Source organism: Lissotriton helveticus, chromosome 1_1 (genome assembly GCF_964261635.1).
Source record: "Lissotriton helveticus chromosome 1_1, aLisHel1.1, whole genome shotgun sequence".
In the NCBI taxonomy this organism is placed as follows: domain Eukaryota; kingdom Metazoa; phylum Chordata; class Amphibia; order Caudata; family Salamandridae; genus Lissotriton; species Lissotriton helveticus.
In genome coordinates this window covers 12,630,046-12,863,411 of record NC_136057.1, presented here as the reverse complement: position 1 = coordinate 12,863,411, position 233,366 = coordinate 12,630,046, and the positions used below count along the sequence as shown (strand labels likewise).

Here is a 233,366-nt window from a genome sequence, read left to right as displayed (position 1 = left end):
TACTCCAGCAATAATAAATATGTTAAACATCTGGGTGCATTCTACAGCCCAAACCTATCCAAAAGGTTGTGGAGGGCTGTACATGGTCAAAGGCAAACTAAAGGTTGGCGATTATTAGAAGACAAAGCTGAGTTGCACAGTTAATGCGCTGTGATGTAGTGATCTTTAAAGAGATAAGTCTGCAACTCTTTCCTAAATTGGAGCAGCAGTGACAAAATCCTGATGGATAAAGGTACCAGATCCGGGGGGCATAGATGGAAAAGGCCTGCTGTCTTGCTTTTTTTCCTTATCAACACTTCCTAGTCTTCAGTCTGATGATGTCCTGGCTGTAGTCACACGGTGATGTATAAAGGAAAGTACCAGAGGAGCTGCTCGTAGTGTCTGAGGCAGGGTACCGGGGAGAGTGTTGGGGGAGTCTTAGGGGAGTATAGGCTGGAGCCTTAAGGATGGCATCTGGGGAGTGTTATGTAAGTATCAGACAGAGTGGAGCAGATGTTGCGTGGGGCCCTAGGGAAAGTGTCATGAGGGGAAACAGGGGAGTGTTTGAAGAGTATTAGGGGGTATTAGGGAGAGTATTAGGGGAAGGTCCAAGGGGTGTATCAGGGATAGTTTCAAGGGAGCATCAGTGGCAAGACAACAGGGAGAGTATCAGAGGGAATGGCATGGAGAAAATCGGGGAGAGTGTTGGGGCAAAGCACCTGGGAAGGATGTCAGGGATAGAAACCTGGAGATGTTAAGTAGAGGGGGTATAATAGGGAGTGTCAGGGAGCAGTCTTAGAGGAAGGGTATCAAAAAGAGGTTACATTTTAGTGTAATGAGCAAAGCACCTGGAAGGGCATCAAGAGAAGGTGCGCTGAGTCTATGGGAACTGGCATGAGGGGGCATGTCCGGAGGCAGTGTCTGGCAGAGTATTAAAGGGGAGTATCAGGAGGAGTGTCATAGTACTTATATGGGAGTGTATCAGGTCGAGTGTCAGCATGTACAATGGGAGAGTATAAGGAGAATGTTACATTTCATCTCTTAACTTTGTTATTTCAGTACTGCAAGACCTTCCTCTCCCATAGGATTACATTGGAGTTACCTTATTACATTTATTAAGCTGTAATCTCCAAATAGGAATAGGTAACCCATTCATGTTTAGTGTCTTCAGAATTGTAATGAAAAGTTCCAACTTATGGTGGAGTGGGATCTAAATTACAATTTTGAAAATGCCACTTTAGAACGTTGCCATTTTCCTACCTTATCCATTTGGTGTCTGTCCCTGGGTGGTTTAGCTGGGTGTAGATCACAGTTGGACTCCGTGTATTCCTCCTAGACAGCCAAACACAATGGGGAGCTTCCTTTAGTCACCTCTCATCCAGTGCCACCCCTAAGGTACCCTAATCTGAAATCACCCCTTCCTTTCAGACTTAGAGATTCTTTGCATTGGGTGCCATACACTGTGTTGGCACACTGTAACTGACTTCCCCTGTGCCTCTGGAGGTGTAAGTTTGGTGCTGCCTTGTGGCCTTCCTGTGCTTACCTTAATTCCATTGGGACTGGGATATAAAACCGTGCTACTTACCTGTAAGTAGTGCCACTTTTATTGCCCCCTTTCTTCATTGGATCACATTGGCACCAGGTACTAAGTTTGACCTCTGCACCCGGCCGTACCAGTGCCGCTGGTGGTGCACTTGGGTCATTTACATGAACCTTACCTGGTCCTAACTCTTTATCCGGAAGTTCAATATCGTAAATTGTTTACTTTTCTGCATATTGCTGATTGTCTTTTCTCCAATAGGATACACTGTATCGACTTTATACGTTGAAAAGCATTGAAATTGCAAAACGCATTTACAGGCAGCAAAGTATCTTTGGTTCTATAACTAAATATACTAAAAGTATTATATTTACAAACCAGTGGTCTCAAATTTAGTCATTGAGTGGGCACAACAAATGCGTAGCACTGCCCTCTAATATGTGTAACTGCTCTCCTACACTACCACGAAAGAGAACATTAGTATTATATACTTGAGCTTCTGTAAAGCCTCTGGGGATCCACTGGACTCTGTGCACAATATACCTAATTTGATATAGTATGCAGAGACCCAGCTACCTACAACAGAGTCAAGAGCATCATAGGGTGGATAATTTGCATGCTGACTGTCTTTTTTGGATGTGGTAGCTGTTTCCCAGGCTCACTCTCCCGAATCAAACTCAGATTCCCGTTACCCATGGTCACCATGGTAGGAACAACAACTACCACCGAAAGTTGATAGGGCAGACATTTGAATGTATTGTTGCAGACACGGGGATGTGCAATTGACCCACAGTTCTCTACAGTCCCTAAAGTGGCCCGGCGAGTCTGGATTGGTCGTAGGAGGTCAGCACTCCTCAGCATGTATTAGCGCTAGAACTACCACAGTTACCCAAGTAACAGATGGAGTGATCAAAGGAACCATAACTTATTTAATGAGCCATTCGCAGTTTCACTGTACCAGATGTGTTTACTTACATGGGCATGGCTTAATCTTTGACACAAGCATATGCTACTAGCAAATAAACCGGGTTACCGCACCTGCTGGACGAGCTGTTGGGAGCCCCGTGCCCCTCAAAGACCGACCTTTGCATCCCTGAGGAGCCTGATGGGGAAGGGCAACCACCTGGGATGCTTCCTGTGGGACAGGTGTGGTCACACAGACACCAGCAGGCCCAGCTGTCTCCACAAACGGGAGAGGCAGGACTATGTGCAGGCTAAGCGAAGACACATGGGTACCGGCCTGGGTGGCTAAGAACACCACATGGAACAATCGTTCTGAGCTTGGGCGTGAATGTGCTAGGTGGAGGAGAGCGATGATATGGCGCATGGGCGCCCAGACCGCCAGGCAGCATTTAGAAGCCACCCCCTTCTACTCTGGTTAGACCACAGGGGGAGGGACACAAGCTGCTAAGTTTGCTAGGTATTCATTCTGCTGGGTAGGGCCTCTGCAAATGTAAGGCCCTTAAATCACATGCTCATTGGCGGGGTGAATTCTCTTTGCTTTAAACAAGAGCTGAGGATGGCCAAGCAGTCCCTCAAAAAACAGACCAAGCATGCTCAATCGATCGGAGTATACAGCCCTGGCCACACCACCCTGTGCTGGGATGTTGGGTTTGTGTCCGGCTCCGGGGGAAGGCTCACTTGGAGGAATGGCCCATAGGCATGGCAGTGGGGCAGGCACAGACCCAGGCCCCAGGGAGAACAGGCCCTGTCAACACCCAGCTGAGGACCGCTGAACCACAAGGAGGTCTGGAGTACCATGCCCTATTCTGTGTGCACCTAGTGACAGTGGACTGCCGGCACAAACATTCCCAACCTCCTAGAGTCCTGCCTGGGCTTTTGGAATGAAATGAGCCCTCATCAGCACTTTCACACCACTGAATGCGCACATAGGGCCTCATTTAGAAGTTGTTGCCACAAGGCAGCACTGGCTGTCACCTGACTGCGCTGACCTCTATCTAAAGTGAAGGGCTGTAATGTGCCATATTTCTCACACACATAGTGACTGTTGCCATCACTTCCCTCCTTGCCTCCTTGCACCATGGTGCATGTGTGTCAGCGTTGTGTCCTCAAATTACCTAGTGCTATAATTTCCTCATTCCGTGTGTCTCGTGCAACGTAGGACACATGGACTTTGGAAATGACAAAGAGACCTGAAATTATGTATCCTAATTTAACCTCTCCTTGGGAGGCAGAGTATTAACAATCAGTCCCAGGCTCCATGATCCTTGGATATGTGGAAAGATGTGAGATCTTTATTGGTGTTTTGAATGGGAAAAGCCACCGTAAGATCAATGGAACACATCCCTAATGTTGGGTGCATCAAAAGAGCACTTTCCTCTGGCTTGCCTTACTGTATATCTATGAGGCCATGCAAGGGCAAACAGGCAGACTTTGCATTGTCTTATGGATATTAGTTGGGGTACTGCTCCACCAGAGCATCATAAATAGTGATGCTACAGCAGCAAAGCTCACTAGGAAATGTTATTTGTTACACATAGCTGCATACATTTTCTGTGTGGCAATTAGTAGCAGGTATGATGGGAATGTTTTGATATTTACTGTGATTATGATTTAAAAATGCTTACGCACTGGTAGTGCTCATATAAATATTTACATATATATGTGCACTGTTTCACTCAGTCATAATTTTGTAACTTCATTAAAGTCACCCGAGCATTTGTGAAAGAATGTTGAACTATGTGGTCCCTCTGCCCTGTTGCTGCTACTGATGGGACAGTTTGATGTGGCTCCTCGACTTTCTCATCCTCATTGCCTAGCAGTTCATGCTCCTCATTGGCATCAGCCCGTGGTACATTTGTACGCTCACAAATATAGTGAAACATGGAGCAAACACGTGTAATTTGCATACCATTGGTGGTGGGTAGAGCAATTGGCCCTTAGACATATCCAGACTCCTGAAGTGGGGTTTGAGTAAACAAAATGTCCATCTTTTCTATGGGCCTGCTTCAGGCATAATTGTGCCTCCGCAGCACTTTTTTAAGAGGAGCCATCGCCCAAGGCTGCAGAGTATATCCTTGGTCAGATTTAGGGGAGGGGTTCAATTAGTTAAGAGTCATGACAGGGGATGGCCCCACACTCATGTCCCTTCTGTTATGTGTCCTGAATGACTCATACACCTTGCTTCGTGTAAGAGAAGTGCTATAACATTGTGTGGCATACACGCAAGTAGAAAATGGAAATGACTGATCCTTTGCTACACATACAGGTGTGCTGTCCACTGTGATTCAATGACTATTTGTCATACTTTTGAGGGCCAATGCTATGAGGGTGATGTTTTTTTGCCACTGAGGAGACAATTCTCTCCCACTCATCTATTCTCCTGGTTATTGACTACTTTAGCCATTTCTGAGACACGTGTGATTTTACAACCTGTAGCTAAAGTAGGTGATGTTGTGCATTTAAAGCAGACCAAGGGCTTTGTCCTTAAGTGCAACATATGTCAGCGGATGAAGGGTTTCCACCGCAGCATGTCCACCACTAACACCACTACTGATATCAGAAAGTCCACTCACATGTGTCTATTTGGACCACTGCAGCCCATTACAGTCGGACGGGGCTTACATGTACACCGTGGGGGCAGTAAATTTATGCTCTAGATTCCTGTGGGTTTGGCCCCAGCGCTCTGCTAATACTCGAACTGTTACAAAGGATTTGTGAGTCTTCATAGGGATATATGCAATTGGCATATTACATTCTGACCGTGGGCGTGCGTTTAGCTATCAGGCTTACAAAGAAGCTATGAAGTTTGGGTTTGGCCTTGGGGTACTCATCTCTGTATCATCGATTGCTAAGAGGAAAAAAGTGGGATTTAAAGAAATTCTTAACAGCTAGGGTTTTAGGCTCAGTTAGCAGTTGGGTCAATCACTTTATAGGGTCCAGAAGGAACTTGATTCAATAACATTCAAGATGTTCCCTGGGAGGCCATACTCAGAATGTGATCCTGTTTGGGACAAGAATGTGGGTATACCTGACCTTGATTGTGGCAGCACAGTGGCAGATGAAAAAGGATGTGACATCAATGATCATTTAGCTGTTTTACAGGAACTCCAGGCATTGCAAAGGAAAATCCAAGTAAAATGCACCGACACTAGGGAAGGGAAAGCTGTTCCAGCAAGACCTGTCTGGTTCCCAATGATTGGGGGCCTTTGCAGAGGAAGAATTGTTGACAAAAAGGAATTTGGGCCATCTGTACCTGTTCTGGCTATCGGAGAAACAAGAACAGTACTTCTACTGCCTCTTGCCAGAAAAAAAGAAAAGGGATTTGTTTCAATTGATCTGATCCAACCACACTATGTGGCCGATACTGAATAGTAGGCCTTGTGGGCTCCTGGATAGCTGCCGCTCTCCTCTCACCACCATGCAGGAAGTTCAGACAGAAAGACTAATAACGTTTGAAGATTCTACTCAACGAAGTAATCGAGTTACCAATAATAAAAGGGAACTTGTGCCTGTTGAAATTGAACAGTATCAAAACAAGACTAATAATAATAATAATAATAATACTATTTTCTTAAGTCATTTATGTTCCTATATTATATTCTTGTTATAAACTGCAAATTTCGTGTTTTTTACTTATATCAATCAATCTGTATATCATCGTTACTTTTCCCTCTATTCAAAGGTAAACTGATTTATACATTTGATTATTTTCTTTCCCAGTTATTGTTTGCTTTATTTTATGTCTTTTTTGTTGTTATAATATCCTCTGTATTATTATCTTAATTTCTATCAATAAACTCACTTTTTGAACTGAAAAAATAAACATACTCCCCTCTTTATCAATAAACCAACTACAGGGTACTGTACCTCGGTGAAGCACCAAGGGGCTGATGACAGACCAAAGGGAAGACAGGGGAACTGGTGCAACATATGTTTCTAGCTGGACCAATAATACTTCTGTGAATCTAGATCCAGGGAAATTGAGAAGTAGGTATTGTTCAGATCCAACTTCACAAACTAGTCTTTCTCTTGTAAAATCTCTGACAGAAAATGGACCCCTTCCATCCTGAAGTGCATATAAATCAAAAACCTTTTTAATTCCTTCAAGTTTATTACGGATCACTACCCTTGTCATTCTTCTTCTCTATGAAAACACTGCTCACAAAACCCTTTCCTGAGTCCAGGACTTTGTAAATCATCCCCTTGAACAACATTTGGGTAACTTCTGCATCTACCAGTGTCATTTGCTCCTGATCTAAAGGACAACTGCCTCAGCTGACACCTTTGTTAAGGAACCCGGCAAAAATCTATTTTGAAACTCCTCACAATCCTAGGATATGAAAGACCAAAAGTGAGGCAACACATGTACCCTTCCCTCACCTTTGTGAGGGAAGAACCAATTAGCGAGTTGAACCTTACCTTGATCTCCAGCTCCCTGGAATCTGACCCTACTGTCTCGTGAGCAGTGCCCGTATGTAACATCACGAAAAGACTGCTGTCCAATGGAGGCCGAGGCAATCTTCTCTCCGATGCCTGTAATCTGTCAATAGCCAATTATATCATATGAAGATTTTATTCACCTCCTGTGTACTTGGCTTTGAACAAATGATTCATAAAGGAAACAGACAAGCACAGGTAGGGAAAACATTTTATGTGTTGCATGTATATATTTTATCTCTGTATGCTTATGTGTTTTTTGTTTATACAAGGTGCCTTTATACATGATATTTAGTTTCAACAAATAAACACTAACCAATATGATATTTAATTCTATGTGGAAAAAGTAGGCATTTTACTGGGCCATCTTGAATGCCACTTTATCTCACGTAGGCACTGGCTCAGTAGACAGATCCAACCTATTTATGCAACATTGTTAAATTTAATTGTGGTTTATTGCAATTTAGAATGGTTTATTCATGAGGCCTTGGAACTGAGGCTAGTTTGAGGGGAGGCAGTGGCCTGTTTCTGTTAAGCACAGTGGCTTAGGAAAGTCCTGAAAATCCACCATTTTCCTACTAATTTTTCAAACTTTTCTCGGGGATTTATCCTTAGGTGGTTCGGGCTCGCTCCCACGGTGTGCTCCACCAGTAATTTTACGCCCACCACTTTCAAATTTCACCAGCCACCATTGCTTGTATCATAAAAATTACACAAACCTGCGCTGTATGTTTTTATTGGATTTACTTTCTAGCATGAAACATGTTTCGCTCTAGAAAGTTGCTTGAAATGAACCTGTTACCCTGACTCAAGGGGACATTCCATGTGTGGGACATTGGCATTCCCATGCAACCACTCATGGTTTTTAGCAAAACACCTTACTGCTAGCAGTAGTAGAAGGACTTTGCTCTAGAAATTAACACCACTCTGAAGCAGGCCTTAAGGAGAAGTCTTTATTTCTCTTAAATTATCCCACTTTGCATGTTTGCTGCACTGCACAGCGAACAGCTGAAGTATGTAAAAATGTTTAAAGTTTATCTAGGTGTAGCATTTTGTACTGGTGGGGTACACATCCAGTAAAACACCTATACTGGACTTACACACACACACCCCTGCACTATGGCATGAAGGTGTTTGCATGGAACTCAGCAGCCTGATTGTTCCCTGGTGCAAGGGAGATGTGAGGAAAGGGCCCTATCTCTGTATACATTGTGCTTTCCTCCTTTCTCTCTATCACGCTGCACAGCACAGCAACTTTGGGTGCTGTGCTGCGTGAAGCTTTTGGTAATCTGTGCCATACAATCATAAAAATAAGTTGAACACATTTAGAATTATGAAGTTACACATGCGTTCTCATAAACTGATTTGCCTGCAGTTTTAAAACCAAATACGAAAAGAGGGAAGATTAAAACATTTGTGCCTGTCCATGCCAACTATCTTTAAACCAAGGCCTCGGTGATCTTCCTGTGAAACTCCCATTTCCTCCTGTCACAAGCTCAAAAAAGCCCAGGACGGAACATGGCTTCCGCTCCCTACATATAGGAACATCTCCCCAACTGATTATTAAGTACCGGCGCATTTTGCAAACTCGTGGATGCCTAGACCTCCATCACGGATTACAGCTATTTGTAGTTGGTAGATTTGGGGAGAAAGCACACCGGCCTAGCATCGACCGTGCTCACTAGATTCTTGGGCTGATTATAAATGCGTTACTGAATTTGAGCTTCAACTCGGGCACCTGCTTTATTTACATATGTAAGTGCTTCCTGCTGAGGTTTAATTTTTGAGACAGGAGCCTCGTTGCCTAATTGTAACTATTCTCTGACCCTGCTTCGAGGCGCCGCTCAGGAAGCACTTACAGGGTTACAGCAGGTGCCCAAGTTGAAGTTAATTTCTTTGTAAACCTTTTGTAAATGGTTACAAAGAAATTAGCTTCAACTTAGGCACCTGCTGTAACCCTGTAAGTGCTTCCTGAACAAAATTTGTCCCGCTCGCGGATTCGCGGATTTTGCCGCAATTTCACGATATTCGCAGATCGTGAAACTGCGGAAAATCCGCAAATTCCTCGAGCGGAACAAATTTTCGGCCCATACTTACTGATCATATATTTGTCAGCAACCTGCTAGCCCAACACCTCAGTGACTTTGTCATAGATGGATGGGTAGAGATCGACCACAGACCCCCTCAGAGCATCTTTCAGACTCTCCTCAGCAGCAATGTACGAGCTCTCCTCAATTGGAGAACCCACAGGGGAAGAAAGGGACAAAGTGCTTAGGGGCAGATTTACAACAGACGGCGCTAAATATTGCAAAGCGCGCTTAGCGCTTTTATATTTATCGCTGTCTATCGCTGGATTTTATCGCCATGCTTGCACTGTATTTACAACGCATAGCGCAATGGCAATATAAATTCCAGCGATAGAAGGGTAATCGTCGTTTTGCAGGGAACATCGCTGGTTTTCCAGCGATGTTCCATGCAAAATGGTGATAAGCTTGTTGATACGACCATGTGGTTGTAACGCAAGAATCCAACCCCCATGTTAGGTAAGGGTTAGTCATGATATCAGCAGACGTTAGTTTTTGGCGAAAACAGCTAAAGATTGCAATCCTGACGCACATTGCCCTTCACTTCAATACTCCCACATATCTAGCGCAAAAACTTGAATTATCCTGTTGGGTGAGGGCATTGAGAAGTGCCTCTACTCTCCTCCTGAAACCGATCATCATTAGCAAAAAGAGACTTGTCACCGCGCCTTCTCTGGTGCTGCCCCTAAAATATGGAACGCTCTTCCTCCTGATGTACGCAGACTCTCCTCGACGACAAATGTGTACCAATGTTTACTGTTTTAGCATTTTTTATGTCACAATTGCTGTGTATATTTCATTTTGTACCCTCTTTCAACTTACTGTAAAGTGCTCAGATATCCTCCGGGATCTTATTCGCGCTATATAAAACGTTATAAATAAATAAATAAAGCATCCCACAAGAAGAACCTTCGGTCTAAGGGAGCCGAGGTCACACATAGCCAGTGACGCTTAGACTGCCAGTTCCCAGGACAACAGCTGAGCCAATATTAAACATCCTATGAGCCAAACTGCTGCCAGCACTGTCCTATGGCAACCTAGCCCTTCTAGGAAAAATCAGCCCATGCCTTACAAAGTACCAAACAACGCTCACAGGAACAGTTTGTGCTTTCCCCAGGATGCACGGAGGGCCCGGGTGAGGCTGGAGATGGGCCTGGTAAGTGCACACCTTCACTGTCCAGGAGACCTAGTGAAACATTTCATCCATATCCTGCGCTCTCAGCCCAATCCCTGAAAGCAGAATTACAATACTTATTTGCTGACAAGCACTCCCGGTGGTACTCAGGGCTGCACTTAGCCACCGGCACAATAAAGATCGAAATAACAAACCAGTCTAATACTAACCCTGGGCGAAGCACTACGCTCCGCTCGCGGAGTTTGCGAAGTTTTTGCAACTTCGCACTACGCGAGCGGCACGTAGCACAGTGCGAACATGCGTAGTGCAGCGTAGCGTAGTGCAGCGCTCATTTTTTGCTTGTTCGCGGTCTTGAACGTCATGTTCGCGACCGCGAGCAAGCAAAATGACATCCCGGCGAGATTCTCAACGCGAAGAGGTCAAGTTTCTCATTGTGAGTGGTTGCGCATGCTCGCGACCGCTCTCAATGAGAAACTACCTGTTCGCGTTGAGAAAGCTGCCGCTCGAGTAATAATCTCCTCGAGCAGCAGAAAACTGCAGCTCGCACTGTGCAAGATGCCGTTTTCAATGCTTGCACAGTGCCGGATGCTTGTCCGCACTGTGCAATCATTGAAAACGCATCTTGCACAGTGCGAACATGCTACTACGCAGCTCGCGTAGTGCTACGTGAAGTTCGCGTAGTGCGAAGTGCACTTCGCGTAGCTTTGCGTAGCGCTACTTCGCGAACTACGCCCACCCTTATCTAATACAAGAATCCCTTTGTCAATGTGGAAAATCTTATTAAATGAACAAACCATTCAAGCACCGTATGAAAGAGATATTGAAAGGCTTCAACACATTCCCCTCTTTACAGCCAAGGACTCCTCATACTTCAAGGGGGAAGTCCAGCCATACTTCAAATACCCCCACAACCAGGACACACCCTGCCATTCACACTTATCGCGTGCGCTCCCCTCCATGCTCAGTCGGCTTCCAGGACGCCACCGGCCCTGTTACTCTTGCCGACCTGAGTTACCTCTCCTTGGTGGTTTCACCGCCTGTGCATTTGCGGTCAGAGTCGTTTCTCCCCCGCATCTCATCTACAAGATTCCACCAAACGTGTAGCCCTACAGCCCTGATGAGTTACACCTCCTTGACGGTGTGACGAAACACGTGTCGGCTGGCTACCTCCTTACTGTACTGTCCATTGTTTGACTTTTAAAAGCTTTATTCACAAGAATCATTGACAATCCTCGCTTCCTTTTTTCGAAACATTTCACCCTTTATGAGTAAAGAAACCCAGGCACGACACTGGGATTAACAACCAAACGTGCGTGTGCACAGGATCTGTTCTCATACTTCAAATACCCCCTCCAACCATCCAACCCCAGTCTTGTAACAAAACTACCTATCAGAGGCTGCTGGCTCTCCCAATTCACGATTGTAACCCTCTCTGGGCACGGAGGGACAGTCAGGTATTGTGCAGACTTTGCAATTACCATCTCGAATCTTGGCTGCACCTGCTGTGCTGCCGCCCTCACCTTGTCAATGATTGACACCGTCCTTTGGTCCCACTCTGTGGGACCAAAACGAATGACATGGAAAGGTAAAGGAAACTGACAACCTGCGCAAAGGACAACAACGAGTAACTTTGCAAAGGTTCATGGGTATAGAAAACTGTGATGGCTCAGACATTTTCAAATTGATCTGCTTTAAAGTGATTTTGCTCACAACAATAGATCACAACTATATCTTAAATGGAAAACAAATATTCAGAAAAACATGTCGTTAGTGGAGCTGAGATCACGCACCCTCCAAAACCTGACATTATTTCCAGGGAAGGGACATCATATAATGTTAATGTCACTGAGATTGCAAGGAATAGTATTCCATGATATATTACCCCCCTTGACATCACAGGAGGGTAGAAATAAGGACATAATATTATAATCCCACTGATGCAGCTACAGGGTTGATAAGAACCCAAGGAACTGCAGGGGGGTTAAGACACGTTGGAACAGCAGGGTGACCAGGAGCCTTCAGCGCTGTAGGGACCACTGTGGTAATCCATGTTTCATAGATCCATGTTTGAGACCAACAAACGGTTATGCATGTGATATGTCCAGCACTTTGGCACCTCCGTGTTCTTGTGTACTGTATAAATTCTATCCTATCCTTTCTTATACACTTCACCTAAAGCCTTTGTGGATAGAAAATCCCCACCCAAAAAACGTCATGTAAAGGTGAAGAAAACTGGGAAACTTAAAAAAGAGTAAAAATGAGTAACTTTGCAGAGGTTCACTGGTAAAGAAGACTCTGATCATGAGCCCTCAGTGCTTCATGGTAGACAAGAGTCCTCAGCAGTGCATGGTAGATGGGAGACGCCTGAATGCTGCCATAGACAAGAGCTCTCCACACTGCAGAGTAGACAAGAGCACACAGCACTCCAGGGTAGATGAGCCCTTGGAGCTGCAGAGTAGACAAGCCTTCGGCTCTTCAAGGTAGGCGGGAACCCACAGTTCTCCAGGGTAGCCCAAAGCCCTCTGCACCACAGGGTAGACAAGAGCCCCCAGTACTGCAGGGTAAACATGAGCCCTCAGCACTGCAGGGGAGACAAGAGTCCTCTGCACTGCAGGGTAGACAAGAGCCCTGGATGGAGCAGGGTAGACAAGAGCCCTCAGTACTGCAGGGTAGACAAGAGCCCTCAGCACTGCAGGGGAGACAAGAGCCCTCAGCACTGCAGGGTAGACAAGAGCCCTCAGTACTGCAGGGTAGACAAGAGCCCTCAGCACTGCAGGGGAGACAAGAGCCCTCAGTGCTCCAGGGTAGACAAGAGACTTCAGCACTACAGGGGAGACAAGAGTCCTCAGCACTGCAGGGTAGACAAGAGCCCTCAGTGCTCCAGGGTAGACAAGAGACTTCAGCACTACAGGGGAGACAAGAACCCTCAACACTGAAAGGTAGACAAGAGCCCTCAGTGCTGCAGGTTAGACATGTTCCTTCAACAGTGCAGGGCAGACAAGAGCCTTCAACAATGCAGTGTAGACTACAGGCTTTGGTATTCTAGAGTAGACAATAGCCCACGGCACAGCGGGGAAGACAAGAGCACACAGTGCTCCACGGTAGACAAGAGCTCAATGTGATCGAGGATAGACAAGAGTCCTCAACACTGGAGGGTAGACAAAAGATCTCAACGCTGCCAGGTAGACAAGAGGCCATGGTACTGCATGGTAGATATGACCCCTCAGCGTTCCATGACACACGTGAGCCCACAGCGCTCCTGGGTAAACAATAGCCCTCAGTACTTCAGAGTAGACAAGAGCCCTCTGTACTTTAAGGTAGCCTGGAGCCATTGGTATTCTATTGTAGAAAAGAACTCTCAGAATTCTTGGCTACACAAGAGTCCTCAGCGCTTCCAGTTAAAAAAGAGCCCCCGCCACTGCAAAATAGAAAATATCCCTCTGCACTGTAGCATCAACACAATCCTGCTGTACTGCAGAATAGACAAGTGCCCTTGGCACTGCAGAGTGGGCAAAATTCCTCAGCACTGTAGGGTAGAAAAGAGTCCCTGGAAATGCAGGGAAGATAGGAACAGCCCCGACTCCCACCGACCATGCACGCAACCTAGGGGTCATCCTAGACTCCACCGTCTCCATGACGAAGCAGGTCAATGCTGTCTTCTCATCCTGCGTCAACACCCTCCGAATGCTCCACAGGATCTTCAGGTGGTCCCCCACCGAAACTAGAAGAACAGTCACCCAGGCACTCATCAGCAGCAGGCTGGACTACGGCAAAGCACTCTACGCAGGAATGTCGGCCAAGCTCCTGAGACGACTGCAACACATCTAGAACGCCTCGGCACATCTGATCCTTGACATCCCCTGCCGCAGCCACATCACACCCCACCTGAGAGACCTGCGCTGGCTCCCCGTCAACAAGCGGATAACCTTCAAGCTCCTCATTTACGCACACAAAGCTCTCCATAACATCGGCCCAGTATACCTCAACAGACGATTCAGCTTCTATACCCCTACCCGCCAGCTCTGCTCCGTGTGCCTCACCCTCGCCACAGTCACCCGCATCCGAAGAACGACCGCCGGTGGCTGATCCTTCGTCTACCTCGCTGCCAAGACCTGGAACACCCTCCCCATCAACCTACGGCAGACCCAAGACCTACTGGCCTTGCGAAGACTCCTCAAGACCTGGCTCTTCGATCAGTAGCAGCACCCCCTCCAGTGCCTTGAGACCCTCACTTTACAAGTGTCCTGATTGATTTATTGATTGATTGATAGGATTCTTGGCACTGCAAAGTAGACAAGATTGAATTATTTGCACCTCAGGAAAGGGACGAGCCCTCAATACTAAAAGGTAGGCAAGACCCCACAGCTTTCCACGGCGGACAAGAACCCTTGAAATGGCAAGGTAGACAAGAGCTATTGGTACTGCCAGGTAGACAAGAGTCCTCCTCTGTACTGCAGGGCAGGCAGAGACCTTGGCACTGCAGGGTAGACAAGATCGAACAACCCTGCATGGTAGACATGAGCCATCAGCGCTGCAAGGTAGACAAGAACCCACAGCATTGCAGGCTAGGAAAATCCCTCTGCACTGCTGGGTAGATAAAAGCCCAGAGCACTGCAGGGTATAAAAGAACCCTCAGCACAGCAGGTTAGGTGGGGGACTTTTGCACTGCAGAGTAGACAAGAGCCTTCAGCATGGCAGGGAACACAAGAGCCCTTCGTGATGCATGGTAGACAACAGGCCTCAGTGCTGAAGATTAGGCAAGAGCCCTTGGCATTCTATGTTGGCCTGGGTGGAGTTCACGGAGTTCTGCTCCCCAGAACTCCGCAAAGTCCCAAAAAACTACCCCGTGTTCTGCAGACTACAGCTAGTGCCGGAGTATGGTACTTTGAGGTGCTCACAATGATTTTAAGCACCATGAGTTTGTCTGTGATGTAAAATTACAGTGATCTGCACTATGCGGCATGCCAGAGGCTGTTCTTTCTTTCTGCAGCAAGAGTAGATATTCTACTCGAGCCGCAGCTTCCTGAACGTAAGCAGCAGATTTCTCAACGCGAGTGGTCGAGACATTCTGTGACCACGCATGTTGAAAACTCTTGCTAGTGGGAGGTCTAGCATGCAATTTTTCTCACTCCGCTTCCCAACTTAAGATTGGTGAGCAGCGGGAGAAAAGAAATTGAGCTCCGAGGCACTTCGTACACTTTTGCGGAATTTAGCGCTCTACGTTGAGAGGGTAAAACTCAGTCAACTCTGCTGGTGGAGTGAAATTCTTTGCCCCATCTAATTCTAGGGTAGACAAGTGTCTCCGGTGCTACAGGGTAGAAAAGAGCCTTCGGTGTTGTAGGTTAGACAATTGCCTTTGGTGCTGCAGGTTAGATAAGACCCCTATGCGTTGCAGCTTTTGCAATAGTTCTCAGTGCTGCTGGGAAGACAAGACGCCTTGGCACTGCAGAGTGGATAACAGACCTTGGCATTCTTGGGTAGACAAGAGCCTTTAGTGCTGCACAGTAGATCAGATCTTAGGTGCTGAAGTTGTTACCACTATTTACAACAAGGGGTGGTGATGGACAGAGTCTCTGAATTAAGCAGAGTACTCTCACCCAGTCAAGAGATCAGGGCTATATCCAACACCGTTTTTTAGCTCATTGCACCATCCCAGTTTCAGAACCTGGCTGTATGCAAATTAGTCTGTCCCTGGCCCAGTGCATCATGGGAACAGGGCAGACCAGACTACAAAAGCCAATTCTTACACTGGGAAGGAAACAAGCTTCCGGGGACCGGTTTCTGCCATTTCAGGCGTCTTCGGCCCGGCTTGCTTGAATCCTGATGGTGCAATGAGCAAGGGACTCACATCTGAGTATACCCTTCCACGCTTAGGGTGGACAAAATTATTTACAACAAGGGGTGGTGATGGACAGAGTCTCTGAATTAAGCAGAGTACTCTCACCCAGTCAAGAGATCAGGGCTAGATCCAACACCGTTTTTTAGCTCATTGCACCATCCCAGTTTCAGAACCTGGCTGTATGCAAATTAGTCTGTCCCTGGCCCAGTGCATCATGGGAACAGGGCAGACCAGACTACAAAAGCCAATTCTTACACTGGGAAGGAAACAAGCTTCCGGGGACCGGTTTCTGCCATTTCAGGCGTCTTCGGCCCGGCTTGCTTGAATCCTGATGGTGCAATGAGCAAGGGACTCACATCTGAGTATACCCTTCCACGCTTAGGGTGGACAAAATTATTTACAACAAGGGGTGGTGATGGACAGAGTCTCTGAATTAAGCAGAGTACTCTCACCCAGTCAAGAGATCAGGGCTAGATCCAACACCGTTTTTTAGCTCATTGCACCATCCCAGTTTCAGAACCTGGCTGTATGCAAATTAGTCTGTCCCTGGCCCAGTGCATCATGGGAACAGGGCAGACCAGACTACAAAAGCCAATTCTTACACTGGGAAGGAAACAAGCTTCCGGGGACCGGTTTCTGCCATTTCAGGCGTCTTCGGCCCAGCTTGCTTGAATCCTGATGGTGCAATGAGCAAGGGACTCACATCTGAGTATACCCTTCCACGCTTAGGGTGGACAAAATTATTTACAACAAGGGGTGGTGATGGACAGAGTCTCTGAATTAAGCAGAGTACTCTCACCCAGTCAAGAGATCAGGGCTAGATCCAACACCGTTTTTTAGCTCATTGCACCATCCCAGTTTCAGAACCTGGCTGTATGCAAATTAGTCTGTCCCTGGCCCAGTGCATCATGGGAACAGGGCAGACCAGACTACAAAAGCCAATTCTTACACTGGGAAGGAAACAAGCTTCCGGGGACCGGTTTCTGCCATTTCAGGCGTCTTCGGCCCGGCTTGCTTGAATCCTGATGGTGCAATGAGCAAGGGACTCACATCTGAGTATACCCTTCCACGCTTAGGGTGGACAAAATTATTTACAACAAGGGGTGGTGATGGACAGAGTCTCTGAATTAAGCAGAGTACTCTCACCCAGTCAAGAGATCAGGGCTAGATCCAACACCGTTTTTTAGCTCATTGCACCATCCCAGTTTCAGAACCTGGCTGTATGCAAATTAGTCTGTCCCTGGCCCAGTGCATCATGGGAACAGGGCAGACCAGACTACAAAAGCCAATTCTTACACTGGGAAGGAAACAAGCTTCCGGGGAATTGGCTTGGTAGTTTGGTCTGCCCTGTTCCTATGATGCACTGGGCCAGGGACAGACTAATTTGCATATAGCCAGGTTCTGAGCTGGGATGGGGCAGTGAGATAAATAACGGTGATGGATCAAGCCCTGATCTTTGGACTGGGTAAGAGTGGTCTGCTTAATTCAGATACTCTGTTCATCACCACCCCCTTTTCTGTATCGAAGTTGTTACCACGACCGCGTTGGGATTCTGCATATTATTCCTCTGCAAGTTGGAACCATGACTTGCGGAGGCGGGGGGAGGTGTTGGATTTAAAATCCAACACCTTCCCTAGTGTCCGCACAGACTGGAGTTGGAATAGTAAATTATACTATTCCAACATCCAGGCCCTTCCGCAAGTCATTGTTCCGACTTGCGGAGTAATGCTATGCGGAATCACAATGTGGTCGTGATAACGACCGCGTTAAGATTCCATGCGGGAAGAAAGACTGCTGGACAAAGAGGTACATTCTTTTAAAACACATTTATAAATGGCATTGCCATTTACTATGAAAATAGCTTAAACTCTTGCAAATGCAAGACCTATTGCATTGCCAAAATGTGTTTGAGAAAATAGTGCTCGGAGGCAGTAATTAAAGCCTACTGAGTAACAACACATGTAACAGGGGGTGTTGGCATGGGAGGGTACAAAATGAGACACTGGGGTACTAAAGAGGGACTATGAAGCCTTTTGACCAATAAACAGACACAGTTTACAGTGGACAATGACACAATCCAACGAAAAATATGAGCAGAGAGTGGGCGGGGCTTTAAGTCCCTACCTTAATAGAGCATACTTCGCAGTGCAGCACATGCTCTGCCCAGGCTCGACCTCAAAAGTACACTTTATAGATCCAAATATAGCTTTCTGCCAAATTTGGTGAAAATTCTGTGCAGCCGTTTTTGCTGTATCACTATTCAGTTTTGCTTTTGAAAGTTTCTTGGAGGAAAATGTGTTTTGGAACCCTGCTTTTTCGCGACCCCCGCTTGACAAATTACTCTGAAACATTCCAGGAAGAAGCTGAGGTGAATGAGACATTTTTGGGGGAATGTTAGGGACCCCCCCTCCCCTAGCGCCTTGAGACCCTCCGGGTGAGTAGTGCGCTATATAAATGCTTTGATTGATTGATTGATTGACTGGCGGTCCCCAGTAGGTAGTTATAGTTAAAACCTAGTTTCCATAGGAAATCCACAACATTCTATTTGGAATAACTTTGGCGCCGGTGGACGAATCTTCGCGAATTTCTCCAAGAAGATGGCCTGCTCCGCTCCGCTCCTTTCCTGAAAGTTTGGGAGTGATTCCTGAAGTGGGGGCTGAGAAAAAAGGGGGGTCCCAAAACGTGTTTTCCCCAAGCAATTTCCCATAGGACTTTTAGCCGGGGCTACAGCCTGAACGGCTGAAAGGAATTACACCAAACTTGGCAAAAAGGTAGAGTTCTGTTTGCAGATGGGCCTTTTTGTAAAATGGTGTAAATCCGTTCAGTAGTTCCAGAGGAAATCAAAAGTAAAATCATAGATATATATTAGAGGTGTTACAGTACGCGTACCCGTACGCGTATAGTCCGCGAACCTTCCCGAGAACGAGCTGCATGTTGATTGGATGTCAACTGTCTATCAACACTCCAAACCAGGAAGTGTTGGCAGCCATCTTGTTCCGCGGTATAACCGAGGCACAAGAAAACAGAGAAACAAATGCGCAAAACACGCAGCTCCCACCCTACCATAGCAAATTGCTTTTCGTCAGAGAGAGCAGCATGTCAGCTGCTCTCTCTGACGAAAAGCAATGCTGGCTCCCAAAGGACGTGGGGAGCCGGCTGGGACCGTGGGGGCATTGGGGCTCCCCCCGCGGTCCCCAATGTTTTTTTTAGCCCTGGGGGATGGGGTCCCCGGGGGTTATAACAAATTTGTAATAAACACTATTTTTTTTTAAAGATAGATTTACCGTACGCGTACCATGCTCGTACATACGACGTACCTTGTGAAGTCTGTAAGTCGTCCTGTAAGCAAACCAAACCAAGTAAAAATCAATTTAAAAAATACATTTTACAGATATCTTTCAATTTTATATGTTTATGTGTTGGTTGGTTCTAATGAAACCTTTTCTGTTTATTAGTACTTGTAAGTAAATACTTAACCATAGTCTAAAGTTATTGAGGAGCCGTGTTTTACAGTGTTCTGAACTTTTGACCTCTGTTGACAGTTGCTATTTGCATTATCTGTTGGTGGTAGGGTGGAAAGTTATGTCATTTGGAAAGGTTTGAATTATTGAACCAATAGAAATGTATGTTTGGTTTTGAATTATTGTGTGACGGAATTTGATTTGTAATGTGTATATATGTGTAAAATGAGAGGGAAAATGTGCCATTTGTTGATTCCTGCTGCAAGCACTAAAGCAGAGTGATTCTGTGCGAGACTATCTGCTGTGTGAGTGGCATTCTTCTTAATCTTCCAAACAATTTGAAAGGTGAGTTGATGAATTCAAAGGGATTGTATTTGGTGCATTTTATTTTTAGTAAGAGTAATGTGTATATCCGTTAAAAGTTTGTAGAATCATATTCTGAGTTTGTCTGCTTTTGGATAAATATTGTGGTAAAATCATTTGGTAAGTTAATGTGTTTAGTTAGTCAGCTTTGTGGAATAAAGTGCAGTACTAAATTATGTAGAATGTGTGCAGTCACATATATAATGTCTCAGTCAGTATACATAGACTGCTGAATTCAGTCTTGTGTAAATGAAAGAATTATATTTGCACCTTTTTCTATAATCTCACCTGTCTCTCCTCACAGTCTACCTCTCTCTGCGTATACTGTCCTCATTCTTCTGATATTGTGTCTCATGTTTGGATGTAATGCTGGCAAAAAAGTAATGCTGCAAATTGAAATGTATTTTGAAAATGATTCAGGTTTCTGCACTGTAATGTAGTGCTCATATACATGGGCTGTGTTCTGTCTCTTAAACGTTTTAGTGTGGTAAATGTGTTTTGGTAAAATGTATGGTTTTAAACTTTTTTTCCAGGATCACACTGAGTGTCTGTGTAAATTCTTATTTTCTATAATCTCCCCTGTCTCTCCTCACAGTCTACCTCTCTCTGCTTATACTGTCCTCTCTTTTCTGATATTTCCATTCTTTCCTTATTTTCACTTGACTTTCTTGATAGTGCTGTTTCTTTTCAAAATGCCTCCTGTGTTCTTAGTCTCCCTCTGTCGTCATGGTCTTTCCTGTCCCTTAATGTTCCCCCTTTTCTTTATACTCCCTCATTTGCCCTCTTGATACTCTCTGTTTTATGATACCTCCTCTTAGCAATGCCCCACTCAATATAGATAGAGTGCTGCATACACTCTTAGGCAGATTTATCAGCATCTTGGGCCTCTTTCTTCCTGTATTGTGTCTCATGTTTGGATGTAATGCTGGCAAACAACTAGTGCTGCATATTGAAAATCTATTTGAAAATGAGTCAGGTTTCTGCACTGTAATGTAGTGCTAATATACATGGGCTGTGTTCTGTCTCTTGAACATTTTAGTGTGTTTTATACATTTATTTTTCAAAAGTGATATATCTTTTTTATACTAGATTTTTTTCATCAATACTAAAAAAAGTCATCATGCCTAGAAAGGCTAAGAAGACGAAACAACAAAAGAAAGCAGGTTAGTTAAAGAGAAGTCATCTACAAGATTTACCTCAAGAAAAATGTATAAAGAAGACGCAAAAATGTCCTGGTGAGAGAACTAAAAGTTTTCTACGAAGATTGGTAAACAGTAAGAATAGTGGGCCCGATTCACAGAACTAACTTAAGACAAAATCCTAAACTTACTACTTTTGGTATTCACAGACGTTAGGATTTTGTCTTAAAACAGACTTAAGACAGACTTAAGACAGACTTAAGTTAGGATTCTGTCTTAAGTCTGTCTTAAGTCTGTCTTAAGACAAAATCCTAACTTCTGTGAATACCAAAAGTAGTAAGTTTAGGAATTTGTCTCAAGTTAGTTCTGTGAATCGGGCCCAGTGTGTACAAAGAAAAAAAATATATCAGTGTTTCTGCAAGCAAGAGAAAAGACAAGAACCGTGTAGTATCATGTTCTGAAAAAAATTAGTGTAGTACAAGGAGGTAAAATCTATACACAGAGATAAGGAAGAAGATGCACTATAATCGAGTTGTGTCAAATTTGACTAAGATTGTAAAGAATTGTAAAAGAAAAAGAGCTTTTTACAAAAAAATATACTGAAAATGTAGTTTAGAAAGCTTTTGAATAAAAAAAAGACTTTTTATTTTAGTAATCGATAGAACTCGATCATTAGATGAGACAATCCATTTAATAAAGGCCAAAAGTAAGTGGAAAAGATTAATTTAAAAAAGTAATTTTTCTGAGGTTTTTCTGGGTAAATGGAAACATAGTTCAAGTTCTGAGCCTTTTTTTAATGAAGAAAGTTATCTGCAGAGTAATGATTTTTTCATGCAGTTGATACTACTGGTCGTGCTTATGAGGTTAAAAATGGTTGTCCTATTGAGAAAGAGAAAATTGTTCCTAGAAATGAGGAACAGATGCTAGCTGATGAAGTTTTAGGGAGACGTCCTAAAGCTCCAGTGTACACTTGGAATTGCAGTAGTATTTGTAGTGCACGGCAGGAGTCTATTGATTTTTTACGCAATTTCTTAGGTAACCATACTAAGAAAAGTGTTAAACAAAAGATTAAGATGTTGCAAGGATAAGACCCTTGCATAGTGAGACAAATTACTGGATTGCAAGGGCATTCTTTAGCTTGTCTTTCTAAAAAAAAGTGTGTCGAAGTGTTTTTCACCAATGCAGGATGTTAGCAGTTCATCATACTGAAATGAGGAAATTAGTGAGAAGGTTGTATTATGCAAAAAGTCCAGCATTAATGTTAAAAAAGTTGAACAGTGCTCTTTTGCATGGATCTGTATCAGATGTAATAAAGGTTTGTGATGAAATTGAGGTTAGTTATTTTGGTCCTCAAGAACACTGTGCAGAAATTGATCCGTTAATACATGGAAATGTAGAAGCGAATGTACAGCATTGTAGTACAGAAAAATTTGAGCAAGAAAATACTAAGTTTGAGGTAATTTCTGGTGAAAGGCCAAATTATTCTTGTATCTGTTGTCGACGTACTCATTATAAAAATGAGACTAGGACTGTTGATCTGTATGTAAAAAGTGAAAAAGAAAATAATAATGATTGGAAGGATTTTGCAACATATTTGTTGGTTGAGAATTGATTTGATTTGGGTTCTAATCAGCGTATTTGTAAATATTGTTATAATACATTAGATGAGAATAAAATGCCTGCTAGAGCTGTGTATAATAATCTTGAATTGGTAAATATTCCTTCTGAATTGATGGATTTAAATACTTATGAGTCTATTCTTATTCAATGTGTTCATTCATTTCAAGCTTTTGTTTGTATGGAGCCTAAGACGGGGAACTTGCCTCCTTCAGATTTACAGAGAGGGTTAAAGGGGAGAGTTGTATATTTGCCTCTATATTTAAAGAAAAATGTTGAAACAATTGGTGTAGAAAATGTAGAAGATGAACCTTTAGTTATTTTAGTTAATGGTGTTCCTACTAAGAGTAAGAAAATCTGGCAGGAATTAGTGGATGTTAGGAAAGTTAAAAAGGCATCGTTGTATCTGATAAAAAACAGTGAATATCATGAAAATGTGTTTCTGAGAGAAGAAGAAATAACCTTTAGAAGAAGACAGTGACTTGCCATCTGGACAAATTGAAAAAGTGGATGTGTCCAGAACAGAAGAAATCTACGAACATTACAGTGTTCATCCACTTCATTCTAAAGAAGTGATGGGGGATACTATAGAGTTGTTCCAAATGAAAGAAGCAAAGGGAAGTCCCATTAGTGTACGGGAAAAAAACTTGGAAGCTCGCTGCTTTCCTCAGATGTTTCCAACAGGAAAAGGTGGACGATATGATGACCGACCTGTGCAGATTTCTGCATCTGAATACCGGACATCAATATTGTATGCTGAAGATCCAAGATTTCGACAATGTATTCCATATTTGTTTCATCTGTTATTTGAGAGTGACTTGTCTGGACTTTCTTATGCAGTAAATCATATATTTAAAACAGGTGTACATCTGCAAAATGTTTCAGCAAAGGTATTTATGGATAAAGTACACTTGAAAGACAATGTTTTGGAATCTCATCTGATTAATCTCATGGCATGTCAGCGTGGTACTAATGAGTACTGGTACCGTCATCGTGGAGAACTTAAATGTTTGCTAAGGAGCTTAGGAACTCCTACATGGTTCCTTACTCTAAGCTGTGCTGAATATGCTTGGGAGGATTTACTTAAATTTCTTCGAGAGGCAAATGCAAATATAGTAAAAATTGAATACAAGACACCTGGAGAATTGTGTTCTGTGGATCCAGTTAATGTATGCAGGTATTTCAATCATAGATTTGAAGCTGTCTTTTATCACCAAGCAAGAGGTGCTCCTTACATACATATGTTAATATGGATTAAAGATGTTCCCAAATTTGGAACAGACTCAGATGACACTTTGTTGTCTTTCATTGAAGAATATGCAACATGTGATATACCGAAAAGTACAAAAGATAAGGACTTAAGAGAAAAAGTCTTACGATTTCACAGTCATCGGTGTGGCAAATACTGTCGACGAAAGTACAAATCTAAGGATAAATTCTATACCAAATGTCGTTTTGAATTCCCACGTCCTGTAATATCGAAAGGATGAGTGAACAATTTTATGTCATCTCTGCGACATAGTATCAGAAGAAAGTCTCCAAAAAATACCTACAACTTAAGAAGAAATGAAGAGTCAAAATATATAAATGATTGCAACCCAGTAATTTTGTCCATGTGTAATGCTAACATGGATATTCAATACGTTGCGGACAACTCCATAGCTGTTGCTCGATATGTAACATCTTACATAACCAAATCAGAAAAGACAGAATTGAAGGAAATGTGGAAAGAGATTTCTCACGAGGAGAGTCTGAGTAAGAAATGATATACTTACAGTTTGAAGATGTTATCTCATCGAGAAATTGGAGCGTATGAATGTTTGGATCGCTTATCATCTGCAAGTCTTTACTCCGAATCTAGAAGAACCATTTGGGTGAGTCTTGGTCTTTCTGTAACACGAAAGCGGGCACTTAAATCTGTACAAGAAATTAAATATTTATCCAAATAGAAGTCATCATCTTGAGAACATTTGTTTCTATGAAGTGTTGCAAAACTATATTTTTAAACAGAATATTACAGAAAACATCAATAATAGTATATATGCCGTGATGTCTGGTGAAACAAAGAAAAAGACATTTGATTAATCATCATAAACTGAGTTGCGAAACACCTGACAAAAGGGAATTTTACTATTTAGCCCTTTTGCAGCTTTTCAAGCCATGGCGTTCAGAATTAGAATTACTTGGAGGTTTCCAGAGCTATGAAGATTCCTTCAATGCTACTAAAGACACTACAGAATATCCTGTTTTTGCTAATTCGGTGAAGATGTTGAATGATGAAATTGAGCAAGAAGCTTCGATTGCAGCTGAGATTGCTAGAGACAGTTCTCAGGATATTCAAACTTCTGCTTCATTAAGTCAGGATCCATTAGGAGAACCAATTATTCAAACTGCTATGGAAGAGGTGGAAACAGCAATGTTTCAAGCTCTAGAAGATGTAAGAAACTTAGGAAGTTTGGAAGAACAGCTAAATGTTGAGCAAAAAGAAATATATGACCAAGTGAAAGAACAGATTAACCATGGGTTACTTCATGAAAAGAAAGAGTGCTCTTGCTCATCATTTGAACGTATTCGATTGTACGTGAGTGGACAAGCTGGAACAGGAAAAAGTTTTTTAATAAAAGTAATTTCAACTTATCCACACAAAAGAACTGACTCGTATTTGTCTTGTGTTGTCACTGCTCCAACTGGGTTAGCGGCACACAATATTAAAGGAATTACTTTACATCATTTATTAATGCTACCAGTAGAGCATGAAAACAAATTGGAATACCACAAGCTATCTGGAGAAACTTGTTTTGAAGTTTCAAGAGTCTTGAAGAAAATGAAAGTTCCCATTATTGATGAGGTAAGCATGGTATCAAACTTAATGCTTGCCTTTGTGCATTTAAGAATACAGCAATTTCCTAAAACAGAGTATGACATATTATTTGGAGGAAAACACGTCATAGTTTTTGGAGATCTACTACAACTTACTCCAGTAAAAGGACAACCAGTGTTTAAAACACTGACACGTGAAGATACCAAAAAGTCTTTGGGAGTATTGGAAATGTTAACATTTGGTCATATTTTCAATATAAGGAACTTATTACAAATATGCGTCAGGCAAATGATGCAGATTATGGAAAAATTCTTCAAGCTATAAGGATTGGAAAACTGACAGAACATGGCAAACAAGCTTTACAGAGACGATTACTTCCCAATTTGTTTCCAAATGAAAATATTTTTCCGGAGAAAATATATATGAAAATTTCAGAAAACAACTCTGTAATCTATTTAATGCCAACACTACGTGAATGTTCTATATTCAATGAAGAAATGTTAAAATTGGAAAATGAACAAATTATAAAATTGGAAGCTATTGATAAAATTGAACATGAAGGCATAACTATTATTTTGACTGAAAAATTGAAGAGGAAATTAGATTCTTTAGAGAAATCGATAAGTAAAACTGTTGGGTTAGAGAATAATTTATATGTATGTAAAAACTGTAGGGTAATTTTACGACGTAATTTGAATGTGGAAAAAGGTTTATTAAATGGAGCAATGCGTAAAATTGTTGATTTTGTAAATTATGTAAATAGAGATGGGATTGCATTTTTGAAAATCAAATTTGATGAGATTGCTGAAGTACAACAACTTAGTCAATGTCCAGCTCGTTTTTTACTTGTAAAAGATTTGTATGTACGCAGAAAACAGTTTCCTATTTGTTTGGCATATGCGGTGACCATGCATACATCTCAAGGTTTAAGTGTAGATAGTGCTTTAGTGAATATTGGATGTACCGTGTTTGAAGAGGGTATGCCATATGTTGCTTTGTCCCGAGTTAGAACTTTATCTGGATTGTATTTGATTGATTTTGATGAGACAAAGGTTAGTGCAGATGCAAATTGTGTGAAAGAGTATAATAGATTAAGAAGAGAATATGCACCCAATTTAGGTCAATATCCAGTGTTTGAAAAGCGTGTGGTAGGTAGAAAAAGAAGATTAGAGAATATCTGTAGTGAAACTGTGGAGAAAGGAAAAAACAAGATGAAGTTGCACCTGCAAGCAAACAGAAAAAGGATAGTGTTGAAGAAAATGTTGGATATCAGTTTGTAAATAGTTGTGGTGTCAACTGCTATGCTAATGTAGTTGTTAATGTTGTTTTTCTTCTTCAAAGTTTGTAACAGCAAATTGCTGAAAATCGGGAGAAAAGATTCTCTTCATTGTTGTATTCTATTTATGAGAAATGTAGTGATAGGACTAAAATACAAAGTGTTTCTAATATTCGAAAACTGTTGGACATATGAGTCTGGTTCTACTCAATTTACGCAAAATATACAGCAAGATGAAGTGATGCTGGAAGTTCTATTAAATTATGAATTGTTTGAAGAATACATTTATGATTAAAAATTTAAAATGGTTTGAGAGACTCTCCTTGTAGAATTGTAATCATTCAGCAAGTATCCAAGTTCTCATGGAACAAAATGGATCTTATGGCATGGAGTACTTCAAACCTTTATAAACTATTAATGCAATGTTCTATGCACCAGCAAAGTTGTGTTTTACAGTTTTTATTTCCAGGTGTATATTCTTTGACTTCCAGCAAAGTCTCTATGATTGCTGATCCAGTATTAAACAGAGCTATTCAACAGAATGTCCTTCTGTATGTAGTGTGCTAAAAATTAGGCTATTTAAAATTCAGTAGGCAGCTTGCTTGCAGAACTGTAATCATCTAGTCAGTATCCAAATATTCATGGAGGACAGTACGTCTTAGGCCGTGGACTGCTTTAAACCTGCATAGATTATCCTTGCAGTCTTCTATGTAACTACAAACTACTCTTTTCTATATTGAATTCTTCAGTGTGTATTATTACACTTTCAGGAATCATTCTCACTGTACTGTTTCAGTATTGTATTGAGCAATACATCTGTATCTGCTTATCTATAAACGATTAGAACATTGGAATATTGGGAGCTCCACTGATAAAAATGGAGTGCTCCGGGCTTATAATGGCTGGTATAAGCTTGGAGCTCCAACATTTCAATGTTCCTTTGTTCACTGTTCTGGCTGTTAATAAAGGCTTCAGGGAGTCTGAGGGGATTCCAAGCCCCTCACACTCCTTGAAGGCTTTGTTCTTTTTTGTTAGGACATTTTGCATTCTAATGACAGAATGTTCTAATAGCCTTATAGCCCTTCATAGCTGGGCTATACCGGCTATTAAAGTCCCTTTCCATTGTTAAAGGTCCTTGCCTTCGACTCGGGCCTTTAACGCTGGAGAGGGTCTTTAATAGCCGGAATAGTCCTCTACGGCGAGCTATAAGGCTATATTCTAACAGTGAAGCTGCTATGCATTCAACCAAATAGTTTCCTTGCAGATTTCTAATCTTTCAGCTAGTACTTATGAGGTAAAGTGGGCTTAGGGCATGGACTGTTTCAAACCTCTTTTGACTGTGCATGCACTGTTGTATGTACCGGCCAATTTGTGTTTTATACCCTCAATTCCCCAGTCTTTCTCCTTATACTTGCAGCAAACACTCTGTCATTGCTGATTTAGTATTGTATTGAGGTATTCATTGAAATGTCCTCATGTATGCACTGTATAAAAATGGAGCTCTTATAATTTCATTCATGCAGTCTCTTTGCAGAAGTGTTATTATACAGTCTGTACACAAGTAATTATAGAGCAAAGTAGGCCTTAGGCCATGGAGTGCTTCAAAACTCCTATAGACTATGCATGCAGTCTTCTATGTACCAAAGTAGGCCTAAGGGCATGGACTGCTTGAAATCCGTATAGACTATGCATCCTCTATTCTACACAACAGTTGACTTATCTTTTATACCTTCAATTGCCCAGTCTGTATCATTACACGTTCACCAAACAGTTTTACACTAGTGTTTCAGTATTATTGTGAACCATACAGTACTATGTGCTTATTTGTAGAATGTTCTAAAAGTAAAGTTGGTATACATTCACCTAGACAGTCTCCTTGCAGAATTGTAATTATTCACGGCCTGAATTATGAGACTTATTTGTTGGTGGTGGTGTTTCTAGCAACACCCATGGCCTTTTGACAATTTCCTACATTTACAAAAAATTCTAAATCTCAGACACTGTGAAAAACTTATCCCTTCCCAGCAGAGGCATAAGGATGGTGCAACAGGAAAAAATTTCTCCTCGTTTTTCTTTTTTCTATGTGTGTTGCTTTCTGCAGCACATGTAGAAAAAGGAAAAGTCTCTTGTGATTATTTTTCTACAGAAAGGTTTCCCTACCTGTACAAAAATAATCGTCCTTGCAATGCAGACACGCTTGCTCCATTCTGCTAAGGTTTCAGCATTGGTGCAGGCAGACCATTGTGCGCCGGTGTAAGGGCAAAGGATAGGAATATGGAGTATCTTATAGATATGGTCTATTGCTGTCATTTTCTTTTGCCATAGGGAAGCGTAGCAGGAAGGCCTGCTGCACTTTCCTATGGCAAAATCTCATAAATGAGGCCTATGCATGTAGGCAAGTACTCATGGTGCAAAGTGGGCGTTAGGGCATAGAGTACTTCAAACCCCTACAGACTGTGCATACATTATTCTATGCACCTGCAAATTTGCTTTATTTATGGTGAATTTTGCAGTTTCTTCCTTTTCACTTCCACCAAACACTCTGTTACTCTTGCAATAGTTTTCTAGTGACTCATTGATCAGTGTGCAGTAAAGCATTCACTACATTAAAACAGTAATTAGTAGATGTAGAATAAGTGGTAGATCCCCAGGGATATGATAGTTTATGTGCACTGTGACATCACCATCATGGATGCACTATATTTACAATGTGGTGAACTATGGGGCAAAATGGCACAGATATGTGATGTATCTGTGCTGTGAAAGCACAATGCAGCTCCAGCAATGCTCTTTGGCCCCTATGCTCACAATGCTGTGTCAATCCTTACAATTGCTTCAAACAGGTGCAGGGTTTTGACGCAGTATAATCCCAAAAGTGACTGAATGAAATCTTATAGATTTCACTTAGTCACTTTTAGGAGGTGTTCCTGCGTCAGAACACCCCCCAACTGTGCAGGAAAGCCTCCTTTTGACGCACGCCTTTACAATGTGACGCACCTTCCAATGACGTCAGATTGTAAATAGCATACATCATGGTACATCTTTTGCACCACCGCTGCATCACAAATGTGATGAAATGGTTGTGTAAAAGAGACACAAGGGGATTGTAAAACCGCCCTTAATACATACAAATTCATCCACGGAGTTTCACCAATAGTGCAAATTGAAGCATAGAGGTGTAACATATTTATATACATATGTTACATTCAAGTGCTTCGGAGGTACTACAGTATACTATAGGTAAACACCCTATAGATTTATGCTGTAGAACATCCTTATAGTTTTGCACTTTCATATTCATTCATGCATTTATGAAGTACACATTTTTTCTGACAAACTTTTACAGACAAACATAGAAATATAGTTCTTTTTTTGACCAGTAGACCTTTTTTCCCCTGATCAGTTTCATGCCTTTATGGTATTTCAGACTGCATTTTATCTAAGCTGGACTACTGTGACACACTTTATTTAGGTTTACCTGAATCAGCAATCCTGAAACTGCAAAGAATTCAAACTTGGGAATTCATTAAGTTTGGACAATGTGCAAACATTTCATCATGCCTCTCAGTCTTGAATTATCCAACACTGGCTTCCTGTCAATGAATAGTTTTTAAAGAATATAGTATCAAACTGATAGATTTCCTTGTGATCTAATTTTGCTTACTTCAGCACTGCGAGGTCTCTGCGCTCCAGCTCTACATTGCCCATCTTTCTTCCTTATGTGAGGCGTGATGTCATGGGGGGCGGTGTTCACTGTGCTCTCTTGCTCCCTGACTCAGGAACAGCACGCCCCTTCACGTAAAACAAATTGGAACAGTTAGTGGGCATAGAACTACCCCATGTTCCAAAAGAATCTCAAACCCAGGCCCTTTGTATATGTACAAGAATAGCACCAGGACACCCTGTTCCAGGACATCTGTGCACTTTAGAGAGAAACCTCAATATTCATTCAAACAGTGACGTCCTAAAGATTTTAGGGGCCTGGCCAAGACATACTTTGGGGCTCCTTGTGTGGAACCACTTTGTGTTTATCACTTATTCTCAGAAAATGTAAACACACTTGATGCCAAAAATACAGGAGCATGCAAAATTAGTCAAGCTGCCTTCTGTAGGCTTGCAAATTACCAAGAAATGACAGCCTTGATACAGCCATTTCTTTTTCACTTTGAACTTGATTTTGACATCACGCTTGCCAGATTAACACAAACTGTCTGGTTGCAAAAGATCTATTGTGAACTTACCAATTGTTTACTTGTTGTTCGGATATGAATTTACCCCCCAAAAAAGGAAAGGGAAAGACAACAGGGGTTTGGTAAAACAGCAACAAATAATTAAATATAGCTGCCTAACTTTAGGACTCCTAAATGCCTTCTGAGAATACCGAAAGTCTTAAAGTTAGGATTTTTCTCAGTTTAGAAGTAGTAAAGCTAACTTTAGGACTCCTAAACTGAGACAAATCCTAACTTTAAGAATTTCGGTATTCACAGAAGGCATTTAGGAGTGCTAAAGTTAGAAGTCCTAACTTTACTACACCTAAACTGAGAAAAGTCATAACTTTAGGACTTTTGGTGTTCACAGAAGCCATTTAGGAGTCCTAAAGTTAGGACTCCTAACTTCTGTGAATACGGAATTGAGCAAGTGCCTTCTGTGAATATCAAAATGAGTAAGTGCCTTCTGTGAATACCAAAATGGTAGTAAGCTTAGGATTTTGTCTCAAGTTAGTTCTGTGAATCGGGCCCCTAGTGTGGGCCATTGTGTTTGTGTTCAGCTGTGCAGCATGGGGAGCGCATGATCACTATGTGCAGTGTGCATGTTATATTCTGATTGGGTGTGTGTTCCCAACTACATGTTGCATCTGAATTTGTTGTATTTGGAAACATGAGTACCCCTTTAGCAAAACGTATTTTCTTGGGGCCAATCTCCTCTGACCTTTTGTGGTGTAGCTGCTTGTCTGTTGGATCAATCTGGGTTTTTCCTCTTTGCACGTTTGTCTTCGGGCTGAGTATAACCCAAACTCAGGCCTATCAATCTGTAGGCTTGGGTCGAAGCACCTGTCTGACCAAGTATCTCTGACTCAGGTTGATGGGTAGATCATCTTGGGTGAATTTGACAGCAATGATACAAGTTCTTTATTACATCTACATATAACACAGAGATCATTGATATCACATTTACCGACATTCTAATTAATATGTGTACATTTGTCCTAGTGTACATCAACATCGTATTGACCGGTATTGATATTGTTATGAGTACATATTTTATGGCATACATTGACATCATATTCACCGATGTTATCATTCCTGCCTCTAGTTGAATTTTCATCTACATCATTTTTTTCATAAGTCATGACAGTCCCATTACTCAAGACTGGGTGTATTTCTGGTTGTCTGTTATCCTTTCTCTAGCTATGTGCATACTACCTATTTTGAGGACTGCATTTCTTGTCAGGATGTGGTGTATAGCTGGCTAGTACTGGCCATGTTGCTCCAGGTCTACCTAGTGGACCGAGCCTGGTAATGTGATTTTGATGTTGTAGGGCGCCTTTACACCAGAGCTGATGCTCTTGGTAAGTTAGTGGAATTTGAAAGTCCTCGAAAGGAACGTATTCCGCTGGATGTTCCTCTATCTTGTAGAAATGGAACACATGTGTTGTTGGATTTGCTTGTGGAAAGATAATCCATGAATAGAATACCTCTGTCTGCTGAAATTTATGTGCCTCTATGACAAACATTACCCTACCACCTCTTGCTGATAGGTCATTTTCTATAAGCTTTATTGCTATGGTTTTCCTTACATTTTCCGGGATGATTACAGCATCCACTTCATCTTCATTAAACCCTGTGATGTCAAAACCTGGTTGAGTATTTCCAGCTACACCGGCTTCGGTGTTGTCATTGTTTAATGAAAGTTTGCAGAGCAAGTTTCAGGGAAATAAAGATAAGGTGCACATTATTTTTGAACACTGTATCCTTCAACGTTGAACAAAACTGAAAGCTAAAAAATAAAGGATTATTCGTCCTACTCAGTTTAAGGCGGATATTTTATCCTTTAACCCACTCCAGACGTCTATTGGAGTATTATTACGGGATAAAGGGGTCTCTGTGAATGGTACGACTTAGGTACTCTAGTATCTAGCGTTAAATTAGTGCCTTACCAAACGTTGGGCGCCCTGTAGTGTAGTTCCTGTATTCCCAATAGGCTCTGCGCATTGGAATAATATATCCTATAGATGTGACGTAGGACTTATGTCGACTAGGTCTCTATCAAAATATATTAGACTTAATTGTGAGTGCCAGCTAGCTCAGAGGTGACTAGAAACTTTCTCGAGTTCACAATAAGGGATTTAGTTTCTGACAACCACATAAACATGACAACTTTGTTTCCCCAAGATAAAACTGATCTTCAGAGTTGTGGAAACAATAGATAGATATTTCACTCAGTCAATTGTGCATGCTTTGTTTCACCAGAGGTGCAGAAAAATAGATAGACGGGTTTTTTCAATAAAAGGATTTATTGATCAGTCTTCTTTCTCAAGCATAAGAAATGAGCTGCTACAATTGTAAAACTGGTTGCAAAATATAATGCATACAGTAAAAAGAGTAGAATAAAATATTACAGTAAGAGCATTATATGGTGCCTAGACTATAGATAAAATTTGCTATGGCAAGTGTGGGCATAGTTATACCTTGAAGGTGCTGAGATTGACATGAAGGTGGACATAACGTCATCAAAGAGTCTTAGTTTTTTTAAAACTCCATGAGTTCTTGGACAAGTAAGTATTCGAGCAAGGGGAAGTCCCTAGCTGCTGAAGCCGAGTTTTCCAAGAAATCGTTGTAGATTTTCAGAACTAGTGGAAGTAGCCCCGCTGTATTTGGACTGCATGAGCTGAGTCTAAATATGGTTATGATTTTATATGCCTATATAAGGATACAGTGATGTATACCTATATCAGGGCATGAATCGAGAAAATTACAATAGGGTCCTAAAATGTTATACAACAACGGATGCTATCTTGAAGTAGTCAGCAAACACCATACATTTGAAATCCTCATAAAGCTACCGTAATCTATCAGCTCCCAAAGGCTGCATAATACATCTGAGTCATAGGCTAAAATATATAAGTTATTGTATAATGAAGTACACAAGCTCTGTCAAATAATCACAACTGTCAACAGCAATATTGCCAGGCGCCATCTTGTAATGTGTTTCTTTGTGTAAAATCTAATCCTCTCTCCAAATTCTTTGAAACAAGCAATATCGCCCTGTCTAACTCTGAAAGGTTCACATTGACCGTCAACATTAATTCACCACCCTTTCTAGATATGAAAGGACGTGATTGACTGTCAAGAACTCATTCAGATGATGTGCCCCATCCATCAGTTACCAGGGCTAGCAGTTTTGCATTCGCACTGTATTCCTCCATCACATCTAAGCTTTCAGTAGACATAATTTAAATTCAATCTAAAGCATCCGGAAAATAGACATGAGAGTCTGAAAACATATGAAAAGAAGTATAAACTCAGTACAACAGGCAAACCGAACTTTTAATTTTTGACATACACAGTCAGGATAACCATCATCCACACAGCAACGCTGTGATAAGCTTTCATCTCCCCTAGAAATAATGCCGCTCCTGATCCATATTCAGTCCTATCTCTGTACTGCGTAATCTAAGAATCCAAAGAGCCTCCCATCTCTCATGTGTGCTCCAATGGAATCTCTAACATCTCCTTGATTCACAGCTCTCATGTGTTCTCCTATTCTTTCACGCAACGTTCTTATAAAGCTGCCGACATATCTTTTAGTGCCTCTGCACTAGATGACATACACAACTAATTTGGTCTGGCACTTAATATTGGACATTATCTTGTACGTTTTGTCTCCTGGGCCTGTGAAATGTGTCTTTTTGCTGCATGCCAAAGAAACCTATTGTTTGTTGTGTCAGCCAACCTTCTGTTGTTCTAACCTTAGGGTAGCTTGGGCTCAGTACATTTCTCAGTGAAACTCCCCGTGTATAGGTAATGTTAGGTCTGTCTGATATGGTATCACTTAGGGTTTTGTCTGCCCTCAGAATGTGCCAATGTCTGTTTAGACTACATAATAGAAACCCTGACCAGGTGTTGTAACTAGTCACAATACGTATCTTGTCACCTCTTAGTACACTTTTGGTACGTTCCGTGTCGTGTCTTCTTATATTCTGTATTCTCTGTTCAGATCTTGTCAGTATATTCTTGCCATAGCCCCTCCTCTGGAAGCGGGCCAGCATGCCTTTTTTTGCATTCCTCAAATTCTGGATCATGGCTGCAATTGTGCCTCACCCGGATTAATTCTTCAAAGGGGATAGACCTAATTTGGTGAGCAGGATAAGCACTGAACGCATGAAGCAATGCGTTGCATACAGTATTCTTACAAAATAATTTACTTTGAATCATGTTCTCTCTGATAAAAAGTTCAACATCCAAAAATTAAATCTTACTATAAGATAAACTCAAATGTAAATCTTATGTTGTGTTCATACCCATTAAAAGAAACCCATCAGATTACTGGGCTGCCTGTCCATATCATCAGGCAGTCATCGATGTACCTGCACCAATAAAGGATGGAGTCATTCCATTCAGATTAAGCGTGGGCGTAAAATCCGTTTTGTTCGCGGAGGATGTATGACGTTACAACGCATACTTTTACAACACCTACCTTTACAACGAAACTTTTACAACGCAAAATCTATTACAACGCATACATTTACAACGCAAGTTTTTACAACGCATATACCTTTACAACGCATACCATTACAACGTAAGTATTGGTAAGTATATAATAATTTTTTTAATGTAAATTAATAAAAATTAATATAATTTAATTTAATTTCATTTAATTAATTTTTTTAATTTTAATTTTACTTTTTTTTTTACCCTGTACCCCTGTACCCCAAAACCCCAAACTAGCCCTGAACCCTAAAAATACCCTTTTACCCAAAAACCCAAAACTGACCCTGAACCCTAAAAATAACCCTTTACCCAAAAACCCCAAACTGACCCTGAACCCTAAAAATACCCCTTTACCCAAAAACCCAAAAACCCAAAACTGACCCTGAACCCTAAAAATACCCTTTTACCCAAACACCCAAAATTGACCCTGAACCCTAAAAATACCCCTTTACCCAAAAACCCAAAACTGACCCTGAACCCTAAAAATAAACCTTTACCCTAAAACCCAAAACTGACCCTGAACTCTAAAAATACCCTTTTACCCAAAAACCCAAAACTGACCCTGAAACCTAAAAATACCCTTTTACCCAAAAACCCAAAACTGACCCTGAACCCTAAAAATACCCCTTTACCCAAAAACCCAAAACTGACCCTGAACCCTAAAAATACCCCTTTACCCAAAAACCCAAAACTGACCCTGAACCCTAAAAATAACCCTTTACCCAAAAACCCAAAACTGACCCTGAACCCTAAAAATACCCTTTTACCCAAAAACCCAAAACTGACCCTGAACCCTAAAAATACCCTTTTACCCAAAACCCCAAAACTGACCCTGAACCCTTAAAATACCCCTTTACCCAAAAACCCAAAACTGACCCTGAACCCTAAAAATACCCTTTTACCCAAAAACCCAAAACTGACCCTGAACCCTAAAAATATCCCTTTACCCAAAAACCCAAAACTGACCCTGAACCCTAAAAATACCCCTTTACCCAAAAACCCAAAACTGACCCTGAACCCTAAAAATACCCTTTTACCCAAAAACCAAAAACTGACCCTGAACCCTAAAAATACCCTTTTACCCAAAAACCCAAAACTGACCCTGAACCCTAAAAATACCCTTTTACCCAAAACCCCAAAACTGACCCTGAACCCTAAAAATACCCCTTTACCCAAAAACCCAAAAACCCAAAACTAGCCCTGAACCCTAAAAATACCCTTTTACCCAAAAACCCAAAACTGACCCTGAACCCTAAAAATAACCCTTTACCCAAAAACCCCAAACTGACCCTGAACCCTAAAAATACCCCTTTACCCAAAAACCCAAAAACCCAAAACTGACCCTGAACCCTAAAAATACCCTTTTACCCAAACACCCAAAATTGACCCTGAACCCTAAAAATACCCCTTTACCCAAAAACCCAAAACTGACCCTGAACCCTAAAAATAAACCTTTACCCAAAAACCAAAAACTGACTCTGAACTCTAAAAATACCCTTTTACCCAAAAACCCAAAACTGACCCTGAAACCTAAAAATACCCTTTTACCCAAAAACCCAAAACTGACCCTGAACCCTAAAAATACCCCTTTACCCAAAAACCCAAAACTGACCCTGAACCCTAAAAATACGTGTTAGACCTGTCTGCATCTGGGGATACTCTAACCAACATTATTTATTTTTGTCCCCCTTAGCCTCCCAGAGTTTCTGTTTTTATTTTTTATATATGTCCACCAGGATTTTTCAGTGCTGTCAGGGGGCCAGGTGTTCCTTGGTTATGACGCCATTTTCCCCTCATAACCTGTGAGGCCTAGTTATGCCCCTTGAAAATCTAGGGACACCCAGAAACCTAAAATGGTGTCCACCAACTGCCATAACGGACACTACTGGAGAACAGGCCTATAGGCTAACATGAGGAACTTTCTAGAAGCATCCAGTGACTTCTGCAGGTCTCAGGCCACCCTATAAAAGGCCAGTGACCAGCAGCCATTTTGTAGTAGTCTCAGGAGTGACCAGTGAGGAGAGAGGCGACTTGCGGAGGAGGATTGCGCACCAGAGGTGACCAGATCGACCTGTGGGCCGGCTGTCGCGTGTTGGGAAGTGCCCCCTTTCAGGCTGACCGAACCCCACTGTCACACCAGCCCTAAAGTGTGACCAGAGACTTTGTAATTAATTTGGAGAGCCCGGGTCGTGTTGTAAGGAGACCTTGATAATCTACAACCCAAATCGACCCTTGTAAGCGTCCTGCTCACTTGCCCTGAAGGCTGTGGGCATCCTAAGTGAGCATCGGAACTGAGCTGTGCTGCGCGGCTGAGGGACGTCTGTCAGCTTCATTAACCTGGTGACTGGCTCTCTACCCGTGAAATAAGGCAGTGACGCCGGCAGAGTCTCCTACCTGCGTGAAGCGCCGTCTGCCCGACTGACCCACACGAGTGCAGAGTGTCCAGCTGACCCGACTGCTGTGGAAAGGAGAGGCGGTATCTGAAGCTGTGTGGGAGGACTCGGCGCGTCGGAAGAGGTGTGCCCAGAGGCGGTATCCGGAGCTGTGAGGAAGAACCCGACCGCGTCACAGGAGGTGCGCCCGAGGCGGAGCTCCCATCTGAAGCGACGCGGGAAGAAGGAAAGCGCCGCCATGGTTCCGCCAGCGGAGCGTCCAGTCAGCAAGTAAGCTCTCCCGATTCCCCATCCCGAAGCCGACACTGCTGAGGCTTCGTCGTCGGCGCGGAGTGAGGAGAACTGAGCGAAGGGGTGGCTACAGAAGGATCGCTGCCCGGCACAAGTAAGCAGGGATAAAGGGGAAGCGGGAGGCGGCAGCGCCGGCTCGCCAGGAGCCCAGAAGCGGCCTCTATACACCGAATAACTGGATAATTGAGTTGCTGCTGGGGATTAAGACACAAGAACTTGGCCTCTGACTCACATAGTAAACTGGCATTGAAATTACCAAGTCCGACCAGAAAAGGGGGAAAACAGCAAACAAGGGGAATAAAGTGTTAAACTCCTATACCTGACAGAATAATAGCGCAAGATTGGGCAAAAGGGTGTCAGTAACCAACAGGGCCAGTCGCATCTAACCGACTAGTTAGACTTATGCCTAGCAACAGTTCCCTTCAGGAAGGTGTAGTTATAGTTGGTATATAGGGCAACACTATTAACGTGCCTTATCTTTTCTAGCCAATTAGCTGGCTGCCTGAATTGAGAGAAGCGCGGCTGGGGGTGAAAACCTATTGAGCTGTTCTGAAGTCTGAGAGGAGAGGGTAATGTACATGCCAAGTGGCGCATTGAATCTGTAATGTGAATTTTCCCTTCTGTAACCAGTGATTGAAGAAGTAATCTTGTGGAATTAACAGTAACTAATCTCAAATGTAATGTACCTTTGATTCTTATGTACTGACTAGGAAAAGTATTGGATGTGATTTGAGATCTATGAGAACTGTGTAAATTATTTGTGTACTGCTTTTATTTAAAACAAGAACAAGAAAGAATATTATTTTTATAAAAGGTACTGGTATTTTCCTAAGACTGGTGTAGTGTCTTTTATTTTAGTGGTCAATCATTGGGTTACTGTGAGTGAGTTTTGTAAGCACTTAACCAACGCCTGAGAGTTTAGCTATATCCACTACTGTGCCAGGCTACCCTATGTAGTCTAGGATCCCCTAGGTCTAACATAATTGGTGTTTCAGCGGTGGGATTACGGATTTGTGCTTACACTCACTTAGTAGTAACGCAGTGCCTACCACGGGACCACACCTGGAGTTTTCTCCCTGCGGCCCTCCTAATCTGAATTTTGCTTTTTCTAAATTAACTTCTGGTGGTGGGTGGAGGTTGACCCTAGGTCACTTTTTGGATTTCTCCTGTGTAAAAGTTTATACTCTAAGTGGAAATGGAGGTAAATGTGGAAGAGCTGGAAAACTATACCGTGACCCAACTAAAGGAATGGTGTCAGCAGCAGGGGGTGTTTTTTAAGAAAGGCGCCAGGAAAGTCGAGCTGCTGACCAGTATCCGGGCATGGGTGGAGGCTCATTCCGGGGAGGAAGCAGATCCTGAGGGGAGTGACAGGGACACTGTCCTGGAGACCGCAACACTGTACCAGGCGGGAGGGGGGAACCTTTTAACAGGTCCTAGGACACCTTCCAGAGTGGGCAGTAGTGTCTCGGAGAGGGGTTTGACCGACGCCGAGTTAGAGGATAGGAGGGAGGAGAGGAGGATGAGAATAGAACTAGCCAGGATGGACATGGAAAGGGAGGACAAGAGGTTGGCACATGAGCGGACCATCAAAGAGATGGATCTACAAGCCCTGAACCTAAGAACCCCCAAATCTGAGAATGGTGGCAGCAATACCCAGACAAACATCAGAGAACCCAGACCTTACTTACCGAAAGATGTTATGGCGAGCTAGGTACCCAGTGATGATATTGCAAAATGGCTAGCCGCCTACGAGGTCTCACTGAGGGCCCATGGGATCTTGGAAGCCCACTGGGGGGGTGGGTTATATAAATACATGCCCCCTACTGGCAGGGATACCTTGTTGGCCCTAGATCAAAGTGAACAGACCTACTATCCTGCTATGAAGTCGGCGCTGATAAGAAAGTTTGGGCTGACCCCTGAGAAGTATAGGCAAAAGTTCCGGGGCAGCCACAAACTAGGCACGCAGAACTGGGTAGACTTTTTGGATTACGCCAGGAAGGCCCTGGAGGGTTGGGTGAAAGGAAGCGAGGTAGGGGACTATGAGGGTTTATATGACCTCATACTCAAGGAACACCTACTCGAGAAATGTCTTCCCGAACTACGACAGCATCTGGTGGACAGCAAGCTGACCAGCCCCAGGAAGCTTGCTGAGGAGGCGGACATCTGGGTTAGTACCCGGGTGTCAACTAAGGGGACTGGAGGGGATTCCCAGAAGTATGGACAGGGCGCCCCCCAGAAGAAAGAGGGAGGGGAAACTAAGAGGGAGTTCTCAAAAGGGCCACAAAATACTTCGCAAGGAAGGGGCAGAGGATTCATCCCCAAGAGTAACCCCCCTCGCAACCCTAATCCTGGCCAAAGCCAGCAGCCAAGGGTTGTTCATTGTTTTGAGTGTGGTGGTGTGGGACACTATAAAGGAGATGTGAGATGCCCAAAAAGACCACCCCCTCCCACTGGAGGAAAAGCCCCGGGAATAACTAGTGTAGTGCTCGGGGAGGAGATGCCTTTGGGTAACGGAGGGGAGCGGGCGGGTGTCACTTTAGTGTCCCTGGGAGATAAGGAGATGGTTCCAAAGACCCAACTGCCCTCTAATACTACTAAGTATGAGCAGTGGGTCACCATCAACGGCCGTAGAGGGGAGGCTCTGAGAGACACAGGAGCCAGTATGACTATGGTAAGGAGTCAGCTGGTGTCTCCAGAGCAGGTCATCCCAGATGTACTCCATCCCGCCGTGATGGCTGACGGCAGATTGGGCCACTACCCTGTGGCCGAGGTTCCCTTTGAGTGGGGAGGGGTTGCAGGTCCACTTCGAGTTGCCGTAAGCCCTGCCGTGCCTTTTGACTGCCTGTTAGGGAATGATATGGAGCACAATGCTTGGAGGAGGGTGGAGTACCAGACTCACTCTGAGATGCTGGGACCCCCTGACTGGACTTGTGTCAGCACAAGGTCCGCGACTGCCCGAAGGGGGAGTTCACTTACGCTGGAGCCTGGAACAATGGCCCAGCCGGCTGCCAGAGAGGAGAAGGACAGGAGGCCGGAGGACCCTGCCTCGACATCTTCACCTCGTGAGACAGACGGGCCACCTGCGGAGGTGGATCTGGAGTCCACAGGGGAGAATGTTGCTTCCCTGGAGAACCTACCCATCCCTACTGAATGGCATGTGGAGGGAGGTCCTTCCCGGGAAGAGTTCTGCAAAGCTCAGAAGGAGTGTCCTACTCTCGAGGGGCTGCGGCAACAGGCCAAAGCCCAGGCAGCAGGGAACATTGTAGGGAGCTACCAGATTTACTGGGAGGATGGACTCCTCTACAGTGAGCCCAAGGCACCTGGACATGGTTCATCCAGGGCCTTGGTGGTCCCTCAATGCTTTAGAGCCTTTCTTTTGGAACTGGCTCATGAGATACCATTGGCAGGACACCTAGGACAGGACAAGACCTTTGCCCGGCTTGTCCCCCACTTCTACTGGCCTCGAATGAAAGTGGCGTCTGATACATATTGTCGGACGTGTGTGTCTTGCCAAGCCAGTGGGAAAACAGGGGTGAAGCTAAAAGCTCCCCTGGAACCACTACCTGTCGTTAGCACCCCCTTTGAGAGGGTGGGCATCGACATTGTAGGGCCATTGGATCCACCAACTTCAGCTGGTCACCGGTTCATCCTGGTTTTGGTGGATCATGCCACCCGGTACCCAGAGGCAATACCTCTGAGGACCATCACTGCACCTGCAGTGGCAAGGGCCCTGATGGGGATCTTCACCCGAGTGGGTTTCCCCAAGGAGGTTGTGTCCGACAGGGGGACTAACTTCCTTTCAGCATACATGCGGGCTATGTGGAAGGAGTGCGGCGTTACCTATCGGTTTACCACTCCTTACCACCCACAAACCAATGGTCTTGTGGAAAGGTTTAACAAAACCTTGAAAGGTATGATAAGGAGTCTACCTGAGAGCCTGCGGAGGAAATGGGACGTCCTCCTACCCTGTCTCTTGTTTTCCTACAGGGAAGTGCCACAGAAGGGAGTGGGCTTCAGCCCCTTCGAACTTTTGTACGGGCACCCTGTACGGGGACCTCTCAGCCTGGTGAAAGCTGGATGGGAACAGACTCCCAGGAAGCTTCCCCAGGATGTGGTGAGCTACATGCTGGCCTTCCGGAGCCAAATGTCTAAGTTGTGGAAGCAAGCTTCAGACAACTTGGAGGCCAGCCAAGCAGTTATGAAGGAGTGGTATGACCACAACGCTCACCCGGTGGAACTGGAGCCTGGACAAAAAGTGTGGGTGATGGAACCTGGAGAGCTAAATGCCCTCCAGGACCGTTGGACAGGCCCCTTTGAGGTATTGGAGAAAAAGGGTAAATCCACCTACCTGGTGGATCTTAAGACCCCGAGGCAGCCCCACAGGGTGCTGCATGCCAATCGCCTCAAGCCACATCATGAGAGGCCCGAGGTTGTCTTAATGATGGTGACCGATGGAGCAGAGGAAGAGGAAAGCGAACCTCTCCCTGATCTTCTCTCGTCCCAAGAAAAGGATGGGTCGGTGGAGGGAGTGATTCTCTCGCCATCCCTGACTCCTGAACAGCAGAGTGATTGCCGCCAGATCCTGGAGCAATTTTCTTCTCTGTTCTCCCTTGTCCCGGGTAGGACCCACCTGTGTACCCATGACGTGGACACAGGAGACAGCCCAACTGTGAAGTCTAAGATCTACCGGCTGTCAGACAAGGTGAAGGCCAGCATCAAAAGTGAAGTTGCCAAGATGCTGGAGCTAGGAGTGATTGAACCTTCTAGTAGCCCTTGGTCTAGCCCGGTGGTTTTGGTACCAAAAGCTGCCCCACCAGGCACCACACCCGAATTGAGATTCTGTGTGGACTACCGAGGCTTAAATTCAGTAACCAAGACTGATGCACATCCCATCCCACGGGCGGATGAGCTTATCGACCGGCTGGGAGCTGCCCAATACTTAAGTACCTTTGACCTAACTTCAGGGTACTGGCAGATTTCCCTTACCGAGGGGGCGAAGGAAACGTCAGCCTTCTCTACACCTCAGGGACACTACCAATTTCGTGTGATGCCCTTTGGGCTCAAGAACGCCCCTGCCACTTTTCAGCGGCTGGTGAACAGGGTCCTTTCTGGTATGGAAGCTTTTTCTGCTGCTTACCTGGACGACATTGCTGTCTTCAGTAGCAGCTGGGAGGACCACTTGCAACACTTGCAAGCTGTTCTGCATGCCCTGCAACAGGCTGGCTTGACAATCAAGGCCAGCAAGTGTCAGATCGGACAGGGGTCGGTGGTGTACCTAGGCCACTTGGTGGGCAGAGGGACGGTGCAGCCCCTCCAGGCGAAGATTGAGGCTATCATAGCCTGGGAGCCCCCCAAGACTCAAACTGAGGTCCGAGCCTTCCTGGGCCTCACTGGATACTACCGTCGCTTCGTGAAGGGGTATGGCACCATTGTGGCCCCCCTCACTGAACTTACTTCCAAGAAACAACCCCGATGGGTAGTCTGGACGGAGGCTTGCCAGCGAGCCTTCATGACCTTGAAGCAAGCATTGTGTTCCGCTCCAATTCTCAAGGCCCCTGATTTTGCTAGAGAATTCATTGTCCAAACAGATGCGTCAGAACATGGCATTGGGGCAGTGTTATCGCAGCTAAATGATGAGGGCTTGGATCAACCCGTGGTCTTCCTGTCTAGAAGACTACTCCCCAGGGAAAGGAGGTGGAGTACAATTGAGCGAGAAGCCTTTGCGGTGGTTTGGGCTCTGAAGAAGCTGCGGCCATACTTGTTTGGCTCGCACTTCCTGGTTCAGACTGACCACCGCCCCCTTCGTTGGCTGATGCAAATGAAGGGGGAGAATCCCAAGTTGTTAAGGTGGTCCATCTCCCTACAGGGAATGGACTTTAGGGTGGAACACCGGCCTGGATCGGACCATGCCAATGCAGACGGTCTATCCAGGTATTTCCGCCTTAGTGATGAGAACTCCCAAGGGATTGGGTAGCTCTCCCCACTTTCAGCTGGGGGGGACGCGTGTTAGACCTGTCTGCATCTGGGGATACTCTAACCAACATTATTTATTTTTGTCCCCCTTAGCCTCCCAGAGTTTCTGTTTTTATTTTTTATATATGTCCACCAGGATTTTTCAGTGCTGTCAGGGGGCTAGGTGTTCCTTGGTTATGACGCCATTTTCCCCTCATAACCTGTGAGGCCTAGTTATGCCCCTTGAAAATCTAGGGACACCCAGAAACCTAAAATGGTGTCCACCAACTGCCATAACGGACACTACTGGAGAACAGGCCTATAGGCTAACATGAGGAACTTTCTAGAAGCATCCAGTGACTTCTGCAGGTCTCAGGCCACCCTATAAAAGGCCAGTGACCAGCAGCCATTTTGTAGTAGTCTCAGGAGTGACCAGTGAGGAGAGAGGCGACTTGCGGAGGAGGATTGCGCACCAGAGGTGACCAGATCGACCTGTGGGCCGGCTGTCGCGTGTTGGGAAGTGCCCCCTTTCAGGCTGACCGAACCCAACTGTCACACCAGCCCTAAAGTGTGACCAGAGACTTTGTAATTAATTTGGAGAGCCCGGGTTGTGTTGTAAGGAGACCTTGATAATCTACAACCCAAATCGACCCTTGTAAGCATCCTGCTCACTTGCCCTGAAGGCTGTGGGCATCCTAAGTGAGCATCGGAACTGAGCTGTGCTGCGCGGCTGAGGGACGTCTGTCAGCTTCATTAACCTGGTGACTGGCTCTCTACCCGTGAAATAAGGCAGTGACGCCGGCAGAGTCTCCTACCTGCGTGAAGCGCCGTCTGCCCGACTGACCCACACGAGTGCAGAGTGTCCAGCTGACCCGACTGTTGTGGAAAGGAGAGGCGGTATCTGAAGCTGTGTGGGAGGACTCGGCGCGTCGGAAGAGGTGTGCCCAGAGGCGGTATCCGGAGCTGTGAGGAAGAACCCGACCGCGTCACAGGAGGTGCGCCCGAGGCGGAGCTCCCATCTGAAGCGACGCGGGAAGAAGGAAAGCGCCGCCATGGTTCCGCCAGCGGAGCGTCCAGTCAGCAAGTAAGCTCTCCCGATTCCCCATCCCGAAGCCGACACTGCTGAGGCTTCGTCGTCGGCGCGGAGTGAGGAGAACTGAGTGAAGGGGTGGCTACAGAAGGATCGCTGCCCAGCACAAGTAAGCAGGGATAAAGGGGAAGCGGGAGGCGGCAGTGCCGGCTCGCCAGGAGCCCAGAAGCGGCCTCTATACACCGAATAACTGGATAATTGAGTTGCTGCTGGGGATTAAGACACAAGAACTTGGCCTCTGACTCACATAGTAAACTGGCATTGAAATTACCAAGTCCGACCAGAAAAGGGGGAAAACAGCAAACAAGGGGAATAAAGTGTTAAACTCCTATACCTGACAGAATAATAGCGCAAGATTGGGCAAAAGGGTGTCAGTAACCAACAGGGCCAGTCGCATCTAACCGACTAGTTAGACTTATGCCTAGCAACAGTTCTCTTCAGGAAGGTGTAGTTATAGTTGGTATATAGGGCAACACTATTAACGTGCCTTATCTTTTCTAGCCAATTAGCTGGCTGCCTGAATTGAGAGAAGCGCGGCTGGGGGTGAAAACCTATTGAGCTGTTCTGAAGTCTGAGAGGAGAGGGTAATGTACATGCCAAGTGGCGCATTGAATCTGTAATGTGAATTTTCCCTTCTGTAACCAGTGATTGAAGAAGTAATCTTGTGGAATTAACAGTAACTAATCTCAAATGTAATGTACCTTTGATTCTTATGTACTGACTAGGAAAAGTATTGGATGTGATTTGAGATCTATGAGAACTGTGTAAATTATTTGTGTACTGCTTTTATTTAAAACAAGAACAAGAAAGAATATTATTTTTATAAAAGGTACTGGTATTTTCCTAAGACTGGTGTAGTGTCTTTTTTTTTAGTGGTCAATCATTGGGTTACTGTGAGTGAGTTTTGTAAGCACTTAACCAACGCCTGAGAGTTTAGCTATATCCACTACTGTGCCAGGCTACCCTATGTAGTCTAGGTTCCCCTAGGTCTAACAATACCCCTTTACCCAAAAACCCAAAACTGACCCTGAACCCTAAAAATAACCCTTTACCCAAAAACCCAAAACTGACCCTGAACCCTAAAAATACCCTTTTACCCAAAAACCCAAAACTGACCCTGAACCCTAAAAATACCCTTTTACCCAAAACCCCAAAACTGACCCTGAACCCTTAAAATACCCCTTTACCCAAAAACCCAAAACTGACCCTGAACCCTAAAAATACCCTTTTACCCAAAAACCCAAAACTGACCCTGAACCCTAAAAATATCCCTTTACCCAAAAACCCAAAACTGACCCTGAACCCTAAAAATACCCCTTTACCCAAAAACCCAAAACTGACCCTGAACCCTAAAAATACCCTTTTACCCAAAAACCCAAAACTGACCCTGAACCCTAAAAATACCCTTTTACCCAAAAACCCAAAACTGACCCTGAACCCTAAAAATACCCTTTTACCCAAAAACCCAAAACTGACCCTGAACCCTAAAAATACCCTTTTACCCAAAACCCCAAAACTGACCCTGAACCCTAAAAATACCCCTTTACCCAAAAACCCAAAACTGACCCTGAACCCTAAAAATACCCTTTTACCCAAAAACCCAAAACTGACCCTGAACCCTAAAAATACCCCTTTACCCAAAATCCCAAAACTGACCCTGAACCCTAAAAATATCCCTTTACCCAAAAACCCAAAACTGACCCTGAACCCTAAAAATACCCTTTTACCCAAAAACCCAAAACTGACCCTGAACCCTAAAAATAACCCTTTACCCAAAAACCCAAACATATAAAATTTTAAATATAATTATATACTTACCAATACTTACGTTGTAATGGTATGCGTTGTAAAGGTATCTGCGTTGTAAAAACATGCGTTGTAAATGTATGCGTTGTAATAGTTTTTGTGTTGTAAAAGTTTCGTTATAATGGTAGTGCGTTGTAAAAGTTGCGTTGTAAACGTTGTATGCCGTTCGCGGAATATGCAAATTTTTGGCAATTTCGCGAATCGCGTGAATTTGCCCGAAAATCCACAAATTCGCAAGCTGTGGATTTTTTTTCTTGGTCGTGCTTGAAAAATACAATATATTGCGCGCTGCGTTGACTTACCGTGAGTCTGTGTTCGCCGAGTGGTTTTTCTCCCGGTTTGTGTGTGCTGCGCCATTTTGGATCTTGCTGCGTGATCGCGCAAGAGTTTTTCGACTGCGCTTACGTCATCGTGGTCCGCCATCTTGCACAGCGAGAGTTTGACAACGCGAGTACGTCATATGGGGCCGCGATCACGTATTGCGGGAGTAAACAATGCTGAACACGTAGATGCGGCGCGCAGCTGACTTCCGGTGGGAGATTTGAACAGCTCGGTTTCCCGAAATTGCAAAAATTGCAATTCTGCACAAGAAATCCACCGCAGGCAGCAGAAACCTTCTGAAAATGATGATTTTGATCCGAATAACTCCTCAGATTGACATTTGGCTGCACTTTTTGGTGCAAGGAGTCCATTTGGGGGGGGGGTGGGAGGAACGAAGTGTGCCAGAGTCTCCAACTTCCTGTTCCTGTCCAGCAGGCTCCTCCCAGTGCTTTGTCCATCTCTTGGTCACTTTTCATTTGGATCTGGAGCTGGAAGGATTACTTTTTGTGGCTGCTGCTGGATATTTGTTTTTTAAGGACTTTTTGGACTTTGGAGTTTTTTGATCACTTTTGGATTTGAGATTTTACAAGTAAGTTGGTGTTGTTTGTTTGGGGGCATTGCAGTTGATGCAACTACAATTTAAAAACTTTTTCACAACTTTAAAAAAAATATATTTTGGGTAGCCACAGTATCCAGTAGGCCCAGGGTTAGTCATGGGTGCATGATACAACTGTTTCTGTGAGTTTTGTTGAACTTAAATCTCATTTATGTCATTAAATTTTAGCTCACTATATGTGTATTTTTTATTTTTTATTTTGGGGTGCCTGTAAAGCCACACTAGCCAGTAGGCCCGGGGGTAGTGAGTGGTGCATGGACCAAGTGTTTCTGTGGGGAGTCTTGAATTTAAACATCATTGAGGGCATGGATGGCATTGGATTGTGGTGATTTGTGTGTGTTTTTCGACTTTTTGGGATGTTGTTGGGGCCTGGCCATGTGGGTGGGGGACATTTTGAGGTCTGGTCCAGGCAGGGCCTGGCCATGTGGATGGGGGTCAAGGGGACATTTTGAAGCCAGGCAGTGTGCTCAGGCCTGCACCCATTTTGCCTTTCTTTCATCCATTAGGCCCAGGGGTAGTGAGTGGTGCATGGACCAAGTCTTTCTGTGGGGTGTCTTGAATTTAAACATCATTGAGGGCATGGATGGCATTGGATTGTGGTGATTTGTGTGTGTTTTTTTACTTTTTGGGGTGTTGTTGGGGCCTGGCCATGTGGGTGGGGGCCATTTTGAGGCCTGCTCCAAGCAGGGCCATGGCCATGTGGCTGGGGGTCATGGGGCCATTTTGAAGCAAGGCAGTGTGCTCAGGCCTGCACCCAGTTTGCCTTGCTTTCATCCATTAGGCCCAGGGGTACTCAGTGGTGCATGGACCAAGTCTTTCTGTGGGGTGTCTTGAATGTAAACATCATTGAGGGCATGGATGGCATTGGATTGTGGTGATTTTTGTGTGTTTATCAACTTTTTGGGGTGTTGTTGGGGCCTGGCCATGTGGGTGGGGGCCATTTTGAGGCATGGTCCAGGCAGGGCCTGGCATGTGGCTGGGGGTCAAGGGGCCATTTTGAAGCCAGGCAATGTGCTCAGGCCTGCACCCAGTTTGCCTTGCTTTCATCCATTAGTCCCAGGGGTACTCAGTGGTGCATGGACCAAGTCTTTCTGTGGGGTGTCTTGAATTTAAACATCATTGAGGGCATCGATGGCATTGGATTGTGATGATTTTTGTGTGTTGTTCGACTTTTTGGGTTGTTTAACTGATGTTCCTCTGGCTTCCATTGCTTTTAGGTGCACAAGAGAACCACAAGTGAAAGGAAGAAGTCCTGCAGCGGTGTGTGCAGCACAATGTCACGTGACGTCACGTGTGGCCACAGACAAGACAACTCTGCAATTCATGCAACTGCAGCCTTTTGTTCTGAGTCTGACATCTGAAGAAGATGGGCCCAAAGAAAGGTGGCCATAGCGCCTCAGCGAAAAAAGTTGCCAGTGCCACTGCCAGTAAGAAGGAGCAGAAGAAGCAAGTGGCACCACCTACCAAAGAGACTGGTAGGCCCACCGACACCTTTTTTTGGGGGAAAAAAACTACACCTGCAGCAACAGCGGTGTCCACATGGACCAAGCTGGAAGCAGCACCTCCGCTTCATTGGGCTCAGTGCCACCACGCCAAGTTAGGTCCATGAGTGCTTCTGAGGCAGCCACTTTACTTTCTCAATCACCATCGACCAGTGATGTTGGCTCATCACAAGATAGTACCATCCAATCAACCCCGGGTGTAACTCAGCTGACGAGTGTTCAAAAACCACAGCTGCAACGACAACCACAGGTGCAGCTAGCACAAGCGCAAGTACATGGGCAAGGAGAGGCGCAAGGAGAGGCGCAAGGAGAGGCTCAAGGAGAGGCGCAAGTAGAGGCGCAAGGAGAGGCGCATGGAGAGGTGCAACTAAAGGTTCATGGAGCGGCACAACTGCCTACAGCGCTTGCTCCTCCAGAAGTAGGGGCACATCAGGAAATTGATATTCAAGCAGAGGTATCGTCCAACGGAAGCCACTCCTCCTGATGATGATCCATTGTCTTCCTGATCCCCAGCAAGAAAAAGGTCAAGGAGGGCTGCTACTACTAATACTACAAGTTCTCCTTCAAGCCCCCTTCATTCTGATGACCTTGATCTTGATTGGAACCCACCAATGCAGTATGAGATTGAGGCATGCCATGAGCTGACAAAGGTAGCTAAGCCTAAAAGCAAGGTTCCCGCAAGGCTTTCACTTATGAGTGATGACGACGAACAAGAAATGGTGTCTTCTGCTGCTGATGAACAGTCTGACGATGACCCAGTCATCACAGACGTCACTCCAGCCCCAGCAGGCATGCAGCAGACAGACATTTTCACCCTATCCCGAATGGCTGCTGAGCGGGATGTGGGTGGCGTGGCACTGGTACCACCACCAACGCAGTTATCTACAACACCAACACGAGCTACAGCTTCCATATTTTTTAGTCAGAAGGGCCGGCAGGGACCTCCATCCAACTTGACCTCCATTACCTCAAGCAGTGGTGCTGTAAGTGAACAACAGAAACAATTTTTTTCAGTTTGGGACTTCTTTACTGTTAGCCAAAAGGCGGCAAACATGGTCATTTGTTCGATTTGTAGACAAGCAGTTAGTCGGGGTAAACTTGGTACCAACTATGGCACCGGAGGTCAGAGAGGTCCTCTCAAAAACACCACACTATCGAGTGGGAGTTGCACCTTAAGAAGATGCAGGAAGCCAAAAAAAAATAAATCCAAATGTATCCATTGATATTGCATCTGATGATGACGAGGGGCTGATGGTGCAGGGGGGAAGTCAAGAACCGACCGACATTTTTTCTGGTACACCCAGTACCCCTGGCAGCAGCACTGCAGTGGTAGCACCCACACCCTCTACCCCTGCAACATGTATGAGGCACACTAGGAGTCTGGGTGAGACACCAATGCAAAAAAGTACATCAATGAGCCTAACTGGTTTGAAGAAGTCTGCATCATCATCATCACGTAAAACGGTCCAGCCCACCATTAGAAGCATGTTTTGGTCGGATGCGCCATTTGAACGCAACCACCCAATAGCACATCTGTATAACGCAAAGCTGGCTAAAATGCTAGCGCTGGACCTCATCCCTTTTTCTTTAGTGGAAGGGGTGGGTTTTCTAGAATTTGGGGCAACAGTCTGCCCTAAACGGATGTTCCTAGCCGGTCCTATTTTGCCAGAGTTGCGGTTCCAGCACTACATCAAGATGTGCTGGCGGTGATTGGGGCAGCTTTGCAGAAGAGTGCTGTTCACACTATCCACCTGACAACAGACATGTGGACCAGTTGCCAAGCCCCTGATTGCATGTGCATCACTGCACACTGGGTCTCTTTTGCAGGGGTTAAAGACCAGTTAAAAGCAGGTGTTGACACGGACACAGTTTTTCAAGCTACTCGGAAACCTGCTACCCCATAACTGTCTCTACTGATGAGGGAATCAATTCTGAAACACGAGCCATGTCTCGTGTTAAGAGATAACTACACTTCAAGTACCTACTTGCACCGATTGTGGCGAAACACTTTTGAACTTTCGACTCGTTTTTTGAAACACTTGTACTGCATTGACCATAATGCAAAGAGGCGATACGGCGGAGAGGCTAGCAGTGTGCTCCCATCTTCTATTTCTACTACAGTGGCTCCCGTGAGCCATCCAAGCTGATGAGCTTTTTGGAGACCCACCTGCGTGCTGGAGGGGCAACGAAGCCTTTGACGGATGTTTGGCGGCCTGCTCTGCTACCCCAGAACTGTCTCTACTGACAAGGAAATCAATCCCGAAACACGAGCCATGTCTCGTGTCTAGAGATAACTACACTTCAAGTACCTACTTGCACTGATTGTGGTGAAACACTTTTGAACTTTCGACTCGTTTTTTTAAACACTTGTACTGCATTGACCATAATGCAAAGGGGCGATCCGGCGGAGAGGCTAGCAGTGTGCTCCCATCTTCTATTTATGCAACAGTAGCCATGTTTGCCATGGAGAAAACTCATACTGCACCTAACATTTTGGAGGAGTTTGATAGGAAGGTCTATGAATGGCTGCATCCAAGAAATCGCATAGTTGGTTATGTTTCCATGGATAATGGCAGTAATATAGTTACGGCCATGCAGCTAGACGGCTATTTCAGAGTGCCATGTTTGGCGCACAGTATTAACATCGTGGTGTAAGATTTCTTGAAAAAAGAAAACACATTCAGCAAGTTACTGACCACCTGCCGAATAATCTGCACACATTTCAGCCTTTCTTTTAAGGGCCGGAAGCAGCTGAGGAGCATTCAACCTGAACGTAGACTGCCAGTCAAAGGACTCATCCAGGAGGTGGCAACACGTTGGAATCAACCTTTTACATGCTTGAGCGTCTGTCTCAGCAGTGGGGGGGTATTAAATGATTATGTCTATAAATTAGGTTCTACTATGAAAGAAATGAGGCTAGAGTTGGAGAAATGGAAGCTAGTTAAAAGCCTGATAGACATGCTTCGATCTTTTGAGGTCTTCACGCGTGAAGTCAGCAGGGAGGACTGTTCTTTGGGCAAAGCTATCCCATTGTTGGTCATGGTAGAGCACCAACTGAAGGCGGTGTCTTCAACGATCCGAGAAGATGCTGAAAGCAAGACGCATATCAGTTGGCGAAGAGGTTATTAAGCCGCCTAGTTGACAATGAAAGGCTTAAAAACATACATACAGAACAACATTACATTCGGGCCACTATTCTGGATCCACGGTACAAAAAGGCAGTGGCCAGAAAAGGATTCATTCCTTTTGATGAAGCAGATGTTTCAAAGTACAGACATTGGCTAGTTGTGTCAGCCACTCGGCTTGAAAAAGAGCGGCAGAAAATTCAAGGAGCCGGCAGAAGTAGAACTGAATCAGCAGGCCATCCAGCATCAAGTTCCACTTCTGAATCTGTGGCCGAAGGGAGTCACTTTCCCTCAGAGCCGTTAACGATACCAGCAACCGTATCATCATCCTCACCTGCACCAGGCCCAGCCATAATATTGTCGGAAGCGGATTGGCTAACTCTTAAAGGTTTTGCTCGTTCCAGTGCTGCAAAGGCCACAGATGCTACGCAAAGTGGAGCAACCCTTGAGAACCTTGAGTCGATGGTGCAGGCCTATCTGGATGACCCATTAGAGGTATTTGTTAATCAGAACCCATTGCTGTATTGGTATACGAAAGTCCTCTATGGCCCCTGATCACCAACCTGGCTCTAAATTGTTTGTCTTGCCCACTCGCAAGCGTGTCTTCTGAACGTGTTTTCAGTGCTACTGGTGCCATTGTAACTTCAAAAAGGACCAGCCTCCCTCCCAAAAATGTGGAGAGGTTAACACTGATCAAGATGAATCAGCACTTCATACTACCAAATTACAAAATACGTGAATGCACGCAGGAAGAAGAGGACACCGACTTAGGTGACGGAAGTTCTTCTCTGTTAGCTGACCTACTCCCGTCTCAATTAATAGAGTTTCAGGACGAGCTCTACTTCCCTGACACCAAGGCCTGAAAATGAGTTCCTTTTTTTTTGTCCTTTTTCACTTGTATTCCTGTGTATCTTTCTTTGTTTTGCAACTTTTACCACAACAAAACTCTAATCACCTAATCAAAAAAAGTCCATCAGCAGCACTGTCTTAATCTTATTTTCGTAATTGATTTGAAGGAGCCGCAGTCTGCATTACTGAGGTTCACAAGTTCACAACTCAATCATGCTCCTCTAGCCTCCTCCTCCAGACTCCCCCTATCCATTTCCCTCAAGGCAGATGGATGGATTACGAAGAATAAAGAAACTTTGTCTTCGTAGACGAGTCCCCTCAAGTGGGACTGAAATTACTGACTGAGTACCTGCTTGCTGAATGCTGAAAGAGTTACTTCTGAAATTGACAGGAGAGGCTGCCCTGTGGGCCCTCACTTTCCGAAGAAGATGCGGACAAAAAGTAGAACAGGTAATGAATAATGAGAAGATAGCATGCAGTGGACAGCAATGGCTGTCTGTCTCTGATGAAACCAATTGCTGTTTGTTTTTTGTACATGAAATGAAACATATGTCTTGTCTTAGTTATTATTTAATCTTTTACACAGTAATTGTAACTCTTGTCTACTACTCGTTTTTTTTTTACCTTGTTTAATTCAAATTGTACATCAACTTCAGGGGCCACTATGTTGCATTTTCCAATATGCAAAATGTCCTTGGAGTGGACTCACTTGCCAATATACCATGATGATTGATTAAATATTATATCTTTTTTCTTTACAGTAACTCACTGGGATGGATGGATCATCAGCGTCGGTTTACGGAAGAACTATGGCCAATTCGTGAGTGGCAAACAGGTAAACCAGTCTACAACAACTACTACAGCAGAACTACATGTCTGTCTATTTGTGGTATGTAGTGGTCGAGGGTGACACCAGGTTACAAATATAGAACTTAATTTAATAAATACAACAAGATCATATTGACAAACAGCCAATAAGTAGAACTTGAGATATTGCATTTTAAAGTATATAGTGGAAAATTGAACTAAGAAGAAAAATTGCTATTCGGAATAACTGCTAGCGCCAGGCCGGGACAAAATCAAGGTTAAGCTGAGCACGATGGAGCGCAGGCTGCCTACATGGACTGAGTTGGGCCAGCTGAGCCAAAGTACCTGAAATACTGGTTGAAAGAGCATTGTAATGATCTATGTCGAAGATGCATCGTGCAGCGGAGCGAGAGCATCTGCTTCGAGATGCAACAAGACTGCAGTGTGAGGTCCAGATACGTTGACATCATGGATCCTGTCAACATAGCTAGTGATGCAAATGCAGGTGTCAGGGATGCGTGACACAGCTGCGAAGATGCATAGGTTCTGATGAGCAGGGAAGATGCTAAGTGGACGTTTGGCTTTGTTGGCGAGACTGCGGTTGACGATGGATGTTAGGAGCATTCACCACAAAAAGCATCATGTAATGGCGGTTCCGAAGGTGATGCGTCAGTTACAAGATTCTAGATGCAGCGGAGATGTGAGTCTTTTGTGACAGGTCCAATTCATGCAACAGTGGCGATGTATCTGTTCTGCTCTAAGATGCACCGCTCAGCCAAGGAGATGTGATGGTTCTGCTCATGGAGGCATCACTCAGCAGAGGATACTTTGGTTCCAGTGGAGAAACACGTTAGGCCTCTTTCCACGTGTCAATGACTGGGGTGGCACCACTTGGCAGTGAAAACTCACAGATGGCAAAGTAAAGGTGTAAAAGCAGGTTGGTTGGAAATCTTGTATGTCAATGAGATTTCAGTTAAGGAGGCCAGCTAGCAGGCCCTAGCAGTCACTCGGGGTTCAAGTGATGCAGGTCCAGTACCCTCCCCCAACCAAGAGATCAGCAGGCAGCTGTCACCAAGCAAGAGTTCTGCAAAACAGAAGTCCATCAGAGTGGCAGTCCTTTTAGCAGCACAGCAGTCCTACTTCCTGGCAGAGTCTTAAACGGTCCAGAAGTATACTGAAGTGGCGGTGTCAGAGGTCCAGCTCTAATACCTAGGGTGGGCAGAGGTTGCAAAGTTGCACTATGCGGAATTCTGCGGAGTTGCACTCAAACTCCGTGGAATTCTGCGTAGTACCACTCCGCTTAGTTAAAAGAGGGCAGAGCCATCCATATCTACAACTGTCCAATCTGTGTCCCTCTTTCACCCCATTTGACCCTGTTCAGCTCCCAAGAGGCCTCACGGTAAAAACTGTAATCATTTTACAAGGTTTTTACATACTTTCACCTTGGTAGGAAATAGGTTTACACAAGCTTTTCTTTTTTAACCAATTTCACACACAGGAGGGCATAGAGGGCCTTGGATAGTGAAGCCTGTGGGGCACTGGGGTTCACCACTGGCTGTAATGGTAACTACTTGGTCTGGATTTCCCAGAGTGCACTTTGGAGAGAGCACTATGCCAGACTGTCTTGCAATGAAAGAATACTTGCACCTGGATCAGAGTGTGGAGCCCTTAAGCGCACCTGCATTTTCTGCATGGGAGTGGCAGCGGCTTCACTTGGCAGCTGGGCAGGCAGGGGTGGCTCGTGAGCTATTTGCAGGTTCTGGTTGAGTGAGGGCTTGGCACGTGTGATCGATTTTCTCCAAATTGCTGCACAGGTAAGCATGTGGCTGAGTGTCATGCTTTGTGGATACGAGGACATGTGGGGTCATGGTTAGCATGATAAAGCACCAATCACAATACTAGAAATGATAACTATTTTACAAAATACCATTAAAAACTACTTGCGGCACACACACACACACACACGCATGCATGCACGCACACACACATGTCTCCTAGCACACTTCAGACTCCCACACAAGCACACACACACTAACACACAGAAGCACACAGAGACCACCCTGCAGCTCGTTCCTCTCTCCCTGTTCTGCTCCTACCTCCCTCTCCCTCACTCACCTTCCAGTTTGAGCCAATGCTGCTTGCTGATCAGCAAAATTTGCAGCTGCAGGCGTCCCCCAAGGATCCTCTATGAGCCCCACCCTCTTCAACGTCTACATGAGCCCCCTCGCGGCCATCGTACGCAAACACAACCTCAGCATAATCTCCTACGCCGACGACACCCAGCTGATCCTCTCCCTGACCAACGACCCCGCCGCCTCCAGAGCCAACCTGCACGAAGGGATGAAAGAGGTAGCCGAGTGGATGACGACCAGCCGCCTGAAACTGAACTCGGACAAGACGGAGGTCCTCATCCTGGGCTCCTCACCCTCCGCCTGGGACGACTCCTGGTGGCCTCCCGCCCTGGGCACCGCACCCAAACCGACAGACCATGCACGCAACCTGGGCGTCATCCTGGACTCCTCCCTCTCCATGACCAGGCAAGTCAACAACGTCTCCTCGGCGTGCTTCAACATCCTACGCATGCTACGGAAGATCTTCTGGTGGATCCCCACCGAGACCAGGAAGACCGTCACCCAGGCCCTCGTCACCAGCCGACTGGACTACGGCAACGCCCTCTACGCCGGTACCACCGCCAAGCTCCAGAAGAGACTCCAGCGGATCCAGAACGCCTCAGCCAGACTCATCCTCGACATCCCACGAACCAGCCACATCTCCGGACATCTGAGAGACCTTCACTGGCTCCCCGTCAACAAAAGAATCACCTTCTGCCTCCTCACCCACGCACACAAAGCCCTACACGACCCAGGCCCGAGCTACCTCAACAGCCGAGTCAACTTCTACGCTCCCAAACGCCACCTCCGATCAGCCAACCACGCCCTCGCCGCCGTCCCCCGCATCCGAAGAACGACTACAGGAGGAAGGTCCTTCTCCTACCTGGCCGCCAAGACCTGGAACTCCCTCCCGACCGACCTGCGCCTGACCCAAGACCACCTCTCCTTCAGGAAGAAGCTGAAGACCTGGCTGTTCGAGCAGTAGCGGCACCCCCCCCCCAGCGCCTTGAGACCCTACGGGTATGTAGCGCGCTTTATAAGTGTCACTGATTGATTGATTGATTGATTGCTGTTGGCCACGGCGTGAAATGAGTCAGGTCAGGTGACCTCCATTCATTCTCCAGGACGCTGGAGATGGTGGCTCTTGCTGGCAGTGAAGGCACAGCTTTCCAGGCTCCGGCTGTCCTGCAGCTGCATCAGTGTTCATCTTTGGCTCCAGGGAGCCCCGTCACCTCGGCCTTTACATACTGTGGGGGCCCTGAGGGCTTCATGGGGCTCACTGCCCTCCCCCCGGGAGAGCAAAAAGTCTGTGCGCCACTTCCCATGAACGCCAGGCATAACAGTTGTCTGAGAATAAGCACTGCGCTGCATGTGCACCATAGAGAGGGCGAAGCGATGCTAGCTAGTTAGAAGAGCAGCCTATTTCATGTCACACTTCCATCTGCTGGTCAGTATTTGTATGGTGCTGAATCATGATAAAAACATGAAACTAAGTTAGCCTCATGCTTTCTAACCTCTCGGACTCTGGTAAACTCCGCTACGTGGCAAAATAGTAGTTGTTACCTAACTTTGCAATACCGGCAGAGTCAGCAAAACTCAGCAAACTCCCCTGGCAGAGCGAAGTACCCCACCCACTGCTAACTGATACCCTGTTTGGCCTTTAATGTGGGGGAAACTAAACAAATCAGGCCTTTAAAGTGTACAGAGGACCTGCCTTCCCTCCCTTTCCTGGGTCCATAATCATTACATAGGGTATGTAGCCATTTATGTGGGGACAGGACAGAGCCTATTGTGCTGTAAGTGAGGCTGTGTCCAGCTTCTCCATCCCATCCTGTCAGGATGGCCCATCAAGTCACACCGAAGCTTCCACTGTGTGTAGCTGGTTAGGGGGAATACACAAAGACCAGCTGTCTCCCACCCCAGACATGTGTCAGACATGCAGCTGAGACCAAATGGCTAAAGTAAGAAAATGTCAACTTTCTAAAAATTGTATTTTCAGAATTGGAATTTAAAATTCCACTTCACCATAAGTTAGGATTTTAAAATAGGATTCCAGAGACACCAAACTTGAATCAGTAATATCTTCCCATTTGGAGATTACTCTCATAAAATGTAATGCTGTAATCCCAATGTTATCCTAAGGGAGTTATTATAAACCTTGCCGTAGTGAAAAACCAATTTGAGAGTGTTTCACTACCAGGACATGTAAAAAGTGAAAGTACATGTCCTACTTTTTACAGATATTGGACCCTAGCTTCTGGCCTGTTCAGTGCCTACCCCAGGGATGACTTATATGTATTAAAAAAGGAAGGGTGGTGCCTCGCCAAAGGTATATTTTGCCAGGTTGAAATAGCAACTACGCATACAGGATCTGCAATGGCAGGCCTGAGACATGGTTAAAGGGCTGGGGCATTCAGTGCTGTGGGCCTACTAGTAGCATTTAATTTATAGGCCCTGGGATGTAAAGTGCCACTTTACTAGGGACTCATAAGTAGAATAAACATATCTATTGGGTATGAGCAAATATTACGAGACAGACTGGTTAGATTGGTAAAGTGCCCAGAATCCTTACGCTGACAAAACAAGGTAAACAAAATGAAGGAGGTAGAAAATACATTTTGGGTAATCCTGCAGAGAGGGTCAATATCCCTAAAATGGCATTTGCTCCTCTGTCCCAAACCTCTTTGATTCTGTACTTTTTTGTTAGGTGAAAGAGGACAGTGGTTGGAGGAATGGCCTGAGGCCTTCCACATGCTGCCAAGTTCTCACTTTGCATGTGTGTGACATTTTCATGTGTTCAGCAGGTTCATGTGAGACATTTGATTGCCCTGTGTAACAACAGTCACACAAACTTGTAAATCCTTAGATGCTTACGGGTTGCTGTATAACTCAGGTCCTACAGGCCAGATCTTGACAGGGGATCTTTTAAAGTCCAGCACTGTGGCAGGTGGGTGCACCATGCCTTGGCACACCGCTAGTTCCTAGGAGGTGCCTGGGTGCCTGACTACCCATAGTAGTTGGGTTCAGGAGACTGCTTGTGCAACAGACTAAACAAAAGTGCTGGAGAACAATGTGATACCCACACGGTGTCAATGTATCCATCATGTCTCTGCAACCAAATCCACAAAAATCCTCCCTAGGACTAAAGACCACAAACATAACCTGACAACGCGTGACCTTCTCGACCCCAACCGTGATATCAGAGGGGCAGCAAGTTTCTAAGTGCACTATCAATGTGCATGCACCATGTTTACACAGCATGTCTTTTCAAAGATGCAGTGCAAGCAAAACCAGAGGTTATCTGGTGGAATCTCAAATTGTGTGACAAATGATCTCAGTATGGTAATGCGGCGACAATAAAGCATGTGCGTTAGTTTGACCCCTGATGAGTGACACTTGACAGGGCTCATGAGCTGGCTGGTCAAGGTCTTTCTCATCCTCTAAACTTAAGCCAGCACTTTGAAGACTTAGTGGTGGGAATGGTCTGTGTTAATTTGGAAGTATATGTTTCTTTTTTAGGTGTTATTGTTATCGTGTTTTGAGCCGGGCCTTTCACCTAAATGTCCAGAGGCGGGGCAGACCTATCGAGGTGATGAACGAGTGGGGCGTGTCACTGACCTCTGCATTCAGCCACAATCTGCTGTTGGTCATCGTGAATGGAAGGACCTGGCCAAAGTATAGCCTCCTTCCAGGTCAGGCAGCCAGGTCGGAGCATGTTGAGTGTTTTACTTTTGTTTATTCTACTCCTGCTTGAGTGCAGTTTTTTTCCAAGGAAGAAGTGACTGAGTTTGCAGTGTGCTCTTGTACACACCACATAATAGAAGCCTGCAATATATTACCCGCGTCAAAACAGCAGCATGTCAGATTGGTTTTAACTGAGCACTCATTATTCTTTGGCAAAGCTGCCCAGTCCATCTCTCTGTCCCTCCCACCAGAAGTAGAAAAACCTCTGATGTGTGCTGCTATAGGGGCTCGGGGTTTGCCGGAGATTGGAGCTGAACACACCTGGAGAAGGAGAATACAGCAGAAATTTGCTCACCAGATGAAACCGCAAGTAAGTGAGCTCGATTTGAATTTTGATCTTTTTACATTGTAACTCAGGTTGACCCCGCTCTCCCTCATGCCAGACTGTACCTGAAGTCCCAGCCTGAGCCATCGTTGACACTGCGGTTCAGACACTCAGAGGCTGAGACACCTAATGCATTTACCAATGCTTGTTTGCATTGTTGCCCAGGCAGACCCCGCTCTCCCTCATGCCAGTCTGTACCTGAAGTGCCTGCCTGAGCCAATGCTGACACTGCAGTTTAGACCTTCTGAGACTAAGAAACCTAATGCATTTACCAATGCTTGTTTGCATTGTTACCCAGGCCGACCCCACTCTTCCTCATGCCAGTCTGTAACTTAAGTGCTAGACCGAGCCGGCACTGACACTGCAGTACAGACCTTCTGAGACTAAGAAACCTAATGCATTTACCAATGCTTGTTTGCATTGTTGCCCAGGCCGACCCCACTCTGCCTCATGCCAGTCTGTACCTGAAGTGCTAGACCGAGCCGGCGCTGACACTGCAGTACAGACTCTCTGAGACTAAGAAACTTAATGCATTTACCAATGCTTGTTTGCATTGTTGCCCAGGCTGACTCCTCCCTCCCTCATGCCAGTCTGTACCTGAAGGGCCAACCTCAGCCAGCGCTGACACTGCGGTTCGGACCCTCCGAGACAAAGAAACCTAATGCATGTAGCAATGCTTGTTTGCATTGTTGCCCAGGCCGACCCTGCTCTCCCTCATGCCAGTCTGTACCTGAAGTGCCTGCCTGAGCCAATGCTGACACTGCAGTACAGACCTTCTGAGACTAAGAAATCTAATGCATTTACCAATGCTTGTTTGCATTGTTGCCCAGGCCGACCCCATTCTCCCTCATGCCAGTCTGTACCTGAAGTGCTAGACCGAGCCGGCGCTGACACTGCAGTACAGACCCTCTGAGACTAAGAAACCTAATGCATTTACCAGTGCTTGTTTGCTTTGTTGCCCAGGCTGACTCCTCTCTCCCTCATGCCAGTCTGTACCTGAAGGGCCAACCTGATCCAGCGCTGACACTGCGGTTCGGACCCTCCGAGACTAAGAAACCTAATGCATGTACCAATGCTTGTTTGTATTGTTGCCCAGGCCGACACCTGTGTTGTGTCTGTAGATTTCTTAGGTTTTACTCAATTTTCTGTTCACACATTTATTTCTAGTTTTTGAAGATTTGGACTTGGCAGGTTGTGTGTTTTGAAGAACATGTCAGAATTATTTGTAAGAAGTGTATATTGGTATTGGGTGACACGTGATATTGATTTGCAGAGTGTGTCCCTCTAACACAACTATTGATAAAGTGTGCCCTCCAACATTCTTACAGGCCCAGAGGATGGAAGAGTCCAGGAGGTTGGGCGGTGCCAGGTCCAGGGTTCTGCTGCTCTGTGTCACCCTCTTCTTCACTGTAGTTTGGGGTAAGTAAAAGACAGCGCCCAGACCACACTGCTCTCCTTCTAGGCGGTGTGTGTGAGACTGATCACACTCCACAGTGATTGACGCACATTTTGTTTTGGTGAATATAAAATAAAGTCCTGAGGGTTTGCATCTTTTTATTTCTGGTGTAGGTTTAGTGCTGTATTTATATTTTTTTCTATTTTCTAATTTTTACACTACTATTACCAACACTGTTGCACATTCTTATTATTATTATACTGTTTCTTGTAAATGATTGGCTACCCAGATACGGGCTTCCCAGCGCTGGGATGCATTTGCATTTTTATTTCCAAAAACTGTTCTCCTGTTTGTTTGCTGTTCGATGACGTGCTTTGTCTTTCTTGTATGCTTCTTTAATTAGGTGTGGCATTAGCGAAGACCGTTTGTTTTTCCCTAAAAACTTTATTTAAAAAAAAAACAAAGAAATTCGTACATACAGAGTGGCTCTGTCAGATCTTATTGTGGACGAGTACAAAAGAGTGAGCGAAAGGGTGTGCCTTCTTACCGCGATTCCTGGGAGTTCTGGGAGAGTTGTGTTCTGGGTGCCTAATCATTTGCTTCCCTGTGAGTGAGTAGCAGAGCAAGTGAGGCACTATAGCTAGTCGGTCCTGGGTTTGTGAGTACTAAGGTGGTAGGAAGACTCATCCCTAGACACCCAGGTCCCATTTCCTGCGCATAGTTCTGTATTTGTGCCGAATCCCTGCAACATTGTGGGGCTGTGCGCCACCCGGGCTGTACATACAGTAAGAGCACCTCATTGGCGAACATGGTCTGAATGTCTGTGATGTACCCAGTGGTGGCTGCCATTAACAAAGGGTGGTGAGCTGATAGGGGGAGCGTGTGGGAATACATGATAAATATAATGAATAAAAATGTACCTGATACCGCTAGCCACCATCCGCATTGCGTACCTTCTGCTGGCCTCTTCCTGGTCCCAGCAACCCTGTTGCAGATTCCATCCAATCACCATGCTGCAGAGCAGCACAGGGATTGACCTGAGCAGGCAGGAAAGACGCTCTGCTAGGTCATGGAGTCTGCGGGGTTTCTCCAGTCTGGCTGCTGAATGCAGCCGGCATGGAGAAACTTAAGTGTGCATGTGTGTTTTGGTCAGCTTGAGACGGCCGGCCAAGCACAATTAGCGGGGTGCACAAGCACCTCTCCTCCCACCTCCCATGCCCAGTCCCTCAATGCACAAGCTGGCTCAGAGGCTGCAAATGAAAAAAAAAATGAAGTTAGAGCATAGTTTAATTGTTTGGTTGCTGGCTCTGCACCTGACAGTGGGGTGACTCTCCTCTGCCATTGTGGAGGGGCCGCCACTGGATTGACCTGCAGAGTGGAGAACGCTAATCACAGACCATTAACATATACCCATAGAGCAATACCCTCACTTAAAGCAGTTTCAAATATACATGGACATTTTAATTGAAAGTAGAGTTCTGCTGTCGCGGTTGTTGCCTCTACCGTTGGTGGACTCAATAAACAGAGACAGCTGCCCTTCCAAGACCGTCCTATATCCGAGCCTCCTCTCTGTAAATCCCTGCCAGGACACCTTGCTGCTCTTTCCATCTGCTCTTCCAGACTCCTTCCAAAACGGGCATCACAATGTGCTGTTCGGCTCAAAAGAAGCTTCTCACCATGGGTCTGATGAAATATTGGGTTTGGTTTGTGTATTTGCACATTAGGAGGACATGGGCAGTTTTTGTTGTCAGGGAGTATGTCTATTCAGACTTTGGTAGGTTGTCAACAGTTAGTGCCGTCTGTGGGTTTGTATATTAGGGCAGTGGGAGGATGTCAACAGTTAGTGTCCTCTGAGGGTTTGTGTATCAGGACAGTGGGAGGATGTCAACAGCAAGTGTTGTCTGTGAATTTGTGTATTTGGCCAGTAGGAGGAACCCAACAGTTAGTGTCATCTGAGGGTTTATGTAGTCGACAGTGGAAGGATGAAGGCAGTTAGAGGTGTCGAGGGGTCTGTGTGTTGGGGAAGTGGGAGGATGTAGGCAGTTAGTGTAGTCTGGGGGTTTGTGCATTTGGGCAGTGGGAGGATGTCAGCGGTTACTGTCATCTGGGGCTCTGTTTGTTTTTTGCAGTGGGAGGATGTTGACAGTTACTCTTGTCGATTTGTGTAGTCGGGCAGGGGGAGGATATAGGAAGTTAGTGTCTGGGGGTTTGTATCTTCAGGCAGTGTGATGATGTGGGCAGTTAGTATCTTCTGGGGGTTTGTGTTTTCGGGCAGTGGGAAGATGTAAACCGTTAATGTCGCCTGAAGCTTTGTTTATTCAGTCAGTGGGAGGGTGTAAACAGTTTTTGTCATCTGGGGGATTGTGTATTCGGGCAGAGGGAGGATGTAAACAGTTACTGTCTTCTGGGGGTTTCTGCATTTGGGCAGTGCCAGGAAGTAGGCGGTCAGTGTTGTCTGGGGGTTTCTGTATTTGGGCAGTGGGAAGATGTCAGCAGTTAGTATCATCTGGGAGTTTATATATTCGGGCAGGGGGAGGATGTAGGCAGTGTGTGTAGTCTGGGAGTTTGTGTATTCGAGCAGTGTGAGGATGTAGGTAGGTAGTGCCATCTGGGGGTTTGTGTATTAAGGCACTGAGAGGATGTAGGTATCTGGTGTCATCTTGGGGTTTGCGCCTTTGGGCAGAGGGAGGATGTAGACAATTAGTGTCGTCTGGGAGTTTAAGTTTTCTGGCAGTAGGAGGATGATGGGAGTTAGTGCCATCTGGGGGTTTCGGTCTTTGGGCACTGGGCAATGCGCAGTGGAAGGACGAAGGCAGTCAGTGTCATCTGGGGTTTGGTGCATCCAGACAGTGGGAGGATGTAGGCAGCTACTGTTGTCTGGGAGTTGTATTTTGAGGCAGTGGGAAGAAGTATACAGTCAGTCTTGTCTGGGGGTTTCTGTATTTGGGCAGTGGGAGGTTGTAGGCAGTCAGTGTCATCTGGGAGTTTGCGTATTCGGGCTGTAGGAGGATGTCAGCAGTTCGTGTCATCTAGGAGTTTGTGTAATTCAGGCAGAGGGAGAATATAGGCAGTTAGCATCATCCCGGGATTTGTGTAATTGGGCAGTGGGAGGATGAAAGCCGTTAATGTAGTCTGAGGGTTTGTGTAATTGGGCTTTGGGATAATGTAGGCAGTTAGTGTCGTCCGGGGGGTTGTGCATTCGGGCAGTGGGAGCATATTGGCAGTTAGTGTCAGCTGGGGATCCTGTATTTGGTCACTGGGAGGATGTCTGCATTAAGTGTAGTCTGGGGGCTTGTGTATTCAGGCAGAGGGAGGAAGTCAGCAGTTTTTGTCATCTGGCGATTTCTGTATTTGGGCAGTGGGAGGATGTAGGCAAGTAATGTCTTTTGGGGGTTTGTGTGGTTGAACCGTTGCAGGATGTCGACTGTAAGTGTCGTCTTGGGGTTTGTGTATTGGGGCAGTGGGAGATTGCATATATTTTGTTTCACCTTCAGGTTTATGTTTTCAGGCTCTGGCAGGATGTAAACAGTTATTGTCATTTGGGGACTCCTGTATTTAGGCAGTGGGAGGATGTGGGCACTCAGTGTTGTCTGGGGGTTTGTGTGCTTGGACAAATACAAGATGTTGGCAGTTAGGTCATCAGGGAGTTTGTTTATTTGGCAAGTGGTAGGATATAGGCAGTTAGTGACATCTGTGGGTTTATATATTTGGGCAGTGGGAGGATGTAGACAATTAGTTTCCTTTGGGGGCTTGTGTATTTGGGTAGTGGGAGGATGTAGACAATTAGTGTAGTCTGGGGGCTTGTGTATTAGAGCAGTAGGAGGATGAAGGCAGTTAGTGTTAAACCAGCGCCCCTATAGAAAAACTGTCTCACAAACACTACCCATCACCATAATACTCACCATTAATCATAAATCATTCACAAGGCCCATTAACAAACAAGACAATTTTTGGGCAACTGAATCATGTGACCTAATTAATCAGAACCAATTCACAAACTATTTACACATTTTTATACAACTGCAGTTTATCATTTCTTACCATGGGTTTATGCATTTATCATATTAATTAAGTCACTTAGGCAAATGGAACAGCTGATGGTAACTAGACCATGAATAAACAAGACTAGCTTGTCGTTTCAAAAATCTAATTTTATTAATCTTTATTATTCATGAATGAGCATTTTATTAAGAATCTTTATTTATTAGCAATTTAAGCAGCATCAATTAAGAAAAATGATTTATTGGACTGACATCTTCAAAACAAATCAGCATGTATGAATTTAAGCAAATAACAGTTTTCCATTCCCTAAGTCTATCTCCCTGTCTAAAACTCTCTTCACCTAAAAGGAAAAGTCATTTAAGCCTGTTATCCTTACGTGCGCCAGAAGTTCAACAGCACGACACGCCCATCAGGATTCGGAAAGTGAGAGGCGCCCTCCTGCCCATGGGGGCAATTTTTATACCTTTTCTGCCTAACTAATCTCACTAAAAGTATATTTTTCTCTGCCATCCAGTGTCCTTATTGGCTGACTGATGTCAGCTCATATGCTGTCATCATCTTTCTCCAAGCCTAGATCGGGCTTTCTTAGAGTCCATTGTCTCTCATTCTCAAGTCTCGCAGCTTCCTCAAAAAGAAACATTTTACAAGTTACAGGCCGTGACTTCCTTAGCTTGTCAAACTTTGCCTCTTCCTGTCCTTGGGTCAATCTCACCAAGAGCATGTAAAACAATGTTCATTCGAGCTTGCAAATATTTTTCAACGTGGAAAAGTTTCCATGCAGGACTCTTGCTCTCTCTGGACAGGACTGGGCAACACCACCTTTTCAGTTTACTCTTTAGGCCTCACTTGAAAACTATTATTTAAACAAACACAAGACATCAATTAATTAGAGAATTTAGAGAATTAAGACCCATTCTGTTACCCACCCCCTTTGCTAATTATTAACCCCTTAATTTATGTTACCTAGTTTAAGCACAAGCCACAGAATTCTCCACAAACTTATGCCACATAAAAGACGAAAAGACATAACATAAGCACACAAATAAGCACATGCCATTAATTGAACATCCGCATTTAATACTGACAAAGACAATAGACAAGATTAATTTATTATTTTCAACGCACTTGTTTTTGCAACAAAGAGCACATATATTAATCCCACGTGTCATGTAAATGCATTTTAATCTAGGTTGGTTAATAATTCACCACAAATCAATTAATACGGTTATTTATTATGGAAGTTTAACTTTGCGAGCCAGAACAAAATATTATTCTGAAACTTGCTCCATCAACTCCCTCATCTGGTGATTTCAAAATGACCAAACTACACCCAAAAATTTAGCAAAAATTTTTAACCCTTGAACATGTTTTGATAATCACAGTATTAGTATTTCAAAACTTTCTATCCTGCTGTTTGTTTGGAACTCTCATATTGTGACCTACGAAACTCTTCTAATTCAATCTCCTTCTCCTGCTCTTTTCTGAGCTTGTAAATCCTCTTCTTTTCCCTAAGGTACTTCTTTCTCTTGTGTAACATGCAACTAATTTTTAACAGAAATATCACAAAAACTATAGCTAATAGAGGACACAGTATTTTGCCTAAAATTGAACTACCAATCTCTTGAAACCAGGTTTTGATTGCTGCAAATCTTTTGCTCAAGCGTTCTGAAAAATCTTCATCTTCTAAAGGTACAATTTCTGAATGTAATTCTGTAATATTCTTGATATACATCTCAATATTCTGACTCTTATCTGGAATATATGTACAGCAATGCTGGACATGTAATATTCCACAAACTCCTCCCTCTTTTGCTAAAAGATTATCAAGGGCAAGACGGTTCTGCATAACCATCGTTCTCGTAGCAATAAGTTCAGTGTCAACTAATTGCAATCCACTAGCAGTATCAGTAGACAGTCTGTCAACAATTGTAGACATTTTTCTGATTTTAACTGCATTCAGAGTTATACCCACAAAAGGTATTACTGCACCAAAAATATCTCCCAAAATTTCTGAAAAACTTTCCCTTTTGAATCACTCAGATGATTGCTAATTTCAAATGAAACTTTTGTATTTCTATCTACATGAAAAATCTTTGGAAAAACTAAACCGATATAGCAGGTGCCATACCAGTGATCTGGGAGATTATAATAGGCTTTATCTCCACACACAAAATAAATTCCAGCAAAAATTGGATCTTTACCACCTTTAAATCCCCATCCACCCAAGATCTGATAAGTGTCTTCGCATTGGCTAGCACCCACAAAATAATTATCAAATAGAGTATTATCTCTTCCAATACTAAGCTTACCACTAACAGGTTTATCTATCTGAATAGCAACATTTTCATTTCAACCATTTAGCTTTTCATCCTCAATTTGCCAAAACGTAGACTTGGTTTGTTTCAGCATTTCATTACGCGTATAAATCGCTCTTCTCTCTTCAACTAAGTTTAAGAAAGATTTTTCTTCAGCTCTCAATTTACAAGTTAAATTATTTCTAAAAGCATACTCATAAGTGAGTTCATTAGTTACAATGAAAAATTCCCTCATCTGTTTAGCATGTTTATGTTGATTCAAGCTCTTGTCAACCTTTAAATTTGCAAAAATGTCATCATAATTTGAAGAATAGTACTCCATACGACCTGTTTGATAAAACAGACTAGCTATAACACTACAGGTTATACCATAAGTAAGGGGAAGCATATTATATGTGAACCCCTCAGAAACAGAAGCAGGTCATTTTACACAAATGTAGCAATCCTTAACATCCATTACTTTAACATATTCAGATAAAAGTCTTGAAAAAGTATTACTAGAAAAATCACCATTTGATCTATCTTGGTGGATCTCTGGTTTATGCTCAATAACTCTGTTAGACTTATCTACAACTCTAGTGTTATCTTGTTTAGCCACAGCTTTACTTGTCATGTTAGTTTTTTACTCTTCTTTGTCAATGCCAAAAGGAAAAATGACAGCTAAAATTAACCAGACCAAAACTACTAAAATCACACAAATAGAAGATATTTTACAACATCTCCTTAAGATGGAACACCTTGAATTATTGTTAACATAAGGCATCTTTTACTCACAACAAGAGCCTTATTACAAAAAAAAAATCAAAAATTATCAATACTTTTTTTTTTTTAAAGAAAACCCTACTTTCTAACAGCTTTTCTTCGACCTTACGTCTTACATCAATTTGTTTTTCCAGCTAACACAATTTCTTCGACCTTGTGTCACCTAACACATTTTCTTCAGCCTTATGCCAAGAACAAAAACAAAATCAATCATTATCACTTGTGTCGTCAATATCTTCCTGACTACTGCTATTCACTTCCACTACTGGTGGAATTATTATATAAGTCCACTCAGGGGACTTGTATTTCTGGTTAGGCTTCACTACTCTCTTTGCTCTACTGCTAATCACTTCTATTTTCCTTCCTGTTTAAATTTTCTTATCAGAATCTCCTTTTTGACTTGAGATTTCATTCACCTGCTCTTTTGATCTGTTTACTAATTTGAACTTTAGACCTTCATTTTCAGTTGGGCAGTTATCACCTTTTCTTGATATTTTCTTCTTTGGTTCAGATTGATTACACTCTGCTCTCCAAGCTCTTTTTCTTTTCAGTATCTGAGATTTCAAATCTAAATCTTGGTTCTTCTTTACTCGGCAGTTTCACTCTGTTAGGATAATCAACCTTATAGCTGGTACTCAGAATTTCGTCTTCTTCAATCACTTCCAACTTCCCAGTTTCAGAATTTTCGCTTCCAATCTGCTTTTCAATCACCACTTGATCAGACTCTTTTTCTGCTTCTTTTTCTAGAAGATCTTCATCATCTTCAGAGTCTTGTATCACAATTTCTTCAATTTCTTCATTCAACGCCTCATTCGCAATTGAATTTTCCAGATGTCAACCTTCCTGTCGAGCTTCAGTATCTGGGCCTTTTTCAGGTTCTTCTTCAGAATCTGAATCAGCTGTAGTATCACCTTCGTCAGGATTTAAAGGTGGAGGTACACGAATAGTGTGACTTGCATGAATCCACCTCTTCAATCCTTTGCACTTTACTGCATTAGTTGTGACAAGTATCACCTGTCTTGCCTTTTGCAATCTGGGTACTAAGCAGTTTCTTCTCCGGTGGACTTTTGTCCTCACCCAGTCTCCTGGTAACAGATCATGAGCTTCCTCCTTTTCTCTTGTTAGCACTTCAGTTCCCACCTGATGGAACACAGAAGTCACGACGTCAGAGAGGTTTTTGCAATAATCCAAAATGACGCTATCATTAATGCTCATTATTTTGCCAACTGGTACAAAAGCTTGTCTCATGACTCTGCCCATGAGAATCTCAAGAGGGCTTAAACCTGTCTTTTTATCTGGAGTACTTCTCAATGACATCAAAACAAGTGGTAGTGCATCTGTCCACTTCATTCCTGTAGCTAGACACATTTTGACTAATCTATTTTTAATTGTGCCATTCACTTGCTCAACAACACCTGATGCTTCTGGTCTGTATGCACAATGCAGCTTTTGCTTAATATTCAGTACTTCACAAACCATTGGTAACAATCTGTTTTCAAAATGTGTTCCACGATCAGTCTCGACCCTCACTGGAAAACCGTACCTTGGTATGATTTCCCTTAAAAGCAATTTAGCCACAGTAACTGAGTCATTTCGACGTGTTGGGAACGCTTCTACCCATCTCGAAAACAGACAGATAATCACTAGGACGTATCTCAATCTATTGTGGCGTGGCATGTCAATGAAATCCATTTGCAATCCGGTAAAAGGACCACCCTCCCGTCCTATGGTTCCCATGCTCATAACTGTTTTTCTGTTTGGGTTGATCTGCTGGCAGATCAAGCACCTCTGACAAAATGATTCTGCAATTAGTCTGAACTTTGGATTGTACCATGTTTGCCTAAACAATCTACTCATAGAGTCTCTTCCAATGTGTCCTTGACCATGATACATCCTAGCCATGTCAGCAATCATGCTATCTGGCATAACTGGTCTGTCATCTTTGTAAACCCAAATTTCATCTTCCTCCCGCTGTCTGCAACCTGCTTTCAACCATTTGTCTTTTTCCTCATCATCTGCCTCATCTTGTAAATCTTTTACTCCTTGCCATGTCTCAGCTACAGATGTTAGCATAAGTGAGTTCAAAACATGTTCATTGTTTTTCTCCCGATTGAGTGACATATTATTTTTTGCACAGAACCTTGCAATCTCATCAGCATAAGCATTTCCTTTTGTAATATAGTCCTCGCCCCTTTTATGTGCTGTACATTTCACGACAGCAATTTTCTCTGGTAGCTGGATTCCATCAATTAACCTTTTGATCAAATCAGCATTTCTTATTGGATTTCCCGCAGAAGTTAAATAACCTCTTTGAGACCAGAGCTGGCCATAGTCATGGACTACTCCATATCCATACTGACTATCAGTCACTATGGTAACTTTTAAATTTTGACCTCTCTCACATGCACAAATCAAAGCAATGAATTCTGCTACTTGAGCTGAACGAATTCCTTCGAGACAAGAGGCTTCAACTACATCTGCAACTGTCCAGACAGAATATGCTGCTCTCAAAACACCTTCATCTGTTCTCAAGCATGAACCATCAACAAAATAAACAAAATCTGATTCAGCTAACGGGACATCTTTAATGTCCTGTCTGGGTTTAGTACAGTATTCTAAAACATCTAAGCACTCGTGATCAATGTCATTCTCATTTCTGATTTCTGTTACAGTACCATCAGTCAATAACGTGGAAGGATTTAAATTCACACACCTCGCAATCGAGACATTATCTGATCCCAGAATAATTTTCTCATATTTAGTTAACCTGTTATTTGTCAAATGCTGAGTTTTGCTTCTGGTAAGAAGAATTTCAGCTGAATGGGGTACATATACTTTTACAGGGTATCCCATTATTATTCCCTCGCTCTGTTCAAGGCTTACACTTGTTGATACACATCCTTCTCTTTCACTGCAATACAGCTCAAACTCCTTTTCGTAATCTGGCATACCTAAAGCATGTGCTTCACACAGACCTCTTTTTAGCTGTTCAAAAGCTTCTAGCTCAGTTTCTGTTAGGGTAATCGGGTCTTTTATGTCTGCTTTTGTCAGTCTCTGCAGTGGCTTTGCAATTACTGAAAATCCACTAATCCATTGACGACAATAACCAACCATTCCTAGAAACATTCTGACCTGTCTCTGTGTTTTTGGAGGCTGCATCCCCTGAATCATTTTAATTATCTCAGTTGTCACTTGCCTGATTCCTTTTGCAATTCTGTGACCAAGGTATTTTACTTCTTGTTTGCAAAACTGTAATTTTGCAGGAGCCACTTTATGTCCCTCATCTGCCAAATGATTTAAAAGAGTAATGGTATCTGTCACACAGTTATCTCGTGTTTTTGCAGCCACAAGGAGGTCATCTATGTATTGCACTAATGTCGATTTTCCAGGTAAGTCTAGATTCTCCAAGGATTTCTTTAGCAACTGAATAAAAATAGATGGACTCTCTGTATACCCTTGAGGCATACGACACCATGCTAAGATACGGTCCTGGAACCTGAACGCAAACATTTGCTGGCTTTCTGGATGCAATGGAACAGTAAAGAATGCATTACAGAGGTCTATGACTGTATACCATTCTGCATCATGCGGAAATTTTACCGCTGGGTTTGGAACAACTGGGCAACATGGAACAACTATTTGATTAACCTTTCTCAGGTCTTGAACAATCCTGAAAGTTCCGTTTGGCATTTTGATACCCATAATCAGTGAATTACATGGGCTACTCTCAATTTCTTTTAGAACACCTTGTTTTATGAATTTGTCAATTACAGGTATAACACCTTCAATAGTTTCTGCCTTCATTTTATACTGAGGAATGTTTGGAAAATCTACTCCTCGTCTTACTGTAATTTTAACTGGATCCACATTTTTCATCAAACCCACCTCACTTCCTGTAAGATCCCAAATTTTAGCATTGACTGTTTCTTTTAATTCTTCAGGAAGATTGTTTTTAGGAAATGCAGGAAATAATTTACTTTCCTCTGCTTCAACCATTAACATCGTTAATTTGTAAAGCCCATCTTCTTCTTGAGTTTGAAGCTCTATACCAACCGGTGAACAATATATTTTGCAGTTCATTTTGCAGAGTATGTCCCTTCCTAACAAGTTTACAGGACTACTGTTACAGACTACAAATCTATGTTTGTCTTTAAATTTGACAATTTCAACCTTCACTGGTTCTGTTAAATCTGTTTTAATCTGTTGATTAGCTACTCCAACTACTTGAATCTTGTCACCCGAGAGAGGTAGGTTTTCTATTTCCACTGATCTAACAGTAGAACGGGTAGCACCAGTGTCCACAAGAAAAGTGATTTCTACATCATTTACCTTCCCATTTACAAATGGACCAGCCTGATCTACCTCAAGAGTGGCTCCAAGCACACACTCTTCCTCCTCTCTCAGGCACCGTCATAAGTAACCATCAGAATCACTTCCTACATTTTTATTCAACAAATACTGTTGTGAAACATTTGACACATTCACTCGTGGTGATCTGTTTACCTGTTCACCTCCGCAGAATCCCGTTTCTGTATTGTACCTCTGCACATTTACACAATTTTGAAGTGGCGGTTGTGGAATCTGACTCTGCTGATTCACTACCTGTCGCTGTAGCTGTTGCTGTAGCTGTTGCTGCAGATTTATCTCATTCTGCATCTTCGGATTTAATGATGCATTTTTAAAATTTCTGGGCGGATTTTTACATTCGCGCTGCCAGTGTCCAATTTCGCCGCAATTAAAACATGGGAGTTTCTGCTTTAATTCCTCAATATTTCCCAACAATTTTTGCTTATTAAAATTACCCTTAAATTTACCTTGATTCTGTTGAACATTTTTGTTTTCTAAGGTTGCTATTTTCTGTTCAGCTACCTTTACCTGTGCCCCATTGCCTTTTCTTTCAGCTTCTTTTGTTTTGCGTCTATTTCATCACTGCAATATTTTGCTTTTCTCAAAATATCATCAACCGAAAGTGATTGCCAACCAACTATTCCAGATCTAATCATTTCACCAATTTCAGGTCTTAAGCCATAAACAAACCTGTAAAAGAAGTGGCTCATGTCCTTCTCACTCAATGTTTCATAACCACTGTATTGTTTGAATACTAGCAGTAATCTTTCATAGAATGAATGTACAGATTCTTTTAGCTCTTGATTTGTTCTATCGATTTTAACCCAATCAACTTCTTTTTGGGGAATCTTATTTTTCAACTAGAAAATTACCTTATCATATAGATTCATAACATCTGCTGAAGGAGCACCTGTTACTCTATCTCAGAGAGGTTCTTCTTTGGGCCAATCTATAGAAATGTTACATTCTGTCCAAAGATCTGACGGGACAACAATGTCAAAGAAACCATCAAGATCAATCCACAGAACTTTTGAAACCTTAACAAATCTGTCTACCTGACGATACCATTCCACAGGTTTTTCTCTCAGCCGAGTAAAATCATTTGTAAACAGTAAAATGTCCTGTCTTGACCAAGGAACATGCACATATCCACCACCAGCAATTTCTCTCATTTTAAACTGACCAGCTACCTCTCCTCTTTCTCTCCTTTCTTCCTCTCTTTTCTTTGTCCATTTCACTCTCCACTTCAAAGTCAAAGTCAAAGTCAAAAATAGCTTTATTCTGTATTTTAACAAAAAACCATAAAAGCATACAAAATACAAACGTAGGCAGACTAAATAGCTTTTCTCATTAAAAAACTTCTTACAAAAATACATATCATGACGACAGAGCAAATTAAGTTCATTAAAATGCATAAAAATTTCTAGAATTCATTAAAAAGACTCTTGGAATTGATACAATCTGCTGTATTACGTATTATCTGATGCAATAAGGTGCACTATAATACGATTTTTCAATTTTTTGTTTATCCATAAAGTCCTAATCATTTCCCATGGTCCCTCTGCACTTTACAGTAAAAGCCAAAAATGTTATCACTGTCACTATGGTAAGTTCATCTTGCATCATGTACAGTCTGACCAGTGCAGTTTTACAGGTTCTCACACCCCATGACTTTAACAATGGTACCAGATATCTTTTTCTCCCCCACTGGTAATACTTGCAAAAGAAAATGCAATGTAAATTTGACTGTTTGGATAGGTCATCACACGGGCATTTTTCCAAATTAGCCGACCAATCATTCGGGACAGGGAATGATATTAACCTGTAAAAAGACTCCGTCCTCATTCGAGTCAGGAGCATTCGGTGGTAACACGAATAGGTTGGGGCTAAGTAAGCGTGAAGGCCTGTACCATGTAGGATGTTACGATGGGCTACTATGGTGGACTTGTGCCCATCTAGGTACCATCTACGTTCCTCTAGTAAGTCAAGACATGCCACTTTTAGATCTTTTTTTGCTATTTGTGAGCATGATGTGGGATTTAGGTAGAGATCTGGTTTACCAATAGAAAACAAAAACTTTTTCACGTAGGCCAACCATGGCTGCTTACTGGAAGTAGAATGGTTTAAACAGTCCTGAATTACTTCTCTGTTGAAACCTGTATCATCACATGTCCAGATCTTAAGCCACAACATCACTGGTGCTATTTTTATCAGGTCGGTGATGTGGACCCTATCCAGTTCGTTGTGGCAAACGGTAGTGGACGTGGAGCGGGGGACTGATAATAAGTACCTCAGGAAAGCATTTTCCACTGTTTGAATTTGTGTGCAATCTGCTAAACCCCAAATGCCAGCCCCATATACAGCGGTGGACACACATTTGGCTGCGTAGATCTTAAGTAATATATCTACGGGTTTCCTACCTAGTCTCTTAGCAAATTGTTTAAGAGCACCTATCATGCGTGAGAAGGCCAGGTTCCGGGAGGTTATTGCTGTTGACCATGTACCCCTGTTATTAAATATGATGCCTAGGTAGGAAAAAGTTTTGGTCATAGCTATCTTAGTGTTATTAACGAAGGTTTTACAGTCTGGTATATTTTTCCTCAGAGTGCATGACATTGTGAATGTTTTTCCCTCGTTTATTTTTAAGCCTCTCGTGGTCATGAAAGTTGAAAATCCTGTTAGTGCTTTCTGGAGACCCAACTGCGTGCGAGCCATGATCACGGCATCGTCCGCGTATAATAATAGTGGTACTGAGGTCCCGTTTATTTTAGGGTAATCCACTTCAAGATCTTTTAAAAAGTCTGCTATCTCGTTAATGTAAAGATTAAAAAGAAATGGCGCAAGGATGCAGCCCTGTCGAACACCCTTTGCTATGGGGAATTTTTTAGTTCGCTCACCATTTTTGCCGTATCTGACCATAGCACCTGCGTCTCTATATAATTCCTGTATAAAATGTAAAATATTTTTATCTATCCCCAATTCAACCAGGGCTTTCCATAGCAAGCTATGGTCTAGACAATCAAAAGCCGAGGTTAAGTCGACGAAAGCTAAAAACAAATTCCCTTTTTTCCTTCCAATGTACCTATTTGTTATTAAGGCCAGGTTTAAACCCTGCTCTACAGTGCCTACGCCAGTTTTAAAACCATACTGTAGTTTTGATAGGATCCCTTTACTCTTAGACCAGGTTTGCAATTTGGTTAGCAATACTCTGCCTGCCACTTTCATCAGTGTGTCTAGCAAAGAAATAGGGCGATAGCATTTTGGGTCCTGTCTGTCCCCTTTTTTAAATATTGGAATTATTATGGCTTCATGCCATGTGTCAGGAAAGCCCATTTTGCTATACGCGTTTATTACATTTGCTAATAAAGGAGCCCACAGGTCTACGTTATCTTTAAATAAATCAATGGGGACTCCATCTGGGCCGGGGGCTTTTAGATTTGCGCTCTGAGAGATTGCTAGTTCGACCTCTGAGGGGATGATGACTATATTTAAAGGGAAACTATGTTGCATCACTGGCTGATCCCCCTGCCTATTGTTAGAATCATATTCTGGGGTCAGGGTTGTTAGATCTTTTTTATATAAAGAAGTAAAATAATCAACCCAGACATCTTCCGTTATGGCTATCTCCATCGAGTCAGCCTTGGTGTCCGTGGAGAAAAAAGGGGCATTAATTTCTTTCCAGAAAGAAGTATTATCCCTTACGGCACTTGCCTTTACTAGAGCTTCCCAGGCCTGGTTTTTCAATTCGTCCTGTCTATCGCGAAGGGTCTGTTTATAGACTCGCCTGGCCTCCTTAATTAAACTAGTATCTTTAGGGACTGTCTTTAATGCCTGTAGCAGATCTTTATGTGCTTTGGAGCAGGCGGAGTTAAACCAGCCATGTACTCTCTTTGCTGTCCCTATCTTTATTTTTTTTGTTAATTTGTCGTTTATAGTGGCAGTTATCCTTCCATAAGCCTCTATAATTGGCTGAGGGCTAATATTAGATTCTAGGCAGGTCGTAAATTGCTCCAATTCTTTCTGGACTAAATCCTTCAAGAAAATTGTAGCGTCGATTTTTGCCCATTTTATGGCATATCCATTCTTTCGTGCCAGTGACAGTGAGTGACCATGAAGAATACTAGGTATGCTTGACACAGGACTCTCAGTCGTCCCGACAGAAATAGTGGTACTAATCGGAAAGTGATCACTTAATGCCAGATCTTCCGTATTAAACTCCTCCATGCGGCCCTGATTCCTATTGGACACTAGAATGTGATCAATTACAGTGCCTGACCCTCGACCAAAAAAGGTTGTCTGGAAGGCTACAGAAGGCTCGCATAGTTCGTTAGCAAACCCCATGTCCCAATCATGCATTAATTGGTTTAGCATGTTACCCATAATGGAATGTTCAAAATGTGTGGTGGGGTCCCCTTTTAAGTTATAAATGCCACAGTTTTTTGTGGCACTGTAAGGACATAGATGGCAATTATAATCGCCTGCTAGTAAAATACAGTCTGCGTCCTGGCCACCCCTCGTAAGCATTGTAGTAAGCTCTGCTATTAAGGCTTTGGGATCTACTTTTAGCACGTTGATGTATATGTTAACCACAAAAAGGGACCACCCCTTTACTTTGACCATAAGTCCTTGCATTGATCTAGCCACCTCTACTTTGGGTCCGCTTGCCATATATGTAGTCAGTTTTGTATGACACAAATTGGAGGTGAAGATACACAAACCCCCCGACCCTCTGCCTCGGTTCCCCTGTATAGACGGAATGTAGAAGGTGCTAAAGCCCTCAATGTGGGTCTCCTCCTGATCCCAGCATTCCTGTAGGCATATTATGTCCTGTTTTTCCATAAAGGATAGGAATGACTGGGCCCTTGCTTTGTTATTCAGCCCTGCGATATTCCAGGTAGTTATTTTTAGATTGAATTTATGTTGACTGGCTTCGGATGCCAGTGTCTGAGGAGTTAACCTCTCAGCGGCCTCTATAATGTGTTCTACCTCCCTCTGGGTTGGTACGGTGTTCTGCAAGATTATCGGAGTAAGTGGTGTTTCCCCTGTAGGGGAATCGAGTGTGTTCCCTAATGGCAGGATATTAGCACTGGTGATACGATGTTCATTTTTACGGGTCTCAAGTGGGATGCCTAGGTTATTTCCTTTCTGTTTTGTTGTCATTATTGGTCAATCGACCATGTCCAAGCAATCGTACCTGTTCCTTGTGGGGGCCCCCCTCCAGTAGTCTGGGTGTGAGTTTTCTCTTCTCGGTGGCCAGGGACGATTATCCCACCCTCTATTCCAGTGGTTGTTGCTGTTCCTATTTCCGTTTCTGTTATAATGCCCCACCTGTGTCCAAGGCCAGTCCTGGACTTCCTCCCAGCTATTGGGGTCACCATAATTAAAGGTGTTTAGAGGTGGGTAGAAGAAGGAGAGACGCTGTACGTCGACCCCCCCCCTTTTTTCTAAGGCTGGCCATGAGGAAATATAATCAGCTGTAGCGGGGTCCTCACAATTAAGTACAATGCAATCTCCCTGTAAGCTTTTTTTGGTGTTGCCAATCCAGACCGCTCTTCTCATTGAAATAATTCTACTCTGATTAGATGGATGGAGAGGTCTGTTTTGGCTCAACCACTGCAATACCTTATTGCGCAGAGACCAGGGGGGTTCATCTGTGCCATCTGCCAGCTCGGTGACCCCAGTAAGTATGACAGTGTATGGGGTCGCCTCGGGTGGCAGATGTATCGGGCGCCTGTACCTTGGGCCTTTCCTCTCATTAGCTTGTGACTGGGGTGGTTGGGCTTTTTGTGATGTCTGTGGGGTATCCTTCTGCTTCGCTGCTTTGCTGATTAACTCCACGGGAGCCGGGGTTTTTTGAGGGTTATCAATGGGGCCTTTTCGTTTTTCAATCCCGTCTTTTGAAGCAGATTTTGAGGTAGGTTGATTAATTTGCCTGTCGTTTTTTTGAGCTTCAGAATTTAAAACTCTTTCGAGCGGCTGGGGTTTAGACCTGGTTGTTGGTAAAGACGGGGGTTGAGCCGGATTATTTGTGTCTTTCGCAATCCCCAGGTCCTTGGCAGGTGTACCCAATGTTTTCTGCTTAAAGGCTGGGGTATTTAGTTTAGCTAATTGCTTCTCAATGATCATGATACTCTTTTCCAATGGCTGAAGGTGGTGTTTTAGCAACTGCCCCATGCTTTTTGTGATAAAATCATGTAATGTTACACATGTAGTGCATGGTTTCTGTATGCCACCCCCGGGGGCTTGATTCTCTGTCAGCTCTCTGAGACCGGCGTCATGTAGAGTTAATATGCAATCAGCACCACTATTGGAAGGGATCAGTTGATCTGACAAAGTTATATCAGTAATTGGATTGAGTGAGGCCGTGTTGTTATGTACAGCTAATATCGTCTCATGTGGGATCGTCTCTGTATTTTGCCTCTTAGCTATGGCACCCTCCCGCTTACCCATGGAATTAGAGTCAACAATGTCCACCTCATTATGGGAAAATTGTAGATCCGGTGTTTTTTCCAAATCCTCACTGGAGTTAGACCCCAGTGGGAGTTGGGTGGCAGATAGGTCGACAATATTTGGAACCGTGTGTATTAATGCGTTCGTATTGTCAGCTTGCTTAAGCAGTGGGATGATTGGTCCCTGATGAGTAGGGGTTTGTGCAGAAGCCAGGGGCCCCATAGACGATCTTCTTGCGACCTCCAGTTCATGGGATACCCTTCGTTCCAGGATGAGTATACTTTTGTCTATGACTTCATTGGTCTTAGTAATGAATAAGTCTAAAGGGCCAGTAATTTCGGTTAGGCTAGTGGTCTTTTTACTTCTAGTGCGCTTATTCATAGTGAATTGCGTCAAGTACAACAAAATTAGTAAAATTAGTAATAAGTACGGGTCAAGTACAATGTCAGCCTCCAAGGATGGGGCACAAATAAAAGTGGCGGGCTAAAAATGTAAGTGTAAATACCGTGGCCCAGTCCAGTCCTACTCAGTCTGGAACGGGCTGAAACGGGCCCGCCCTTGGCCCGGGCTTAGCCCGGCGCGGCCCCGCGCGCTCCCGCGACGCGGGAGTTGAAGTCCGCTTTTATTCGCCTCCTGGCGCGCTCCGCCTCAACGCGACTTCCGGTCGCGGAGGCCGCTGGGACTTGTAGTTTTCCCACTCCCCCACTTGGCGGCAGCGCTGATGGTGGGAGGCTGCGGCGGGGGGAGGAGACAAGCAGCGGTTGGAGCAGCGTCGAGGGCAGCAGTGACGGCGTTTTGACTGGGGCTCTCAAGTAGATGTGGCAGCGTTTCTCCCTGGGCTGGCAAAAGCAGTTTATGCAGGTACACACACCACGGCAGGTGAAGTCCGCTTTTATTCGCCTCCTGGCGCGCTCCGCCTCAACGCGACTTCCGGTCGCGGAGGCCGCTGGGACTTGTAGTTTTCCCACTCCCCCACTCGGCGGCAGCGCTGATGGTGGGAGGCTGCGGCGGGGGGAGGAGACAAGCAGCGGTTGGAGCAGCGTCGAGGGCAGCAGTGACGGCGTTTTGAACCTATTCACAAACTATTTACACATTTATATACAACTGCAGTTTATCATTTCTTACCATGGGTTTATGCATATTATCATATTAATTAAGTCACTTAGGCAAATGGAACAGCTGATGGTAACTAGACCATGAATAAACAAGACCAGCTTGTCGTTTCAAAAATCTAATTTTATTAATCTTTATTATTCATGAATGAGCATTTTATTAAGAATCTTTATTTATTAGCAATTTAAGCAGCATCAATTAAGAAAAATTATTTATTGGACTGACATCTTCAAAACAAATCAGCATGTATGAATTTAAGCAAATAACAGTTTTCCATTCCCTAAGTCTATTTCCCTGTCTAAAACTCTCTTCACCTAAAAGGAAAAGTCATTTAAGCCTGTTATCCTTACGTGCGCCAGAAGTTCAACAGCACGACACGCCCATCAGGATTCGGAAAGTGAGAGGCGCCCTCCTGCCCATGGGGGCAATTTTTATACCTTTTCTGCCTAACTAATCTCACTAAAAGTATATTTTTCTCTGCCATCCAGTGTCCTTATTGGCTGACTGATGTCAGCTCATATGCTGTCATTATCTCTCTCCAAGCCTAGATCGGGCTTTCTTAGAGTCCATTGTCTCTCATTCTCAAGTCACGCAGCTTCCTCAAAAAGAAACATTTTACAAGTTACAGGCCGTGACTTCCTTAGCTTGTCAAACTTCGCCTCTTCCTGTCCTTGGGTCAATCTCACCAAGAGCACGTAAAACAATGTTCATTCGAGCTTGCAAATATTTTTCAACGTGGAAAAGTTTCCATGCAGGACAGGACTGGGCAACACCACCTTTTCAGTTTACTCTTTAGGCCTCACTTGAAAACTATCATTTAAACAAACACAAGACATCAATTAATTAGAGAATTGAGACCCATTCTGTTACCCACCCCCTTTGCTAATTATTAACCCGTTAATTTATGTTACCTAGCTTAAGCACAAGCCACAGAATTCTCCACAAACTTATGAATGAAATGATTTTTATAAAGCGCACGTAGCTGCCCTGAGGCGTCCAAGCCACATAAAAGACGAAAAGACATAACATAAGCACACAAATAAGCACATGCCATTAATTGAACAGCCGCATTTAATACTGACAAAGACAATAGACAAGATTAATTTATTATTTTCAACGCACATGTGTTTGCAACAAAGAGCACATGTATTAATCCCTCGTGTCATGTAAATGCATTTTAATCTAGGTTGGTTAATAATTCACCACAAATCAATTAATACGGTTATTTATTATGGAAGTTTAACTTTGGGAGCCAGAACAAAATATTATTCTGAAACTCGCTCTATCAGTGTCATCTGCGTGTACGAGTATTCGGGCAGCTGGTGTCATCTGGGAGTTTGCGTATTTGAGCAGTGGGAGGAGATAGACAATTAGTATCTCCTGAGTGTTTTTGTATTCGGTGGGTGTTTTTGTATTCGGGCAGTGGAAGGATGTAGTCAGTTAGTGTCATCTGGGGGTTTGTGTATTCAGGCAGTAAGAGGATGGCGGCAGTTAATGTCATCTGGTGGTTTCTGTCTGTGGGAGGCGGGAGGATGTAGGCAGTGAGTATCATCTGGGGTTTGTGTATTCAGGCAGTGGGAGGAGGTAGGCAGCTAGTTTTTCTTGGGGTTGGTGTATGGAGGCAGTGGGAGGATGTAGACAGTCAGTGTCATCTGGGGGTTTCTGTTTTTGGTCAGTGGGAGGATGTAGGCAGTTAATGTCATCTGGGGCTTTGTGTATTGGAGCATTCGGAGGATGTCAGCTGTTAGTGTCATATTGGAATTTGTGTTTTTGGGCAGAAGGAGAATATAGGCAGTTAGTGTCATCCCAGGATTTGTGTATTTGTGCAGTGGGAGGATGTAAGCAGTTAGTGTAGCATAGAGTTTTGTGTATTTGGGCAGTGGGGGGATGTAGGCGGTTCTTGTCATCTTGAGGTTTCTGTATTGGGGCAGAGGACGTAGGCTGTTTGTTTCGTATGGGGTTTGTTTTGTTGGGCAGTTGCAGGATGTCGGCAGTTAGTGTCGTCTGAGGGTTTGAGTATTCAGATAGTGGGAGAATGTGGGGGGTTAGGGTCATCTGGGCGTTTGCATATTTGGGCAGTGGGAGGATGGTGGACGTTAGAGTAGTCTGGATGTTTTTTGTATTTTGGCATTGGGCGATGTAGACAGTTCCTGTTGTCTGGGGTTTCTGTGTTTGGACAGTCGTAGGATGTCTTCAGTTAGTGTCGTCTGGGGCATTGTCTATTCGGGCAGTAGGAGGATATAGGCAGCTAGTGTATGCAGGGGTTTCTGTATTGGGGCAGTGGGAGGATGTAATCAAGTAATGTCATCTGGGGGTTTTAGTCTTCGGAAAGTGTGAGGATGTCACCAGTTAGTGTCGTCTGGAGGTGTCTGTGTTTGGTCACCGGGAGGATGTAGGCAGTTAATGTAGTTTGGGGGTTTCTGTATTTGGGTAGTGGGAGAATGTAGGCAGTTAGTGTCATCTGTGGGTTTGTGTGTTTGGAAAGTGCAAGGATGTCAGCAGTTAGTGTCATCTGGGGGTTGTGTATTCAGGCAGTACAACAATGTCTGCAGTTAGTGTTGTCTGGGGATTTGGGTATTCAAGCCGTGGGAGGATGTAGGTCTTTAGTGTCATCTACGGTTTTGTGTATTCAGGCCCTCAGAGGATGTAGGCAGCTGGTATCATCTGGGGTTTTATGTATTTGGGCAGTGGGAGGATGAAGACAATTAGTATTGTCTGGGGGTTTGTGTATTAGGGTAGTGGGAGCTTGTTGTCAGTTAATGTCCTCTTAAGAATTCTGTATTTGGGAAGTGGGAGGATGCAGCTAGTTAGTGTAGTTTGGAGGTTTGTGTATTCAGGCAAAGGGAGGATGTAGGCAGCTAGTGTCATCCTGGGGTTTCTATATTTGGGCAGTGGGAGGATACAGACAGTTACATGATGTCAGCAGTTAGTGTAATCTGGGAATTTGTGTATTCGGGCAGTGGGAGGATGAAGGCAGTTAGTGTCATCCTGGGGTTTCTATATTTGGGCAGTGGGAGGATACAGACAGTTACAGGATGTCAGCAGTTAGTGTAATCTGGGAATTTGTGTATTCGGGCAATGGGAGGACGAAGGCAGTTAGTGTCATCCTGGGGTTTCTATATTTGGGCAGTGGGAGGATACAGACAGTTACAGGATGTCAGCAGTTAGTGTAATCTGGGAATTTGTGTATTCGGGCAGTGGGAGGATGAAGGCAGTTAGTGTCATCCTGGGGTTTCAATATTTGGGCAGTGGGAGGATACAGACAGTTACAGGATGTCAGCAGTTAGTGTAATCTGGGAATTTGTGTATTTGGGCAGAGGGAGGATGTAGGCCTTTAGTGTTATCTGGAAGTTTCTGTATTTATTCACTGGGAGGATGTAGGCAGGTAACGTATTCTGTGGTGTTCTGTATTTAGGCAGTGGGAGGATTTAGGCAGTTAGTGTCCTCTGGGTTGTGTATTTAGAGAGTGCATAGATTTCTGCAGTTAATGTCGCCTGGTGGTTTCCTGTCTTCGGGCAGTGGGGGGATGTAAGCAGTTACTGTCATCTGGGGTTTCTGTATTTGGGCAGTGGGAGGATGTAGGCGCAGAGTGTAGTCTTGGCATTTGTGTATTCAAGTAGTGGGAGGATGTAAACAGATGGTATCATCTGGGGGGTTGAGTAATTGGGCAGTGGCAGGATGTAGACAGTTATTTTCATCTGAGGGTTTGTGTATTCGGGCACTGGGAGGATGTAGACAGTATCGTCTGAGGGTTTGTGTATTCTGGCAATGGGAGGATGGTGGCAGTTAGTATCATCGGTTTGTGTATTCAGGGAGTGGGAGGATGTAGGCAGTTAATGTCATGTGGGGGTTTGTGTATTTGGGCAGTGGGAGGATGGTGGCAGTTAGTATAGTCTGGAGGTTTCTGTATTTGGGCCATTGTAGGATGTAGGCAGTTAGTGTAGTCTCGAGTAATGGAAGTGACCCGTTTAGGGCCACTCAGTTCTCTAATGACCACTTCTCAGCCTTCCATACTAAAAGAAGAGTCGGTCGGACATTAGAGAATACAAACCAATAGCTATTTATTATTATACACTCAGAGCGGAGCCCGGTCTGCCCAGTCGCTAGGAGTTCTGCAGAGAGGACTGAAATCAACAAGCATAAATATACATTATGTGCGTTTCGTAACTTGGCTAAAACATACACATAGTGGAATTTTCCAAGCAGGTGCAGCTAAAACAGTAAAATGCAGAAAATCTGTCTCAGAGCTCCTAGCTTATACAAAGTATTGTAATCCAAGATTGCTCCCTCCCAAGCCTGCCACCAGACAAGAGGGAGAGGTCCTCTATCTAGTGATAAAGGTTTGCACTAATAAGAACAGTATTCATTACTGAGGCAGAACAGAAGTAAAAGAAACAAAACTCAAAAGGGAGCATCTCTGAAGATTAAACTGGATTAGTTTCGAACAGTCTAAAATGGCGCCTGCAAAGAAAATGGTGCAGCGAATGCTAACTTACATGGGCAGTATGGTGACATAAACATTTCTACTCTAACTGATCCTCCTTTAAGCATGAGATAAAACATGTTCTAACAACAGCAAAAAGCAAAAGCCATAAACAGTAATAAGAATTCGCAATAATAAACTATTATGAGTACTCTATATTATCAATATCAGGAAGAGAAACAGTAAGGAGTTAGGAATTCTCAAAAATTCATTTGTCAATATTCATGAATTGATATCTTCTTTTTGAACATGAGGAATGTGGTACAATAGGAACAACACAAGGGAAGACACTGAACGAGAACACAGCAAAGGACCAATACCACAATAAGATAAATAGTTTTTTCGAGAATCCAGCCCCAGCTGCCAAATAGAGAAGAACTCCAATTCCCATTTTTCATTCCCTTGACATTTTCAAGAATGTCTAATATGTGGTCGGTGGTATTCTTTTCTATATCCTTGATCCCGACAACACACTGATCGCCTACTACTGCACATGCACCACCACTCCTAGCTAGAACAAAATCTACTGCAGACCTGGTCTGTTCCAAATATATTCACACACTATCCAATTGAGTGGTGATGTCACGCAAAACTGCCACTGTAGTGTCGGATAAAGTTTGCAGATTTCATCAAAAATATTATCTGTCTTTCTCACCCATGGCCATGGCAAAACCACCAAATGTAAATATGGAAGAAAGAATGTATCCAAAAATGATCCCATTGCTATAATTATTGACCTCTATATTGGTCACTCCCTCACAGAATTCTTTAGTCAAAGTTATTTTAACTTAGCATACATTGCACTTAGCATATTTAGACTTAGCATATTTACAGGGGTGCCGCTCGCAGCCGAGAATTAAGGATTTCATCCCTGCTGGCATTTTCGCCGTACCTGGAGACTTGCTGTTTGCCCTGGCCGACCTGGAGCCTGATTTGAGAGGAGCCTGAGCCTGACATCGCTGTAACTGCCGGGGCAGGGACTGCGAGACCCAGGATGCTTTGCGCAGCAACATCCAGCGCACCTGGTGTCTCTTCCCCGCCCCTAGCTCCTATATTTTAAGTCTTTTAAATCCCGCGCTCGCGGGACGTGCGCGGGACCAAGCCCGGGGCTAAGCCCGGGCAAAGGGCGGGCCGTTTGAGGCCGTTCGAGGACTGGTGAGACTGGACTGGGCCATCCCCTTTCTATTTTAGTATTACTTTTGTTTCCCTTTCTACTCTTTAGGTAAAATGGTGGTGACTAGAGGAAACAAAACTAAGGCCCCGGGTAGCGTGGGCAAATTGCTTGGTCCTATGGATGATTTCATAACTAAGGCGAATACATTCATAGACCAAAGCATTTCATTGATAGAAGAACGGGTATCCCTAGATTTAGCATTTGCCAAAAGATCTTCCCTGGGTAACCTGGCTGATGCAAGAACACCAGTTTTAGGGAACAATAAGGAAGGGGGGAGGGTGAGCCGTGAGAGACGTAGTTTGCCTAATATTGTGGATCTCTCTGTGTCCCAGCTTGCAGACTCACAGTTAAGCACTGATTTAGAAAGAACTCCAGATTTAGTACCTCAAACCCCCTCACAAACGACTTCTTTGGAAAGAATCCAAGCAAGGGGAAAGAGGGTGGGTGCGATAAGTAAGAGAAAGAACGATCAAAAAAACCCTACCTCTAATATGACGGACTAAATTCCTAGCGCCCCTCCGGACTTACACCCTAGAGCAGACCACTCAGTAGCTTCTGTGCTAATCCATCATATTGAGCATGAAACCCCTACCCCCGTGAATCTGGACTCCCCGACACCTTTACTGACCAACAAGGGACCATGTGATGATGATGAAAATTCACATTTGTTAAATAAAATTGCCGACCTATTTAAACTATCCCTACTACCAGTAGAACAAAGATTAGCACAGTTGGAGATACAGATATCAAAGCTTGTTAACCCCCAACAATATAACCAAATAGCAGGGGCTCAAAAGACAGGGGGTAATAATAATAACAAAAAACAATATCTCACAAAGTCTGCAAATGCACCTTCGAAATCAATAATTGCTCAAAACAACGTACCCCAGGTTTTAGTTCCTACCCTGCCGACTACCAAGAGCACACCGAATTCAACTATCAAGGCACCTACTATCCGGCCACAGGGAAACTTACAGCCACCAACCACACCTGCGCCAAATTTAGTGGCAGCTAACAAGACTACGAACAAAGCAACATCTAAAACACCGGTGCCTCAATCCTCGGCCCCCAATCCCCCGGCTCCAAAAGCCAATAGAAATAGTTCTAGGACTTCCGGGGAGGCCAGATTTCCAGTTGATTTGCCACCCGAGGCTTCCCCCTACGTAGTGGTCATGACTGGCGTCCCAGAGCTAGCGGACCACAAAGCGGAACCCGGGTGGTCTCTGAAAAATAAAGCACAACACTGGCTACAGATCAATCGTCCCATGCCTTCAACTTGGCATGGAAGGATTCGGTCAGTATGCAGAACAACATGGGTGGGTAAAACTAGAAAAACAATCGCAGGGGATTGCATCCTGATCACCCTCAAAGACCCCCATACAGCAGATTATATCTGCTCCTGGGAAGACGCGAATGCAAATGGAGGCATCAGTCTCAAACCACTTTCTTTTTTTTTATCCTTTTAGATAATTAAATGGCTTTTCCCAGGATTATGACCCTCCATGGGCTGCACCACCTCCCCGACAAGTGGATTTTTCAAACTCCAGATTTTATGGGGGCCCCAGACATCATGAGCAAGATAATGTTTGGCATCCAGTGGGATCACGCTACCAGGGTGGACCTTGGGAAGACTGGAGGCCTCATATACAGAGGACGACACATAGAGAGCCGCCCCGATGGGAACCGTGGTATAATATTCCGCTGTCTAATAGATTCAGTGGACTTGAAATGGTCGATTGACCATCAACTGAAACTGAACCTATCATTCTTAATTCACCCCCCCTCTCCGAAAATAAGCACTCCTCTGGCACCCACAGAAGTAGTAGCTCCAAAAGATGATACACACCGCATACCCATCCTCTTTTGGAATGTAGCGGGCCTGCGCTCCAAGATTGAGGATGGAACGGCTCAAAACTTTTTAGAATGTTGTAAAATAATCTGTCTCCAGGAGTCATGGTCCACAACAGAGCTCCATTTATTAGGATACAAAACATTTTTTATTCCAGCTGTGAGCAGCATAACAGGTAGGCCCAAAGGTGGGCTAATAATGTATATAACGAATACCCTGAACCACCTAAAAGTGTCCATTGTCCATTCTGATCCTAACTACCAAATTCTTTTACTTTCCTTTGCGAATAAGGAGAACATTCTTTTGATTAACCTTTATAATAATCTAGAGGAAGATCAATTCATGATCCTTCTTAGAAATGTACAGGAGAGATTAAGTCAACTCCATCACAGGAAAGGTAAATACGGGGCAACTCACTTACTATGGGGAGGGGACTTCAACCTCCATCCATGCCCACTGGCGAATTTACACTGTTGTGGGATTGTGGATGAATTTGAGGCCCCATTAGTGCATTTTACGCATAGCAAAGCGGGGAATGCTTTAAACAATGTGCTCTCCGATTTGGATCTGAAAATTGCTAACCGTCCAAGTGCAGATCTAAATTCCCTTAATCCGACCTATGTGGGCAGAGGTCACCAAACGACAGTTGACTTTATTTTCCTGTCTCCCGGTTTGCTAAACATAGCCAAAGATTTCCAGGTCATTGACAACTCATTGAGTGACCACTCTGCGTTGAGAATGCACCTTTACTTACCCGAGTATAAGCCCCAAAACACATTAATAGCTAATACTCTTGCCCAGAACAACTTAGAGGTAGGTAAACAGAATGGCTACACAATTAAATGGGAAAAAAATTAACCCTAGCGAAATCACAAAAAAATTGGTCGAGCTGGCTTATCCAAACATAATAAAATGCCTGGACCTCTCGGTAAGTCACGAAGAAGTCCTAAATAATTTTAAACAAATTTTAGAAAAAATTAAGGAACTACTTTCGCTCAAATTAATGACCAAACATTCCGGCAAGAAAGGGTGGTTCAATCAAAATTGTACTACAGCCCTTACTAAACTAAAACTTGCCCTACACAATAAACCGAGAGACATGGTACAGATCCAACTTCTCAGACGTCAATATACTGGGGAACGTAAGCAAAGAACCAAAGAATTGAAACAGAAACTCTGGGAAGATTTACACAAGAGTGCTGTTTCAAAAAATAGTGAGGCCTTCTGGCGAACGGTTACTGCTCCTTATCTTACTGACAATAACACCCCCAAGATCGAAGTAGCCATAGATGAAGACACATGGGTGGCCCATTTTTCTAAGATTTTTAAAAATAATCCAAATATAGATGGCCCGATAATATGCTTCCAAAAGTACAATATCCAATCCCGCTCCTTTTTGATATTCCTGACCTGTTAGTGGCTTTGGAAACAAGCAAAACGGGGAAAGCCCCAGGGCCTGACTGATGGGGTCCCAGTGGACTTCTTCAAATACAATCTGGACCTTTGGGCACCCATTATTACAAGAGTATGCACAGCCGCCGTAAATGAGGGTGTTCTGAATTCTTGGACCAAGTCTATAATGGTCCCCATTTTTAAACAAGCATTAGAAATGCAATAGGTCTCGCAGCATTAGAGTTAGTGCTTTTAGAATTGTTAATGGTTTTTTTTGTAAATCTTTAGCATGAGGTTGAGGGTGAGTGAGGGTGAGTGAGGGTGAGGGTGAGGGGTTGAGGGTGAGTGAGGGTGAGGCTGAGGGTGAGGGTGAGTGAGGGTGGGTGAGGGGTTGAGGGTGAGGGGTTGAGGGTGAGGGGTTGAGGGTGGGTGAGGGGTTGAGGGTGAGTGAGGGTGAGGGGTTGTTCCTGTTGGGCCAGCCCTGCTGCTGGCTGGGGGAGGGCTGGTGAGACTGGTGGAGGGAGTTGATGGAGAAGGGGTCGAGGTGTGAGTAGGGGTCTGCCGACTGGGAATACGACAGGGGCTGGTAGGGGGGCGGGAAGTACGGAGGCTGAAAGTCAGACGAGCCAGAATGAGAGAGAGGAGGGGCCGGGCTGTACAGGTGCTGGCTCATGGCCGAAAGGTGAGGTAACCTCGGGTTCCCGTTGCTGCTGCCATCATGTCGGTCCAGAGGAGAGAGGAAAAACACAAGATGTAGGTAATTGAGAAAGAAAAAGGACTCAAAATCCGCGCGCATGCTTCGTATATTCAGTTTTGCGCTTTTCACTTCAATTATCGAGTTTTAAAAAAAAGAAATTATATAGCTATATTTAACAGATTAATCGTAAGTCAAAATCGCTGGGAAAAAATATGCATCAATAAAATCAATTATCCATCTAAAAATGCACTATGGAATGGACTCCTTGCGTTTTTTTAGCGCCGGATACTTCCTATCCAATACCTGCGCACTATTGGAAGTTCGTAGAATAAAGACAGAAACACGATTTGCCCAGGATCACACAATTTTTATGGCGCTGGAAAACATTGTAAAACTCTGGACTCAGGATTGCGTAAACTACAATGTAGCCTTGATCACATGTATGACAGCTCGTTCCATGTGCATTAATGCTCAAACAGTGCTTCTCCAACACAAATGACATCCCCAGCTCACGGTAATCACCACAGGCACGCCACATCAGTCAAACAGAGCACGTACCCGAGATTTTAAAGGCATTTGAGCACCAGTTTCCGGGTGAAAAGAATCAATTAATGACAGCGAGATATGTATGAGGAAAAACACATTTGGCAAGCAATGCAATTCAGCGGTGTGCTTTGTATATTAGAAGAAGTACGGGGAAAGCTGCAAAGTGTGTTTTTTTTGTTTTGTTTTTTAGGGGTGAGGGGTCCCACTGCGGAAAAATACATAGATGTTTTTGCAAACGATTGCTGAATTTTAAAACATAGACGGGTTGCCTAAAGCAAAACGTGAGTCACCAGTGGCACAGCCTGTCATCCGAGGGCAAGGCGCTTCCAGTGCGAAGAAAACCAGATTAACATATTTTCTCACAGAAAGAAACTGTGCCGTGATTTTACCGCTCCATGCTTGCTGGAATTACACAAATACTTAATTAAAGATAGTCGCACACATACTGCCGTTACGACGCTTGAAAACGACCGTTTCTAAATTCGTTTTACGCAAGCACCAACCAGCTGACTAACAGCTCCGCGACGAAGAAATCGCAGTTTTGTGCACCCACTGGCGTCCCCGCGTTACACTGTTCATGTGGTTCAAAAGCAGCTGACATAAGCAAAGTTCTGCGTTTAGATTCCACCCTGACAAGCACATTTATCAAGTTAATGCAAATTGTTATAGTGCGTGCCAGTTTTTAAGTGCGGCTGCGAGTGAAGTGGGCTTTATGTTAATAAATAAAAGTATTTGCGGCCGTGCACATTCTAGGTATTGCGTGGCTGTGAATATTATAGGTATTGCAAGGCTCTTAATAAAGCGGGCGCCATGTTAATAAATAAAAGTTTTCAGCAGCCATGCATATTATAGGTATTGCAGGGCTGTGAATAAAGCGGGCATCATGTTAATAAAATAAAAGTATTCGGCGACCGTGCACACTGTAGGTATTGCGTGGCTGAGAACATTATAGGTATTCACTCAGCATGGTGCCCTTGTTCACATTGCCCTGAAACTGCGCTTTAGATCTTGTTTAATTTTACATACACAGGCTGATCAAAATTATTTGAATAAACAACTTACCTCTGGTTAACTGTGCAGTTGTGCATTTATTTCATGTAACACAGTTTTAACCAGTCTTTTTTAAAAGCAAATAAACCATTGAAACAGGGCTGTCTACGGGATAACATGATTAGTCTACATCATACAGTGTGTTTGAAATATGCGTTACAGCAGTTTATCTAAGTACTGCCTTGTGAAAAACTAACTACAGAACCACTGAGAGCTTTATATTGTCCAGCATTTAAATCCGGCCGTCATCCATAATGCTTGGTAGCAGGCTCTGCACTCTGATTACAGAACGCCGGTGTCATTAAGTGAGCAAATTAAAGACGTGAATAATTCACTGGTGCGGCTGATTGTTGTGCTGTTTGCACGCAAGATATAAAAGAAGAGAGGGAAGTTGGGCGCGCCAGAGCTGGATGGGGCTAGGAACTTGTTCACTTCACAGGCGAGCATGTACGTCGGGCACAAACTGTGCAACTTCTATTGCCCGGCGGGTGTCTGTATGTTCCAGGCTTACCGGTACTTTTATTGCGTGGTGGAGCGGTGAGGCGCCCGCGAGCGGAGGGAGGAAGTTGGGCAGAGCAGCAAATGCTGCAGAGGGAAGTGTGTATTAAAGAAGCGTTGCAACCTTAAGGGAAAGATTGCATGTGTGCCAAGCGTGGGGGAAGAGAGGGGATTCAATGCGAAGGGCAGGGGAGCTTGAAGGAGCACGCCGCGGCGTATAGAACAAAAGAAAGGAGGCGCCTGCTTCATGCCGGGTGAAACTGCCACGCATTAATGCACACTGCCCGGGCGAAACTGCCACGCATTAATGCACACTGCCTGGGTGATACTGCCACGCATTAATGCACACTGTGAGAGCCATCTCCCTCCCTGGCTTCATTCCCATATGAAGAGAAGCACAGGGGAAGAGCAAATTAAGTTGTGCGAGCCGGCCTAAAAGACAAGACGGAGGGAAGAGAGGGGAGGGGGGAGGAGAAATGCGACACGGCGGGAAGGGGCAGGCAGGATGACTCAGGGGAGGGGGCGGAGCGGGGCAGAGCGGCATGTGGGTGTGAAGAAGCCGGGCCTTTGAAGTGAAGCTAAGCTTCACTTCAAAGGTGTCGGAGGATGCGGGCGGCTGTGCACGCGCTTTTAAGCTCAATGCACATGCGCATTGAGCTTAAAAGTCACGGGCACTGCAAGGAATCGCCACGATTCCTTGCAAGTTAGATAAAGAGTCGATGAGCCCCTATAGTCTCGCTTGCTCGATGCGCATGCGCATCGACAGGCGAGACCTAAAAAGGGGACCGCCAAGACGCGAAATGCTATCGCCCCATCTCATTGCTGGACTCGCTCGGTAAAGTCGTGGGGAGAGTAATCCTAGAGCGACTCCAGCAGTGGGGTGAGGAGCGAGGCATTATTTCCGACCTCCAATTCGGTTTTCGAGAGGGGTTCGGAACGATAGAACAGGCCCTCAATCTCAGTTTGATATTGGGTAAATACACGCAGGCTAAGGAGAACATGATATATATGGTCTATGTAGACCTGTCCGCAGCTTTTGACTGCGTTTCGCACTCAAAACTGTGGACGGTCCTAAGCCACATGGGAGTGGAACCCCCCCTCTTAGATTTCCTGAGGGAGCTCTATTCAGGAGCCACGGCAAGAGTACGCTTTGGCCTGAACGGAAAGCTGACAGCACCGTTCGGAGTAGAGCGTGGAGTCAGGCAAGGATGCGTCCTGGCCCCCTTCCTTTTCTCACTTTACACCAACGGCTTGGAGAAAGGGATGTTGAGGGGGGCTCAGGACCTCCCACGTATAAAACAGTGCCGGATTCCCGCCCTGCTCTACGCGGATGACGCTGTCATTCTCGCGCGTACCCCGCGCGAGCTTCAGAATTCCCTGAATAGATATACGACTTTCATGGGTGGTCTGGACCTACAGGTAAATGTCAAGAAAACGTTTGTCATGATATCAGGCACCAGGAAAAAAAGGAGTAAAAGAGATCTACCTCGATAATCAAAAACTCGAGGTCACTGCCCAGTATCCGTACCTTGGTATCACGATAGATGAACGATTGACATGGAAGCCAGCAGTAGAGACAAGGTGCCATCTATTTAAAAGATCAATAGCGGCCTTAATGAGCTTCTCTCAGAGATTGGGAGAAGGGCTCCAGTGGAGTTATTGAAAATGTACAGTGCCAAATATCAGGCCATTGCAATGTATGGAGCAGGAGTCTGGGGACACACGGATACCAGCTCCTTGCAGGTAGCAGAAAACGCCTTCCTTAGATTTCTTTTAGCCACCCCAAAAGGCACTTCAATCTATGCCTCTCACCTGGAACTAGGAATCCCTTACCTGGAGGACTTGCTCAAGATTCAATCATTGATGCTGTGGCGGCGCATTTGGACATCCGTCAAAAATGCGCTGACCCAGTCCATTGTAGTTGATACTTCAAAAGTAAGATGGCTCTCCTATATTAGACATTTTTTCAAAGATCTTGGCCTTGAGAAATACTACCTTCAACCAGAGTCCATAATTGACCTTCCGAAGAGAGCACTAAAACAACAAGCACTTTGTCACCTAGAGACTCTGAGACTGACATCCGAATTGTCAAAATCTTCGGTCATTCATGCGAATATGATCCAAATAACGTATGGCATTCACCCCTATTTAACTCTGCAGGTAACAACTTATGAGAGAATGCTGATGACAAGATTTAGGCTGGACACATTTTTTAGATTGGTCGCGTTCCCTCTAAAGAATGGATGGGATTCAAGTTTTCCCCCATGCCCTTGTGATGGAATATCAAACCATTATAACTTACATGTGATCATGTTTTGCAAATTCCACCACTCACATAGGAAAATGTGGTTACTCCCTACATTGAGGAGCTGGGGCCTTAGACAATGTAGGCCGGCATTTTTTAGACTTCAAATGCTTGAATCTGAAACTGTTTGCTACTTTGTTCCTAACTTTCTAAAATGTACTATGAAGCACAGGCAAAATCTATAATAAGTACCTGGTAATTTTACCTTTGATGAAATGAAATAGCTCCAGAAAGGGATTTATCTATATACTTGTGTAAAAATTTAATTTGTACTTTTAATGTTTCTTTTATGGTTTTTTTGTGAAAAAGCCGAATAAAGAAGTTTATATATATATACAGGGTAGACTCAAAGGCAATACCATCACAAGAGCTACATCATCTGTATCATTATGGACATTGGAATATGTACCGTTAGACAAGAAGTAAAACCCCGAGTGTGCATAAATCGGTTCTTCATAATCTACTGCAGCTTATTTAGTGTTCATTCCAAAAGAACTTGGACCTTTGTTATTCACCAAAGGCATCGCATTTTTGTACAGCACCATTCCAGAACAGTTGATATACAAAGAAGTGTCGGTGCTATTCACAATGAGGCACCAAGCAAGATAATAACCAACCTCCAGGGTGACTATCAGTTCTTTGTAATGCCAACCCACCAGTGTGTCATTCTGCTTTTCCATTTAAAAATTATTGCAATATGTATTGTTATCACAACCTGGATAACCCTCTCCCTGAGGCTTTCTATAATGGAAACAGGGTCCTGGATAACCAAAACCAAATACTCCTTTTACTTCAGTAAATTGGGGTGGCCGAGTATATGTATAATTGACAGGTTACAATGGATATGCGGTTCATAAACTGGTGACAGATTCAGTAGGATAACAAGCTGTCTCTTTCCCGAAGAATCTCTTGTGGGTATCTAGAAATACATTACTCGGGGATTTTAGTTTACTTCTTTTTGGGGAGATAAAATGTATTCTTGTTATGAGAAGGCCCATTCAGATTGTTTTCCAAAACCCATGCCCCCCCAAAAAATATTTTTATCAGCAAAACCAACAGAACTCCATATCATGATGAGCAACAAGAACCATGGGCTGCTCTTCATCAGCAACATTTCTACCAAAGGTATGCATATTTAATTGCAAAAACGAGAATGTAAAGGAAATATACAAGTGTCCATCAGAGCCTCACTGGTGCAGGCTCCTATTGTTCATCAATAAGTTGGCGCTCTTGAGCACCGGCTGTGGAGCTTGCTCTGTCCTAAGCTCTTTTAATGTATCCCACATCGAACCAGATTGTATACCTTCAAGGTATACTTTAGCCGTTCCCTAACTAATGTTCAAAAAAATTAAAGTAAAGTAAGCACAACATTTTCCACGAATTACTGTTAATGCCGTTGGAACTGTAACTCAGTATTAGCTACCTTAGGTAGTCCATCCCTAATCTTTCTTCTCCTTGCACACAGTATCCCTCAGCGGAGGGCGCAAATTGGACCTGGTAGCCACATGCATCATGTGATCAACAAACAGAGGCTCTTGGATAGATAGTATTTCTGGGGGAGCAGCCTCATTTAAAGCATTCTCATTCTCCTCATCTGTTTACGTCAAGGTCAACTGCGTGTCACTAAAGGGAACAAACCTGGGCACCTGTTCATACTCCAGATCCCTAATGCCGTCTTTGACCCACCAGTCATCTGGTAACAGCAAGGGAATCCTTCGACAAAGGGTGGTGTAGTAATGCTCCCTTAGTATTTTCTTTAGTGTATTCCTCTTTATGGAACTTGTTATGTAAGCATTCTAGAGTGTATAGGAATGTACTTGTGTTGCCTAGCAATCTGAATCAGTTGGATGCTGGCTGACCTGTGGCTAGGACGTTTTGACATCTTTATCCTAAAAAAGAAGATTAATTCATCTATTTCCTAGCCTTCAAGTATCTTCATTACACTGGCGATGATCCTGGGATATAAAAACTTTTTCATCAGTCTACCTCTACAAGAACCCGGCGACAGTAAGAAATACATCACATCTTTGCCAAAGAACTTTGGCCCAGATGTAGGTAAAAAATATTTACCGATTCTTAATTACCGAATTTTACCGATTCGGTAATTAAGAATCGGTAAATATGAAGGGTGGACATGTAGGTCCATCCAGATGTGTATTTTACCGAATCGGTAAAAATCGGTATTTACCGAATCGGTAAATACCGACCGGTAATGCTCCATTCATTCCTATGGGCTTTGAAGCCCATAGGAATGAATGGGGCATTACCGGTCGGTATTTACCGAATCGGTAAATACCGATTTTGACAAGGGTGCAGGGGGTGTCACTTTGACACCCTCTAGCACCCCCAAAAAAGGGTTGGGGGCCATATGGCAGGCATACCTGCCCTAAGGGCAGGTCTGCCTGTCATATGGCACAGGTGTGCATGCACACATGTGCATGCACACCTGAATCGGTATTTCACCATCAAATTGAATTTGATGGTAAAATACCGATTTCTTAGGCCTTGTGGGACTCATAAGAGTCCCACCTACATATCAATTTTACCGAATCTGTAAAAATACCGGTCGGTAAATTTACCGACCGGTATATTTACAGATTCGGTAAAATTACCGATCGGTAAATTTACCGAACGGTAAATTTACCGATTCTGCCCCCTACATCTCAAAATCCTTTTACCGGTCGGTAACGGCCGAATTCGGCCGTTACCGACCGGTAAAACCCTACCTACATCTGGCCCTTTATCTCCAGTACCTTTTCAACGTCCTAACAATACTGCGCTATACTTCAAGGTACTGTTTTTCTTATCAATATTCTTTGATCGGAACTGCTAATTTACATGCAGTTGAACTCTTCACGTTTCATCGTGTTCTCATGGTTCCCCCTTCTTTTACGTCTCATTTAGCATTTCACAAAAACATTTGTTTGGTGATTTGTTTGAGCTAATCTTTGTTTGGACTTTAAGGACACAAGAAAAACTCCTGTAACAACGTGCTTTGGAACTCGGCATTATTTAAATAGTTGCTCGAGCCTTACTATGCGTTACAGCCTTGGAGTCTGTGTTCCATTCTTTCACATGAGATTCACCTCAAACGTCTTCACGTGCTGTTGCCAGGTGATCGTTCAGCCTCTTCACACTGATGCACACTCTTGTGTGACGTGTGTCAGTTACGTCAGTGTTTGACCCCCTCATGTTTGTCAACTTATCTTCTGCGAAGTCATGCTGCTGGTTGCCTAGCGACGATGTAAACTCCCATGCGCTGACGCACACAGCTGATTACTTGGTGAAAGATTTATGATAAACTCCGATGCTCTGACGCACACATCTGTTTACTTGGTGAAATCGTTCTAAATAATTCAAACTTGGAAAACCAGCTACTAATGTTAATTTAACCTTATTGCGTCGACACACATAGCTGTGAAAATCAGCGCTGATTTTTCAAATTTCAGCCATCTTAATACAGTTGTATGAAAGTCCTCTACACTTTAAACGCTGATACACACATCACTTCTGTATGAATTGTCGCGTATCCTATTTACTGATTTATTTCAACAATTAAATCACACTAACATTCACAGCTAACTGACTGTCGTGTGTCATCGCTTTCTGAAACTGATACATACAGCAAATCTGTACAGATTTTGGTACTCCTGTCAACGTGCGTCAACGTGTTTTCTACGCTGATACACACAGCCTACATTTGTATCTCATGTGTCAACATTTCTTCAATGGTGATACACACAGCATTAAATACTAATTAATATAATTCTTCATAACATACTTACTTCATATATGTGTGTGTTTACCGGTTCACTTTGAAATTTGTATTGCAATTGTACATGCTATATTGTAAGTTTACTTCTATGTTTCATTATATTTCTTTTGCTGTTAATACCATGCAGAACGTGACTTCCCCTCCATTTTTCTTGTCCAATCCTGGTGACCCTAACATACGATGCTCAAAGTGGAAAAAGGTTTTCCTAAATTATGCAAGAGTTTGTGGTGTATCCTTGAGTGCTGAAAGGAAATCCCCTTTACTTTTACACTGCTTAGGTTAGGAGGGACAAGAGGTGTTTGAACATCTCCCTAATCTAACTGAGGATGAGTCAGATAACCTTAACGAATTTGAAATATTTCTAAAAAAACTTGATAAACTTAACCTCCCAAAGGTTAGCACCATTCTTGAATGCTACCACTTTGGTAGAAGGGTACAAAAATCCAATGAATCCATTGAAGCTTACATTACTGCTTTTCGTAAATTAGGTGCTACGTGCAAATTTGATAATTCTACGGAAGAACGCTTACGTTCAAGGGCGAACTTTGGCAGAAAGATGATCCCAAACTTGACGAGGTTTTGGCAATTGCAAAAAGAATTGAACATTCTCGTGTTTGCGTTGAGCTGATTAAAAAAATAGAAAATGGTACATTAGAAGAGAAGGTCAATTCTGTTACTAAAAAACATTCTAAGGTTACATGGAAACAACGTGACTCGCTTCATGCTGCCAATTCCTTTAATCCTCAATCAAAAAATGATTCCAAGTTGAAATGTTACTGCTGTGATATATCAGATCATCTAGCCAATGATAAAACCTTTCCTGCCTTTAAATCCAATTGCAAAAGGTGCAGTAAAATTGGTCATTTTACTAAAGCTTGTAGATCTAAAAATAATAAAAATCATAGGAGAGTCAAAGAAGTTATTGTGGAAAGTGGGAGTGAATCTTCTTCTGATGATAACGATTTACACTGCGGTGAAATTCTTCCACCTTTTAACAAGACCAAGACCAAAGGTCCCATAGATCTTGCCTTGATAAATGATTGTAATATCAATATGCTGTTTGATTCTGGGGCTAAGATCTCTCTCATTCCCAAAGTATTTTTTTATTCAAATTTATGTGAGAAGGACACTGTTTTCAAGCCTGATATAAAACCTTTAGCCTATGGAGGCCAACCGATAAAACTGTTTGGATACTTTATGGGTAGTATCGAATATAAAGGGCGTTTGACTGCTGGAAAGATATACATTTTGTGCAAGGGAGACGGCATTATCAGCTAGTTCCATCAGGCTGATCTTGGTGTAGCTCTAATTCCTGGCGCTGATCCTTGTATTGTACTCAGAGACATTTCGCCTTATTCAAGTTCCTAAAAAACTGTTTTATATGATAATAGTACAAATGTTGTTTCTAACATTAAAGCTTCAAACACTGGGGAGTTTCAAAACTTAACTGAAACCAGTCTTGCTTTACGATCTGAATTTAAAGACGTTTTTTGTGAGAAATTGGGTTGCCTGTTAGGTTACAATCACAATATCATTCTAAAGCCTGATTCCCAGCCTGTTACTTGTAAAGTTCAAAGTGTCTCTCTAGCCATGAGAGAGTCCATGTTTAGTGAACTTAAGATTTTTTAAAAAGAGGGTTTTGTTGTTGAAACTGAGGCCAGTCAATGGATTTCTCCGGTGGTTCTATGACGTAAAGCCTCAGGTGAGGTTCGCCTATGTGTGGACCTTCGTGCTCTTAATCGTGCTGTAGTAGCCGACAAGTACCCTCTCCGTAACATAAACGAAATTCTGACCCAACTTAATGGAGCTTATATCTTTTCCTCTTTAGTTCTAAGTGCAACATATCACCAAGTTGAAACTGATGAAAAGTCCATGGATCTGACTGCATTTATAACTCCTTTTGGAACATTTAAATTCACACGTCTACCCTTTGGACTGAATTCAGCGGCATCTGTCTTTCAGAGAGTCATGGAGGATGTTCTTAGTGGAGTTGACGGAGTCAAAATATACCAGGACGATGTGTTAATTCATTGCTCTTCTCAAAGTGAACATGATGCAAGGCTTAGATGTGTACTTGAATGTTTCAGAAAGAGAAGACTCACTTTAAGTGAGAACAAATGTAAATTAAATCTGTCAGAAATGGATTGTTTAGGCCACTGCTTAAGCAATAAAAATGTTAAGCCCAAGGAGCGTTTAGTGAACACCATTGTGGAGCTTCCGATTCCCAAGTCCAGGATGAAATAGTAACATTCCTAGGCATGGTGGTGTACTACAATACATTTGTTTCACGATTTGCTTGTCGCAATTCTGAACTTAGGGGTCTCTTGAAGAAAGGTGTAAAATTCTCCTGGTCTGTTCAATGTCAGTTGGAGTTCGAAGGGATTAAGAAAGCTGTTTCTTCTGCCCCATCATTACAAAGCTTTGACACATCCTTGAGTTCTATCTTGATCACGGATGCCAGCTCACAGGGTTTAGGCGCCGTTCTCAAACAGGTCAAAGATGGGAATGAACAAACTATTCTGTTTCTTTCTAGAGCTCTTGTTGGTCCTGAACTACAATATTCAGTGATTGAAAAAGAGGCATTGTGTATTTTCTGGGCAATAAGGAAACGCAAGACGTTTCTCTAGGGAACCTCTTTTGTTATTCATTCTGACCACAAACCCTTAAAGGATGTGTTTTGCAAGAAGTCTTTGGATGCTATATCTTCTTGGTTATGTAAATGGGACATTGCTCTTCAAGACTTTGACTTTGTTGTGAAATACATTCCGGGAGTTGACAACAAAGTTGCTGACTGCCTTTCCCATCTGGTTCCAAAAATAGGTGTTGAGTTGTCACTTGATTTGGAAGATAAATGGGAGATCAATGATTTCAAAGTGTGTGAGGTAGTTGAAGGAGTTGTATCTGAATCAGAATGGAGAAACTCCTTCAAACGTGATCATGATTTAATCAAAGTCTGTAAACTTGTATCGAAGGGGTGGTCTGATGTTAGTTTGTTGAGCGAAGGTGTTTTTTGGAATGTAAAAAATGAACTTTCTTTAAAGGATGATTTACTTTGGAGGGGAACACGTCTTGTTCCTCCGACATCTCTTAGAAAGAAGATTGTTGATTTGACCCATGTGGAACATTTGGGAATCTCTAAAACCAAAGAAAGAATTTGTCTTCATTTCTGGTGGGCTGGTATTGATATACAGGTTGAGCGCATGGTGAGAGACTGCATGGAGTGTAATGCTTGTGATGACATTTGTACACCAAGAGTTCAACCTATGGTCATAAGCGAAGCTCCCAAACATTGTTGGCAACAAGTTGCCTTAGATATTTTGGGTCCAATTTCCTCTAAGTGTGCTCATTCCTATGTGTTAGTTTTAGTGGACATGTATTCTCGCTGGCCTGAGATCAAAACCAAGTATGTGACAAAATTTTTAGAGAACATTTTCTCTAGAGAGGGTTTCCCTGAATCCCTTCTTACTGACAACTGTTTACAATTCGTATCCAAAGATATGGAAGAAATTTTGAGCAAGAAAAGCATAGTACACACACGTTGCTCTCTTTACCATCCAGAATGCAACAGAATGGTTGAGAGATTCAATCGTGTTTTAAAGGAAACAATTCAACTTGCTAAGGGTCAGAATCGTGACTGGAAAACTGCTATTTTAGAGCAAGTTATGGTTTATCGTTTAACTCCTCATTCTATCACTGAGAAGGTGCCTTTTGATTTGTTCAGAGGTTGTATACCTAATACCTATATGTTTCAGACCTGGATGAGAAAAGGAAATTCCGTAAATAACAAAGATGTAGACACTGACTGGTATTCCCTTCAAGATCTTAAATGTGCTAAAAGAAAAGCCAACTTTGATAAAAGACATGCTATCTCTCACACCTTTGTTAGTGTGGGTGACCGAGTGAGAGTACGTTTGCCTCAGAAGTGTGGTAGTGCAAAATTCTCATCTCCTCATATTGTAACTAAGTTGTTTCATAATGCTGTTGGATTAGATGATGGTCGCATATGGAATTTAAACAGAATATCTCCAATGCGTTCTTGTTCTGTTTTCCACAAGAACAAACAAATGTCTGCGTAGGAGCACTCACACTCCTAAAAGTCCACATAAACTTCTCAACTATGTTTTGAAATAATTTTATGTTTATATCTGGTTATGTTGTATTAGGGTGAAAGTGTGTGGTAATACCCCCTTAGTATTTTCTTTAGTGTATTCTTCTTTATGGAACCTGTTATGTAAGCATTCTAGAATGTATAAGAATGTACTTGTGTTGCCTAGCAATCTGAGTCAGTTGAATGCTGGCTTACCTGTGGCTAGGACGTTTTGACATCTTTATCCTACTAAAGAAGATTAATTGATCTGTTGCCCTGCCTTCAAGTATCTTCATTACAGGTGGCTTGCGCCCAGTTCTTTCGACCAGAAACCTTCACCTTCACAGCTGTTTGTGTCACCAACAAAAACCTGCTCAGGACCTTTCCAGCATGGCTCCAAACTTAACTTCCTTTGAAAATTAAGAAGCAATACATACTCACCAGGCTGGATGTCGTTGCCGGGCCCCTCTGGTGTGGTGTACAGCTGAACCAGCTGAACTTTAGGGGCTTCCTACTAACCCTAGCACATGACATCCCATTAGCAGGACACCAAGGCCAAAGTAAGGCCTGGGTCAGGGTTGTCCCTCGCTTTTACTGGCCTCACATGTCAGAGGACACAAAGCAGTGTATTTGCTCCTGTATCACCTGTCAAGCCAGTGGTAAGTCAGGTGGTACCACAAAGGCCCCCCTCATTCCACTACGTGTGGTGGGGATCCATTTGAGAGGGTTCCAACAGATATCAGTGGTCTAATGAACCCTCCAACTGCATCTGGGCACTGAGGATGTAAACGGTTAGTGTTGTCTGGGGGAATCTGTATTTGAGCAGTGGGTGGATGTAGGCAGTTAGAGTGGTCAGAGGGTTTGAGTTTTTGGTCACTGGGAGGATGTAGGTTGTTAATATAGTCTGGGGTTTTTTGTATTTGGTCACTGGGATGATGTGTGCAGTTAATGTCATCCGGGGTTTTGTCTATTCAGGCAGTAGGAGGATGTAGGGAGAAAAGAGTTGTCTGGGAGTTTTTGCTTTCCGGAAGCGGGATGATGTAGGCAGATAGTGCCATCTTGGGGTTTGTGTATTCGAGTAGTGAGAGGATATAGGCATTTAGTTTCATCTATCGATTTTTGTATTGGGGGTGAAAGATGTAGGCAGCTGATATCATCTGGGGGTTTGCGTATTTGGGCAGTGGAAGGATGTAGACAGTTAGTGTCATCTGGGGGTTTGTGTATTCGGGCACTGGGTGGTGGGTGGCAGTTAGTGTCATCTGATGGTCTCTGTATACAGGCAGTGGAGGATGTTGGCAGTTAGTGTAATCTTAAGGTTTGTGTTTTTGGGCAGCGGGAGGACGTAGGCAGTTTGTGTAGTCTGGAGGATTGTTTATTTGGGCAGTGGGATGATTTAAGCAGTTAGTGTTGTATGGGGGCTTGGTATTTGGGCAGTGAGAGGATGTAAGTAGTTAGTGACGACTGGGGGATTCTCTATTTGGGCAGTGGGAGGATCTAGGCAGTTAGAGTTATCTGGGGTTTTGTATATTTGGGAAGTGGGAGGATGAAAACAGTTAGTCAAGTCTGGGGATTTGTAAATTCGGGCTGTGGGACGTTGTAGGCAGTTAGGTTTGTGTATTCGGGCAGAGGAAGGATGTACACAGTAAGTGTTGTCTGGCAGTTTGTGCATTGAGGCAGCAGGAGGATGTAGGCAGATAGTGTCATCTGAGGGTTTGTGGATTCGGCCAGTGAGAAGACATAGGCACTTAGTGTTGATTTGTGTACTTGGGCAGTAGGAGGATGTAGGCAGTTAGAGAGGTCCGAGGGTTTGTGTTTTTGGTCACTGGGAGGATGTAGGCAATTATTATAGTCGAGGGTTTTTGTATGTGGTCACTGGGATGACGTATGCAGTTAGTGTCGTCCGGGGTTTTGTGGATTCAGGCAGTAGGAGGATGTAGGGAGATTTTGCATTCCAGAAGCGGGAGGATGTAGGCAGATAGTGTCATCTGGGGGTGTATGTATTCAAGTAGTGAGAGGATGTAGGCCTTTAGTTTCACCTTTTCAATTTTTGTATTGGGGCAGTGGGAGGAGCACTTAGCATAGTGTTGGGGTTTGGTATTGCGGCAGTTGGAGGTTCTAAGCAAGTTAATGTCATTTGGAGGATTTTTCTATTCATAACGGTGGAAGATGTAGGCAGCTGGCATCATCTGGGGGTTTCATATTTTGACAGTGGTAGGATATAGACAATTATTGTTGTCTGGGGGTTTGTATATTTGGGCAGTGGGTGGATGGTAGCAGTTAGTGTCATTTGGTGGTCTCTGTATAGAGGCAGTGGAGGATGTTGTCAGTTAGTGTAATCTTGAGGTTTGTGTTTTTGGACAGTGAAAGGACGCAGGCAGTTAGTGTAGTCTGGAGGATTGTGTATTTGGGCAGTGGGAGGATGTAAGAAGTTAGTGTCATCTAAGGGTTTCTGTATTATGGCAGTGGGAGGAAGTAGGCAGTTAGTGTTGTCTGGGTGTTTGTGTATTGGGGCAGCAGGAGGTTTTAAACAGTTAGTGTTATCTGGGGGTTTCTGTATTTGGGCAGTGGAAGAATCTGAAGGTTAGTTTCATCTGGGGGTTTGTGTATTCCGGCCATCGAAGGATGTCAGCAGGTAGTATCATCTCAGAATTTGTGAATTCGGGCAGAGGGAGAATGTAGGTAGTAAATGTTATTGGGGTTTGTGTATTTGGGCAGTGGGAGGATGTAAGCAGTTAGTGTAGTCTGGGGATTTGTTTATTCGGTCTGCAAGAGTATGTAGGCAGTTAGTGTCATCTAAGCATGGGCGGAAAATCTGTTCCGCTCGCGGATTTTGCTGATTTTTGGTAAATTCGCGATCCGCGAACGCTCGCGAATTTACCGAAAATCCGCAAATTCGCACGCAGCCGATTTTTTTTTCTTGGTGATACAATTTTGCGGCGTGCGGCGTAAGCTCGCAATTGCGAACATGTAGGTGCGGCGGGCAGCAACAATCTCGCACTCGCGAAATTACAAAATTTGCAATTCTGCACAAGAAATCCACTAGCAAGCAGCATAGACCTTCTGAAAATGATGATTTTTATCAGAATAACTCCTCAGGTTGACATTTGCCTGCACTTTTTTGGATTTGAGGCCTTTTGACTTTCTTTGGATCACTTTTGGATTAGAAATCAACTTTCACAAGTAAGTTTTTTTGGGGCATTACAGTTGCTGTTCTGCAGAAAAACGGGTTTTGCTAAACTGAAAGCACTCAGCAGGTGCAAAAGTTCAAATTCATCATTAGTAACCATTCCCTGTAGTGCTTCCTGAGGGGCCCCTCCAGAGTTCAGTTGCTAGTTGCAACAATTGTATGACCCTGCTCTGACCCTCACAGCCGGATCATAGAATAGCTACAAGTAGGCCACAAAGGTCCTGGAAAAAAAAATTGTCATCTGGGGGTTTGTGTATTTGAGCAGTAGAGAATGGCAGCAGTTAGTTTAGTCTCAAGGTTTGTGAATTTGGGCAGTGGGAGGATGTAAACACTAAGGGCCAGATGTAGGTGGCCAAATACCGATTGCTAAAGCTGAAATTTGCAGACTTTCATCGTTTGCGATCGGTATTTGGCTGAGAGCAATGTAGGTGAGTTTAAACCTACTAGCTAAATAAGGAATTGCAAAATTGTGATTCCTTATTTTGATCTTGCATTTGAGAAATCAGAAATTTAGATTCCTTAAATCAATGTAAGTAGCACAAAAAAGTGCCCTTCAGCTTTAAGCAATCGCTAATTACCGCCAACTTCAAGTAAGGCATGTATGTGCGTCACATGTGCACACATGCACAATTCAGTGGTGCAATAAGGTGTCCTTTTGATACCCTGGCATCCTTCAAATAGCTCCCGCTATTTGCGATTCTTTAATACCGAATCACAAATAGTGAATATCTTCCCATTCATTCCTATAGACCTCCTAGCCCATGGGAATGAATAGGTAGGTATTCCTTATTAATGAATCTCAATTCATGATTTGTTATTAAGGAATATTAAGGAATCACTAATATTTTAGCGATTCCTACCTACATTCAATTTTGCGAGTCCTTAATAGCAAATCAGTAAAATTTGCTATTAAGGTCTCGCAAATTTGATTTTACCTACATCTGGCCCTTAGTGTAGTCTGGAGCTTGCGTATTCATGCAGTGGGAGAATGTCATCTGGGTGTTTCTGAATTTGGGCAGTGGGATGATCTAGGCAGTTAGTGTATTCTGGGGGTTTGTGTATTCGGGCAGTCCTAGGATGTCAGCAGTAATGGTCATCTGGGAGTTTGTGTACTTGGGCAGAGGGAGAATATAGGCAGTTAGTGTCATCTGAGGTGTGTGTATTCGGGCAGTGGGAAGATGTAGGCAGTTAGTGTAGTCTGAGGGTATGTGTATTGGGGCTGTGGGAGGATGTAAGCAGATAGTGTTATCTGAGGGTTTGAATTCAGGCAGTGAGAGGATGTAAATAGTGAGTGTCATCTGGGGGTTTCTTTGTTTGGTCACTGGGAGAATGTAGGCAGTTAATGTAGTCTGAGGGTTTCTGTAATTGGGCAGTGAGAGGATGTAGGCTTATAGTGTCATCTGGGGGTTTGTGTACTCAGGAAGTGGAGGATTTCAGCAGTTGGTGTCAGTGTTGGCTGTCACAGGTGAACAATGAAGGGCGGTGGTGGGGCAGGGTGGGCAAGGGGGGAAGTCGACATACAACAGAATAGGTATAATTAAATAAATAAATATTATCTATTCAGTCTTCTGTCAGCTTACCCCCTGCCATGCCCTACTCTGCCCCACCACCTAAGCCGGCCACCGCTGGTTAGCGTCATCTCGCGGTTGTGTATTTGGGTAGTTGAAAGATGATTGTGAATTTGGACAGTGAGAGGATGTAGGCAGCTGGTATCATCTGTTGGTTTGTGTATTCGGGCATTGGGAGGATGTAATAAATTAGTGTCATCTGGGTTTTTTTATATTCGGGCATTGGGAGGATGTAGGCAGATAGCATCATCTGGGGGCCCGTGAATTCCAGCAGTGGGAGGATGCTGTTAGTTAGTGTAGTCTGGACGTTTTTATGTTCGGGCAGTGGGAGGATGGAGGCTGTTAATGACATCTGGGGTTTCTATATTTGGGCACTGGAAGAATGTAGACAGTTAGTATCATCTGGGGATTTGTGGATATGGGCAGTGGAAGGATGAAGGCAGTTAGTGTTGTATGGGGGATTTTGTATTCGGAGGGTGTCTACAGTTAATGTCATATGGGAGTTTGTGTATTCGAGAAGAGGGATAATGTAGGCAGTTATTGTCATCTGGCATTTTTGTATTTGGGCAGTGAGAGGATTTAAGCATCTAGTGTAGTATGGGGATTTGGTATTGAGGCAGTGGTAGAATGGTGACAGTTAGTGCTATCTGGAGGTTTGTGTATTTTGGCAGTGTGAAGATGTAGGCAGTTAGTGTCATCTGGGGGTTTGTGTATTTGGGTAGTGGGGGGATGTAGGCAGTGAGTGTAGTCTGGTGGTTTTCTGAATTTGGCAGTGGGAGGATGTTGGCAATTAGTGTAGTCTTGAGTTTTGTGAATTTGGGCAGTGGGAGTAGGTAGGCAGTTAGTGTCATCCGTGTGTTTCTGTATGTGAGCGGTGGGTTTATGTAGACAGTGTCGCCTTTGGGTTTCTGTCTGTGGACAGAGTGAGGATGTAGGCAGTTAGTGTTGTCTGGGTTTTGTGTATTCAGGCAGTGAGAGGACATAGGCACTTAGTTTCATCTGGCGATTTGTATATTGGGACAGTGGGAGAATTTAAGCAGGTTGCGTAGGTTGAGGGCATGGCATTGGGACAGTGGGAGGATGTAAGCAGTTAGTGTTCTTTCAGGGTTTGTGTATTCGGGCAGGTGGAGGATGAAGGCAGCTTGTTTCATCTGGGGTTTGCATATTCTGGGGTTTCTGTATTTGGGCAATGAGAGTATATAGGCAGCTATTGTCATCTGGGGGTTTCAGTATTATTCGGGCAGTGGGAGGATGTAGGTAGTTTATGTCATCTGTGGATTTGTGTATTATGGCAATTCGAGGATATAGGCAGTTAGTGTCATATGGGGGTTTGTGTGTTTTGAGTATTGGGAGTATAAAGGCAGATAGTGTTGTTTTTGGGTTTGTGTATATGGGCAGTGGAAGGATGTAGGCAGTAAGTGTAGTCTAGGAGTTCCTGTAATTAGTCACTGGGAGGATGTAGGTAGTTGGTAGGTAGCTGCTCGGAGTAAAGCAGCTCGTCACCACCCCACCCACAGAGCCGGACACATCCTCAACCCCATTTTCACAGGAGGAACAAACATCCACTACAGCCACAACCCCTCTGGACAGACCATCACTGTGTACACTTCACCTTCAAATCCACCACCACACCCAAGCCTACCCTGCGCCAAGAAGGAACTGGAGCAAGGTCACAGAGGAACACCTAAACACTACCCTCTTGCATGACCCCACCTCCGCAATGACCAATGCCAACACTGCAGCCAAAGAACTACACCGCTGGATCACCAGCTGCGCAGACAAGCTCGTACCCCTCTGCCACCCAGTAAGGCAACGCCCCCTGAAGGTCGCCTGGTTCACCATCAACCCCCAGGAAGCCAGGCGCTCCAGAAAACACCTCGAGAAACTCTAGAGGAACAGCAAAACCACAGAAGACCAGAATACATACAGGAAAGCCATGACTGAATACCACCAGCGCTTAAAAGCCACCAAGAGGACCTTTATCAAGAACAGAATCCACACCAACGCCAGTAACGCTAAAGAACTCTTCAACATCATACAGTAACTCACCAAACACCCCAGCAAAGCCTCAAACATCACACCATCCCAGGACCTCTGCAACAAGCTTAGCATCCTCTCCACCACCAACAACCAGCCCACCCTCACCACCTGCAAACTGGTTACCACCGTAGACACCGCCTCAACCATGAAGAACACCCACTCAGGAGACACCCACTCAGAAGCCCCCAGGGACTCCTGCCCGCCGCACATCTACCACAGAGCTGATGCCGCCATAGTACCCAAACTATGCCGGACATTTAACACCTCCTTCGAATCTGACATTTTCCTCGATTACTGGAAGCAGGCAGAGGTTGTGATGTATTCCTATAGGTTCTGTATCGATCCCCCTATTCCTGACCCTGTTCTGGTTAACAAGTTAACTAGCAGCCATCCCATGATGCAGAAACCGTTATCTGATTAAGCCACACTACGGCACAGGAACGTGTTATCTGATTAGGTCATAACGCTTGCCATCTAATTAGACAAGCGATATTCCTCCAGCCCCTGATAAGGCATACGGAGTTCTCAAAACAAATCAAACCTATGACAACCTGGGAAAAACCCTGCGGCCATTGTTTTGATTTCATCGAGAACTTCAGCAAAAGAATGTGCTAACGACCAAGTCGTATGACATCCTTATTGACGTATCTATGTCCATCCTTACGTCAATCTCGGCACCTTACAGGCATAAATATTACCGGTATTGCCTTAAGCAAATACACGCGGTGGTGACGAGATCGGAGCAGCCAGACTTGCCGAAGCCCAGAGCAGAGCAGACCCCTCTGGCGCAGCCCCGCCTTCCTGACACGCTGAGAACGAGACGCTGCTTTCTCCTGCCGAGAAATCCAGCTCCGGCGCTTCCGAGCAGCCCTCGCAGGCAGCTTGGAATATCGAGACCAGAGACGAGAGATACCATCCCTCATTCATCCTAAATTCCAGGTACGGAACTGAATAACCCCTTGCAGAGAATTCTTGAGTCAGTCACTTGGCAAAACAAACTTAACTTAAACTGCTACTTTCTATTCCCGCCCACGTATTAGGCTTAGGTCAGGTACACCGGGGTAGGCGTAGTTAGAAACACCAGTTGAGTACCATTAGTCAAATGTATATGTGTATGTATCTATTTTATCCATTTTAAACCACCTTATGGCTTAGAAACCATATAAATGTTTTTACAGTATTATTTTATACTTCTGCTTTTATTGTATGCACTTTACTTAACCATAAGTATTGCGATAATATCGATCCATTTCTCTTGTATGAGAAAAGAGACTGATCAATAAATAACATCTTTTATTGAACACGCCCGTCTCTTCCTTTTCTCTACAATCTGGTGAGACTAAGAATGCACGTACTGACTGAGTAAAATAAGTTGTCTTTTGTTTTCACACGACTCTAGAGATACACTCTTGATTAGGGGAGAGCAAAGTTGTCATGTTCTATGGTTGTCAGAAACTAAATCCCTTCTTGTCTATCCAGGGAGGTTCAACTCCTCCTTGCCTATTCGAGAAAGTTTCTAGTGAACTCTGAGCTAGCTGGCAAACCCAAAACTTTAAGTCTAATATCGACAATAGAAGACCTAGTTAACGTCTGGTCTAGGCCTATACTATTGAAGGTATTATTCCAATGCGCAGAGCCTATTGGGATAATAGGAACTACACTACATGGCGCCCAAACGTTTGGAAAGGCGATAAAACTAACGCAAGACATTAGAGTAACTCAGTCGTGCTTTTTCACTCAGACCTCTTTTTTTCCCATAATACTCCAAAGACGTCTGGAGTGGGTGAAAGGTCATATCCGCCAAACCTTGCAGGAGGAAACTCCTATGTATGGTTCTTGGTTTAGTCAACGTTGAAGGATACACTGTTCCAAAATATTGTGCATCTAATCTTTGTTTCCAAAGAAACCTGATCTGCAAACAAACAAAATAACCTTCCTGACAGTAGAATGTCAGACACTGAAGAAGAAAGAGAGATAGCGAGAGTAGCAGCTGAACTCGTAGCAGCTGATACTACTATGCAAGAAGCAGACCCGGATTTAATACACATCCCGGTCAACATAAGAAAATCTATAACTTTAAAACTTATAGAAAATGGACTGACACCTAGAGGTGGCACAGTCATATTCGTAATAGAGGCACACGAATATCGGCAGACAGAGGTATTCTATTCATGGATAAACTTTCCAGCAGCAAACGCTGTAACAAAGTACTTCCACCATTACAAAACAGAGGAACCTCCTGAAGAATACACTCCTTTCGAGGAGGTGGAAGTACCTCTTAAATTTCAAGAGCACCTGCTCTTGTTTAATGGCGCCCTAAAACACAACAATCACATCACCAGGCTCGGTCCATTAGGAAGACCAGGAGCAACGAGGCCGGTCCTAGCCGGATACACACCACATCCAGACATCGAAAGAATGTCTGCAGCAGATCTTCTAATACAACTAAAACAATTAATAAAAGTACATAGACAATTAGTCCAATATGTAATGCGGACTTCAACAATCCAACCAGCAATTAAAATTCCACAGCTGACCCCTCATCAGGGGAACACAAATAAAATTACACCACAGAACATACAGTCCTGCCTAGGTAAAGTACCAGCTAAAAGGGAACAAATACCATTCTGGTTAGCACAACAAAATCACCCAAATAGAGGCGGTGTTTCCAGACACCACTCCTGTGGATAAACACAGGATTCTGACTATCTGTCTTCCAATGGGAATCGCACCACACGTGGAGGACTGTGACACTTGGGGTACAGTCTTTGCTTCCATTTACACAAAAACGCATGGTGTACCATCCATCTCGGTAATACCAGATGTGCTAAAACAAATTCAAGACGAATACGGTCCAGAACCCGCTTTAACTCTTGGTATGAAATTACTGAAAGACTTCAAGCAGGTCTCGGCTATATTACTAGCCAATATAAAGGGAGAAGCAGCAAACGTGGCGATCCGCCAAAGGTTAAAAGAAACAGATATAGCAGACCAACCAGCTGAAATTGCCAGAATTATAGAAAAATCCTATGAGGAACTAGGTAGAGATAGTTTAGGTGGAATACCAGTAAAACCCCAACTGATTGAAAGTCCTGAAAAAATATTTAATAGAAATAATCTAAACAGTCAAAAGAAGAACTGGGATGGAAACAAACAATCCTATCCAAAAGAAAAGAAATTCCAGTCCAGAGGAAGGTCTCCTCGGCGGAGAGAAAAATCTCCGGACCAAGGACCTAGGTCTCCCCAAAGTGAGCCCTCTGTGAAAAAATACAACCTTAGAAATAGGGATAATATAATGAAACCGGATAGATATCAAGATTTTGATACACGTCCCTCTCAATCTTTTCAGACTTCCTCGCAGAAATCGGAAAGAAGAGGACGATCGGAACCCAGGGAAGGGCACGTCAAGTCCAAAGACAAGGAACCTGCTCATCTAAAAAAGAAATTACAATTTCCAAAAAAGAAGGTAGCCAGTATTAAAGTAGTTAACAATGCCGAGAATACTGAGGACACAACTGAAAAACGGAGAATGGGCTCAGACAATGCTAGACAGCGCAGCAGAAGTGAGCATAGCTCGCAAAGTCCTTATGAATCATCTGGAGACAGTGGACACGAATGAATATCTTCAAGTGGAAACTGCAGACACCAGAGTTAGCAAACCTCACAAAATATATGAAATAACTTTACGTATAGAAGGGGATAAGACTAGAAAAATAAGGGGACTATTTTGGGATAATCTCTCCAAGGGCTATGACATCCTTCTAGCTGAAAAAGACTGGCCACCAGAGTTTGTCAGGGACTGCCCTCATGGCGAAGAAATAATTATGCCTGCCTTCTCAAATCATATCCCAATTCATAAAAAATACACACTTGCTAGAAAGTGGGCAGTAGCTCAAGCTCCTGCTTTATATAAAAATCACGTAGGATGGGATGAGGACTCTCCTCCTCACAAAATCCAGTTAAAATCACAACCTACTGCACAAAGACAGTACCCAATTAAGCAAGAAGCTAAAAAACAGGTAAAAGAAATCCTAGATCAACTAGAATACCAGGGGGTGATTGAAACTTGCACCTCACAAATGAACAACCCTTTGTTTCCTGTTTCCAAACCAGTCAATTCATATCGTCTAGTTTTGGATTACAGACACCTTAACTCATGTTGCAAAACTTTTGCAGTGCAAAACTCGCATAGTGCAGCGCTAATGAATAACATAGTGCGCAAAAAATACAAAACAACATTAGACATCTCTAATGGATTCTTTTGTCAAAATATAGCACCAGAGAGCAGATATTTGTCTGCGTTCTCAATAAATGGCGCTCAAAAACAATTCTGTCGGTTACCCCAAGGGTTTAAGAACAGCCCAGGATTATTCTCAGCGAGAGTAACAGAGTTACTACAAACATATGATGACGAAGCATTATCTTATGTCGACGACATATACCTAACAGATGATGACTTGGATACTCACTTGAAGAGAGTGAACACCATAATATTTGGGTTCACAGCAGAGGGTTACAAATTCAACTTTAAAAAATCTAGAATTGCCCATCTAACAGTCCCGTTCTTAGGATATGAATTATCAAGTGAAGGCAAAAGCCTGGCTGACAATTTCCTAGAGAAATGTGCCGTACTCCAAGCACCTAGAACACTAAAAAACCTACAGTCAATTCTAGGCTTCCTAAATTTCGGAAGAACATACATTGCAAATTACGCAGAAAGGGTCAAACCCCTTTATGATCTAATAAAACCAGATTTTAACAGAACCAATTGGACTCAAACACACACAGAAATTTTGAGATCCTTACAAACAGACATGTTAATTAAAACAAAATTAGAAACACGTGATAACACACGCAATCTTGTGATTCGAGTCATCCCAGGAAGATGCGGATTCACATACCTGACCTCTAACGAGGGAGAAAAGGTACCAATTGCATTCAAATCACACTTATACACTAAAGCTGAAATGAAATTTAGCCCAACGGAAAAAATTCTTACTGCAACACAGACAGCTATAGCAAAAGAACGAGCCCTGGCACAAGGTAAACGAATAATAATCGTGACACCGATACCAGCCTTGGAGGCGGTAACAAAGGCAAGCATTCCGAATGCTAAAGCACTACATCCAAGGTGGATACAGTGGGTTAATTCTCTTGCTGCAACAGACGTGGTATACGAATTTGATCCCAATTTAAAAACACAAGAATTTCTCCAATACGAATTCGAATGTCCTCCGCCGACCGAAATTCTGCCTCTAGATCATTACGGCTGTATAATATATACAGACGGATCAGCACAACCCGCAGTGGGGGGTAAACAAGCTTACAGTGCTGCGTGCGCGATTGTTAAAGGTCGCTGGCACGAAGGAAAATTTAAACCAGCTATCACCAAAACACAATCTCTGGGAGACTGTACAGCTCAGCGAGCTGAACTGATAGCATTCAAGATGGCGCTTGAAAATACCGATCGAGAATTCCCCACACTCATAGTGTGCGATTCGTATTATTGCGTTCAGTCTTACAACGAATACTTGCAGATCTGGCTTCAGAATGGTTTTAAGGATGCAAAAGGAGGCACAATCAAGCATAAAATGCTCTGGGAACAAGTAGTTCTTTTACAGAAAGAACTACCAAAGACTCACGTGATACATACACTGAGTCATCAGCGTGATGGCGTTCACGTTGCAGGGAATTCATTGACTAAGACAGCCACAGCGGTAGCAACTAAATCGGCTTCCGTAGCTAGGAAAAAGCATACAATGAAATACATTGACGGAGAAACTATGCTGGCGGTAAAAACGTCATCAAAAGGCGACTGCTCAGCGCTACCGATCAACTATCCACTCAATTATACATACATAATCGATGCAAACTCCGTCCCTTTTGCTCGAATCCCTGGAGTGGGGGATAGAGTAATTCCAAACATGGACAGGAGAACTTTGTTAATTGCAGACGCACATATGGGCGAGGGTCTCAGACACCTCAAACTAAAAGATTCTCTGGAAGAATTACAATCAGTGTACTGGTGGCCAGGCATGAGCCTGCAGCATCACATTTTTGTAAAAAAATGCCCGGACTGCAACAGAGATCGCAGTGGCGAGAGAAACGGTATACTACCGTGGCGTTTTACTCCAGAAAGGATCAGCAGTAAAAAGCAGAGCGTCCGATTAACATACACAGGCTAGTTTCCACTTATAATGTAGATCCCCAGCACTCGGCTGACGTCTGGACTGTTATACAAAGATTTGCGAGTCTAAATGGCATATAAGCTAGGAGCATGCTACGTTTGACCAATGTTTTCACTTTAGCCCTCAAGCCTGTGGGGAAACATGGCTAAATGAGCATAGCACAGCGGGAATCTTCTCACTTCCTTCCTGAGGGATACAGGATGGTGTAAAGAAAAAACCAAGGCATAAAGCTATCTATAACGGAAAGGATATTAGGTTCGGGAGCTGGGTGGGTCAAACATCTAATAAGTGTCCAACGTAGTCTAAATAACCTGCCAAGAAATTCTCTGAAGGGATTCAGTCCGTACGAATTATTGTTTGGAACTAGGATGTTAGTCTTAGATCTTGACAGTCAGACTTCAGTGGTAAAGGAAAAAAGCTTTGATATCAAAGATCGTTTGGCTATTTTGCAGGACTTAAACAAAACAAGAAAAGACCTGAGCAACATAAAGTTGAAACAGCAGCCAACAACCACTGAAGAACCACCACCTGTCCCAGCAAGACCTGTCTGGATTCCAAAAGTCGGGGATCTAGTCAGAGAAAAGATCGCGGTAAAGAAGGAATTTGGGCCTTCTTACAAAAAAGCAGTTCCTGTCTTGTCTATTAACGGGACAAGATCAGTTGTACTACCGCCGCTTGCTAGTAAAAAGGAGAACCGAGTTGTATCCATCGACCTGGTAAAACCACAATCATGTGGCCGATAACAAACAGTAGGCCAAGTGGACTCCCAATAAGTAGTAGAACACCAAGATTTGCTACCAATACAGAGGTCCAAACTAAGAGGCTAATCACTTTCGAAACGCCTACAGAAGAACAACAAGGACTATGCAATAATGCATTGGAACTTAAACCTCTGAAAACCCAAATAAAAACATTTAGTAGAGACACACCAACCTACAATGAAGTAACAAACGAATATGCAAGAAACAGTAATCCTGAAGCAATTGGAACAATTGACAGAACTGCATCCGGCTACTTCATAAACTTCGATGATTCCTCTGAAGACCTAAGTGAATCAAAAACACAGCCATCAACAAAAACCTTTAAAGACAAAGCTAAAGAACTTTTGAAACAGCTGAAAGAAACATATCTGATTTCTCCATGGATTGAATTTTGGGTGGGCTTTGGTGCATTTATCCTCATACTTTGGCTCATCATGGTACTAACTTTGGGACGCTTCATTGAGGGAAAATATGCTACAATGGACACAGCAAGTCAGAAAATCAACTTGATCCTCAAGCCACACACATCTTCACACGTCGAGAAAAGAGAACTTTCTTCAGTCAACTTCACAGCCAATCCTATACCAGGTGGGGTAGCATGGGACAATACTGACTACGAAATTTATGGTCCGGTCGAAATCCTGAAATATCCACACCAAATCAAGATCTCATTGAGTGACTTTGTAAAAACAAGCTCATTTGCTGATGATTGGGACTTTGAAAGTATAAATAATATGATGTCTTACTTAGTGATGTCTGCTAAATTTACCAAACATGATTATTTGCAGGGTTCGACTAATTATGATAGTATGTACTGTTACAACCACTATGGTAACCATTTTCTACATAAATCGGCACAACCTAGAAATGTTTTAAATTATAATCAATGGGAACATTGTGCAACCCCTCCAAAAGGAAGCTCAAGAACCTTTTATGACAAATATTCATACTTTTCAGGGTTCAACACAAGTAATGCTGAAACATTTTATTACAAATTGTCAAATAAGACAGGGACAAAGACCATGCTAACAAACACGAAATTGATATTTTCAGACTCATTTTTTGAACAAATTAATACTTTTGGTTTTGATTATTGGGACAAAAATGTTGAAGTTAAAAGTGTTTGGGGTACAAAAGAATGGCAAGTACAAGGTATAGAATCATTGTTTAGAGCCTGCATGATCCCAGAACAAATTATATTTTTAAATGACACTGTTCAACAAACCACCTGTCTTGGCTTAGCCAAAATCAAAGACTTAAATAAACCGTCTATTCCAAAGCCAACAATGGACAGCAATAGCTCTACAGATGAAGAGATAGACGTAAACTATATATTAAACCAAAACAGAACACATCCTGATTGGAAACAGTGGTTGATCTGGCCCACAGATACTAATAACTGTCAAGACAGATTCCTGAACAAAAAACAGGGGTTCAAATTGACCAGGCCAGATCCTAGATATTCCCAAAGACAACACCCAGGGATAATAACCACCTACAGTGTGGGCAAATTATGCCTTCAATGGCTACAAACTTCCACACTGACAGAAATTAAGCAACACCTAACTTTACTTACTGATGGTGCTGACTTGCGTGATTTCATTATGGGACCGCGCAAACAGCGTCAAAAACGCTTCATAGCAGCCTCTGTATATGCAGCTTACAACGAGGCCTGGAAGGTAACTCAAATTGAGACAGCAGAAAGTATACGGGAAATTGACCGTATTAATTTGGAAAAATCACTTTCTGTAGTGGACAATGGGTTAATGACTCTGTCCTCCAGATTTTTTTCTTTGGACAGCATTGTGTCTTCAGCAATCGACATAATATCGCAAGACTTACTGTTGTTACAACACGGTCAGTCTCAATTGCGTTCTATTGTACAGCTTGGCTGGATGTTACAAAATCTGCGTTCAGGCTATGTGCCTTGGCGTTTAATCAACACAACGTCACTATTCAATATCTTTAACCTTACTGATAAACAAATCAGTATGGCACAAAAGGGTGCTGATTATACAATCCTGAGCATTGAGAAACTCGAGAGATTACCAGTGACAATGTCAGAACGACCTGTCAGTGAATGGATAATACATGGGATAATTAATATTCCAATATCAACCTTCAGGTTTCAATACTGCCAAAAATATATACAGGCTGGCATGTACGAAAAATTGGGAAAAGGGTACATTAAGACAACATGGAACTTGCCCTATTCACATGCATGTGTCAGTAATAAAGGACAGAAAGTGTTTCTTAGTGGCAATAATTGTGCGATGTCACTAAGCGGTACACTTCTGTGTAATGCAATTAGTTTGCATGGAGCCTGTGAAGGGAACTCAAATAACCTTTCATGTCACCAGCTAGGCACACCTGCAATGGAGATAGAACCATTCCTTAAAAGACTCTATAACGGGAGTTACATTCTAATTGTGGATCGCAGATGTTGTAGTCTTATGCCCGGGACTCCTTATCTCGTAACTACGACTGCGAAGGTCATGTGCTGTGGACACTCATTGTTCCCCAGCTCCTTTCCAGACAGGGAGGCAAGGGCATGGCCTAACTTAAAAATTACTTCTATTCGAATAGATACTTTAAGCAGAATGAAAACAGTGCTTCTTCAGACGCCGACCAGACTCACGTCATCAAAAGAAACGTATGATCTCCTAGTCGCAAGGACGACTGCAGAGATTCACTCATTGTTATCAACTAATTCCCCCATACATTTCGCGGAAATCCTGAATGAAATCTTAAATATTTCTGATACCACTGGGGTCTCAAAGGTATTTAAGACAGTATTTTCAATGGCATTAACACCATTCAAAGCCATACTGGGTATTTTTCCAGACTTCGTCCATTCGATTTTTGGCGGACTTCCCCTCATTTTGGGACTAATTTCAGGAATCCTATTCTTGGTCCTAATATTTCGTTATGGCAGACCATGTCACAGACAAAACACCTGCGACAAGGGAAGAAACAATCCGAGCCATTGGATACCGGGACCGGATATCAAAAATCCTGGGACTATCCCGGCTTAGAGACCTGAACATGACTTGGTTTCTTTCATTTCGACCAATGTGGCATCGATGTGTTTTACCTGTATTAAGGTGCTTGCTGTGCGGAGAAGAATGCGTGTTGGACACCTGTCTGACGCTACAATCAGATGCGCCAATGGATGCAGAAACATTGTTGAGTCCAATAACGGCTCATGCTTTGTGCTGCCCTCAACGGCTGCCAATCCTGATGACGGCATTCACCACTACGATTAAGGGGTAGTGGAGTTCAAGATGAAAGCAGCATCGATCAGGTACGACCTTCTGTCAGCAATACTAATCAAAACGTCAATGGAGACAATCATGCGCACGAATGCATGGTTACACCTTTTTCCGAGTTAGTGGAACTCTCCCAGGAAGCTGTTGACAGCTTTTTCGACAGTCTAAATGATATGATGTTCTCACCAGAGCAGAAATAGAGACTTTTGAGCAAGCTAGCACACGGCGTTCCAAACACCCTGAATTTGGCCTTCAACTTTAAATGATAAAATTACATGAACAATTTTCCCTCCAGTTCATGGACAGCGATTTTTTCAGCAGCCCCAAAATATTTTTACGATTTTTCAGGACACTTATCTTCTGCTTAAAGTAAAAACTATTCTTAGAGAACTAACATTTTCTATTTTTAGAAACTTTATAGACATTAGCTGCCCGCTGGTATGTTCATAATTATTTTTATTCTGTGATGAAATGGTCTCGAACCTTTTTCTTCTGTATTAAGAGCCATTTCATGTGTAAATTCTCATATACCATTTAGAAATAATGTATACATATGCGTGATTACTTTAGCATTATTCTACAGCTTGAGTGCATATAGTACATGTGAATATTTTTTCCGTATATTACATTATTCGAAATGCATTATATGTATTTTGGGGTGGTAAGGTATACACGATACTCTACAGTATGTTTTACTATGCCTAGATTCATAAACATGGCCATAGTTAGCGTGGAGTGGGTGTGATGTATTCCTATAGGTTCTGTATCGATCCCCCTATTCCTGACCCTGTTCTGGTTAACAAGTTAACTAGCAGCCATCCCATGATGCAGAAACCGTTATCTGATTAAGCCACACTACGGCACAGGAACGTGTTATCTGATTAGGTCATAACGCTTGCCATCTAATTAGACAAGCGATATTCCTCCAGCCCCTGATAAGGCATACGGAGTTCTCAAAACAAATCAAACCTATGACAACCTGGGAAAAACCCTGCGGCCATTGTTTTGATTTCATCGAGAACTTCAGCAAAAGAATGTGCTAACGACCAAGTCGTATGACATCCTTATTGACGTATCTATGTCCATCCTTACGTCAATCTCGGCACCTTACAGGTATAAATATTACCGGTATTGCCTTAAGCAAACACACGCGGTGGTGACGAGATCGGAGCAGCCAGACTTGCCGAAGCCCAGAGCAGAGCAGACCCCGCTGGCGCAGCCCCGCCTTCCTGACGCGCTGAGAACGAGACGCTGCTTTCTCCTGCCGAGAAATCCAGCTCCGGCGCTTCCGAGCAGCCCTTGCAGGCAGCTTGGAATATCGAGACCAGAGACGAGAGATACCATCCCTCATTCATCCTAAATTCCAGGTACGGAACTGAATAACCCCTTGCAGAGAATTCTTGAGTCAGTCACTTGGCAAAACAAACTTAACTTAAACTGCTACTTTCTATTCCCGCCCACGTATTAGGCTTAGGTCAGGTACACCGGGGTAGGCGTAGTTAGAAACACCAGTTGAGTACGATTAGTCAAATGTATATGTGTATGTATCTATTTTATCCATTTTAAACCACCTTATGGCTTAGAAACCATATAAATGTTTTTACAGTATTATTTTATACTTCTGCTTTTATTGTATGCCCTTTACTTAACCATAAGTATTGCAATAATATCGATCCATTTCTCTTGTATGAGAAAAGAGACTGACAATAAATAACATCTTTTATTGAACACGCCCGTCTCTTCCTTTTCTCTACAATCTGGTGAGACTAAGAATGCACGTACTGACTGAGTAAAATAAGTTGTCTTTTGTTTTCACACGACTCTAGAGATACACTCTTGATTAGGGGAGAGCAAAGTTGTCATGTTCTATGGTTGTCAGAAACTAAATCCCTTCTTGTCTATCCAGGGAGGTTCAACTCCTCCTTGCCTATTCGAGAAAGTTTCTAGTGAACTCTGAGCTAGCTGGCAAACCCAAAACTTTAAGTCTAATATCGACAATAGAAGACCTAGTTAACGTCAGGTCTAGGCCTATACTATTGAAGGTATTATTCCAATGCGCAGAGCCTATTGGGATAATAGGAACTACACTACAAGGTCAAGCACTTTCTCAAGAAACCCTCGGCAGACCCGACAGACCTTAAAAACTACTGGTCATCACCACATCTGCATGCTACTCGACCAAGGCCACACAGCAGCCCTCATCCTATTAGACCACAGCACAGCCTTCAACACGTCTCAAACCCAAGGCGGACCTCAAGAATTTCTGGCCCATCTCCCTGCTCCCGTTCCCGGTGAAGGTCATCGAGAAAAATCAACACACAACTGACCCGCTACCTCGAGGACAACAACATTCTAGACCCACCCCATTCCGGATTCCGAAGAAACCACAGCACCGAGACAGCCATCATCGTCGCCACAGACGACATCACGATCCAGCTTGACAACAGCGAAACATCAGCCCTCATCTTCCTGGACCTGTCAGCCGCCTTCGACACGGTCTGCCACCGCACACACTAAAGGCACCCCTCCATGAAGTCAGAATCAAAGAGAAGCCCTTGGACTGGACCACATCCTTCCTCTCTGGCAGAACCCAGAGTGTCTGCCTTCCCCCATTCCGCTCCGAAACCACCAACATCATCTGCGGTGTACCCCAGGGATCGTTCCTCAGCCCGATGCTGTTCAACGTCTACATGGCCCCCCTCGCACACGTTCCCTGCCAGCATGACCTCAACATCATCTCCTACGCCGACGACACCCATCTGATCATCTCCCTCATCAAAGTCCCGCACACATCCCAAACCATCCTCCACAAGGGAATGAAGGCCATCGCCGAATGCATGAGGAACAGCTGACTGAACCTGAACTCAGACAAGACGGAGGTCCTCATCCTCGGAACCACCCCCTCAGCCTGGGACGACTCCTGGTGGCCGATCAGGCTGGGAACAGCACCGACACCCACCAACCATGCACACAACCTGGGAATCATCCTCAACTCCTCCCTCTCCATGTCGAAGCAGGTCAATGCCGACTCCTCCTCCTGCTACAACACCCTCCACATGCTTCGCAGGATCTACAAGTGGATCCCTATCAAAATAAGAAGTACGGTGACCCAGGCCCTCGTCAGCAGCAGACTGGACTACGGCAACGCACTCTACGCAGGCATCCCGGCCAAGCACCTACAACGACTGAAAAGCATTCAAAACGCCTCCGCCCGACTGATCTTCAACGTCCCTCGACACAGCCACATCACCCCTCACCTGAAAGACCAACACTGGCTCCTCATCAAAAAGAGCATCAACTTCAAGCTACTCACCCATGCGCACAAAGCCCACCACAACACCGGACCAGCCTACCTCAACAGCTGACTCAGCTTCCTCACCCCCACCCGTCAGCTCTGTTCCGCCAGCCTTGCCCTCGCCGCTGTCCCCCGCATCCAACGTACAACCTCCGGCAGCAGATCCTTCTCCTACCTTGCCGCCAAGACTTGGAACACCCTCCCTACCCACCTACGGCAGACCCAAGACCTACTCGCCTTCAGAAGTCTCCTCAAGACCTGCCTCTTCGAGCAGTAACAGTACCCCCTCTCCCCTCAGCGCCTTGGGACCCTCACAGGTAAGTAGCATGCTTTACAAGTACTCTGATTGATTGATTGATTGATTGATTTATTGTTAACCAACTCAATGGTACTAATTTTATCGACCTCAGAAGGATGAAAGGCTGAGTTGAACCTGTGACCATGAGGTTGAATACAGGCCCCTGCAGTGGCTGCTTTAGTCCACTGAGCTACCAGACCCGGCTAGAAAAGAGCCATTGGCTTTGCAGGGTAGGCAGGAGCCCTCAGCACTGCTGAGTAGATAACAGCCCATGGAATTCCAGAGTAGATAACAGCCCTTACAGCTGCAGAGGAGACAAGAGCCCTCAGCACTGCAGGGTAGTTAAGAGCCATCTCCTCTCCAGGATAGGGATGAGTCCTCAGCATTGTAGGGTTGACAAGAGCACACAGCACTCCCAGGTTGGCAAGAACCCTCAGCACTGCAGAGTAGGCAAGAGACCCCATCTGTAGTAAATGGACAGGAGTCCTCAGTGCAGCAGGCAGACTGAAGCTTTCAGCACTGCAGGCTGGATAGGAGCCCTCAAGGGGCTTGTAAAGAGCATTAAGAAGGCTGAACAAGAGTTCCCGGAAGCCTGCGTATAATCCTTTAGCTCTGTGGGCTCAGCAATATAGAAGCTCTAAATGCAACAATGCTATGGAAATATTTCCCCAAACAATCTTGCTTTTACTGCAAAGTAATATGCGTCTTCAAAGTCTATCTTCTGCTATATAGACCCAGACCAGTTTCTACTAAGTAAACATCAGTGTAGACATAGTAAAACGACTCTCTTCTACCTAGTAGTGGACAGGAGTGGTTTAATACAAGTGCAGAACTGTAGCACAGAAGATGAGGCTTTCTACAGTATTTTTGTACTGCTTGTATTATTCATAGAAAGCCATTATGCATCTGAAAGGAGTAGACTTGTTATTTTTTAAATAAAATCTGAACTGATGCCCCACGACAATAAAACATATTAAACGCTGCTTCTCTTAGCAACATTGATAATACTTATTTTTGTGGTTTATATTATCAAAGTGTCAAAGTCCATTGAATTGTTTTATTTCCATCATATACGGTGACCACAAGATGTACATATAATGAGAATCTGCTGTATATCTGCTTGCATTGCTTGTCTCCCTAGCGGACTCTGACGTGACCCCTGGGACCGTGACCAAGACCACCCACAAGAGCCCTGTCGCCCACAAGAGCCATCACGTTGATGGAGGTAATCGCTGGAAGGGCAAGACCGACTGGCACTGGTACAACGATTCCTGTTATCGATATATGACTAAGAGGAAGGCCTGGGGAGATGCTGAGGTATGGGGCAATGTTTCGGTGCATGCCTAGTCTCTGCGGTGCCAGCCTTCTGCAGGGTACCTGCCTTAATGGGTTCCCATTATAATGAACAGCTCAATAGTTTTCTTTATACTTAATGGATTGCACACATGCCAACATTTTAGAAGAGGTAAGTAGGAGAGTTTGAAAAATAAATCGGGAGAATAGATGTATGCCATTGGTTAGTAATGACGTAGAGGCAGTTTCAGGTCGTGAAAGTTGTAGACGTGTTTACAAATGCTGTTCGTGTAGGCGATGGAAAAGTGTGGAATCTTAATCGAGTTTGCCTATTTCAAGGGGAAATAGAGGAAAAAGGAAGACAATTGGAGGATGAAGTGGGAAGTAGAGAAAGTGATAACAATATTTTGTGATGTACCAAACATGGCTTGTAGATTTAGAAACAAATGAGGGAGTGACACCATCCCCAGGTAACCAACTAATCCATTTCTCTCAGGAAGATCTGATGTCAATAGTGAATGTAGAATGTAAAGTTGCACCAAACACAGATGAAGTTCAAAGGAAACTTCTTTGTTTGAAGATGGATCTCTCACCTCAGCATGCTTCCTCCAGCTGCAGCTCTCTCCCTAGCCCCCTCTTCTTTCAAATCTATGCATTCTCTTGGAGCTTTGGCAGGAAGGGTTCCCCAGCACATGGAATGAAAGGGAAACAGTGGGATCTTTCTCATGACATAAGCAGGGAAGGAACAGGATACCACATACAACAAGTAGTGGAGTATGCAGATTACCTGTAAAGTTTAAGGACTGACCTTTCAGGGCCACAGTCGTCACCTTCCCAAGTTTTCCAATCCATGGGGCCCCCCATGTGCTAGCAGAAATACAGGGTGGAACAATACTCAACATAATAATGCTTAATTCATATATTATAGCAAGTTTTACCACAGATTGTAATAGTAGTATATGCAGTTACTAGGTAAAAAATATTTTTAGAATATAATAAAAATATGCTTTCAATATTTCATTTGTAGTCGACCCTATAGCAACAGCGCGCATGCGCTGCTCACTTTGCCAGGCATGCAGTAATCCAGTATGGAGTGGAAGCTCCGCCCACTCTCCGACCATGTTTTTAATTGGCTCATGTCATTGTCTTTCGTAAATACTGCAATTCGATTGATTATGAGGCTTGTTCGTCCCTCCTTATTTTGGCCATGTCGTCATTTGTGCTCTCCCATATTTACTGGCCCCTTTACTTCGAGTGTTACACAGTAAGACTGTGAATTAGACTGTGAGCGCTACTTTGTACTGCCTTCTCGCCCCCTTCTCCCCCGCCCACGCTCCCGTTGTCTGTGCTCACCCCCACCACCGTTGTCCGTGATGCAATGCGATAGGTCTCACGTAAATACGAGTCCCATTGCATTGCAAATGTTTATTTTTTTGTAGCCAGCACAGCAGCTTGCGCCTTATTGCTGTTGCATTCTTTTTTTCCGTACAACTTGCTTCTTTCAATTTTTATGTATTCATTTTCTTTTTCTAACAGGCACGTCATGCTTTCATTTCAGCAGCCTTGCACCTTCCGTTCTTTTCTTTTTATTTTCATCATTGCAGCTTGCTCCTCTTTGCCATCCTGCCCCCTGGGTGCACACTCAACTTTCAACATTAGCAGCAACATGGGCGCCATGCTTAATATTTCAACAGGCGCTAGCATGACTTGCTGACCTTGCCAATGCTTGTTCTTGATAAATGTCCACAGCACCCGGAGAATCTTAATGAGTCCAGGCTTTTTGGGACATATTAACAACGGACATATCGCCGATCTGACGATCATAATTTTTCTGATATTTACAATGCGCCGCTAACAAGCATTAACGCGTGTTAGCAGCAGGTTTCCTAACGCCTCGCCTTGGATCGCTAATTAGATGCACAGTAGGCGTTCCTGAGGAAAACAGCATTGAAATTTGCGCTGATACGGCTTCACCAAATTAACAAGCCGGCAGGGGACCCGCAAACTGATGTCTGCACTCGCGCTGAGCCCCCATTATCGCCTGATTTTAACGCCTGCAAAAAAGCAGACTTAGCATTATGTACTATGAGAGGTGCATTGTGAAGTTAAATCCACACTTCAGTATCAGCGAGCTCTGCCATTATCGCTGATCATTTATCTCCTCATTTCTCACGTTGAAGGGGTTTTTGGCCGCTATCGCTGGATTTTATATTGCCATTGCACAAAGCGTTGTTAATAAAGTTCTATCATGGTGATAAAATCCAGCAATAGCCGGCTTTAGAAAAAACACGCTAAGCACGTTTAGCATTAGTTATAGCTACATGTTGTTAATATGCCCCTTTGTTTTTTTACTTATTTCTTATTGATTGTCGCTGTACCTGCAGAGCACTGGCTTAAAAAGAGCTGCGTACATAAAAGCATACTCTGGGACGCCGTGTAAAATAGAGATGTTTGTTCACCAGAAAGTGTGAGAACCCTGCAGCTTGGCTAACATGTAACGATGCCGCCTACTTCCTCTGGCAACATGAAACCAGTTAATGAACCCACATCACACAGACGGGGATGGAGAGAAGCCATGAACTTGATTCAGTTGTATGCATGAATATGTAAATGTAAATGTATTTGAGCTTGTAAAGCGCACTGCTACCCGTCTGTAGGTTTCCTGGCGCTGTATAACTCTGGGGAACCTGTCCTGGCTTTCCCTGTGGGATGGTCCCTGCTGGAAGTCCCCAAGGTGGAGCTAGGCATCCCCGGAATTGATGGGGCCATTGTGGAGATTAGGCAAGCTAATGCCCAGAGTTGCCGAGTGGAACCCCTGATTAGAGTAAGCACCGAAGCGAGAATTATCGAGTCCGCTGACCCAAGTCCACGACCCTGCCGCATCGGGAATTGAACCCTGGTCCCGGGACGACTTCTGCTCCTGGGTCTGCCGCCTCTAACCAGTGAGTCACACTACTCCCAGGAGTGAAAATTGCCAGGATCACGTTTCTGGTAGGGTTTTGCATTCTTCTTTACAATGCGGGTTTCTTTGTGTATATTTTGTATTTAGTGTTTCCATCCTAGCCCTTTTGTTTTGTCTGCCATGCTGTATGTCTGGATATTGAAGAAATAACATTTTTCTTGCTTATTCATCAAGAATGTTCAATTCTATTGAGGACACGGAGGCGAGGATTATTCTTCTCCTTCTTTAGTGACATAATCACAGCAGTCAATAAACTTTGAACAGCATGACCGGGAAGGACTGCCCCTCTATAGTATGCACCAATCACATAATATGTATAGGTTTGCATGTCTCGAACACCATACTGCTTCTTCTTTCTTTGCGAAAACCTTCAAACACAGTCCTTAAAATTGACCATTGAACCTTGAACCTCGCTGAATTCATCATCAACCTGAACCAGAACGTTAACCGAAGGAACATCTCCTCTTGACCCAATAAGGATTCCATCTTGACTCCTCAAGCTGGTTTACTCTGCTCTCCTGAAAAGAGAAGATAAGCCATAACTTACCACTCACTGACAGTATTTTCAACATGGTTACGGGTGGGAAGAAACTCCCAACATCACTATATATAACCTTAAATAAAATCACAGTTGTCAATATGAACCATTCAAATTACATAATGTCTAACAACGTTTTTAGGGTGGAATAATCCTCGCCTCCGTGTCCTTAATAGAATTGAAAATTCTTGAATCGTCAGCTAGAATTCTTTTTATTCTATGGCAGTCTACAGAGCTTTCGGCTTTTGCTAGTTCAAAGGTTACACCCCCACTGTAGATGCCACATCAACAAACGTCTTATGATAACATGTCTTAAAAGTAGAATCAGGAGACCAATCTTACGCAGTCATAATGTCCTCTAATTGAGAACCTGTAGCAAAAGCTTTAGAAGCCATAGCTCCTTTCACCGAATGGGCTCCAAAAGCCAAAGTGTCAATACCTGCCAGACCTAAAAAACCTATTGACCCACCCGGCTAAGGTTGCAGCAGAGACTGGGCGAAAAGGTCTCTATAAGGAAATCAACAACTGTCCTGCAACGTCATTTCTAAACTCTCGAGTACAATCTTCATAACATTTTAAACATTGTACAGCACACAATTTACCATGATGAGGAAACGCAGGATAAGAAACACATTTAGAATTTGATGTAGTTCTTTTTGAGATAGTAAATGGCACTCCCGTAGGACTGAAATCTCTACCTGCTAAATCCAGTGCTCGTACATCAGACACTCGTGTACAGGATATCAAACATAACAACAGAGTCAGTTTTGCAGATAGCTGTTTACGCGACAGACCAGCCAATTCCTAAGAAAACGTACAACTATAGCAACATCCCACAATTGTGAATATTGTGGTTTTGGAGAGTTCACCAACCTGATGACTCTCGCCACTTTACATACCAATGGATGTTCTCCCACCGGTTTTCCATCCACATGAGGATACCCTGCTGAAATAGCGGATCAGGAATTATTAACTGTGCAATGGGCCAAACCTTTATTCGACATTTCTGATAAAAAAAATTAACTATCAATTGGATTCCGGATCTCACAGGATCCCCCTGATGTTCAGCAGACCAACCAAGATGTTATGTCTTTGAGCATTCTAGTAGCTGGGCGTGGGTGGAGTCATGGGGTGGAGGAAGAGGCGGGGAACGAGCCGGAAAGAGTCAGTTAGAGTAGGGACAGGGACGAGGAAGGAGTGTGTTAATAAAGCTCCTTGAACATCAAGTAGGGTCTGTCATTATTGCATGCACAACACTTCAGCTGGCGACGAGGGTGGGATGAAGTAACCTGCCATCCCCACATTGAGGAAACGAGTGCCCTGTCCCTGGGCAGCACCGAGAAGTAGTCGCTGTCGCGACACGTGTGCCCCCAGAGAAGATCGCCGCCTGAGGACCCAGGCAAGCGACAGCTGTGACAGCTCCATGATCCGTCGATCGTGTGGAGCGCTGCCGAGTGAGTGCTGAAATAAGTTTGCTGCTGAGAAGTCACTTCACGCCAAAACGGGAGCTCACCCCAGATGCGTGCAACTTGGCAAGGCATCGGAAGTGACAGCAAGCGAAGCGACAGAATCGCGAGCCTACCGTGACCCCTTCGTGAAGAAGTTCCAGAGAAAGCAAGTGGAGCGCGGCTGCTACAGTGCTGCTGACAAGATCGGCGATCCGGTGAGTCTCAGTAACTGGATCGGAGTGAGGAGAATGAATGAAGTTGAAATCTCGCGGGAGCCGAGTTTTCACTAGCGGCGGCCATCTTGAAGTCAGGCAGTCCGCAGGACAATCCCTATGTGCAAATGGGAAGCGGCCATTTTGAAGTCAGGCGGCTCACGGCTCCAGCAAGTAAGCATTGGTGAATGTGAAACAAGCACTGCTAAATGCAAAACAAGCACTGGCAAATGCAAACAAGCATTGGTGAATGCGAAACAAGCAATGGTAAATGCAAGACAAGCACTGGCAAATGCAAAATAAGCTTTGGTAACTGCGAAACAAGCACTGGTAAATGCAAAAGCAAGCATTGGCAAATGAAATAAAATAAACATTGGTGAAAGAAAACAAGTTTTGGCAAACTCAAAATGGGTTTCGACAAAACGACTGGCACCAGTAAAATAAAAGGTGACGTAGCCAATCACGCTCAAGGATGTCGAATCCACCGCAAGAGAATGGCCATGCTGCCGTGGCTACCTCGACTGAACCTCGAATATCACACTTGCATCACCCTGAACCACTAATGTTGGTGGCTGGCGGAAGCATGGGCCCTCGATGGCTGGAGTGACTAGAAGATTTCGACGACTATCTTGAAGGTTCAAAGGTCACTGTAGATAGAGAGAAACTCATTACACTGCGTAATTTAGTTGGCAAAGAAGTCAGCAAAGTGATTAAAGAGCTGCCAAAAGATGACAAAGGGACTTATGCCAAAGCAAAAGAAGCGCTGAATAAGAAATTCATACACAAGAGGAACGTGGACTATGAGAGATATGTTTTTCATCAAGCTCGTCAAGACAAAGAAGAAATGATGAGCACCTTCATCTCCAGGTTACGACGACTGTCTCAGTACTGCAATTTTGATGCGTTTTCAACGGAAGATGCTATCCGACTGCGAGTGATTGAAGGCTGTCACTCCGAAACACTACGGAGGAGGTTGCTAAGAAAAAGCCATAACCTTGATGATAAAGAAGAAATGACAAGGGTACATGATCAGGCGGAGGAACACGCCAAGTGCATGGAGACAGGAAGAAGCGAGAGAAAAGAACAAGCCTTCTAGATGCACAGCACCAAGACTCACAGGAGGTCAGGTGAACAGCAGAGAAGGTCCAGACCGGCCTCTCGTCATCAACACAAAGGACGCAGACGTTATGAGTCTAGCCGGAGAGCCAAGAAGGCTGAACTTGCAAAGAAATTGGACAGGTCTAGAAAGTGCTATCGATGTGGATACGATTATCCGCATTCAGACGTCTGTCCAGCGATGGGTCAACAGTGTCACAAGTGTGGGCGCAAGAACCACTTTGAAGCAATGTGTGGAACATATAACAAAGAAAGGAGAGGTGAAATGAACAGGCGGCAGTCTGACCCCAGAAGACACCACGCCTAAGCGGTAAAAGACCGGGCGATGTCATCCTCTGGATCGTCCCGCTCCAGCCGAGACTCTCGTGAATCTCAGTGGACCAGAAGGTCAGCGAAACGATCACCGTCGAGGGAGTCCAGATCGACGTCGGCAGAGTCTAATTATACTGATGAATATGTCTGCATGGTATCAGACCCTGATCAACTAAAAAGGTATCCTCCATTGGACATAAAAGTGGGGACTCATGCGACACAGTTCATGCTTGACAGTGGGGCATCCCTGAACTACATGCCCGTGACAGAATATAACAAGATGAAATCACCACCTCACCTGAGCCCAGCACACGTAAGAGTTTTCACCTGGATGGCGAAGAAACCACTTCCATGCTTGGGCAAATTCGAAATAATTCTCACACACGAAGACAAATCGGTGACAGCATATATCCATGACATTGAAGGTCCTGAGGCGGAGTGCCTCCTCAGCCTGCCGATGGCGGAACGTCTGCGCCTGGTGGAGATTCTTTACAGAGTCAGTGATGATCCAGACTTAATCCGCAAGTTCCCCAAATCATTTACTGGGCTAGGCAAAATAAACAAATGCCAGATCCGCCTCCACATCAATGATCAAGTGCGCCCTGTGGCTCAACACCCTCGGCGAGTGCCTTTTCATCTTCAGCAAGCGGTGGAGGAGGAACATCAGGAGCTGTTACAAACTGACATTATCGAAAAGACAGATGGTCCTACGCCATGGGTGTCTCCTGTTGTCATAGTCCCAAAGAAAGGCACTCCAGACAAAGTGCGCCTATGTGTAGACATGAGACTTCCCAATACTGCCATAGAGAGAGAGCGTTACCCAGGACCCCACCTGAGTGACATGATAACCGCACAATCTGCGCGCAACTTGGGCGTTATTTTTGGGCCCAACCTGCAGCTAGATCTACATGTAAACAAGACCACTTCCACATGTATGATGCTTATCCGTATGCTGCGTAAGGTCTTACCCCTTCTCCCGGAGCAGGCCAGGCCAGAAGTAGTGCGTTGTACCATCCTAAGTCGACTTGACTATTGCAACGCACTGCTTCTGGAGGCCCCGGTAACACTTCTGAGCAAGCTGCAAAGGGTGCAGAACATCGCTGCTAAACTTGCCCTTTCTCGCCCTTATCATAGTTCTTCTACGACAGCGCTGCAAGAACTCCATTGGCTGCCGGTCCATCTGCGGGTTCGTTATAAAGCAGCTTGTATGGTGTTCAGGGCTATTCATGGCCTGGGCCCTATTCCTCTGCGACGAATGTTCGCCTGGTATTGTCCACCTCGAGCCTTACGCTCCTCGACGTCCAGACTACTGATAGTTCCGCGCTTCCAGAGAGTGAAAATGGGTGGCCGCTCGTTCAGAGTAGCGGCGGCCAAACTTTGGAACTCTCTGCCAATATCCTTGAGAAGCCTTGAAGATCTTCTGGCCTTCAGAAAGGCTCTGAAAACCCATCTCTTTCCCAGGATGGGTTGAGTTACTGTTTCCGCTGGATTATGGGTCAAAGCGCCAGGATGCCCTTGGTGGTGACAGGTTGCGCTATACAAGTATGCTACAATACAATACAATACAACAATGGAGCCCGAGTATTTTCCAAACTTGATCTGAACAAGGGCTATCACCAGCTGGAACTCCATGAGAAATCAAGATATATAACGACTTTCGCTACACATTTTGGTTTGTTTAGATACAAGAGACTAAGTTTCGGCATTTCATCAGCAGCTGAAATCTTTCAGGAAATGATTCGGCAGACCATCAGACACATACCCAAATCGCTGAATTACAGTGATGACATCCTAATATATGGGTCAAACATGCAGGAGCATGATAAGGCATTGGATTGAGTATGCCATGCTCTTCTGGAGGCCAACTTGACTCTCAATAAAGATAAGTGTGAGTTCCACTCTCAAGTTCTTTGGCCATGTGTTTTCGGGAGCCGGCATGAGGCCTGACCCGGAGAAAGTGACTGCACTCAACGCCACCAAGAGTCCCCAAGAAGACAGTGACATTCGTTCCTTTCTGGGCATGGCGAGCTATTGTGCCAGATATATCAAAGACTATGTCGCCATCAGTCATCCCCTGAGAGCTCTCACCAAGCAAGGACAAACTTTTGTGTGGAGTTCCCAATGTGAGAGGGCCTTCCGGGAAATCAAACAGGCTGTTGAGGCTGCAGACAATCTGGCATACTTTAGCCCCAAGAGAAAGACTGAAATAACATTGGATGCCAGTCCAGTAGGTCTGGGTGCCATCTTGGCCCAGTATGACAAAGACAATGATCAACGGCACATCGTGGCCTACGCCAGTTGCAGTTTGACTGAAACAGAAAAGGCCTACTCTCAACCAGAGAAGGAGAGTCTCGCAGTTGTCTGGGCTTGTGAGCACTTTCACGTCTTCATCTATGGCAAACATTTCACCATGATAACAGATCATCAGGCGTTGGTCACCATATTTGGCAACCCTAATGCCAAAATGCCACCTAGGATAGAACGTTGGGGCCTGCGCCTACAGGAATACACATACACAATCATACACAAACCGGGGAAAGGGAGAATCCGGCGGACTACATGTCCCGACTCCCTCAGGAATCCCAGGCCTCGCCTCCGTCAATTGCTGAAGAATACATCCATTTTGTAGTAGGATCAGCCCGACCCCCTGGCCATTCCCTTAAAGGCAATCCAGGAAGCCACTGCCCAAGATGGCGTTCTTCAGAAAGTCATGTGCCGACTGCGTACCCATCGATGGAGACACGACAGTGAGGAGGAGCAGACCGATCCTCAGGTCCGCCAAGAAATGCAGGCGTTCAGACACATCCGTGAAGAGCTATCTGCCACCTCGGTGGGGCTCCTCCTGAGAGACCATCGGAGTGTCATCCCGAGGCAGTTACGACAAGGAGTCATTAACCTGGCTCATGAAGGTCACCGGGGAGTGGTTGCAACCAAAAGAAATCTCCGTGAGCGAGTCTGGTTCCCGCTGCTTGATACCATGGTGGAGGCCACCCTCAAAGACTGCCCCCAGTGTCAAATAGTCAGCCATGGAAAAGCCCCGGCCCCGCTTCAAATGACTAAGCTACCAAATGGAATCTGGCAAGAACTAGCCATGGACTTTTACGGACCTCTTCAATCGGGCAAGTATGTGGTGGCTATCATGGATGAGTACTCAAGGTTTCCGACAGCCCAATTCGTGCCCTCCACTAATGCCTCCTGCACCATCGCAGTTCTTGATGAGGTGTTTACCACCTGGGGTGTCCCAAAGGAACTCAAAACAGACAATGGTCCTCCTTTTAATGGCCAGGAGTTTAGTGAATTTGCACGACACTTTAACTTTAGAAATCGAAAGATCACGCCTCTGTGGCCACAGGCTAATGGCACTATTGAGAGGTTCATGGCAACTCTGAAGAACACATTCAAACAAGCCATGCTTGAAAAGAAGGACTTGCAAGTTGCCCTCAACGAAGTCTTGCAAGCCTACCGGACTACCCCACATGCCACCACAGGAAAGTGCCCGGCCAGTCTCATGCTGGGGCGACCCATCAGAACCAGAATCCCGACGTGGGAAGGTGCTCTGCGACCAGTGTCTCCGACACATGTCCACCAAGAGGTGGCTCTTGCTGATCGCACCAATAAGAACAAGATGAAATCATATGCGGACCATCGACAGCGAGCCAAGTCTCCTTCCTTGCAGACGGGGGACTGTGTGGTGGTCAAACAAGAACAATCCTGCAAGACAGATTGCCGGTTCAAAGACGAACCGTTGGTTATCACCCAACAAAAGGGAACCATGGTCACTGCGGCATCAGACAAGAGAAATATTACCAGAAATGTGTCACTTTCAAAAATGCACGCCGGGCCTGAAGGAGGCTCTTGAACAAGATGGAGACATACCAGACACACAAGGACCCAGTCAAGTGGGCACAATCCAAAGACTTGATCAGCAGACTGAGGCTGAATTGGATGCTGGCGGTATGAGTCTGCGACCGAGAAGGAACATTCACAGACGTAAAAGACTGATTGAAGAACTTGAATAAAGTTAGTTCATTCTTTTGTTAACAACGGGGGAGATGTTATGTCTTTGAGCATTCTAGTAGCTGGGCGTGGGTGGAGTCATGGGGTGGAGGAAGAGGAGGGGCACGAGCAGGAAAGAGTCAGTTAGAGATGGGACAGGGACGAGGAAGGAGTGTGTTAATAAAGCTCCTTGAACATAAAGTAGTGTCTTTCATTATTGCATGCACGACACTACACAACCTACTTACACCAAACTGACTCGTATTGCTTATGAGTAGCGGAAACCCAAGATTGAGACAGGAAAAACATTGCGTCCGCCAAAAATTCCGGCACTTGCCAACGTCTCCTGAAGTTTCCATGCCATGAGGGGCAACTGTTCCTGAACCACTAGCTGATGAGATTGACCCAGAGGGTCCATCAAAATCTCTGGGAACTACCTCAGACGTAGAGGAGAAGCACACGACAAGGCCAGTGCTGTGGAAAACCATGATTGTGCTCTCCAACAAGGGGATATCAACATCACCTCCGCCTTCTGCCTGCGGATCTGCGCCAATCCTCTCTCGATCATGACGAATGAAGGAAATGCATACAGCATACCCATGTCCATGATTGAAGAAATGCGTCTGACTTGATCGCCAGAGGATCTGGCCGCCAACTGTAAAACTGAGGCAGTTGTATATTCAGTATGAAGGCAAACACATCTATCAAATAAGGGCCCCATCTGTTGTTCTATTTTGGGAATATTTTGGGGTGTAGTTTCCAGTCGCTGGAATCTCGCAGGAATCGTGAGTTCCAATCTGCCACCACATTGGTTTAGATGGCAGTAGTGACAGAAGTCCTTGAGTATTTCCTCTAATAGACTCGATCTTGTGCCACCCAGACGATTGATGTATCTCACTGCCGGTGCGTTGTCCACTAGCAGTAGAATACAATAACTCGCCTTCTGTGGTGAAAGTGTCCTGAACGCAAATGAGCTCAGTAACAGTTCCAGACAATTTATATGGAGTTTCAGTTCCTCTGTGGACCTTCTGCCCCATCTCCACACAGCTGCAACTGGCTCTCCAGCCACATCTGCTGGTATCCGATTCTATCACTACTTCCAGGACTGATGCAAAAATGGCCTTGCCATTCCATGCGCCCATGTGTTCTAACCACCAAGAAATTCCTGTCCTGGCTTCCGCGTTTAAAAAAATCTGTTCTGTGTAGCTGAAGCCCTTGCATAAATGCATGATCTTAATCCTCTGGGGTGCCCTGTAATCAAGGGGACCCAGGAATATAGCTTGAATCAATGAGGCTAGATGGCCTACTAACCTGGCTAATGTCCTGAAGGATACATTAGATATATTTACTTCTTGATCGCAATTCTTTTTTTCAATGGAAGTAATACTGTGCCTTTATTGAGTCCACTTGGAACCCCAAAAAACTCCATCAATTGCGCTGGAGTTAGAATAGATTTGACTGAGTTGATGACGAATCCCAAATCCTGTAGGAGTTGAGTCGTCCATGATAGATGTCGAAGAACTGTACTCACTCTCTGTGCAATTATGAGGATGTCGTCCAAATAAATGATGAATCCCACCCCTCTCTCCCTCCAGAATTGATAATGATATGCAGAGTAAGTGTTCCCGTGCAAAAAGGGCCTGAATGCAGGAGCCTGTGTGCACAGGGGCTAGCAAGCGATGATGGTGTGTGCAACTGTATGGACTCTGCCATTTATGACTCTGGACTCTGTTTCAGACGAGGGACCTGGTGGACTGCAGTGTATACCGGCACATGTTTGGAGGCACACTGGTGGCAGCAGGTGAGCAGTGAGGCCTGAGTCCGCAGTGTCGGCACTCTTTCTCTCTCTCTCTCTCTCTCCCTCTCTCTCCCTCACTCTCTCTCTTCCTCTCTTTCTCTCTCTCTCACTCTCCCTCTCCCTCTCTCTGTCTCCCTTTCTTTCTCTCTCTCTCCCTCTCTTTCTCTCTCCCACCCTTTCTCTCTCTCTTTCTCTCTGTCTCTCTCTTTCTCTCCCTCTCTTCCTCTCTTTCTCTCTCCTTCTCTCTCTCTCTCTCACTCTTTCTATCTATCTCCCTCTCTTTCTCTCTCCCCCTCTCTCTCTCTTTCACTCTCTCTGTACTTTGATGGGTGCATGACACACCTTCTTATCTGTATTTCCGTCTTGCATGCAGGACGTTTTATTTGGATTATATGCTATGAATGTATGATTTCCATTTGGCTTCTGCCGGTTGACGTCGGACTTTACACCAGGTCAGTGCAGGTGTTAGTTTCTTGCTGCTAATGCGCATTTTCGCCTGTTTTGTGATCTTATCGCCGATCTGGCTGGTCATTGAGAATGTTGTGGAATTATGGTGTCGCAGCTCGGGAACGCCTACTCTGCATCATTTTTCGCGATAGTTGCCGGGGTCATCCGTTGTGATGGTTTTGAGGATGCTACCGCAGGAAAACTGGTGATATTGGCTGTTAGCACCAGCTTGTGAATGGGGCGATAACTTTATTGCAATTTTTTCTGCGCTAACGTGCCGATAACTCCTTGAGAATATGCCCCTAAATCTTTCTGGGTGATAAGTTACCTCTATAAATCTGCTGCAAGTAGAAAGAAGCAAAACTTTGAAAAAATATAGTTCTACCAAAACAGATGTGTTATAATTATTTGTTTAAGTATCTCACGTGCATATTCGGAATGTGAAATGTGTTGTTTGTTCTGGGGTGTTCATGTAGCTTGGATGTTAACTACATAACCTTTTCTGATAGATACATCTGCCGTGTGGATTCCTCACCTTGTGAATATCCCCTTGCGTCAGCAACATTCGGAAATTCTTTCGTAGCCTCGCGCCGACGTGGACTTGGACGTCACAGAGACACGGCCTCGCACACGACTCCGCTGACGTCACCGACGCCTATAACAGGCTCACGCCGGCGTGATGACATCAGTTCCCTTTTTTCTGCGTCATCGACGCTAACGGTTATCGGGAATCTCAGTAGCCAACTGATACTTTGTTGTCTGTTTGTTGCCAATTTCTGCTTCTCTGTATCCTGTCTCTTCGACGATGACTTCAAAGAAGACCGGCTTCAAGCCCTGCAGAGAGTGCGGTAAAATGATGTCTATTACCGACCCACACAGCGACTGCATCTGGTGCTTGAGTTCTGACCATGATGTAGAGGATTGTTCTTCGTGTAAGAAGATGAACCCGAAGGCCCTGAGGGAGAGAGAGGCGAAGCTCCTGGTGGCTAAGCTGAAAGCTAGAAAGGAGAAATCGTCGAGGTCTCGTTCTCGAAGGGCGAGGTCGAGGTCGAGATCGAAGTCGAGGTCTGGATCTCGAGGGAGGTCGTCTTCGAAGTCAACTTTGGATCATGTTTCGAAGAAGAAGAAACATAAGAAGAGGAGACATGAGTCCCGACATCGTTCCGGTAAGGAGTCGGGATCGAGGTCGAGATCACCGAGGAAGGTACGTTCGAAGATTGTTACTCTTGATGTTTCGGATCCTGAGCCTGAAGGTGAGGCCTCACCATCGGAGTCGCGGGTGCAATCTCCAACTCCGGCTCCGAATCCGTCTCCGAATCCGTCTCCGGCACCGTCCCCGGCCCGAGAAGAGGAAGATGTTCAGGAGGATGTGGATTCCGCGCCTATCGAAGAGCCGAATCCGAGCACTCCTCAAGGCCAGCCTGAGGGTTTTCAACCACACTTTCCAACCCCAGGCCAGGACCCATGTGCGTTTTTGAATGCAATGTATGGCGTCTTTTCAAGGGCGTGGTACCCCTCTGGTGCACCTTCGGGTCCCATGGGTCCTCTGGCTTTTAATTTAGGAGTTCCTCACTCCTATCCTCCGGCTCCATTTATGCCTTACATGCCGACTCCGACGCCGCCTTGGCATTTTCCAGCTCCACCGAAGCCATCGACGCCGATCCCGACGTCACCTGCTCCGAGTCGTCCTCGAGCACATCCCTCTGAGCCATCGAGTTCGATCCCGACGTCGATACCAAATCCGTCGGAACCGTCAAAATGAGATCCAGAAGGGAGGCTCAACGCCTTTTGGAAGAACGGAGATTCTTGGATTCACATTCTGATATGGAAGAAGGTGAATTGGATGAGGATTGATTTGAGGAGTTGGCGGACACAGGAAGCCTAGATTTCTCTCCAGAGTGGGAATTGCCCTCAGGATCTAGTACACCTTCTAGGGATATTCAGCCCTATCATTTAGTCATGAGGAAGGCTGCTGATCTCCTTAAATTGACTTTGCCAACTGCGGAATTTAAATCTAATATTCTGACTGAAGTCCTGCGTTCTCCAAGTTCAGTAGTGGAACCTCTTCTTCCTTTTAATGATGCTCTGACAGAGCCCATTTTGGAGATATGGAAGAAACCATTGTCAGCTCCTGCTGTTTCTAAGAGTGTAGCCAGGAGGTACAGGGTTGCCCCTGAGGACCCTGCCTTTTTGACCCCTCACCCTTCACCTGAGAGCTTAGTCATCCAGGCTGCATGTTCTAAGAAGAATGTTAGTGCTTTTCCCCAGGTTCCATGTGAAAAGGAGGCAAAGAAGCAGGATCAGGTGGCAAAAAAGAGCTTCTCCTCTGCTAGTATGGCATTAAAGTCGACAAATGCCACTTGTCTGATGGGGAGGTATATGCATGCCCTTATGGACTCTTTACGTGTTCTTGCTCCAAAGGTTCCTGATGCTAACAGGAAGGACTTTGAGGAGGTGATCTCAGACGCACAGGCAGCAGCTCGCCAGGTGATTCAAAGGGGTCTGGACACTGCAGACTCTGTGGCACGCATCATGGGCACTGCTGTTGCTACTAGGAGATCTGCCTGGTTAAAATCCTCTGACTTTTCGGCGGATGTTCAGGCTACGTTGTTAGATCTTCCCTTTGATGGGTCTGGCCTCTTTGGGAAGAAGGCTGATGCGGCCCTTGAGAGATTTAAGGACAGTAGAGCAACTGCCTTTAGGTCTTCAGATAAGAGGCTCTTCAACTGGCAGAAGATTCAGGTGTTTTGGTCGCTCTTCATTTCGGAATTTCCTGCAAGCCCAGCAGCAGCAGCAACAACAGCAGCAGCAGCAAAATTCCTTATACAGATCATATAGGGGAAAGCAGAGAGCACGTCCTCCTGGGCGTCAGGTCTCTACCTCCTCCTCCTCCTCCAACCCCCCTGCCCCAGAGAAGCAGCCCTAGATCCGCCATTCAGGATCATGTGGGTCCGGTTGGGGGCCGCCTTACCCATTTTCTACAGGATTGGGAATCGGTTACATCAGATCTTTGGGTTCTCAATCTTGTAGAAAATGGGTATGCCCTTCCCTTTTGGGAATTCCCTCCCAATTACCCTCCTTGCCAAGGTTATTGCACGGAGGAACATCTGTTGCTTCTTCAGGAGGAAGTACAGACTTTATTAAAAAAGGGTGCAATAGAGGTGGTCCCAAGAGCAGGAAAGAAGTCAGGGATGCTACTCCCGGTATTTCCTGATTCCAAAGAAGGATGGCAGACTTCGTCCAATCCTGGATCTCAGGATCTTGAACCTCTATCTCAAACAGCAGACATTCAAGATGCTCACCCTTGCCCAGGTTCTTCAGGCGCTGCAAGAAGAAGATTGGATGGTGTCGCTCGACTTGCAGGATGCTTACTTTCGCATCCCAATTCTGAAGTCGCACAGGAGGTATCTCCGTTTTACGGTGGGATCGCAGCACTACCGGTTTGCGGTCCTTCCGTTTGGACTTACTACTGCACCTCGAGTCTTCACCAAGGTGATGGCAGTGGTGGCGGCGCATCTCAGGAGATCGGGGAATCCAGTATTCCCTTATTTGGACGACTGGCTGATCAAAGCGGAGTCGTCAGAGAGAGTGCTCCATCATCTGCGAGAGACAACCCAGTTGTTTTACAGGTTGGGTTTTTCGATAAATGTACCCAAGTCTCACCTGGTGCCCTCCCAGCGCAACCTGTTCATAGGTGCTGTACTGGACACAACTGTATGTCGTGCATTCCCTCCTCCCCAAAGGATTCGCGACATTCAGGGAATGATTCCTTTATTTTACAATGGAGCGGTTGTTCCAGTCCTGAAGATCCTTCGCCTGCTCGGTCTGATGGCTTCATGCATTCTGTTGGTCAACCATGCACGCTGGCACATGAGGGCGCTCCAGTGGTGCCTCCGCAGGCAGTGGTATCAGCACAACAGAGATCTCAGGGAGTCGGTGAGGATCTCCTGGGAAGCTGCGGCGGATCTATCTTGGTGGGGCGTGGAAGGCAATCTGTCTCAAGGAAAGCCTTTTCAGTTGCCTCCATTGGTGGCCACAGTGATAACGGATGCATCCACTCTAGGGTGGGGTGCTCATCTGGGGGATCTGGAGGTCAAGGGTCTTTGGTCTCCGGAGGAAAGGTTGCTTCACATCAACCTTCTAGAATTGTGGGCGATACGTTTGGCGCTCAAGGCCTTCCTCCCTTCCCTTCGCGGTCGTTCGGTCCAGGTCCTGACAGACAACACGACCGCGATGTGGTACATCAACAAGCAGGGAGGAGTAGGGTCGCAGTGTCTCTGCAGAGAGGCTCTGCGTCTCTGGTCCTGGGTTCAGGACCATCAGATTTGTCTGATGGCGAATCATCTGGCCGGGGTTCTGAACGTTCGTGCAGACAGTCTCAGTCGGCAGTTCTCTGCCGACCACGAGTGGAGGCTTCACCCGGAGGTGGTTCACGACATCTTTCAGATGTGGGGGACTCCTCGGGTGGACCTGTTCGCTACTCGCGAGAATGCTCACTGCCTGTCATTCTGCAGTCTCCAGTTTCCGATGCAAGGAGCCTTGGGGGACGCGTTTCAATTGAGTTGGAGAAGTCAACTCTTTTACGCGTTTCCTCCCATACCTTTGATTCCTCGGGTTCTGAGGAAGATTCGCCAAGACCGGGCCCAAGTCATATTGGTCGCCCCGGACTGGCCAAGAAGGGTGTGGTATACAGATCTTCTCCACCTCTCCTCTCACCCACCGCTCCGTCTCCCTCTCAGGGCAGACCTTCTCTCTCAGATGGAGGGGCAGGTTCTATACCCCCACCTCCAGACATTGCACCTTCATGCCTGGAGATTGAACGGGGCAACCTGAATTCCTTTTCCCTCCCACCTGACGTTGTGGATGTCATCTTATCTGCCAGGCGTGACTCCACTAAGTCTATCTATTCTTATAGATGGTCGAAATTTGTCGCGTGGTGAGGGGAAAAGTCTATAGACCCTTTGAGGGCCCATTTGTCTGACGTTCTCCAGTTTGCCCTTTCTTTGGCGCAACAGGGACTTGCGGTTGCCACGGTGAAGGGTTACCTTTCAGCGCTGTCGGCATTTCTCTGTTTGCCTGACCAGCCTTCTCTTTTTAGGTCTCCTGTGGTTTTGAGGTTTTTGAAGGGTCTCACTAATAAGTTCCCTCCTTCACCTTTTATTGTGCCTCAGTGGGATTTAAATCTTGTATTGACCTCTTTGATGGGTGCTCCCCTTGAGCCTCTTTATAAATGTCCCATGAGGCTTCTTACTCTTAAAACAGTCTTCCTCGTTGCAATAAACTCGGCAAGGAGGGTAAGTGAGCTTCAAGCTCTTAGTTTCAAGCCCCCTTTCTTGACCATTCATGCTGATCGAATGGTTCTCAGGACCAGGGCTGCTTTTCTGCCTAAGGTGGTAACTCCTTTCCATCTAGGACAGTCTATTACCCTTCCTACTTTCATCCTCCCCCTCACCCTTCTAAGGAGGAAGAGAGACTGCACCGTCTGGACCCTAAGAGGGCGGTGTCCTTTTACTTGGACAGATCCAAGGACTTTCGTTTGGAAGACCAGCTCTTCATTGGTTTTGCTGGCTGCAAGAAAGGAAGAGCGGTCCATAAAAGAACTTTATCAAGATGGATCGTCCTCTGCATAAAGATTTGCTACTCTTTGGCCGGTAAGCAACCTCCAGAGGGTATAAGGGCTCATTTTACAAGGGCTAAGTCTTCAACCTCAGCATTGGCTAGAAGTGTTCCTGTGGAGGATATTTGTAGGGCTGCAACTTGGTCTTCCCTCCACACTTTCGCGAAGCATTACTGCTTGGATTCCGAAGTGAGGAGGGACGTCCACTTTGCGCGTTCTGTCCTTCAGGATTTCCTGGTTTAGAAGAGTGGACACCCTCCTCCGGAAGTGGGGACTGCTGTGGGACTCTATTCACAAGGTGAGGAATCCACACGGCAGATGTATCTATCAGAAGAACAAGTTACTTACCTTCGGTAACGCTTTTTCTGGTAGATACAATATCTGCCTGTGGATTCCTCACTGACCCACCCGCCTCCCCGTTGTCCACTCTTCTATGCCAGAGTATCTATATTGTTTTTACTTTATTGTCAAGGAGATTTTACAACTGCTTTTCTGCATTTGCTTTACACTGTGTGTTTTGCGTTGACTATTGTGTACTGTGTATACTATGTACATTCCTACTGTCATTGGTCCGTCCGTGTGCCTCGATGGCACGGAAAAAAGGGCGGAACTGAAGTCATCACGCCGGCGTGGGCCTGTTATAGGCGTCAGTGACGTCAGCGGAGTCGTGTGCGAGGCCGTGTCTCTGTGACGTCCAAGTCCACGTCGGCGCGAGGCTACGAAAAGAATTTCCGAATGTTGCTGACGCAAGGGGATATTCACAAGGTGAGGAATCCACAGGCAGATATTGTATCTACCAGAAAAAGCGTTACCGAAGGTAAGTAACTTGTTCATCAGTTCAGTTGCTATTGGGACTTGGTGAATAGATGTTTCATCTTGTAGATGTAATTAATTTCAATAAAGAAGAAGCTGTAAAATCTCTGCTCTTGACTCAGAGGATCTTCTTTACATTGGCGACGATCTGGCAGAAAAGACAAAAAAGAACCCCTACATCTACATCCGATGACGAAAGAAACGTCATAACACGGCTGACTTCGCAACTAAAAGGTACTGTTTGCGCTAAGTTCCCCAAGTTGCTTTATACCTGGCATTTCCTTTCAGCCTCTTTATCCAAGCATAAAATAACTTTTCTAACACTTACCTGCTTGTGCCCGCTCTGCTTCGCGGATGGCATTTCTCAACATCGTCATCGTGAACATTGTATCAGGGAGTTACCGTGGCAACCTTCATTGATTCGTGCTCACCAGTGCTCATCACATTGTCTCTGTCTCCATGGTAACTCGGTGATCTTCATCACAGTGCCGCGCACTTCGATCGCAGAAAGCCTACAGAGACACTCATCTAAAACAGAGGCACGCACAGGCACATGCGCATCTGTAACTTTATCCCCAGCAACGAGAATAACAAAATGAAAATACAACGTGCTGACTGTTTCTCTATCAATTATCTCTACGTGTGCCTTTCTTCGCTGAGGAGCACCCCTCACCAAAATGGAAGATCTTCACTTAGTCTGATTCCTGTGGTTACAGCGGTATTCATTTACTATTAAAATATAGTATTTATTTAGTTTGCATGAAGAATATGTAGTATGCCCACAAGCCGAAATATGCAAATGAAGGAATACTAGTTCTACTCAACTACCCTTCAAATACATGATGAACACTTAAATTGATTGCTAAAAGAAGACTCATAGTATTCTAGAAGAATAGTATTTGAAGCTTAGTAGTATTCTGTTAGGGTTTATTTGCAGCTCTTGTGCTATTTCAAGAACATAATCTAGTCTAATTGATTGTGACCACTGTCTAAAGACTAGTGGTATTCTTTGTGAGCAATATTTGAATACTAACGGCAATGATTGTGAAGAGTCAAGTAAGACTAGCAGAATTTAAAGTGAATGTTAATTGAACACTAGTTGCAATAATTCTGATTAATTTATAGCAATTTTATTCATTTGGTTGCTTGCACAAGGCTTCTTTTAATGATGGCTTGTTGGACTAAATTTTATGTGTTACATATCTTGGGAGTCAATGAATCTAATACGCCTGTTACAAACTAATAAGTCATGCATTTAGTAAGCATTTTATAATTGTGGTATGTGAGAAGACCGGAGCAAGAGATCGTAGCAGAAGGACAAAGCACAGGAGTCGACTCAGACATACACAGGATTGTACCAGGAGACCGCTCCTCCTGCAAGTAGAGAGCCCGTTGAATTGACGAGAACCTGACTGAATTCCCACTTGGTCCATGACAAGACAGGATCACCCCCGTTTGTTTTCAGGTTACCCAAAATGAGCAATTGTGCAAAATTCAATTAGTTGTCAGATAAAAAAGTAATTGTTCTAATTCCCCCGTGTTGATTGTCCACCAGACTCCATTCATGTTAGAACTTATAAAAGCAATTCACTAACCACGTTTGTACAAGCAGTTTATGGCATTGACTTGCACATTTAGTTTGAAAGGAAATGCAGTTGGACACAAAAGTGTGTGATATGACGTTTCAATGATATTTGCCTATGGAAGAGCTATTGGCTTTGCAAATATGTTTTAGCCATGTTGTGCATTAGCTAGTGGTATGGAGTGTTGCGAAGAGTGGAATAGAGTGTTGTAGAATGGAGTGGTAGATAGTGTCATGTATTGGAGTGAGAGTGGAGTCACGTAGAGTGGTGTACAGTGGAGTGGCATAGAGCAGAGTTACTAATCTGTTGCTGCATAGTGGAAGTCCTTATGTGAAGGTTGATGGGTCACCTTTCTGTAGCCTATTGCTGTATTTGAGTTTTAAATGGAGTCAAACCTTCACTAAACCAGTGTCAACAACAATAAAAATGCCAAAATATTAAATGCAAAAATATGTCACAAAATTTGCTTTTCTTACTATATAATTTAGTTAACTATGCCCCATGATTTGGTCCTCCCCAGCTGCATAATTCCAGTGGCCCCTACATAGATTGACAATTTCTTGAGATAATGGAAATACAGTTGCCTGTTGATTCTCAAATATTTATCAACAGCAGTGAATATGAAGAAAAATGTTTAGTGCACATTATTGTTACAAGAATGTGTTGTGAGTGGGTGATGGTATAGTGAGCAAGAAGCACAGTGGCTTTGAGTAGGGTTTGGCAAAACTGAGAGTGATATTGAGTGGTTTTGTTAATGACTGCTGATTAGTACTTTAACTGGCCTACAATGCAGTAGGCATTTCTTCTTATTTGATTTTTTTAATGGTCTGCATTTGGTAAACAAAAACGTATTTCTGAGATATGCAGGTGAGGAGTACAAAGGGAAAGTGCCAGAGAATTAGGTGTTTTGAGTTATGCGGTCAATGTTGCTGCTACTCACTTGGTTTTAAAATATGAGTTTCACTTACCTTTTTAGCAACCATTCTTACTTTGAAATGTTCTTATTTTTCAGACCAGTAGCAGGGCAATCTGACGAATAGCTGTAAAAATTGACAAGGAGATATAAGTGATTTACTAATGTAAAAAAGTATTTTGTAAATAGGCACATAACATTGTGAATTCAACTTCTTAAGCATAAACTTAGACAGAAGGTGTGGTTGAGTTCCACTAACCATACACCATATTATGGCATATTGAGTGGTGAATATCATACATTTATTACACAGTCACCACAGTTTAGTTCTAGTTCGACCAGAGTTTCCATAGGAAAGGCATTTTTCTTTTCTTTAATAGACTTGAAACCATGTCAGTAAAAACATTTTTTTTTAATACAATCACTTTGGCTTCATCATGGAAAGTTATGCAGAAATTATTCCAAAATTGATCAGCAAAATGTTAGAACTTTATAGAGAAAACCTGCTTTTGGTTATTTGGTGTAGACCTGTACAGCCATTTTTGAGAAATTAGCATCAAAATGGAGATCATGGTGAGCTGGTCTCTTGTCTTCATGGTCTAATGCCTCCGCTGTCGGAGTCTACACATGACCTCACTGCAACGGGTTCAAATCACAATCCACTTAGCCTTTTATCCTGAGGTTGATAAAATGAGTACCATTGAGTTGGGTAACAATAAACATCTATTGACCAGCAATAAGATACCTTTTCGCTGAACGTGGGCATTACAAATGTACATGTTATGTTAGGGCAAACACCAGTTAAAACTTAAAAATAACTGAACTATTGGTGCCAGATAATCTGCGATTGGCCGATTCAAAGTGGAAGGGTGGACCCTGATTGGCTGGCCACAAAAATGAATGTTGGGTCAGCCATCTCAATCCTCAAGTCCTGAAGGGGGAAGAAAAACATGAAAGCAAAGAAATGTGAAATACTGGGTGAATCTTTAACTTAGGTGGTAGTTTCAATCGATAGGAGACCTGATTAATTCTTTCTTCAACTGGATAAGGCCCAATAAACCGGGGTTGGAATTTCCGATTACCTTTTAATCTTAAAATCCTCGTGCTCAGCCAGACACGATCTCCCGTGGCTAAAGAAGACCCTTCTTGTCTTTTTCGATCTGCGTAGCTCTTATACTTTTCTTTGGCTATTTTTAGATTGTCAACTGCCCTTTGCTGTATTTGATTTAAATGCGAGACTACCTCTTTTACTGCTGGGACTGTTAAATCTGTTTGTCGAATAGTCACATTAGGGTGCCTGCCATAGTTTAAGTAAAAGGGCGAGTACCCCGTGGAACTACTCTTCGCAACACTGTGGGCAAATTTTGCCTACCACAGATAATCCGACCAATTTCCCTCCTCCTTTAACAGAAATAGCCGTAGGTATTGCTCTAGTTCTTGGTTCACCCTCTCTGTCTGCCCATCTGTCTCTGGGTGATAGCTAGTGGAGAATCGAACCTCTGTTCCCAAACCTTCCATAAAGGCCCTCCTGAAATGGGATACAAACTGGGAACCCCGGTCCGAGATAACTATTTTAGGTATTCCATGTATCCTGACTATCTGGGAGCTGAAATGGGCGGCTAACTGTTTACCAGAAGGAACCCCTTTTAAAGCTGTGAAATTGGCCATCTTGGAAAAGGCGTCTACCACTACTAAGATTGTATTGAAGCCCTGACTATTGGGTAAGTCTGTGATGAGATCTAGCATGACTGTATGCCATGGGTATGGGGGCGTGGGTAAGGGTTGCAATAACCCCTTCAGAGCCTGCCATTCAGATTTTCCCTGAGCGCAAATCTCACAGGACGTAACATACTTTTCAATATCTGAAGTCATCTTCAGCCACCAATAGTGTCTCTTAATTAACTCCTCAGTCTTGGCTTCTCCCTTGTGCCCAGCTAGTTTGTCATCGTGACATTCGCGCATCACTTGCTGTTGTAATTCCGTAGTGGGAATATACAAGGCATTTTGATGATAGGGCAACTGTCAAATGATCTTTCTATTCAAGTCTTCTTTTGCCCAAACTTGCATAACTTCTGGACTCATAACTTCTGCTATAGTTTCTTCCAGGCTGATTGAGGTCGTAGCTCCAATGATCTTTGCACCTCAAATGATTGGTTGAATCTCTGTAAAAGTTTTCTGAGTTTCCGTGCCTAACCTGGATAACGCATCTGCCTTTCCATTTTGAGCTCCAGGACGATATGTGATTACGAAATCGTAGTCTGAAAAATACAAGGACCATCGCAATCGTCTGGGTGTAAGAGTTCTGGCAGTCTTTAGGAATTTTAATATACGATGATCTGTAAACACCGTCACCTGATGTTGGGCTCCCATCAAGTAATGTCGCCACTCCTTGAAGGCATCTTTAATAGCTAGTAGCTCCTTCTCGGTGATGGTGTAATTGATCTCTGCCTGGGTCAGTTTTCTAGATCGATAAGCGACCTGGTGCAATTGACCTGTGGTTTTGTGTTGTTGGGATAAAACTCCTCCCACAGCTTGGTCTGACGCATCCATCTCTACATAGAAGGGTTCAGTAGGATCCGCATGTAACAGGACCGGCACTGTGGTGAAATCCTTCTTCAAAGATCGAAAGGCTTCCTCTGACCCTTTTGACTATTCGAACTTGATTCCTTTTCTCAGCAATTTAGTAAGAGGGAGAATCCTCCTGGAGAACTCACTAATAAATCTCCGGTAAAAATTAGCAAATCCGATGAAACTTTGGACTTCTTTTACACTTGCAGGGGATTTCCAATTCGTTACCGCTTCAACCTTTCGTTGATCCATCAGAATTCCGGAAGGCGAAAGAACAAAACCCAAGAACTCCACTTGCGAAACGTTGAAGGCGCATTTTTACAATTTTACGAACAATTTATTCTCCCGTAGCTTCCTCAACACTCCTTTCACTTGCTCACGGTGTCTGGTTTCATCAGATGAATATATTAAAATATCATCAATGTACACTATTGCGCACTGATCAATAAATTCTTTCAGGATGTCGTTAATGAAATGCTGAAAGGCAGCGGGAGCATGGCACAATCCGTAAGGCATCACCTGGTATTCAAAAAGCCCAAACCGAGTCCGGAACGCCGTCTTCCACTCATCCCCCTCGTGCATTCGAACTAAACGGTTTGCACCTCTCAGGTCCAATTTTGTGTAAATCTGTGCTCCCTTCACTTGGTCCAGGAGCACCGATATTAATGGCAGGGGATATCGATTTTTCTTGGTTATTTTATTGATGGCTCTGTAGTCGATACATGCTCGTAATTCTCCCTCCTTCTTCGGCACGAAAAATAATGGAGATGAGACAGGGGACTGAGAGGGCCGAATGAACCCGTTGGCCAAGTATTTATCCAAATACTCCTTCAAGTGTTGATGTTCTTTCTCCGTCAGGGCATAGACACGGCTACATGGCAGATTAGCACCCGGTTCCAAATCTATTTTGCAGTCATATACTCGATGTGGAGGTAACTGTTCAGCTTCCACTTCGTTGAACACGTCCTCGAACTCTTTGTACTCTTTGGGTATTTCCTGGATATTTATTACACACATGGAATGCCCAGTTGAACACAAAGAAAAGGCCGGATTGCTCTCCAAGGGTTTCTCCTCAATACCAAAACAGTTCTCGTGGCAGTAACTCGAGTCCATCGCGATGGTTCTGGAACTCCAGTTGATCGTAGGATTATGTTCGGTGAGCCACGGGAGTCCTAGAATTAATTGAAACTGGGGAGAATCAATAAAGTTGAACTGAATCTTTTCCTTTGACCATCACTAGAGATCAGCTGAATTCGTTCTGTGTGGCTCACAATTGGACCTGACGATATGTTTGTTCCGTCCACCGCCCGAACGGGCTCGCTCTTAGTCTTCTTGATTGCTTGGATGCCCACCTTGGCTGCAAACCTTAGGTCACAAAAGTTCCCTGTGGCTCCGGAATCTATCATGACCGATACCTCCGTTAGGGTTGTTTGCCTGAATCTCACCTCCATGGACAGGTTTAGATGTGGGGCCGCTGATTGCAGTGTATTCGCTACTCGATGTTCTTTTGGAGTTACTTCTTGAATCGCACCCTCCCGTTCAACTCCTCCCACAGGTGGTGCCGCTAGTTTTCCTTCGGCTTTCTAACGAAATGCCCCCCTGATACGCAGGACATACATAAATGACTAGTTCTTTGTTTGTCCTTCTCTTCCATAGAAAAGGGCCCTCTTATTGTTCCGATCTGCATAGGTTTCGTCCCTTGTTGAGTTTCGGAACTTCTCGTGCTATCAGGTCGAGCTCTGTCGAATCTTGGAGCTATTACTCTAAGGTATTTTTTCTTTTCCCCTCTTCTCTCGCCCTGTCGGAAATCTATCTCCAAAACCAAGTCTATTAGCGCTGAGATCTCGGTGGGTCGGTTAGGAATTTGGGCCAACGTATCCTTTAGTTCATCTCTCAGACTGCGATAAAACACTGCCGCTCTCTTACTTTCTGACCAGTCAGTCTCCACCACCAGCTTGTTGAACTGAGCCAGGTACGCTATCAGATCTCGATTCCCTTGTCGCAAGTCAAGTAATTCGTTATCCACCACTTGAGATATCCTTCGTCTGTCAAATATCCGAAGAAATTCTTGTTTAAATTCTTCAAAGTTTCTTAACAGAGGATCATCCCGGGAGACTAGGGGCATTGACCATGAAGCTGCATCTCCACTTAGATAAGAGAGTATGAAAGCCACTTTGGACTGCGCTTCAGGGAATATCGAAGGCCGGCACATAGAGTGTAATGAACATTGGGAGAGAAATATTTGCGCCTTCTGCGGAGCCCTATTAAATCTTTCTGGAGCAGCTAATGGAATGACTGGGGATAGGGAGTGAATTACTTGTGTGGTTGATCTATTAGTAGCTTCTAATACAGGATTCATCGCTTCCTTCTCCAGACTACTGGATTGTCTTAGCCTTTGTGCTAATTCTGCGGTTTCTTTCCTTGCACTGACTACCACCTGTCTAAGGTTTCGATTTTCTTCTCTGACTGCTCCCAATTCCTTTTGTATAGCGTCTAGTATGGGTCCTAAGGATTGTACGTCAATTCCTTCCGTCATCTCTGTTCAGGTGCAAAGGCAACTTGGGCACTTCACTCTGTCAGAACTCCAAGCTTATCAAACCGTAGTGGCTTACCAGTTCTTGCACGGGAACAGAGATGCTAGGTCCCTAGTCCCTCTCAGCAATGTCAGTAGGTCTTCTCACAGAACCTTCTAATCATTACCTCGGGGGACGGGGGAATTGGATAAAATAAAAAATAAACAAAGAAGAGACTGGTCCAGAGTCGGCTTCCTCAGCCCGCTACTTGCTGGCATCGTCTGTTCTTAGTGGAACATAGAAATTAACACATTATTATAATCAATCCTACTCTACTCTAAAACTAGACCAACTCTACTGTAAATCTCACCCACCCTTATTCTTCTGGACCCTGCTTCTCTTCTGTCTTATTAGTTGAGTTCTATCTTCCTCGTCTGTTAGTTGTATTCACTAACTAGATGAGTTCTCTTCTTAATTGGATACTGTGTTTCTCTCTTCTTTTTATTAACTGCCTTCTAATTGAGTCTTACTTCTTAAACCTCTGAAAATGTCTCTACAGGTTTTTTCAAGAAATTTCGACACTTGCTGTTCCAGATAAGTATTTACATATATACATAGAAATTACTGCTGCAAGCATACTATTGACTTTTCCTCACAATACGCTAATTTCGTTTCCGGTCTTTCGCTTATCTCTAGGAGCCCCTAGGATTCAACTGTTTGCTTTAACCTGGTAAGTATGCAGCTCAAGTACTTTATCACTTTTTAATTTAAACTTAGCTTCGGCTTCTCGTTGTTCTCCTCCGCTCAGATACGTCGACTTCTCTCACGGTGACTGCTTGACGTAGTTCTGGGGACAATTTCAGCTCCTCGCTCGTGTTTGATTCAGTGCACCGAGTTTATTCTAGAAGGCTGAATAACTGCTCTCCGGATTCTATAGGGTCGGGAAATTAACCTACGCAACTAAAAATACCTAAGGACAAGAGCACTACTTCGACACGTCGACTCCGGTTGGAACCTTGGTGAAGTGCGCGGTTTCTGATGCGCTCGCGCTGCACCTTTATTCCCCTGCAGCTGTGACACAGAAACTAGACCGCCAACCTACATTTTGACTGTGGCGGCCATCTTATGTCTCCATCGCCGGACCTTACCAGTCCACATGTTTTGCCCAGAGAATACCTGCACCGTCTGAGGCAATTCTGTACTACAAATGATTGACCCCGGTATAGGGGTCCTGACAACTCCTCCCACCTGTCCCTGTTCTCAACCCTCCTCATCATGTAACTCATGTCCTTTCCTGTCACCTATACACTGCCTGCCCCATCAATCACATGCCTGCCTTCACCTTCTGTTAACCATTACCTGTAAAACATTTTTATACTGTTTTCTGCTCCCACCTGTGGCTTATCCCACGTCCTAAAGCAAATACATCATCCAGTGCTGCCTTAAAGGAGTACCCCCTGAAGCGGTGCAATCTATAAGCACAGCACAAACATTGCAGCCTTCAGCCAAACTGCTGCAGTGCTCCCTCCAGCAGCACCTAATGCACAGCTGCCCTCCCCTAAATCCTTCATGCAGCGCTGTCCTCCTGAAAACCCTTCATGTGAAGGGCGTTATTGCTGTAGAATTAAGATTTTTTATCATACTGACGGTAAGGTAAAAAATGGAGAGCCCGATAGAGACCCGTCTTGGCATCTGCTTTTCAGAACTGCCGTCCTCACACCCCCTTTCGTACCGCTTTGTTCGCCATAAGTTGGCAGGGTATGCTCAGACGTTGAGTCCCTTGCTCACTTTGCCACTGGATTCAAGCAAGCCGGGCTGAAGACGGCTGGAATGCCACTAACCAGTCCTCGGAAGCTTGTTTCCAGTCCAGGGAAGGCATGGCTTGGCAGTTCGGGCTGGACTGTTCCCATGAGGTGCAGGGTGAGACTGAATTACATATGGCCATGTGGCAGGGTGAGCTAAAGAACGGTGATGGATTAAACCCAGATATTTTGACTGGGTGTGAGTGTTTGATTGTTTCAGATGCTCCGTCCATCACCACCCCCTTTTGTACCGCTTTTGGCCACCATAAGTGTGTCAGGGTATGCTCAGACGTGAGTCCCTTGCTCACTTTGCCACTGGAGTCAAGCAAGCCGGACTGAAGACGGCTGAAATGCCAGAAACTGGTCCTCGGAAGCTTGTTTCCGGTCCAGTGAAGGCATGGCTTGGCAGTTCGGGCTGGACTGTTCCCATGAGGCACAGGGTCAGACTGATTTGCATATGGCCATGTGGCAGAGTGAGCTAAAGAACGGTGATGGATTAAACCCAGATCTGTTGACTGGGTGTGAGTGTTTGATTGGTTCATATGCTCCGTCCATCACCACCCCCATTTGTACCGCTGTGCTCACAGCACTGGCAAGACCCGACCCACCTAAAGCCTTGCTAAACCCTAATAATCATTTAAGTGACTTTGTGCTATATAAAACTGAAAAAAATAATTGTATTGAATTTATACACAACTGTTCTGTTCTCTTTATGAAGGTCAATTATCCCCCCCCACCGTGTGTCTCATGTGCAGCTGTGGGCTCGGCTTGGCAGTGTCTGGAGTCTTATCTCCGACATGCCCGAGTTTTTCTTTAAAGACCATTTGCATACCTTTGTAAACTGGTTACCAAGGCTTAATTTTTTATTCAGGTTCCAGTACCCCCTAGAACTCTGCCTATACTTTACATTTCTATTTTAGAGTTACTGACATAGAGTGAGACTGCATTTCACCAAAATGAATATAAAGTAGGGTTGCCAGCACAACCCTCCTCGACCCCCAGTCCGGTCCCCACTCTCAAACAGTACCCTGTATGACCCCGCGGCACTACCCTAAACCCTAAAACACTACCCTACACTACACAAACACTACAACACTACCCTAAACTCTAAAACACTACACCAGCACGATGCTCCCATGACCCCAGTCCAGTCCCCACACTCAAACACTACTCTGCACGACCCCCCATCACTACCCGAAGCCCTAAAACACTACCCTACACTACACAAACACCACAACACTACCCTAAATCTTAATACACTACCCCAGCACGACCTTCCCCAGACCTCCAGTCCGGTCCCCACACTCAAACACTACCCTGCATAACCCCAAAGCACTACCCTAAAACCTAAAACACTACCCTATGCTACACAAACATAACAACACTACCCTAAACCCTAAAACACCAGCATGACCCTACCCCAACCCCTAGTCCAGTCCCTTCACTCAATCACTAGCCTGCACAATCCCCCAGCACTGCCCTAAACCCTAAAACACTACCTTATACTACACAAACCCCACAATAGTATAATAAATAAGGCATCAAAATAGTGTAATAAATAAGGCACCGATCTACCATTCAGCATGCAGCTTGAATAGAATGTTAATAGTATTCTGGGTAAAGTCCAGTAGTATTCAAATTGTTTGTATTCACTAAATGTTCTGCATTTTAAATGAAGACTATGCGATTACAAATAAGTATGTGGTTAGTATTCTGTTAGTATTCAAGAAGTATATCAAAATATTTCCTTTCTGTGTATTGATCTTTCAGTTAGTGACCATACGGCCTACACACTTAAATTGTTGTTACATCATATTTCCCATCATATGATTACCAATGGAACGCCACAACTCAATATTATTCTTTATAGCTCTCAAAGTTTTATTTATATATTTTTTTTGTGAAGAACTTTCTTTAAAATCAAGAACATATTACATTGGTACACCACATATATACAGCTATATTTATAAAAAGTGTGCTCTGTTACAATTTTATCCACTATCTAACAAATCCAATTTACGGTATCTACTGCAGAGTCACACCACAATTTGAAAAACCTGGTGTAATAAAATTAAATACATTGTGCAAATTATATATAATAAAAAGTCCCTTTGTCGACGCGTTTCGGTGCGTAGATATACATTTGTGGCACCTTCCTCAGGACAGACGTAATGTTAAAACCAATGATTTAAACTTCTTTCTACAAAAAAACACAAATAAATATAATCAATACAATATACCTCTAGAGAGTTTTTTCTAACTGAGTGTGGGCTAGTTTCATTAAAATTTACTTTTGGTATATCTGATGCTCTTACTTGTAATTTAGATTATGGGGTCCTTATATTAATCTTTCAGGACTTCTTCGCTTTTCATGAAGCATTCACAAAAATTCGTTCTCACCATCTACATTCCCTTTTCAATGGCCTTTCTATGGATAGAAAGCATGGAGTTATACACCATACTGAAAATGAGTACTTGGCTAATACCTTCCGGTCTCATACGTTACTTACTCTTGGGGTTTCTAAATGGCCCCTTAGAGAAAACGTCTTAATATAGCAGAAATCCTTCTTAATTTAAGGTCCGTTTCTTTTCTGCACTTTTTCTGCGCCTGTAAATGGTGCACAGTTACTTTGGTGGATTTTTATATTAATGTTACATGTACTTTTGCTAGTACTATATGGGACTAATGGACCCTATGCATACCCGTGGCTTTTGTAAATGTAGCCGACACCCGGGCTTTTCTTCCTTGCACCGCCTCGCAGGGTCTAATGTTACCTGTTTTTAAGAGACATATGCTTATATTTTAGTGAGTCGGATGTCTTGATTTCTAGATGTACTATCCTGACATGCGCTTAGGCTTACATACCTTGTCGGGGTGGGGATTTCTTTAAAGTGCCCAAGATGCAGCTGTAAATATTCTTGAGCCGCTACTGGTGTTCACTGATTGTTGGAGGATATCTCTTCCCTCTTTTTCAACCTGGATAGCGGATACGACATATGTTAAATAAGGATCCCTTTTGTATTCACACTCGCTTCCTGGTTGTTACATTAGCGCTATTGTTAATTTTTAGTTTGTTTCTGACTAGTCTAGGACTTAACACCGTGGTACACATGCGGATCCCACTCTGTTTCTTGTGTTATTCCCCTTAAACCCTTTACAGTGGGGTGGTTGTGTATTGGACTATAGTCCCGGGGCAGAGGTTCCCACTCCCTCCCGTCGACCCGCCTAGCTCTCGGGGACAAATTGCTCACCTTTTCAGTGCGGGCGTTGTGATGGCTCAGCGTGCATCGGACCTTCAGCTGGCGGCTTCCTCCTGCTTCTGCTAGCCAGACTCAGAGGTGCCGACCTTTTATACTTGTTTGCTAACTTTAATTAGTCCCAATTTTTCAATTATCTAATTATTTCAAGGGACAGACGCCATGTTTGTAGTTTTGTTCACGATTTTTACTGCGGCTGTAACACTTCCGACCTTTCAATTTTTTATGGAAACCGCATGTTTGTATTTAATTTGCGCTATCCTAAATACATTTTTCTTTTTAGTTTTATAAACTCAAGGGTTCTGGTTATCCTCGTATCACGGATCGTGTTTGATCACGCTGGTAAAGCCGGGTCCCGTATTCCCGCGCCATTTTGGTAGTTTTTCGTTTTAATCTGAACTACCAGGATACGTGTTCGCGCCCCGAGGTCATCAGAGCAGTGACTTATTAGTCTGCTTCTTTTTATTGTTGTTATTATTATTAATGCCCGCTACACAACAGATAATTGTGCCTATTTATTTGGAGACATCGCAAACCATTTATTTTTTATTTTTTATATATGTATATGCGGGTCCGATTTTAATCCGAGTCATGTTGTCTATAACCGAATACCTATTAAGGTATTTGTTCCCAGTTCAGTCTAAGTGCTACGTGGTTTTTGAGAAACCCATTATTCTTTATATATATATACTGGCCGGTTTTAATCTGAATCATGCTATCTATAACCGTTCAGGTATTTATTGCTGATTACTCTTAGTGCTACGTGGATTTTGGGAAACGTTACTCATTTTCTAATACAAAATAGTGAAAGACAGCCACAGTTTCATTATCCATCTCTATTCTGTAACAGTCAGCTTACTCTTCAACCCAATATTTAAGGAGACAAAACAACTTAAAATTACCCATACATTCATCATAGTACAGTAATACATCTTACTACAACTAGTAGTAACTGTAGGGATGTTGCTGGTTATTAAACATTATCATGAAAATAACACCAATACAATCAGGTGGGGAAGATCACATACGTCATAATATCTCAGTTATTTTTATGTAGTGATTAGTATTGCAGACAGGTAAGTTCATATAGAGCTATTGCAATGTACCCAATCCACATTTTACAAATATTACGCAGATGTCATGTTATCGAATCATTCTGTCCCACTCCTCCCGAGAATTTAACCCGTGGTAGTATGACTTAAATTTGGACATATAGAATTGTTCCCGTTGTTTACGTTTTTTACTCAAATCACCCCCTCTCACAGAGATCTTGATTTTCTCTAAAATGAACCACTTGATTTCATCAAGGTTATGTTTTTCCGCTATCCAATGATCTACCAGTGGAGCATTCTTTTTCTGGTTTCTGATCGCGGAGCGATGTTCTGTCAGGCGTAGGCGCATTTCGCGTCCTGTTTCGCCGATATAACATTTATTGCATGGACACAGCAATAGGTATACTACGTTTGCAGTGCGGCAATTGACGTGTTCATTCATCCAATGGGTTATTCCCTGCACCTCCAATTTATCAGTCTTGATAACATTCTTACAGTGTGTACAGGAGCCACAAGGTAAATTACCCCTAATGGGATTATTTGTCACAACGTCTCTTTGTCCTCCCCGCTTTGGCTCTTTGAAAGTGTGTACTAGATGGTTTCTTATAGTCTTATTTCTCCTATAGGCATAAACTGGTTTTGTCATAGATGTTGTTCCTGCCTTATTTAGTATGGTCCAGTTTTTGTTTATAAGGTTCTTTACTTTATTGCTGAAGCCGTTAAAATCACTCACCATGATGATTTTTTCATCACTACTACTTTTTTGTTTTTGTGATACCTCAAAAAGGCTATCCCGGTTATAGTATTTAGCTCGCTTGTAAGCTTGTTTTATTAAACGTTTGGGATAGCCTCTTTGTGCAAGCTTGGTTTTTAGGTTCGCTGCATGTTTTTCATAGCTTGCCCTATCACTGCAGTTCCGCCTTATTCTTAGGAACTGACTAAAAGGTATCCCATCTTTTTGGCATCTGGGATGATAGCTTTCATGATGAAGGAGCGTGTTTCGATCAGTCGGCTTTACAAACAAGTCCACATTTAAGACTCCTTCTCTTTCATGGATTTTGATATCGAGGAAGTCTACTGCCTCTTGGCTTTTATTTGAAGTAAACTTGAGGTTTGGATCCCCACAATTTATCCATTCTAAAAAATTGTCTAAATCCTTTTCTTCCCCCTCCCAAATGAAAAAAATATCGTCTATAAAACGTGACCAACACTTCACGTTCTCAAAAAATGGACACATTTCATTATAGATATGTTGGGTCTCAAAGTTCCCCACATATAGGCATGCCAGACTGGGAGCACATGTGGCTCCCATGCTGGTGCCCTTGATTTGACAATAATAGTCCTGGTTAAAAAGAAAAATGTTATTTTTTAAGATTATCTCTATGCACTCTAATATAAAAGTCTTTTGTGAGGTTAAGTCACCGTTTTCATCACTTAAAATGCCCTTCATCATTCTAACAGTATCTTCTTGCGGAATGTTTGTATATAATGCTTCAATGTCGAGGCACACCAGCCACTGAGTATCCTTATTAAATTCTCTACCCTCTATTTTTGAAATCATATGGGTGGTGTCCTTTACATATGAAGGTAATTCCGTGACCAAAGGTTGAATAAAGTGGTCAACGTATTTACTGAGGGGCTCAGTTAAAGAGTCTATTCCCGACACTATCGGGCGCATTGGAGGATCCTCCAAATTTTTATGCACTTTAGGCAGCCCGTATAGTGCCGGGATTCTAGGATTTTCGTTTATCAGGAATCTATATTCCTCTTCACAGATGACATTATCTTCCTTTGCAAAGTTTACAACATCGTGAACTTTTTTCTTAAGATTGTTCCATTCCCTCACGTTACTTGGTTTATAATGTAGCTCATTCTTTAAGAGTGTTAGCATTCTAGCTTCATAATCTATGGTGTCTAAAACCACTATGCTCCCCCCCTTGTCTCCAGGTTTTATAGTTATTTCTTCACAGGAAGCCAGGGTTTTTAGAGCATCCCTTTCCTCTTTTGATAAATTATTTTCTGTCCATGTTTTTGTATCTAATAATTTTTCAAGGCCTATGGTCACAGCTTTTTCGAAAGTATCTACTTCAGGGCCTACCATCCCAATATTGGGAGTCCATATGGATAAAGGTTTTAGGCCAGACTTGTTGGTAGTTTCTCTATTTTCCTTACCTGTAAAGAACTTCTTCAGTCTTATCTTTCTAAATAGGTCCCTCACATCCCTTTCAATGTTAAATCTGCAGCCCATTGTGCTAGGGGCAAAACCCAAACCCTTTTCAAGGACACTAGTTTCATGCTTACTCAATACTCTATTTGAAAGGTTGATTATTGGGGCTTTTTGGACTTCACCCTCCCTTGTCTTTTCTTGATTCGGGGATATTGCGTTTTCTCCTATTAGTCCCATTCTTTCTGACTGCGGGTCCGCATATAGGGTCTCCGTGTCATTCCTCCTGTTTGTTGATTGCCCTGACGTCCCCTCCCCCGGGCTCTGAAGCCTCGTTGTTGTCTCCTCTGTGGCTGACCTAAAAAAACTGGTTGGTATTCTCTGTTTGTCTGGCCTCCTTGTCTGTCATCAGTTTTATTTCTAGGGTCCTGATGGTTTTCCCCTTCAGATTCAGAGCTATTATAGGAGGTATCAGAGAATGTTACATTCTTCTTATGATACCGGTTCCTATTGTAATTAAAGTGTTTACCGTTATATTCTGTAGGTGCCGGTTGCTCATAATAATCTTTTTGGGTATATGGGTACACAGTTTCAATTTTATAATTGGCTATATCTTTCCTTAGCTTATTTGTTTTTTTGTTTATCATATACTCCTGGTATCCATTGATGTCCTCCTTTATCTCATCTAATTTCTTCTTAGCTTCCTCCAATGCTGTACTTTCATTTAGCTGTTTTTCAAGGGTCTCAATTTCTTCCCTTTCTATTATAATTATGGCTTGGGCAGTCTCTATTATGAGCAACATCCAGTCGCGACTACACCTGTTCGCGATTAGAGTCCAGCTTTCCTTGAACTTCTCATTATTAACGAACAGACCCGGTTCGTTCCTAATTTGAAGTCCTATTGGTATAATCCCCTTCCTACAATATTGAATTATGAACTCGGAATGTAATTCTGTTCTAATCATCTTTTTCTTTAAGTTCCACAGTTTGTTCCACCTTTCATCATCATTTTTGGTCAATGTTAAAGAGTTTATTGTTTTAGATGAATCCCCTATCAATTGTTTAAATTGGTCTTCTGAAAAACCAAACGTGCGTAAAGTGTCCATTTTATATATTACAGCGCCCACTCTCCAGCCAATAGGCTGTAGAACAATCTCCAAAATTAGAGAGTCTCCCAGGGACCAGAAAGGACTGGGTAATAAGAACTATATCAAAATATTTCCTTTCTGTGTATTGATCTTTCAGTTAGTGACCATACGGCCTACACACTTAAATTGTTGTTACATCATATTTCCCATCATATGATTACCAATGGAACGCCACAACTCAATATTATTCTTTATAGCTCTCAAAGTTTTATTTATATATTTTTTTTGTGAAGAACTTTCTTTAAAATCAAGAACATATTACATTGGTACACCACATATATACAGCTATATTTATAAAAAGTGTGCTCTGTTACAATTTTATCCACTATCTAACAAATCCAATTTACGGTATCTACTGCAGAGTCACACCACAATTTGAAAAACCTGGTGTAATAAAATTAAATACATTGTGCAAATTATATATAATAAAAAGTCCCTTTGTCGACGCGTTTCGGTGCGTAGATATACATTTGTGGCACCTTCCTCAGGACAGACGTAATGTTAAAACCAATGATTTAAACTTCTTTCTACAAAAAAACACAAATAAATATAATCAATACAATATACCTCTAGAGAGTTTTTTCTAACTGAGTGTGGGCTAGTTTCATTAAAATTTATTTATTTAACATATGTCGTATCCGCTATCCAGGTTGAAAAAGAGGGAAGAGATATCCTCCAACAATCAGTGAACACCAGTAGCGGCTCAAGAATATTTACAGCTGCATCTTGGGCACTTTAAAGAAATCCCCACCCCGACAAGGTATGTAAGCCTAAGCGCATGTCAGGATAGTACATCTAGAAATCAAGACATCCGACTCACTAAAATATAAGCATATGTCTCTTAAAAACAGGTAACATTAGACCCTGCGAGGCGGTGCAAGGAAGAAAAGCCCGGGTGTCGGCTACATTTACAAAAGCCACGGGTATGCATAGGGTCCATTAGTCCCATATAGTACTAGCAAAAGTACATGTAACATTAATATAAAAATCCACCAAAGTAACTGTGCACCATTTACAGGCGCAGAAAAAGTGCAGAAAAGAAACGGACCTTAAATTAAGAAGGATTTCTGCTATATTAAGACGTTTTCTCTAAGGGGCCATTTAGAAACCCCAAGAGTAAGTAACGTATGAGACCGGAAGGTATTAGCCAAGTACTCATTTTCAGTATGGTGTATAACTCCATGCTTTCTATCCATAGAAAGGCCATTGAAAAGGGAATGTAGATGGTGAGAACGAATTTTTGTGAATGCTTCATGAAAAGCGAAGAAGTCCTGAAAGATTAATATAAGGACCCCATAATCTAAATTACAAGTAAGAGCATCAGATATACCAAAAGTAAATTTTAATGAAACTAGCCCACACTCAGTTAGAAAAAACTCTCTAGAGGTATATTGTATTGATTATATTTATTTGTGTTTTTTTGTAGAAAGAAGTTTAAATCATTGGTTTTAACATTACGTCTGTCCTGAGGAAGGTGCCACAAATGTATATCTACGCACCGAAACGCGTCGACAAAGGGACTTTTTATTATATATAATTTGCACAATGTATTTAATTTTATTACACCAGGTTTTTCAAATTGTGGTGTGACTCTGCAGTAGATACCGTAAATTGGATTTGTTAGATAGTGGATAAAATTGTAACAGAGCACACTTTTTATAAATATAGCTGTATATATGTGGTGTACCAATGTAATATGTTCTTGATTTTAAAGAAAGTTCTTCACAAAAAAAATATATAAATAAAACTTTGAGAGCTATAAAGAATAATATTGAGTTGTGGCGTTCCATTGGTAATCATATGATGGGAAATATGATGTAACAACAATTTAAGTGTGTAGGCCGTATGGTCACTAACTGAAAGATCAATACACAGAAAGGAAATATTTTGATATAGTTCTTATTACCCAGTCCTTTCTGGTCCCTGGGAGACTCTCTAATTTTGGAGATTGTTCTACAGCCTATTGGCTGGAGAGTGGGCGCTGTAATATATAAAATGGACACTTTACGCACGTTTGGTTTTTCAGAAGACCAATTTAAACAATTGATAGGGGATTCATCTAAAACAATAAACTCTTTAACATTGACCAAAAATGATGATGAAAGGTGGAACAAACTGTGGAACTTAAAGAAAAAGATGATTAGAACAGAATTACATTCCGAGTTCATAATTCAATATTGTAGGAAGGGGATTATACCAATAGGACTTCAAATTAGGAACGAACCGGGTCTGTTCGTTAATAATGAGAAGTTCAAGGAAAGCTGGACTCTAATCGCGAACAGGTGTAGTCGCGACTGGATGTTGCTCATAATAGAGACTGCCCAAGCCATAATTATAATAGAAAGGGAAGAAATTGAGACCCTTGAAAAACAGCTAAATGAAAGTACAGCATTGGAGGAAGCTAAGAAGAAATTAGATGAGATAAAGGAGGACATCAATGGATACCAGGAGTATATGATAAACAAAAAAACAAATAAGCTAAGGAAAGATATAGCCAATTATAAAATTGAAACTGTGTACCCATATACCCAAAAAGATTATTATGAGCAACCGGCACCTACAGAATATAACGGTAAACACTTTAATTACAATAGGAACCGGTATCATAAGAAGAATGTAACATTCTCTGATACCTCCTATAATAGCTCTGAATCTGAAGGGGAAAACCATCAGGACCCTAGAAATAAAACTGATGACAGACAAGGAGGCCAGACAAACAGAGAATACCAACCAGTTTTTTTAGGTCAGCCACAGAGGAGACAACAACGAGGCTTCAGAGCCCGGGGGAGGGGACGTCAGGGCAATCAACAAACAGGAGGAATGACACGGAGACCCTATATGCGGACCCGCAGTCAGAAAGAATGGGACTAATAGGAGAAAACGCAATATCCCCGAATCAAGAAAAGACAAGGGAGGGTGAAGTCCAAAAAGCCCCAATAATCAACCTTTCAAATAGAGTATTGAGTAAGCATGAAACTAGTGTCCTTGAAAAGGGTTTGGGTTTTGCCCCTAGCACAATGGGCTGCAGATTTAACATTGAAAGGGATGTGAGGGACCTATTTAGAAAGATAAGACTGAAGAAGTTCTTTACAGGTAAGGAAAATAGAGAAACTACCAACAAGTCTGGCCTAAAACCTTTATCCATATGGACTCCCAATATTGGGATGGTAGGCCCTGAAGTAGATACTTTCGAAAAAGCTGTGACCATAGGCCTTGAAAAATTATTAGATACAAAAACATGGACAGAAAATAATTTATCAAAAGAGGAAAGGGATGCTCTAAAAACCCTGGCTTCCTGTGAAGAAATAACTATAAAACCTGGAGACAAGGGGGGGAGCATAGTGGTTTTAGACACCATAGATTATGAAGCTAGAATGCTAACACTCTTAAAGAATGAGCTACATTATAAACCAAGTAACGTGAGGGAATGGAACAATCTTAAGAAAAAAGTTCACGATGTTGTAAACTTTGCAAAGGAAGATAATGTCATCTGTGAAGAGGAATATAGATTCCTGATAAACGAAAATCCTAGAATCCCGGCACTATACGGGCTGCCTAAAGTGCATAAAAATTTGGAGGATCCTCCAATGCGCCCGATAGTGTCGGGAATAGACTCTTTAACTGAGCCCCTCAGTAAATACGTTGACCACTTTATTCAACCTTTGGTCACGGAATTACCTTCATATGTAAAGGACACCACCCATATGATTTCAAAAATAGAGGGTAGAGAATTTAATAAGGATACTCAGTGGCTGGTGTGCCTCGACATTGAAGCATTATATACAAACATTCCGCAAGAAGATACTGTTAGAATGATGAAGGGCATTTTAAGTGATGAAAACGGTGACTTAACCTCACAAAAGACTTTTATATTAGAGTGCATAGAGATAATCTTAAAAAATAACATTTTTCTTTTTAACCAGGACTATTATTGTCAAATCAAGGGCACCAGCATGGGAGCCACATGTGCTCCCAGTCTGGCATGCCTATATGTGGGGAACTTTGAGACCCAACATATCTATAATGAAATGTGTCCATTTTTTGAGAACGTGAAGTGTTGGTCACGTTTTATAGACGATATTTTTTTCATTTGGGAGGGGGAAGAAAAGGATTTAGACAATTTTTTAGAATGGATAAATTGTGGGGATCCAAACCTCAAGTTTACTTCAAATAAAAGCCAAGAGGCAGTAGACTTCCTCGATATCAAAATCCATGAAAGAGAAGGAGTCTTAAATGTGGACTTGTTTGTAAAGCCGACTGATCGAAACACGCTCCTTCATCATGAAAGCTATCATCCCAGATGCCAAAAAGATGGGATACCTTTTAGTCAGTTCCTAAGAATAAGGCGGAACTGCAGTGATAGGGCAAGCTATGAAAAACATGCAGCGAACCTAAAAACCAAGCTTGCACAAAGAGGCTATCCCAAACGTTTAATAAAACAAGCTTACAAGCGAGCTAAATACTATAACCGGGATAGCCTTTTTGAGGTATCACAAAAACAAAAAAGTAGTAGTGATGAAAAAATCATCATGGTGAGTGATTTTAACGGCTTCAGCAATAAAGTAAAGAACCTTATAAACAAAAACTGGACCATACTAAATAAGGCAGGAACAACATCTATGACAAAACCAGTTTATGCCTATAGGAGAAATAAGACTATAAGAAACCATCTAGTACACACTTTCAAAGAGCCAAAGCGGGGAGGACAAAGAGACGTTGTGACAAATAATCCCATTAGGGGTAATTTACCTTGTGGCTCCTGTACACACTGTAAGAATGTTATCAAGACTGATAAATTGGAGGTGCAGGGAATAACCCATTGGATGAATGAACACGTCAATTGCCGCACTGCAAACGTAGTATACCTATTGCTGTGTCCATGCAATAAATGTTATATCGGCGAAACAGGACGCGAAATGCGCCTACGCCTGACAGAACATCGCTCCGCGATCAGAAACCAGAAAAAGAATGCTCCACTGGTAGATCATTGGATAGCGGAAAAACATAACCTTGATGAAATCAAGTGGTTCATTTTAGAGAAAATCAAGATCTCTGTGAGAGGGGGTGATTTGAGTAAAAAACGTAAACAACGGGAACAATTCTATATGTCCAAATTTAAGTCATACTACCACGGGTTAAATTCTCGGGAGGAGTGGGACAGAATGATTCGATAACATGACATCTGCGTAATATTTGTAAAATGTGGATTGGGTACATTGCAATAGCTCTATATGAACTTACCTGTCTGCAATACTAATCACTACATAAAAATAACTGAGATATTATGACGTATGTGATCTTCCCCACCTGATTGTATTGGTGTTATTTTCATGATAATGTTTAATAACCAGCAACATCCCTACAGTTACTACTAGTTGTAGTAAGATGTATTACTGTACTATGATGAATGTATGGGTAATTTTAAGTTGTTTTGTCTCCTTAAATATTGGGTTGAAGAGTAAGCTGACTGTTACAGAATAGAGATGGATAATGAAACTGTGGCTGTCTTTCACTATTTTGTATTAGAAAATGAGTAACGTTTCCCAAAATCCACGTAGCACTAAGAGTAATCAGCAATAAATACCTGAACGGTTATAGATAGCATGATTCAGATTAAAACCGGCCAGTATATATATATAAAGAATAATGGGTTTCTCAAAAACCACGTAGCACTTAGACTGAACTGGGAACAAATACCTTAATAGGTATTCGGTTATAGACAACATGACTCGGATTAAAATCGGACCCGCATATATATATATAAAAAATAAAAAATAAATGGTTTGCGATGTCTCCAAATAAATAGGCACAATTATCTGTTGTGTAGCGGGCATTAATAATAATAACAACAATAAAAAGAAGCAGACTAATAAGTCACTGCTCTGATGACCTCGGGGCGCGAACACGTATCCTGGTAGTTCAGATTAAAACGAAAAACTACCAAAATGGCGCGGGAATACGGGACCCGGCTTTACCAGCGTGATCAAACACGATCCGTGATACGAGGATAACCAGAACCCTTGAGTTTATAAAACTAAAAAGAAAAATGTATTTAGGATAGCGCAAATTAAATACAAACATGCGGTTTCCATAAAAAATTGAAAGGTCGGAAGTGTTACAGCCGCAGTAAAAATCGTGAACAAAACTACAAACATGGCGTCTGTCCCTTGAAATAATTAGATAATTGAAAAATTGGGACTAATTAAAGTTAGCAAACAAGTATAAAAGGTCGGCACCTCTGAGTCTGGCTAGCAGAAGCAGGAGGAAGCCGCCAGCTGAAGGTCCGATGCACGCTGAGCCATCACAACGCCCGCACTGAAAAGGTGAGCAATTTGTCCCCGAGAGCTAGGCGGGTCGACGGGAGGGAGTGGGAACCTCTGCCCCGGGACTATAGTCCAATACACAACCACCCCACTGTAAAGGGTTTAAGGGGAATAACACAAGAAACAGAGTGGGATCCGCATGTGTACCACGGTGTTAAGTCCTAGACTAGTCAGAAACAAACTAAAAATTAACAATAGCGCTAATGTAACAACCAGGAAGCGAGTGTGAATACAAAAGGGATCCTTATTTAACATATGTCGTATCCGCTATCCAGGTTGAAAAAGAGGGAAGAGATATCCTCCAACAATCAGTGAACACCAGTAGCGGCTCAAGAATATTTACAGCTGCATCTTGGGCACTTTAAAGAAATCCCCACCCCGACAAGGTATGTAAGCCTAAGCGCATGTCAGGATAGTACATCTAGAAATCAAGACATCCGACTCACTAAAATATAAGCATATGTCTCTTAAAAACAGGTAACATTAGACCCTGCGAGGCGGTGCAAGGAAGAAAAGCCCGGGTGTCGGCTACATTTACAAAAGCCACGGGTATGCATAGGGTCCATTAGTCCCATATAGTACTAGCAAAAGTACATGTAACATTAATATAAAAATCCACCAAAGTAACTGTGCACCATTTACAGGCGCAGAAAAAGTGCAGAAAAGAAACGGACCTTAAATTAAGAAGGATTTCTGCTATATTAAGACGTTTTCTCTAAGGGGCCATTTAGAAACCCCAAGAGTAAGTAACGTATGAGACCGGAAGGTATTAGCCAAGTACTCATTTTCAGTATGGTGTATAACTCCATGCTTTCTATCCATAGAAAGGCCATTGAAAAGGGAATGTAGATGGTGAGAACGAATTTTTGTGAATGCTTCATGAAAAGCGAAGAAGTCCTGAAAGATTAATATAAGGACCCCATAATCCAAATTACAAGTAAGAGCATCAGATATACCAAAAGTAAATTTTAATGAAACTAGCCCACACTCAGTTAGAAAAAACTCTCTAGAGGTATATTGTATTGATTATATTTATTTGTGTTTTTTTGTAGAAAGAAGTTTAAATCATTGGTTTTAACATTACGTCTGTCCTGAGGAAGGTGCCACAAATGTATATCTACGCACCGAAACGCGTCGACAAAGGGACTTTTTATTATATATAATTTGCACAATGTATTTAATTTTATTACACCAGGTTTTTCAAATTGTGGTGTGACTCTGCAGTAGATACCGTAAATTGGATTTGTTAGATAGTGGATAAAATTGTAACAGAGCACACTTTTTATAAATATAGCTGTATATATGTGGTGTACCAATGTAATATGTTCTTGATTTTAAAGAAAGTTCTTCACAAAAAAAATATATAAATAAAACTTTGAGAGCTATAAAGAATAATATTGAGTTGTGGCGTTCCATTGGTAATCATATGATGGGAAATATGATGTAACAACAATTTAAGTGTGTAGGCCGTATGGTCACTAACTGAAAGATCAATACACAGAAAGGAAATATTTTGATATAGTTCTTATTACCCAGTCCTTTCTGGTCCCTGGGAGACTCTCTAATTTTGGAGAGTATTCAAGAAGTACCACTCACATATCAGTAGTCTTCATGCACTAGCCTTCCCAAAAAGAACACTATTGAATTCTAAAATTGGCAAAAAATAGTCTTCGAATACTATAAAAAGACAGGTTAACCACTAAATGTAGTATTCAACTTCGGTAAGGGCAGCTTTATTTTCAGTGTGTGCATATTTAAAAAGATGAATTCCTGCTAACAAGTCTGTCAAAGAGTGGATTACTGCTGTGAAATCATTACTGTGATAAGCAAATATAACTGCTGGATGCCTCCTTTTGCTGATGAGCACATATTTTTTTTGGGGGGGATGTTTATTCCCTGTCTGAAGGAACAATGAACTGCCATAAAGTCATTTAACTGAACAACTGAATTCCTTTTCAAAACTGTTATACTTCAATGGTTCCTTTTCTACAGTGATAGGCACACTATAAACAAAAAGTGCCTTCACTACTTTACAACAGAAGACTTTCTTGTTTTCCTGAATTTGCCGTCTAAGACACTCTACCAAGTAAAAGTGCCTTTCTTTTTGGGTTTATATTTCACTAACTTACCTTCAATGGTGATAGGTCCACCATTTTGTCTCTTCATACACCTGTAACTTTTAATCCTCGGCAAAATGCAAAATGTCACTCCACCTCCATTTTTTCTCACTAATCCTGGAGAACCATCTATTCGCTGGTCTAAGTGGAAAACAATACTTAATTAAGCAAGAGTATGTGGAGTTACTTTAAGTGCCGGGAGAAAGTCTGCTTTACGCTTACACTGTTTGTGCTCCGAGGGACAAGACGTGAAAAAACACTTACCTGATCTGAGTGACTGCGAGTCGGATTGCCTAAATGAGTTTGAGATATGTTAAAAAAATACTTGATAAACATTATGGGTCATATTTATCAAGGAACCATTTTGCGATTCTGTAATAGCGATTTTTAAGAAATCGCTATTTGAGAATTGCAAAATGGTATGTATCAAGAAAAATGCAATTTGTTAGTGATTTCTTGATATTACTTAATTGCGAATTTTCAATTAAGGAATACTTTCCCATTAATTTCTATGGACCAGGAGGCCCATTGGAAGGAATGGGAATTTTCTCTCAATTTGCGATTTGTTTTTTAAATTTTTTTTTAAAAAAATATTTATTTCTTTATTTATTTATTTATTTTTTAGGGTGCAGGGGTGCCCAAAGGAAACCCTGTTGCACCTTGCACCCCTGAAATAAGCATAGGTGCACGTGTGGTGCACATACATGCCCTATGGGCATGTATGTGCGTCACATGGCAAGCACCACAGGAGACTTGGTGGCCCTTCAAAGTGATATGATGGTAACCGGTCCAGCGAAGCCTAATGATATGTACTGATGGTTCCGCAGGACATAACCTGAACAGTCTCTACATCAGGACCTTCGGATGAAAGCATTATCATCTCCCACACCTGCAGGGGGGCTGAAATCCTAAACACTGTGGGGCTGGCCTGGGGCTACTTGTCTTGTGTGCGAGCTAGACTTTCCTTGATCATGGGGTCCTGATGCAGGCGAACTCTAAAATGAAATATTTCCTAGTTGGTCGTTATCAAATCAAGTGGGCAGTCAGTTATATACAATCGCTATGTCACGTAGTATGGTTAATTATGAGCAAAGCTGTGCCTCATGGACGCGATATGGGCGAGGTCTTCCTGAAAGTAATATTTCAGATAGAAGAGCATTGTGTATTCAGACCAAGTTGTCTCCCTGTCGGACCGATGCGGACCGACAGGGAGACGACTAGGTCTGAATACACGAGGCTCTTCTATCTGAAATATTACTTTCAGGGAGACTACGTGACATAGCGATCGTATGTATAAACATGCATGATTTTATTAGTTACAGCGTTTTGGTTCATTTGTATTTACTAATTTTTCATTTTACACATTTAGGATTATTAGGAGTGGCATACAGGAGGGCTGGTCCCTGTATGGTCCTGACGCAGAGCTAGGGGTAGACTCGAAACATGTTGATCTTACATTGAATTACTAGCCCATTAATAGTTAGTCCTTTAGTGTAACACCCCATTTTAATATACCAACCTAGGAGATATAATAAAATATTTTCAGCCCACTTGTAAGGTATTTTAAATCACCTATTCCACTCCACCACACAGTGCACTACACATAGTCTTCCAAAAAAGTGCTCCTACTAGTTTCCGCAAGTCGCAGCACGCACTAGTTCGTATAGAACTGGGATGGCCCCAATGATGAAGCATGTCACTGTGGGGAAACCCTGGTGAGTGAGGGAACTCAAGTAAGACATTTTTTCTTTCCTGAAGGCAATCTTTGTTCAAATTTGATCAGATTCCAAACCCATACCTTTGTCTAAGTCCTCAAACCCGACAAGTTGGGTTGTTTGGAAGTATTAACCGTGTAGGACGGACCTAGATGTATACCTCTACGTCCACCCCTATTTGTGAGTTGCTTTGTATAAACATGTATAATAATTATGCTTTTAAGAAATATAGATATGCATTAGTTCTGCTTAACAAATGTACAAATTACTGATAGCTACATTATTTTATGTCTTTAACATATATATAATGTACTGTATAAAAAAGTAAATCTTTTATCATAACTATTTATCTACAATTACTTCACTATTGAATTACAAACAAAACAAAAAAAACAAATACATTAATTTAAAGTAAAACAACACTTGAAAGCCGGAGTTTAATAGATGCATCGTTAATCTACATATACTACCTTCCTTACTTATGTGTCTATGTATTTATTACTTTTCATCTAACTCCGCATATCCGATGCATTTCCCTATTTCTCAGCCGATAACGCTCTCAAAATACCCTCTACTTCAACTCTCTGACTCATATTAAACCTCTTTCTACTACTCTTTCCAATGCACTACCCTATTTATCACCCTACACTTCTATCAATCTATCGTCTACCTCCACTCTCTCATTCATCCCAAACCGCATACCACTACTATGATGACCACAATAACCCTTTCTAGACTCTTCACTCCTCTACCCCTCATTGAATCTTGCCATACCTCTTTTACTGTTCCAATACCTCGAAACAAGCCTTTCTGAAGCCATCCCTTTGACTCTTTCCCCTCCACCTCCCTTTTACTCCTCATATTGCTATGAGCTCCAAAACAAATGAACAAACAAAAAAAACCATATTTCTAAATTCTTCCCTCTTCTATCCCTCCGCTATCCTTTTCAATCCTAATAACTTACTAACATGTCCACCACGCAAATTAATTTCATATTTCACTATACTATTTCACCACTAATCCTCGATGGGTTCTGGAGTAGCATGATACTCATTGAAAAAGTGCTTTGACGCCTCTGCTATGTTATTACAATACAACGCAATTTTTCTGCAATTTCATCCTCTCCATTAAAAGACAAAAGTTAATTCCCACAACTGTGATTCTCCAGATGTAGGAGGGAGTCTCCTGTGCTGCATTCCAGAGGGAGGGGCAGGCGGCATTCTGATGGTAATAGACCTTCTGGCAGTTCTTTGTGTGGGTGTCATTATTTTTAAAAATATGGCACAACTGCATGATACAAAAATATTCAATGGCTTTTCAGTCTAATGCCCTCACACGCTGTTTTTTGCTTAACCAAGCATTTCTTCATTAGCTCCTAATGCCGAGGTCTGTGGGGGTACAGCACTTGAGAGAAAGCCTGCAAGACAGCACTTATATTTATTCACTGGGATGGTCAAATGGCGGCTATCTGAGGGCACTGAGTTCATTCCAGGTGTTGGTGAAGTAAAGTGCAGCGGCCATGCTCTTTGAAATGAATGAATGAAATGAAAATAGATTTATAACGCGCTAAACTCAGCCCAATGGGCATCAAGGCGCCTAACATAATATATTAAATGACCAGGAGATGCTTAATAATAGGCTTTCCTAAAATACCAGGTCTTAAGAGCTTTCTTAAAGAGGGGCAGAGATGAAAGGGCATTGAGCTCACAGGGGAGGGCATTCCAGAGTCGAGGGGCAACTGATGCAAAAGCTCTTCCTCCCCATTTTGTCTTTTTAGTGTGAGGGGTTACAAGGAGGTTCTGTTGTGAGGATCTGAGGCATCTGCTGGGTACATAGTTGGAGAGCAGAGATCCCAGGCCGTCGGCCGGTCCTGCCCTAAGAGCCTTATGAACTAAGCAAGTGATTTTAAAAGAAATTCGTTGCTCAATGGGTAGCCAGTGAAGGTTCTTTCTGGCTAGTGTAGCGGAAGCAGAGCAAGGAAGTTCCAGCACAAATCTCGCCGCTGCATTCTGTGTTACTTGCAGGCGCTGTACCAGTCCCTTGTTAATCTCGGTGTACAGCGCATTGCAGTAATCCAATCGCGATCCTACCAGTGCTACTACTGTTTGTTTTCTTGCCTGCGGGGATAAGTAGTGAGCGATTCCGCTGAGAATTTTTAAGACTCCCCAGCAGGTAGCTACAGTTCTCTTGATCTGTAGGGTCTTTGCCAGCTCGGTGTCAAAAATGACCCCCAGGTTCCTTGCCGACTGTGAAGGAGTCGGACAGGTTCCCAGTGATGACGGCCACCATTCACTCGACCAGGCATCCCTGTCCTTTCCGAAGACCAGCACCTCGGTCTTGTCGCCATTCAGCCTCAGGGAATTAAGCGTCATCCAATCGGCGACCGATTGCATGCACCTCCTGAAACTGAACGCTGAGGTGCTGACCAATGACCGGGACAGGGACACCATGATCTGAGTGTTGTCTGCATACGACACTACCTCCATCCCCTGAGCTCTTACTAGTCTAGCAAGTGGGGCCACGTAGATGTTGAATAGGGTCGGACTTAAGGCCGACCCTTGTGGCACCCCACATTGCAAGAACTTTACAGGGGAGAGGTATTTGCCCAATTGAACCCTCTGCTCTCTAAGCTCTAGAAAGGAGGTTAGAAGGTTAAGGGCAGGCCCCTCCACCCCCAACTCCCTCAGTCGAGATGTTAAGACTGAGGGAGATAGGGTGTCGAATGCAGCGGTCAGTTCCAGTAACACCAGCAGCGTGGTCTGTCCTTTGTCCACATTCATCCTGATGTTATTGGTCACTACAGTGAGTGCAGACTCCGTGCTATGTAGTTTTCTGAAACCATGTTGGGTCTGATCAAGGAATCCAGAGGAGTCCAGGAAAGCAGACAGGTGAAGGTTCAGGTGCATCTCAAGCATTTTGGCCGGGGCAGGTAGTAAAGAGATTGGTCTGAAGTTTTTTAACACTGTAGGATCGAGAGAGGATTTCTTCAGTAACGGCCTGACAATGGCCTTCTTCCAAACCGAGGGAAATACACCGTGCTCTAGGGCACTATTCGTAACCTCTAAGAGGGGGGGAAGGAAAGTGTCCCTGCACTCCTTCAAGACTTTAAGCGGACATGGATCTAGGGGAGATGAGGACTTCGTCCTATTCAGTAATAGGTTAAGGTTTTCGAGAGTAATGGGAGGGAAATTAGTGAGGATCTTGTCAGGATCCTTTGACCATGTTTCTAAAATTGATAAATCCAGCTCTGTGTGTATTCCCAGTGACTTCCTCTGTAATTCCAATTGAGTGGAGATATCTACAATTTTCGTATGAAAGAAGCTTGAGATGTTACCACAAAGCCCCTGTGAACCTATTGCTGGGTCAGGTGTCTGTAGTGAGCAGAGGGAGTCTACGATTTTAAAAAGGTCCCTAGATGAGGTCAAGGATGTTGTGATGATGTTGGAGAAGTGATCTTGTTTGGTTTTAATGACCAAGGCCTTATATTTCCTTAAGGAACATTTGTACAACTCTCTGTCCTTGATGTCCCAAGTCCTCCTCCACTGTCTCTCCTGTCTCCTACATCCCTGTCTCATCAATCTAAGTTCTTCCCCGAACCAAGGTGTAGGGGCCGGCTATCGCTGAGGAGCAATAATAAAAGGGACACTGACACAACTATAAGTTTGGTTGGACAGGAAGTCCCGAGCGACTTCCTCCCGTTTATTTATAGCCTTCCGGCCACGCCTGGCCTGAAGGTGTTACAATGTGTGCAAGTGGTTCCGGGGCTCAGCCGAGACCCTAGGACCACTAGAACGCTACATCCCTTCCCAAGTTAGTTCTTGTTTGCTGTGTTCATACATTGTTCACGAGTAGCACATATATTCTGCTAGTGTCTGACTGGGCTTAGGGTTAGGTCGGAGATGGTACATCTGTCTTCCTCTCGCTGGCGTTGCTGTTCGCACAGGCGATTGCACTGGTGATACTGGTGCCGGTAGAGTCGGTTCCCCTTCATGTGATGTTGTCCTGGGTTGTTCTTCACGCCGTCCCGCTGGCTGGTCATCATTGTGGCTTTCAAAGTTTTCTTCAGCCTCTGCTGATTCCGCTGGGATGCGTTTAAACCAGGATACATTGCGGGTCACCTCCTCTCCATCTCTGTGTGCGGTGACTGCAGTGCCCTTGGTGTCCTTGATGACCCATGGTTCGGGCTCATATAGTGTCCTGAACTTGCCCCCGGGTCTTCGTGTCCGCAGTAGCACCGTATCTCCCGGCGCTAGGTCTCTACTCTGTGCTCTCCTCCTTTTGTCGATCCATTCATTGTTCAGTCTTCTCCTCCGCTGAGTCTCACTGGACTTGTACGGTTCTGGTGCCCAGCTTTCTGTCATCGGGAGACTGTCTTGCCGATTCCCTGCAAACATCAACGACCACGGTGTTCTCTATGTTGTGCTGTGTGGCGTGCTTCGATATTCTCCTAGGAACTGTTGTAGTGCTGATTCTGGGTCGATTTCCTCAATATTTGCTATCCTTAATGCTTTGTTGATGGTTCGCATGAACCTTTCGGCCTCACCGTTGGCTTGCGGCCACTGTGGTGTTATGCGGTGATGTCTGATCCCTAGTGTACTCATAAAGTCACGGAATTCACTCCCCTGGAAAGGAGGCCCATTGTCCGTCTTAAGGATCTGGGGACGACCAAACATGGCGAATATTTTGCTCAATATAGGCTGAACATCTCTGAAGCTGGTGGATTCAGCTAACTCCACGATGGGATATTTGGAAAATGAGTCTATGAGAACAACCGTTGTTCTCCCATCTGGGAAACTTCCAAAATCCATGCTAACCCAAGACCAGGGTGTAGGGGCATGTTCCTCTGTGATGACAGGCGCTGGGTTTTCAGGAGTGCTGGTGAGTTGGCACAGTCTGCAGTTCTTTACTAGGGTGTCGATGCTGTTCTCCATCTCTGGGAACCACACTTTCTCTCTCATTCGGCTCTTCATCCGCCGCGTTCCTTGGTGTCCTGCATGCGCTAACATGGTGGCTTGTTCTTGCAAGCTGAGTGGTAGTACTATGCGGCGTCCCCTGAGAATCAGTCCGTTCTTTGCCATGCTTAGTTCGTTGTGAACTTTCCATATTTGGCCTATCCTAGAACGCTCATTCTCTGACCAGTCATTGTTGTCCCTTAAGAATCCATTCCATGTTCCTGTTCGTATGGTGTTTGCCACCTTTTGTAACACTTTGTCTTGAAGGTAATGTTCAATTATCACTGGAATGGACATGGCCTGCGGGCATGCGCTCTGAGCCAGGAGATTGATTTCTTCTTCAAACAGGGTCTCTTGTTCTTCAGGTACCATTCCATCTGCAGCTGGGTGACGGGACAGAAAATCAGCTGGGTTCTTTTCACCAGGTCTGTAAATTAGGTCCATTTGATACTGTTGTATTTGAATTGCCCACCTCTCTATCCTAGGGGGTGGATGTGGAGCGGTTCCTCTGAACAGTGGAATCAGTGGCTGGTGGTCAGTGACTAATCGAAATGGACATCCTGCCACATATAAATGAAAATGGTTGCAGGCCCATTTCACTGCCAGCGCTTCTCTTTCAATTTGTGAGTACCGGGACTCTGTGGCTGTTAGCGCTTTGCTGGCAAACGCCAACGGGGTCCACACACCTGGCTCTGCTTCCTGCGTCAATAATGCTCCGAGCCCCACCGGGCTAGCGTCGACTAGGATCTCCGTTTTTCTGGAGGTGTCAAAATATGCAAGCGTTGTTGTGTCTAACAGAGCTGCCTTAATTTTTGTAAATGCGTTCTCTTCTTCTGTACTCCATTTCCACGGTGCATCCTTCTTCGTCAGGTTGCGAAGCGGCTCTGCTATGGTGGCTAGGCCGGGGATGAACCGCGCACAATACTGCGCCATCCCTAGAAAACTCCTCACCTCTGACGCTGTGGATGGGGCTGGTGCATGTTTTATAGCATGTGACTTGCGGGGATCCACCTTTACTCCGTTGTTGTCGAATAGGTATCCAAAGAATTCCACAGATTTTTGGAAAAACTTGCACTTTTCTTGATGGAGTGTGACTCCGTGCTCCGATAGTCGTTTGAGTGTTGCGCGTAGTCGCTGGTGGTGTTCCTCACTTGTTTTTGAGTGGATGAGAATATCATCGCTGACGTTCAATACGCCTTGCAATCCCGATAAGATCTCTTTAACAGTGTTTTGGAAAATCTCGGCAGCTGACGAGATGCCAAAATTCAGGCGTTTGTAGCGTCGCAGGCCCAGGTGCGTGGAAAATGTTGTGATATAACGGCTTTCCTCCGCTAGCCGGAGTTGATGATATCCGGCATTGAGATCGAGCTTAGAAAACCATTGTGCTCCGTTGAGGTCAGCTAGAATGTCATCGACTGTCGGTGTAATATGCCTCTCTCGTTTGATTGCCTTGTTCGGCATGCGCATGTCTATGCATATGCGTATCTTCCCAGGCTGACGAGGTTTTTCGGCGATCACCATTGGCGAAACCCATGGGGTTGGACCAGTGACTTTTTCTATTACGTCTTGTTTTTCTAGGTTTTCCAGCTCCTTTTCTACTGCTGCTCTGAGATGGAAGGGTATTCTTCTATGCCTGAGGGCGATGGGTTGTATTGTTTTATCGATATGTAACTTTATCGGCGGTCTTTTGATCATGCCCAATCCTTTGAACAGTGATGGAAATTGCTGTAGTAACTCGTCAACTTGGATGCTTTTGACGGCATTTGCGAATGCAATTAGGTGTAGGTCTTCGGCCGTGTGGCTTCCAACTAGGAGGTCGGCTTCTTTGTCCACCATGTGGAATGTTGTGGTGACTTCGTGTTCTTCCGCTTTTACCTGTACTACCATCTTGCCTCGCAGCGGGAGTGGCTCTTTCCCGCCGTATGTGAATATTCGGACCTTGGATGGAACCAGTTTTGGTTTAGGATCTAAAGCCTTATAGTGCTGGATGCCCATGACATTCACTGTAGCGCCTGTGTCTATCACCCCGGTTGTCGGGGACCCATCTATGAATATGTTGCACTTGGGTTGCGGCCGTCGTCTTTGTTTCAGCTCATTTGTGAATGAAATGAAGTAGCACTCACCATCTTCATCTTCCGAGGAATCGTCGAGCCTGTCACACCTTTGGTATGTTGATTTCACGCTTCGTGGTGATTGTTCAATTTCCAGCTGGCGGATCGCCCCAGATAGTGACTTCCTCCTGAACGATCCTCTTCCTCGGCCTCTTCCTCGGCATACGCTGGAGAAATGATTCGGGATCCCGCAGTTTGAGCAGGTCTTCCCGCGTGCTGGGCAACTCCCTGCCTCATGTGCTTCACGCCCACAGTAGCCACATTGTGGTTGTCTCTGTGTTCTGGTTGGCCATCTGCCTCTTCCACCTCGGCTGGATTTGCTGATTGCATCAACCCTTTCTTCCTTGATTGTCGCTCCGTTGTTCGCGTTGGCGTTCGAGACTGCTTCCATTGCTGAGGAGCGTACATCCGACAACTCATACGATCTTGCCAGTAGGAGGATTTCCTCTAAGGTGATCTTTGGTTGGCGGAGGATCAGCGTCCTTAGGGGTTTGTTTCTGCACCCTTGTATGAGCTGGGCTGTGACTTCTTTATTCGAATCATCCTCTGCGCACGTGCTGACCAGTTCACGTAGGCGGGCGTGGAATGCATCCATGCTTTCTCCTTCCCTTTGCCTGGACTGCCTAAATTTGAATCTCTCATAGTGTGGGTTAAGTTGAGGATCAAAGTGTGCATTTAGTGCTTGCACTGCGGCATCGTAGTTGTTCGATTCCCCAGTGTTCGGGAGGTGTGCAAATACTTTATATATTTCTTCACCACCAAAGTGAAGCAGTAGTGAACGCTTCACTTCTTCATCTTTTTCCCTGGTGGCTATAAAATAGTTATTTAGTCTCCCTAGCCATGTAGCCCACCTAGGTGCTGCCGTCGACGGGTCCGCCAGTCCACTGAATGGTGGTAATGCTTGCACTTGCGCATGCGATGAGTGTTGGGTTGGTATCGGCGCTGGTACGTGTTGTTGGGGTGGAGGCTGCACTACTGCATTTTGTGGAAGCGCAGCATTACCTGCATTACCTGAAGGGCCTCCTCTCACGTTTTCCTCTGGTAGGTCAGACATTGTGGGTGCCGATGGTCCCTTTTGGCTTTAGTGTGATGCCTTTCAAGTGATTGTTGATGCTTTGCCAATGCTTGTTGGATTGTTTGTTGGTTTTGCTAGTGCTTGTTGGCATTAATGTGTCCCTCTGTTGTGTTTTTTTTTTTCAAGATATGGCTGCCAACTGTCTGTTTTGCTTCTCACTCTATTGTTTTTTGCCAATGTTTTTTTTTTTTTTTTAAACTGTTCGTTTTTCCTCTTCTAGTAATGTGCCTTGGGCCGCTGGGGTTTCTGTACACTTGAAATCGGCTTCGCCGATGCTTTTCCCCGTTTGCTGTTGAAAGCGCTGCTCTGCGCTCGTGTTCCTGTCAGTTTCTGCGTGCTTGGGGCCTAGTCGGGCGCCGGACCTTGCTTCTGCGCATGCGCGTGCTCTGCGCGGCTCCTGAGGCGTTTCTGGGCCTCACCCTCGTTTTCTCCTCCGCCCGGTGCCTAACGCAGCTCCCGCTCACGCTGCTTACCGGGATGTCTTTCTCGCGTGCCTTCTTCCTTCGTGGGCTGAGGAGCGCCACACAGTCTCGGGTGGGGACAGCTTCGACGCCCTCAGGGAGGACTTCGCGGGCCACTCGTCGTTCCGGATCCGGACTCGCCACAGACGTCGCCTGCAGGTAGGGATATGTACGATCCCGCCCTCGTCCGCCAAAATGTAGGGGCCGGCTATCGCTGAGGAGCAATAATAAAAGGGACACTGACACAACTATAAGTTTGGTTGGACAGGAAGTCCAGAGCGACTTCCTCCCGTTTATTTATAGCCTTCCGGCCACGCCTGGCCTGAAGGTGTTACAATGTGTGCAAGTGGTTCCGGGGCTCAGCCGAGACCCTCGGACCACTAGAACGCTACACAAGGGGCAGAAGGTTTACGCCTCGCTGAGTACCTAGGAGTGGCAGGAGCTAGAATATCCACGGCTCCAGTAATGAAGTTGGCTAGTTCAGACGCTGCCTTCTCTGGGTCTGAAGTGAAGGAAATTGATCCGAAAAAGGGGGCCAAGGAATCATTGGAAATGTTTTTATAGTTTCGTTTAGATTCTCTAGAAGAGTACTCATTCATGGATGGCTCTATACTAGAGGTGGTAAGTACAATAGGTACTGCCAAATGATCAGTCCATACTAGCAGTTCCGGTGGGCCTGTACTGATCCGGGAATCATTGGAGAAGATTCCGTCCAGCGTATGACCAGCTCGATGTGTGGATTCCTTGACCAGCTGTGTAAAACCGCAGGCATCTAGAGGGTCGACCAAAGATATAGGGGCATATTATCAAGGGGCTTTATCTCCGCTTTTTTGGCTTTAAAAGCCAAGAAAGCGGAGATAAAATGATCTCCCTATCAGCAACAGGGTGCTAACACGCAAATGTGCATGTTAGCACCCTTTTTCTCTACGCTTCCCCTTGCATCTCTAATGAGATGCAAAGGGGGCGTTCCAGAGAAAAATAATAGGAGAAATGTTGTTAAGCGACATTTCTCCTATTATCAAGGATTTCGCTAACCCGGTTAGTGATAAAAAAAGCAGTGCTAACCGCGGTTAGCACTGCTTTTTTTACACCTGCTATTTTCCTGACTTAGCCATGATATCCTATGGAAGGTGGATATCATGGCTAAGTTTGTGAGCCCCTATCATCAAGCTAACTCCAAACTTCGAGAGATTATCGTTGGTTTTCCAGCGATAATCTCTCATTTGGCAGTTAGCGTGAGGATTTTTATCACCTCTGAGATAAACCTTGCTAATAGCAAGTTATCTCTGCGATAATTTCCGGCGATGCTTAGCGTTAAAAAATTAGTTGCAAAGCCTTGTTAGCGTTAAATATCGCTAATCGTTGGTAATATGCCCCATAGTGTCTTTGGATGTAGCATCCTCTAGATGAAAATTAAGGTCTCCTAATATGGTAAAGTGCGGTTTGCCAGCGTACGGTTCTAGTAATCTGAACAGATCACTGCTGAAATTTGATCTGAGCCCAGGGGGCCTATACATCAGAATCCCTGTGAACGACAAGGATGGCGATGAGGAAAGAAAGAAATGTAGAGCCTCAAAAGGGTCTGATGATTTTGACAGGGCATTAATTCTACAGGTGAGATGAGACCGGTAGAGGATAGCCAGGCCACCACCTCTACACTTAAATCTGTCTAATCTCTGTAGAGCATAGTTCTCTGGGATAGCTAAGAGGAGGTCACGCCCCGATGTGTCTGTGGCCCATGTCTCCGTAATGAAGACCCATGCTGGTTTCCTAGCTGTCACAAAGTCGTGAAAATAAATGTTATTTTTAATTATGGAGCGGGCATTGATCAGATAGCCATTCTCGAGATGGGCCTCATTGAGCAGTAAGCGTGTAGCCTGATCATGGTTACTGAATTTAGGAGTAGTGGATGAGTCATACATACATGTACCACAAAAGTACCCCTCCGGCAAAGCTTCAGGAGTGTATCTGTGATGACATGAGAGCAAACTGGGTTTCATAGCAAGCATATCTTGGAAGGAGTATGAGCGCATTACCTTAAAAATAGGCTCAGAGTTCCCCTTATGCAGCCCGTACTCAGCGCGGACGGGCGCAGACGGGCTGAACTCTGGCGTAACTTCGGCGTAGACCCGGCGATCCTGCTGCGCGTGACCGCTGCGCGTCGCCATGGCCTCTTTTAAATGTCCGTGCGGAGCCCTTGTGACGCCTAGAGCGTCCAGGTCGCCTTCCGGTGTGCGTCGGCTGTACTAATATGGCCGCCGCCTGGCTTCAAAGTATAACTGGAGTGTGCAGAGTTTCGTGACCCGCCAAATAGCGGTGCGTTTAAGATTTAGAACAGCTATTTTTTACAGTGCAAGTATGCGGCCAAGTATTTTTAAAAACAAGGGAAATACAAAATCATAAGAAAATGAAATGTGACAACCGGGTAGTTTTAAAATAGCCTAAAATTCGGCAATGCAATAAGGTGCTATCTGCCTGAGTCAGAGTCACCAGAGCACTGGCTTGCCCTCCTTTAAATGTCAGTGCGGAGCCCTTGTGATGCCTAGAGCGTCAAGGTCGCCTTCCGGCGTGCGTCGACTGTACTAATATGGCCGCCGCCTGGCTTCAAAGTATAACTGGAGTGTGCAGAATTTCGTGACCCGCCAAATAGCGGTGCGTTTAAGCTTTAGAACAGCTATTTTTTTACAGTGCAAGTATGAGGCCAAGTATTTTTAAAAACAAGGGAAATACAAAATCATAAGAAAATGAAATGTGACAACCGGGTAGTTTTAAAATAGCCTAAAATTTGGCAATGCAATAAGGTGCTATCTGCCTGAGTCAGAGTCAGAGTCAGAGTCTTTCAATTGAGGCATGTCAGTTTTTGCCACATTGATTTCTTTTTTTTAATTAATCTTGATTACATTTTTACCTTATTGAGACAAACCCATCCAACCACCCTCCACCCCCCCCCGATACAGGCATTATAGTTAAACAAATATATAAACATTGGTCAGAATAAACACATAATCATACAAGGTTTGAGATTCACCAAATTAAAATATAACACATGCTTAACAATTTTGATTAATCAACATGTTCTATCCATTGCATAAAGAGATCCCAAATTTCTAGTTCTTTCTTTTTCTTATTCCGACCCTTCCGACTATATATAGCTATTTCCAAACTATATGTTGCTAGTATGCGCGCGTGCCATTGTTGAAATGTAGGTGGGTGTGGGTCGTGTTAAACCGAGGCTAGACATATTCTAAGTACCGCCATTGCTACAAATATTAGTCCCCTCATTTAGGTCGGTCGAGTATCTCCGTCTGCCCGCAAGAGTTTTTCAGCAATAGTTATCTCTATATTTATTTTAAAAATTTTAGATAGAAAAGTGTAGATTTCCCGTCTAATAGTACAGAGTTCATTACAGGTGGCGAACATATGGATTATACCTGCTTCAGGGAGCGCACATCTTGGACATTGCGTCCCCTTGCCTGTGCTCCACTTGGCTATTCTTTTAGGTGTATAATACAGTTGAAAGAAGGTCTTATAATATTGTGATTGTAATTTGGTTGAAATTAAAAGTGATTGGGAGTAATCAAATGCCATCTGTGTGAGAAGTGTGGCTCACTGGTTAGAGGAGGCAGACCCTGATGCATAGGTCAGACCCGGGACCAGGGTTCAATTCCCGACGCGGCAGGGTCTTGAGCTCAAAATGTCCACGGACTCGATAATTCTCGCCTCGGTGCCTACTCGAATCTTGGGTTCACACTCTGCAACTCTGGGCAATAGCTTGCTTAATCTCCACTACGGCCCAACTGCGATGGGATACCTGGTCTTCACCTTGGGGATGCCCAGTAGGGGTTATCTCGCAGGGAAAGCCAGGACGGGTTCCCAAAGCAAGCGCTAATAGACCTGTCGGTGATTTGGCACTATATAAATCGAAATTAACATAACATAACATCTGGATAGAAGTTTCTGGTATTTCTAATTGGTTCTGCCATATTTGAATATGTGTGTCTAAATCATCGGGCAGACTATTGATCACATTATTATATATTTCCCCAATGTTCAATATATTGTTTTGAATAATCATTTCGATTATTGGTCTTTTCTGAAATGCAGCGCTGCCACCACACTTTTTCATTATAAAATCTATAATTTGCAGATATTTAAAGAAATCTCGGTGATCAAAGCCAAATTTGTTTTTTAATGAGTCGAATGTGTTAAACCCTGTTGAGTTGTAGAATGTGCCAAGTTTAGTGATACCCAACCTACGCCACTGTTCCATACATGAATCAGTAAAAATCGCAGGGAGAATTTGATTTCTGTAAAAGGTCATACAATGCGAAACTCTACCAATCCCCAGAATTTTGCTTATATTGCCCCAACCTGTGTATATTCCTTTTAAGGTTTTACAACAAACCTTTTTAAAATGACAATCATAGGTCAAGCGCCAGAGGTGATCACCTGTCTCTGCCCCTAGAATGAGTTCCTGTGGGGTCGGGACTCCCCTTCCTTGATTTAGATCAATGCTAGGAGTTAAAAGTGCTCTGCTGTAATTGAGAATAGTAGCCCACCTATAAACTTTAAAGTTTGGCAAGGAGAGACCTCCTCTGTCTGTAGGTAGATTGACAAATTTAATCGCTCTACGTGGTCTACCATACCCCCAAATAAAGCCAGAAAAAATACTATCAATTTCTTTAAAAATCTGTTGGTCAAAAATTAGGCAAATAGTTCTAAAGAAATATAAAAACTTAGGGAAAAATACCATTTTAATTAAATTGCATCTACCAGTAATAGTTAGATGTTAGATGCAATCTCTTCAATGCTCGGTCCGTTTGTTTCAAGAGTGGACTCAAGTTGAGTTTAACCAAGTTGTTAAGATTTGAGGTGAGTTTTACGCCTAAATAAACCACGTTTTCAACCACCCTTAGATCACAATAATGGATTTTGTTATTGATTAGGATTTGAGTTTTGTTGTGATTTAGTTTATATCCCGACACCTCTCCAGAGTGACTAGCGTCTTCTTCCATTAAAATTATGGCTTCATTTGGATTAGTTGTGATTATTGCGATATCATCGGCATATGCCAATGTTTTTGTTTCTCCATTTGGTGTTCTCATTGGTATTATGGCTTGGTTAGATTCTAGGCTCCGAATAAATGGGTCTATAAATAGGGCAAATAAAAGGGGTGAACAGGGGCAGCCTTGCCTTGTCCCTCTCGTCACTTTAAAGTTTCCAGATATATCCCCATTGATCATAACCATCGCTTCCAAGTTAACATACATCATACGGACTGCTTTGATGAATTTTTCCCCGATCCCACTCCTTGACATAGTCATCCATCGATATTGCCAGGAGACCCTATTGAATGCTTTTTCAGCGTCTAGCAAGATAAGTGCCATAGGGTTCCCTGAAACTTCGGCTATGTCAAAGAGTGTGATCATCCTCTGTATGTGATCGGTGGTTGATCTGCCTGGAACGAACCCATGTTGCCTAACTGAAATGATTTTGTGTATTAGTGGAGCAAGCCTACTAGCAAGTAATTTAGAATACATTTTGGAATTGTTGTTGATTAGGGTGATTGGGCGATAGGCCCCCAGCTCCATAGGATCTTTTTTCTTCTTGGGGAAAACGATGATCTTTGCCTGGACCCAGGATCCCGGTGGTCGCCCACCCTGAAACACCTGGGTCATCAGCTTGGTTAAGATCTCTTTCAGTTGTTTGCTAAATCTAGCATAAAATTTTTATGGGATTCCATCGAGTCTGGCTGTTTTACCAAATGAGAGGCTGTTAATTGAGAGAAGTATTTCAACCCATTGCGGCGTTTCAGCCAGACTATCTTGGTCATTTTGGAGAAGTTGAGTCCATGTAACCGAATCCAAATAGTCCTCAATTAGAGATTGAGTTTTACATGTCTCAGTATATAATTCCGTATAATTTCTTTTAAATATATCTCTAATTTCTTTAGGATCTTGTGTAGGACCCTTCATAGGGTCTCTAATCTCCTTAATTGTATTATCGGTATATTCCTGCCTAGTTCGAACTGCTAATTGGTGCCCTACATTTTCCTCAAATTCATAAATCTTTTCTTTATTTTGGGTGGCTTTGCAGATTGCCTTTAGTGTGAAGATTTCTACAATTGAGTTTTTTGCAATAGCGACTTCTCTTATCGCCTCATCGATATTGGTGTTTCCCTGAATAGCCCTTACAAGATCTTCCTTTTTTTTAATTAGATTATTTTGTAGGTTTTTTAACTTTGATTTTGCCTCCTGATTATTTTTGATTGAAAATCTAATAGTTTCTCCCCTGATTCCTGCCTTGAGAGTGTCACATACAATTTCCAACGGGCGCTTCCGCGATTATATTCTAAAAATTCAGGAATCCATTTTTATATGTGTTGACAATATTCTTCGTTAAGCAATAAAGCCCTTTCAAAAGTCCACCTCTTGTGATTTGGTTGCATCTTTCCTGTATCAATAGTTATAATTAGAGGATTATAATCAGACAATACCTTCGGTAATCGATTTATGGAGCAGTTTGCAGCAATACAATGTGATGCAAATATATAATCCAACCTTGAGAATTTATAATGTGTGTGGGAAAAGAAAGTATAGCCCGGATTTTTGGGAAAGTGCGTTTGCCAGCAGTCTGATATCCCGTGTGTACTACAAAGTTCCTCAAGGGCTCTAAAAACTTTCGGTTTCCTGCCTTGATATGTAAACTTGGGGGCAGATTTATGTTAACTGGCGCATCCCCAGGGATGCGCCAGTTAACATGCGCCACAGTGCGCCACTGCTCCGCCACCCATGGTGCGCCGCATTTACAATGCGGCGCACCATGGTGCAAGGTAGTGAGGATGCGTGACGCATCTCTCGGCGCACGGGCGGCGCATTGCAGGAGTCATGTCGCAAGTGCGACATGACTCCTGCAAAGCACAGGGGCCACCTATTCAATGTATGGTGCGTCACCCTTACGCCTGCTTCAAGCAGGCGTAGGGAATTGACGTAGAAAGTGACTGAGTGAAATCTTATAGATTTCACTCAGCCACTTTTAGGAGGCGTTCCTGCGCAGGAACGCCCCCCCTGCGCAGGAACGCCTCCTTATGGCGCAGGGGTTTCCAACGTGACGCATCTCCTAGATGCGTCACATTGTAAATAGGGCGCATTGTTTGCGCCACCGTTGCGTCACATTACGTGACGCAATTGCGGCGCAAGGAGGCGCAAGGGCCTCATAAATCTGCCCCCCTATATGTCCGTGCGACCAGTCTGATGGAAGTTTTAAGTTGAAATCATCACAAACAATCATGGGTAGTGACCAATGAGCCAATTCATTAGATAAACATTCTAAGGGATCTGGATCATCATTAACACACCCATATACCGAACATGTAGTTAATTTTTTCCCCACACCATATTGACACTCGGTTATGGCCCATCTTTCAAACTTATCTGCAGCTGATTTAAGCAAATTGGAGACCTCCACCGCGTGCCAAGATTGCTACTCCCCGTGTTTTATTTGCCTGAGTTGTTGCCGTAATCACCCTGTATCCAAGATTTTTTAGAATTGATATTTGGGACCCTTCCACATGGGTTTCCTGGAGACAAACGATTTCTGCTCCAATTGAGTTAAGACCTATTGCCTTTCTTTGCCATTTTTTGGGGTCATTTAGGCCACAGATATTAATTGTTAGAATCTTAAGTTGGCTCATTTATGCAAAAAAAGGAGATTTTCCCTTTTTTAGTCTACTTTTGGAGCTTTGCTCAGTCCCATAGCACCTTGCGGATTCCTCACCTTCTGACCAGATTACGTGCCTGTAAACCCCCCTCTCACCTACCCCTGGTGCCCCTTTAAAAGAAAAACACTCACCCCTCCCTGTTGACTCTCCCACCCCCCTCTACCCCTTAATGAGGCTTCCTCGTTCAGAATGAACCAGGTTGTGGGTGCCTGTGTAATCAGAAGCTCCAAGCGGCTGCAAGTTCCAACCCCGTGTCTGCCTGTGAGTGAGGCTATATTTAATCTTAATGTGTTAGGTTTTCAAAGTTTGATTAACAAACATACATACAAGTAACAATGAGGAGATTGCAATTATTATTAAACGCACCTACTTCACTTCCTTCCTGCTCTTGTATTAGATAACTAGTTACATGTAATCCTGCTGAAACCTTTGACTTATTATTGTTGTTGCTTTAGGTAGACTATTTTCTAGTCTTGCTTTTGTCTGAGTTTGTGATTTCTTTTAGGTACGCTTCTGCCTGTATTTCGCTAACAAAGCTTCTCGTAGTGCCGTTGAAGATGATCTTTAATCTTGCCGGGTTCTGCAACTAGACAGTGGCGCCAATTTGTTCAAAGGGAGTAAACAACTGTGTCATCCTCCACCTTCTTTCCACTGTAGCATGAGCATAATCTGGTCTGCAGAAGAATGAGAAACCTTTATACTCTCTATTTTTAGTCGACCGAGCTAGGTCAAAAATAGCTTTACGTAGGAGAAAGTTACCAAAGTTTACCAGGACTGCTCGTGGATACTGTGCCGTTGCCTGTGGTCTTTTGGAGAGGGTCAGGGAAAAGCGATGTGCCTTTTGTATTTCTTTGGCAAAATCCCAAGTGAGAAGCCCTGGGAATGCTTCTTTCAACAATGAAATTATGTACCCCATTGGCTCATTCCCTTCTGCATTTTCCCGGAATCCCAAGAAAGCGTAAGTTATTCCATCTTGCTCTATTTTCCTGGTCTTCGACTTTCAACATTAGATCTTTGACTAGACCCTCCTGCTCTTTCCCAAGTGCTTGCAGAAGAGAAACATCTTTCTCGAGATTTTCCGTGCGTATTTCCACTGAAGCCATTCTGTCCGAGATCTCCAGACACGTGAGCCCTACTTTTTCTACTGCCCCTTGGAGTTTCTGAATGGCGATGTGGTTTTTCTTGTTATCATGTTTGACATCTTCTTGAAAGCTCTTGATTGTTTTTAGCACGTCGCACAGAGATGGTTCTGATTGCGTAGTCTTAAATGTTTTTGATTCTCCAGATAGACATAGATCTGAGTCTGGTTTGACAGTGTCTTGTAGTGAAAGATTCCTCGGTCGATGACCAGTTTGATCAGTGTTACTCCCTTGATCCGTTGTGTCATCATACATTAGTTTGTTTTGTCTTTTTTTTTAAAAAAAATTCTCCTTTCTTGTTTCTTTCTCGAAGCACTATCCTTTGAAGCTGAATTCGATTTATTTATCTCTGGCTAAGATAGTTCGAGATCTGATGGTTCAGGGGATCCAGCACTTGTCTGTTCCGGCCTCTGTAACTCACTTGAGGTTGAAGCACCGGTTTTGTAGATTTCAGAGTCAGAATCAGACTCGGCAGAGCGAGCCTGAACATGAACTAAGTAATGAGAGTGGCAGTTCATAAATGGAGTTTGCTCTGAATTGGCATCTTCCCCAGTGATTTCAATTGATGTATCACTCTCTATAGTTAGCTCAGGTACATGTTGTAACTGTTGTATCTGTTGGTTGCTGCCTGTGACGTGATCCAGATTTTGAGCGGGTTTTATGAAGTGTAGATCTAAACCGGGGTCTAGACTAGGATCTATCTTTGTAGTTACTTTATAGCCGGTTATCTCATTCACTCTTACTGGTGCAGCTAATTGTGCAGGTGCTGGTGCTGATTTTAGTTTAACCATGTCGTTTGGTTAATTTGGAACGTTCATTTTGATCACTGGTGTGTCTTTATCTTTATCTTTCTCATCAGATTGTCGCCCAGTTTTGGTGGACGAGTTAATTCCTTGAGCACCTTGAGCGCCTGGGATTTTAGTTTTACCAGTTGATTTTTTATCAAGACCCACGGGTCCTCCACCCCCCACTGGGTCATGCGATCTTTTGGGCAAAGAGTTAAATATGCTCGAGATCCGAGGCTGTGCATCAGTTTGCCCACTGGTTTTTTCAGCAGTTTTTAAGTTTTTTATAGTTTGAAGTCTCCTTGCCTTTCTTGCCAGCAGATCTGTCTTATCTGTTTTATCCGTGATAGACCCATTATTTTGTAGATTATGTAAATAGTAATTTGTATCTCTATTGCCATCAACATCTATTTACTTTCCCTTCTCTGTGTGTTTGATTGTACACTTCTCCTCTTCCTTTTCCTTCTCCTTCTCCACCTTATTCCTTGAACCTCATCGATTTCTGATGCAGCCTCCCTCACTGTGTACCCATCATCTCAGGACTCCACCATCCTCTTCTCTTAAAGGAATCATGTAGTGGAGAGAAAAAAACTGTTCTCTTTTCCCAGTCCTGCATCCCTAACAACGGCCAGCAAGATGGGCTTCTGAGAATATTTGTTGACCTTGACTGGGATTTTGAGATCTATTGTGACATCCTTCATGGATGGCCCCTTTGAGACTGACAAAGTGTTATGCATCCAGGGATCACTGTATCAGTTCAAATGGCGCGATCTGTTGCAGACATGGCCTTTTTTCTCTGTGAGCATCTCTGTTTGTGTACATTGTCTATGACTATATCACCTCTTACATACGTCTGACGCTACGGCGATCTTTAATGTTTGGAATGCCAACATTTATAACACAAAAGTTAGTTGTGGGAGCTTTTCACAGCACGCACTTTATCTTTCTAATTATCTATGTTATGCAAGAATATATATGGTTTTAACAATCTACAACATTCACTCAAGAGCTTAAGAGGAGCAGTGTAATATTGTGTTTTTCTAGCAGAAGAGCCAAGCTGAGGGACTTGATTGAGGGTTTCTCAAACTTCAGGCAGATGAATAGGCACAATAGGAATACTTCTCGGGAATTCGTTAGTACACGGCTCATCTTGGTCAACAGCACCTCCAGAACTCTCTTCTAGTATGAAAGCAGTATGGGTCAAGACCAAAGAATCTGAAGCAAATTGGCATCAAATTAAAGACAATGAGGACATGCAGCTGTGACTCCCGGACATATTTTGTTAATTCAAGCAGGTGTAAGTTAGGCTTAGTTCAGAATATTAAATTGAATGTACTTAATGTGGGAGACGCGGGATACTTTATGGGGATTTTTCAATATTTTAGCCCAGTCCACATCATGCAGAGGCTGTGCAGGATAACCCCTAGTGGTCTTTGGTAGAATGGTCAGTAGGAAACAGTGTGTGATATTCATCGCAAAAGTAGCTTAACGCAACACTTCACATCGCACTCCATTGCCGGAAAATAACACCTGGTTAACGTGGTATCCTAAAGCCGGCGGCACCAAGTGATAGTCCCATGGCAAGGTGTCAAAATACCGCGTGAAAACCACCGCGAAGCTGCAAAAAGGAGAAACACGAAAAAAGTTGCAATGAGGCCAAGCACAATACATAAATCACCGATAACCAGCGACAAGCCTGCAAATCTCATGCCTCATGCGGGAAAATGCACCACAAAAGCAGAACAAGAAAAACCCACCAAAAACAAAATAACCTGCGTAGCAACATGGATTACCCCGGTCCGAGTGCAGAGGCCAATGTGAACCCTACAAGCCCCACAGACCACCAACAAGGAAATCCGGGGTTGGGGAAGGGCAAGGAGAAGAGGAAAAGTAAGACGGGGTGAAGTCTGCTGGAAAAGCAGATCAGTGTCTCGGAGGGGACAGAACATCAACTGAATGCCAATTTGACAAATGTGAATGCAGTCGGAGTGTCGAGGAGGTCAATGGAGGAGGCCAAGAGGCACTGGCATGATGTGAAAAGTCAAACCAAGCAAACCAAGCACAAAACAGCTGCCAACAGGAAGGCAGCAATGGCGATAGGAGGTGGGAGTCCTGCGCCACAGGAGAAACTGGAGGAAATGGAGGCCACAGGTATCATTGTGGAGACGGTGCAAGGAGTCAGGAGTAGGGACACAGCACGATAGGACCTGACACAACATCAACAGGGAGAGCAATGACTAGGGACTGGGAGATCGGGGAGATGGGCACAATGGCACACATGCAGAACGATGTGAAGCACACTGCACACCCACAATGACCCAGGATCATGTCCCTGATCCGCATGGCACACTGCAGCAGACACACATGGCAATCACAGCACATCCCACGACAAGTGGCGTAACAATGATCCTTTTTTCCTCCTGACTGAAAGGTGTCATCCTCTTACACCTCTCCTTCCGTGCAATGATATCTACTGTGCCATTAAAAAATCAAGACTCAGTTCCAAATGTATGACCTACTAGCCCGCTGTGTATGCCTGGTGGAGGACATCAAAGAGAAAGGAATACTGCAGGCCTGTGTCGCGGAGGCTGTGATGGTCTAAGGAGGCTGTCAGGGTCACGGCACTCGGGCTTGGAGCTGGCACCGGCACGTGGTGGGCCCTCGTTGACACACAATGGTATCGGCAGGTGTGCATTGAGACCTGGGTGTGCAGGGCCCGGTAGGGCTTGTTCTGGGACCGTCGGGCCAGGGTGCAGCAGGCGCAGAGGATTGTAGGCAACAACGCTCATGGCGACGGCGACGGCATCATGGCGGGGTGAGGGGAGCATCCCTGGCAGAGACGTTGGGCATTCCAGAAGAGAACCATGCCCAGAGGTACATGGTTTTTGTTCACACCCCTACTCTGGCCTGGTGTACCACGGGCCAGCCCTCTCTGCTCATGCTTACAGGGGGGGTCATAACAAACTACATTTCCGGGATCTTCCCCACTGGCTGGGGTGATATGGCTGTATCCACAGTCCACTACACTCCATACACCAGCGAACAGGGATATGTGTGTGGTCTGCATACTGCAGTCTGGCCAGCACATCCACGCCACACTTGGCATTGTGTACCTTCTCATTCATCGGTCACTTGCCTACTTCCCACATGCCTGGTCCCCACCTCTTCGCACAATCTGCTATTGTACTGCTGAGGTGCCATGTCGTTGATGGCTTATGTGCATATTTGGCCCATGTTGCCACAGTAAGTTGTGCTGTTGTGTCTGGTGGGTGGGTATGTTGTTTGGCATGTTGTATGTGAGTTTGTGACGTGTTCATTCCCAGAGTTGCATGATTGTGGAGTTTAGGTGGAAGGGCTGGTTGATGATGTAGGTTTCAGGCACACTGCCTGAGTGGTTGGCGTCGACGTTGGTGGGGATTCCCCGGTGTTCCACAGTTGCCTGCACATTGATGGACTTTGTGTGCTTTCGGTTATTGTGTGCAGTGTTGCCAGGGGGCACAAGTAGGACATGTGTGCAGTTAATTGCCCCCTGACATGTGCGAGAAGCCAGCTGGTGCGTAGACGCCTTGCTTGGTCTCCAGCTGTTCCTGCACAGTGGGGGGGACATATAGGTAGTGTGGTACCAAGCTGATTATGGCATCCAAGACAGTTGTGAGGAACTTGGATTGGGCTGGCTGTGAGACTCCTCCGTCTCTGGTAGTTGTTGTTTGGAAGGTACCAGAGGTCGACACTTGCAGCACGGCCAGCAGCTTTGTCTTAGGTGGCATATTGGTTGTCTGCTGTGTTGGTGCCGTATGCCCGTGGGCAATGGTGGGCAGAATGCGTGGGATGGTTGTCCTTTTGAGCATGTAGTGGACACTGACATTCCCTCGTGTTGGGTCTGGGAGGCTTGTGCATTTTCTGAAGGTCCGCTATCTTCATCTGCGCTGACTCTGTGGTGTTCTGAGGGCGGGGGGGCAGGGAGGGTCCGGGGATGTGGCGATCCTGGGGGTGGTGGCGGTGGGTGTTGTGGCACTGTTGGGGCTCCGGGCTGCATGATCAGTGGCTCCATTGCATCTCTTGGTCTTCATGCATGGCTGTGGTCTGGGCTTCCTTGTCTGGTGCCGGTTGTCGTCCGCCTTTGAACCAGGTGAAAGCAAGTGTTAATTTTGTGCCACTAACGCATCTTATTGCATATTTTGTGTTCTTATCTCCGATCTGGCTGGTCGTTGAGAATGTTGAGGTATGGTGTTCTCTCAGCTTTTTGCTTGGGAACACCTACTGTGCATCTCATCAGCGATAGTTGCCGGGGTCATCCGTGGCGATGGTTTTTGAGGATTGCTATCGCCGGAAAACTTGTGATATCGGATGAGCTAAAGTGCTGATAACTCTGCGATAGATCCTTGAGAATATTCCCCAATGTGTAGTGCAGTGAGCATGCCTTAAAGTCTATACGTGTAAACCCTGTGTTATGCAGGGGACAACCAGACAGCCAGTGAGCCACAAAAGGAACTGTGCAGCTAAATATTAGCATTCAAAGTCCAGAAAGACTAATCCACCAGTAGTCACAGGAAGCTTGAGTGAGTAAAAAGCTCCCTAGTCCCCAAATCAAATGTGGGACGTGATGAAGTGACTGAAAAAGGAACGAGGGATGAGCATGTGAAGGTTTCCAAAGTAATACAATAATTGGGATAGCACCACCATCTTCACCAGTGCCATGTAGCTCATTGCTGAAAGTAGAAGAGAAGATCAAAAACCCCTGACCCTGCTTGCATGCCAGGTCTCCCCCCTACTGCTGAACAGCTCCACCTGTTGTCAACCCCTCCGCTTCCCTGAGCACAAGTTTGATCCTTCTGTGACCTGATTGCCTCTGCTTGCCGCTGTGCCATTTGGACTGTATTGTAATTTTGTGTTTTTTTCTCCCTCTATTTTGGTGTTATTTTGCCTTTGTTGTACCGTATTTCTTAGTTTCCAGCCTATCTCGTTCCCCCCACCCCCTTCTTGTCTTCTGTACTCCATTTTCCCACCGCTGCCCCCTGCGGCCTTGCCCCCTCACCGCCCCGCTCCCGTCTCCCAGCTGCTCCTCCCTCATGCACCTATATGCACCCGTCCTATATGCACCCGTCCACGCCTGGACCGCGCCCAGCACCAGAACCACTGGACCCCGCAACCGCCATGCCACCAGTCTCCGCTACAACACCAGCACCCTCCCCACCCTCAACACCGGCTGAGACCACCGCTGCTTCCAACCTGCCCCGTAACACAACCACGGACCCTTCTCCTGCCACACCTGCAACTTCACCTGCAATGGACCCACCAAACCCGCAAGGACCGGACCCAACCACCTTCGGTGCATACTCCTCAACACCGGCTCCGCACGGAAACTCACCGTCGAGCTCTGGGACCTGCTCGAAACCTCCACCCCAGACGTTGCCTTCCTCACCGAGACCTGGCGGACCTACTCCTTGGCACCCGACATCGCCATAGCCATCCCAGACGGCTACAAGGTCACCATCAGGAATTGCACCAACGGAATTGGAGGAGGCTTAGCCATCGTCCACAAGTCCACATTCCAGGTCCACACCCACGCTGACGACACCCTCAACACCGCTGAACACCTACACTTCTGGATCCACACCGACCCCAACACCATCCTCAGAGGAACACTCGTCTACAGACCCCCAGACTCTGGGCTCTGTTCACTGACCCCATCGCGGACCTCGCCAGCACCCACACACTTGCCTCTACGGACTACATCCTCCTCGGGCACCTGAAATTCTACCTCGAGAACAACGCTGACACCAACTCCGCCAGGCTGATCCACAACCTCGCCAACTTCGGCCTCAGACAACTCGTCAATGCACCCGCCCATGCCGCCGGCCACACGCTTGACCCCGTCTTCTCCACAAGCTCCCACGTCACCTTCAACCACACCACTGAACTCCATTGGACCGACCACCGCTGCATCCATTTCACCTTCAAGAAACCAACCACGCACCACCGCACCCAACAACTGCCCTGCTGCTGCTGGACCAAAGTCACCAAAGATCAACTGACCTCCACCCTCGCCCAGAACCCACCCACTGACCCCACCCACCCAGACGCCGCTGCCCGCAACCTCAGGCAGTGGATCGCCAACTGCGCCAACACCCTTGCCCCGCTCAAGAAACCCTCCTACAACCACACCAGCAAGAAAGCCACCTGGTTCACCGAAGAGATCCAGACCTCCAAACGTACATGCCGGAGACTGGAGAAGAAATGGCTCCACGATGACACACCGGACAGCCACGCAGCCCACAAGGATGCCACCCGCAGGCATCACCAACTCATCTGAACAGCCAAGAGATCCTCCTTCAAAGCCCGCCTGGACAACAACGCACACAACAGCAAAGAGCTATTCAGCATAGTGAAGGTACTCTCCAACCCCACCGCCAATGACATCCCACCCTCACAAGATCTGTGCGACTCACTGGCCACCTTCTTCCATCGCAAGATTGCTAACATCCACGACAGCTTCAACACCCCGACCGTGCCGACCACGGCAGACCTCGCCCCCCCCAACCAACACCTGCACCAACCGCCTGACCTCCTGGTCCTACGTCAACGACAACGAGACACGCAAGATCATGAACTCTATCCAATCAGGATCACCGTCAGACCCCTGCCCACACCACGTATTCAACAAAGCTGACACAACCATCGCACCCCAACTACGGAAGATCATCAACATCCCCTTCGAGACTGCGACATTCCCCGAAAGCTGGTAACATGCAGAAATCAAAGCCCCCCTCGAGATCCCCAAGGTGGACCCGAAGGAACTTAAGAGCTTCCGGCCCATCTCCCTGCTCCCCTTCCCAGCGAAGGTCATTGAGAAAATCACCAAAATGCAACTAGCCCACCACCTCGAGGACAACAACATCTTAGACCCTTCTCAGTCCGGATTCAGACGTAACCACAGCACCGAAACCGCACTCATAGCCACCACAGATGACAACAGGCGCCAACTAGAAAACGGTGAAACATCAGCCCTCATCCTCTCGGACCTATCAGCTGCCTTCGCCGCAAACTAAAGACACGCCTCCAAGAAGCTGGAATCCAGGAAAAGGCCCTGGACTGGACCACATCCTTCCTCTCCGGCAGAACACAGAGAGACCGCATTCCACCCTTCCGATTCGAGGCCACCAACATCATCTGCGGCATTCCCCATGGCTCATCCCTCAGCCTGACCCTGTTCAACATCTACATGGCCCCACTCGCACAAGTAGCCCGCCAGAATGACCTGAACATCATCTCCTATGCTGACAACACTCAGCTCATCCTCTCCCTCACCAATGACCCCCACACCGCCAAAACAAACCTCCAAGAGGGAAGGAAGGTCGTCGTCGAATGGATGAAGAGCAGCAGTCTGAAACTGAACTCGGACAAGACTGAGGTCCTCATCCTCAGCCCCACCCCCACTGCCTGGGACGACTCCTGGTGGCCGACCAACTGGGAACGCACCGTCACCCACAGACCATGCACGCAACCCATGATTCTTCCTCCACTCCTCCCTGTCCATGTCGAAGCAGGTTAACGCTAACTCCTCCTGCTGCTACAACACCCTCCGCATGCTCTGCAGGATCTACATGTGGATCCCGTCCAAAACCAGAAGAACAGTGACCCAAGCCCTCATCAGCAACAGGCTAGACTACGGCAATGTACTCTACGCAGGAATTCTGGCCAAACACCTACAACGACTGCAACGCATCCAAAACGCCTCCGCCCGCCTGATCCTCAACATCCCTCGTCCCCGCCACATCACCCCCACCTACGAAACCTGCACTGGCTCCGCGTTGACAAAAGAATCACCTTCAAGCTCCTCACCCATGCACACAAAGCACTCCACAACAGCGGACCAGCCTCCCTGAACAGCATATCAGCTTCTACACCCCCACCCGCCAGCTCCCCTCCGCCAGCCTCACCCTCGCCGCCGTCCCCCGCATCCAGCGAACAACTTCCAGTGGCAGATCCTTCTCCTTCCTCACTGCCAAGACCTGGAACACCCTCCCAGCCCAGCTGCGACAGACACAGGACCTGCTCACCTTCAGAAAACTCCTCAAGACCTGGCTCTTCAAGCATTAGCGGCACCCCTCCCCTCAGCGCCTTGAGACGTAGTGCGCTTTACAAGTATTCTGATTGATTGATTGCAAAAGGAAACTGGGTAGGTATTAGAAGTAACTGATTTCCCGTTCAATCTGCGGTCTAATTGCACAGAAAGGAGAAACACTTCCATATTTTAAAGAAACACTTCCTACAATATGCAATCTTTATCATGTTCCTATATTTTGCTTGTGTAAATTATATCCCAAATATTTTGAAGATTCTGCATGTATGGTGGCAAGTACGGATGAGCCAGATCACTTGGTTGCCCTCAGCTTGACAGTAGAGCCATTAAAAGACATGAGCAGAGTGGGTGATTGCCCAGCACAACCTTCCACGGGGTCTGGCCCCTGCTCACCCTTCAAAAGCACAATCAGCAGCTTGTTACCCTACCAGAGTTTGCCGGGTAGGTGTTGCTTGTTCAACCACTTGACAGCGCCTCTTCTGTTTCTCTTCTCTTTGCCAAGACAAATCCCCAGGTTCACAATACTTTCCGATACTCATAGTGGGCCCCTCTTGTCTGAATTCTCCCACCTTGTTCTTTTCTTTCTTATGCCTCTAGTTCTTAGACAGAATCCTTTGAATTAGTTGTTGTGTATCTCCCAGCTAATCCTGATTTCATCGTGCTCTTTAGTTCTCTTTGTCTGGTATTCTGGGCTTCCAGTTCTGAGCTAAAGGTAGAATCCTGGATGCACTCTCTTGTGATGTGAGAGAACAGATAAGCTGTAGGTACCTCACATCCTGACATAAGTTATGAGACTGCCAACCACACCATCTGCGCTGCCTCATTAATTTTCTTTAGGTTTAAGGTTGACTGGAGGTTGAGGTGAGGCAGATGTTTTTGTTGAACTTGTCTAATCTAACAGATGGTCACTTACCTTAATGTTTCCCAGACGGTTAGCCATTGGTTTTAAAATGTTTAGAAACATAATCAAAGTTTGCAATTTTGCTGTTGTTTTCTCCAAGAACGTTTGGGTAATTTTGGAAAGGGGTGATGTACTTGACACCGTCCTCAAGGTCGTAAACCTACTATTGAACAAGGACTTGATGTGCCACCTGCATGTAGCATACCTAGAGGCAGTCACATAAAGACCGTAGTGAATATATAGCATTACCTAGAAAATAGTAAATAAATGCACTGATAAACTAGTGAGGTAGGGCCTCTCCTTCGATGTGTCTCTAAAACTGACCTTTGTCCTGAATTTTTGCCCTGAATTCTTTACAGTTCTCTCCAGAATGTGCCTCATGTCAGTTGGTCACTCTAGTGCAGATACACAATCTTCTCTTCTTACTTGGAGCACAGTGTTTGTGCCATGAAGCCATGAGTGTGGAACCAGCGCTAGCCCTATTAGGAGTGATCAGGGGGAGGCGTCCTGGGACATTGCTCAATAAAGGACACAGGAGTCCTGGTGATCAGTCCTGGAATGTGTCCTCTGATGCTCAGTCAAAACTCACCCTGCCCTCTTTTAATTTCAGGGGGTCTGCCAACGCCTCGCCCGAGGATCACACCTGGTGTCTATACACAGTAAAGAGGACATCGAGTACCTGAAGAACTTCATCTACTTGCACAAGCACTTTCATCGTGCCTTCTGGTTGGGGACATCGAACCTTTACATGGTAGTGTGTGCCATTACATGGTCTTAAATGGATGCCTGGGGCAAAAACTACAAATGGGAGATGGATTAGGGAGTTTGAGGTAGATACATGATCCGGATTCTCAACCACTTCTCACTTTCCTCCAAAACAAATTCAAATGTGACATGATCGCTTGGAGTCATGTCAGAGGTTCTCACTATCAGTAGTGCATCAGGTGCAGTGGCACCCTGGTCTAGAGGCCTTAAGGGCCAAAGAGGTCTCAAATATTGTTCTGTTTCACTGCTCTACAAATTGACAGGAAGTCCCAATTGACTTGCTTGGACAAAGCACATAGCTGCCCAACTGTCCCGCCTTTGAGCCTGTTGCAAAAAGTGGGAGCAAAAATCTCTGCCATGCAATTTCCATCCACATTTTACAAGTGATTTTACAGCACTGGCCGCCTGCACCCCATCAGTGGAAGTGGGGTGAGCTGAGCCCCAACAAGAGAGGGAGGGAGGGAGACTGCACCCTGTCACTGCAAGTAGGGTAAGTTGAACCCCAACAAGAGACAGGGTAGGGGTGGCTGCATCCCATCAATGTAAGTGAGGTGAGCTGAAACCCGACAAGAGACAGGGGGGATGCACCCCATCAATGCAAGCGAGGTAGGCTGAGGCCACAAAAGAGGTGGGGGCTGCTCCCCACAAATGGAAGTGGGGTAAGCTGAGGTCCAACAAGAGGCAGTGGGCTGCAACCCATTAGTTCAAGGGAGGTAAGCTGAGGCCCAATAAGAGGTGGGGGCTTCACCCCATCAATGCAAGTGGGAGCAGCTGCACCCAACAAGAGGCGGGGAGGGGGACTGCATCCAATACATGCAAGTGGGGTGAGCTGAGCCTCAGTAACAGGCAGGGAGGGGAGCTGCACTCCATCAATGCCAGTGGGGTGAGCTGAGACCCAATACCAGGCAGGGAGGTGGGAGGCTGCTCCCCATCAATGGAGTGGGGAAAGCTCAGGCCCTACAAGAGGTGGGGGCTGTATCTTATCAATGACAGGGGGGTGAGCTGAGACCCAACACCAGGAAGGGGGCAGGCTGTACCCCATAAGTGCAAGTGGGGTGCACTGAGACCCAACAAGGGGTGGGGGAGGGGTAACTGTACCCCCTCAATGCAAGTGGGGTGAATTGAGACCCAACAACAGGTGGGGAAGGGGGCTGCACCCAGTCACTGCAAGTGGGATGAGCTGAGGCCCTACAAGATACAATGTATGGGGAGTTTATATTCTATTGTAACTTGTCAATTCAACGTCAATTTGAAATGAATTAGAAATATTATAAAATCAAGTAGCTGCTCTGGCATAGGATACCTTCAATATAATCCTTACATTCCTAGCACTGGTTTAAGGTCTATATTTAAAAGAGTGAAATGCCATCTTTAGCTGATTTTCCCAATATTGTCCCCCGCATTGACATAATATCCTGGAATATATTCATCTATTTTACAGCCCACACATGAGGTGAGCCGTGGGGCCATAAGTTATAGCTCCTTGACAGCAATGGGTTTCTTTCTTCCAGAACAAACACTTTAAGTGGACGGATGGAAGTCCCATGGACTTCAAGAACTGGCACCCAGATGAGCCAAACAGCTCAGGGGGAAAGGAACACTGTGTATGCTCAAACTATGGAGGTAGGTATTTTTCTCCCACATTCAAATGCTCTTTCCTGTAAGTCTTTCATTTGTTTTCACAAAAGCAGTTTAATACCTCACACCTATTTTGTGAATATATTTCTCCTTTTATTTAAAATATTCATGCACATTTGTTGAACTTGACCCATATTCAAAAGCATTTTCTGAAAAGCAGACTGCAGCTCCTCTATCTTTCACTATGTGCCAGAGTTTCTGGAAGAAGTTGTGAGTTGCTCCTGATTTACTCCTGAACTGATCATTACATATTTGTAATGAGTACAATACAGAGACTGAATGCTTTCGCTTCTTCTCTTGTAGGCCCTGGACTCTGGGGGGAAGTGAAGTGTGATACCACTCTCACCTTCATCTGTAAAGCCCCCAACTCTTCTAAGGACAAGCCCTTATGTTCGAAGGGAGAGTAGAGATGTTGAGCAACCAATGGCGTCCGTTCTGAGGAGATGGAAGCACAAACGCCAGGCATATGGAGGGAGGAACTCTCAGGGGTTTGTTCTTGAATGGCACTTGTGCATAAAAATAAATAAGTCACTGTATTCACCCATGATGTGTGTATTAAACTCTCACAGCTTATTATATAATGTTTACTTTCCGCATCCCTTGCCACAAAATTGGGATTTGGTTACAGGATCTCCACATCTGACCAAACCACAACCTTGGCTTTCCTTCCTTCTTCCAAGGCCTCCTGGTTTCATATACATTGTGAGCCCTCGTGAAACAGAAATCACAGCCAAGGGAATTCATCCCATGAAGGTCCAGGTTCATTGGTGAGTTCTAAACTTAGAGGGGAACGAGGAGCACTTAAAAGTCCAGCATACAGGCTCCATAGGATACTATGTAATACAAAAGGTGTGCAGTTCCTGGGGTAGAGGGAACGGGAGGATCTAGATTAGGGAAACTGAGTCATCAGATCAGGGGATCTCATTGCTCGGAACCAAGAGCTCTCACACACCTGTGTGGGTGGTATGCTTCATCAGCTCCTCAATAGTCCGGAGCTGCGATGACCTACGGGCATCTTGAGGACGTCGCATGAGCATAAGACGTCGATGTGAGGGGTAGAGTTGCTCTAGGTGTTGATTAGTGTAATGTGATTCTGTGGTTTAAAAATAACTAAGCGATACCTAATTAAATTTAATAGGAGGGCTCTCTTGTTATGATTAAAATGCAATGGGTGGCTGAATGTTGGAAGTAATGGTTCTATCCAGCTCATAAAATAGTGTGTGTGTAGGTCAACACGTTTCTTTCCCTCAAGTGTCGCTATCGATCTGGGCAATTCTTCAGGACTTAAAAATGAAACCTAATCTACTTGTTGTAGGGAAAATGTATGTAGCATTGGCAAAAGGTACCCCAATCATACAACCAAATCTTCACAATAAAGTATGTCTGGGAACATCTGAAACCCAACCTAAGTTCGGTAAGCTACTGACTCCTTCGGTGATGGCAGAGATCACGCTAGCTGTGGAACAAAAGGCTGATTCAGGGGTGACTTACCCCGTGAGTTCTCCATTAGCGATGTCAGCGTAGGTCAGCCGTCAAGTGTCTTAATGCTGCAGCTATCCATGAAGTGCTAGCGGGGAGTGGGATAAAAAGTAGGACCATACTGTCTACTCTTACTCAAAATGAGCGAGTAGTAGAATGAATGTGTAAATATATGAGCTGAGGACGAAGAGGATTTGGAGTTTAGTTTCCTGATCTCATAGAGTAGGTGGTAATTGTGTCGTCAGCAAAAGAAGAGCCACATTTAGAGGAAGCAAAGTTGTGCAAGAAACTTGTAACTTGTAAGATGACCTGGACTTCAGAAATGAGGTATTAGCCTGGCTGGTCCAAGCACCGGGATATCAAGACTTGGGTCATGTGGAATTCATAGGATTGCTCAAACACAGTCTTCATCTTTTCTTCAAAGAAGAGTTCTCAGAGTTGATTCTTACTTCATAAATACTGGAGCCCCTCAATAACCGATCCTTTCACATCCACCTGCTGCTCCTGGTGAAACTGATCCTAGCTTTTGGATCTAAAATGTTAAACTTAGGCTGATGCTACCTAGAGAATGTGTCCGCTGGTAATACTCCATCTCTTACACCACCCAAAGAGTGTGTGATCAGGGTTAGTGTCTGGTAATACTCCATCTCTTACACCACCCAAAGAGTGTGTGATCAGGGCTAGTGTCTGGTAATACTCCATCTCTTACACCACCCAAAGAGTGTGTGATCAGGGTTAGTGTCTGGTAATACTCCATCTCTTACACCACCCAAAGAGTGTGTGATCAGGGCTAGTGTCTGGTAATACTCCATCGCTTAAATAACTTAAAGAGTGTGTGATTGGAGTTAGCATCTGAACAGATCAGAATTGCCAACATTGTAAATCTGACAACACCGAGATCCTACTTGTTGTTAAAACCCACGGCCAATGATCACCTCTTTTTTCAACCTCTCTTCAAGTCTACAGTGAAAATCGTGAGGTTTCTAGACAACAAGCCTGCAATGCAAGGACAAATATTCACAAATACATCCATGGTGATGTCTCAGAGTCTATAAAAATAAAGTTAGGTTACACCCCGACCCCTCTGAAAACTTCTTTGATGCACTTCTTGCAGGAACCTCCATGTTAGAGACCAGCTTTTAGAGGAAAGGGCTTTTCCACTCTAGCCCCGTGCTCTGGAAGACTCTATTGCTGAGTATAAGATTGATATGATAGTGAGGCCCTGGTTGGGCACTTGAACTTTGAACCCTAGTCATTCTGCCTCGCAGGAAGGTAAGTCTCACCCACTTTCTACATTTGGAATATCCCGATGTAGGGTTTCATTGATGAGATTGAACTCCTGCAATAACAAAAATGTTAAACATCTGGTGCATTCTATAGCCCAAACCTATCCAAAAGGTTGTGGAGGGCTTTACGTGGTAACAGACAAGCTAAAGGTTGGTGATTAATAGAAGAGGAAGCTGAGTTGCACAGCTAATGCGCTGTGATATAGTGTTCTTTAAAGAAATGAGTCTTCTACTATTTCCTAAATTGGAGCAGCAGTGATGGATATGGGGCTGTTGTTCCAGATCCGGGTGGTATAGATGGAAAAAGCCTGCTGTCTTGCTTCTTTTCCTTTTTAACAATTCTTAGGGCCCGATTCACAGAATGAACTCAAGACTCAATCCTAAACTTACTACTATTTTGGTATTCACAGAATGCACTTACTACATTTGGTATTCACAGAAGTTAGGATTTTGTCATAAGTTTGTCTTAAGACAAACTTAAGACAGACTTAAGACAGACTTAAGACAAAATACTAACTTCTGTGAATACCAAAAGTAGTAAGTTCATTCTGTGAATCGGGCCCCTAGTCTTCAGTCTGATAGTGTCCTGGCTGTGGTCACAGGGTGATGTATAAAGGAAAGTACCAGAGGAGGTGCTGGCAATTTCTGGGGCTGGGCTCAGGGGAGAATGTCAGGGGAGTGTTAGGGGAGTATAGGGTGGAGCCTTAAGCATGGTATCCAGGGAATGTTATGTAAGTATCAGAGAGAGTGGAGGAGATGTTGCGTGGGGCCCTAGGGGAAGTGTCGTGAGGGGCAACGGGAAAGTGTTTTAAGAGTATTAGGGGGTATTAGGGAGAGTATCAACAAAAATCAGAGGCAAGACACAAGGGAGAGTATAAGGGGGGGTATTAGGCAAGTATCCAAGGGAATGTCATGGAGAAAATCTGGCAGAATGTTGGGGCAAATTAACTGGGAAGCAAGTCAGGGATAGAAACTCTGAGATGTTAAGTAGAGGGGGGTAGAGGAGGGCGTGCCAGGGTGCAGTATTAGGGGAGGGATATCAAAAAGAGGTTCAATTTTAGTGTCAGGAGCAAAGCACCTGGAAGGGCATCAAGAGAAGAGCTCTGAGTCTCTGGGAACTGGCATGAGGGGGCATGTCCGGAGGCAGTGTCAGGCAGACTATTAAGGGGAGTATCAGGAGGAGTGTCATAGGACATGTATGGGAGTGTGTCAGGGCGAGTGTTAGCATGTACAATAGGGAAGTATCAGGAGAATGTTCAATTTCAACTCTTAAATTTGTTATTTCAGTACTACAAGACCTTCCTCTCCCATGGATAACATTGGAGTTACCTTATTACATTTAATAAGCTGTAATCTCCAAATGCGAGTACGTAACCCGTTCATATTTAGTGTCTTCAGAATTGTAATGAAAAGTTCCAACTTATGGTCGAGTGGGATCGAAATTACAATTTAGAAAATGCCACTGCTATTTTCCTGCCTCATCCATTTGGTGTCTGTCCCTGGGTGGTTTAGCTGGGTGTAGCTCACAGTTGAACTATGTGTATTCCTCTTAGACAGCCACACACAATTTGAAGCTTATGTGAGTCACCTCTCACCCAGTGCCACACCTAAGGTGCCCTAATCTGAAATGACCCCTTCCTTTCAGACTTAGAGATTCTTGGCATTGGGTGCCATAAACTGTGTTGGCACACTGTACCTGGCTGCCCCTGTGCCTCGGGAGGTGTAAATTTGGTGCTACCTTGTGGCCTTCCTGTGCTTACCTTAATTCCGCTGGGACTGGGATATCAAACTGTGCTACTTACCTGTAAGTAGTTCCACTTTAATTGCCTCCTTTCTCCATCGAATCACATTGGCACCAGATACTGAGTTTGACCTCTGCACCCGGCCACACCAGTGGCGCTGGTGGTGCACTTGTGACATTAAAATTAAACTTACCTGGTTCTAATTCTTTATCCAGAAGTTCAATTTCGTAAATTGTTTACTTTCCTGCATATTGCTGATTGTCTTTTCTCCAATAGGAAACACTGTATAAACTTTATACGTTGAAAAGCATTGACATTGCAAAACGCATTTACAAGCAGCAAAGTATCTTTGGTTCTATAAATAAATAAACTAAAAGTATTATATTTACCAACCAGTGGTCTCAAATTTAGTCATTGAGTGTGCACAACAAATGCGTAGCACTGCCCTCTAATATGTGTAACTGCTCTCCTACACTACCACGAAAGAGAACATTAGTATTATCTACTTGGGCTTCTGTAAAGCCTCTGAGGATCCACTTGACTCTGTGCACAATTTACCTAATTTGATATAGTATACAGAGACCCAGCTACCTACAACAGAGTCAAGAGCATCAAGGGTGGGCAATTTGGTTGCTGACTGCCTTCCTTGGATGTGGTAGCCATTTCCCAGGCACCCTCTCCCGAATCAAACTCGGATTCCCGTTACCCATGGTCACGATGGTAGGAACAAAAACTACCTCCAAATGTTGATAGGGCAGACATTTGAATGTATTGTTGCAGTGACGGGGATTTGCGATCGACCCAAAGTTATATAAAGTCCCCTAAGTGGCCCGGCGTGCCTAGATTGGTTGTAGAAGGTCAGCACTCCTCAGCATGTATTAGCCCTAGAACTACCACAGTAGTCCAAGTAACAGATGGAGTGATTAAAGTAACCATAACTGATTTGATGAGCCATTCACAATTTCACTGTACCAGATGTGTGTACTTACACGGACAACCATATGCTAATGGCAAATAAACCAGTTTACCACACCTGCTGGATGAGCCTGTTGGGAGCCCTGTGTTCAGCAAAGACCGACCTTTGCACCCCTCAGGAGCCTGCTGGGGAAGCGCAGCCCCCTGGGGTGCTTCCCGGGGGACAGTTGTCGTCACACAGGCACCAGCAGGCCCAGTCGTCTCTACAAAAAACTATGTGCAGCCTGAGCGAAACACATGAGTGACGGCATGAGCTGGCAAAGTAAACCGCATGGAACGATTGTTCTGAGCTTGTGCGTGTATGTGCTAGGTGGAGGAGGGAAATGGTGTGGTGCAACGGGGGCCCAGACCGCCAGGCCAAATCTAGAAGCCGTCCCCCTTACACTGCGGCTAGACCACAGGGGAAGAGACACAAGCTGCCAAGGCTGCTAGGTCTTCATTCTGCTGGGTAGGGCCTCTGCAAATGGCAGGCCCTTGAATCAGATGTTCACTGGTGGGGTGGATGCTCTTTGTTTTAAACAACAACTGAGGATGGCCAAGCAGTCCATCAAAAAATAGATCAAGCATGCCCAATCGATCAGAGTATACAGCGCTGGCCACGCCACCCTGCGCTGGAATGTTGGCTTTGTGTCCCTGCCAGCTCCCGGGGAAGGCAGACTTGGAGGAAAGGCCCATAAGCATGGCAATGAGGCAGGCACAGACCCAGGCCCCAGGGGGAACAGGCCCTGTCAGCACCCAGCTGAGGACAGCTGGACTACAAGGAGGTATGGAGTACCATGCCCTATTCTGTGTGCACCTTGCAACAGAGGGGACTTCCGGCACTAACATTTCCAACCTCCTAGAGTCCTGCCTGGGCTTTAGGAATGAAATGAGCCCTCATCAGCACTTTCACACCACTGAATGCGCACACAGGGCCTCATTTTGAAGTTGTTGCCACAAGGCAGCACTGGCTGTCACCTGACTGCGCTGACCTCTATCTAAAGGGCTGTAATGTGCCATATTTCTCACACACATAGTGACTATTGCCATCACTTCCCTCCTTGCCTCCTCGCACCATGGTGCATGTGTGTCAGCGTTGTGTCCTCAAATTACTTAATGCTAGAATGTCCTCATTCCGTGCGTCTCGTGCAACGAAGGACACATGGACTTTGGAAATGACAAAGAGGCACAAAATTATTTATCCTCATTTCACCTCCCCTTTGGAGGCACTGTATTAAAAAACAGTCCAAGGCTCCCTGATCCTTGGATATGTGGAAAGCTGTGAGATCTTTATTGGTGTTTTAATGGGAAAAGCCACCGTAAGGCCAATGGAACACTTCCTTAATGTTGGGTGCATAGGAATGAAATGAGCCCTCATCAGCAATTCCATGGCTGCTGGGATGTCGATTTCATGTGCCTTTTGCTCCCTGGGAATGCAGACTTCGAATAAAGGCCCATCAGACTGGACTGGGAGGCAGGTGCGGTCCCAGGCCCCTGCAGGACCAGATCAGGCCAGGCCTGGCCCTAGCAACAACCGGCTGAGAACCGCTGGACCATAAGTGGGTCCAAAGTAACCTGTCCCAAGTAACCATGAGGAAGGCTATCCCCCTTGATTGAAATCCGTGTGCACCAAATGACAGAGGAGACCAAAGGCCCAAACACACATGACCACCTGGAACGCTAGCTGGTCTCAATGAAGCAAATGAGCCCTCACTGGGACTTCCAGGGCAGCCCGCCAATATGGATACCCCGTTGGAAAGGATTGCGCACAACCAGATGGCCGAGGGAAGGCCCTCTGGTCACCACGTTCCTTAAAGAAACAGCTCTGCTTGTCCTGGGTGGTGATGGGGACTCTACCGCTAGGGTGCTCAGAGCCCCAGTTGGGCTTCAATCAGGGAGCTTTGAGGGGGCCTCTGACAGACCACTGACCCAGAATGGAGTCAGAACTCCTTGGGCCAGCCGCATAGGGCGCTTTGAGGTGAAGGCCCAGGACACCACATGGAACAATCGCTTAGAGCTTGTGCATAAATGAGCTAGGTGGAACAGGGTGATGGCATAGTGCAAGGGGGTCTAGACTGCCAGGCAGCATCTGGGACCTGGCACCACCTGTACCCCTTCCAATCTGGTCAGACCACTGGGGGAAGGGCATACGCTGTCAAAGCTGCTCAGCCTTCTCTCTGATGGGTAGGCAGGCCCTTGAATCACATATCCCTTGTGGGATGGAAGCTCTTTGCTTCAAACAACAGCTGAGGCTGGCCATGCAGTTGATACTTAAACAGGCCAAGCATGCCCACTCAATCGGAGTATACAGTGCTGGCCAGGCCAGCCTGTGCGGGATATTGGCTTTGTGTCCCACATAGCTCTAGGGGAATGCAGACTCGGAGGAAAGGCCCATTAGGCAGGGCTGTGAGGCAGGCACAGACCAAGGCCCCAGGGGAACAGGCCCTGGTAGCACCTGGCGGAGGCTCGCTGAACCGCAATGAGGTCTGGATTACCATGTCTCTATTAATCCAGAGGGAGGCTACCCCCCTTTCTTGTAATCTGTAAGCATCTAGTGATAGATGGGACTGTCAGCACAAATATAACCAACCTCCTAGAGCCCTGCATGGGCTTGAGGAAGCAAATGAGCCCTCATCAGGAGTTCCAGGGCATCTCCAATGTTGGCTTCATGCCCCTGCCTGCTCTCAGGGAAGGCAGTGCTGAGAGGAAAGGCCCATCAGACTGGACTGGGAGGCAGGTGCAGTCTCAGGCCCTTGAGGGGCCAGGCAGGATGGCTGGGCTCAAGGAAGTGAATGAGCTCTCATTGGGGCTTCCAGGGCAGCCTTGCAATGTGGATGCCCCATTGGAAAGGATTGTACCTGACCAGATGGCTGAGGGACGGCCCTTTGGTCATGCTGTTCCTTAACAAAAGAGCCCTGATTGTCCAGGGAGGCAATTGGGCCTCTGCAGCTGGGGTGCTCAGAGCCCCAGTTGAGCCTGAGGCACGGAGCTGGGGGGGGGGAGTCCATGACGGACCTCTGACCCAGGGCCCAGTCAGAGCTCCATGGCCCAGCTGCACAGGGTGCTTTCCCTAGCAGCCGGTCTGAGGATGGGGCCCAAAATGTGGAACCCCCACCCCAGGGCCTGCCGGGAGCCCAATCAGAGCTTTTGAAGCTGGCCAAGCATGGGATACCTCACCAGGCCTAATTTACCCCTGCCCCCAGCCCTGGGTGGTGTGACAGGCTGGAGGGTGGACGCCGGGGCAGACCCACCCAGCTGGCAGGTAGGAGAGCCCACCTGAGGACCTGTAGGGCTCCAGTCAGGGGTCCTGGACCCAGTGGTGCAGGGGAGGCCTCCTCCGGCCTGCAGGACCCCATCCTGTGCACTCTGCCATGCGGCAGGCCTTAGGAAAGAGATCAGGATGGCGACCCCCACCCCAGGACCAACCAGTGCCCCAGTCCTTGGCAAAATGGTCATTGGCTGAGAACCGCCAGATCAGAAGGTACTTCAGTCACACATATATGGCGATGAGAGTTCTCAATTCAATATTATTCAATGTGTACTGCCACAGGAAGGACACTGAGTGGATATCAATGTGGGACATGCTAGTGTACTCATGGCAGTGCACAGTGTCCACTATGTTGACAGTACACAAGGGGTTTGAGTTAATTGGGAGTCTTCTGCAGAAAAGTGCCATTGGTAGACTAACCACACTATACAGCTGCACTGCTTGGGGACAGTGTAGGACATATTTTCCAAATGATTCTGTGCCCATAAATATGCAGCATTGCTCCAAGACAGGGAGATGTAGTTTGTGCATGAGTCTGTACCTTGCGCAGAGGCTGGAGCCTTGGAGGAGTGATAGAGTGATTTGTGCACCGCAAACTGGTGTGCACATAGGATGAGATGTGCGTATATGATGAGTAATGTAATGCAGCATGGAAGACATGATCTTGTGAGTTTCATATATGACTACATTTCTCAGTTTCACAGGTCTGTGATACATCACATGCCTGATGACCATGGGAGTTACCTCTGGACACACAGACTAGGGACAGTGCTTGACTTACTTCTTCAGGGTGTTTGGACGCAGCATTTCACATAGTGGAGCATTAGTGAGGCTCTTTCACACCATTAAATGCATACACAGGGCCTCATGTAGCAGTTGTTGCTACAGGGCACCACTGGATGTCACCTGGCTGCGCTGACCTCTATCTAGGAAGAGGTGTGGCGCCGCGGCCAGGGTGACTGACTCCGGAATCTGGGGATCACGGTTCGATCCCCGGGCCCGGCGGCATATTAGCCCAGCACCATGTGACTCTGGGCAATAGCTCGCTTAATCTTCCCGACGGCCCCCAGCGCCTAGAGACCCTTACGGGTGATTGTGCGCTTTACAAATGTGGATTATTATTATTATTATCTAAAGTGACTATTGCCATCACTTCCCCCCTTGCACCATGGTGCATATGTGTCAGCGTTGTCTCCTCAAATTACTTAATGCTTTCATTACCTCGTGCTGAGTGTCACCTGCAAGGTAGGACACATGGACTTTGGAAATGACAAAGAGACACGTAGTTATTTATCCTCATTTCACCTCCCCTCGGCAGGCACAGTATTAGCAAACAGGCCCAGGCCCCCTGATCCTTGGATATGTGGAGAGATGTGAGTTCTTCTTTGGAAATGAATTGGAAAGGCCACTGCAACGCCCATGGAACACATCCTTAATGATGGGTGCATCAATGCAGCACTTTGCTCTGGCTTGGCTTACTGCATATCTATGAGGCCATGCAAGGGCACTTAGGCTGACTGCATTACCTCATTGAGACCTGCTCCAACAGAGCATCATGAACAGTGAATCTCCAGCTGCAAAGTTCACTAGGAAATTTTGTTTGTTACACATAGCTACATACATTTTCTGTGTGGAAATTAATAGCAGGTATGATGGGAATGTTTTGATGTTTACTGTGATTATGATTTTAAAATGTTTACGCACTGGTAGTGCTCATATATTTATTTACATATATGTACACCGTTTCACGTAGTCATCATTTTATAACTTCATTAAAGTCACTCATGCATTTGTGAAAGAATGTTGAACTATGTGGTCCCTCTGCCCTGCTGCTGCTACTGATGGGACAGTTTGATGTGGCTCCTTAACTTCCTCATCCTTATTGTCCAGCAGTTCACGCTCCTCATTGGCATCAGCCCGTGGTACATTTGTACGCACACAAATATAGTGCAACATGCAGCAAACAAGTATGATTTGCATACCATTGGTGGTGGGTAGAGCAATCGGCCCCTAGACATATCCAGACTCCTGAAGTGGGATTTGAGTAAACAAAATGTCCACCCTTCTATGGGCCTGCTTCGGGCATAATTGTTCCTCCGCAGCGGTTTTTAAGAGGAGTCATCAACCAAGGCTGCAGAGTATATCCTTGGTCAGCTGCAAAGACAGGAGGGGTTCAATTAGTTAAGTCTCATGATAGGTCGATGGCCCCACACTCATGTCCCTTCTGTTATGTTTCCTGAATGGCAAACACCTTGCTTAGTGTTAGAGAAGTGCTATGAAATTGTGTGGCATACACACAGGAAGGACATGGAAATGACTGATCCTGTGCTACACATACAGGTGTGCTGTCCTCTGTGATTCACTGACTATTTGTCTTACTCGTGAGTGCCAATGCTATGAAGGTGATGGTTTTTTAAAAGTAAGGAGATTCCATTAGCCATTGAGGAGACAATTCTCTCCCACTCATCTATTGTGTCTGTTATTGACAACTATAGCCATTTCTGAACTTATACACATGTGATTATACAACCTGTAGCTAAAGCAGGTGGTGTTGTGCACTTAAGCAGATCAAGGACTTTGTCCTTAAGTGCAACATCTGTCAGCAGATGAAGGGTTTCCATCGTAGCACATCTGCCACAAACACCACTATTGATATCAGACAGTACACTCACATGTGTCTATTTGGACCATTGCAGCCCAGTCAGACTGGGCTTACAAGTATAATTTGGGGGCAATGAATTTATGCTCTAGATTCCTGAGGGTTTGGCCTCAGCGCTCGGCCATTACTTGAACTGTTACAACGGATTTGCAAGTCTTCATAGGGAGACATGCAATTGGCATATTACATTCTGACTGTAGCCCTGCGTTTAGCTATCGGGCTTACAAAGAAGCTATGGGAAGTTTGGGTTTGGCCTTGCGGTACTCATCTCAGTATCAACCCAAGGGAAATTCGATTGTGAAGAGGAAAAATTTTGGATTTAAAGACATTCTTAACAGCAAGGGTATTGTGCTCAGCTGGCATTTGGGTCAATTACCTACATAAGGTCCAGGAGGCACTGAATTCAATACCATGCCAAGATGTTCTCTAGGAGGCCGTATTCCAAATGAGGTCCTGTTTGGGACAAGAATGTGGCTATACCTGACCTTGATTGTGGCAGGACAGGGGCAGATTAAAACGTATTTGACATCAATGATCATTTAGCTGTTTTACAGTAACTTAATGAATTCCAGGCATTGCGAAGCAATGTCCATGTAAAATGCACCGCAACTGGGGACGTGAAAGCTGTTCCGGCAAGACCAGCCTCGGTCCCAAAGATCGGGGATCTGGTCAGAGAAACGACTGTGGACAAAAAATAGTTTGGGCCATCTTACAGAGAGCCTGGACCTGTTTCTTGCCAGAAAGAAACAAAATATATTTGTTTCCATTATTCTGATCAAACCACGCTTTGTGGCCAATACTGAATAGTAGGCCTTGTGGGCTCCTGGATAGCTGCCAATCTCCTCTCACTACCATACAGGAAGTTCAGACAGAAAGACAAATAACGTTTGAAGATTCTACTCTATCTTGTAATGGAGTTTCCAATAATAAAATGGAACTTGTGCCTGTTGAAATTGAACAGTAACAAAACAGAAATAAAACACAGATTTCAATTCGGCCTAATAGCGATACATATATAAATATGCCTCTACAGGAGATATCGGCCAGTTCAAGAAAACCTGCTACGTTACCAAAGATAGATCAAACAGGGTCTGGCTACTTCATCGATTTTGATACCTTTTCTCTGATTCCGAGTGAACCTGAGTCACTGCCACTGTTCCCAATAAGGCGCTTGCCCGCGTGTGCGCACACTTCTCTACCCCGAGCACGCAGTGCCATGTGTGGAGCGCGCACACATGGAACATCTTGCAAGAGTATCCTGCTGCCGCTTTTAAAAGGCGAGCGGTGTGAAAAAACGGGCATTTCCAGATTGCGGAGAATCACCTTGATATGAACACTCGGGAGAGACAGGTACGTTTTAGAATGTGGGCACTTGCTGTTCTTTTGTTTCTAACCCCAGCAGCTTTTATTTAAGTATTCATGTTAATTGCAGCTCCTTAACGAGCTGCGATTAACATGAATACTTAAATAAAAGAACACACTCTCCCCCGCAACCTTGCTTTACCAACAAAACAATACAGCAAGTCTGCAAACAAGGCAGATTAACTTAAAAAGCACACACAGTGTTGTAAATGTGCTGTATTTCCTTTCTAAATAGATCGGATCTGTGGGGTGATTGTGTACCTTTGATAAAGTTTTCAGGTTAATCACTGTGCCCGCCATGAACTGCAATTAACCTGAAAACTTTAACAAAGGCACACAATCACCCTGCAGCCCCAATCTATTTAGAAAGGAAATACAGAACATTTACAACACAGTGTGTGCTTTTTCGGTTATTATGCCTTGTTTTAAGAAAATACCAGCAGGAGACTTTGAGAACTGGGCTCCATGCGGCCATGTAATTCAGTTCCCTTATCTGCAAGGACTAAGAGCACTTGGAGACCAGCTAAATGTAAATCATAGACACTATAAAAACACCGGGCCATTTCCATAATCCAGTTTCCTCCTATGCCGTCAATACCCAAGCGCTGTAATTGGCAGCAACAGTGCCATTGAGATGACATTCTGCCCGTTGTTTACTGTTGGCTTGGGGTTTTTAACTCACATTTTCATGCTTTCTATTTGCTGGCTTTATTTGCTTTAGGCTGTCCATCTTGAGTTTGTCCCTCCGGTTGCCCAAACTTTGATTACTGTATTCTTTCACCAACTCACTTTATGTAAACAGGCCTTTACATCGTGGTCTTATCTTGTCACATTTGCGGTGCATTCAAAGGCAGAGGTTCAATGTCAGGCTCTTGCTTCAGAGGGGGCTTGGTGTTTACTTTTCTTTCTCTAACTCCAAAGTGAGAGAATGTATGTGACAATCCTGCTGAGCATCCATGTAAGAGGAGAGGGAGTAGGATGTATTTTCCTAGCATATAAAAAAATGAACTGTGCTGATTTTTCAAAATAGATTAATATCAGTGCAAATGAATCAATTTCTTTTTAATTCTAAGGTGTGCCGGAAACAAATATTTGATTCTGATAAAAACACATCAATACACTAGGTGATGACTCATGCACACATTATTATGTGTGTGGAGTTTCGCCCTATTTTGGTATAAATGTAATGCTCATTTCAATTCAAAATGTGTTGTCTTAATGGTAGTGCGCTACCACACCATGCATACTCCACTTTACACCACTTCACTTCGCTCTACGCCCTTCCACTCTGACACGCCTCTCCATTCTATGCCACTCCAAGGTACAACATGCTACTCCACTCTAAGGCATTCCACAACATGCCATGACACTCCACTCCCCTCTACACCACTTACCCCACACTATTCTACCCCACTCCTCCCCCCCAATCTATTACACTCCAATGCAACTCAACCCTTTGCACAGACTGAACGCCAGGGAAAAGCTGCATCACAGAAGGTGTAACACAGTGCAGATTTAAAGGCCAGTTTAGCTTAATGGATGCTAATAATAAAGCACAGAGGCACATGCCTATTTGCCTAAACTGGAATACCTGGTAGCTATTTGGTCGTTTTTCCTATTGGAGTTTCTGGGTCTGTTCCATTCATTGTTTGTAACTCTTAGCGTCTCTGCTAACTATCTTGTCTTCAATTGCTGGTTTGCAGTTTGAAAGGTATTTGGATTTGATTGGTCAGCCATGAGTACCCACAAAGACAAGGTCATTCTGTTTATTTTCCACATTGGATCTGGGGTGCCGGGAAAATAGATTCACAATCTGCACCTCTTTTCTTTTGCAGGTTTGTGAGCCCGTGCTACAAATACAGTTGTAGAGACAGACGTGAGTATAGGCAGAACAAGCAGGTAATTGTTTGGTAGAGTTAAACTGTGGTGCATCGTGTACATTGTAGTATAACAACATACCTTTCCTATGTTTTCTTCTGTTGCAAGTTTCGCAGACAGTACCCGACACATTTGAACAGGCATACATGAGTACAAGCACAACAGGTAATTGTTGGGTTGAGTTAAACTGTGGTGCATCTTGTACATTGTCGTATAACAACATACCTTACCCATGCTTTCTTCTGTTGTAAGTTCTGCAGACAATACCACACACATTTGAATGGGCAAACGTGAGTACAAGCAGAACAGGTAATTGTTTGGTCGAGTTCCCTTATGGTGCCCATGGTATATTGCTGTATCACAAATTCACAATGTGCTGTAACAATCTTTACTTCTATTGTAGGCTCTAGGGACAGTGCTACATTTAAGTTTGAAAGGGCAGGGCAGCGAACAGAAAAGTCCAGGTAATTACACTCTACGTTTTGCGGGCGATGCCTCAGTACTATGTGACAGATTGCAAACATGAGCATAGGCATCGACTGTAGCCATGTTCCTTTATTTTGCAGGTTTTGTGGCATAACAGGCTAAACCCAGTTATCACAAATATGTTCAAGCGCAAAGCTGTTCCTTCTGCAGAGTGTGATGCTTCACCACAAAGGAAGAAATGTTGCCTTGTATTCAAGGAAGAGTGGATGATAGAAATTGTGGAGGCTGAGACACAGAAATCACGAAGCACGGTTTGCGTGCATCTTGGGGAACTATTTTAATACAGTCCAGAATTGGGCTTGATTTGCAAAGCATGTGCCGAAGCCTAGATTGTTGGGGACTTTTCCACAGGGAAGAAATGGAGTGATGGCTGGAAACTGGATTACTTGAAACCCCATCTAATTAGCAAAGTTCACGAGTCTGCCTTGGTGATATTGAGAAACAGAAGCATGGAAAGGGTGGAAAGTGACCACAACCCACTGGACCTGTCTCTTCGCTTGCTAGGAAGTTATGCCCCAGAAGTCTGTTCAGTGGGTACTGAAGTGCAGCTTAGTAATGATACCAGGAGAGTAAAATGGTCGAATTGCCTCAACAAAGAGGATCATTTACTGGTTTTGATCAAGCTGGTCTCCGAGGCAACAGTTGATCTTCAAAACTGTCTTACGCAGCAGGAAATTGAGTCTAAAGTCATTCCTATCCATACTAAACTTCTTTACAATCAACGTACAAACTGGCAGATGCATCAACGTAGCCTTTTGCTATTCCTAAATAGCGATTTTTAAGGAATCGCTATTTAGAAATACATAAAGCCTATGCATGTAGGAATCGCTATTAAAATAGCGATTCCTAAACATTCCTTAATTGCTACTCGCAAATTGCTAGTCACAATTAAGGAATGCTGTCCCATTCATTCCTATGGACCTACAGGCCCATAGGAATGTATTGGAGATTGCATGAGCAATTTGCGAGTACTAGTAGGTACTCGCAAATTGCTCATGCAATTTCAAGGGTGCAAGAGTGTCAAAATGACACCCTGTTGCACCCCTGAAATAGATCTATGCACATATGTTGCACACACACATGCCCTAAGGGCATGTGTGTGCGCAACATGAAACTTTGAAAAGTGCATAAAAGTGCTTTTTTCAAAGTTTTAGCAGATTACCATGAAGTCCAACTTCATGGTAATTTGCTCCCCCTATTAGCGAATTCGCTATTTTTTAGACTTTCATGCATTGTATTTAAGGAATCTCAATTTGGAATTCCTTAAATGCAATCGCAATTTAAGGAATCTCAATTTAGCGATTCCTTAAATTGCGAATTTTGCATTTGGGATGATGCATCCCAAATGCAAAAATACCGGGAGCAAAGGTGCAGATTCTGAGAATCTGCCCATTTGCTCCCGGTATTTACTTTGATGCATATGCCTGAAAATCCCAAGAACAGTGCCAAACCAGTGGTGGAAACATGGTATGGGAAATCTTGTAGGGAAGCATATAAAGCATTAGCTAGGACGATAAGATCTAAAAACAGGGACAGAATTAAAAAAGCGAGGGTGGAATATTAGCAAGTGCAACACAAGGCTAAAAGGGAATGGGACGCGCAGTATTGGAGTGAGCTGTACCATGCCAGTAAAGACAGGAATATGGTTGCATTTCTGGAATGTGGTCAAATGAGGCAAGGGGAACCCTAGTGAACCACCTTCCAACTATGTAGCACCGGAGTTGTGGGTTTCACATTTTATGACTCAGTTTGCCTCCCCTGTTCGAGATCCTGTGCCATCCCATGGTTTCCCAATATCCCTGTAAACATTCCTCCCTTACATTTCACCAAGTTGGGGGTTGAAACAGCACTTAATACGCCCGAGGGGTAGAGTACCTGGGCTGGGCTGTGTACCAGGGACCTGTTCTTACATGATAGGGAAGTATGGGTGACTTACATCCAGTCCCTGGCGAACGCTACTGCAAAAGGCTCCCCTATACCTGATTCATCGAAGGGCGCTGAGATTATCCCGATTTTTAAAAAGAGGGATCGTTCAGATCCTGACAATTACAGGCCCATACGTTTAATTGATTGTATCCAGAAGGTGACTGCTAGGCTTGTGCTGAGCAGAATCCAAGGCTCGATCAATGAGTCCGATAACCTGTCCCCTTTAGAGGCTGGGTTCCGCTCACACATGAGCACTATTGATCAGTTTTTTAGATTTGTTTTAATTTACTGGCGTGTGGTGATCCTTAGAGGCGGCACACTGTATGCCGCATTTGTAGATCTTAAGTCGCCATTCGACTTAGTGCCGTGTGCCAAGATGTGGTGTGTTTTTCACAGAACAGAGTGTGCCCCTGAATCTATTGGCTTTTCTAATCAAACTTTATGATGCAAACTTCGCACAAGTGCGATGTGGTCAGCAAGGGAGGGTAACCAATAGATTCCCGATTGCCAGAGGGGTTCCTCAAGGGTGTGTACTTGCACCAACACTCTTTTCCTTGTACATTAACAGGGTCATCCAGTACTTTATGAATCATCATACTGACGCCCCCACACTTGATGGCAGGAAGATCCCTCTGCTAATGTTTGCAGATGACACCTTGTTACTCTCTAAAACGCAACAAGATCTCCAGAAGGCGATAACGAGATTTAAGGTGTTTTGCAAGGACCATGGTCTTATTATTAAAGTGAACACGACAAAGTTCATGGTGTTACATAACCATAAGATTGTAAGAAAGAGGGTAGCTATGAATGCGAAACGTGGCTGGGTTAACCTTGCGCAAAGCCAACTTTAACAGTAAATCCTAAAGTAAGTTGCTCCAGGGAACAAGGGAAAAACGCCCACTTACGTCCCCAAAACTCCTCTGTATAAACATAAAGAATACAAGAAGAAAGAATTACTGTCCCCGAGCACAACACAGCAAATATTGAGTCTTAAGAGAAAAGAAAAAACAAATCCTATTCTTCCCATATTGTGAGTTCATGGAATCAGTTCCTTTTCTTTTCTTTTCTTTTCTCTTCACAAACGTGAGATTTCCATCACATTGTCAATCTTCATACAGTATTCGCTGGAATCGTACAAAATGTTGCCAGAAAAACAAAGCCGACACGTGTTTCGTCACGGGAAGCAATCACCCAATGACTTCTTCAGGGCATAAAAAACTCCTCATGAAGTCATACACCACATTCCAGGTATGTCCTGTCTATGGTCCAGTACTATATAAGACTAGCTAAAGCCGTATTCTCTTCAAATGATCAAGTCTCCATCCATCATAAATAGGTTCAAAATCTCCATATAGTTCAAGAATCCGTTATGATTCAAAAGGAATTGTATGTAAATTTCTGGGAGAGTACTCACGTCGTCATCTAATGAGTTTCTAAAGTCATTTCCTATCACGGTATCACCCTAGGTTGCAAACTAGACTGGAAACCTCACATTGATCAGCTGGCCCTCAAGCATGCACAATTGGCTGGTGCCTTAACAAAGGAACAGCGCCTCTCACTCACAAATCCGATGATTAAAATTTACAACACCAACATCAGTGCGTCAGTCCTGTATGGGGACAAACTTTGGGGGTTTAGTAATCTAGTGGCACTGACGAATTCTCAAAATAAGCTCATGATGGGAATAATCGGCCTCCATCAATCTACGCCACTACTGCCCCTCTACTATGATCTGGGATGCCAATGCATAGAGGACGTGGCACGATACAGACCTGTGGCCTACTGGAGGAGACTGTGGGTTACACCTGCGCTCTCCCAGTAAACTCAGGCTTTTCTTGAGGTTAGGGATGCCGATAGTGCGTGCAAAATCCCATGGCTGAAACAGGCCAAGGCAACCTACAACGCAATGGGTCTAAACTCCCTGTGGCTAAACCGCCAGATAATAATTTTCCACCTAGAAAGGCCTTTAAGGAGTTATACCAGAATATGGGGGCATATTACCAAGCAATAGCGATAATTATCGATATTGCTTGGTTAGAGACAAAAATTTACTGCTGAGCTGCGGCGATTTTTATCGCAAATAAACCTTGGTATTACCAAGGTTTATCGCAAATGCGATAAAACACGGCCGCAATGCATGAATATCGCTGAGAAGTCAGCGATATTCATGCATTACCGAGCTAATGCTCTTAGCCATGTTATCCACCTACCATTGGATAACATGGCTAAGAACTGCTCAGGGCAGGTGTTAGCTTTTGGAGATATTCGCGCTTAGCGCGAATATCTCCAAAAGTTGGTAATAGGAGATAGAGATGTTAGCGACTGTTTCCAGTCGCTAACATCTTGGCATGCCCACTTTGCATGTCATTAGTGATAAATATCACTGACATGCAAAGTGGGGCCCAAGATGGTCGCTATCTCCTATTAGCTGTCGTTAACTGGTGTTAGTGACAGCTAGGTAATAGGGAGATCATTTTATCTCCGCTTTCTTGGCTTTTAAAGCCAAAAAAGCGGAGATAAACCCCCTTGATAATATGCCCCATGGTTTCCATGAAACGTTTTAGGATACTAACTGGTCCTTCTCTATCAAGAGATTTCTTGGAGATAATACATGATAACGTTTATGAAAGGTACTGGGATTTTATTATGCTTTCTAGTGATAGGAAACGGTACCACCAATACATGGTGGGCACACTCCCAGTCAATTTATTTACCGTTAAATGGCGCGCCAAGTCTAGCACGAGATGTCAATTTTGGCCGACACAGCCGGAAACCATAGCACACATTCTATTTATATGCCCAGTGTATAAACATCCGAGGGACACATGGTTGAAGCCCATTTGATTGTTAAAGGGTATTAAAACTGGCAAAGAGGCGCTAAGGATACTAAAAACAGACTGCACGGAACCTATAGCAATTGCTGTTGCCAAATTTTTACACTGGATGTGGGCAATCCGTGCACATAAGCTGAGCTTGATATAAAGGTTTTTAATGTAATGTTTAACCTAGTCACAACAATTCTGTGGTAATTATTGTATTATGGGCTGGAATTTCATACCCTTTTTTTTTTTTTTAGTTTTTATCTTCTTTTTTAGACTAAATTATTGTGTATATGGATGGAGTAACCTGTTGATTCACTTTCCTACTGTGCCAGTTTTTTTTTATCCATATGAGAATGGAATGTTTAATATATGTAAAGTCTTTTATGATATGTGTATCGAAATATAGACTTTTCGAACTACTTAATTTATGCCTGTAATCAAACATACAGAATAAACAAACAATATCTCAACTGGTATTATTAAAAAGGCAATTAAACAAGTATATATGAAGCATTACGAGAACGGAAACAAGGAGACTCAATACGTTTTTCAAAAGTGCTCATGGCATCGTATAATTAAAAGAATAGTTTGGCGATTTACAGTTGTAGCAGCACTGTAAGTGAATGAATAACAAAACAACCCGAAGTGGACTTGGTGCTCAGCATGTGCAAGCGACACAGAAGGTGGCGACGCAAGTGACAATTGTGGTCAGCATATATGGCCCATAGTGAATGTTGCTTCAATATATACAGTGAATAAAGGAAAACAATGTGGCTCCAAATGAATAACTAAGCGTGGATTTCTCAGTTGTGTTGAATTAATTTGGATGAGCCACATTGGGGGCTGCGCCTTTTATCGTGCTGAACGGTCGACGACATTTCGATTCTCTTTGTTTGGGATCATCTTCAGGACTGGGCTGTAATTGGTAAACAGTGCTGTACAAGGATGGAAGAACGAAGGTAAGGAGGGGAGGGAGGAGGGATGACGCTTGCGCTCGGGATAGGAGAAGTTAGGCGGGCAGGGTTGGGGGGTGACTTAGGGGTGGAAGGGGCGTTCTATAGGGGGCCAGTCTACCTGTGTGAGGCCATCGAGGAGTGGAGGGGATGAGGGCGGGGGCAAGTACAGAGCAGGGGAAAGAGTACAAAGCAATTCCTGATTTAGCGGGAAAAGTTGTCATCAGGAGAAGGCCGGCAGGAGTTGAGAAACCGCTCAAGGGACTGTGGCTTGGGGAGCAGAAACGGAAGGTCTGACCAACATATACTTTCTGACAGGAACATTTAATGACGTAAATTCTTTCTTTTGAGTTACAGTTAGTATGGTGGTGTCAAGTAAATTGTCTTCCATGGAGTGGAAAGTCCTTTTGTTGGATAATGAGTTCACAAGCTTTAAAAAAAACACATTTAAAGTGGCCCTCTAGTGGAGGTAACCTCAATAAGGCCCTGGAATCTGGCACTGGTTTGTCTTTAAGGTATGAAGTGACCACACAGTCCCTGATATTTCTCCCTCTCTTGAAGGCAAAAAGAGGGGGGTCAGTGTTCCCCATTTCATCGGTCACCAAGGACCAGTCATGATTCATGATTTGTTTAATTTCATTGCTCCTATTATTGAAAGTAGAGACAGAAACAATCCTTTCATTTTCAGTTTTTTCTTGTTCTGATTTGTCTGCATTAATATGTCTCGATGACAGTACCGTGCCCCTTTTTTTTGGTCTTTTTAACATACTCTTAGGATAGCTACGTTCCATCAATCTAGACACATGGTATTCTGTTTGGGATACTTGTGTATAGGGAGGCCACGTATAAGGTTACCATGAGTTGTTTTTCATTATCAAATGGGAAACCTTCTATACACTTGATCACCTCCATTGTGTCACAGATGTAAGATTTGGTCATGGGCACCCAAGGTTGTAAAAAGATGTCAACGTAATGGCAAAGTGGCTCCAAGACCGACCCACATCCGGACACAATTTGTCTTCCTGGCGGATTCTCTCTATCGTTGTGCACCTTGGAGAGTGTATAGATAGTGAGAATGTGTTTTTTCTTGTTGAGATAGCCAAACTCATGCTCACTGAGGAATTCTTCCTCTAACCCCCTTGTGGTCCGTCTGTGTATCAGTCCGGAAACCTACTTAGTCAGGTCTCCTGGTATCATTTTGTTAACTGTGACTGGATTTCATTGACATAGCTCTCTCTGGTTTGTAAGACAATAGAGCCCCCTTTGTCTGCTGGCTTGATCACTACTTCTTGATTATGTTTGAGTATCTATAAACTAGTTCTTTCTTCTTCACTGATGTTACGTTTGATATAGTTCTTCTTTTCATACAGTACTTAAGTAATACTTTATTTGTTGATTAATAAAAATCATTACAATCAAGAATAAAACACAATCAGTTAAGAGCATTGTTTTTGCAGACAGCGACCTACACAACTTTGTACTGAAAAGTTAGCAGCAATGATTTAAAGTGCCTGTGCCTATAATTAAAGTAAATTTGTGCGAAGACTTAGCAGCGATAATTAAAGTGCAGTTGTGCAGAATCTGACTGAAACATTTTAAAAGCTGTTCTTAAGAATAGTGTTTCCCTCAGCAGAACAGACCCACACAATACAGATACCTGTACATGTGTTCAGATATAACTAATTGAGGTGAACAAATAAAAACTTTTTTTTGTTTAAAAATTTTTTTTTTTTTACATCTCCAATTTGTATTTCCAATTGCTATAAACAGTTAAAACCTTTTAGAACTTCAGATTCAGGGTCATAAACAAGACTTTAGAAACAATTTTTGTTTTAGGACTGATGGGTTCGGCGAAATATTCCTGCAATAACAATCAGTATCAGTCTAGGCAGGCGATTGACGTTGGGATTCGCACTCGGTTAATAACTTCTTTTCTACAATAAAAATGAACTTTACAAATTGTGAAGTCAGGCGGGCATATTCCCAGTGAGACAGGTTATAACAGCTTGTCGACATGTTCTCATCCCTAATTCATTAAAGATGGGTGTCAGCAGATTCTTCCGCTCTTCTAACAGCTGAGGGCACGTAGTTACAATATGTATTATCTCAGATTACCACCGACAATGCCCAACACTGCAGAAACGAGGATATCCCCAATCCGCTACCACCACCCTGACAACAGACACTGAACCACAGACAGTGCACTTATTGACAGAGCGCCGGGAGAGGGTGGGAGGGAATGAGAGGAGACACCAAAGAATCCAAGGACACCAAATCTGGCTCTGCTTGACCTATTCTTCAAAAAAATAACAACTTCTGCACCTGGAGTTGAAAAAACAACAACAAAACATCAGGCTCATATATCACAGGTGTCTCTGAGTCTCACTACAGACATGCATATACGGGCTCGGCATAATCTCACCCAGTTATTACCTTACCAGCATGTAATTCTGTGAAGCAGTAGTGATCCAGTCTTCAAAGGCAGGAACCAGTGTCCATGGAGTTGAGGTAAAACAAAACAACTCCCACCTTATTAACGAAATGTGACTTTTCCAAGGTCCTGATAAAGAATGGGGGAAAAGGTCTTTTCGACAGAAAAAAACCCCGCTTTCTCCAAATACACAAAAAACCCACCCGAAAAACCTAAATGTGGCCACAAACAAGAAAAACGCTCCAGAACATACAGTTTCATGTATGTGCCCAAAAAAACCCACAAAAGGACTAAGATAGGTAACAAAAGGTCCCGGAAGTACTGCCTCAGCCGAGGAGCTATCACGCAGCTGCGTAATATCAAGTAATCACTCTCTGTGAACTGGAAGAACAAAGAACAACATCACCAAAAGGAATAATAAAAAAAAGAGAATCCCACGACGATTTCACAAGCCCAAATAAACGCTCCACAGAAGTCCACACTCTTACAGAGCGATCGGAATCCCCAAAATCCACGAAGGGTCAGGAATCAAGAGGATAACAGCAGGGAACGCTGAAGAATCAACGTCCAAACAGGTAAGATGACGAGGTACGAAACCAAGAAAAGAACATCGGCCACAGCCTTCCTTTTATGCATGCTAATTAGGAGCTGCACAGCTGACCTGGGTGGAAGCAACCCGCACATGCATGCCCATAGAAAGAAGACTACCACAAGGGACCCACTAATTCCTAACATATTAAAGATTGATTATAGAAACCACATAACCACATGTAATTACAGATTCACTTCAAAAGCAATAAAGGCACTCAAAAAGCGAGTGGAATGAACTTAGTTCGAGGTCGAGGTCCACGCCACCCGTTGATGCAATGTGTACCTGAGACTTAAAGGAGCATGGAACACAGCCTCACAAGGAAGCCGCTGTAATGACAGGCAGACTCGCAACAGCCACAGCTCCCGGCTGTAGCATTCCGCTGCATGCACTCACGATGATCCTGGGACGAGGCTTAAAGGCGGGCACCCAGTGGCACAGGTAGGTGATAACAAGATCCTCGAAGTGGTGACTAGTGCGGGCACTCAGCGGCACAGCTCCTCAGCTGCAGTGGCCCACAAAAGCGATTGAGATGATGCTTGTAGGATGGCAAATGCATGCACTCAGCAGCACAGCTCCTCAGCTGCAGCGGGCCACAATACCTATAGCGATGATTCTCATAGGACGGCAAATGCCGGCCCTCAACGGCAACAGCTCCCTCAACTGCTGCGGCCCACAATAGTGATAGCGATGACTTTGGTAACACAGGCAAAGGCGGGCTCTCAGCGGCAACAGCTCCTCAGCTGCGGTGGCCCAAAATAGTGATAACGATGACTTTCATAACACAGCAAATGCGGGCACTCAGCGGCACAGCTCCTCAGCTGCAGCAGCCCCCACTAGCGATACAGTGAATTTCATCCCGCGTTCCCCACAGTAGAACCAGAGGCTCTGGAATGCTCAACAGAGGTCTCACCTGCGAGTAGAATTCCCCTCAAATAGGAATCTGGACGACTGATGGGTGAATTCTAGTGTCCCTGAGACTTCAGCAGGAGGCAGCTCAAATCAGGCCCTTGTGTAGTTGCTTCAGCAAGATGGATCAAAGTCCTATCCCTCTAGTTAATCGACAGGGGTTTGTCTTGACATCCAAAAGTAACACGGCATGTAGGGGTTTTTAGCACAGATCTTCATACCACAAAAGTATTTGTTCTTAAAAAGTCACAAATTACTGAACCCATCCAGAGCCAGTTTGGTGTTGTCCTGGTGCACATAGTTTACAAGGCTGCATCTTGCCTTTCAGGAAGAGTGGGTCTGCCATCAGACACACAGTGGGAGGTCGAGCCATCATTCACCTTTCCAGGCACAGCCCTGCTCAGATCAAGGGTCACCCCTTCCCATACTCCAACTGCAGATCTCTTTATTCAATACAGGTTGGGCTCACCCTGCCCTGTCCCTCTAAAACCAGTCAGCCAATACACATAACAGCAGAGCACACTGGAAGGCATAGGCAAGAAAACTACCACTTTCTAAAAGTTGTATTTTCAACCACAGAATATAGAAATAGTCTTCACTACCAGATGCACTTTAATATTCTGAGCTCAGGCATACTAAATTCGACATTCCTATCAGGTTCCTTGGGTGAAGTAGGATTATAGAATGTAATACAGTCAATTTAATATCAGGAGCATTCGCACTGTGGCACTGAATGGCAGTGGCACAGTGCCCAGAGCATCTAACACCCGAAAACACAGAGGAGACAAAAGCGAAAAATGGAAGAGGGACCCACGCCAATCCTGCCAGGTCTAACAGTATTATAGGTAGTTTGAGGGCTAATTTGATGTGCCGAAGCAATGCCAATTTTGAAATCAATTTCATGATGTTTGACGCCCAAGCTCAAAGAAATGTAGATGCATAAGCCGCCTCTTACGCGACCATAGCCTGACTTCCGGGAATGCAAAGTTCAAATATTTGTAATAACCAATTAGGGGTTCCTTTTCCATATTCCATGTTTCTTAGAACATGAAAACATCAAAGTCCCTAAAAAAGGTTGCTGTATCTAGATCCTCTATAAGGGTTTTCAGACCGTTAGTATTCCACAAGCAAATAATAAAAGGTTTTATTACTCACTGGGAGAACAACTTGGCGGATTCTGGACCAGGTTTTCACTCATGTTCCCGCTGAGACGCTGAGAGCTGAAAACGCTGCATCCTGAGAGCGGTCACCGCTTCGCCTTACTTTCCGCTTATCTGGGCAATTAACCCATCCCAGTCAAGCCCTCTAAAACCTAAAACGCAAAGCAGAGGCTCCCTCGTGGCTCCCCACGGCCCCCCGGCTTTCTGCAGCCTTGAGCTGTGCATCGGAAAAGAAAGAGCCTGCAGCTTGAAACACAGCTTGAAACGTCCACTTGCAAGCCAACGGCCGGCAAAACCAGCAGCGAGAAGAGCTGTGTTCACCCCGGTCTCCGGTCTGCTGCCACTCTTGAGTATCCGTGCGCGATATAAATGTTTTATAACATAACATAAGATAAGATAACAGTGTGCTGTGTGTTGTCAGTGTGCAGTGTACAGAAGGCAGTAAGTCCAGTGAGCAAGGGGGCCGAGGATCTTGGGGGTTTCTTGGGGGAGCTGCTGGTGGAGGATTTCTCATGAGGATGAGGAGCAAGAGGAGCTGAAAGCATCAGCAGTGTAATCATGCTGTGTTAATTGAGCTGGTGGTCTATCAGTTGTGGTGAAGCGGCTAAGCGGAGAAGTGGCAATAACAGCAGAGGAAAGGTGAGCCACAGCCGCTGTTTGCAGTCCTTCCTATTATGATTTCCTATTATGATTTCCTCCAATGCAAAGGTCTTTCTGTGGAGCAGGGACCCCGGCGGGCTGCCCAGCCAGGTCTGCGAGCACTTGCCTCCCGCCACCTGCTTGACATCTAGCCTAATACCAGCTGACATTGGTCGGATATACAGCTTAGACATTACTGCATGACTGTATTTGTGGCATAGAACACTTTTGGAATACTTCAAATTTTCCGACTAATAAAAGTTAAAATTTGAGTAGTTAATACAATGAGGTCGGGCCGGCTGCGTGGGACATTGTCATGACCTCAAACAAAGTGGTGGTGAAAGAATGTGGAGAGTGGAGATATTGGGGATGAACTTTTGCATAGCAGTCTGAGTAATCCAATCGGATATAAAGTTTAAAAACTAGCTAATTTAGCAGCATTTTGTTTAACTTCTCCTACAATCAATCAATATTCCGGAGTTCGTAGCAGGACTAGCCAACCAACCATCACAGGATTCTTCAAACAGAAACATGAAACTGAAACTGAAACTGTAAGCAAAGACAATGGAACAGCATCAATAGCCTGTGGTGCTAATGGAGATCAAATACCTGAGAACAAAACAGTGATTATGAATGGAGAAGTGTGGCTCAATGGTTAGAGCGGCAGACCCTGATGCAGAGGTCTGGCCCAGGACCATGGTTCAATTCCCCGCCTCGGCGGGTCTTGGGCTCAAAAATTCCACGGACCTGATAATTCTCGCCTCAGGTGCCTATTCTAATCATGGGTCCCACTCTGCAACTCTGGGCAATAGCTTGCTTAATCTCCACAACGGCCCCCACAATGCTAAGGATGCCTGGCCTCCACCTTGGGGGTGCCCAGGAGTGGACACCTCACAGGGAAAGCCAGGATGGGTTCCACAGCGGTATTCGTACAAGCGCCTTGAGACCCTTGCGGGTGAGTAGTGCGCTATACAAGTATCAATTTACTTTTTTTTTTTATGGCTTAGGACCAGACCAGGGGTGTATGTTTGACAATGCCTTACTTTGCCCAGGGAATAATGAAGCCAACCGTAATCACCAATTATCAGAAATTAGCATTAGCATATTTCCTACAGCGGCCAGTGTGGCCTCCTCATCAACAAAACCACAAACCAACGGTCTGCTTTTGTTAAAAGCTCAGGTTCATGCATCCATGGCAAACCCAGAAGGATTACACCAAAACAACTCATCCGGCGGGCGCGAAGGTCCAGCAAATCTCGACCTTTTAGCATCTCCTACTATGGAGTTAAAGATAGCGAAAGCTTCTAAAGAAGGTACAATTAAGCAAACCCCACAGGGTTTTAGTCAAAATGTGAACAACTCCGTGATCAATATATCGTCTGGCCTGGACCAAAATTCAAGTGACGAGGTCTATATGTCCCCCCTCATTCGGATACCGTCACTTGCTCTGCCTAATTCAGATATTGCCAGTGGTTGCCAAAATATGATACCAGAGGCCTCCTCCATCCCAAATGGCTGTAACAATGCAATTAAAATAGATCCACCAAGTCTTGTCTTGGAACACAGTATCATTAATAATGACCACAAGTCGACCCTGGTTCCAGGTAAACTCCCCATAGAGAATGTGCCCTCTTTAAAGGGTCAAAGTAAGTTTGTGCAATCAGATTCTTTAAACAATCCTCTCAGCTCAGCATACTTATCATTGCTAGCCAAATATGATGAAAATTTCCAGGATGGAACCTGTGCTTTAGAAGATAAATTAAAAGACTCGGAAAACAGAATATGCGGTGGTTTGCTCAATACAATGGACAACATCACCAATGCTCTTAATTTTCACTCAGGTAAACGGAACATCCAAGTGGATTTACTAAACACATTGGTGCTCTAAGTAGCTGGGATGGATACCAAATTGCTTTATCTATCAAACCTGGTAGCCAAACCTGAATCAGACAGAGACAATCGACTGTTAACTTGTAGTTGTGCCCATATGATTGATAAAATCTCAGAGCTACCGGCCATAGCAAAATCCATGGTGAAAGAGGTTAAGGCGATGTCGGACAGAATTGTGCAAGATAAAACAGGTTTAACCAAACAAAACCATGGTCTTCATCTTGATACCAAAGCTCTAATTGTGGGAACAACAGATGAATCTGGGAGCACACAAGCAAAAACCGCAATCAGAAGAAAATCTACAAAAAAAACAAATTGCTTTAATAGTTGTAAAGCTCAGCAACATGATATAGCCTCATCGAAAAGGAAGGTTATAGTAATTGAAAAGCAATCTCCAAAGGTAGAGAACTTATAAACCGTGCCTGAGCAATCCCATGACTTGATGGAAGGAAACAAATTCATGGACCCACCGTCAGAATCTGATGTTAATATCTAACAAATTACTTAAAATCTGGCGCCAACTACTGATATAATTCCAGACGGTCTAACTAAAAGAGCTAGAAAAAGATTAAAGAAAGCTAACAACAAAATAAAGAATAAAAACAAAAAACACAAACGCACGCTCGTCTACTGAGCTCACCTCAAAAGAAATCTATCCAATCTTTAGATCCTTGGAATCACGTTGGTGCGAAACTTCGGCCGGCCTAATTGGTTCGGCCAAAATACGCTCTCCCGCCAAAGTTGCCACAAGGTCACAACCTACTGTAACACCCAACTCTCAAGTGAGTGGGCACGATCTGACCTAAAGAGGAATAGATCAGCAGTGTGAGGAGAAAAATGCCGTCAGGGGGAAAAGTGTTAACCAGGTAGCATTTTCGGAAAATATTCCAATTAACATCAAGCCTACAGTATCCTCTGAACAACCAGATGTGGATGACACCATGTCCGTTGATGGGGTCATTCAAGGCATGCAGTTGTCACCTGAGATTGCTGGTAACATAAAAAAAGAAAAATCAGTGAACAACAAATATTCAAAAGCAACTATGAAACTAGCGTTCTCCCCATGGCATACTTCAAGAGGCCCCCATTATATTTTGAATCGTGGTAATATTCTGAAACTGTTCAACGCAGTCTCAGAGTTTGAAGATCTAACATCAGAAGACATAGATTCGGTTGAATTTAAACATGACCTTAACAATCCCACCAAAGAGATAACTTTTACAACTTGGCACCAAGAAGAGACCGAGAAGAGACCATTAGAAGAATATTAGCAAATAAATCACAATTTGAGAAATGGGGCATCAAAATATGGAAAAATCAGTGAAAATCAATATCCAATTTTGCTGATCCCGAAGTTACCAATCAATAGCCCTGTCTCAATGGATTCTGCAATAAGTATGAGATCAAGATGTCATTCTAGGGTTTTGAAAGGAGCTTCAGGGCCACTATGAAATTTAGATCTTTTCATACAGTTTTAATACATCTCGCATCACCACTTGCCTAGATTTTGTTGGACATCATATGTGTGGGTGGTGAAAATGTAGAAGGAATGCGTAGTGGTGTTGCCTGACATTTACATTCGTATGTAGGATTAGGATTTTTATGAAAGAAATACCGGAGCCTTACCTTCCCAAAGAAGCGACGTAGCTCTATCTTAGTGGTAAGACTGTTGGAAGGAGCAGTCGATACATAACTTAAACCTTTGGACAGAACTGATATTTCAATAGGTGATAAAACATGTTTAGACAGATTAATCACCGGATTAGTATGTGTGTTGTTGCTAACACATGTTTCAACCATCTGATTATTTGACTCCTCTGTGTTATTATTTTCCATTTGTACTGCGGGAAACGTTGCCCCTGGCATTGGCTGATGTTTCGATCCATCATTCCTGTGGTTGGGATGGCTGGACAATTAATCTTCCTACCATCTGTACGTTTGTCTCCGTGTCTGTATCTCATAGAAAATATTACTCTATGGAAGAGGTATATCGATGATGTTCTCATGGAGAAGTGTGGCTCAATGGTTAGAGCGGCAGACCCTGATGCAGAGTTCTAGCCCAGGACCAGGGTTCAATTCCCGCCTCGGCGGGACCTGGGCTCAATTTTCTCGGACCTGATAATACTCTCATCGGTGCCTATTCTAATCATGAGTCCCACTCTGCAACTCTGGGCAATAGCTTGCTTAATCTCCACAACGGTCCCAACAACGCTAGGATGCCTGGCTTCACCTTGGGGGTGCCCAGGAGTGGGCACTTCACAGGGAAAGGCCAGGAAGGGTTCCTCAGCGGTATTCGTATAAGCGCCGAGATGCCTGCGGTAGTCATGCACTATACAAGTACCTCTACATTTACATGATTTGGAGAGGATATTCTGATACCCTAGAAGAGTTTTGTAGGTGGATTAATGACAGATCAAGAGATATACAGCTCACAATGGCATACAGTGAGGAACAGATTAATTTCCTTGATCTCACGATAAAGACAGAGGAGGAGATGCTGTACACCTCCTTATACAGAAAACTATTAGAATGTAATACGATATTGGGTTACCACAGCCAACATCCCAGAAACCTCAGAGATAATCTGCCGTACGGACAGTTTCTGAGACTTTGCAGAAACTGCTCTCGTAGGTCAAATTACATTAAGGAATCAGAATCCCTTATGTCCAGATTGATGGAACGTGGCTATCCTAAGAGTCTGTTAAAAATAGCAAATAGACGAGCATGGTACTGTCATCGAGACATATTACTGCAGACCAATCAGAAGAAGAAGAAACCTGAAAATGAAAGGATTGTTTCTGTCTCTACTTTCAATAATAGGAGCAATGAAATTAAACAAATCATAAATCATTACTGGTCCTTAGTGACCGATGAAATGGGGAACACTGACCCCCCTCTTTTTGCCTTCAACAGAGGGAGAAATATCAGGGACGGTGTGGTCAGTTCATACCTCAGAGACAAACCAGTGCCAGATACCAGGGCATTATTGAGGTTACCTCCACTACAGGGCCACTTTTGTAAAGCGTGTGATCTTGCTATCCAACAAAAGGACTTTCCACACCATGGAAGACAAGTTAATATAAACCACCATACTAACTGTAACTCAACAGACGCAATTTACGCCATTAAATGTCCCTGTCGGAAACACAAAAACAAGAACACTGCAACATTGCTCACGTATTCGATGCAATGTACAAGGTGCTCCACAATTGGAACATTTTCAGCCTAGAATGGTGGGTCCTGGAGAAAATCCAAGCCAAGCCGAGGGGTGGGTCTTTGCCATCTATTATAAATCTGAGAGAATGCAAATGGATCCATCTGTTGGACACTGTACATGTTGGAATAAATGAATCAGTGGAGATTTCAAGACAAATCTCCTTGCTATGTACTGACTAATAGAGATGTCCATGCAAAGACCTACAGCTTTATCTTGAGAAACTGTAAACGCTATTCGATCTCAGACACACAATGAATAATAATGAATCATCACTGTCTGATGTCACTATGCATTTTTCCCTACTTGAGTAGAATGTGTCTTTCTTTCCAACATGTTGTACTCATTCTTCTTTTTTTTTTAAATAACAAGCGTAATTCCAACACTTTTGAACACATTTTAAATAATTACATGTCCAAAATTCCTATATGTTTAAAAAAAATGTATATGTTTAAATGCAAATGGAATGCACCTTGTAGCTATGTCTATCTTATGTCATGTTTTCCTTAGCTTACATATTCTGAAACCAAGACACTCATCGCGAAATGCTGGAAACCGTATCATTTACACTCTTGCATGTAATGGTTTAAGATGTCACATTAAGTAATAATTTGTCAGAGGGTGCTTTGTTCACAATGGCAGAATAATTCTCTATACATTAATCATGTATACAAAGAAGGCATTACGGGGCATATCATCAAGGCCAGGTGATAATTATCGCTCAGCGTGCTTAGTGTGAAGATAATTATTGCTGGCACCGGCTATCACTGGAATTAATCGCTGAGATAGCGCGCTATCAGCAACGCTTATCTCAAAAGCAATAAAAATCCCAGAGTTAGCAGAAAATTATGTGATTATCGCTGTTAATCAAGCAATAATCGCACAGGGAATGGTGATATCTTGATGATAGGGCATGCCTGACTTAGCCATAATATCCACCTTCCATTGGATATTATGGCTAAGTCAGGTCGAAAGCAGGCTTAAAGAAACCTGCATTAAGCATGGTTAGCGCTACTTTTATGATTGCGAAACCAGTTAGCGATTACATTGATAATTGGAGATATGTCGGTTAGCTACATTCTCCACGTTAGTTTGGCAGGGTACACCCACTTTGCTTCTCATTGGCGATGCAAAGATGGCCGTTAGGGAAACCAGCACTGAGGCATCGGAACGCGGGTTAGCGTGTCCATGCTGATAGAACGATAAAATTATCGCCGCTTTTCGCCCGAAAATGGGT

General features: G+C 44.2%; 1 protein-coding gene across 1 annotated transcript; it reads left to right on the top strand.

Annotated features, from left to right (window-relative positions):
- The first annotated feature begins 60,215 nt into the window (after positions 1 to 60,215).
- LOC144766834 (lectin-like) lies at positions 60,216 to 201,008 on the top strand. The gene is made up of 6 exons (XM_078650558.1): positions 60,216 to 60,282; positions 61,626 to 61,716; positions 124,286 to 124,461; positions 198,690 to 198,830; positions 200,356 to 200,467; positions 200,786 to 201,008. Exons 1-6 carry the CDS (start codon positions 60,271 to 60,273, stop codon positions 200,887 to 200,889), a joined length of 636 nt encoding a protein of 211 aa, XP_078506684.1. The 5' UTR covers positions 60,216 to 60,270; the 3' UTR covers positions 200,890 to 201,008.
- The last annotated feature ends 32,358 nt before the right edge of the window (positions 201,009 to 233,366 follow it).

Bases quoted from the DNA above. Each gene is read 5' to 3' on its own strand.
- LOC144766834 (XM_078650558.1), top strand. The intron at 124,462-198,689 runs GTATGGGGCAAT...TTTTAATTTCAG, and splicing joins AGGCCTGGGGAGATGCTGAG to GGGGTCTGCCAACGCCTCGC. The intron at 198,831-200,355 runs GTAGTGTGTGCC...TCTTTCTTCCAG, and splicing joins GGACATCGAACCTTTACATG to AACAAACACTTTAAGTGGAC.